Source organism: Dermacentor andersoni, chromosome 7 (assembly GCF_023375885.2).
Source record: "Dermacentor andersoni chromosome 7, qqDerAnde1_hic_scaffold, whole genome shotgun sequence".
Lineage (NCBI taxonomy): Eukaryota > Metazoa > Arthropoda > Arachnida > Ixodida > Ixodidae > Dermacentor > Dermacentor andersoni.
The window spans coordinates 141,954,484-142,242,841 of NC_092820.1; the positions used below are offsets into that span (position 1 = coordinate 141,954,484).

The 288,358-nt window shown below is 47.7% G+C and overlaps 2 protein-coding genes and 1 non-coding gene across 3 annotated transcripts; 1 reads left to right on the forward strand and 2 right to left on the reverse strand.

The window, feature by feature from the left end:
- Window positions 1-13,052: 13,052 nt before the first annotated feature.
- On the reverse strand, window positions 13,053-157,374 carry eag (potassium voltage-gated channel protein ether a go-go). The gene is made up of 12 exons (XM_050180924.3): window positions 156,090-157,374; window positions 42,030-42,392; window positions 40,984-41,405; window positions 40,190-40,309; window positions 37,839-38,084; window positions 37,016-37,202; window positions 34,972-35,192; window positions 30,723-30,920; window positions 27,852-28,082; window positions 17,792-18,037; window positions 16,721-16,939; window positions 13,053-15,268 (listed from the first exon to the last, which is right to left on the reverse strand). Exons 1-12 carry the CDS (start codon window positions 156,166-156,168, stop codon window positions 14,318-14,320), a joined length of 3,483 nt encoding a protein of 1,160 aa, XP_050036881.1. The 5' UTR covers window positions 156,169-157,374; the 3' UTR covers window positions 13,053-14,317.
- Window positions 71,824-72,017, reverse strand: LOC126535015 (U2 spliceosomal RNA). Its single transcript, XR_007600454.1, has one exon. It is a non-coding gene; the product is annotated as a U2 spliceosomal RNA (small nuclear RNA).
- A 47,693-nt stretch (window positions 157,375-205,067) lies between the features above and the next one.
- Window positions 205,068-281,506, forward strand: LOC126533724 (uncharacterized). Its single transcript, XM_050180911.3, has 3 exons — window positions 205,068-206,957; window positions 272,534-272,799; window positions 277,983-281,506. Exons 2-3 carry the CDS (start codon window positions 272,536-272,538, stop codon window positions 278,967-278,969), a joined length of 1,251 nt encoding a protein of 416 aa, XP_050036868.1. The 5' UTR covers window positions 205,068-206,957; window positions 272,534-272,535; the 3' UTR covers window positions 278,970-281,506.
- The last annotated feature ends 6,852 nt before the right edge of the window (window positions 281,507-288,358 follow it).

Consider the following 288,358-nt stretch of genomic DNA (forward strand, 5'->3'; position numbering starts at 1 on the left):
CTTTGCCTAAGAGTGCAAGGCTTGTAGCTGGACCAGTTTCATTTTACTTACCGTTGCTATCATAGGTTGCTATACATTACATATATGCGCGTTGATCTCGCGTACTTTCCTTTGGCGTTAAATCACCAAGTGTTTCTTCGTTTTAGGCACGGTTTTAGGCCTTCGCATCCAGACGGCTCGCTTGCAGGGTTGCTGTGCTTGCGGCCGGAGCGTCTGCGAACAGAGCTAATACGCGCAAAAGCAAAATCTGCTTTCCAAAAATTGGCTATAACAATGTCGCCAATGCTGTCCGAGAATTACACAACAGGGTTATTTTTGTTTTGTTTTTTACCTACACTGGCTACACCAGCGCAGCTAGTGTAGAAAGTCGCCATTCTTTGTTTATTTGGTGCAGAAAAGTGTAGCCCACCTACACGAAGCCATTTTTGATAGCTGTAGTGTAGCCTCCATGTAGCATCAAAACTGCACTTCCTACACTTCGTTTTCGGTGAGTGTAGGCAGCAGACAAGCAGGCTGGCGTTAGAAACGCGTGGCGCCAATTTGCCTGCGACTGTCGGCACTGTCGGCGCTGATGTAGCGACGATAGTGTAATGTTCGCTGCAAGCACGGTAGCGAAGTGCTGGCGTGACCGTGTGTCATAGGATGGTGCGGGCTGTTTCATACTCCACACTGAGACGCGCTGAGAAGCTATCTTCGTGCACTGCGCAACCGCGATGTATTTCGCTGCTGTTTGCCTAGATTTGTTGGTGAAAGGGAACTCGTACATTGGCGTTTAGTTTCAGGCAAGGGCATATACGCGGCCAGTAAGTGTGAAGTCAGGCGAAGTGCCGAGTTGGCGTTTTTCGTCTGCTGATGCAGGATGCAACGGGCTGTCTGCTCTGATTGGCTACGTCCAACGAGCCAAGTGTAGCACACGACGTCATAGCCTCCGCCCAGCACTACACTCGTCTACAGGAGCCTGCACGAAATGTAGGTAAAGAAAAAAAAAAAAAGCCCTAGTGCACCGAACGCGAGCGAGCGAGCGACAGTTGGACAGACAGGTAAATAGTCAGTCAGTCCCTGGACAGTGCGGGAAGTATTCTAAGAATGCTAATCGCATTCAAAAACATTCACGTTGTGGCATGCAAGCAATGCCAGTCATGCCATGACATTCATATCCCTATATGCGACGGCATCACGACATGCACGTCATGTCATTCACGCCACGTACAGTATGTTCACTTAAACGCCGCTTCTGACGAGTCATAGAGGGACCTTAGACGAGTCTGGACAAAGACGGCACGCAGCGTCGTTGGCGTCGTGCCGAGACATCACGTGTTCGAACTGGGCTTCCGGTTCCCACAGCCGTCTGCAACAGCGCTGACTTTTGGCAGCCGAAACCACTTCATCGTCGCAAAATACTCTGGCGTAGCATGTAAATTTCCGGGCCAGAACCCTCAACTCATCTCCCAGTTTACCTGATAACCAGTTTCTTTGCAGTACTTTCCAATTACCGATACAACCTCGTGAATGCCGCCTGAATCTCAACAAAACGCAGCGACATCATCAACACACGGGAGAACCTACACGTGGGCCCATTGTAATTTGTAGCCATAGAGGCACAGCGGCTCAATGTATGCAGCAAAAAACAAAAAAGAAAGGAAGGCCGACATTGCGCATCCCTGACGAGCATTTGAGCACACATGCGCGTTATCGAACACGTTGCCGTTAAAAATTAAACGCGCAGTACTATTTGCACTGGGCACCTTTACACATTCAAAAATGGCACGACCCACGTTCACATGATCATGGATAGCACGTAGGATTTCACGGGATATGCGGTCAAATGCCTTTGCGAGATCAAATGGCAACAAAACAACTCGATCCTCAAAGGCGCCACGTCATTCTATAATATGATCCGAGAAACTAGGACATTTGTATAGCAATAGAGCAACCATTAAATTTGATACCACACATTTGATGGGGCCGAAATATAGCATCTTCATATTACTTTGTAACCGCCTCGCTAAAACTCTCATAAAAAATTTTGTGATCGAGGTTGACAAGGCTTACTGGACAATAGGACCCTCAGCAACCGTCGGCATCCAGGGTAGGAAGGAGGAAAGGCTAGCACTATCTTCTGCAACCCATGCGGGAGCATGGCTCAGCGCCAGCAGGGTGGAGGTAATGGGAGTAAAAGAGAGAGAGGGTAGGAGGGAGGCTTTCTGAAACCTCAAGCTATACGCTGCAGCTAGCCAGCTGCCTGGAACGTGTATTGCACGACAGCGACTTCCACATTGAGTGGGACTGGCATGTCATTTAGTAAAGAAACAATTATTATAGTAATTAGCCAATTAGTAATTGTTCTCCTGAATGCGCAGCTCAACACTTGCTCCAGCATATCAAAATACGCTGCTTTGCTTTTATCTTTCGCGCGTTCAAGTCAGCTCGGAGGTGTCAAGCAGTGCTGTTCAACCGAATTTAGTATACCGAATTCTCTTCGCTTCTTGACGATGGTCATCGGTGGTGTTGACTATAAGCTGGAGTAACCCTGACACCTTAAACGTGGGCCACAAGTTGAGCGTATCGAGAGTGATATCTTTGCCTGCGTGGGGTTAAACCTACAGGCTTAACTGTAATTGGGAGTTCTTACCTTGAGTAGCAGTCGAAGCTACCGTGATCACGCGATGAGATGATGAAGAAGACGCTGTTGCTGAAGCAGTGTTGTTCGTAAAACCTTCTTTATTATTTCCAAGTCGATAAACGGAGTTCAATAGAGCATACAAAACACAACATGACTCGGCGCAGAAAAAGGTTTTTTTTTGTTTCTTCCTGACGGGACGAGCTGATAGGCAGCATGATTGTGTGGTCTGGGTCATGAACTAGATGACAGACTCTTAGCACGGTTCCAAGAAACAGGCGAAATAACCGACAAAAAAAAAGGGGGGGGGAAAGCATCGTTAAAGACATTCGCGAAAGTTCATTTCTCTCAAAGGGCGTGTACTGCACTCCACCGCGCTTAAATTGGTTCGTATAAGTGCACTTTAAGTAATAAGGTCTATGTACAAGCGCCCGCAATCTTCTGTGTTCTGAGAAAACGCCACGCGCTCAAACGTGAGAGCGTATTGGTTTGTACAATCCGCACAATGCGCAGTGAATACCGAAACTATGATGCGTGTACACCGACAGAGTTGGCGGTTTGCCCGAAAACGACGTAGAAGCGAATGGCGAGTGGCAACTCCACTTTGGATTTCGCGAACCAGCCTTCCGTGACGTCATAGATAGCGGCAACATATATCCGGCACTATCGGATTGAAGAAAATTAAAATAAAATAAAACGTTCTTAAGATTCTGTTGTATATTAGGAGAGCGCCAGGTGGCTATAATTAATCCGGTGTGCCCTCCGCATAAGCGGCGCTTCTCACAGCCCAAAGTGTTGCTTTGGTACTTCAAACGCGGCGTGTACAACGAATCAGATCGCCCCAGAATCTGTGACGCCACTGTGACGTCACCGCAGTTTTGGGGCCCAACGTTTTTGTTTTTTTTTAAGCGTGAAGCCCCGGTCCTTCGTCCTGCCCCGTCTGACAGTCCGTCGTTAATATTTCCGCCGAACAAACGCGGAGAAAGTTGCAGAACTGTATAGGCTAAGAGTGAACCTTGATTCAGCGTTACCATCTCCGTACTCTTAGAATATCAATTCTCATTCGTTTAGGGAGCTAAGGTCATTATGTAAAATCACGCGCTCGCCTCACGCGCACGCTTCGAGAATCAAAGTCGTTCGGCTTATGGTGTACATCGCGTCTACGGCGGGTCACGTGTTCAATGCGCGCGCATACATTCTCAGAACACGGAAGAGGCGGTGCGGTCAACAAGCGGAAATGCGTTTCCGCGCGAGATCCCTATGTCTATGGTTCAGGCCGAACCCCCGACTGCCGTTCCAATGCAAGGAGACAGCTAGCACGTGATACTACGGTTCGGAAAGAGATGCGGAGGGTCTATACGTAATACTTCTAACGGTGTAGACTACACGCGGCACAAGCGACGTCCGTATTTGCACTGTCGTTGGTTCCCTACGGTGCTGCATCGAAGAAACAAGAGGGCGCATGCAACTGGCACTGCGCCCGAGGTGAAAACGTCGCGGCCGAGTTTCAATACTGCAGCGGTCTCGTTTCACGTATAGTCCGTTGGCCAACTATAATGGGTTGAAACTGCACTGATTTGGTGCCGGGAACCGACGACAAAGGGAGTATTATCCCGGTACAATACCTGCCGAACGATTAGCAGTTCAGACAGCTGCCTAGTTCTGACTTCTAGATGCGGCTCATGATTATACGGGCAGCGGAAACGACGACGTCCGACTGAGAAAGAATTCTCACCAGCACGTGCACGTTGAAGTTCACCGCTCGTCGCGTTTTAATTCTTTCGTAGTCAGTCCTCGCGGTTCCCGCTGCCTGTAATCATGAAGCTGCGGCAACTAGGCAAATTTTATGTTATCGTGGGTGGTACAATTTCTGCGTAGGCCAACGCACAGTTGAAAACAAGGTAAAAAAAAATTGTTCCTATACTGAGGTCATCAAAATGCAAAAAGGAGCCTCTTGTGTACTGAGATTTAGGCGCACGTCGAAGAACTCCAATCAATCAATCAATCAATCAATCAATCAATCAATCAATCAATCAATCAATCAATCAATCAATCAATCAATCAATCAATCAATCAATCAATCAATCAATCAATCAAAAGTTAAACAATCATGAGTTGAATTCTGGGGTATACTTAAACAAGCAAACGATTACGCCAGTAGAAACCGACTGCAAGGTAGAGAAGATTCAACTACAGTCAAGCCTTATTTCAACGCAACCCGATTTTACGAAATTTTCGGTTTAACGAAGTGGTGCTCTCGATTTTCCGACACGTGTTCAGAACGCCTAACGCGCTGAGAATCTCCAGGCAGCGAAGTGAACTGAACATTTCGCCGAATTTAACGAAGTTTTGCGGGATAAACATAAACATAATACGGGCAAAGTATGGCTATGCCGGGTTTCAATTCAGGCGAAGGATGCCATCGATCTGTTAAGGCTTGCCGTTGCCATGAAGGAACACAAAATGAGCTAAGCGGGCTCACTGTCTACGACAAGTGCGCGCGTGAACTAAAGATGCGTACTTTTATTCTCCTCTTGAATAAATATATTCGCACGAGTATTTTAAATGTTTCGGGAAATACAATTTTTCTCTCGTACTCGAATGTTATAGTAAGAGTAAACTAATTATCTACCCATGTGTTTTATCCTTTCCTTCAATCTGGCTTTATACTGTCCATGATACTAGCCTTTCTTTGTTGTTCAAATTTTATAACATTTATATTCGTGCTTGAACTCCCGTTCCTTCATTGCACGACCCAGGTTGAAGCATTTGTTTACAATAGGTCCATTTGCACGTACCACTTCGAGACCTCCTTATGTATAGATTACATATAGATTCTGTATAAATTACGCTGAATTCGCAAAACTTTGCATATACATGAATTAATCTGGAGCTGAAAGAATTTCTCGATTTAATGAAATAGTTATCGAGTGCAACCGACTTCCTCAAGTCGACCTCTAACTTTACATACAAGCACCTTAAAACCAAGGCGCGCATGCCATTTTGATTCATCCCTGAGAAATATTAGTGACTGACGATACCACGGAACAAAGAACCATGTGCAACATTTTCACCTTGGGCGCGGTTGAAGCTTTACGGCAGCGCAGAGGTGAAGTGAAGGCTTGGCGTGTTTCAAAAGTGCATGGCTGACCCTATGTTGCATGTGCGCGGAAAGGTATCGCAGGCGAAAATTAGGAACGAAGTATTAATGCGACTGCGCAGCGTCCTCCCATGTCACGTACTCTTCTTTTACAGTGCGGTGCGACCACACTGTAAAATAATTTACACCCTTAAACGCAAATAAGGGTGTAACTATCTATACCTCACACCCTTGCACCCGTTTTGAAAGAAGGGCGTAAATCGATTCATAACTCCCACACTTACGCCTTTTCTTAAACAAGGGTATAATCAAGTAATAATTCACACCATTACATCTTTTTGGGTGTGGGGGTATGAATTATACACCGAGTTACACCCTTATTAACTTTTTAAGGGTGTATATTTGTGTACCGTGCAGTACGAAACGCGTAAAGCGATCTGACAGCTCTTCACACGAACTTTCTTTGTTCAAAACAGCTGGAATTGCTCAGATACAGGTACCCGCATCGGTTCTTTAACCCTTAAAACGCCATAGTGTTCCTACTTTGGAAAAAAAACGCGCTTTATCAGCCCGTAAGCACGCTCGAGAAGTAATGATTCAACGAACCGATGTAAAGCGGGAAATAAGGTTACGGTAATATTCCTCCCTGTGGAGATTTGGCGGAGACATACCTCTGGTACAGCCTGGAAAGTTTAGTATGTTAGAAGAGGCCTCGAAATACGCGCTCAGTATGACTTTCTTCCATTATGACAGCACCTTTGCGTAGGCATTCACGACTATTGGTCCTCCGTTGCGCTCGACAAGAGCGGAAGCACACATAAGGAACAAGGGGCTGTGAGGCCCCGGAAAAAAAAAAAACCGCCGCAACCCATAACTGCTTGCAAATATATAAAGAACCATTCTTGAACCTTGCATTAAGGAAAGATAGCACTAGACTTACCCGTACTACGGCAGAAAAGCATCTATTCCCACAAGCGTTAATTAGAGGCATTTGAACGAAATGGGTAACTTTTTCTCTACGCGGGCGCTTAAAGGTTACAAAAACACGTTGAAATTCGATAGGTGTAATCAGTACGCCTGTGTTTTTAGCTAACAGTTGCAAGACTCACACGTAGCACCGCGGAACCTGCACCTGTTCCTTAAAGGAGTACTGATAAAATTTTGAAGTCTTAGAAATTCTGCCACACGTTTATCGCACGTTAAAAATATAATCGTACTTATCATATATATCCCTTGTAAAAATAACACATGACATTAAATGAAATTTAACCAGAAACTCTATTGAACGAAACCGAAAGTTAACAGAAACTCAACAAAATATGAATAATTATTTTTGTAAGAAAGGAAAGTCGGAAAACGCTCACCAGATATTTCAGTTTTAACGCCAGAAGTGCCTCCAAATTCCGGAGCTGGCATCATCAACGTAATAGTGAGTGGAAACGCCGAACGAGATTTTGCTGACGAGTAGCGATGAACCTAGGTTCGATGACGTCGCTCATAAAAAAATAAACAAACAAGCATGCTACGCGCGTTTCGTCTCGTTGTGTTCACGTGTGGCAGCTGCAGCAGTCGCTGGGACGAGCGAGCTAGTGTGTGGTAAATTCATGACGCATGACATGCAACATCGACACAAAACATCATGACACGCAACACGCTCGTCCTTACAAAAATGCACGCCAAACATTTTGTTTGCCGAAAAGAAGACTGATAATGTCAGTAGAGTCAACAAATAATCAGTAAAGTGTTACAAAGATCTTTTTAAATGGCAGTCGCATTGGCACGGCCGAAACCGCATGTTTCGTCATGCACTGTCTGTAATAGTAAGCACAAACTCAACATTAAATCAATAGAACGTTTGAAAGCTTTTGGTATGGGAGTCACTTTGGGGACAACCGACTCTGCATGGGGCTACGGCACAGCGCTACCTTTACGATGCTTATGCTCCAGAGTACCGAAACCAAGACTGGTTCATAGAAACAAGTATTAGAGAAAAGGCCGCTCCACAGCTTTCCAGTATTCTTCTAAGGTATAGGGAATTTGTATCATCATTTAACGTGAAAAAGAACAAGCCGGCCATGTCACGTGAAAACTTTTTTTAAGACATTGGAATTTCATTGACCATCGGTACGCCTGCGCACCCACGCAACGCAAACTCAATTAATCTTCAACGTGATCACAAAACGGGCAAATTGAAACGGAATCCATCGCGATCACACGGAAAGGGGGTAACAACGAAAGCGACGGAACAAGCCGCTGTCCAGTCGACCATTTGGCGGAGACCGACCAAAGAGACCCCGCGGTCGATGCTCACGAAATGAACGACGCTGGGGATCTGGAATGTGTGCGGCCGCGGGGAACAAGACCTATCGCGCGGCGCCGACGTTGGGAAACGACTCGGCGAGCAACGGAACACGCGAAGATCTGCTCATGCATAACCGAGTGCTGTGCGTTGCCGCTCTGTGCGAAAAAACAGAAAATGGACCACCTGAAGTGTTCTCGTAAGATGAGAAAAAAGAAACGCAGGATGTGATCTTGAATCGCGCGAGTGAACACAGTGAGACGAGAGCAAGCGGCCACGTGAAGAACCGGAAATCGCGCCTCTATAGCAGACGTGCCTGGCGAATGCTTTACGCACACGCATCATCGCTCGTCCTTACGAAAGTGCACGCCAAACATATTTTGACTGACGAAAAGAAGACTGATGATGTCAGTGTAAGGTCAGTAAATAATCAGTAAAGTGTTGGAAAGGTTTTTTTAATGGCAGCCGCATTGGTACAGCCGAAATTGTACGTTCCGTCATGCACTGTCTGTAAGAGTAAGCAGAAAGTCAACAGTAAATCAATAGAACGTTTGAAAGCTTTTGGTATGGGAGTCACTTTGGGGACAACCCACACTGCATGGGGCAACAGTAAAGCGCCACCTTTACGAAAATATACAGTGATCGTTTATAGATTGCCAGAAGCAAGTTTGCAGGGCTCAATGGAAATCAATATCAAAATAAAAAAAAGTGTTAGAAATCTACTCTTGCACGCGAGCACTCAAAGCAACCAAAATATCCCGAGGACTGCGCGCCCGTTGCTGCCTCTCGATAAATATATACATTAAAATTAATAGAATGTCAAAATGAACCTTGTTGAAGTCAATAGAAAATCAACAAGAACGCAACATAATGTGAATGAGTTTTTGCAATGTAGCAACCTTTGTGTCGCGATGACTGTGCTCTCCATACAAAGCGCTTTTAAGAAAATATAGTCTGAACATCTACTGACTGCCAAAGGGAAGTTCGTGGAAGCCGGTATAAAATCAATATGATGTTGCAAAGCCTTAACTTGGGGAGTTATCTCGATGCCGTCGAGGCTCGGTGGCAGAATCACCCGTGTGCTTATACAACTACGACTGCTACGGTCTAGCATATGTGACGTAGTTATGTTGCACAAGCTCAAACCAGCTTGTGCAACATAACTAGTTGCCAGTCGCTGCTGAGAGCTGTCAGTGTATGCGTAGCAGGAGTACCGTGTTCAGAAGAGCTGCCATCCCGATTAACCCGCATCGAAGCGCCCGCGCGTGGTCCCTGGCCCCACTGTCCCGAGCGGTCGCCGCACCTCCATCGTCCCGGGAAGTGCTCAGGCTTCGGCAGAACCTCTCGAGAAAAGTTTCAATGAAAATTCAACGGCTGCATCCGCTCATCGCATTCCGACGGCAAGTGCATTCCCCATCGAACTGGAACGTTGGTCCGCACTATTGATGCAGACCTCAAGCGCAGCACGCTCGAGGCCTCCCCCCCCATCTCGAGAAAGACCGACAACTATGACCGAACAACTTAACGACGGTGAACAGAAGACGCTAGAGTATAATACTGAAGTACTAAAGCACCAAACAGACGACACAAGAGACACGGACGTGTCGTCCGTGTCTCTTCTTGTGTCGTCTGTTTGGCGCTTTAGTACGTCTGTTTGGCGCTTTAGTACTTCAGTAACATGCACCAACTAGCCCAACAAAAAGTTCTACTAGCGTATAAGTTTACAGCGTATAGCAAGACAAGTTCTCGCACATTACAACCGCGCATCTGTCCCCAATCATGGAGGCAATACTCATTCTGGCGATTACGAAACGCATGGCTCCTATTTTTTTTTCGTCCAAGATTTGTACGATCGTTACATTTCAGTAACGTTAACGTCTTCAGCTGTCTAATATCAAAGGAGATCGCAAAAAAAGAAGAAGATATGAGTCTCACGACGCGAACCCGCGACAACGAATAGAAGAGTAATAAAAGTAAAAGATCAGCAACAATATATAACTTTCACGCAAGCAAACATAGAGAACTTCAGGAATGATTACTCAGCGCGGAAGACACGGTGGAAAGGAATGCGCAGTGAATACGCAGGCGGTTGTGTGTGTGTCTTACGCAGGGTTTTGCGCAACACACACGCATTCCCAACGCTTTCCCAACGAATTCCCAACGTCGAACCGACTTTAGCCCGAGCTTTCGTCCCAGTCAAAATAAACCACGCGGGAAGAAACGACGACGAGAACTAATTATGCAACAGCTTCGTGGTGCGAAGGCTTCGGCATCTAAAATGGGGCAATACGATACTTCGTCCGGAGCCGTGACTACACTTAAGCGGTACTATTGCGAGATCTGTGGTTGAAGTGCACGCTGTGCGCCGAGAAGTTATATTGCCGAGACCTCAACACTCCCGGGAAATCTAGAAGATCCCGAGAGTGCGAGCGAGAGAGGAAGAGAGAGAGCAATAAAAGGAGAAGAAGGAAGTAAAAGAAGGAAGGAAGGAAAGTGTGGGAACTCATTGCAAATGGTTAACCGGTTAGATTAAAAGTTTCACGCGGACCATAAGCAGCAACCTAACAAAACACAACTGCCGTCGGACGCGCCAAGTGCGCGAATTTTCGAGAAAACAGGTTTGGTAGACGACAGTTAAGGTTTAGTCTTTTTTCTTTTTATAACGATGAATAAGTCTGTCACCATTTCATGACTAAAAACAACGAAAACGGCAAGCGCGCATTGAAATAACTTCAGAATAGCCGCTTAAGATGAAAGAAAGAAAGAAAGGAAGAAAGAAAGAAAGATGCGGTGTTGTTTACCGAAGAACAAAACATACGGTTTCTGAATTCCGAACTCAATGGTCTCGTAGACGCTGTTACTTAGACGATGTTTGAAATGAACGGGACATCACTGAGTTTCTTACGGCGTAGTTGCATGATAAGTACCCGTTTTCGATCACGGAGTTAAGCGAATTAGTAAAGCCGCCTCTTATAAGTGGCGTGACTATAAGTGGCTATGTTTCAACATAAAGAAAAAGAGTAAAAGGAATGCTAACGCGTGGTCAAAAGATAAGGTCACGAGAACCGAAAAAAAAAATAGACCAGTAAAAGAAACAATTCATAGCGGCTCTTTGAACGTTCTGCAGTTGAAAGTAGGATTTGAGAAACTTACTTTTTTTTTTCTGCATATTCGTGTTTGTTTTTTTCTTTCCTATAGAGAGTCTTGCATGAGTCCTATATATCACTCGGGAGAGGCTTCCGAGGCGAAGTCGTTGGATCACAAGGTTCGTGATTGGTTGGTGAGACAGCAGCAGCACCATCACCACCGTAAAGGAGCAGAGAGGCACGTAATAAGGAGCACGAGAGGCTTCACGTTGTGTCTCAACAGTCACGTGAACACGCTGCATGGCTAAGAAGGAACCTCAAGGGACGCCAAAGAGAAACACCAAATCGATCTGGACTGCTGACGCTCTTACAAGGCTTGTGAAGTTTGTTTTAGGCCACGGAGAGGTGACCTCTATTGTACGGAATAACTTATTCACAGGAAAAGGCAGCCGCACTGTTCTTCCTCTATTGAAATCACCCGCGACGAAGCGGGGTGTTTATCTACGTGACATGCTACGCTGTGTAAGCAATCTCGGAGTCCATGCTCTGCCATGCACAATTACCTTGTTTGAGTAAAGGTGTCCCATACAGAGGGCGCCTCACTACCTGAAACAGCTCCGAAAGAGCGTGCATAAAGAACTATCACAGGTTTTTTCCCCTTAAAAACAAACAAGTAAATACTGCCCAAACTGCGTTTTCTTTCCCGTTGGAACTCAAAGGAAATAATTTTTTTTTACTATCAATGGTTGACTGCAAGCTACTAAGTATGAACAGTATACGCCACGGAAGCCATCAACGTAGTTTCGCACTGGCGATGCCTCGTCCTGTCCTACACGTTTTGCATCGTCTTTCTCGATTCCTAAGGCTATGTGCGCTGTAAGAGCGCCATCGAGGACTTTCGTGGAACCATGGTCCATCAATCCAGTTTGATTGAGTGCTCGTGTTTGGTGTCCCTTAAAGAAAACAGAGGACGTTGCTAGGCATCGCGAACGGAACGACAGCACAGAAGGACGGATGTCGTTTTCGCAACAAGACAAATGAGGCGTTAATAGGAAGCTCATCTTAGAGTGAGTTCGCTGTGCCGTGTACAGAATGAAGCGAAGCGTCAGTCATCGCACATGCGGAATGAACGCAGTCACCAGACAAGTGAAAAAAAAAAAAAAGAGTGAAGCTTAGTGAACGCGTTTCGACACCCTTAATTTGGAATGGACGTGCTAGACGACCCGGTGATAAACGATGAATTGGCATTCTGCAACGCCGTGTCTCTAAGCGTTAGACTATCTTCAATTTTAGCTTTAGGTTGCGTTTTTGGTCGATCACTGCAGGGCGATATCCCTTTAACCCAACAAATCCCGAACACCGCCCCAGAAAAACGAGAATTACAACAACTGGCTCATAGTTGTTTCTGGCCATGTAGAGGACATTTGTAGCCCTACTTAGCACAGCAAAAATAGAGAAATAAAGATATCCCCAGTTTAGATAACTGAGCTCTAGCAGTTAGCTGCGAAACGATCACTTCTCAATTCGCTTCAGACTGTAAAGGCGAGCGTATGGCCTTGCTTTCGGGCAACACTTTCGAGGTCAACCTGGTTTTGTAAGCTTTTTTTGCACTCTGACACTCTGGACCTTGCTTTTCGTGCCTTGTGTGAAGACGTACAAAACTAAATGTGCGCTTCAACACAGATGGCATAATTATTTTTCCAGCTTTTCAGCAGGCAAGCTCCCATCTCGGTGACCGCGGATCAAAGCCGATGTCATCCCGCCACGAACATCGACCAACCACACGTACGGCGCTTGAAATTTTTTCTTCTCAAAGCAAAAGCGGACGTTCCTTCTGGTTCAGGACGTTGTATCGGAATGCAATAACCTCAGACATTGAAGCCGGTAAAACATTCTCTGTCGCCACCTGGTGACGCCCCCCCCCCTCACCCCCAATCTGGTAAAAAACGTTTTCTATCCTTCTGTAGCTGTCGTCCGCCTTTTCAGGAGATGGCCTGCAGGTGACGTCACAAGCGCTGCGTTGGCTCACCGTGGATAGCTTTTTGCCGCGCGCCCTTTCGAATAAGCAGAATAGATAGACGCGCCAGCGTGCTTTCTTTCACGCATGCGCGAAAAAGAGTGTCCACATTGAAACAGTACGGACGAAAGGCACAAGCACACAGCGCTGTCAGGATACACGAAAGAAAAACCGCTCGCTGTACTTTCTACAGTGACAAAGAAGGCAGGTTCTTAAGTACTTGCGAACGCGAGAGAAATATTTTATTCAAGGAATGCACAGACGGGCACGATCTCAGCTAGCCTCCTCTAGCTTGCCGCTGTGTACGGGGGAAATAGGAAGACGGGATTAGATATGGTAAGGACATACCAGTGCGAAACTAGATGCGCAATGCTGCGGCACGATTAATCAGACCGGCCAAATTCAATGTTGTGGTGTTTCACAACATCCACCGATGCCGGACGGAGTGTTGTAGCACACTTTCGACTGGTGCCACTGAAGCAAGGGAAAGAAGTCCGCAAGGGTGTGTCAGATGGCGGTGCGCAGTAAAGTGACTAGTGACTAGTACCAGTGCGGCAAGCAACTGTACACTGCAAACACCTGAAAAGCGGACCATAGCAATTGGCGATTGTAAATCGGAAATACAACACTGTGTGGCGTGCGCCCTTCGCTCGCACTGTGCCTTTGTGAGCCACGATGTCGTTACTCGACCACGGATTCTCGACTCGCCCAAACTTCAGTTCTAACAAGTCACGCTTGCGCGCTCGCGGTTCAACAACATGGCGGCCACAGTGACGTCCCCGCGAGCCATCTACGCGATGCGAGAACGATTGAGCTGCGCAAGCCACCGGAGCGGAAGAGCGGTAAGAGGCAGTATGCTGTAGCGTTTCCAGTTTTAAGTGAGCCGCCAGGACTCCACCTGGGCTGGTACAGATTTGTAACTGCGTCCTGCGGGTAAGAGACTTTTTATCTCAGGAGACGCAAGAAGCTGGAGCACCGAGGACAAAGGCCCGACGGCGCTTCTCAGCTCCCTCGTTCTCGGATCGCGCGTAGCAACGTCCTCTGACTGACGAAGTCCGCAACTACCGCCCTCACTAAACGGCGCGCTACTGCGGGTTGCCGAAAACGAAGAAGAAAAAAGAGATGTTGCGCTTGCGCCGCCATAGGCTGCTCACAGTAGTCACACACCCACACACAAATGGCGCGCACAGCGTCGTTATTGCTGCCTGTCGTGCTGCGACGACGTGGTCGACGAGTCCTTTCCCGGAAGCGGGCCGCACTCGGTGTCCTGCTCGGCGATCTCACTCTCTAGCATAGCACGCACGGCCGCCGAAGAGTCCGTGGTGGCCGCCGTGGCGGCCATCTTATTAGAGTCCCTGGCGCCACCTTCGGGCGCCTTCGATTTGTGGCTGGACTTGCGCTTGAGCGAGTGGCTGCGGCTCTTGCCGTCCGAGGCGTCCTGCCTGGAAGTCTTGCCGCCACCGCCGGCGGCGCGCCTGGAGGAGGACGACGTCGCCTCGGCCGCGTCGCCTCCGGGGGCCTCGGGCGGGTCGCACCTGGGCGGCGAGGAAGGCCCGCTGCTTCCGCCGCCGCTTCCGGCGCTCTTGAGCAGTTCCACGAGGTGGTCGTCTATCCTGGACACCTTGGTGTGCAGCCTCTGGATCTCCATCTTGAGGTCGACGCGCATGTCCATCAGGTTGGCCAGGAGCTGCTGGTAGTCGCGTCCCCCTCCCGCGCGCGGAGACAGGAGGCTTTCCGAGGGTTGAGAAGGTGGTGCTTCTAGCGGCGGCAGCGGCGGGGGCCTCTGGGGAGGCTGCTGCTGGTACTGCTGGTGATGTACCTGTTGCTGCTGGTGCTGGTGGTGCGGTTGCTGCTGCTGCTGCTGGCGCGGAGGCGGCGGTGCCTCTTCGCTCTCGCTGCCTTTGCCCGGGCTGGACGTCTCCGGCTCGGCCGTCTCCTCGATGGTCTCGTGCTTGGAGCTCATGCTCTTGGCCCACTTGGACAGGCCTCGGTGCGGTGCTGCGCCGCTACCGTTCTGAGCCGGCCCCGCCGACACGGCGGGCCTCGCTGGAGGAACGAGCACGGTACTGGCCGCCGCGGCGGCGGGCTGTTCTTTGATGGATGGCGCCACGGGAGCTGTAGCCGGCACGGTCGGCTTGACGATTACCTACAAAGGCAACATTGGGCGATGTCAATACACACGGCATTGAATGCGTCGGTACGTCACTGGATAGATGAGGTGCGCAATGCAAATAGTCTACGGTCGACAGCACCTAGGCAAAGAATGGAGGTAACGTGCGTACAATTAAAAAAAATTCTGGGGTTTTACGTGGCAAAAAGATATGCGGGTCACACGCACTGTGGGAATCGACGCAAGAGAAGCTTTGTACGCTCTTTGCTTTGATTGACGATAATTAGCGGTGATGTTGGCGGCGAATGTGTAATTTCTTCAGCGTTTAGTCCAATGCGAGAGTGGTATGTTGATGTTAAACGCTACCTTGCGTGCACCGCTGCTGTTTGCCTGCGTAGTACGCAGAACACACAGGGAGGCGTGTTTGCTTGAGGCATTGTTGTGCGTCATTGTTCATAATGTCCGAGAGGGTTGAGCATTATCATTGCCTCACATGGCACATCGCATTGTGGCAGAACTGTACAGAAGAACATTTCCTCAACAACGGCTAGACAGCAAGGGAACTGCTCTTGCGCGTTCCACTGCTGGAAATGAGCGTTCGGACGTTTGACATACGGACGCGGCAGCGCAGCGTGACGCACCACTACGGCTACCGGCAGAGACGCCAGCTCCGAGGGCCCTCCTTCAGGCTATGGACGATTGTAACGTTTACACTATCACAGCCCAGCACGCGACCTCCACAGCCCAGCACCTACATTTTTTGTCGCATAGGCAAGCAGGCGGAGCACATGCCATACGCACAAAACTGTGAAACGCTGCCCAGGCGGCGCCGGCCGGGATGCGCGGAGGCGAGCGCCATCTGGAGGTGTTGCAAGAAAGCCAGCTGCGTGTGCGTGGCAGACCACAACAGCAGCATCAGCGCCCAGAAATTTGGGAGAAGAGGCAAAGAAGGCTTCGCTTTAAAAGACAATATGATTATGAAGCACGGCGTAGCGAGGGATTCAGGATTACCTTTGGCCACCTGGGGTCCGCTAAGGTGTACCCAAAGCACGGTACACGAGCATTTTCAGTCACCGTACTGCAGGCGCCACGGCCAGGATCAAACCCACGACCTCGAGCTCGGCAGCGCACCGCCATAGCCGCTGAGCTGCCCTGTCGCTTAAACCTTTCCGTTTTGTAGAGATAACCGATATTGTTGTTTTCGATGCAGTTTAGGTTCGGGCTAACTAAGGCACGTTTGGAACCTATTTGTACAGGTACGTGCTTAGTTTCGGCTAAAATTGTGGCTCGGGTACGGTTTTCGGTTAAGCTTCACGTTGTGTTCGCCATCCGGGTTTACATCCCAGATGAGATCAAACACAAGACGCTCCACTTGGCAGCTCACGTAATGATAAACTGTACTTATTTGCTCCCTAATTCGTACTGCCGCTCTCCTGCCTACCAGACTATTCAAAAACCCATAAGTGGCTGAAGCCGTGTCCGTAGTACCTGGTGTGGTTGTGCATTTTCCGCCGGCTGGTTCTCTTTGTTGTCACCGGTGGAGACGGAGTCCGATCGCAGCGTCGCCCAGCGGGACAGCTTGGGCGCGTGCGTGGACGTAGGCGGAGCCTCCGAGATGTGTACCACCTTGGGTGCCGACGGGGGCTGAGGCCCCGAGCCGTCGTGGCTACTCGCCACGATGGCGGGTACCTGGGTCGCCGGACGCACCTGGACATGAGACAGCGAAATTTAAATTTCAATAGATTTCGATTTCAACCACAGTTTCAACCACAGCTTCCTTGTACGTTGGCTTTGTATGGTCGTGATTAACAAAAAATCGAGCCCCTCGGTTTCCCTTCTTTTCGCGTTCGCATAAATGAATAAGTACATATATATATATATATATATATATATATATATATATATATATATATATATATATATATATATATATATATATATATATATATATATATATATATATATATAATGTGTATATAAACTTGAACACGTGACCAACTTCACACAATATTTTCCACTTTGGCACTGCTATTGCTAACGCATTAATAACATGAAAAAGATCGTCTGAAGCCAGAAGCCTTAGATAAATTCATGTACTGCACTGCGCGCCATTCCCATGGTGTTGCTGAACGCTCGCAGCACCAGAATTCACTCTAGTGATTTTTGAAGGAAACTCTATGGTTGACTACACGTTTAGGATACCGAGTAGACCCGGCTTACCGTGATCTGGGTCCTTGGTAGACTAGAAAGAACGCAGAAACAAATGACGGGTGCTGATGCCATCTTCAAATTGAGTAATTACACAAACGCGAGCACTTAAATTGTGCTGCGTCTGCGCCAGGCTTCGTCTACGTTTTCAGTGCGCTGTTGTTATTAGCCACAGACTTCCCCCAAGATGAATGCGCACTGACTATGGCCAGAACAAGTATGCTACTCGACGAGTATGGTTTCCAGTCTCGAGAGAAAAGCGAAAGGGGAAAGACAGATAGTAAGAGCATGGCATTCGAGATAACCGGCCGATCTCGGAGGTCACGGTGGGGAGATGGGGGACAAACGCACCAGGGCGCCCTTCTCGATGTCAGGCGAGGGCAGGATGGCGAGCGGGGAGGCGGGAGAGCGGCCGTGGTCGGGGGCGCTCCCGCCGGCCGGAGTGGTGGCGGCCGAGCTGGCCGAGCCGTTCTTGCGGAACTTCGAGAAGATCTTGCGCACCAGGTGGTCCTGGGAGAGCTCCTGGAGGGGCTCGTGCTTTCGCCTCTCGGCGAGCTCCTTCTCGCGCTTGACGTCAGACACCTTGCGGAAGATGAGCTACGTGGAGGGGGACAGGACAGAGAGCGAGAGAGAGAGAGATTTTGAGAAGGAGCGATGAGAAGGAGGCACGGAGAGCAAATAATACAAGTAGGGCAAGAGAAAGGGGGGGAAGGGGAGGGGGCGGTGATTAATCGGAACTGCTGCTCGACGTCTCACAACTGTTGTGATCCCACTATAAGCAAATGGGCCTTCGGGCCTGCGGAACGCACGACGAACGGCGGCTCTGCCCTTCTGCAGTGGCTTGTACCGAGTGCTAGAGTAACTAGAGATATACAGTAGTGCTACCGAGTGCGGCACGCTAGCGGCACCTAGCGAGCGCGGAGTGAAACGTGGTGCACAGGTGGTGCTCTAGCGAATAGCACATCCTAGAGCAATAACGAAAAAAAAAATTATGCTACAGATTGATAGAACTGCAGTCATCGCAAACGGAGGTAACGGTACAACCGAGAAATATAAAGATAGATGTTTTAAGTACGAAAGTTAAGGTCGAGACCAAATGTGCAAAATGTCAGACGTCGATGTAGGTAGTAAAACCTCATTAAATCAAGCAGGCTGAGTGACGTTTTGTCCCCGCCTCGTTCGAAGGGGATCCCAATAAAAAAATCGCCATCATCGGCCAGGGCCACACATCTGGAGAGATAATTATAGCCAGTGGCTGAGGTAAACAAGAGACGTTCCGAGTACCTTTATAGCTCCTCCTCTCTTCCCCACATCGTCCCTCAAGGACCGGGCATTGCTTTGAGATGTCAAATCAGATAATTTAATTTGATTTGTTAAAAGACATTTCGCAGCTAATCCGCGTGAGCAATTTCCACGAATGCTTCGTGCGAGGGCGTGGTCGATATCGATCACACATAGTCAAATTGTACATTGCGAAGCTGGCGCCGCCTACAGGAGCAAGCGACGCATAGATCGGAGAGTGTACAAGTACTGAACTCGGATATGGGATAGGGAAACGTTCGAAAAAAACTCGGGTATAGTGAAATAATTACACCGCATATAGTGGCGCGTTTACAAAGTTATGGAAAATGCATTCAGTTGGGCGCGTATTCACAATAAGCGTTAGCGCAAACAGAACGACGCAAGAAGGAGACAGGAAAAAAAAAAAGAACGGTATGCTCTTAACTGACATCTTCATTGCGTCACACCCCTACTTCAAAAAGAACAGATTTATGGCTTAGTTTGTATTCGCTGAAATACACATTTCCCGCTAAAGGGTTACGCACAAAAAGAAAAACACATTGACGACGACTGTGCCATCGTCAATGTGTCATTCAATGAGAAACAGACGCAGAGAAGTCGCGGTGACATCTGAAAGGTCAGGAGAGGTCAGGATCAGGTCAGGTCAGGATCAGTCAGAAAGGTCAGGACATCGGGCAAAAAAAAAGTTCTAGAAAAGAAAGTTCTATTTTGTACAGAGGCAATAGAAGCAACACTGACACGTACTCATCCAAGTGATCAGATGCTTTATTTAGATGCTTTCGCGCATGTCACGGCGTGAGATGCCATTCGTGTCGTGTCAATGAGGACGTTAACGTCACATCAAGACGTTCAATGTCGTGGAAAACGATGCTGGACAGCCAGCTATACCTGCAAGGTGCTTCGCATAACGTCGACTCCCACAGTACGTGAGATCTGCGTAATAGCTTTGTTTGTTAGGCAAACCAAGACGCGAGCTGCATTAGACCACAACTGACGGATAGCTTTTGCGTGGTGAGCGGGGTAAACGTACGCTTCGTATGGACAAGGATGTGTCAGCGTTGCTTCTGTTGCTCTCTACAGCATTGACTTTATTTTGTAGACTCTTTTGTCTGATTTTGTTCTCTTGATCTTTCTGATGTCACGGTGGCTTCTCTGCTCAAGCTCTTCGTGTCTCGTTTATTAATAAGTATATCGGGGTGCGACGCAATAAGTATGTCAGTTGAGAGTAGCGCCTTGATCCTGCCTTCTACTTGTGTCACCCTGTTTACGCAAAAAATTATTACAATTACGCTTGCTGAAGTCCTATATGGTTAAATTTTGGGCAGTGGTAAACTAGGGTCCGTATTGGCAAAGCTTTTCGTTTGTACGTGATATTTTGTTATTGGCCGGCCGCCTTCCTTCTCTAACGACGCGTCTATCATCAGCACAGGCTGGAATTGGTTCTTACGAACAAATTGCAACGTATGAGCTTTCTGAGAAAACGGTGCCAGACACCCCTAGGACTTTCGAAGGGCGTTATAACTGCCTTACTATACGTTGTTTGGACGTTCTTACGCGGATGTACTCTTTGTTTTTATTGTTTGCTATAGACAAATCAAGACGCGAGCGAAGTGAGGCGAGAACTGACGGATAACTTTGACGCTTGGTAAGCGTCTATAACTGCTGTTGGCCGCCGTAAAACGCGTTTTCTGTTGCCAAAAGAAAACAACAAAAGACTACAAAGGACACACGTGATCGGCGGCGTGGATGCGGCAGAACCGCAGGCGCGTCAATCGATAAATGCCGGGCTGCGAGGACGGCGGGCCTACCGCTGCAAGGTATGCGTGTACACCGATGGAACGAAAGCCGCAGCAGCAGGCGGCCGCTTCCTCGTCGAGATTTTCTTTGTTTCTTTCTTTCTTTCTTTCTTTCTTTCTTTCTTTCTTTCTCTCTCTCTTTCTTTCTTTCTTTCACCAGCATAATTTTAGAACCGATCGGGAAATGACCAGACCGGTTCTGTCTCGGCTCCTCTGTGTCGAGTTGGATCGCGTTCAATAAACGGAACGAGGGGCCGATATCACACACACGCCCACACAGAAGTCTTTCTGTAGCTTAACTACTGTTAAACTACTGAATTGGTAAAAACGAACCATCGACTTCCGAAGTATGAGACAGACCGAATCATCGTCTTCAGAAGAAGACGATGATTCGGCCAACAACTGGCTGACAGCCTTATACCAGTGCCACGCGTGGGAAAGAAAGTAAACGTTAAAAGCTACATGCTCTAAATTTTATCGCTACTCGCGCGGTTCCACACGGATATAATTAATGACAATAAGCATTTATGCACTTGGGGCTGAATGAGCTCTCGCGACTACTCGAGTGCCAAATGTTTCGCTCCCAATTTAGAAGTTACGACTGCACAGGATAAACACATTTCTGAAGTAATTTGAAAATTTTCTACATAGGCTACGACTGTATGTTCTTGAGCTTCTGTCTGCTAAGTAACATTCTTTTGATGATATTACGATTTGCGAACAAACTTGCTGCATTCACTGCAGCTCGCGCCATCGTAACCTTTAAGGTCATCAAATATACACGTGTAGCAGCTACCTTAGGTGCAGTGAGATTAGGAACTTAACGCCTTGCTTATCCTTGGACATTAACATCACCCGTGTGGTAGGTAACAGGCATTAGGCGATGAATGCAAAGTGGCGATTTAAGTTAATATCTATCTATCTATCTATCTATCTATCTATCTATCTATCTATCTATCTATCTATCTATCTATCTATCTATCTATCTATCTATCTATCTATCTATCTATCTATCTATCTATCTATCTATCTATCTATCTATCCGTCTATCCGTCCATCCGTCCGTCCGTCCGTCCGTCCGTCCGTCCTGAAATCACCCTATAACTCCTAAACGTAACTCTTGAACACGACACGCTGTTGTCTTCATCACGCTGCATCCAAACTTCCATCGTGAATATACCAGCAAAAAAAAAAAAAAAAAAAAAAAAAAAATAGACCGCGACACAAAAACACGGAGAGCGCTAACGAAGAGCGCTAACGGCACGTCACGGACGATTTATATCCTATTTATTAAGGCTATGCTAATTATTTATATTTACATACTGAAGCCCTCTAGCAGGGCTGTGGCAGGCGCCAATGTCACAGTAAACACCCGGCCGTCCGACCTTCAACGCCACCGACGCCTCAGCGGGCGCGGACCACTCCTACCCGTATGGCCATCAACACTCTGAACAACAACAACAGCAACAACAAGAATAATGGAAAAATGAGTAGCCGTAATCTTGAAGATGCGCCTTGTTTTGGGGCCAAGGCGGGCGCATCTCCGGCGTCGTTTCTTTCTGCCCCCTGTTACGTTTCGCCTACAACGCGCGGTAATGCCGGCGCGGATGCAACGGACGCCGGGGCTTTGTTCAAAGCGGCGGACATTTTGGCCCGTCCGACGCCGCCGCGACGCCTACCCGCCAAGCGTGTCCAGGCGTGTTTCAGTGCCACGTGTCTTCGTGTGTGCGTGTGTGTGTGTGTGCCCTCGCTTGTCAAAGCGCGGCAGCCGGGGAGCGGAGTTCCCCGAATGAGGAGCCTGGAGGTCTCTCGGCTCAACAGTTCGCGCCGTCGTGTGGGCGGTTGGCGATGCGTCACTACACTCGGTTCAGCAGGTCTCTCGGCCCGACAGTTCGCGCCGTCGTGGGCTCCTGCTGCGCCGTCCCGTGACCTTCATCCCGTGACCTTCCCTCCTTCCCTTTTGGACCGCGACGCCGGGAGTATAAGAGCAGCTGCCCCCGGACGCCAAGAGAGAGGCTCCGATTTGTACTGTTGAGTTACGTGCTCTCCCGTCTCTCCACTCCGGTCGACCTGACCGGCCGCTCTTTAGCTATGTTAGAATAAACAAGTTGTTCTGTTACCAGTCTTCTCATGCTTTGCCGGGACCTTCGGATGCTTCCAGTGCCCCAGGCCGCCAGGCCAACGCTACCCTTGGGGCTTGCGACCCATTGGCAATAACGGGCGTCAGCACCGAGACCCCAACAACTCGTGCCAGCGGTACGATTCCAACACCCCTCTTCCACCTTCTTTTTTACTGTTGCGATTTAGTGTTTCCAAGCGCGTTGAGAAAGAATGTGCCGGCTTTTCGCGCGAAATAATGAACACTCCACAGCTACAGGAGGCTGCTAAGGAAAAAAAGAGGTATAAATAAATTTCGTGTAAACGCCGACGACGATCGAGAAGGAAAGAGGCGGCGGTATAAAGAGGACCGCGCCCGGTGGACAACGATGCATAATGGAGACTCTTTCTCTCTCTCTCTCTCTCTCTCTCTCTCTCTCTCTCTCTCTCTCGTTTTTGCCGAGGAGGAAAAGAGTACGAGTGGCGGAAGCCAGAAAATGAAACACAAATGCGGCTACAAATTATTAAGGGACAGAGGGACAGGTAGATAGAGGAGGCGATAAGAACAAAGACAACAGGGAGAAAGGGAATCGGGAAGAAATCCGAAGAGATCGAAAGAGCGAGAAAAAGAAAGAGGAACGTACACGGCTACGTAGAGACATTAGAGAGAATGATATAGGGGAGAAGAACGAAAGAAGGAAAGGGGGTTAGGAGAGAACATAGACACAGTGAGAGAGGATGAAAGGAGGAAGAGGAGGAAGGATGGGAGGAGGGAGAAAAGGGGTGAAAAGAAGTAGGCAGACGCGAGGCAGAAAAGAAGGAAAAGATGACGGTGTAATAGTATAACGACGAATGGGAAGAACACATAAGGGTGAAAAAGGAAAAGCAAGCGGATGATAGAAGAAACGTACAGACAGCGATAGACGCAGAGGAAGAGAAAGAAGCAGGTGATAAGAAGGGCAGATGGATCAAGTTAAAGAAATGAGGATATACGGGAGGAGGGAGATGATGAAGAAACAGATAAGAAAATGAGGACATAAAGGGGAGAATGCAGAAGTGCAAAAGTACAACGAAAGAGGGCAACAACGAAGAACCAATGAAAGAGAACAAGGAAAAGAATGCGAGAGAAGTAAGAGGGATATAGAAAGAAAGAGACAAGACTACGAAAGAAAATAAATGAGAAAAATAGCAAAAAATGGGGACGGAAAGGAGAGTAAGATAGAAGAGGAAAGAGAATCCCTTCGCGTGCTGACGCCCGTGCTATAAGCCGCGGACCGTATGCATCGGGAATGCCTGGCTCGCGAGCCGCCACGCGACGACGGTCAATCGGGCGGGCGGGCGGGAGTCCGAAGAGGTCGGCCGAAGGGATTCCCGACAAGGACGCCTCTCGACCCTGGCCCTGTTTCGCTTCCCCTCCCGTCTCCCGAAACGGGACGGAGACGCAAAAAAGAGAGAAATGACGGAGAGATGCGCGCGGTCATCCCCCAGTGATCCGGGCCAGGGGTGTCGCTACGGGTCAAGGGCCTTCTCCCCGTCGCGTCCAGTCGCGTTTGTACGCACGTATAAGCCCTGTCCCGCTTATGCCGTTGTTTAGAGGGATAGCGGTCCCGCAAGCTTCGCCCCTTTTCTTCCCCACCTCTCTCACTTACGCGGACATGACGGAGGTAAACTGAAACGAAACGACAGAAAGTGCACAAGCGACTTGAAAAAAAGAATACAGAAGCCACTATCCGCTAGTTCTCGTGGTGATTCCGAAGCCCCTTCACTCTCTTTCTCTCCCCTCCCCATCTCCCTAGATATCCCCTTTTTGGGGTCAGGTCAGACGGCGTCGGGGCGGTTGCTAAATATGGAAAAAAAGGAGCCGCTGGCACGCGCGCGCGAGGCTATAAATGGAAACTCAATGGAGGCGTGGGCCGCAATTACGAAGCGACCGAGACAACCGTTCGTGCGCCGAGAGGTGTCGAGGACGATCTCGTTGTCATGCGACGTCATCGGCGGCGTTCGTGGTCCTCCCGGCGGGATTTTTCCTTCGCGTGACGTGCTAACGGGCGCGCGTGCGTACCTTTACATGATGGCCAGCGGCGTGTATTATTATTATTATTATTAATCAGGCACACCACACAAAGGTTTGCGTGTGTCTCACTTTAACGTACCCTTTCCTGGCACTGTTTCAGACTGCGAAATCAGGTACCGACTGCAGCCCAACAGCAAGCTCTCCTGATGAAAGATTGTTCGATTTTTTATTAACAGAGTGCCCACTTTCCTGTATTTCGCTTTCACCGTTCGTTTCACGAAAGCAGCCACCTCTTGTGCCCGCAAAGTCCCGCTGAGTTTAGTTGTTTAATTATTAGTATAGTTCCCGCAGGGTCGAACATAGCCGTCAAACTGTATGTTTTCGAAGCTTAGTTCAAATTTAATTTCGCTTTGGTCAGTGCTGGGCATTGGGTGAATGGGTGTCGAGGATGTGGTACTACGTCAGGCACCTTTCTGCATCTACGCTCGTGCCCCGGATAACTATGTGCTGGTTTCCTGAATAAAATAAAATAAATTGAAATACATATTGTCCGTTGGAACTTACGCGATTCCGTTTTGCGCCGTTCCGCTGATCAGAACTGGATCCTTGAGCGACATTACTTCTGAAACTTTGCACACCTAAGATTCATTATTTGATATACCTGCTGGTTGTAGGTCTACAAGCCATTTCCGAATTTTTTTCTTGAAAAAATAAAATGATTTGAGTCCACTTCAATCGAATCTAACACGTTTTCTAAAAGTTCTGCCGACGTCAGCATGAATTCCCTAATGCCTTATTGAATTGGCTAAACCTAGATAATGTGTCAGGCAGATTGGGGCGATAGCACATTGGAACGATTGGGACGATTGAGATGATCGTAACGCCTCCACATCACGCTCTCCGTTCACAGATGCCCACCCATAAGACGACGAATGCCAAAGTAACGACTTCAACAGTGAATGAAATGCGTCTTGTGATGCGTCATTTTCGCGAACCATTCCTGTAGGCATCGCGCATAAGTGCATGTGGACTGCACATACGTAATATCTTGGCAACGGATTTAAAATTAACATCGTGCCTGCGTAACTGCTTGTTGACACATATAGTTACGAAAAAGTTCTGCATCATGTGCTGCCGGCTTTCTCGTTAGGCAGCTTTCGCCACCCAAAGCCTATTAGTGTGGCAGTGCACGCTTTACAGGAGCGCGCACACCGAGGAGCCGCAAGCAAAAAGCGCTTTCCAAGCGAGCAGGTGGTGGTGACGTGAAGCTCCTTACTTGTGATTAAAATTTAGTTTTACATTTCGGGCTTTCCACAATTTCGACCCGTGAAATGGCGAGGGCAAGAAAAAAAACCGATGTCTTTCAGCTTTTGCTCATTCTGAGGGCTCACGAGGTGACGCTTTGTTGTAGTTGAAATGCAGGGAAAACGGGGGTAAGGCGGGAGATGGAAATTCAAGACGATGAGCAAAACGAGAACGAAGTGAAAGCGGGAGCCAACGTTTCGACAAGTGGACATGTCTTATTCAAGGCGACACATCGCCTTGTTGTATGTCGCCTTGAAGAAGACAAGTCCACTTGTCGAAACGTTGGCTCCCGCTTTCCCCTTGTTCTCGTTTTACTCATCGTGTTGTACTAGTTGAGTAATATTTGGTTAAGGGGCGTAGGGCAGGGCAAAAAACTGCAGAAGTGGTTCTTTTTTTTTGTATTCCTTGTTGTTCATCATTATCGCCATCATCTTTATGGCAGATCAGCTCTGCGGAACCGCGTAAGGTTTATTCGCCCGATTGTATCACGAAGCTACAAATGGAACCCATACGGGTTTCTTAGAAAGAAAGCTTCCCAGTTAAGAAAACATCCGGACCCGGACGACTTTTTTCCTCAACTGCGAAGCTTTCGTACTGGGAAACCAGTGCGGGGTTTCCTTATGTAGCTTCATGCTACATTCGGGCGGATGCCAATTCTTCCTTTCATCATCATATGTTTTTCTTTCCTTTTCTTCGCCTGTGTGTGATCTCAACGTTCGTTGGCTGCGCTTCAAGCGAGTCTTTCGTCGGCCCACAAGACTGTGAAGGCGCTTTTGTGTTTCTTGAGGGCGACTGGCCTGTGTGGACGTCCTTGACTTTAGTAGATGTCCTCCGCGCGCATGCGCGAAGCCACCGCGTCTTTCCTTCCACTTTCCCTCTACATCTCTTTCATGTTTCTATTCTCCCCTTCTCCATCCTCCAGCGCAGGGTAGCCAAGCAGACGCATTTTTGGTTGACATCCCTATCTTCCTTTCTTTACTCCTCCCCCTGCGGGCCGAGTATAGGTTATCTTAACTGCCGCCCCACAACGCCTTTGCAGCAGTATATCGTTCACGCCCTTCTCATATGCGCTTAACGAGTAGCTTTGCTTAATAAAAATCAGTGAGAAAAAAGATGGACAAAGACAAGCGCTACTCCGAACTCAAGTTTCTCTGTGGTTTTTATTTCGCTGAATCACTTGTTCAGTTATGGAAAACCAACTATCCCAACAATCAACTCTTCTAGAACCCATATGCGCTTATCACGAGCGAGTGATGTGCGTCAAGCGCACACCTTAGACTCAGCCTGTGCTGAGTCTAAGAAGCCGAGTCGTCGCCTGGCGTTGCATCCCATATATGTGAACACCGGTATGTTCGCACGTACGTTAGCCTGGGACGAAACAATGAGCTAAAATGTTGTTGCGTTGTCGCGACAATAAATAACGAAGCACTGCCGCTGCGGAAACGGGGAGTTAAGCGCGAACCCAACCCTTTGCTGCGCGAACCTGTGCCCAGAAAGACGAGCAACACTGAAATCGCAACCACATAAAGCGGCGAGCAAAGCCACGTTTCGTCGTATCTGAACTGACGTGTTTGCCGGCTCTTCGTACATGTAATCACCGTACATTCCGGAATGTTCTCTCTGGTGCTCGTGGATACATTCTAGAATGCACGACATTATTCGCTTCGTGCATCTAATCTGATTAGACACTGTTTCGCTATAAAGTTCTTGAGGACATTTGAAAAAATTCTGGATACAGTAGGTGCGTCGAGCGATAACACGATACAAGCGATCATTCGGAATCTGATGAATGAATGAATGAATGAATGAATGAATGAATGAATGAATGAATGAATGAATGAATGAATGAATGAATGAATGAATGAATGAATGAAAACGGAGCGGCCGGAGTACTCACCCTGTGCCTGAGGTTGTACGTGAGTAGGAGGTTTCGCGCGAAGGAGTTTGCGAACGCGTGGTAGAAGTTGAGCACCTCGAGCAGCTTGTCTCGCTTGATGGAGTGCAGGTCGCAGTAGGTGAGGGCGCGCACGTTGGCGCACGATTGACCAATGGTGGGCTCCTTCCAGAAGGCGTCGCCGAACACGTCGCCCCGGCCCAAGATGGCCACCACCTCGTCGTCCTGGATCACCTGCGCGACGGAGGACCCGGCCGCCATGTTGTACACTAGGCGCAACTTACGGGCGGAACGGGTTTTTTTATTTAGAGCAGCGCTTCTTCTAAAAATTTTTAACTCTCGTGGTTCCCCATACAACCTCGCGTGTCCCGAAAGGACCCCCCAATCCCCAATACGTGGAACGCGCGCTGAAAGCGTGACACGTGAACTATAACAGTAGCTGAAAGACGTTATATTTAGAGCAGCCAGAATTACATTGTAGGTGCTTTTTTATTTATCTTGCAGTCGACAATCAATGAGAAAGATGGTATCATGTTTGCTTTTCCTGTGCCTTGTGCCTTTGCGCTGAAATGACAATGTTCTCTAAAAAATAAACCGTGCCAGATGGCCTACTTATGTTTGCTAAAGATGATGTTGCTTGTTGGAGACGCCGGCGATGACGTCAATTTTAATCGAAAGACCGCGGGTGAAAAGATCACGAACCAATGATTGTGAGACAAGCTGAGAGTTTTGGTCGACATCAACCCTCATTCTCGCTTATTATTTCTTGTTTTCCGTGATCATAATTTTGATCAGTGAAGAGACCGCAATTAAGCACGGGACGCCCGAGATGTCAACTTATCATCGTTCTACGAATACGCATTCGGGCGCACATTTCTAATGTGGATAGTACCTGACGATTGTCCAGTACTCGCGCGACCCCATAAAGTGATCAAGCATGTGTTTACGTAATTTAATCTGTCCTTTTTCTCTCTCTTATTCTTCTATTTTCGTCTGCCTTCTAGGTTGCAAACTCTGGAATGGATGAAGTCGGGACGGGAGCGGAGACTGACCCCGTCAACTGCAGAAGCCGCCAGACTGATGCATGTGATACAAAGTTGCACTTTTTTTTTATTCCTACCATGTCTAAATTGACACCAAGACAGATGCAGTAGTTGCCCGGGTGAAACAGATAGCAGTACAGGTAGAGCTATTGTCAACGGTTAGGGCCTACAGCAGAAGTAAAAGCCCAATAAAGACGAAACGACCTTTGTGTTTATGACCACGCTAGAGCAGACAGAATAATTATATATATATGTAATCTGGTTTATTGATTGCTACTCAGTAGAAAAAGAAAAGCGAACGTCGAGACATTTCGCCGCTCAGAGTGGGTCAAGTTGGCAGTCAAGAATGTTACTCAAAAGTAGGAATGGTTGGCGACCCTATTCCATTCCTGTGTATGGGGTAATCAATGGGAAGTTCAGCTGATCACCCGTAATCTCGCAGCAAACGGTTCTTAAGTGGCCATCATAGCGGCTTGAAGTGTCAAGCACGTCAACTTATGGACTTGACGAGCACACAGCAACCGTACTGACCAAGTGGCGTAGGTTCAGATTAGGTCGCAGGTTAGATTTACTGCCGCAGCTTCCACGTTTGGACGAGGGCGGAATGCAAAAATTCTTGCTTTGTGCACATTAAAGAATCCCAGTCCCGAGGTGGTCAAAATTAATCCCGAGCCCTCGACTGCAACGTCTCCCATAGTCCCTCTGCTGCTTCTGGACGTTAAACCTCAGCATTCAATCAGTCAACCAGTTAATCAGTCAAATCATTAAGAAATAAGTGAACTAATTAGCAAGTCAATTAGTTGATGGATCCGTATAATTAATTATCCAGTCAGTTTGTCAATTTGTTCATCAATGAACTCAGTCAACCATTATTCTCTCGATCAGCAAAAAAAAATCAGACAGCGAGTTAGTGGATCAATTAGTCAGTTGACCAATCAATCAGTTTGTCAATCAACCAGCCAGTCAATCAATTAGTCGATTAATGATTCAGTCAATCAATTGGTTGACGAATCATTCAGCCGGCCAATGTGTCAGTCAATCAAGCAATCTGTCAATCGTTTAGTCGACAAACCAGTATCTCAATTAAGCTGATCAATCAGTCAATCAGTGGCTTAATCAACCGACAGGACTCGTCCACATAAACAAACAACAACGACCTTCCCAGCTCTATTGTTTCCATCACCTGTCCACCAACTTTCATTGCAAACTTAAGAATCACCTCTGTTGCTAAAACGAATGCGTCCAAATGTATCTTCTTTTTACGTACGAACCACCCCTTATGTAATACCCCCCAGTGGGGTCCTTAAGGAAATAAAAAAACGGCGGTGACTTAGCTCGGCTATGCCAGGATATACGTAGGCAAAGCTAAGGCATAGCATGGTTAGCCTTGGTTAATCTTGATCGCAAGTCTAGCTTAGTCTGGTTGTCTAGCTTAGTTGCGGCGTTTAGCCAGTCGTTCAGCGCGCTGTTGGTCTGTTTCCCGGGTGATTCGTTTCCTCTTCATCTCGTTCCGATGTGGATTCCAGGCCTCCTCCTGCTTATCAGAATTGTCGCCGTCCATACTGCCGCCTCAACTGTGGCTGCGGCGCACGCGAACTCTCCTTTTCAATCCTCCGATATGTTATCGGGCATGCGACTCAGCTGGCGAAGCGAGCGGAGGCGAGCGCAACGACGAGGAACGCGGTGTGACGTCATGTGCCTCCTCGGAGCACCGTCACGGCGAACTCGCAAGTTCACGGCCAGTAAAGCTTTCGCTTTAAAATGAAATGAAATGAAATGTCGAGTGCCAGCGGGGGAAGGATTCACAAGACGCGACGAGCGCCGCACTCACCTCCAGCGAACCGGCGACCACGAAGGAGAGGGTGTCAATGCTCTCCCCGGTGTGGTAGAGCAGGTCGCCGGGGGCCGAGTGGTCCATGCTGAAGTACATGGCGAGGGCGCGCAAACAGCCGTCGCTCGCCAACCGGAAGGCCGGGTGTTCGTTGAAGACCTTGCGGTTCAGGTGCACGCAGATGTCCGCCGTCATGTCCTGCGCGACGAAATGGGGGGAGGGGGGGTTACGTCGGTGACACGCGGCGAGGCAGCCACAGCACCCGGACGCGCAAGGTCGTCAGCGCGAAACCGAAGAAACGCACGCGTCACGAAAATCCCCCCTCCCCCCCCTCCACACACACACACACGCGTATAGCTTTCTATGTACGAATGTATAGCTACGCTTCCTCCTAAAACCACCGTTGGTCCTCCTAAAACCACCGAGGGTCCCGTTGCAGTCGAGGGTCTCGTTGCAGTCTCTGACTTTGGGACCCTCGTCTGTATATTGTATCTTACCAATTCATTGTATTTAATAAAGAATGATAAACTGAAACTGAAACTGAACTCTCCCGCGCGTATAGCCTCCAATATACGGATGTATAGCTGCGCTTCCTCCTAAAAGCCGCCGAAGAAGCGCCAATAACCGATGCCGCGCACATTTCTTCGGTTCGCCAAGCCTGCGGTGAACGGCGCTTTTATTCGAGGAACGTCGAAAGCACAGCGACCTGAATATTTTTCGGGCAACTTCAAAAGAAGACGCGAAGTGTTTTATTTAACGATGCTGACAATGAAATGAAATTCCGCTGCTACATTTGAGCGAATACGAAGTAATAGTACGTGAAAAGGCTTCTTTTTAAGGGTTGTTGGCAGAAAAAACACGCGTAGTGTTAGTGTATGTTGGTGTGCGTGTGTGTACTTCTTCACTTGTGTCTGCGCTTGGGTACCACACGAGCCAAGTGAAACAACGATAAAACGACGACTTTCTCCACGCCGCTCCTGAACGACGACTTGGTTTGCTGGAGCCGGGCGACGCTATGCAAATATATACGAGGTTATGCAGATATGGTCACCGTTATGCAAATACGCACGACGTTATGCAAATATATGAACCGCTATGTAAGTATATGGCACGTTGTGCTTTCACTGCCACGCAAAAGACACGCAACAACAATTCACGATGCGATTTGTTAAAATGGGTTGATGATACCGATCCAAAGGAAGGAAATGACGCTTAATCTTGCAACCCTCGAGGAAGCACGGTGAAGTGGCGTCGGGGGGAGAGGGAATCGGGGTTAAAGGGGATAGAGGAAGATAGAGGATGAGGGTTAGCAGACGCCACCATGCGCAGAAGCGGACAATGAAATTGGGGCCCCTCAAAGCGCCCCGAGTTCATTCTCTTCCGGTGCCTCCCCCACGTGCTCCACACGCGTGATATGGCCGCGCAGCACACTAGAGTCACTGGAAAAAATTTCAGAGTACCGCAAAGGTCGGGATTTGACTGGCAACACTGAGCGGCCACCGCCATATACCTTCCAAGCCGACTGCGTCGCGTGGAGACCGCCGTGTTGGAAGAGCTTGATATTCAGTGACACCTCGGGTTGAGTGTTTAATGAAGTACAAATACTTTGTGCCCGGAGATAACGGTTGCTAAGAACGAAAAGAAAACGTTATTTTGTGCGAAGTAATGCAGCCGGCGGTTGTTTTGCACTCCGATCGTGTTTACTGCTGGAGCTGTGCTACGATTGTGGGCAGCAGCTTAGCGCTGCTATCGGGAGCTTATGCACGCGTTTTTTTCCCCTTCCGCGGAGCGAGCTACGAGGAAACATTTCGTCACTTCGAGCCGGAATGAGGCAAGCTTGTGCTTTTGGGCATGAACATCGTGGACCGCCGTCGGCTTCTATTGAATGTTTCCAAGCAGGACGAAACTAACACCTGACAGTGTCATCGGCACGTACGTTCATTGTATAATTTCACAAGCTAAATCGGATACATTTATTTAGTTTGTAATCGGATACCGCGCGTTCTCGACTCTGCCCGGCGACTTCGTCCGCCGTATACGCACGACACACTGCGACTGCCGTGTGCGCACCGGTGTTTGGCCGTTATCATAAGACGATCTGCGCGCAGCAGGCGTAAAAACCAACTTCGATTACCATTTTGCGCACTAAATCTTGTGGAAGGCCAATATGAGCCATTTGCGTTATTACAGCAACGTATATGTACTTCTGTACACTGATAATGCGCGAGAGTTTGCTACATTGCAATTTATCAACGCGGCTGTCTAGTGCGTCCATGAGCAGTTACTCTTAACTTATTTATGACTGTTTTCTTAGACTGCCAAGATATGCTGCCTGTGTGAAAAAAAAGCAGGAACGCCGGCTGGTGACGCAGTACTTTTTCTAAATTACATAGGCGATGTATAAAATTCTTGTGCTTTCAGAGCGGTTTATGTAACATGCATAGTGACAGAGTGAAACTAAAGCTACTGGGTGTTCTGTTGTTTTGTATTTCTTGTTATGCATCAAGCACAACAGTATTTGGGTATGTACTGTAGCATTTCAACATAAAACATAATATGTATGCTGACTTCAGTTATTGCATGTGCTCGGCTTACAAGCTCAAAATTTGAAGCATGTGCTGTGAATACCACATGGCCATTGGTCTCAAGCTCGAAATGCGTATGTATAAATGAGCAAAGGATAAGTGGAAAAAAGGAAGTATCATGGGCCTCGTATTGACCAGGTTTTTATTGACTGCGATCGGCACGATCTGCGAAAAACAAGTGCGATATGGGTCGAGTGACTCGAGGCGAGAGCGCGCGGAGAAATCATGCGAGTACCTGGTGCACGTGAGGACGTGGAATTCTCGCGCGACAAGTGTGCCTTCGCGTGCCACGAGCACGGAATAACCGCGTGTGTTGAGCAACAAACGCGTACACGTGTACCCGCGTCAAGCGTGCAATACGCGAACGATCCCTACAATGAACTCCTATTTTCATAGCATCGCTAACACCGCGTGCACTTCGCTTAAGTATCTTCTAAAACAGTGCCGAAAAGCACAAGCAAGGTATACTTATACCTCGCACACGCGGGTGTTTGTTGTAGGCTTGAAATTCTCCCGGCCGGTTCTGTGTCACCACGCAGAACGACGCTCTCGGTCATTTTTGCCGGCCGGAATCTAGAAAAAAAAGTCTTTCCAGACTCAGTTCGGTTGCTGCATCCGAAGGCGCAGCAGCCAGGCACGATTTCCTTGCAACCAAATGCGAGCGCGACAATCGGAACACAAAAAAACGTAGGGAACCTGCGCTGCCTGCGCTCTAACTCAGCCGGCCCGCCCGGCGCTTGGAAGGTGTATGGCGCCCCAGAGGTCACGTGGCACGGTTGAGCCAATGAACGCGCCGGCGGCGCGGGGAAAACGAATGCGGTACTCTGAAAGTTTTTCCAGTGACTCTACAGCACACACATACCTAACGCCCTCTGAACGCGACAACGCGAAACCGCCACCCGCAGATGCATGTGCGCGTAAGCACACCGCTTTTAAGTCCGATTGCGGAGTCAGTGGAATACCGGACCATCCCGCGGCGACTTTCGCTGCGTCACACGACGCTCGACAACGTTTTATGGTGTCGTCGACGTCCACAGACCCTTTTGCGATGCTTTAGAATGTGTTTTGACTGTTTACGGTTTCTTTCCGCATGTATTCGGTAGTGAGACAACCTCCGTTGTTTCTTTCTTTTTTTACATAGACTTGCATAATGACCTTCCCATCCCTCCCACAAACGGTGCCTATACAGTAAAACCGCGCTATAACGAAAACGGTTTTAACGAAGTAATGAGTGAAATACTTAGCGCACAAGGACAGAGCGCTGCCTGTAGCCTTCATTCCTTCCGTATAAATTGTGCTCACGGTAGGGCTTTTCCTCGACAAAATAATCTTTAACCAACCAGCACAAGCAATACTCTGTCGAAGTAACGCGTATAACGAAGTTCGACTCACCCCCCCCCCCCCCCCTTGAACTTCGTTATAGCGAAGTTTTACAGCATCGACTTCGCAAAAAAAAAGAAGAAACAGTTGCCATAAGGGCGCAATGTCTGCGTACGTTTTTGTGTTTCCGCGTTGTGTTTTCCGTGCGCGTTATCCGTGCACGTTATCCGTGCGGCACGACCTCGACAATCACGGCATTGCCTCGTGGAACATAGCTCACTCGGGATAACGGAACGTCACCGGCTCTCATGGCCTTCAGTCAAACGCTGCGTCTCGCGTCGTACCTTGGGGCAGTAGCTGAGCACCTTCTTGGTGTCGATGCCCTTGCTCATGGCCCAGGTGGAGACCACGTAGTCCATGACGCGCTCGCTCAGAGCTCGCGGCACCTCGTGCAGCTTCATGAACTCGCGCACGTTGTTCAGCATCTCGTGGTAGCGCGCCGTGGCCGACGTCATCTGCTGGATGATGGTCGTCACGTGACCGAAGATGGTGGCGTACAGCAGCGCTGTAACCCAAGTGACGATCACCCAAAAACAGCTTCGCACGAAGAAAGAGCAGCATTGGATCGACAGTTTGTCCTTCTTTCGATATTATTTGGTTAATAATTTCCATTAGCACTTTTGTGGCCCTGAGGCCAATATATAGAGGAGTGTTCTTTTTTTTAAACAACAGAATGAGATATCTGAACTCGTACAAATAGAAAATGAGGTTAGACTTAAACACGACTGAAAATTGTAAGGACTGCGTTAATAAAAAAAAATTGCAATAATATGCATATAAATTACAGCGGTTTCAACCTGTACGGAACTATACAGTTGAATACGAGTGTTGCACACATTAAAAGAAAGCACATACAGCCATTAAATAAATACATATGTGCACTTGCGAACTTGGAACGTAAACTCCAAAGCACAGCTACCACGAACACAACGAAAAACATAATAATACCGATATTCAATGAGAAGCTAATCAATTTCTTTTCAAAATTTTCTACCCTGTTAGTGGGCAACAGAAATGACGCTAAGTGGTGCAATTGCAACAATTTTTTGCGCAAACTTTACGTGAGCTAGGTGAGTGTAATGATGTTATGGGCTCCTTTCAGTGCTTGGGCGGGCTTCTTTTTTTTTCAGCTATACACGCATGTTACGAGTTAAACAAAGGACAGAACGACAGCTCGAATGTAGGAGAGGAAAACGAACACGCTTATTGCTTTTTTCTCAGCATCCATGTTACCGTATCCCGTGTCTTCTATTCGATGACGACCTGCCTTACTCAATTCAACCTTACGGACATATTATTCGCTGCAAGCTGGGCATGTCCTGAAGCAAAGAGGATGGGGATGGTAACGGTAGCCGTACCATTTGCAACAAATCACCACAGTTCATTCATTCATTCATTCATTCATTCATTCATTCATTCATTCATTCATTCATTCATTCATTCATTTATTCATAAGATACTGCTTTCTGCCTTTTCGCAGCCAAGGCAGAAGCAGGTACATCAGTTTTAACGCAAAGAAAAGTATACAACAGAAAGGTTCTACGTTCACAAAAAAACCATAGAGGAAAGTATCGAAAAACAAATAATAAATCGCGCGCAATCCTTACGCCCAACATAAAGCTCGTACGCTCGCAAAATTACAGCTTTCTGAAACAAGATTCAAGCACAAGCGCACCTAACAAGGACAAGTAAAGTAAAAAAAAAAAGAAAGACAGACTAAGATTCATTCTATTAAAGACATAGGCACAGACGCGAAGTAACACTCCTGTTGGAGTACACCGATAAAGTTCATATAAGCTAATCGACGAAAAAAATAAAAGCCTAGAAAAAAGAAGGTCAGAAACAAAAGTTCTGTGGTAAGCTCGTAACTGAAAGACGGGATAAATCAACAGAAATCTGCAAGCAACCGAGGCACCACAAAAACAAAACGATTCGATTTCAGCGAAGTTCTCTACGATGAATAAAGTCTTACTCGGCTAGGCCAAACATTTAAATAAATGTGGTCAGCGACACCTCGATGACCATTGAGACCCCCAATGCGGCGTGCCTCATAAACATATCGTGGTTTCGTGCGCGTAAAACCCCATAATTTAATTTAATTTTGAGGAAGGGAAGACGGAACAACATGACAGATCCCAACGTGAAGAAGCGACAAAGAATTGAGTACGGCAGTTGGAAGAGGAAAGAAGAATGACTGCGGGTCACGATCAATAAAAGAAAAATAAATCGACGGAGGAAGACCAAACTAGACGCAGGTGAGCAGGGGAGGGCGTGACGTCGTAACCGTGACGAAGCAAGAAAGAAACTGGCAGCCCCCCGCGCGCTCACCTCCAATGATCATCATACATATGGTGAAGACCTTCTCGTTGTCGGTCTCGGCGGCCACATTGCCGAAGCCGACGCTCGTCATACATGTCATGGTGTAGTACAGTGACGTCACGTACATGGTGCCCCGAGGGGGCCCGCCCACCAACTCCGCTTTCAGGCCGTGATGCGAGTCGTTGACGTAGCGGACCTGCGTAACGGCGATTTAGCGTCGAACCACCCACGGCCGCTCTAATAGGCTACGCACTATACGTAGCGGCCTATGGTGCTGCAATGTCTGCCTTTCTGACCCTACGTACAGACGTTCACGTGTGAGAGAGATGCTATATAAGTGATCGCGCATGCGCGCACAGCACGAACTTGCCCTCGGGCGCACAGCACCCATAACGCATAACATACTACCAGATGGCGAAATTGCACTTTTGGAGCATGGGCGACGACTGTGCACGCTGATATGCTGCCAATTCCAAGCTTGTGCTTTAAGTAAAGGCTGCTTCTTGGATAAAAAATCGGTTGATATAGTCAGAAGCTCGCATTATCGCTTTTCGCACGTCTCTGCTTTACTGTGGTTGTCTAGATTGCGCTGTGCTAGCGAAGGAAAAGAAGAGTCGATAGAACTATAACGTATATAACTTATAACTCAATTCGACATAGTTCTAAGCGTAGCCTCCGAGATCGCGCGGGCGCACTTTAGCTCCGGCCGTGGCATTCGGCACGCCTTCGCGAATCTCGGAGGCCACGGTTCCAATGCCTCACTTCGCTCCGCGGGCGAGCAACCGCAACGCGTTTCCTCTCGAACACCGCGCACGGTCGACGGGCGACTCGCCTTGAACTGTGACTGCGTGACGTTGGCGAGCTTCCAGAGCCAGCTGAACTGGACCCCGTTCTCGGCGTCGCTGCGACCGATGCTGTACCAGATGCAGGCGAGCCAGTGGGCCACCAGCATGTAGAAGCAGAGCAGCAGGATCAGCATGGCGGCGCCGTACTCCAGGTAGCGGTCCAGCTTGCGTACCACGCGGCCTAGCCGCAGTAGTCGCACCACTTTGAGCGCGCTGAATAGGCTGCCGATGCCCTGGGTGGCACAAGGGTTGCGTGTTACAATAGTCGAGTTTTCGAACCGAATTAGAGTGACGGGCACACTGCACAAGCTGACGGCGTCGCTGGTTCAACGTATACAGCAACTCCTCGGAAGATGCCCCGGTAACTTTTCTCTTTTTTTTTTTTTTTGCAGAAAAGGTCTTCTTAGGCGACTTTGGATAGACTTGGAGTTCGTGGGATCTGGGTATGTGGCCCTCTTCTGCCTCGTATTATTACACGATTTCAGGCATTCTAGAGCACGTAGGAGAACGAAAAAGGCGTCATAAATGAAGCTTGTAACGAAAAAAACGACGCTAAACGTTAGTGTTGAGCTCTGTACGCTGCTGTAAGTGCATGATTAGCGCAAGAAAAAGAGGCCAAAGTGAAACCTAGATGCGCTCGTTCAAAACGTGCACGCCTAAAACAGGAACCAGAATTGTGGCTTTGCTCAACAAAATAATATTGAGCCGGTCCCGGAAATACTGCAGTCAAAAAGATAGTAAAAAGTAAAGCAAACTAAAGTAAATGTTGGGTAAATAGCTCTGCGTAAGAGTAAACCACAAGGTACACTAATGGCACCCCAGAGGATCCTGTCTTTCTTAGATGTCGATCGCTGTTGAGTAGCCTGCTTTCTACGATATAGATATATACGAGACAGTTCAGTTACAACAACTTCTCTCGCGTGGAACTCACAGCGTTCTTTCTGGAATAACGCCGAGCATCACTACACACCTATTTGAACTTGCGATCCAATGTGTCATTTCTGCACGTTGTGTGGCCTTTCAAGGCCCCATATTCCGTTGTGCGACCTATACCGGTGTGCGACCTTGAAAAGTCCCACAAAGGCACGATGATTGGCCTTGATAGGCTTGATAGTGTGTTCCGCACCGTATTCGTGGGCATGCTGCCCATGTAAAAATACTTTCTTTGTAAAATTTAGCGGATGGGACCGCTACTGTGCACAGCGTACAATTTGCGAGAAAACATAGCCCATCTTATTCCGCTAGTGCAGACTGATCGAATTCCAAAGGACCGTAACAGTGATGGCGCCTTGAGGAACGAAATTTAATTCGACCACGGAATATGAAGTGCTGCCTGCGCCTCCCGTGCTACAAATGTATCTTTAACTTTTCCGCGAGTGATTGGTTTCAAAACGAGATACTTTAATCATGTATGCTCTGTGTTTTGTGGACGTTACGTGCCTCTCGCATCTCCTGGTTCTGTAATAATAACACACCCGTGGAGTGGTACGTTAGGCCTGCCGCCAGGCAGTCTCATTAGTTTCCATCAAAGAGCCTGTCTCTCTCTAGAAAAGAAACCAGCCTTTCAAAGAGCAAGACGAATACCCAATATATTCCTGCATATCTATCTATCTATCTATCTATCTATCTATCTATCTATCTATCTATCTATCTATCTATCTATCTATCTATCTATCTATCTATCTATCTATCTATCTATCTATCTATCTATCTATCTATCTATCTATCTATCTATCTATCTATCTATCTATCTATCTATCTATCTATCTATCTATCTATCTATCTATCTATCTATCTATCTATCTATCTATCTATCTATCTATCTATCTATCTATCTATCTATCTATCTATCTATCTATCTATCTATCTATCTATCTATCTATCTATCTATCTATCTATCTATCTATCTATCTATCTATCTATCTATCTATCTATCTATCTATCTATCTATCTATCTATCTATCTATCTATCTATCTATCTATCTATCTATCTATCTATCTATCTATCTATCTATCTATCTATCTATCTATCTATCTATCTATCTATCTATCTATCTATCTATCTATCTATCTATCTATCTATCTATCTATCTATCTATCTATCTATCTATCTATCTATCTATCTATCTATCTATCTATCTCTATCTATCTATCTATCTATCTATCTATCTATCTATCTAACCTTATGTAATCTCGTTTGCTATGGAATGCAGGCTCCAAAAGTCTCAGTAACGTCGCATATTCGGCCATACTGAACTCCGGTATCAAATACACCGATCGGACACTCAAGTGTACACTTAGTATACGAAATTTCGAAAGTACGCACACCCCTCCTTACCTGTTGGTCCTCGCCGTTGTCGAACGCATTGAAAACGTCATACGGCAGGCACGACAACAGGTCGATGGTGAACCATGACTTGAGGTAGTTCATGCGGATTATCTTCGGGTCGGACACCACCTACGACGGGATGAGAGAGAAAAAAAAAAAATTCATGTACGCAGGATATGCAGAGTGCTTCGACAAAGGTTGTCTCCGATTATTAGTAGGGAATTTCAGACAACTTGATAGTTTTTGGCTTACGGTGACGAAGACATCTGAATTTGCGTGATAATAACTACTACGATTATGAACAAAATTTTGCTAATTAACATATAGTGCGGCAGCAGTTGAAAGCTCGAACCTACCAATTCAAGTATGCCACTGAAGGGTACGTTATCGTGTAACCTACGGCTGCAGTATTTATGTTCACTCCTCATGCAATGTCTCGCATCGTGGCCTTTGAGGTACAATACTAAACGAATGAGTAAGTGAATGCATGCATGAATGAATGAATAAATAAGAACACTCCCGACCCTCTTCGCATAGTCTCGCGAAGCACTGGCACCTGACTAATCAGGTCAACTAAAGAACACTCAACTTTGAACAAAGTTGACTGGTCCTCTGAGATTCACCAGCCCGATCACTCACTCACTCACTCACTCACTCACTCACTCACTCACTCACTCACTCACTCACTCACTCACTCACTCACTCACTCACTCACTCACTCACTCACTCATTCACTAACCCCCCCCCCCACACACACAACGAATCGCGCGTCGGAACAGACAGCCTACAACGGAGGGTCTCACCTCTCCTCCGGGTCCGACGAACGTGGTGTGGAAGTTGAGCACGATGTCGATGAAGAAGATGACATCCACGATGGAGTCGAGAACGAGCAACGACACGTCCTCGCTCGTCTTGTTCTTGAAGGCCACGTTGTACGGCACCATGATGGCCGTGTAGAAGGTCAGGCACAGGATCACCCAGTCCCAGATGGCTTTGAAGGCGCAGTAGTGGAGCAGGATGTGAGGCGGCGTCTTGGGCGCCTCCTGGCGATACTGGGGAAGCACCTCGGCGTTCAGGCTCATCATGTGCGCGATCTGCGACTGGCGAGACGTGCCGGCACCGGCGTCCGCTTTGATGGCGGCCGGAAGGTGCGACGAGAACTGTACCAGCACCGATCGACTCCGAGTCACAGAGCGGGCAAGCCGGGCGAACTTGCTCAGGCCAGCTGCAGTGGGGACGATGGGAACAGACGACAGGAGAGTATGTTAAGAGCAGACGATAGCAGTAGAAGACACCAGCAGACGACAGAAAAATGAGGGAGGGCAAGAAAAAAGGTTTACATAAATATGGAACAACGCGTTATAGGGAATGTTTCCCCAGACACCTCAGACGCTAAGATGAAGAGATCAGCAGCGGTACTTGCAAGGCAAAGAAAGCGCCGCGGTAGCAGGGGCCCAGGCACAGCCCCAGTTTTTCTTTTCCAAGGCATTGTTTAGGCAGATTAGACGCCAGTGCGCGTACTTCGCTTTGTGGAACAATTTTTTTGCTTCGAATGCTCGAATTTCACAGTAAAACATGTACATACGTGTCAAGCAACGTTCATATGGACTCGTGTGCGGATCTTTTAAGGAGGCATGTAAGTCAACAGGTTCGTGTGGCTGGTTGGGCAATCAATCAATCAATCAATCAATCAATCAATCAATCAATCAATCAATCAATCAATCAATCAATCAATCAATCAATCAATCATTCAGTCAGTCAGTCTGTCTGTCTGTCTGTCTGTATGTCTGTCTGTATGTATGTCTGTCTGTCCAACCTAATCTAAATTTCATCTAATCTGAAGCCGTACCTTTGGAGACGTCGTCCTCGAGGGGTTGCTTGAGCGCCGTGATGTCCCGGAATGTGAGCAAGAAGAGGACGACCATGTCCTTCTCGTTCTTGATGGGCGCCACGTGCAGCAGCAGCCACAGTGGCGTCCGGTTCTTCCGGTACAGCAGTATCTCGAGCTGATCCTGTGCGTGCGCGTCCAGGCAGTGCTCCAGCTTGCTGATGGTGGGCCGGTCGGTGAGCTCGCCGTACATGAAGCTGCAGCGGCAGCTCTTCTGCATCACTTCGGCCCGGTTGTAGCCGGAGATCTTGCAGAAGCTCTCCGAGCAGTACACGATCGGGTAGTCCACGATCTGCGCGTTCGCCAGCAGGAAGCTGCAGTCCGCTGCGAAAGCAGAAGACAAGACCTCACGTGAACAGACGGCGATGCCTGGCATGCTACGGCAGGGGGTACGGGGGGTGCTCTGCAAGTTACCACCTAGTGGACTCCTTCGTTTTGTCCGCTGCTGAAGTGCCGATTGGCTCAAGCCGCGTGTCTCCATCTCACGCGTACCCCAGCCCAGCCAATCAGATTTCAGCAGCTGAAGAAGTGGACATGTCCACTAGGTGGGCACTCACAGAATACGTTGCCAAGTAGGGAGTTCTCCACGTTTATTGTTATTCATCATGTTTAATACAGATCCTTATGTTTCGAGACGCTGGATAATTGCTTTCCAAGCATTCTAGGCTTGAAATAGTCGAAGTTCTCGCATCTGACGTTCCATAATAGAGAGTTCTCGCGCTCAAATCACATTTCGTAAGCTCGACAAGAAATTCGCGGGAGAATCGAAGATTGCTAAGCTGTTCTGCACTAGCATATGCTTCTCGTGATTCTGAAGATGCGAGGAAACGCGGGGAAACTAAAAAGAAAATAAAAATTCAACCGACAAATTTAATTGCCGCCTGAAGGGGATATGCACCATGCATCTCACGTGAACACAACAGCAGCTTGCGCCATAAAACACCACACATCATCATCAGCAGCACGCACACCCACAGACGTATGTATACACATACGCGGTAAAGCTTACCCCAAAGTTTCGCTAAGGCCCGCACAGAGTAAAACAATTTACACCCTTAAAAGTGAACGAGGGTGTAAATCGGTCTGCAACTGACTCTTACACGCATAAAGGCGTAACGGTGTGAGTGAAAATGTGTAAAGGACATCGTTACACGCAAAACGGCGTAAGGGTGTGAGCTATAGACCAATTTACACCCTCATTGACGTTTAAGGGTGCAAGTTATTTTAGGGTGTAGACCTCAGAAGACCCAGCAGCGCACTTTCGTAGTGCGCAGGGCGCGGACGGTGCTTGCCCACTTGCCGAAAGTGTCTCGCGGTTCCATAAGCTCGAGTCCAACTGCAAGCGCTGTGCGATCATCAGATATCTAACTCTGTGACGAGTGGCGGTAGCAGCAGTCACGTGGAACGTGCTGTAAGCCCTATGAAACGTAAGACATCGTAAGAAATCGCAGATATGGAACTTCGTTTCTCATATTCTTGCGAGGTTCCTTTTTCATTTTTAGAACCCCACTCCATTCGGATTAGAGGAAAATATTTGCAAGAATGTGTCGCTTATAGCTAGAACCAAAGCGGAATGAGACTACGTCATCAAGTGCGAGAGCGCAATCGTCAAGGCCAAGTTTCAGGAGAGAGAAGCAGGCGGGCGCACGAGCACGCGCGCGCGCGCGCACACACACACACACACACACACACACACACTACACACACTACACACACACTACACACACACACACACACACACACACACACACACACACACACACACACACACACACACATCATCGTTGCACAAATAGCTGCAGCTGCAGTCCAGGGCTGACGCGCACTGCCCGGATTCATGTAAAACACTGGAATTCAATGGCAGCGCGCCTCCGCTTCTGTTCAGTACCTACGCGCTGCAAACGCACGCTCAATGACGCGGAGTCTGAAAAAATGGAAGGGGGTATATACCGCACTTGCCGGGTTATAGTCCGCAACCAGTGTGTATCCTGGGCTCATGCGACATATGTACCGTGCCAATGCTGGCCGAGCTTAATGGAAATCTCTAAACTATATGGCGCGTTTAGAGGTCTTACACAAAACACGTTTTCTTCTAATTGCAAAGTGTTTAGGGAATCCTGATGAGCTTGCTTTTGCCTCCATTTTTTTATTGTTTAATGTTATTGAAGATTTTGTCAATGAAATATTGTACGAACTGCTTTCTGATGTGACTATAATAAGGCATGTTTGTAATTTGATGTGCTGGCAAGGTGTTTTATTACTCATGATGCTTTTCTGTTTAGTTCAGCTGCACCAGCAAGGTGAACTCCTCAGTTAAGAGGATTATGTCCTCTTTCTTGCCTTGAGCCTTAAGGGCAAACCTTGTGATTGCCAGAATGAAATTAAACAGATGATGAATAAGTTAAATAAAGTAATAAATTTAGTCCGCATGGGCAAATGTGCAATTAAAATGAACAGTTCCTCCTTAGTCCGCACTCGCTGTATTGTCCGGAGGCGCTCCTGCGAGCAATAAATACGGCGGTTTCGGCTAAAAATACTTTTGTCATTGTTTGCAATTGTACATACACTGTAATTTTGTAATTGTAACATTCGTGAGAAATGTTAGGTGCTCAGATCGCGAGCCCTCGATATTAGACTGCACTATATCAAACTTTCATTGCTGATTTCACTGTGTGATTTAGCACGGCAGAAAGTTCCAGGCGCCGTCAAGCCCCGTGTTTTAAAATTTATTTTTTTCTTTTTTTACAGCGATACCTTTCACGAACTAATTCTCGCAGTCGTTTTGATGTCACAGCCGGCAGTGCTCGTGGTTAGAATCCCGAAGTGCAACGCCATAATTTTGTTATGAAATAAAGTGGCACTGCAGCACCCCGCGGGGATTCGAACTTCGACCTTTTACTCTAAGCAATGCCGCGTTCAACAGTGCAAGACAGAATGTGACATAACTTTGTCCAGCTCGGGCATTACTACTTCGCAGTGAAGTATTATTATCTTTGAAGCTTGCCTACGATCCTAGAAATTCGAATCGTGTATAGTCGGCCACCTTAGCCCGCTCCACGCGAAATTTCGCCTTTTAAATGGTTAAAGTCCGCGGACTGTAGTCCGGATGATGTGGTACATAGACACCATAGCGGGAGTGACTGAGTGGGCGAGTCGTACACGTGTCCATACCCAGTGCGGTCCCCGGAAAATGGCCCATTCAGCGTTCATCTCGGAGATGCTTTCTTTCTTTCCTTCTTTTTTTATTCCCTCTCGTTTCTTCAAGCGCTCCTTCTAATAGGGGGCCCGTGTGCTCCGCCGGCCGATACACGTTTGAACTTAGAAGAAAAGGAGAAAAAAAGTTATGACGCAAAAAAATATCGTAAAGGAAAGAGTGTAGAGGAAGAAGTGAAAAAGGGGTGTCGGGTCACAAGGTTCTTCCTCGGAAGTACTTTGAGTCCGGAAACGGCGGGGTTCCTGCGCCAGGTGGGACCTGCTCTCAATCGTTTTTTTTGTTGTTGTTGTTTCGCCGCTTCTCGACTCGTACAGGTAAGACAAAGAGAGAGAGAAAAAAAGAAACTAAAGAGAAAGAATTGAAGAAGGTACGGTGGAAAAAAAGTGCACTGCGCTTCTTTTTATTCGTGCAAGGACTACGTGCAGTGTAGAACCCCAAGCAGTGCCTCAGAGATGTGGGGTAAGAGGGTGGGGGGGGGGGCATGGACACGGTGTGATTGCTGTGCGTCAGAAGCGTGGAGGGAAGGAGAGCGCTATGGTGTGCCCTGCGTGCCACCCCCCCCCCCCCCCCCCCCCGGGCGGGCGGCACGCAGTAGAGTCATTAGGGACCTCCCACGGCGCGTTGCGCCGTGTCAAAGAACGACACCGCGGGTGACGGCGTTGCGATAAGCAAGCTTGTTTGCAAGCCGACTGCGGTGCACCGACTGCTAGCCTCCTCCTTCTCCCCAACCACCAATAGCACCGCGGCAGGTTTCCTTTTCCCTTAACTTCGGCCGCCCCCACCTGTCCCATAGTCAGTTTCCGTTTCCTCGCATGCGATGAAGAAAAGATTAAGACGACGCGCAACCGCGAGAAATTGTGCTGGAAGGAACGGCGACTGCGTCGTCGTTCACTGCTGACTATGCGGTACGTGCAGGCACCGGGTTTCGTTTCCGAATTCCAGGAATAAAGAGAAAAAAAAAGAATGAACGAAAAACAAAGGCAACAGACGGGAAGGGGAAGAAAACTCGCGAAACTGAGCGATTGACGTCGCGGAGGTGCGGAGTCCTGCTCTGTGACGTCGGCGGAACGCGCGATGACGTCAAGGCCAGCACGTGAAAGTGTCGCTTCGCACGTTGTGCGTGTCTCAGCAGATTCGGGCGAGATTGCATGGTAACCCGAATTGTGCCACGTTGGCGCTTCGAGCCAATCAGAGAGGGCACGGCAGCCCTGTGGGCCAATCAGATGACGGCTTCGACCGTGTGGCGAAATTCGAAAGCGCTCGGAATGCCCGTAATACCCCGGGAGTGATCGAGGAGGCGGCCGTATTGTTGCCCGGCCAATAGGACGAAAAGCTACGCGTCACCTCGATTCGCTTATATCCGGCAGCACAGTGGAAGCTGTGATTATGGCATAATGTGGCGCGTGTGACGTCACGTGAATGCCCCATATAGCACTCCTGTTCCGTGCGGTGCAGGGAGATGGAAACGGCGGGAAGATACTGGAGAGGACCAGGGGATGCCTCGACGACAGGGACACCAGGAAACATGAGGAGGAACAACGCGCTAGTGCCGTCTAGGTTATCGAAATAATGTAGAATTAAATAGAGAGTTTTAGAAAAAGGGAATGCACGCGGCTTGTGCACGCAAGAAAGAAAGCCCTACTCGGGTTTTGCTGGGAGCCGAGTGGCTTGGAGGAAATGGCACAAGAAGGAAAGGAAACACATGAGATTGGAAGACCGGACTGGTGCCAAGACAGACGACAGGAGGCATCCGCCCTGTCTCGTGGTCTGGTGCGTTGTCTCCTTTTGTGCCATTTCCTCTAAGACGAACCTGTGCCAACTAGGCGAAAAAGTCTTACCCAAGTGACTTGCCTGCGGAATCGGAACCCAAGCCGCTTGCGTTCCATAATCTAAAGCCTGCCGAAGGCACCGCTAACGTTCCTCCATTGATGCAACCTAGTTGAACTACTATGACACTGCCGCATTCTTTTTCATGTGTGTGCGTGTGCATACGCTCGTTTTCTATCTCTATTCTCTGTTTGTGATTTTCATTTTTTTAGCTCTCTGTCTCCCCTTACCATTTCTCCTATGAAAGGTAGTAAACTGGATGTTTATTTTCCGGTTAACCTCCCAACCTTTCGCACCTCATGTCTCTCTCTCTCTCTCTATTTCCTAAACGTCTCTATTAACGTAACAGCATCAAGCAACCTCAGTTCGCTTTGGATGACAACCATATGCAGTAAAACCTCGTTATAACGAAGTTCAAAGGAGAGCTCGAATTACTTTGTTATATTCATTACTTCGTTATATCCACTACTTAGTTATATCCATTACAGCGTATGCTGCAATATGAATATCTACTGGGATTTCAAGGACAATTTCACTTCGTTATATTCGCTATTTCGCGACAACCCGATTCGTTATAACGAAGTTTCCATAAGAAGAAACCATGCTTGCACAGGAAGAGAGCTGTTGCCCCCCCCCCCCCCCCCCCCCCTGATCGCTGGGTTAGTTAGTTATCTCTGGAGGATGCCTCCGTCCCACAATGTGCATAAAATGAGCCGATGACGACTATGACTGTGGGAAATGAATTCCGCGAATATATGCTAGGTGGATGAATCCGTACAAGACTGAAGTTGACAGGAAGATAGAGGCTCGAAGGGATGGACAGGGGTCGAGCGAGGAGTATCTCCGGAGCCAATGTTTGAAAACACAATGAAGGGACACACCTGTCGCGTTTCACGTACGTATCCCTTGTTTGTCCTTTCTTTTTCGCGAGCCGCCCCGCATGTATTTACATAATGAACCAACTTGCTCGAACCAAAGTTTGATCGAGACAAGGGGGGTTGGCTTCGTCCTCCTAGATAAGACGGTTGTCAGCTAGTCGAAACATTGGCTACATTCGACAATCCTTGTTCAAACCACTGTTAATAACGACATGAAGAAAGTTTCATGAAAGGTAAAAAAATTATCAACCATCCACGAAGATACAAGGAAAAGCCACACAGGTTTCACAGTAACGCTTTTTCACTCTTTTCCACACCTTTACTCCTTCTCTAGTACAATGTAGCAGACTAAAACGTACTACTTCTGGCCGACATCCCTACCTTTAATTTCTCTCTACTATGCACACATTCTATTTATTACTCTATCTCTCCCTTTCTATCTACGTATACTGTCATGGGTCAAAATAGGACACAATATACGCTAGAGTGGAAGTTTTTTTTTTTAAATTATGGGGTTTTACGTGCCAAAACCACTTTCTGATTATGAGGCACGCCGTAGTGGAGGACTCCGGAAATTTCGACCACCTGGGGTTCTTTAACGTGCACCTAAATCTAAGTACACGTGTGTTTTCGCATTTCGCCCCCATCGAAATGCGGCCGCCGTGGCCGGGATTCGATTCCGCGACCTCGTGCTCAGCAGCCCAACACCATAGCCACTGAGCAACCACGGCGGGTCGTGAAAGGTTAAAGACGAAGTGCTAATAAAACGCAATTTAAATGCAATCACCCTTTCATCTGGGCTGACTTCTCAATTACGCACTATTCTTTTCTTGTCAGTTTTACCTATCCTGTATCTTTGTCTCATCATAACCATCATCATGATCATCATCATCACCATCGTTTCTAATAGAGTAGTCTCTCGACCCTACTTCAGACGGGTCGAGAGAATATACTATACATAACCCCGCCTGTTACTACACATAACACAACTGTGGCTGAACGGGCGAAACGGATCGTCGTTTTTCAAAAGCGCCATTTTTTTTTCTTTCCGTTGCTGTGCTTACTGCTTCGGCTATCAGGCAGAATCAACCAGCCCAGAATTCGTGTCCGAAAGCCGTTCAGGACAAGAATAACGAGGTGCTATTTATACACCTATATCTGTGCTATCCGTGCAAACTCATTAAGTTCCTTGCTTTGTGCAAGGCAGCGCTTGAAAAAAACAGGCACGTAGCATGGCAAGCTATATATACACATAAAAAAAAAGAAGAGAAAGAGCAAACTTTCTCAACAAGCTCGCTTTTTACCCGCCTGCTGAGCGAAACGACGGTTTATTAGAAAAAAAAAGGCCGGGAAATCGACTCGAACTAGTGCGTTCTAGCCGGCGACTTAGCAGTGGGGGAAGGAGACCAAAAGGAGAGGGAGAAAATGATGATGATGATGGTCATAAGGAGAGGGTAGTAGAAACGTGTAAGAACGAGGATTGAGAGAACTCGGGGTGAAAGCTATAGGCTGCAAAGATAACTGCCAAGATCGCCCCATGGTAAAAATAATTACCTTGTTATACTTCAGACACTGCACCAGCTTTAACCGACTAAAAATAGAGGGAAAGAGAGAGCGCGAAGGAGGAAGGAAACAACTAAACATCGCCACATACCTTCAAACGTATGCGAAAACAATTGGCCGAAAGAAAGGGTTACAGTAACTGCCCACAAAAAGACAGAGCTCGTACCGTAGGATCCCATAACAGATAACGATTGCCTGATGGACCAAAAAGAACAAAGAAAACGGACGTCGTTTTTGGCGCGGGATTCATTAGCCTTGAGCACAACCGAACCGTTAAAAAGCCATTACATCCAATCTTCCCCTCTTCCCCCTTTTGTTCTTCTTGCGTCTGAAGTGTTCAAAAGAACCTTCGGGTCGTAAATTTTTGATGCCCTTCCGGCGTATCGACTGTTTGGGAATCGCCGGCAATTGCGAAAGAAATCAAAGCCGCGGTACATTACGCGGTTACACGTGACGAGCTGAAGATAATGGCAGAAGCCGCAGATGCGTATCCGCATACACGTGAAGTTGTGTAGCGTCGCCTGCGAATACGAACGGTGCGATTACGCTGAAAACCGGAAGCGGAAATGCTGCTTGCTGCAGTGCCACCACCTCGTGGCGCTTTCTACGTTAAAGCTATTTGGTTGTTCGCCATTGCAGGCATCAGTGATTGCAGGTCCGTTCGATTCCGACCGCGCTTCCCGCCGAGCCTGGCCAATACCCCCTAGATAGCACAAGGCCTGTTTACTCTGATCCATGACGTCACCATACCTGGCCCGACATTTCCGTTGCCAAGGCTGGCGTGATGAAAGCGATGACGTCAAAATCACTCTTGCCTACTCGTGAGCATTCCCATTAGATTCTATGGCAGTCGGGCCAGGTAAGTGACGCCATGGATCGGAGCGAAAAGGCCTTGTGCTATCTAGGTAGTATCGGCCTGGCCAGCACCACCTAGATAGCACAAGACCTGTTCAATCCCATCCATGACGTCATGATTAATTAATTAATTAATCGACTTCTCAAACATTGTTATCAGATTAAAAGTGTCAACGTGAAAATTGCAGAGCAACGTGAAAAACTCCCGCTACAGGTTTCTGTGGCTCAATAGGGGCTACGTAAAAGTTCTTTCTTTTTTTTGCGAGCGTGAGAGAAGCCCGCGAATAAATGCAAAGTTCCTCGAGCGGCTAGTCGCGCGGGAATTGTCATGCGTTTACACTAATACCATTGACTTCGCTCAAAACACATCGTCGATAAACTTCGGAAACCTTTTGGGAGAAGCGCAATTTGGTACCCCCTACACGGGCGGCTGGTGTCTGCTGCGTTCCCAAGCACGGGCCCTACTCGAACAGTGAGTACTGCGAACACGAACAAACGCCAGACATCCGACACAGACGACCTTATCACGGGTGGCAGCTATAACTATAGAAAGGAGGTGCACCCCGATTAACAAACGGAATTCTCGTTTGCTTCTATTCCAAGAGACATTGACCAGAAGTTTTACAATAGTTAGCTTCATTCTATCAGTGCGCAATATTCCCGTTTAGCTTCTGAAAAGATTGCAGATGTCATTGCCATATATTGCACGATGCTAAGTGGTATACTGAAACGCCAGTTGCCTATGTAGATCGAAAATCGTCGAGTATCTTAGCTGTATCAGTGGACCAACGCCGCGAAAAAGTGGACAGGCCAGCTACACGAACCTTCTTCAGCCTGCAACTCGCCTGAAATGCTTCTAATCTAAAAAAAAAAGAACTCTCTAATCCACGCTGTGAAGGTGGTTGGGCAGCGAAGGTGTAAAATACAACTAGAACGACTACCCACTTACGACGAAGCTTGAAATTATTCACGTGGCGACATTCACGCGCACTTTACGTAATTACGAGCCTAAGACGTTTCGACGGCTTGCGACTGGACTTGCACCGCTACTTCGTGAACCTGCAAAGAGTGTGGGTCACACATTCCACACTTTCGCCGCGCCTTGTACGCACGCTGCCCTTGAGGAGTCCTCCCTGTCCTTGCCCTTACCACAGCACCTTCACGACACAAATCAGTTGCAAGCCGGGTTCTTCGTTTGCATACAAAATTGCAGTTACGTCACTCCCTGCTTCGTACGCTACGGTCGCCGCTTCCCAGCAACTGCAGCTGATGCAACCGTAATCTTTACCGGGAAGCAGTTGCGGCGAACGCATTGCGCGACGGCGAGCTGTCTGGTTCTTTTGCTTTTCTTTCCCCCGCACGGCCGGCGCCGCCTCTGCCGCGGAGGTGAGCGCCATCTGCCGGTGCTGCGAGGAACCCAGCGGCGCAGGCGGCGTGCGCCTCTCATGCCGTTAAGCTGTTTTATGTGTGTGACTAACTCTACGTCATTCATTACACTACATTTGTCAATTGTGTGCATTGACAGTTTTTTTGTTTTGCACTATAGGCTTGTATACATTCAACTTGTTTTCACTGATCTTATTTTTCTATGCTGTATTTTTGCGATTGTGTGTGCTTCTTTTAGTTAGCTTGCTCTTCTTTAATACAACTCTACATTGTTATTCCTCGTCTGTATATTGTCTCTTGCCAATTCATTCATAAATCAAGCTGTTTTAATGATTACTTTGTTTCTGTGTACTCAACGCTAGTACCTCAACATCTTCCAGTCTTCTTGAGCAACGCGCTTGATGATATGCCGGATATTGATATTCACTACTTCGGAATAGTCAGCCTTCTCCAAAAATTAAAGCCACACTCGGCACCAGGTCCAGATAGGATACCGAATTTTGTTTTGAAATCCTGCGCATATATCATATCAAGGTATCTAGAAGTACTGTACCGCAAATCTCTTGAAACCTCAGAATTACCTGAAGACTGGAAGATGGGCGACATTGTTCCGATTCATAAAAGCGGGCCCCGTGACAGTGTCATGAATTATAGACCTATATCCTTAACTTCTGTGTGTTGCAAAACCCTGGAGCAAATAATTTACACTAACATCTTTTCCCACCTTCAAAACAACAGTTTCTTTGTTCCTTACCAACACGGGTTTAGAGCTGGTCACTCATGCGTAACTCAGTTAGTGGAATTTACCCATGACATATTCACATCATTTGACAAAGGTTTACAAACAGACGGCATACTATTAGATTTCCAGAAAGCGTTTGACAAAGTGTCCCATGTTCTCTTACTTCATAAGCTTTCACTTCTTGGTTTACCAGAAAAAATACTTTATTGGCTCAAAAACTACTTGACAGGTCGTTTACAAAGAGTGGTAATTAATGGCACAGAATCAGAATATGCATGCGTATCTTCTGGCGTTCCGCAGGGTTCCGTCTTAGGTCCTCTTTTATTTCTCATATATATAAATGACATTGGCACAGGAATCACTTCGAAAATCCGGCTGTACGCAGACGATTGCGTCCTTTACAGAGAAATTAATAATGATTCCGACCGAGTAGCATTACAGACAGACCTAAATAAAATTTCTTCGTGGTGTGACAGGTGGCTTATGTCCCTCAACGTCTCAAAATGTAAGCATATTTGTTTCACCCGCAAGCGGCAACCAATCCGTACACAGTATTACTTGAACGGCTCCCCTTTATCAGAAACACGCGAAGCTAAATACTTAGTTAGGTGTCACATTTTCCGCCGATCTGACATGGAATCGTCACATTCAAAGCATCACTTTAAAAGCAGGGCGAGTACTTAATTTTATCAAACGGAACTTTAGGCACGCGCCACTAGATGTCAAGAGAACACTTTACCTAAGCAACGTTCGCCCGATTCTCGAATACGCGTCTGTTGTGTGGGACCCGCATACACAAATTCTTGTGAATAGCTTAGAAGCGATACAGAAACGTGCGGCCCGTTTCATAACCGGCATTTACTCATTTCCAAGCAGCATCACAGAAATAAAACGGCACATATGTTTAGAAGATCTTTCGCTACGCCGTGTTGTTTCCCGCCTCTCTTTCCTTGGAGATGTCGTCTTCAATCGCACACCACTAAACAAAGAGACTTATCTACAACCACCAACATACATATCTGGGCGCCGCGACCACTTACTTAAGATAAAGGAAATATGCGCGCGCACAACAACATACCAAAACTCCTTTATTCCCCGTACAATCCACGAATGGAACCTGCTGCCTCCTGAACTAATTGAAGTTGCTTCTGATGTCGCATTCCCCACTGCTCTCCAAGCATATGTTTGCAGATAAAAATGCACTCGCCATTTGTAATCTTCTTTGATGTTTGTTTTGCAATGTTAGCCAACGTGCTGTGAAAATAAGTGTATCTTGTTACCTGGGCGAAACTTGTTCTTTGTGCTGTCTCATGCGCTCCCTTAAAATGTAACACATGTATGATTAGTATTGTACCCATGGTCTGAAGTGTTTAACCTTTTAAGAATGTGCAATCTTGTATTTTATATTGATTATCTGTCCTCCCAACTGTAATGCCCAATGGGCGAAGTAGGTATGTAAATAAATAAATAAAAAAGAATAATAATAAACTGAACTGCCTCCCAAGTGTTTACCTACGAACACGACATAACCATTGGGAGGTAGAGCTGTGCAGCTTCGCTGTAAAAAATAATTTTAAGAAAGGCGAAGAGCAGAGTGAACTCAGTTTCGCGATATACGGGGACAGAATTTAGACAAAAAGGAACGCTTGGTGCTGCACCGAATGTGCCCAACATTGTTTCGATGAGCGACCCGGAACGAACGCGGTAAGTAGACATCACGATAATGTCGTTACGCAGAGAATAATGGTAACTATAGGCAGTTTTAGAGCAGCGTTTCGGCGCCATAGGTGCGTTAAACGCAAGCACTCTAGGGGACTCTATGGTTTGCGTCCCTAGATATTTAGTTAAAGGTTTCAACGTTTCAACGGGAACGCGAATGTGAAGAGATGGAAGGATGGATGGATGGATGCTACTAGCGTTGCTTTTGGAACGGGCGGTGGGTTGCACCACCAAGGTCTTATTATTATATTGCCTAATGTCGTACCTATCTTAAATACGTTAGTGCATAGGGCGCCATCTGGTGTCTTGTGCCACACCTGTTCATGCCAAGCCAATCCATTAGCACGTACCTTGCCGTCGCTACGTGCCGACGCGCATCATCAGGCTTACAGACGCCAGAGTCGCCGAAGTGTATCACGACTTGGATGGGCATGGCGCTCATAACTATCGTTTCAGAGGAGCTTAGAAGAAACTAAAAAAAAAGCTATATTAACCTATCATCGGCAATCAACTATAATGGGAGCTGAAGAAGATACGGCAGGTTGGGCGAGTTGGTGGTTTTCCATAACGTTTAAAAAACAGCGCTAAAAACGGACAACGGACAGCAGTTGTAGGTCAGCTCAGTGTGTATCCCATCCTCTATTTTGTTTTCCGTTTTACGTTTTTAGGGCTGTTTTTTAAACATTATAGTGAGAGCGCGGCCACCGGCACAATTCGCACTGACGCGGGAGCTAGCTACCTGTGGCCACCATGCTTCACAGCACGCGATTTCTTAGCGCACATAAAGATCGCGTTAAACTCGCCATATATAACGTGCGTTAGCCTAACGGACGTGAGGCGCGGGAGCCGTACAGCGTATACTGCGCATGCGCAGCGAGGACAACGCTAAGCCTATTTCTCTACACGCATACGCAAGTTGTTTACGTTTGCCCGCGAACGCAATTCTAAAGCTGTTCACAAGGTTCGAAAGATCCGTTGCAATGTTTCAATCGAAGCGTATAACCGGCGTTCCACTCTAAACGATCTACCACGGAAGTGGGATCAGTACTTGTCGCGGGAAGAAGGTATAAATGTGTGCTGTGCACGAAGTGGCTAGCATTTAAAATGTCTGTTCACTCGCGCTCGTCGCATTCAGCGGAGGAAGAACAATTGCGTTGTCCGGGAGAGAGAAACAACAACTCGGAGAAACGGATCAATACGCAGAGCGAAGGCAGGCAAACACGAAGCACGATTCGCTCTTCGAAATCGACTCTACGGTACCATCGAAAATGCCACAGCCCCTGGAGGTGCGCTTCTGCGGGCGACAGCCCTCCCTCGGCCACTGCTTGCACAAATAAGCTCGGTAAACACGCGCGAAGTATTGCGGTACGCATGCAATTTCCTTAAAGGAGCACAAACACAAGGTTTACAACTTTATGTTGTTGTTGCTTTAAATTTAAGTGCTTGACGTTGAAACCGCAGAAGGTATACTGGGGCGCCTCAGAATTTCCTGAATGATTTGCTGTTAAAGATTTGCCGAAGATGTGCTTAAAACTGCTTTAGCGTTAAAGCTAAAAATGACACCGACATCATTGGCGCGCACCCTTGGGAAACTGTCCGCTGGAGCGGCCATGCATGTTGTATCATATTCCAAGGTGGGATATATCAAAAGTGGTGGCAGTTTAAAGGGCCCCTCACCAGGTGTGGCCATTTTGAGCTGACAAGCGCAGAGCATACAATGCGTGATGACGATCGTGTCTGCAAAGTATTACATCGCTACGCGCCGCGGAAAGATATGAAATTTCAAACCGAACGCCGTTTTTCCTTCTCGCCGCCGCCGTGCTCCAAGCCGGAGGGTGACGCACTCGCGTCCCTGCGCCTACGTACTCGAGTCCGCAGTGTGACGTCGCTCGTGGTGACACGTGACTTCGAGAATTATTCAAGGTACCATCTGCTATTTGTGTGATCTGTAGCTTGAATTGACGAATTGAAGTTTGGAGAAACTATGAAACACACAAACGGAATGTCTGCGTGTTTTTTGCTTTACTTCGCGCCGAAGCAAGAGAGGTGTACTTCCGCTTCGTCTGCTTGTACCCACGGTCGTGCGATCACGTGCGCAGGTACCGAAACTATGCCATTTTCTACCGTGTTCCAGCACGTGATCATGCTCTGCGATCCGCTTGTTCTGCCTCGGTATTCGTGTAGAACTGAATTATACCGCTAGTCATGTGTGCGTGTGCACACATGACTTGCTATGGGGACTGGTGAGGGGCTCTTTAAGTACTTATGTTAAGTAGCAACAACTTAACGACCACTCTCGACTTCAATTTCCCAATTGGAACAAGTGCCATAAGGTGAACAATTGAAAAAAAAAAGTTATCGGTGGATCGTTTTAATTAGCCCTTTGGATATTTGCGATTCGTCTCGCAAGTGACGTCCGCCTCTTGCATAAGTACAGCCAAAAAGGCGGAACAGCGTCAGCTTTTAGAGGGGCTTCTATTTGTCGTTTCTTAAATGTTCGAACTGAACAAAACAAAGAAGAAGAAAAAAAAAAGAAAGAAAGAAAGAAAGGAAAAGAAAAGAAGAAGAAGTAGAAGAAGAAGAAGAAGAAGAAAGAGGTCGCCATCGAGGAAGGAAATCCAATCCAATCCAATCGTATACCACGAACGGGCTTTGCTCCAACGAGCGTCGTCCACCGTGGTCGAGTGACCATGCCGTAAAACGCAAGCCGGTTTCTCTCATTCCAAAAGCGACCCACACAGCGGACTACTGCGCAGCGGTTCAACATTGGCGCACTCGGTGCCCATCGCATCGTGTGTTCCGGACCCGATCGGCGCGAGCGGTGACGTCCACTCCACGAAGGTTGGGTTTGAGCTTGATTAAGTGGGCGACGCGCCAACGTGTGACCGTTGCGGTATACCCGAAGATGCTACTGAACGCCCTCCGGTGTCCTTGTCTCCCGTTATACGACTTCCAGCCCCCCTCCCTCTCACGACAGCATCAAACCGGCTGGACGGAAGATTGTTTTCAGAAGCGAAGATCCTTAGAACGACAGAAAGCTGAGCTAGTTGGTAAAGATTCATAATGCAAAGAAGGGGGTAAGGCGTCCAGACACGGACACAAGAGAAGTGGACAACAGGAACGCCGTGTTGTTCGTGTTGTTCACTTCTCTCGTGTCCGTGTCTGCACGCCTTACCCCCTTCTTTGCATTACGAAGATCCTTGCATCGTGGACGTGCGCGTAGCTGGCGCAGAAAGCAACGCGGGCGTTACTGCAGCGATTCAAGTCGACGGGTCTCTGCCATCGCAAGTCTATGAAGACTTGCTGCGCACCTTCAAGCGTGCGCGCAACTGGTGCTCTCTTTCTCTTACTCTCTCATCCCTTCTCTCTCTTTTTCACCCCTCTATCTCCTTCCCCCTGCGCTGGGTAGCAAACTATACGTACGACTGTTAAGCATTGTTTGCTGTCGGTCTCTCTTGATCGTATACATATGTATACTTAGTGTTTAATGTTTTCAGAATACCGGTAGGTCAGACTTGTTGGCGGCAGATGATGATGATTATGATTACAATAATAATATAGTCGATGCCATGACTAAGTTGGTGGAGCATCGCACGTCTTTAGTGCGGGGAGGAGAATGCCGGGAAGCTCTCTTTCCGTCCACTTTCATTTCCCTTAGTTAACTTCATATTTCCATTAAAAACACAATTCGTACTTCATACGATTTCTTTCTTTTGTTTCATTGTCATTTGGCTTCATGAGTTTGTTACTAACAAAAGAAGTTCCTTTGAAATGAATTGAATTTCATTTCCGGCAATGTTGAGGGAGATCGGGCAGAAAGCTAAATAAACGGCTTGGCACGCCCTGGCAACCATATACACAGGTGGAGACAACGACAGTTAACGTGGAAAAAATAAATAAAGTGCGCTGTTCTCATAAACTGTTGAGCACAAAGCATCACACATCGGCCCGCATATCGATTTGCAAAGACGTTTGAAGCCGAAAAAGGACCAAGTGTAGGCATGTTCCGCGTACTAACTGGCGCTAGCTATCATTCCCACGCATGACTGCCCCGTCACGCTTGCAGCTCCCGTATGGGCACTGGAGCCACAGTTTCCTCTGATAATTTTTTTTTGTAGGGAACCCTACGACTACGGCCATTTTTCGTAGCTAAAACCACGGCTCTGGGAAGCGAGAAAAGAAAAAAAATTAGACGCTTTCAAAGCACCGGCTTTCATAACCTATCTCCTAAAAATATGTTCGGCGGTGGCGTAATATTCTGCGATGGCGATAGCACGCAGAAACGCCGCGCGAATTCTCCGGAAACTCTATACACGTCCCCGTTAAGTGTTCGAACACGAAGAGCGAAAGACGGGCTCTCAAGACGCAAGAGGCCGAAGACGGGGAAAACCCGTCGTTAAGTTGAAAGGCCGGGGCTATATACTACATAGCGACGGGAAAGCGTACCCGCGCCGGCGATCAGGTTGGAGCGAGCCAATGGTCCTGTTCCCTGAATTATTTTTCTCCGTTCATCTCTCTTTCCCCATTTTTATAGCCCTCCCATACCATCGCTCGTCGTAATCTTTCCTTTTTAGCCCGTTCTTTTCCCGACTTCAACCCGACGTCCTTTTGTTCTTTCTAGTGAAGGAAAAGCCGTGCCGGGAGCGGGGGCTGGGGGGGCTAAATGTGGCGAGACGAAAGAAAAAATAAAGGGAAGAGAAAGAGAGAGAGAGGGAAAGGTAACAGACGACGGTCAACGACGAGCCACGCCCGACAATCGCGCCGTCGCGTCCTGAAATCACCGAGAAAGACCGGGTCAAGGCTCTGTCGTGGTCGCCCTGCTTCCCATACTTCTTCCCTCGCGCTTCCCCCCCCCCTCTCTTCCCTACGTTCCCCACAGTCCCGCCTATCCTTTCTCTTTCTCTCCGCGTAGCAGACGATGACCGTGTGCCATTTTCTCGAGCGCCGTCCCCCCCCCCCTCCCCCCCTCAGCCGAACCATGCCGAGGAAGTGTCCCGTAACCGCCCTGCAGCGTTTGTTCGCCACTGGAGGGCCGTCCGGAGCACAGCTACTCTAGACTACTGCAATAGATGCAAATTCTAGACTAGCGATTAGTGTAGTAAAACCTGATTAGCTCGAGAAGGCTGGGCGGGTAATTTGTTGCCCCTTCCGTTGCCGAGGGGCTGCCACTATAGAAATGTTCTTTGACCTTTACTGTTCGAAGCTAGATCGGCGTGTCCGAGAACGCGCATTTATGGCAGAAACATTTTCGAAAGAAGTAGACTCGTGCTCGGCGTGTAGAACTGGTGCAGAAAATCATTCAAATAGTCTGTTAGCATAGAATAGTATCCATCCAACATTAAAAGCGGCAGCAGTAAGCTTTCCCGAGGCGTTGGGTGCCATTCATACAGGGTGCTCATATATTGAAGGAATGAAGCGATCTTTATTTTGTGTGCCCAGGGAAAACTCGAGATCTGCTGCTGCTGCTACTACTACTACTACTACTACTACTACTACTACTACTACTACTACTACTACTACTACTACTACTACTACTACTACTACTACTACTACTACTACTACTACTACTACTACTACTACTACTAATAATATTAATAATAATAATAATAATAATAATAATAATGTTGCAGCCGGACAGGGACGACTGCGGTGCAAAGGGATGCTCGTATCAAATATCATCATATTCGTAATCTTTTTGCCTAAGTCTATAACTTTACACATGGCCTTCGAGATTTCTAGCGCGATGCCGCGCGCGTCAGCCGATCTCGGATGTCATGATTTATTCATAGGCTTTCTCGTAGTTTTATCCAGTGGGAGACGTGGCACCCACCTTTCAATGCGAGGTTCATATAAAGGGCGCAGCTATGCCGCCATGTGTATTTCGGGTTGTGGGGTGCTGGTCTTGTCTTAGTGCCGTGGCTTAACTGAAGCATTGTCGCCATTGTGCAAAGAAAGGGTTTCTTAGAATGACATCTTCACAACGAGTCTTGATTGGTTCTCCAGCAATACAGCGTATAGAATTGTTTCGAAAGGTAAAGTAAGACAAGCCTTCGTTGTTGTTCCTGTTCTCGTTGTTATTGTTGTGGTTGTCCGCGCAAATTGTGGCACATTTCCGCAAAGCACGATTGGTCATTCCTCCGAAAAAAAAAAGATCACAAACGAGTGCCGTTGAAAAACGTAGCTATTAAATATATCGAGCAGAAAAGAAAAAAGGCGGTGATAAAAAAAGACATGAGCGAAAAAAAAAAAAAAAGGTTGAATTCATTCGTTTGCATCATTATCAATTTCTTGTGGTTATGTCGCCATTCGTGAATCAGCCGTACCGCTTTGTTCTTCGAATAGTCCGAAATTAATAAATTTTTTTCATTTTGTTACATTTCATGCTCTCGAGGCAGGCTACGCTCGCGACCATCTCATCTTGGCGGCGGATGTGGCCAATGCGGTCGGCGTCTTATAAACGAATAATAAACTAATAGAGTTGGAGGACCGAAATAGTAATCGCCACGTTATCAAGATCCGGAGGCACAGAGACAAACCATACATAGGGACTCCGGCTACCAGCACTACAGGCTCCTTCCTGTCGGTCGTATGCCCTTCCACAGCATCAGTACCCACGATGCAGGTTAACAGATCTAACGCATCACAACTCTCCTCCTCACCTAATTTTCACCCCCGCCCCTTTCCAAACCAATTCACCACAGCTCTCCAGGGACAAACAAGAAAAAGAAAAGAACAATGAAAAAGGAAGAATAAAGAAGCTTGAGCGACAAGACAAGGCGAACCGTCACTCATCATTGTGTCGTGTGTGGGTGGATAATAACGCAAGCAGAAGAAGCCCATGTCTCTCGGGTCAAAGACCTTTAGCTCGCTAGAGTTGGTGCGCTTGCGCAACGAGTACAGTAGATCTAGCACGCGACTCCCCCGCGAGATTGCTTCGCCATATAAAGCCACCAAACACGCGACGGGAATTGAGCGACGGTGCAAGTCTATTTGGCTGCAGCCGTGCGCCTCTGCTTCGCCAGAGAACTTCGCTCTCCAGTTTCGAACTGGAATATTTCGCAGTGCGCCGTCTCGCGAAGCAGTCGTACGCGTCCCACTGTATGAGTGGCTCGGGTTGAACTGAATTTATTTAACGTGGTATTGCAAATGCCGGCAAGAAATATGTCGCCGACCTCTCCCTAACGTTAAGGGCTGTAGTAGGGTACGTAGGTCACTCTTAAGAGGAAGCTTTAGCTCGGGCCCAACTCCGACGCGGCCTATTCAAATACATGTAAAACGCAAAAACGTTTTTCTGAGACAACCCCTGGACCGATTTTAACGAAATTTGTAGCATTTGAGAGAGAAAGTTAAATTCTAGTGACTGTTTGAAGTGGAATTCCGATTTAGAGCCTGCATTTTGTTAAACAGATTTTCAAATATCAGACCGTGTGAAAAAGAAATAGAAGCACGAAGTTTACAAATTCATAGGTCTGCATCAAGAACAGGTATCGCGGTTCTGTAAACTGTATCCATTAGATCATTCAAAGCGGGCAAATTCGATATGTCATTTTAAATCTTACGTGAATTCGTTACGTTGGTTACAAGGGTTCTGCAAAAGTTGTATTTCCATATTACTAAAATTTTTATATTCATGTGTTATATATCAATTTTGTCCGCTTTAGATGTACTATTAGATGTAATTCACAGAATTGTATTATCCTTCATCATTGTTGAGTTACAGGGTTGTAAACTTGATAGTTTCGTTTTTTGAAAAATGTTCGATTTTTTGCGAATATTTAATAAAAAATTGACAACTTAAATCGAAAATTCGAAACCATCAGTCACTAGATTTTGAGCTTTTCTTTTAAATGCAACAAACCTCATCAAATTCGATGCAGTGGTTGCCGAGAAAAATCAATTCTCCTTTTACATGTATTTAGATAGGAGCACCCGAGCTAAAGCTTCCTCTTAACATCATCATCGTCGTCATAATGATGACGATGATCAGTTTTAGCGACCCGGTTTAGCGAATTTTTTGTGGGAAGGAAACACTCGTCAGGTGAAGATTTGACCTTAGTTTTGAAGTTGCTCGCTAACATACGCGGACTTCCTCTTTGGTTTGTCGACTACCTACGACTGACCGACAACCACGCCGACTATAGTACACTTGCAGCTACAGAACACACTACAGACTACCACACACTCACTGCTATACGGGACTAACAACTGCAGTACTACTGAATGTGACTGCCATCGAATTGACCGTCGCACTATACTCTGTCCGACAATCAACCACCACTGAACTAACGGTGAACCGGGACTACCAAACTACTCACTACTGCTGAACTGACTGCCATGCCGACTACTTATATACAGCCGCTGACTACGCACCAATACTGAACTGAATTCCACACTGATTACAAATAACTCAGATTTTTTTTTATAACCGATTTCAAGTGGCGCCTGAGCGACAGTCATTGCACCTCTTTTTTTTTTTTTAATTTTACGACTGGGATCTGTGCTGGTTTGCAGTAAGCGAACCCGGCATCGAAACACGCAATGCTCTCTCGGAAAACCGTAAAATATCGCGCGCGGAGTTACTTGTGCGTGCAGACGAGCGCAATACCAAAGACAGAGACACTAGACTGTGAACCCTGTACTGTCGCGCATATCATGAGCCTGACACGGTGCCCTTCGTTGTCACACATTGCTATACACACCGTAACCTTAACAAAAAATGGCAATATTTCGACGTTTTTTTTTTTGTATAATAGGCCACCGGCATACCCGCTCGCGCAAAATAATGATAGTAAAGAAAGAAATAGTGATGGTTTTGCCTCAAACGAGGCTAGTATACCTGCAACCCGAAAAATAAATGTGAGGCGCCAAGAGTCACTAACATGAGCTTACAGAGCTTGCGGAAATTTACGGCAGCCTAGCAACAATGCGTAACCGCGTCGCTGCAGCTGTCGTATGACAACGTGCATGACGCGAAGCCTCCCGCTGAAATTAGGATTTAAAATTTAAGAAGGAATTCAAGAGAAAATAAGGTGCTAAAATCTGCCCCTGCAAATTTCGGCATCGTCGACCAGACATACTGAAGGAGGGAGACATGTACCTTTAATCGCAGAAAGGTGGGGAGGTTGGACTGAGTTAAGAGCCTCTTGCAATGAGCGCGCGGTTATTGCCTTTATTTCTTGTTTATTTTTCTTTATTCAATACTGCAAACCTTGTACAGGTCCAAGCAGGGTGGGTTAAATGGCAACAAAGCAATAAACAATAATAACAAAGTTAAAGAAAAGACATCAAAGTGTGGCGAAAGGCAATAAGGAATCATTCCAAGTCGGTTACAGTGCGAGGGAAAAATGAAAACTTGAATAAATCTGTTCGCGCAAAATACGGCGTCAGGGCTTTACTGGCACACAGAGGGCCTGCGGCATCGCAATCAACGCGCGAAAATGTCGGCCTACACAGAGCATACCGTGTTTATAGTGTACAAGCACCTCGGCTTTTCTTTTTCGCTCTCGTTATTGCAGCGAATAACTTCATCTGGCTCATTAAGCACTTGATGCCCGTCGTCCGCGGGGAAACCCCATAACGGGAGAAGAGTCCTTGTTGGTGATATGTGTAACCTTCCTTTACGTGCGCCTAACCCGTCAGTAACCATTAATCGCGCATGAAAGCCATTGGAGTGTGTGATTAAGGGATTCTGTATTGAGAGTGTGTTTTTGTCATTGCACGTCACTTACGACGTATGTGCCGACTGACCATTGAGTGCTGTTAAATGCGGGAGGGCCGAAGGCGTGTCGCACACAATCCTGCCTTATTAGTTATCGGAAAGTGTTTGGAGTGGGCGCTTTCGAGTGTGTCGACGGTTTGTTGTTTCAACGAACGTCCCCTTTTCGTCTGACTCCGGATAGACGTTTGATGTGTGCGGCTGACTCTGGAGGCACTAAAATGTGCACGCAAGAATTTTTTGTTGTTGTTGTTGTGGTAAAAATGAAAGCATTGTATAGATCTGAACTGGCCGTCAATGTTGCCGCCGTGTTTGTAACACAGCCGGAACTTGAAGGTAGTGGTCAGCACGGCGCGATACTCAAGCCAGTTTAAAACATGCCCCCCCCCCCTTTTTTTTTTACACAGCCTGAGTGAAAGCATCCGTAGGCCGCATTTAAATCTGCACAGTAGTGCTTAAACCAAGCGCCAGGGCCTCAAGCCCGCCTCTGTCATACGCTTACATCTTTCGCTCTCTCTCTCGGTGTGTGTAACACACACACACGCGCGCGCGCGCGCGCGCGAACGCACGCACGCACACACACACACACACACACACACACACACACACACACACACACACACACACACACACACACACACACACGCACACACACACACACACACACACGCACACACACACGCACACACACACACACACACACACACACGCACACACGCACACACACACACACACACACACGGGCTGTACGTGACATAGGCTGTGCCTTTTTACATTACTCATAATTTAGAGTGAAGCTCTTCTCGCCTCTTTCATTCACTATCCGCGCTGCATCTGAGTGCTGTCTGGCAGACAATAAAATCAACTAGCTTCCCTGAGGTAACCTTGATTTTGTCATTATCGACTCTTACGTTTAAAAGCAAAAAAAAAAAAAAAAAATATTACGCAGATTCCATGCTCCCTAGGAATCCATGTCATGCTAAGCATTTTTGATTGTATACCTAGCCATCCAGCACCGTTTGTGGTTCTGCAAAGCGTCACTAGGTGGACCAACGCGTTTCGTAAGGTGAGCAGTCGTAAGGTGAGACATCGGCACGATGACGACTGTCGTACGATGGCGACGGCGTCATTTCCACTACGGCCGTTCAAATCGCGTTCACGACACGTCGATTATTGAAGTCCTGCGCATAGCATCGGGACTCCTCGCATGAGCTATAGGGAAACGCGGATTGTGACGTCAGCCGAGACTCGAGTAGCACACCATTGCATACGTACATATACGTCTATGTGTCACGTGGTCTGTTTAAAAAGAAACGATATTTTTTGTACTCGGGCAACGACACGTTGAAACTAAAAGAACTGTTCGAACGTGGACAGGTCGGGAAGGGGGCAACAGCTTCGTGCAGCCTCTAGCAGGCGTTAGCTGCGGCGTGGAGAGAGAGGACTGGGGGAATGCAGGGCCGATCCCGAAGGCAATGCGTTCTAATACAGAGTGTCGAAGTGTTAAGCTGCCATGAGGAAAGAATGCGAGGAACTGTCACGTGACGCGCGTGTGTGCCATACGTCTGGAAGAGAGACAGTCGGCATTTGGCAAAGAGGGAAGTTGGCGTGCGATCGTGCACATGGCCTAATCGTTAGAACGTTGGGCTGTTAGAATGTTAGAATCTGTGTTGGAAGGCCGAGCTTTGATCCCAGCGTCGTCGCGCGTTTATTTTTTCACTGAGAAAGGCCCGAAACGAGGCGAGAGAGGAACATACACCTTGCCTGCTTACCAAGATTGCCTGGAATGAAGCGAATAATGAAAAATAACCGCTAAAAATTGGGGACTCAGACGCAAGTAGGTGTTCTTTGGTTGACATCTGATGTTGAGCGTGCTTTCACACGCCGTCGTCAAAGGAAAAAGGGCTTGGGCAAGTCCCCTTTAACGGCCATCGCCGTAAAATCAAATGTCCCTATTCTTTCCTTGACTATAGTCATTGTCTGCCAGTTCCATTTGGCTGCCATCAAACGTAAACCGAGCGCCACCTCACTTCTGTTTACTTATTCTACTGTGCCAGGTTAGCGTATATGGCTTATCAATTGCGGCCTTCACACCGCTCGCAAGAGTCAATCCGGAATATTCGTCTTTCCCTTGAGTCCTCGTTGGGCCCCTCAATAGACATTCAATTGAGATGCAACAGAATATCGAGCGTAACTGCTTGCGGGGATCAAAGGGGTTTTGCCACAGAGGCCGTAAATGGAGTTGTTGGCCTCTCTACATTTGTTTTTTCTCGTAACGAATTGATCGACCTGCACGCCGACTCCTGTGTCCTCCAAAACGATGCACGCATTCGCGGCCTCGTGTATATATAAGTATGGGGGTGGCGTGCTTTCGCTTACGCGCATGTGCAACCTTTGTGACCATCAGAGGCATTCACTGAGAGAGAGAGAGAGAGAGAGAGAGAGAGAGAGAGAGAGAGATGAACGAAGAAGACAACAGAGATAATACAAAGACAACAGCATGCTCTTTGGCTAACCGTTTGCCCTTCGTGACTGAGTGGAGGTTGCAAGACAGAGGCGGGGGGGGAGGGGGGAGCGAGGATGCAAGAGGAGGAGGCTAAGAGAAAGGGTAATAAAAAAAGGTCATCGGTGAATGCGTGAGAACACATCGTTTGCAGGGGCGCGCTGGTATAGCGAACGCAGGCAGGACCGGTAGAACAGTCGAAGGGAGAGGGGGGGTGGGTGGAGGGGGGTACGAGGTGGTAGAAAGAACGTACACGCACGATCGTTTTACTGTCTTTACTGCTCTATAGGTCTTTGCCGAATTCCCGGCGCCGTCTGCCACGCCTGCGCTTTACGACGGCGAAAACGACGCCAGGCCCCCGAGCCGGCCAGCGCGAAAATCAGTGTGAGCGCCCAAATGCCCAGCGCTGTCTCTCGGCCCAGTATGGCTCCGCTTTCACATTTCCTTTCTTTCTTTCTTTCTTTCTTTCTTTCTTACTTTCTTTCTTTCTTTCTTTCTTTCTTTCTTTCTTGCTTGCTTTCTTTCTTTTTGGAGGAGTTGTAGATGTGAAGAAGTAGAAGTGGAGAGATAGAGATGAGAGAAAGAATGAGATAGAAATAGAGAATGAGAGAGATAGAGAGAGATGAGAGAGAAATAGAGAATGAGAGAGCTAGAGAGAGTATGAGAGAGATGAGAGAGAAATAGAGAATGAGAGAGATAGAGAGATGAGAGAGAGAGAATGAGACAGACATAGAGAATGAGAGAGATATAGAGAATGAGAGAGAAATATAGAATGAGGGAGATATAGAGAATGAGAGATAGAGAATGAGAGGGGGAGGGAGGGAGAGGGATAAAAAAACGAAGTTCACACGTGAGCTAGAAAGCGCGGGTAGTCGAGGCAAGCACGGACTCAGTCGACGGTTTTCGTTCGAACAAACGGTCTGACGAAGTGATCTCTGAAGGCTCCGTCGGCCATCCTGGTCGAATAGCGCATCGAGTGAAACGACGCGTGGCTTTTCGCACCCGAAAACGGCTGAGCGCTATCATCGCCTTTTCGAGTGATAATATCGCTTACAGCGCCCTCTAAAGGAACCGAAAGGTCAAGCTAACAAGTTTCGGTAACCTTTCCTGCTCGAGGCACGGCCCATACAGGTGGAAGCAGAAATAAAATCTGCGACGTACGTCACGCATCATCGTGATGTCATCGCGTACTGCCACTGCAATTCTAGAGTGTAAAGTTGAGCCGTCATTCGCTTAGATAGTGATGAACTGCTTTTCTGCAGAATAAGCGCAAATATAGCCCCGAAAGAATATCTTGGCAGTCTAAACGCGTTTAGCTTCGCGCGTTACTGTCCCTTTACGTGATATTAAAGAGACCGCTAGTTACCATGACTACGGCGACGCGACAACGAACCCGCCATTAACACTCACAATAACTAGTTCTTTTTTTCGTCGGCCATCTCTTCCTGGTATAACTTTTCAAAGAGTGGTGCTTTGTGAAACCGTTTATCTCTTTGTTGACCTCCCCGAATTCATTCGGTTTTAATAATTACATTTATAATATTGCCCTTATCTCTATCTCTCTCTCTCTCTCTCTCTCACACACACACACTTTTTTTGCGTTATCTTTGTAAAATAAACTGTATTCACGCAACACCACCTAAACAGCACAAAGCCTGTTTACTCCGATCCATGACGTCACGCTACTTGGCCCGAAATTTCCATTGAAAAGGCTGCGTGATGAAAGCGGTGACATCAAAATCCCTGTTGCCTACTCGAGAGCATCCCCATTGGATTCTATGGCGGTCGGGGCTGACAACATGAAGTCATGGATCGGAGTGAAAAGGCCTTGCGCTATCTAGGAGGTGTTGGTTCACGTACCCACTTATACAAGGGCCCTGATGGCCCTAAAAATAAAAAAAAGACAACGACAGCGAAGGTCACGATGCCGAAGATAACGATGACGACGTATGTGTCGAGGATGACTACAATGTCATCCAATCACAGCAAAATGACACGAGGGTGACAAAGACACCGGCGCGATGACGACACGATGACAATAACACCGACGACGGCGGGGAGACGATTTCACGAGGATGGCGGCTGACCAAGGCACAACAACATCGACGTCAGGACAGCGACGACGGCGGCAGGAAGACGAAGGCAATGGCTCGACGACGACAATAGTGTAACAAAAGAACTGGCATGACGACGGCACGATGACAGCATCGGCAAAACGATTGCACGAGGACGAGTGCCGACGACGGCACGACGATGACGTAACGACAGTGACGATGACAGCGAGGCGACGAAGATGACAGTGCGAAGAAGGCATGACGACGACACAAGGGTGATGAAGATTGGCGCAGCGACGGTGCGGTGACGGCACCAAAACAATGACGTCATCACAGCGGCAACAGTGGCGCGACGACGGCACGACGTTGCGAGGGTGATGAAGATTGGCACAATGACGGCACGATGACAAACTCAATGACGTCACGACAGTGACAACGATGGCGAGACGACAACAGCGATATCCGGACGGCGCGGCGCTGTTGGCGCGTAGACGTCTGTTTCGAAGACGGCACGACAACTACCGCAGTCTCACGATCGAATCCCTTCATTGTTTTTTGGAAGGTTCTTGCGAAAGGGAAATGAAGATAATACCTACGGACAGACACCGCGAGGCCTTCGCCTAAGCACCCCGACAGCTGTCGCTGTGAAACGAAACGCCGACAAAGGAGCGTTTCAAACAAGGCGCCATCGCTTATCGACCGACGCTGCCAGCGTCGTCGCAGCAAGCTCGTCGCCACTTTTTTAAACGAAAAAAAAACTTCTTTATAGAATTCGCCTCCCCCAGGAGCACTGTTGATTCGGCACTTTAGTCAAAACCAATATCGGACTGCCATCCCCCCTTCCTTCTCCTCGCCGCGCATAACATCGATCTCAGAAGGTTTGGATCGCGCACGAGTTAAGTGTACTCAGGGGCTCCCATTTCCCCCTTATGGTTCCCATTTGAACGCATCACGGACAATCTCGAGCTATTACGAACACCGCTGCTCAGGATTGGCGTGACTCTTCGCGAGTGCGGATCGATGCGCTTGCCTTTCGCCTTTTTTTTTCTTTTTGTTGTTGGTGAAATGGTTCCCAGGCTGTCTAAAGGAACGTGCACTTTGCCACAGTAGACAGGAGCTTAAACGGAACTCGACGGGTAGGGCAGGAATATTCCACATTCCCGAAGTTTTTTTTTAAAGGTATGCTATAGTATAGACGACGATTATTAGACTGAACTCTAGGGTTGAGGAAAAGTGTTCCGTATACCCGAAGAGTCTTTTAAGAGGTAACTGTGCTGTAGCAAACACCGCCCAATAAGCGTAGGTCTAAAGGTTAAAAGAAGGTGTTCCGCTTGTTAGCAGTTTATTTTAAGAGATAACGTCACTGCAGTAGACTTCGCTCATTAAGCGGAACTTGTAAGAAAAAAATGGAAAAATTTTCGGTTTATTCGAAGTTTCGCTTGCGAGTTAGCTCTACTTTTTTTAGTCTCCCTATTCTCATACACCGCAGGCTTCCTTTCAAGCGGGGTTTCGTTTTAACCGGAGTTTACTGTACACGAATCTCGCTAATCCCAGACCTCGGGCAACGGAGAGAAGACCGGTAAGAGTATCTGCTCCACAAAAGTGGCGGTCGCTGCTGAATAAGAGTGCCGTCACTTAAGTCAGGACCAGAGCCCCATCTTGTTTATCGCGGGAGCATCACCGCAAAAAAAAAAAAAAAAAAGGAAAGAAGCAAGGAAAGGCTTACCGCAGTGCTCGTGCTCTAATGCGTACCCGGAAGCTTGATTCGAGGTTCGCTCGCTTCGTATGGCCCGTGCGAGTACTATGTATAAACTTCGCGTTCGTCGTGTCGACCGACGTGTTTTGCTCTTCGGCGAAAGTGACGGGCTTCCGGCGGCGCTTCCCTGAAAATGTGTCCGTTGCTACTGGCGCCTCTGTCGTTCTTTTTTTGTTGTTGCGTTCGTTGAATATGTGTTTCCATGTTTATTTTTCTTGTAATTACACGCTACATAGTTCAGTTCGTATTTGTGAATCGCTGTGATTCCAGCCGTGCCACATTGGTGCCCGGAAGCTTGTCCGGGTGATAAAGCGAGGACTATGGCTAATGAAATAAAACACTGTTTCTGGAGGATATGGAAAGTTGCCGCTTTAAGGGCAGTGAAGGAAGAGTGGAATGATAACGAGCGAACTAAGAAACGAACGAACGATGGAAGGAAAAGTGAACGATGAAAGAAAACAATCGAGAAAGAAAGAACGGAGTGAGCGAACGAATGAATACATGCAGGAATGACCTTGAGGAATTTAACGTGAGGTTCACCTCTCTGCAGTTCCTTAAATAATTTTTCTATCTCGCTCTCTCGAATGAACAAAGAAAGAAAGAAATGAAGAAAAGAATGTAGGAATAAGGGCGAGTTAGCTGCAGACTTCAACAATCAACAACAGCACTTAAGAAGAAGAAGAAGAAACGCTCACGTGGTGGTTGTTATGTTTTGCCTCCTTTATTACATCGCCACTGGAACTGTGTCAGAAAGTCGCAGTCCATGGCGGTCCACCACTCTTCTTCCCAGTGCGCTCGGTCTTCATCAAGCCGGGGAAGAACTTAAGCAAGACGTTAAACATAAATGAAGAGACGCCCCTAATATCGCAAGACTCCATGCTCAAGCACCGAGAGGAATAACACAAAAAAAGAAGGAAGAACAGAAAGGAAATAAAAAAAAAAGAGATGAGGAGAAAGAAGCAGTTGTTGCCTCCAGGTCGTTCTTATAGTGAGTTTTAATGGGCCGTCGCAGAGTCGAGAGAGACAGCGGTGGCCGAGTCCGGGGCCGTATATTAAACAGCCCGGGCGAAAACACACGGCGAGTCCCGGAGAGTCGCATAGCTGTGTACTCGGCTCATTAGGCGCCCAGGTTTTGGAGGCTCTGGCCCCCTCGCAGAGGAAGGAACGGACCGCGACGGTGCCTGAATGGCGCTGATTAAACCGAGGAAAAGCGCGCTGCGCCGCATAATCCCCAGGCGCTCCGCGCGCTTTCCCACCAATCCGCCCACTAGTCTTGTGCGCGACGCTTCCTTGCGAGCTTTGCGTGCAGTGTGGCGAAAGCTACCAGTTGAACGTCAACCGATCAATGTCATGAAAAATAAATAAATAAATAAATAAATAAATAAATAAATAAATAAATGAATAAATAAATAAATAAATTAATTAATAAATAGATTTATATATAGAGAAATAGTAAATCCGTTCATACTACTGTTGAAGTGTTTTTTTTTTACAGCGAAGCTCTAAATGGCTAGTTTCCAGCGGATCGATGTCCGTAGACAAGGAACAATGGGCCGATCCCACCAGACAGTGCAAAGACAGTGCAATACCGTGCCGACCCGCGGCGGAGGTGGAGCAGGCTTAAAGCACTCCGCCAACTTGCAAAAATAAGTTTAACATCTTGGGCTCAAGTCGAACCGGTATCAGTAACTAAGCTGATAAGAACAGATACCATACTTTGACCCGCGTCGGCCGTGTCTACGTTCGCACCGCCCTCTCTTTGTCGGCGTTCCAAGCGCTTGCGTATCTCCTTTCCTTCGCCTCATTATATTCGCGCTGAAGTCAGAACGGCTGGGGTTTAGCTTAAAAATATACTGCCACGCACTGCAACGTACTGCTGACGCCCACCGGATCCTTGGTCTTCACTGGTAACTTCAACGTGCATCACCTGCTATGAATCATCAATATTGACGGCAGCCTAACGTACCGACGGAGCACTTGCCTTGACTTGATTGATTTCCAAGCACCCTGCTGCGTACACAGACAGTGTTCCCTCTATCCCGCTTTCCTTTCTGTTCCCCCTTTCCCTTCCTCCAGTGTAGGGTAGCAAACCGAACGCTCGTCTGGTTGACCTCCCTGCCTTTCCTCGCCTTGCTATCTCTCTCTCTCTCCTCGGGGCAGCGGTCCCGTCCTCCACGCAAATGTATATGTACGAGTCCGCACCAATGTATATGTATGAGTCCGTAACTGAGTTAAAAATTCTGTGTCACCTCTGCGTCGTATGCTAAACAGCTTCGCTGGTCACCCAACTTCACAGAGTGGAATGGCTCATAAATATCTTGTTTGAAAACTCCATTTATGATCACCCGTTGGATCAAAATCATGGTATGCATCCGCGATGTAGTACCCACACCAAGTATACATGACTGACATTGTCAAGAGTTTGGTACCCGCCCGTGGCGGCGTAGTGGACTGCGCGGCTAAGATCGAGGGCGCGGGATCGAATCCCGTTGGCGGCGGCCGCAATTCGGTGGGGCGCGAAATGCAAAAGCGCCCGTGTACCGTGCCCGGATGAGCCCCGGATGGTAGAAATTATTCCGCTGTGCCTCATAATCATATCGTGGTTTTGGCGCATAAAACACCAGATCTTTCTGTTTTTTAATTTCGGGAGTTCAACGAAAACTCGTCCGGTCAGGTAGAAGATTGAAAAAGAAAGAATACAAACACGAACGCTTCCAGTCACTAATCGAGTCAATAGTTAATCGGCGCTTCGAAACCCCTACGGGTTTCTCGATAACAATGCGCCCTATGAAGTGTTCCGTATACCACTGCAATACCTTCGTATGCTTTACGTATAGTTCTTAAGGAGTGTATGCGAATTCCACATAAATTCCGGCTATGTTCCATAAGAGCCGTAAGGAAAACATGTAGAATTATTGGAGTGCATACGGAACGTTTCAGCAGGACAGTGCAGACAAAAGGACGGTCGTCAGTTTAAGTACGCAGCACGTGGCGAAATGATCGAGTACAAACTTGGGGCAAGGTGTCATTCGTCCGGTTCATGGCATCGGGTGTACGCTGGATCAGTAAAGGTATGAGTAGTAAACCCTTCGTCACATTTATTTCGTTGGCGACAACTGAAGCGCAGTCCCCCAGTCGATGACATGGGTACACTTGTGAGCGCGCTCCGCCCTAGTGCGTTGAACAGGTCATTCTTCTTATCCGCGCAACGTCGCGCCCTTTCAGTTGTCTCGGAGTGTTTGCCAATTTCGTCGATGTAGGTATACAGTTGCAGTTCGCGTGGGAAATTTTTGCAAGCAACCACTGGGGAAACTTTGATCTTCTAAGTGATCGTTGGCAAGTTCAGTGTTGCGGAGTTTGTTTGGAGGCATGTGTGGAAAGGGGTCAGACAAGGAGACCCAATCTCTCTAATGCTATTGACTGAGTGCTTGGAAGAAGTATTCAAGCTATTAAACTGGGAAGGCTTAGAAGTGAGGATCGACGGCGAATATCTCAACAACCTTCTGTTTGCAGATGACATTATCATGTTCAGCAACACCAGGGACGAGTTACAACAAATGAATGAGGACCTTAACAGAGACAGTGTAAGAGTAAGGCTGAAGATTAATACACAGAAGACAAAGATAATGATCAATACCCGGGAAGGGAACAAGAGTTCAGGATCGCCAGTCAGCCTTTAGAGTCTGTGAAGTTCGTTTACCTAGGTCAATTACTCGCGGGAAACCCTTGTCATGGGAAGCAAATTTAGAGGAGAATAAAAATCGGTTGAAGCGCATACGGTAGACATTGCCAGATCTTGACTGGAAGCTTACCATTATCATTGAAGTGAAACGTGTACAATCAGTGCATTTTACCGGTGCTAACATATGGGGCAGAAACTTAGAGACTGACAAAGAAGCATGAGAACAATTAGAGGAACGCGCAAAGAGTGATGGAACAAAAAATGTTAAGCGTAACGTTAAGAGACAGAAAGAGAGAGGTGTGGATGAGAGAGCAAACGGGGATAGCCGATATTCTAACTGACATTAAGAGAAAAAAAATGGAGCTGGGCAGGTAATGTAATGCGTAGGTTAGATAACCGGTGGACCATTATGGTTACAGAATGGGCGCCAAGAGAAGGGAAGCGCAGTCGAGGACGGCAGAAGAGTAGGTGGGGCGATGAAATTAGGAAATTCGCGGGCGCTAGCTGGAATTGGTTGGCGCAGGACAAGGGTAATTGGAGATCGCAGGGAGAGGCCTTCGTCCAGCAGTGGACATAAAATAGGGTGATGATGATGATGGTGGTGGTGGTGGGCATACAGCACGCCTTACATGGCGAGGCCGAGCGACAATTTTCTGGAGTATCGTCCATAAGCTCTTTTTTTTTTTTGAAGTTCACCTTGTTCAGAGCGTATGCGCTTGCCTAACCTAACCTTATTGCTACGCGGCGTCAGCACATTTTCGCTCGGTGTCCCAGCGTGGTGAAAATGTCGTCGATGCCAGGGCCGGCATTTCAAGACCCCGGACTTGAGCATCAAATTAAAACATCTTAAAATTGTTTCCAAGCCTTCATACTTGCAAAGCGTTTTCCTTTTTGTGATAACTTGCGAGAAGTGCGTGGTAGATTCTAAGACTTCGAAAATGAGAGACAATAAATGTAGAATGAGCCCGAGAGAATACGGGGTACCGAAGGGCTTCTATTTTGTAAGTCCCAAGCATAGGTAGCCAACAGACCATGGAGTCAGGTAGAGCATGGAATACATTGACTGTTCTTTTAATTCAGTTGCAGAAACAATAAAAAGGAAGTGAAATTAGACTGGACAATATAAAAAAGAAAAAAAAATGCCACAGGTGAGAGCCGATGACATACTTCCCCCATTATGCGTGCGATGTTCCAGTTGAACCGAACTATTTAAATTGAACTACTTGAAAATTGAACAATTGGACTACTGCGACGGCTGCCGTCCTCTCCACTTACTTTGTACACGTGCATATGCATTACATCTAACCATGGGTATGGTAGCCAGCGAGACAAATATAAAAGCGTTTATGTTCTTAAATAGTTTAACGGGCCATGCAGCGATTAACGAAATCGGACGGGCTCTGTGGTTCCTTAAGCTATGAATTGTTTGCTGCCACATAAATTACTTCCTGGACTCCCCGCAACGTCCCCCAACTTTATACGAAGCTGCTGCGATGCCCTGCAAGCTTTCCCAACGGTACGCAACTGTACAATGTCTATTTCACACAGCCGTCACCGTCACCGTCCCGTCAGCATCCCGTCACCTTCCCGTCACCTTCCCGTCACCTTCCCGTCACCTTCCTGTCACCGTCACGTCACCGTCACGTCACCGTCACGTCACCGGCGTCCGTTACGAGACGGCGGCGTCTCCTCGTCGGTTTCTCTTAAAGAAATAAATAAAAGAAATGGGAAGCCGGCGACTTTAAGGGCATTGATGAACGTTACCGTCATGTGCTTTCCTTTTTTTAGTAGAAAGCGGCTAAGAAACGTCCCTCTTATGACGCGCGCCGGTGCGATGGCGGTGAGGGGACGGGGGGCGTTTGGACGGCTGATCGAAACAATGTCCATAACAACGACAACGCGCGTATGTATGACGACGCCACGACGACGATGACGGTGCGCCGATGCTTGCACGCGGCGTGATGAAACGAATAACAAGGCTGCATAACGGAGACATAACGGAGACAATGTCCTTCTTTCGAGCTCGTAAAAATGCCGTCGCAGTAAAGTGTCGTTGCATATGGTATACCATGCGTATGGTTGTAGTAATTGAGCTGCACTCGCCGCGGTGTGCCCAGGGCTATCTATGGCTTTGATCCTGGGCGCACGAAGACGCGAGTTCAATACCCCTCCCCCCCCCCCCCCCCCCCCCATAATATGGCGTCCCTCACAACCCACACTCTAAGCTAAATAACTCCCTGGAGGGTGGACTGAATGTCGAAACGCCCTTTTCGCCTCTGCTTTCTGCGACAATTTCGAATATAAATCGGTGTGTTAGCAGGAGACCCTTAGTGCACCCTTTCGTTCATCTCAGGTTCTAAAAGGGTGTTGTGTGCGAAGCATACACCTTGCAGATTTTAAGCTCTGACACTTCAACATTTCAAGCAAGTAAAACTCCATAAGTGTCTGTCTACCAGTAGTTCGCGCCAAGTCATTGTTCGATCACGTCATATGATCACAGTAGGCTATGGATGCCAACCTGCACCATCAAGTGCATGGCGTCCCCGGCGGCGAAGTGGAAAGACAGCGTCTCCTACTCCGGCCTTTCGATTTTCACTACCACAGGCTTCGTTTACGTTGCTTCAGCTCGGCGAATCGTTGCGCTTCAGTCAATCGTAGTTCTTCAGGCGCATGCTCTTTCTGGCGTAGATTTGGGGGCGGAGCCATATTATGCGCATGAAGTCTTGCGCTATTTCAGGCAGCATCGGTTGGAACAAACATTCGGAGGTGCATGCGGGTTAGTCCATTCCGATAAGATCACGGCATTCATTGTGGAGGTGGAGTGCCCCCGTCGTGAAGTGGAAAGGCGCAACTATTTTGTCCTTTTCTCTCCTTCCTGCCTTTCACGTCATACTGCTATAGCTTCGCTGCAGATTGGGTCACCTTGGCACTGATTTATAGATGTGCAGAAGCACGGCAAACGTGTCGTCAGCCTGTCAGCGCAGTGCTACTGCGCCCTGAAGGTGCTGTAATAATCACCCTTGGTTGTGTCGGCGGAGTGGTTGAGAGGTGCACCTTCTCTTTGGAAATCTAATTAATAATTAATTAATTATGGCGTTTTACGTGCCAAAACCACTTTCTGATTATGAGGCACGCCGTAGTGGAGGACTCCGGAAATTTCGACCACCTGGAGTTCTTTAACGTGCACCTAAATCTAAGTACACGGGTGTTTTCGCATTTCGCCCCCATCGAAATACGGCCGCCGTGGCCGGGATTCGATCCCGCGACCTCGTGCTCAGCAGCCCAACACCATAGCCACTGAGCATTTGGAAATCTGTACGTGCACAGTTCAAATCTAGGCTGCGTGTCTTTTTTTTTTGCTTTTACTTACTGTCACCACCAGCCTATTTTTATGTCCACTGCAGGGCGAAGGCTTCTCCGAGCGATCTCCACCTAACCCTGCCTTGCGCTAGCAGATTCCAACTTGCGCCTGACGAATTTTTGAATTTCATCACCTCACCTAATTTTCTGCCCTCCTCAACTGGGCTTCCCTTCCCTTGGCACACACATTCTGTAACTCTGACGGTCCAAGGTGTGAGACCGGGCTAATTGGTATTCCGTTATGATCTAACCAGCGCGAGAGTTGACATGGAACACAAGAAGGAGGGACCCACGGTTATTCGCGGTCCATCGGTTATCTACCCTACGCATTTCATGGTTTGCCCAGCTCCATTTTTCTTGTTCTCTTAACGTCAACTAGAACATCGGCTATTCATGATAAAAAATTTTGTACAGCACGAAGGGAAATGACTGCGAGAGACGACATACACAGCGCTGAATGAATGGTGAATTACCAACTAACCCCAGCAACCATCCTAGATCGGCTACCCACGTCTGCACTCTGATCCATACCGCTCTCTTCCTGTCTCTTAACGTGACGCCTAACATATTTTGCTCTATTGCTCTTTGCGCGGTCCTTATAACTTGTCCGCAAGCTTCTTTGTTATCCTCTAAGTTTCTGCCCCAAATGTTAGCGTATATCTATTTATCATAAACATCTGGGAAAACACTTCTGGATTACTTCAGCGTAGGTCCCAACACGACTTGGGTACTGATAGAATAAAATATATCGCTGTAAAGATAACACGTAGTGTACATTTCTGCAAAACACGCATTCGGGAAAGGGGCAGTTCCAGAAGATCACCCTTTCAAACGGGTGTATCGATTCGCCTACGCACCCTTTTCTATGGCTGTAAGTGGGTTATAGACGCGAGAGAACACCCTTAAATGTGCCATTTTCTTTGGTGCGCGCTGTGTAGAATACGTTATATACTGACATTAAATTTACTGATTAAACTTGGCGGGGAGTGCGCCACGACGACACTCACCGCAGAGTGAGTAACCGAACGGCCACAGCAGAACCTGCTTCGAGCTCTAGCTGCTGCTGCAGCAAAATCCGAATAACTACGTAATCACATCGAGCCGTATCAATACAACTCATTTTTCACTTCCGCAGACTCGACCGGTCTCTCTGCCAGTACTTCCTAACCAACTAAAGTTGCCGTCCCAGGTTAGGTTAGGCTAGTTTCGATCATTGCAGAAAAAAACTTCTGTCCGGCGAGTTTTGCGGAAACGTAGCTTACAGAAGAAAGGCGCCAAGAGGCACACGTGCGAAGAGAGACAGCGCGAGCACCATTACCAACTTCCAACCGATAGGTAAGGTTAGGTTGTCCACGCCTTCTTTGTCTGCGGCGAATGTTGCCTTCTTCGGCAGAGTGAGTTAGCTGAAACAGAGCCCCCGAGATCCACGAAGCTAGTTCTCCTACGCATTTTATTTTTATCTCGGCGTACAGGCGAGGAATGGAAAACGGAGGATGGTTTCCCGGCAGCTGCTGTACGTTTGCCCTGCAAGTACGGGCATTCCTTGCGCAAAGGAGAAGCCGAAGAGGGCGAGGATATCGACGCCAGACGGAAGGAAATGTTCCGCAGCGCCGGCGCGCATCAAAATCTCATCTTGGGGCGACGCCTGGTCGCCGCAAACCTCTAAGTTGAAATGCCGTCCGACGGGATGCGGCCTTAATTACGGCCCCCTAATCGAAGCACCCCAAAACCTTCACACGAAAGAGCCAAATAACAACAATGATAAAAAAAGAATCTTCCAAATGGAGTTCGTGTCTTAATGGTGACGTGGTCACTCGCTGAGAGTATAGCTGGCCGCGAAGCCATGCCAAGAACGTGAAAACTTTATTAAAGCAGCAGGCCCCATAGGCACACGACAACCATCAAGCGACTCTAGGGTGACTAAACACGGTGTCTGACGCGGACTGATAGTTTGGCCGAACGGGTCCCCCTTGTCTTTATTTAACGTTTTAGCAGTAATCATTCGGTTTTCCTTCAACTTAACCCACCCCCTCCCTCCATATAGGGTAGAAACCCGGACGCTCGTCTGTCTGCAATTTACCTATCTTATCCTTGCTATGTCCTTTTTTAACTCTTGGGATTGACATGCACACATGTCTTAAATAATGTGCACCGACTAAAGAATGAGGGAGAAAGCGATAAATGATAGGCGTAACGTTGAGAGACAGGAAGAGAGTGGCGTGGATTAGGGAACAAACGGGGGGTGCAGATCGATATTCTAGTAGACATTAGCAGGAAGAAATGGAGATGGGCAGGCCATGTAATGCGAATAGGTTCAGATAACCGATGGTCTATTAGAGTTACCAAATGCGTGCCAAAGGAAAGGAATCACAGTCGAGGACGCCAGTGTACTAGGTATCAAGGAATCACTAGGAATCATACTAGGAATCAAGAAGCTTGGGAGGCGCAGGAAGGAAGGAAGGAAAAAGTGGAGAAGGAAAGGCAGGGAGGTTAATCAGTTTAGCTTAACCGGTTTGCTACCCTACACATGGGAGCGGGATGGGGGGGGGTGAAAGATGGGGAAGGGAGAGAGAGAGAGAGAGAGCACATAGCACAGCACACACACATCGTCCGTTATAGTCCATCACTCTGGAGTGGTACGTGATATCACTGTCACAGACGCTTGTTTTGGAGGCGTAGTATGGAATCAGCCACGCAAGACCGGGGTAATTAGATATCGCTGGGAGAGACATTCGCCTTGCAGTAGACACGGAAAAAGATGATGATGATGATGATGACATCGATAATGACGATGAATAAGCACACGTGTAGTTGTTCGCAATTCTTAAGCATGCACTTAAGTGACTGTATGGCTGATCAATTTCCGTTTCTCTGTTGATTTCTGAGGAGGAAAGAGTACGTAAAAGTTCAGTGCTCACCAGCTGAGTTTGGTTTCAAAGTAGGCGAACTTAAATGTATCGAACGCGTTGCGAAATGCGCCCTATGACGAGGACAAATCCGGACAAGCCCAAGCAAGTCGAGGGCCGACGACATATAAGAGGCCCGTACGAATGCCTATCTGTTGTAAACGCAAACTAAAATTGACTGCACTAGGATCTACTCCTAAAGGGAACACCGATATGGTAATGAAGCGAGTTGAAATGAAAGGCTTCTCCATCGGGGAAAAAGTGTCCCGTACAGCGCGTGACGAAGACTTTTATAGATGTACAAAAGAGAGTTTTCTGGACTTCATGTCACATCTCAGCTGGAGTTGATGGTGCAGAACTATCTCTGCGTTCCTTTAGGAGTGAACCGCATTATCGTACGTATCCCTGTATCTGTTACTATTGCTGAAAGTTGTGCTAGTATGGTTACTGCAATTGTGAAACATGGTGACAGCGCTAAAGAAGACCAAGAAACAAACAAGAAATACGCAGGACAGGTGTCGCACACCAGCTTAGAAAGTTCGCCGTGGTGGGTTGGTCGGTTGGGTTGACTTGGGTTGGCTTGGGTTGTCTTGGTTTAATTGATTAGTTGGTTGGCTGGTTTGCCTTTATGAATGGCTCAAACACGGCATGCGGGAACGACCGGGAATATTACAGTTTGCGAAAGTAATTAGTCAAATCTAAGAACGACTGATAAGATTTGATTACGTTAAAAGAAAAGCAAAATAACAGAAAGATTCAGGAACTTAGCGAGGAAACCGTGCTGATTCAGTTATAAGTTTCTCAACAGCTGCGCAGACGTCCATAGGGCAATGTCCCTAGAGAGGAGGCTCCCAAGAACAGAATATCCATGTCGCACGCATATCTAGTTCGTACCTTGGTCTTCCTTAGCGCCGTAATCATGTGTCATAATTTCATGTTTCATAATTATAATTTGTTATCTCATCGCGAAAGCCACGCGCGAGGCGTAGGGAAATACTGCATGCCTGAACCCCTAAAGAAACACAAACGAGTGAGATAAAAGAAAGAAAGAAAGAAAGAAAGAAAGAAAGAAAGAAAGAAAGAAAGAAAGAAAGAAAGAAAGACCAAATTCAATCCACCCACCGAATACGATACTCCCTGCATATCAAACTGAGAGAAAGAAAAAGAAGAAAGAGGCCTGTGGTTGCGAAAGTGAACGCGAAAATACTGTCCCTAGAACAGGGAGATACTGTTATGAAAACTGACTCGAAACAGGGGCCGCTGTTCGCCGTTTGTCACTTTTGCTTCGCGAGCACTTCTTCGTCGCCGCGGCCACCACGTTGTTTCTCCTTCGCGCGATTAGCCCCCCGCCGCGTTGGTTTCTCCGCCGCGCTCTTAAGTCGTACGTAACGTCTTTCTTCCTCTCCTTCTCCTGCTTACTTCCCGACAGCCCGGCATACCGCGGCCGTTTCGAAATATTACAATGCAGCGTTCGCGATGCAGGAGCTGACGTCGGCTAGTCGGACACAGCGCTGTAGCAAGGCTTTCGCCACACCCCGTGTAAAGGCGTCTCGTTCTGCGTTTCCCTCGTAAGTGCATTTTGCCTGTACTTGTTTGCTTGCACGAACGCGCTGAGTAAAGCTAACTTAATGAAAAAAAAAAGTTTAGTCCGCGAGACTTCATAACCTGCACATCTAAGTTAAGTAAGTGTCATGTCATATGTTGTATGATATTTTTTTTTGTCAGCGACAGCGTACTATTGAAGCACGCTTACGACAGATGGTGGGAATATACGGCATATAAGATGAAAGGATAGAATGTGCCTTTTGAATAGGGCTAATTATATAAAAGGCTTCTGTAGTCGGTTTATAGACTATATGCTGTGACTGGCAGGATATGGTCTGTAATCTACATAATGCCAGATTACACACAAACGCTCTCTCTCTCTGTCTCCCTGTCGGCGTCCTTACAGACTCTACCACTTTAAGTACATTTGCTTAAGTTTGCACGTAACCACGCAGCATACTGCCAACTTAAAAAGCAGCGTTGAATAAGAGCGGCACGACGTGACATACAGACCGTCTATTTCTGAACAAGAAAGGGGGGGGATTCACAGGAAAGCGGAGGCTTGCAGGGGATGTCCGGCTGGAGCGCGACATTTCAACGAGGGGACTTGTCGAAACGTCGGCTCCAGCGGGAGACATCCCTCGGCCAATCAACGTGATCGCCATCGCAACAGGCCTACTGACCACACACACTTTCGGAGCCAACCTCGGACCAGTCAAGAATGGTTAACGACATACGACTTCAAACGCTTCTGCCAAACCCCTTACGACTCGCGTGCGGGGGACAGCTTTGTAAAGAATGTTTCGTCTATCGAATGGCCATAAGCAACATGCTGCACGCAGATCTTACAATGAGACTGTGGACTTCGACGTTCCGGAACTGCTCAGAGAGTCGTGATGGACGCAGTGGCAGGACGATTCGGACTGACTTCGCCTGCCAGCGGCTCTTTAACGCGCTCCTAAGTCGAAGTAAACTAGCGTTTTATGCATTCCGCGAACAGGGAATCGAACCCACGACCTCGTACACACTGCCGCGGAACGTTACAGTCACCGAGTCGTCCTCGGCGGGTCGTGTGCGTACCTCTTAAAACGCTGCACAGAATAAGACAGACGACGTGTAACGCGCCTCCTCGGGTCACCAAGTTTGTTTTCCTTTCTTATTTATTTATTTTTCTTGCTCGAGAGCTTTTCCGAGTGTATCCTCATTTCCTCAAAGTCAACCCGCGCGATCTTCCCCAGAAAACGAACTGACTATGCATACAGAGATGAAACAGTGTTCCTGCTTCCAAGCACTTTGTGTTTTTTTTTCCCCCAGAATGTGCGGCAGCGGGAAAACGCTGATAGGAAAAACAGGAATATAAAACGAGGGGAAGACACACACGAAATACAAAAAAAAGAACATGCGTACGCTTCGTTCTTTTTGGCTGCGGCTATTCTTGGATCGTCTTCGTCCCCGGACTCCTTCTCGCGGTGGTTCTCTGCAGTCATTTTCTCCGGCCTCGCAAGCTTATTTCCCTCAGCTCCCTATCTGGCTTTCCGGTCTTCGCTCGAGCCGAACCATATTCTTTCCGCTTTTCGGTGCCCGAGTGGCCTGCTTTGCTGGCAGCCTCCTGCGCCGGTTTTGATCTCCAATTTTTTGTCCCCATTTAGCTTTGGTTATTCCTTTTTTCTTTGGTGGCTCTAAAACTGTGCAGCCTTTGTGAGCGCTGCCAATATAAGAAAATGAGAACGCACAGCGAAATCCTATTATGCTCGTTCGTGCTTGTCTTCATTAGAGAGGAAAGCGTATGTTTCATTTTTTTTCTGTCCTTACTTTTATCCTCCTTTACAGTTATTTTTCTCCTGTATCCGTCTTCCTGAAGCTACACAGCCGTTGTGAAAGCTACTATTATGGCACTATGAATTAAAGCACTCTATAAATTTCATTAGACTTGACCTTGTCCTTCTTCAGAAAGGATAAGCCTACCTTTATATTCCCTCTTTTAGTCCAGCTTTAGCTACTTTTTCGTAATACTCGGCCTCCCTAAATCTGCGAAGCCGTTGAGAACGCGGCTTCTGTGGAATTATGAGTTAGGACAGTCTATACAATGTCGTTAAGCTTGATCTCGTTCTTATCAGAGGGGATGAGCGTACCTTCCTATTTCCTCTTCCTTTGTCAAGTTTTGCCATCCTACTACCCCAATACCTGGTCTCCCTAAAACTGTGCCGCCGTTGCGGAGGAACCTTCTGCCACAAGACTTGCAATGTGAAGAAAGTGTATCGCTTCACTAATAGAGCGGCGCGAGCGCAGAATTCGCCCCCTTCTTTTGTCCACATTCATAACGTGCGCTTCCCACATTTCCCTACACTAGATCTCCCCAAAACCACGGGCCATGAAATTTTTTTTTTGCCGTTGGTGTGTGTTATCCCTAGAGTTCCCGATAAAGAGAGTTCGTTTCCCTACATGCTCGCCATAGCTTGATTCCCTATTGTCTTCATATTTGGTTCTTTGACCTGTGTGTTAGTTTGCCTATAACCAACTTATAGTCAATTCTTTAGACAACGGTTGTTCAGGAAGTGTAATAGTATAGGTGCACACGTCGGTCGTTATAGTTAAGTTAGGAGAAAGACATGGAGCTGGGTAGGTTAGGCAATGTGCAGAGGCGATAAGCGATGGCCTGTTAGAGGTACTGAGTGGGCGGGCCAATGGAAGGGTAGTTCAGTCGATCAAGCAGGAGAATTAGGTAGGATGAAACGAGGAATTTGTAGCTGTAGCTGCATGGAGGCGGCCAGCTGGCCCGTTACAGGGGTGATTGGCGATCGGTGGGAGAAGCCTTCGTACGGCAGCGGACATGGAATGGGATGTTTGCGTCCCAAATGATGAGAACATGCCTAATTCTACATTCCCCAATATTTTATTTCATTTTTATTACTATTATTATATGTTCTCCGTAACACTATACGTGAATTTCTTGCCTCTAATGTTCGCCGTCAACTGCTGTTTTACCCTCTGTACTTATCTTGGACGCAGATTTTTATTTGTTGAAAACTGTTTTTGTTGTGTTTTGGTTCGTTGTCATAACTTGTATTCGCATATTTTAAAACAAAAGTTCTGTTCTATACCTATCTTATGTTTATACGTCTAAACGACCCCCCCCCCCCCCCCCCCCCACCGTCCCTCTTATGACTTTGGGTCCTAAAGGAAGAAGTAAATGAAATGAAATGAAATAATGGTGATGATGATTTCTGTACTGTGCCTCTAGAAATTGCCACAGACATTGCGGACTTTGATAAACGCCACAAATATTTCTTTTTATGTGCGCGTGTATGTGTGACTGGTGAAACTAATAGTAGTAATAAGTGAGGCGCCGTTATTCGAAACTAAGGTATTATTGATTCTTCTTAAAACGAGTGAAGGGCGGAAGAAATGGCTTCAGCAGCCTGAATGAAGTCCTTGCCTCCTATTTCAGTTCGGTATATGTTATCTGCATAAATTAGCGCTTGACCCCGCTAGACAATCGCATAAAGACAAAATCGTTCTACCACATACCTGCATATCCGCTACACTGCAGTTCACATGAATATCAACGCGAATGCAAAAAAAAAAAAGAAAAAATAACACGCTTACAGTCTACATTCAGCTCGCGCCGACAGCTAGCTTTGGGAACTCGCCGCGTGATTGGCTAAAGCGAACTCCAAGTTCCACACGCGCTTCACGTAACTAGCAGAAAAGCACGCGCAGGACTCTCCTCCCCTTCTTCCTCCACTTCCTTTTTTTCCCCTCGATTTTCAGCCAGAGTCCCGCGAAGCCACGGCGTTCAGTTAAAGCACTCTTGTTTATCGTTTGCTTCCGCCACGAATAGCACACTGGCTTTAAGCGAAGACTTGGGCTGGTTGTTGTCGTTGTCATTGTCCTATGGTTGTTGTTGGGCCCACAAAACATACGTCGAGCCGTCATTTCAATGTATCATTATTCACTTTGTAGTTGTTGCAGCGCATCAAAACACGGCGCACAGCCCAAGACAGAGTTGGAAAAACAGTCCGCACAGGAGAAAAACGCACAAAAACAAAAAAACAACAACAAAAACACACCCGTAAGAAACAACGAAATAATCGAAAGTTACTTTCGCAACTCCCCAATTCACAGCCCATGCCTTCTCTTTGCAGTCTTCTGCGCTGTTTGGTCCACGTCGCGATGTGTGGAATGCGTGCAGCTCTTGCGCTGAGCGCTCAGCATCCGTTTCGTTCTGTGGCGCCCTCTATATTATTGCGCGCGCAAGGCGACTCCGAAAGGACGAGCGGCAAAAGACGCGACAAATGCGGTTTGCGATGAAGATGGCGCATCTTTGCTCTTGCTGTTCCCTCGTCCCCTTGTTGCTGTTGTTGTTGTTGTTGTTGTTGTTTATGCTCTCGCGCTTGGGGTTTCACCGTGTGTTAAAACGAGGAACGCGTAAAATAGAGAAACGCCCCGGTATTTTTCTTCCTGTTTTTTTTTTTCCTACGTGCGAGAAAAAGAAAAATCGAGAAAGTGAAACGACAGCCCCGCATGGTGTTGCGCAGTGAGTGCGTTCGAAGGGCCTGCGTTTGGGAAACATGCATCTAGGCGATCAACTATTGCAAAAAAAAAAAAAAAATATTTGCTGTTATATACACGCATATGTTTTCGAAACAATATACTATGGTATTCGCGCGAGTTCTATTCTGTGTCCGCATTCCGCGGAGTAAGCGCCAAAATCGTTTTCCTTGCGTCTTGTTTGTTTGTTTGTTTGTTTGTTTGTTCTTTCGCAAAGCTGTGCGTATTGCTGACGTGTTTTTTTTTTTTTGTTTCTTTAGTGGCCTATCTCGCAATGCCGCAGTGGCGTCGAAAATTCTAATCGAGCGCGTCACAGGCGGAATAGAACTTCTTTGTCTGCGACCGACATGCTTCTGGAGCGGTACTTGGAATTAATAGGTTAACGAGTGAATAAACGAAGAGATAATAAGGTGAACGAATTGATTACTTACTGCACTATTAAATGAACGAATCAATAAACGACTGAACAAAGGAATGAAAGAGGGAGGAAACAAGCGATCGATTCAATGAACAGATGAGTTACCGAACGAATGAATGATGGAACGAATGAATTACTGAACGGACAAATGAAGGAGTGGATAATGAAAGAAACGAATAATTGGAATAAATAAAGAACGAACAAGCGAATGATCGAGCGAATGACAGGGTGAGTGAGCAAGCGAACGAACAAACGAATAAATGAACGAATGAACGAAGAAAGAAGTGAATAAATTAAAGAGTGAATTATAAAAACGAACGAGCGAATACCTCACGTCGACACAATGCGGTCTCCCTGTCCCGCGTCAACCGAATTCGTCTGGTACTGCTCTAATCCTAATCTCTCGATTTGCTCAACTTCACATCTCGACTTAATCATCGGTGGCCTTCGTTTGCGTTTCTCTTCCCTTGGCACCGACTGAGTTACCCTAATAGACCCCCGGTTGCCTGTTGTATGCGCAATTTGTGACCGGTCCTACTGCACCTTTTCCTCGCTATCTCCAATTCGTGATCCAACTCGTGATCTCTCTATCATCTGCCAGCGCCCGATCTCAAATGCGTATTGACGTACTTTTATATCTTCATGAGAGTGGCTTGTTGGGCTAGTTGGTACACGGTTATTAGGAGAATGCCAGCAAACTTAAGAGTAGAAAAAACCGAGAAGTAGACATGGACGAAGCGACAGGATTTTTTCTACTTTCAAGTTTGCTGGCATTCTCTTAGTTTATCTCTTCATAATGGCCCTATTATTTTTCCCGTTTTATAGATTTTTCGTTTTTCTGTAGCTTTCAGTTACCTTCATTATCCAAGTTCCGCATCTATATGTCATTTTCATGTTTCATCATCATCGTCGTCGTCGTCATCATCATAATCATCCTCATCGCCACCACCAGCACCACGCCCACCCTTACCCTCACCCCCACCATCATTCCATCATCAGCCCTATGTGTTAATCTTATGTGTAGAAGCGGAAAAAATATATAAGGTACTCGATTGCACATTCGAAGTTCACATATGTTTCGAATATTCACGAACCAGTTTGATTCCCAAGTGGTACTACTCGAACAACAATAAATTTCGCTACTCTTTTAGACGTTTGCCGAGGACGCCGAGTGCGTAGCTACATTAAAAGCGATCAAGTGAAAGCATGAAAGAGATAATAGGAAGTAAAAAAGAAAGTTCACGCAGTCAACACCAGCCAAACGTCTAGTTCAATAATTTCCAATGTTCGAACCCAGCGAACAATTAGCAAATCAGTGGTTCTTAAACATTCAAATGATTTTGTTCAATTGCTGTTTGCTGTGCTTGAATTTTCATCTTTGTAGGCTATTTCAGTGTTTAGAATCCGAAAAAAAAATCATACGTATATGTTTCGAAGCTTGCACATGTTCGAATATTCATATTCAATTGAATTCGATTGCAGATATTGACTATTCGACCAACATCGCATTTCGTGACTCGGCTAGAGCGTTATTGAGGATTCCGGATGGGCAGCTTGATTAAGTAAATTGCACAAAGGGAATAAAAAGAAAATACGCAAGTTATGAGTGCGAAAAATATATATGCACTTTAAGAAAACACAGTTCAATGATTTCAAACGTGTCGAAGCCACGGATAATGAACAAATAAGGGTTTATTAAACATTAAAATTGACGTCGTTCCATTCCTATCTGTTGTGCTCCGAGTTTACGCCCTTAGAGTATTTGGTTTCTTAAAATCTGAGCAAAACATATGGTCTTTGCTTTGATACTTGAAGTTGGAATGTTTCGACAATTAAATTAAATTACAGGCTTCCATACTTTTCAAACATCAAATTTCACGAATCGTATAGAGGATTGTTGACGATGAGAACAGGGGAATTGTGCAGCTACAATTAGGCGGCAAATTGATTGCGCGAAAGAGATGATACGTAAAAAAAGCAAGCCGGCGCAAATAACGTAAGCAAACATCCAGTTCAACAATTTTCAACGCGTTAAAACAACCAACTGCCACCAAATCTACGCAAGGGTTCTTATGACAGAGCATGTTGCTAAATAGTTACGTGAATACCCACATTGAATGTTAGCGAATGCTGAACAATGCCACGAAATAAACATTTACGGCGCTCGCGATATCGTACTCTCATCACCTCCCCCCTCCCGCCAGCCCTTTCTTTTTCGCGCTGTCTCCAAGCAGTTACGAAAACAAATCTCTGCGTTTGTTAATCATTCAAATCGGCGTCGTTCCATCCTCATCCGGACGTCTCCAATTTCAACGTTTACGCGACGTTCGGGCAAGGTTTCTAAGCCGGTACTCCGTCTTCTACACTTACTTAAGTCCGTCGCTGGGACCAGCAAATGCTGCGAGAAACGCATTGTCGGGGGGCTTTCGCGGTAATTGGAAAGTCAGACGCATTATGTGCTCTTCCTTCGAGGAGCCGCTGCCCGTTTCGTGTTTTCCGTCGTGGATTACCCCGGTCGATAACTCGAAGATTAATGCTTTTCCGCCGGGCTCACTGCGACGAATTTTAATCAAGCTGAACGCGAATCCCTTCTCTAAATAATGCGACAGACAAGGGAAACGGGATCTACTTATCCTCCGTCCCGCTCTCTCTCTTTTTCGAGCGGAAGCTGGTTTGGCTCCGGTACCCGCGCTGCTCCGGTACCCGGGATTATTCCATTCAAATAAATTTCGCCGAACGCAGAAATATTTCGGTTACAGGGAACCGCCTCTTTTCCTTTTTTTTTTTGATCATCTGTGTTCAGGGACTTGTTGATGCCTTTGAGACGGCGTCGGCTACTTCTCTTGATTTGTAGATGTGCTAAAAAACGTTGCCGAGAACAGAGAGCCAACAACAGTTCTAAAACTGAGACAAACACTCACTCACTCACTCACTCACTCACTCACTCACTCACTCACTCACTCACTCACTCACTCACTCACTCACTCACTCACTCACTCACTCACTCACTCACTCACTCACTCACTCACTCACTCACTCACTCACTCACTCACTCACTCACTCACTCACTCACAAATGAACAATCCACAAATGTTCCTGAGCAGTTTGCAAGGTTCATATGTTCGTGTGAAAAAGCTAATAACGTCTCTCGTCGCTGACAAACACAGCAGTCGCGAACATGCCCGTGAGCCACGGGAACGTGGTAACCAAAGTGATCACGGAAAGACAGATAAGTGAAAATGTTATTCAGTTTAAATTAAGATTACTACCTACAAAAGAAGAACAAAGCGCTTTGTTAAGACATTTAGAAATAATTTTTTATTTGTACATATTTTAAAGCTAAACTTGAAGTCTTTTTATTCCGGGCTGGTGTTTTCATGGCCAGAAAAGACCTCTACGCCGCATTGTGGTTCCGCTGCAGGCTAAGCCAGACCGTAAAATAATGTACAGCATTAACAGTGAGTAAGAGTGTAAACATGTTCATAACTCACACCCTTACATCCTCTTTGGATGTATGGGCGTAAAATTGCAAAGGCATGTCCACTGCCGCAGTAAAGGAAACGATCCAAAATGCACAAAGCAGGAAGAAAGCACAGCGAGCAAGCCTACTAGCACAGCATGATAACGCGATGCGTATTATTCAAATCGGCTCGAAGCAACAGTCTGACGGCGAGGAAGATTGAAAAAAAAAAACAAAAAAACATGTATATAGCACGCGAAACCTCACACGCTAGCCGATAATAAATTCGCGACATGCACAAAGCCATACAGCACGTACACATTATTATTTTTTCCTTACAAAAGAAAATGAAACGTTGCGTGTTCGCAAGTATATCGTAGTCGGAGGCAGAACCAAAAAAAATATAAATATACGTAGCACAAAGCAGGCACCCAATGACGGCGCGTCAAAAATGTCCAGCGTTCATATTTTCCCGTTTTTTTTTGTTCCTCGAGCTCTCAAACATAATTATGCGGCCATGCTATATCCGGCCAGAGACGGCCGGCAGGTCACTAGGTTGGTGGCCTGCGTGGCGGAACAGAGACTTCCTCATTCACTTTCGGCTATCGATTTCCCATTCGTCTATTTTAGCCCCACTCATTGTACCGCCGTACTGACCGATTAGCCCCAGCCTGGTGAAACGATTCGATGCCGTAGAGTCTCTGACGGGGAGAGCCGAGGAAGCAGGAAGTAGCGGTGAAAAAAAAAAGACTGTGAGAGAGAGAGGGAGAGAGAGAGAGGGAGGGAGAGAGAGAGAGAGACCCAGCTTGGTGAAACGATTCGATGCCATAGAGTCTCTGACGGGGAGAGCCGAAGAAGCAGGAGGAAGCGGTGAAAAAAAAAAAAGAAAGACTGAAAGAAACAAAAGAAAGAAAGAAAGAGAGAGAGAGAGAGAGAGAGAGAGAGAGAGAGAGACCCAGCTTGGTGAAACCATTGGATGCCATAGAGTCTCTGACGGGGAGAACCGAAGAAGCAGGAAGTAACGCTGAAAAAAAAAAGACTGAAAGAAAGAAAGACGGAGAGAAAGAAAGAGAAGAAAGTCGGAGTTTCTGAAAAGAAAACATTAATGGCCAACCTAAAACTGGGATAGCTGGCCCCAAGACGACGTCGACGATCACAACGATAACGACGGTGACGGCACGAGGACAGAACTGCGAGTCGCAGGTCGCGGACCCACGGTTTGGAATCCCGGGTTCCCAATTGTGTGGCTCAGATGCTGTGGCGTTTGAACAACGCCTCTGGCCAACATCTCTACGCCTGCTGCTGAAACTCAGAAGCATTATGTGCGGTCCGTTTCGGGCAGAAAAAAACCAAAAATAAAAACGTACACATAGCGCCTCTCCGAGCTATTATGCTTTGGGAGGGCGGTCGGTTGACCTTTCCCAGAATAAATCCCTTCCTTTCTCCTCAGAGAGTTTGTTGCATTCGCACTCCCCCTTTTACTCGTCGTGGTGGCACTACGACGTTCTGCTGCCACGTACCAGGTCGTCGGTACGACACCCTTGCCGCGGCAACTGCATTACCACGGGGATTGGAGTGCTGGAAAAACGGTCGCGTCCAGAGCTCAGTAGTTGCACCTGGGAGAACCCCGGGTAGCCATAACCGACACAGGACTGCACTCTTCAGGTACTAACATAGGGTACACAAGCGTGGATGTCAACAAAGAAGCTTGAGACGAAGAACCACGCTACGAGCCACGAAGAAAAAAAAAGAGAAAGAGAAGAAATGATTGGTGTAACGTGATAAGTGTGAGGATGCGCGACTGTCACGCGTTCCCTGACATGTTGTTCTCCCGCATAGCGCTTGTCTCCTGTAAGCTGGCTTCACCACGTGGTCGCTATGCTTGCAGGGTAGTACGAGAGATGGTGCGAGTGTTGGTGTGCTAACGCCACCTAACGGTGGGGTTACTTGGGCGTAAAAAGGAGAAGGCTCTCCCTTTTTGGCTCGGGATCGGCAAGCGGCGCGGACGTTTTGCGCGTGCGCCGATCCATGCTTCAGCGAGACCGTCTCGCGAGGCCTACCCCGGAATGAACGAACACGGTCGTTCCAACGCGCCATCGTTCGCGTGACCGTACGCGTGAACGACCAGGCGTTGGTGTCCAGCATGTGGCGAGCATATTCGCTCGCTATGCGGTTGCGGTGAGTCGGACTTCCGCCATTTGTCTCGCGCCCATCGGCATGTTTTGTGGCTAGCAACTCGGCTAGCAGGCATTAGTCTTTGAAAAGTGCAATAAATGCCCTTGTGATTGTTTGCAGAACTGCGTTGTTGTCCCTTTGTCCCAAGAGCACGGGTGAGAACCCCACACAAGACAGGAAGACTAACTGAATTAGAGAGCAAACGGGTGTAGCCAATATTATAGATGAGATTAAGAGGCCACGTGATGGGCAGGGCACGTAATGCGTATGGGCTGATATAATAACCGGTGGTCTGTTAAGAGCGACAAAATGAGAGCCAAGAGAAGGGAACCAGAATCGGGGACGTCAGTGAACTAGATGGTATGATGAACTTGAGAAATTTGAAGCCAAAAGTCCGAGATTGATTTGGGTGCTCTTTCTTTTTCGTATATTGATTGTTGTTTAAGCATGTTTACGAAATATGCTTTTTTTATTGCCGGGTCGTTTGTTGGTTTGTTCTTCGCATCACCTCATGCTATCGTCATTAGCTCCGTCGGTAAATCTATTGATTGTGGACAATCCGGGGACTCATCAGTTGCCAACATTTCCAATGTCATCAGAAGAAATAATTCGCTCACACGTAAGCTTGAGTGAGGTGACGCAAGACAGGGATAATTGGAAATCGCTCGGAGGGGCCTTTGTCCTGCCGTGAACCTAAATTAGGCTGATAACGACCTGACGTTCTTTGACGCACCCCCTGAGCCTGGTACAAGGAGTCCCGCCTTTTGCATTCCGCCCACATTACAATACTCTCGTCCCCAGCAGCGACCTAGTCCTCAGCAGTAGACCGTCACAGTCATTCACCTACCGCCATCTGTCGGAAACCGGTTCAGCGAAGGAAGTACTAAGAGCAGTATTTGCATCGCCTGCAGGTTGCAGCCATCTTTTGCCGAGGACAGCGGGGAAATTGGGGAAAGAATGGCCGAGACAGGAGGACAGTCTGTTCTTATAGATTGAAGATTGCCGCCCGGCGTTCCTCGTCATGGCTTTGTCGTCATTTGACCCGTCATCAAACCTGGTGTCCCTCAACGTCACCTACACATCACAAGGCCTCACAAGCAAGGCATCAGAAGGTAATACAAGGCTTGTTCACTACGTCATGCTACTCGCCCAGAATTCTGATCGCCAAGGCTGGCACAACGAAAGCGGTGACGTCAAAATCACTGTTGCCTACTCGGGAGCATCGCCATTAGATTCTATGGCAGTCGGTCCACTAGCATTACGTCAAGGATCCGAGTGAAAAAGCTTTTTGCTATCCAGGTGGCGTTGCCTGTGCCCTCTGCTTTATGACGTCATGCTACTAGACGGAATTTTCCATTGCCAAGCCCGGCGTGACGAAAGTGGTGCCGTCAAAATCATAGCCACGTACACTGCAGCATCCCGCATTAGATTCTACGGCATTCGGCCCTAGTAGCCTGACGTCGTAGAGAAGGGTGTACAGGTCTCGTGCTGGCTAGGTGGCTTTGTGATCCCTGCGCCAGCCGCGCCGCCAGATGGCGAGGGGGTCGAGATAAGTACACTTGCCATGGAGGAAGGAAGTAAACTAGGAGAGCGCATTACGTCACGTTACTGCAGCCTTGGCGAGCGATCTTCCTGTTAAGCCATTCTCTTCGATTTTTCTCCCGCATTTCCGGCCCAACGCGGTACCTCTGAGAGACCCTGTATTGGCCGAAAACGTTTTGTTCCCGGTAGTTTTTATTTGATGGGCACTTTGTTCGAGTGCGCTGCCGTAGCTCTGCCTGTAGAGTGGGACGACTAAAACCTACCGCGAGCAATGACGTGAGGGTCACGTGTTGAGCATATAGGTGTTGGCTTCAATCTTGTTGCGTGATGCTCTCTCTCTCTTATCTTTTCCTCCTTCCATGACGCTATGCTCTAAAGGCGGACACGAAAGTAAAAAAAAAGAACAATGCTGGTTTATACTTTCTGCGCGAATGAAAGGGCGCCTACCATGACACAGTTTCGTAACTGTGGGTCTGTAAACTGTACGAACGTGTTTTGCGAATACAGAGCCACCTACCGAGGAGTGAGGGAGCGATGCTGCGCGTTAACAAACAGCGATAATAATAAAGGAGGAAAAAAAGAGAGAGACCTTTCCCGGACGTTTCGAGGATGTTAAAGCGATGACCCGCATTTTGCGGAGAGCGTGCTACACGGGTTGGTTAGCGGGTCAGGGACGTAGGGAGTGGGCGGCACGTTGCAAGTCGTTCCGTGTCGAATTCGGAGCACGTAATCGGAGCTTCGCATTACACCTCTTCGTGACACACAACTGAATGCATGAAAGAAATGAAGAAACGAATGGAGTATGGAACAAATTGAGCTTTTAGTGAGTATTTACTACTCTAGGCATCTTCGTTCTTGTGCTTTGATTGCGTCTCTTTCTTTCGTGATTAAACAATTGACATTTTTCTGCTTGCGCTTCGGCCTTGATGATGCTTTCGATGCAACTTTTTTTGTGCATGTGTTTGACATCGCGAAAACTAGGCGCCACCTGCTATTTTTTTATCCCGTGCATTTGAAACTTCCTTTTGCATTTTCTTGTTCGCGGTCTATGCATTCTAGAAGGATATTTCCTTCAGTTTCCTATCTCAGACTATGCGCGTAAAGCGCTAAATATTGTTTTTATTTCTGCAGTTTTTGTTTTTTACAGCGAAAGCATGTAAAGGCTCGAAAGTGGCATCGGCTGTGTCTGTTCGTCAGTCCGTTCCGTTACGTCGTGTTACCCAAGACGTCACTATTTTATCGTGTCACCATCGTCAGATCTCCTTAGCTTCACCCACATCCTATGGCGACGAAAAAAAATTACGACAGAGCCAATCGACGATTACTCTCACTGTGCGCGAACAGCCAAACGAATCGCGATTAGTCAAACGCTGTGTCGTAGGCTTGCGTACAAAGGCCCCGGGGCCTAGCTGTGTATAGACCATCGTGTAGACCTGCGTGTAGACCAGTGCATGCGCCACGGTGTGGTACGCACGCAGCCGCAAGCCAGGAACACCGGCACATGTCAGTGCAGGCAGCGCAAGCCGGAACGCTGCCCTGCGTTCCAACTGCAGGGCCAGTTGACCAAAGCGTGACGCGCTGCGTCAACTTGACTTCGTCATCTTTGCAGCCAAGTGCGCTGGCGTGTTTCTAGACGGCAAAGTAGACGGCTAACCGAACAGCGGCCACCTTAAGTCTCGTTCCAATTCTCACGAAGACGTCAAAGCAGGCAGCTTTGCGAAGACAGCATCGAAGTCAAGAACGATGCAGGCCACTTTCCTGTCCAAACAAGATGGCGGCTGAGCAGGACGTTTGGGAACTCGACAGGAAGGTGGCCTGCGCACAAGAAAACGTAGTAAGGCTCTCCTATGCCCTTAAGGTAAGTCACATCTTGTTTTCCGTAGGTTCGCAGGCGCGAAGACTTGAAATACAGAAATAATGTGTACTCTTCTCAACTTCCTCTTCTCTCCGCGAGGTGGCGTCACGGCGCAGAAGCGTCTTCCATACGTCTTCCAGACGGCTCGAAACGCGTTACATTACTCGGCCTCGAAGTTGTCTCGGCTGTCTCATTAGCTGTCTGCCTAGAATGTCTCCAATGCTGGCCAGAATTGGAACACACCTCTAGATTCGCCTTTAGGCCTCTACTCGCGAGCTGGGCATGCGCCGTCGATACCGGGACAGCACGACGACGGCGCGATTGCGCTTCGACTGTTCGCGCCCCGATTGTTGTTGCAGTAAAAACAAAACATCGTCGATTAGCGCGCCACGGGGCATGACCGAACTCATTCGCTCGCGAGAACGTGCACTCTTTGGAAGACGGGTACGCTGACACTCACGTTATCGCACAGCTTTGGAGACTTGTTGCGGCGCCACCTGCAGACTCCGAGAGTGGTGGCCTGTGACGCACGTATCTCGGAGGCGCGCGCCCAGGCAGCGAAGCAATACCTTTATGGCGGACGAAGAGTAAATGCCGCGCGTATCGCAAAGAAGAATACATGTTTTTTAGGAGACGATGGGGATATCCATCAGCATCGCAAGCTTGTATAATTTATGCGCACAGCAACACGAAGTCCTCTCAAACCAAATCGAATCGGCTTATTCTTGCGATAGCAACTGTGCGGACGCTCCAGGCGCATTGGCGCCGCAGCCGTTGGGGGTGGGGGGCCACCGATAGCGTCGGCGTTGTCGTGCTGTCCTGCTATCGACGACGCACGCGACGAAGCCGAGCGGAATGGGGCTGAACTGCGGACAAGCTGCCGCCATGGCAGCTTGACGAGGCACGTCTGCAAGTCCCTGAGATCAGTTACAACGACGATAGCACTACAGCAAGGCGGACAACAAAGATTTCACGAAAGCCAAGACAATGAATAAAAATGCTACTTCAATGGCGTCCCTTCTCGCGCTTCACCGTTATAGCGGGGCCCCGCTAACGTCATCACCGCGGGATCGCCTGTAGCCGTGAACGGTGGATATGATAAGAAGAATAGAACCAAGCGAACGAACCGTTATTATTTAGCCAGCCCCGATTCGTTTTGTTTCTGTTTTCTTTCTCGTTTCTCGTGCCCCGGAAAGGGGGCATTCATTTCGCTCGTACCGCCCGACGAGCGACACTGTATCAAAACACTGTTTATAGAGGCCGGCGGAATGCGCTCGGCCACGGCTGTCGTCGCCATCGTCGTCACGATTGACGTCATTAGCTCTCTCGCCTTTTCTTTTTTTTCGTCTAAACGCACTTGTTCCGAGGTCCGCGCCCCGCGCGGGATAACCTCTCCCCCGAAAGGGTTAAACAGACCATGGCCGCGGGCTCTCCTATATATTCAAGCTGACCTGCATCGTCTGCCCCGAATACGACGAGATTAGGTGGCCCTAGTTTCGTATATCGCGGAACAGACGAAAAGAAAAGTCAGCTCGCGGAATTGCTTCGTGCGGGCCGCTCATAAAAAAACAGAAGAAGTGGCGTTGTAACGCTTTCCTTTACTGCTCAGGTTGTCCGGCCTTCCAAAGTATCAGAGCCGTTCGTCACACGCGAGAAGTGCCGGGGCCTCAATCTCCCACCGACGTCTAACGCAGACGTTGCTAGTAAAAACTAAAAAATAAAGACATAACTGAACGTTTGCAGACAAAAAGCCATTGTACGGCGACCTGTGTTCTTTTTTGCTGTTGTTTTTCGCTCGCACATCGTAAAACACGTTTAAACGCGTTTGCAGATGTGTTCCGTGCGCCATAATAAGTAGGTTGTATATACACCGAGAATAAACAAATATGCGTTATATTTATGAGGTATATTTATGAGTTAGTTATATGTATATATGCGTTATTTATGGGTTATTTATATTTATAAAAGTAAGGGGCTACATAGACAAAGGTAAAATATATGCGCGAAACCGCGTTACAAGTGTGAGTCAAAGACAATGTTAGCTCGCTAGTTACATCACTTCATGAACACGCTGAGCACTCCCAAGGAACGATTGGTATAGCTTAGCATGTACTATACCGGCATAAATTCAAGCTATTCCTGGTCTTCACCAATGCGTTGTTCCCTGTTCAGGTTCACCTGCATTGGTAAAGGTGCTTAAGTTCAGATTCCGAAAGCGTGCACTTGAGGCTGACCACTACACGTGCAAAAGCCAGCTGTGCGGCGATTGAACATCGCACTTGCGTGTATTTGCGCGCAAGAAGTGTTCCTGTCAGTTATTTCCTGCCTCCATTTCAATTTATGCTGATGGTATACTATTTGCGTGCATCACACTTACGAATATAATAACGAAAAAAAAAGAAGGAACGCGATATATAGCAACCTGGTTCTAGGAATTGGTGTGCTCCACTATAAGGTTGGTTTTGAAATAGAATGAGGTCACATACAGTGACTACTGATGCCGACAGAGCAGTCCGATTGCTGCGTGTTTTTTTTTTTTTTAGGTAAAAATGATTGTTAATGCCTGAGCGCTACTCACGGGTATACTTTGCCTATAGGCGATATCGAAGAGAAGAGACGAGTGGGTGCTGGATTAATGCACGTTGTCCGAATACGCTGCGTTAAGGTAGTGTATATATTTTACAGCGGAGAGTTCGCCGCGAGCTGCACCCGTTGACACCACTTATACCGTGGCCGTCGCTGCTGTCTCTGTACTCTGTACCCGTCTTTATATATCATACGTGTGTATACTCACGTGCATCGGTCACCCCTGCAAATTTACCGGCGGGCCGGCTCTGCTTCTCTAAGCGATAGCGCAACGGAACAAAACTCTGCTTAAATGCATCCCCGCTGTAACAAATAACGCCTTCAAGCGCCTCACTTCGTTTCATTAAAGCGGACGTGTTCTTCTTTGGCTCTCTCGTCCGTCTCCTCCTCTGTTCTTCCCTTTTCCACTCCCCCAGTGTAGGGTAGCCAACCGGGCACGTCCTTGGTTCACCTCCCTACCTTTCCCTCTTCGTTTCTCTCTCTCTCTCTCTCTTCGTCCGTCTCTGTGGCCGAGGGAGCGTGTACACGGCCTCCGTCGCGCGCATTCGTACCTCTCCTGCCAACACCGACTATTGTAGCCATTCGTAGTGGACACGTGATCTCGCGCGAGAGCGTCCTGGTGTCCGAAAGGTTAGATGGCTGTGGCCCGATGGTGGTCGCCGTGTGTCGATTTTGTTCGCCGGCTTGGCTGATGGTCGTGGGGCTCCATTTGTTGTTGTTATTATTATTGTTATTATTATTTAGTATTCCATTTTACTCAATAAAGCTAAGCCAGGTTATTTCGTGGCGGTTTGCAAGATGGTGGTGTCGGCTGCCGAAAGAGCCTCCTGTTGTCGCAGTAATTGAGTTCAGAGACGGAGCAATTGATCTGCTGAAACCTGCACATGAAGGATAAACAAGTGTCGCCGGTATTCTCAGCGACTTCAGCGCTGCCGCCGCCTCTCCGTGATGGGCCGCCCAGCAGCCATTCTATGACTGTCAGTAAGATAAATTAATCGTGCCTTCTGCAAATACCTCCCGTACATACATACATACATACATACATACATACATACATACATACATACATACATACATACATACATACATACATACATACATGCATGCATACATGCAGAAATTATATACACATACATACAAACGCACGTATGGGATCTCGCGACGGCTTCGCAGTGTAGCACGACGTGCTGATAACGGCCTGGTCAAACTGAACGCGCGCGTGGAGGGGGAGGAAGTATGTCGGTAACTATAGTAAGCTCGTTTCGAGCAGATAAAACAGTGATACACATGTGTTTGCGCTTAGATAGCGGCTCGCCGCGTTCACGAACAAAAGATGACCTGCCCGTCCTTCGTCATCTCTCCCTTTTCTTTTGTCCCGCACGGCTTCCCCTCTTTTTCCCAGTGCTGGCCCGGACCTCCAACACCTACAGACGGAAATAAACAAAGCAGGAATTATAAATAAGAAAGGCCAGTTGGGTCTTCCTCACATAAAACCGCTCGCGTCCCAAAACGACCCCTATCGAATATTCGAGTGACCGACAGACCGAAAGAGACCCACAACGACGGGCTTCCAAGAGACTCCTCGAACAAAACCCGTCCACCATTTTCTTTTCGTTAACTTCTTCAGCAGGAAGAGATTGGGAGGGAGAGGGGGGCAACGACACGCTGTATTATGTGTATAATATATATATATATATACTCTTGCAGTGCACAACTCGCTTTGCTCGATAACGTCTCCCTCTGTTTAATCAACAGTGCTCTTCGGGTCGGTCGTATTTCGGGTCTTTTTCTACCTGCCTGGCACGGGGTGAATGACCTGTTCCGTGTCTGAGTGTGTATGCCCTGTGCGTGCGTTCGCGTGTTTCTGCGCGCCCACATAGTAGGCATGCGAGTGCAGTCGCGATCGATGCTCGAGCACAGTCGACCAACACCAACGAACCCCTGTGTTGAGGCCGCGGGGGAGGCCGCCCGGTTTCCAAATATAGCGCGGCGCGGAGGCTATTTTTAGCGTGGCCCGGATATTTCGATCCCTTCCTCGTTGGAGGTTTAGGGAACGCGTAAGGGCAAGTGACTGCGCCTGGACGACGTCTGTACGGCAGTTCCGGTTTGTGTTAACCGAGACGAAACCCGAAACTCCTTTCTGATTTTCTCTCTCTCATTTTTTTTTTTTTGTTCTCCACTGTGCACGAATGCTTCCTTAGAAGGGGTCCTTTTTTTGTTTTACGCTGAACCTAGACTGTTCGTCGCTTCGTTTTGTGCACGAATGTTTCCTTAGTGGGGGTTCGCGTGGAAGTCAGGGTTCAGCCCCTTAGCCTAGTTTCCGGGATAGTGAGCCGCCTCAGGCGAGTGCGGCAGGGAGACGTGGTTGCACGGCGGCTAATGAGCGCGCAGCAGACGATTTGGGTCCTTTTCGTCTGCTCTCGTGGCTTTATTTTTTGCTTGGCTTCGTCTGTCTTCCGCTGGCGGTCCTCGTTGCAGATGATTTCCTGTGCCTATCGTCTGCTGGTTTCTTCGTGCTTTCTTTCCCCCGTGCTATCCACTGCCGGCTATCGAACGCACAAACTCGAATCAGATCGGAGATTTCGCAAAAGATACTAAAGAAAGTAAGTGGCCCTCGTCGCAAAATAATAGCTCGGCACGTGCCTTTCTTCCATTGAAAGCTCGACGATGGTCACTTCGTTATATACTATTTTTTTCGCGTGCTATCACGTCAACATTGTTTTCCTACTGCACGGTCGTTATTTTTGCCTTCGTGAGTTAGGATTACGTGCATGGGCTCTACATGGGAGCTTAAGCAAAAAGCGATGACGTCCCCACCATAGCTGAAACAGGTAGATGCCCTACGATGTAGGCCATGCGCCCTATCATATATTTGCACATAGGAGTTTTGATATGGTGTCCACATTTGTTTACAATGAACATGGGGATCTTCAGGCGTAAGATGTTTCCTTTTTTTTTATGTAGCGCTCTTCTTGCATGCTCTTCCGGGTTTGGCGGGGCTGCTGCAAATTGGCACCGGATATATAGGGCAAACCGACACTGGATAAAGGACAGGCAGGGGCAGCCCGAGGCTGGTCGGGATGTACATAAGCTTGGGCATGAGCCCGGCCCCGAGCTCCAGCACAAACGCGCCATCGTCATTATGCAGTCGTCGTCATTTCGTCGCTTTCATCCCGTTGTGATGATTCCGTCAACGTCATGCCATCGCGATCGTTCCGCCGTCTTCACCGTGTCTTGTCGAGACTGCGTTTTCGTTCTGACGTCACCAGCTGCGCTAGCTTAGCGGTTAGGGGGTTATACTGCTAACCTCGAGGTCGCGGGTTCAGTTCCGACCCCGACGGCCGCATTATGATGAGGGCAAGATGCAAAAGAGTTGGTGCAGTTAGATTTAGGTGCACGTCAAAGAAGCCCGTGTAGTCTAAATTAATCCGGAGAAGCCCTCCCCCCCCCCCCCCCCCGCTCGCCATTAGAACGTACCTCGGAATCAGACCGTGATTTCGGTACGCGCAACCCCATAATATTTCTTGAAAACTTTGTCCTCACCACGCCGCCGTCGTCACGGCGTCACTATTCTGTTGTCGCCATTCAGTCACCATCATGACGTCGTAATCACGCAGAGGTCATCGTTCCGCCATCGTTATGCCATTGACATCACGCCACCATTGCCATCGCGCCTTTTTCGTCGCACAGTCGTCGTGCATTCGTGGTCGTACCGTTGTCGCGATACCGTCGCGATCGTTCCATCGTCGTCATTCCAGCTGCGACATCCCCATTGTCGTCGTGCGGCCGTGTTCACGCCGCCGTAATCGTGCCGTCGTCTTCACGACATCGTCTCATTGCGGGGTTCCGATGCCGTCGTGGTAGGTCCATCATCGCCGCGCCGTCTTCGTCATACCGCTGTCAGCATTGCAGAACTGTCAAACCGTCGTCGTCGTGCCATGATCGTTCCGCCACTGTCGTCATTCTAACGTCACCGTCCCACTGTAATCGTGCGGTCGTCCTCATATTCCATCGCCGTCATTCCTTCTTGGTCATATTCCGTCATCGTCATGCCATCATGGTCATTCCATCGTTGTCATTCTGTGGTAGTCATTCCACCCTCTCTGAAAAAAGCCTATAAGCTCCATGTCCAATGATCCCATGTGAACCGTCCGTCTAACATAAAAACCAGTAAGTTGCTATATATGATATTAGGATGCCCCAATGTTATATATGAACCCCAATCGTTCATGTAATCATGCGGAACTTCCACAAGAATCAGCCGATCCCTTGCCCTGTGGAAATCTGTTTAAAGCCCACAACGCGGGGAATCCGCTGTGACACATAGGAGCATGCGGACTTTTGTATGGGCTCCCCGTATGTTCGCAAGCAATTATTAGACGTGGGGGCAAATGGGGTTTTCCGATGGCATCGCAATTCGAGCGTGCGTCCAGCAGTTCTGTCACGACGAGTCATCAAGCGCGCATTCTCGCTTGGCTTCTTCGCGTAGCGTATTAGACACTGTGCACATTTGAAAAATACACCAGTCTCTGCCAGCAAGCTTTGTTTTTCCCTGTTGCAGTTCTCCCACGTAGAACCACTTCGCTCTTGACAAGAGTGTGCTTTCGCGCACAATTCGGGAGCGAGGTTCAAGATGCGTTTTGCGAAGCGTGGCACTGTGGTCGTTTCCCCGAAAGAAAAAAGTGTAGATATAAATGGTTGTTGGAGGGATCGCTCGATCCCTGTCCACGTCGACAACTCCCGATCCTCGCACCTTTTACCCCCTCTGTACTGGTGACTCGTATCCACCCCTATATCTCATATATAATCGATGATTGATTGAGGGAGTTCAACGCGTTAAAGCGACTCATACTACGACGGGAACGAGGGGAAGAGGGGAGGGAGCCCGAATCATCTTTCTTATCGTGCACTGAAAGCTCGACACAACAAGGGTGTTTGCCTTCAACGCGCATAAACTTACCCGAACGATTCGAGGAATACGACGCAATTCATTTTTTTTCTGATTAGTGCGAAGCACTTACGCCCGTATCTAAGAGAAACTGCCGGACGGCGTGCCCACCTCGCGCACCCGTACAAGTGGGTCTGCACCTCTGGGTCACCACTGGTGGGAAAGGGCGAGGTGACGTGAGTCTCACATGTTTAGTAAAAACGCAGTTCGAACGGTATTGGCAGTCAGGCAGTGCTGCTGGCGATGCTGCTTAGATGCCCGCATTCTTTCTCGTGCGTGCCAACCTATATTCGAGAGTGGGGCAACGTGCAGAGGCACATCTTCGAAGTCGTTGTTTACGTGACGGCAATGGATCGCCAAGGAGTCGTTCATTTCAGGTGTACATATTGATTACAAGAGGGATGTATCAATATGGATGCTCTGCTCCGTTGCCCCTTTAGCATATATGCATCCGCTGTTGCTTGATTGATAAACGAGTTCACGTAGTGCAAGACAGTTCTGGACAAAGGAACGCCAAACGTCTATCGGTGGCTGCCATCTCCTAGGTAATTCTGCTATGCCGACTGCGGTGAGCCTAGACAGAAGTCTGGTCGGGGAACACGTATAGTAATGCACTGAGTGTCAGAAAAGTGGCTGGCGCAATGAGAAAATAAAGAAAAAATATGATAATAATGGTGACCGACATTGTAGCTTCACGTGCGATATGTTTTCTTGGGATCTGCAGTTAGTCTGATGACGTCTGTGGTGTGAACTAAAAAAGGACCGGTGTACACTGCAGGAGCTACAGACACCCATATATATACATACAATACATACAACAATAAATATAATGCAATGGGTATGTGCCACTGGGAATATGTATATTAGATGTATTCCCAGTGGCAAATACCCATGGCATTATATTTATTGTACCAAATATAGTTATGCCATTTGCTCCCACTTTAGAAAAGATCATCGTCCCGATGATAGAGGCTTGGGAAACAGCGGCAATATAGCTGTACCAATATATAGTTCGTATAGTAATGGTGCCTGCGTGTATCAAGCCTAGGCGCTCTTTCAAGCCGTGCTGTTCCAACTGCACCAAGTCGAAGGTGATTCGACATTCGCAGTCGGTCACTGAAAACGGTCGAGAAGCCATCGCGGACGTCAAAGTGATGTCATTGTTCAGTTCATATCGTCCACAACAAAAGTTCGTTTTACTCGGCGAATCAGGTAATGTTCAAATTTGACAGATGAAAAAAAAAAAAAAAACGCCCACACTTTCTTAACAGCCCGCAGATCTGGACGACGTCTGCTGACGTCATACGTGCAGGCCGCCTATATTTAGCCATCTGCTTGAATGGTTCGTCACAATGTGCTGTCATCTGCTTCGGATTCGGTGGCAGTCGGATTCTCAGTTCCCTTCAGCCATTACAAAAGTTAATTTTACTAAGAGAAGGGCATACTACTCTCCAAAGTGAAATGAGTTGTAAAATAGGCACCCACCTACCCGAAAGCCTACAGACCTGGCCCACTTTTCTTTTTGGTGGCGCCAGAATAGTAACAAAGTCACTCTCAAAGCACGTATTGTCGACCAGCACGCCCCCTCACGTCACGCTTTGGACGATCGCCACCATAGTATACCCAAAGCCCGATGGCAGTGCGATCACTTTTATTTTGAAACACCCATATAGACACCTGAAAATGTACGACGCACTTGTCACAATCACGTGCTGGTGTTTTCTTCTTTTACTCTTATGTGACAATATTTTTCACGTCTCTGCTCCGAAGGCTCCCACTTACCGCTTTAACATCTACGCTTTCTCTCCCGCTCGCTTTCCTTCATTTTGGTGATTAAATACTTGTCGACACCTACATAGAACGAGAGTATACCGGTATCGGCGCATACGATCAATTAAGCCGTCAGCGATAACAATAGGAAAAGGAAAGTACGCGAAAGCATAGGAAAACTTGAATAAAGAATAACAAATTTGAGAAAAAACAAAAGAACCAGCGGAGACCTTGATTTCAGGGATAGGAACCTGCTTCCCTTCCACCCCTTACAGCCTTTCCTTGTTTATTTAACACTGCCCCATTGCTTCTACTATAACAGCGTTATTTTATAGACGCCATTCGTTGTACTAGGCTAAATCGTCTTTCCTTTTCTCTTAAAACGATTTTGACGCGTAGGAATCGTATGGTAGTGTATACTTCATTGTTCGGCTGGCGAATCGGGTGCCATCAAGGAGAGGGAGGAATAACGAAAAAATAAATAAACAGATATTCAGAAAAGCGAAATGGCCTAGGCACTCGGCGAGCGAAGCCGGAGACGTGCCGCGCGTGCGAAAAGAAAAAAAAAAAACGCTCGCCGCGCCACCTCGCGGCCAGCTCGCGTAACTTTTGGCGTGCGCGAACGAGACCGCTATAGTTGTATAGAGGGAGAGATATAAAAAAAAAAGAACGCCGATCGAAAGTGTAATTACGGCCGAATCCCCGCGTCCCCCACAGTATCGGTCCGCGCGCCGTTCGCCCTCCTATACGTGCGCTATACCCAGGGCTCGGCAACTTAATTCTTTAGACATTCTTTATTTGTTGTCGATTGTTTTTTTTTTTATTGTTTCGCGCTCATATGCCCGACCACCGCTACCAACCTTCCGTGCTTTCCCGTTTCGAGCTCGGTCTCGGCCTTTTCAGCATGCGCGCGGCATAGCATCGTGGGGCTTATTAACGATAAACAGGTCGCAGATATAGCCTCGGCCGAAAGTGTTGTCATTTACGTACGTCGGCGTTGCTGGTCCGGTTTTTTTGTTTCGCTCGCGCTTTTTGTTTCGGTTTCGGGTTTTTTTGTTTCCTTTACGCCGATTGTGGTTCTTATAACCGTTGGTGTTATTGATGTTGTTTTTCTTCTCTCGTTGGCTGGTAATTGTTGTTCAATCGTACCTGTTTGTCCGCGGTGCACATTACCTTACCTATTTATTTGTTTGAATATAACGTTCCTAGACTTTGTTCTTTATCGTTGTTCCTGTTCCTCGACTCTGTTTTTATTCGGACGGAATTCTGCAGACGAGTCTTTGTCACCACTTCCTGGCAATGGCTACGCCTTCTCTATTCTGTTTTGTTTTTTGGACGGTCGTTTTTAAGCATAATAGCATGTGATTGTACATACGCAAATTTGTTTCTCTCGTACAGGCAGTCCTATAGCAAATGGTGGTTTTTCACTGGTATATTAAATATTCTAACAACGAGTGTCTTAATCGTGCGTGAGCTTGAAATATGTTTGCGTTCCTATGACGGAAAGGGGAGGAGGAAGGCGTGGGTTCCACGAACATTATTCTGATGCAACTTTCTTTTGCGTGAGATTATACCACCATAGCCTTGTTACACTTTCTTCTGTTTTACTTGAGTATTACCTACTGCCAAAATTCAGGCTTCTTTTCTTAGTATTTCTTTTTATCGCGCGCTTCGTTTATGAACCAAAATGAAAACGAGTAGCTTTCGCCAGCATACGACGACAATAAGTCATCCGCTTATTTGCAGCTGAAACAAACAAACAAAGATAGATCAAAAAAAGAAAGGAGATATTACGCTCGATAATACTTAGAACAGGGGAATACGTAGTGACGCGAAGGCTGAGCAGCTTTATGCGAAAAGTTGTAGTTAAAGCAAAGTACACGAACCCTGGGGCCGGTCCTGCTTCATTGCCTGACGTTTCGTAGATCGCTCGCATTGCTTTTGACGTTCCTCTACGCTTTTGTAGTTCGTTTTCAACGTTTCACCTCTTCTTCCCGTTGCTACTGACATTAAATTCGGTATCTTACCGTTTCCTTTTCCTGCCTTTACACCAAAGGCCATTGCTGGCAAATAAAAAGAAGAATGAAGAAAAGAAAGACTATAATGGAAGGACTGGAAAGAGCTGTCTATCGCTCGTTTATAGCGGGCCGAGAGAGGCCAGAACGGGCCGTTGTCGAAACTCGCGTATTGCGTTTGGAGTGGGTGGAAGCGCTCGTTTTAACGAATTTCCTATATGCGGCTTAACGCGAGTTCGTATCGACAGGTAATGAGGAGGGTTCTTTTATTAACAGAGCGAGGGTTGGGGTAGGGGGGAGGAGGTGGAGAGGGGTGACAGAGGTCTATGACTGATTGATCTCGATAACAATTAACGAGCCCGACTTTTCGCTCGTCCGTTGCAGATGACCTCACCGACTGAATTATTCGATAACGCGGGAGCCGACCTGATTGTGGAAGCGTCAAGAAAGGGAAGTGATTACACGGATACCGCTTTGAATGGCGTGATTGATTGACTCCGATAGCAATCGATGAGCCTAGTGTCGCTCGCGTTTATAGAGAAGCTCCCTACTTTATATTAATTTACTGCTGCAAGAGGCGGCTGGAACTTTGTAATTATTTAAGGGAGAGGGATAATTACCGATCCCGACTGTGCGTAGTTTAGGAGAGAAAGCGCGTGGAAGAGGCATTCATACGTGAGTGGGGAGACTATGTGGTTTCTTCTAAATGAACCATGTTTGGAAGCGAAGATGTCTCTGCGAACTCTCCCGGAGTTTCGTGACCGTGGCTACTGGATTTCTCGCCGAATAGCTTGCTTACACACACTTACACACACATCCACACACAGACGTACACACAAATACAGCACTACCATCTTTACTACCCTTACAGGTGTACTGGCTGCTGGCCTTGTGTCCTACGGAAGTACCTACCCAGTGACAAAAACAAATCATACCTAAACTTCCTAAACGCAACAAAATATGCGTCATCAAGAGCACAGTAATTTAATGCAGCAAATCTTTCTACGCCTACTTTCCTAAGGTTTGGGGTTTGGCGCATCTGCTTGATTGGACCATCGCAAAGTGCAGTTTACTGTTGCGCTATCTCCAGGATCGGCTGGCTCTAGTTGGCACGCCGGTCCTATAGATAGGGTGTCATATCGCGGAGGGGGAGGATACCGAAGAATGCGTTAATGCGCGGTCACGTGGGTCACGTGGTGGGGATTTCTTCTCCGGGCCTTATGACACGTTCCATCCCAGGCGGCTGGTCGCTATGGTGCAAAACTCTGTGCCGGATGTAATCACTCACGTGACATCTGTTTAACCGCTTCGCGAAATTTCTCGGATTCCAGCACGTGGGTTCGATCTGAACATTCTTTTATGTTCCTATGTAACTACTTTTTCCACTGACTCCACCCCTTTCGCTTAACAATACTTTCGCTATTACGATCGGCCGAGGACCGCTCTTACGAAGCGCACTAGCACGCGCAGTGGTTTTGTGAAGACAAGCACGGGACCGCATTTGCATGCGTCCTGATATTGTAAAGCTTCGCGTTACCCCGTCCAGTGCATCTTATCCAAAAGGCACAACACGGGAAGGTATTTGGATTATTCCAAACTTTATGACGTTCAGCACACACACACACACACACACACACACACATACACACACACACACACACACTTCCTGGAAGGATTTCAGCGACAACAGCGGTATTGCTTCCTCTTCGTTCAATTTCACCGAGAGAGGACAGCCCTTCTTTCTTTCTTTTTATTCTCTCTCGCTTTTCTTTTTCTGAGCGTCGTCAAAGCGTCAGGTATGCTGCCGTTAAAAACTTGTAAACTCTGCCTAGACTACGAGACCCGCAATTCGGCAGTGACACGCGCGTGTTAACGCCAATTTTAATAGCGTAGCCCCTCTATAGCCGGCTATGGTGTTGTGCTGTTACGCACAAGGCCACCGGTTCGAATTCCTGGCCTCAACCGCAGCATTTCGATTCGGGCGAAATGCAAGAAGGAGCATTTACTTGGATTTAGGTGCCCGATAAAGAAACCCTGGTCGTCGAAATCAATCCGGAACCATCGCTAGGGCGTCTCTGATAGCCTAACATAGGAACGTTAAATCCCCCGAGAAATAAATAAATAAATAAATAAATAAATAAATAAATAAATAAATAAATAAATAAATAAATAAATAAATCAATCAATCAATCAATCAATCAATCAATCAATCAATCAAACTACGAAGAAGAAGAAATCCCGATGCCGCTAAAGTTCCCATACAACTACGATAACGAATAGCCTATTTCATGGTACAACAGATAACCAATCTGACTACATAGTGAGCCAAACACAGGAAGATGGCATACCTCTCGAAACGCGACTCAATTTTATTTTCAGTTCAATTCAACTGCGCGTTAAAATGAAACGCGAACTCATTGGTAATCCGCCAACGGTGACCCGAACCGAGACGCCACCGATCTCTCTAGCGCACACGTAACATCCGATATCGGAGCGCACGCCGGCGTAGGCGGGTCGCGGAGGGGAGGGGGAGGCGCACCGATGTCGTAAGGGTCGTCATCTCCTGGCCGGCGATCTATTCGGAGAGACACGAAATGTGGGACAAGAGATCGAAGCCACCGCGTGTCGCGTTCCGGCCGGCGGTCCCGCCGACGTCGCCGTCTCCGTGCGGGGAAGCAATGCAAACAAGCCGCGGCTGTCGCGCCGTCGCCCACTCGATGACGAGACTACGCGGTGAACCGGAAGCAGTGGCCTGGCACCCAGAAAAAAAAAAACGAAAAAAAAAAAACGCGGTCAACGGACTTCGGCAATTCCTCCTGCTTAGAACTCATTTACGCAGCTTAACTCAAACCGGTGATTTGGAGAGGTCGCCTGACCGAGTCAGTCGCAAAGCGAACTGATCGCGAATGGTCGCTTTGGTTCGAAAGAAAAAACGACAAATTTCCTGAAACCGCGCACCGACCGATACATCAGCTACGCGAACGAAACCGTGAAGCTGCCGAGCCACTCAGAGACGAGGGAGTAGGGCTTCAGAATAAGTGACTTAGCAAGATGCCTGAGTGGTGCCAGTTGGTGATTCGTACTGATCACGAACACGCAAATGCAACAGGGGGAGGGAGGAGGTGGCGAAAAACGAAACGGAAAAAGCGCTTGTCCCGTCTTGTTTTCACTTCCGTGTCGCCTTTGCGCTGTTCACGCTGTCACATCACGCTGGAGGTTATATTGAAGAGCGAGTGATGGCGGTGGGAGCAGACGCGATACGCCGGAAATCGCGAGACATTTCAGTTTTGAAGCACAGAGAACGACAATGATACCGCGGCGCTACTGGAACATGGCGTGGTCAAAAGAGACAGACATTGTTATCGAGTACTGGAGCTGTTTCCGCTGGCTATTACGTAGTGAATATATGTTTTTATCCCCGAACATGTGGAGGTTTATTTATATGTCATACATTTTTGTAACTAAATTCTTTTTATCATTTTCATGTTTCTTGTACGCGCTTACGTATGCCTGGTTATGCGTGCTTATGTGCGCCTGGCTTATCTGACATGAATTGCTGATGCGTAACGTACACCTGTGGTTGCAGTACGGCTAATATGTAGCGTACGCCTGCTGGTTACCGTATGGCTAAGCTTTAGCGTACGTCTGCTGGTTACAGTACGGCTAATATCTAGCTCACGTCTGCTGGTTACAGTACGGCTAAGCTGTAGCGTACGTTTGCTGGTTGCAGTACGGCTAAGCTCTAGCGTACGTCTGCTGGTTACAGTACGGCTAACCTGTAGCGCACGTCTGCTGGTTACAGTACGGCTAAGTTATGATGTACGTCTGCCGGTTACCGTATGGCTATGCTATAGAGCACGAATGGGTATTCTGCAGCCCTCACGTGTAGCCTTCCATGAATGTTGTAGCATACCACTGATGTGTAGCGTGTCTCGCAGTGTAATGTACTAGGAGCATCATCTAGACCCGTGTACAACAGTCCATTACGGATGTGTAGCGTACCGCTACTGGATATGGTACGGCTAACGTACGGTAACGAACAAAACAGTGCTTGTAGTCCTGAGACGTAGCTTACCACAACGATGTAGCATGCCATAAGCGCTGTAGTGCTCCAGTGATGTGAAGCGTACGGCGCAGTACACTACTGGTGCACCGCATACAGCCAACATGCTGCGCCATTACTAATACGTAGCCTACCGCTACTGGTCGCCGTACGGCTAAGCTTTACCGTACGGATGAGTTTGTCTAAAGTCTGTAGCGTACCATATAACAGTGTTGCACTGCTTTGGAGTATTCAGCGATTTAGTTACCAACGCATACTTTTCATTACCACTCCTGGAGAAACAGGGAGAGAAAAACTGTTATGACTTCACTTACAGTCATTTGGTAGCACCTCAAGCCTAATGCACAGAACTAAGAAAATTGGTGCAAATTTTATTGCGCATTTGAGAAACATGACGCCAGTGTGCCGTCCAATATTTGAATTGTTCGAGCTTTAAACCGAGCGACAGAAACAGGCTCAAGGCCCGCGAAAATCGATAAACTTCAGAAACTTCGAAACATCAATCAAGAAAAGAAGTCGCCGGAGATGTAGCACCGAAACCGCTCGGAATTGAAAAGCGAACCTGCTGACGACTATGGTGCTACGAAGCAGACGAACGTAATAATAATGTAACTAATAAATAAAATAGAATGTAGTCGCGAAAATCTGGATCTACGTGGTTTCAAATGACACGGACAGGATTCATTTATCAACACGGCACGCGTTTGCAATAGAAGCTCCCACGCATAACTCAAGATCAATATTATGTGCATTTTTGTGATACTATATAGTAGCTGTCGTGATTCTGAGGTGGCGAGTTTCACGTGGGAGTCACCGTAAAAGCAATAAAATAAAGTAGGTAGTATCGAAGACAATAATTAACGACGTATAAAGCTCTGCCTTTGCAACCTCTAATGACGAGTACTCGAACCTGACGTCATTACGGCTGCTGCGAGCGTCCCAGAGTTAAATGAAACGACGAGCTCAGAGAGACGTTATCATAATGCTGCACTTGAATGCACAAAGAATGCAAGTTGTCTGAGTTAGCTCCATCAGTGCACGCGACAATGTGAATGGAAGTCTGTACTGAAAAATATTCGAGCTGCCTTGATTAAAAAAAAATCACGTTCGGCATGATTTCGTAGCCTCTCATTCAAAAGATGTTGCTTTTGCTTTGATTCAAAGTTTTTTGAATAAATCATCACCTCTGGGCCCTGACTCAATTGTCGCTAACTTCATCTCCCTAAACTTCCCTAAAAACTTCAACTGTCTCACCACCTTTCCCACCTCCCTAAACCTCCGTAAATATGGGGAAGAAAGAAAGAAAAACGAGAATAAGCGGACCACGCAACAAGGAAAATTGAGACCGTCACATGGCGACGTCACTATGCAAACGCTGTGCTTAATCTTTATTACGCACATCAATAATTCCCATCTCTCTAAGCCTTCCTAATTATGGGGAAAAAGGAACGAAAAACGAGAACAAGCCGACCACGCAACAGGGAAAATTGAAACCGTCGAACCTTCGTTACGTCACATGGCGACGTCACTACGCAAACGCTATGCGTCATCATCTTTACTATGCACATCCAATACTGGCTACACTGCGCGATACTTCGCTCTGTGCGTCGGAAAATTCACGAGCGCAGGGCGAAGTACACAAAAAGACGCAGAAACGAAAAACGCACTGCGCGTGCCAGAGTGAGACGGATCGGTGCCAATCGATGCGATGAACGGGAGGTGCACTCGGATCACGCTGCGTTACCAAGAGCACGCAAAGGCAGGCAAACGTATATGGAAAGATGACCTGGCGTTTTCGGAACACGCTATATGCGAGCTTGTGTAAATCGATCATACTTCCAACGCGGCGCCCAAACATTTATTCCAGTTTCCCTGATGTAGAAACGATGGTTATAAATAGGAAACCCGAGAAGGGTACTCTTTCTTTCGATACAGTTTTTATTTTATGCGTAGCATTAGGAGCGTCAAAGGGGAAAAAGTGTATGCGTGTGAAGTGCGGGAAGCCGGTCGCATTGCAGAAGCATAGAAGGAATGGGGGAGCTTAGAAGAGCGCGTGTATGTATGTATGTATGTATGTATGTATGTATGTATGTATGTATGTATGTATGTATGTATGTATGTATGTGTATGTGTGTGTGTATGTATGAGTGTATGTATGTATGTATGTATGTATGTATGTGTGTGTGTGTGTGTGTTTATGTATGTATGTATGTATGTATGTATGTATGTATGTATGTATGTATGTATGTATGTATGTATGTATGTATGTATGTATGTATGTATGTATGTATGTATGTATGTATGTATGTATGTATGTATGTATGTATGTAGTGCAACTGACGGTGGTCGGCTCCGGATCACCGTTAGTTGGACTTCGCTCCTCGAAGAGGCAGTATGTGTGTCGAGTGATCTCCTGAACAACAGCTTGCAATGCGGTGAATGCGGTTTAAATCATGGATCCGGAACCTCAAAGAGGTGCGACGTAACGTTAACGCATTTCTCTACTATTCACCCCTAAATCACCACCGATTATTTTTAAAAATTTTTCTGCTAGTTTTGGTGTTACTTTCGACTTCGTATCGACACGCTGTTGGTTTCGCGGTTGTTCCGTCCGTCGGAAACACAAGCCTCAATTGTCACTCGAAAGTGATCGCCACGTTATTGTTTCATATGTGTGTGTTCCTCATCTGGGCACCTGCTTTATTTCAGTCTGCCTGACGCGGTGAAGTGGATGTGTTTGGAGCTCTGAATGCGCGTGTATGTTGGGACTCAGCGTGACGCCAGCTTCTCCTCGCCTTTTGTCTTTCTGTGTTCGCGTGTATGTATATAGGACTGTATGATCTAGATTGTTTTTCGGCACTTTGACGTTGTTTCTTCTTAACCTGAAATATTTTATTTTCATTCGAATAAAAAAGGAAATAGCTCACGCACCCTTCCTTCTTTTTAGAAATACGAGATGCATTCGAGAAATGACGTTGCGCGGGCGATATTAGAATCAAGGTACTAGAAACCCCTTTATGTGGTCTGTAAAATATACACTTCCTGGAGTCATCTGGCTACGTCTGTCTTCTAGTACAAAACATTTACGGTAACAAACGAAACTCAGCGTTCAGGCGAAGCAAGAAGATAAAATTGCACCGGTGTGCTGGTGTATTCCTATCTATCGACACACCGGCCTATCCTCCTATCTGTCCCATCTCGGCACTCATCTCGGCGCAATCCTATCTCTGCACAAAGGCCTACCGACAGACAATCCCACCCTGTCGACACACCGGCACCAAGACGGCTCCGATGTGCAGTCTTCAGACATCTTGGGCCACATTCAACCACGGCTGGCAGCGTGTTGCAGCTCACATTGCACGTGAATGTACGTGAGACGTTGCTCGTGTTGTGCCATCCTTTCTTTGCCTTCCGACTTAGCGCCGACTTTTTGTTTGTGACCGGTAATCCAATCCAACTACCCAAATTGGCAGTCTTAATATGACACTGATTTCGCTCGCCAGCCGGCCATGAATTAAACCGGTACGATTAGGATTTATTGATTGATTGATTGATTGATTGGTTGGTTGATTGATTGATTGGCTGGTTGATCTTAGCGTACCAAAACAGAAGCGGTACCAAAAGGTACGTCACACAGTAAGCACGCCACCGTCGCCGCTACTGCTTCTGCTGATGTGGGCCCAAGACGTCGCCCCCACCTGGGAGCCACACTAGGCCTACCTGCCCTAACTTCCTACCCTGCAATGGCAAATAAAGTTATTTCTCTCTCTCTCTTTCTCTCTCTCTCTCTGCTTCTGCTGATGACGATGGCAATGGTACACCTCAGATTACTCTCCGGCTTTCAGTAGCAGGAGTCGGGGCACACGCTTCAAGGAAGCTTCAGGTCTGGGCTAAGATGATTCTAGGGCCTCGGATTCGACAGCTTCCATTGTCAAGCTGGCTGTCGTGACCCGCCGCGGTGGCTTATTGGCTATGGTGTTGGGCTGCTAAGCCCGAGGTTGCGGGATCGAATCCCGGCCACGGAGGCCGCATTTCGATGGAGGCGAAAGCCGGAAGCACCCGTGTACTTAGATTTAGGTGCACGTTAAAGAACCCCAGGTGGTCCAAATTTCCGGAGTCCCCCACTACGGCATGCCTCATAATCAGATCGTGGTTTTGGCACGTAAAACCCCATAATTTAATTTTCCTTTGCCTGTCGTGGCTGAAATCGATTCTCTTCCTTACTGTACCAAAATATGGCTTGTAGAATTCGCCCGTGTTAAACAGGCAAAATGTAGCAAGGCGCATGATTATGCCCTACGTTTTGAATATGATCTCCCCCGCCGTTCAGCGCCCTCAATGACTCTTTATTTCCCTCCTTTCCGTTCCGGAAAATCTAGGGGTCTGCTGTGCGTTTATGCGGGGTATCTGGATGGGAAACTTTTAGTTCACAGCCCACCGTCGTGACCTGGAACCTAGACGATTACCACACTGTATCGTGTAAATGTTTATGCAGATGTTCCGCTATGTGTGTGTGTGTGTGGGAGGGGGGGGGGATGCGTGTGCTGAGGGAGGCTTAAGGGCGTAACAACCACTAAACGCCGACTAATTCTGCCGAGGTTCACACCTACAAGGATCCGCGAAGGTTCTTATCGAAGTTTCACCCTGAACTGACACGAACGAGGGGTGTCTCCGACAGACAAGCACAAACCGGAACACTGCTCGCAGCAGTCCGTATTGGCCTCCTGGCCGTTCCACGTGCTCTGACAATACAGCAGCGCCACACCATAGCCGCTGTCCACAAAAGTCGCGTTATTTCTTCAATTCTCTACCCCCGCATCCTAGGTATACACGCTTATTAAGCATCGTTTCTTTAAGAACGGGCCGGAAGCCTACGTGCTGAACCGTTTCGCAAACGGTAGGGAACGTGAGCGTGGGTACACCCACAGCACGTGAGCTGTGGGCGTTCGTGACTGCTGCTTTGTGTGCGATTAAATTGTTCGACGGAGAAGGTGACCGCTGGTAGAGTAGAAACCGTGGTGGCTACACACCCGGGCTACGTGAAGCTGGCTGCGTCTGCAGCCGTTGTTTTGCGTGCTATTAAATTGCTAGCCAGTGAAGGTGACCGCTAGCAGAATCCGAACCTCGGTGGAAGCACGCCCGGCCTACGTGAAGCCGTCTTCGTCCGCAGCTATTGTTTTGTGTGCGATCAAACTGACTGCCGGTGAAGGTGACCGCCAGTGGAACCTGAACTACGGCGAGATCCAGCGTACGCGTGTGTGATCCATGTCTGGACGACAAGAGGTGGACGCCGACGCCTCGAGAGGTTTATAGAAACGCGCCGATACGACACGTGGGAAGTCCGCTCCGGGAACGATAAACGAACGTCGGGCAACTCCTGGGCTAATAAGCTGCCGACATCACGCCCCGACACCAAACACCGCCGGCCGCCGTGGAAGCCAGCCGCCGACGTCGAGGCGCCGATGTCGAGGGTCACTTACGGGCCGCATCGGTTGGGAGGGACTGTCGGCGCGCCCGGTTTGCTTCATGTGACTTATGATTCTGTGGACTGTGGACTCTAAATATTCGCTTTCCCGATTGTTGCTTAGAAATGTAGTTTGAACTGATATTAATTGTTCACGTTGCGATCGCACATCGTAATTGTTCAACATTGTTACACCTGTGCTTTGGAATTGTCACGTTTATACTTTTTCTGTCTAACATATTCACATCCACTACTTAATAACGCCAGTTTGTTTTGTTGCTGAGAAATCGCATTACTGCCCTTTTCTTGATTTCATCTGGCCTTTGTCTCGTTCACGACGGCAATTGGCGAAAGTCAGGCACCAGACTCCACCCCCTCATGCCACTACTCAGGAGGAGCTAACGCATCGACTCCGCGTCGTGGCAGCCACTGGGCCACCACGTCGGGTGGTTATATGAAAGACACATTAAGTACATAATTTCTTGTTGTCCTCTTAATGCTGGCACGTACAAAGTGGCACTAGAAAGCAAATGCAGGTTGTATTTCTAGAGCGCCGTGCTACGGGAAGCGCCAAGTCGGGCTTATTCTAGCCGGAGCATAACAGACGGCAAAGGCAAAAGTATCCCTGTGACGTCACCGGGGAGCCGAAATTGGTCGCGCACGAGGCCCATGACTTCCGCAAAAAGTTTGAACGAATTGAAAGCATCTTGTTCTTGGAAAGAACAGCTGAGCCACGTCAGAACGGCAGTTCAACACCTAGTATTCATTTGAGAAGAAAATTCCGGCAGGACTGCTCTTTGTTCCCTGCATTCGTGCTTGCAATCGATCCAATGTTAGAGCGGTTCAATAAAACGCGCTGGTAGGAGCGCCTTCTGTTCCGGGAACAGGATGCATAAAGCTATAAGCGTATGCTGCCGATGACGTCATTTTTTGCTTTGATCCTGTCAAGAGATCGTGACGTCTATTCGTTCGCCGGGTTTTGGGAGAAGCACTCCTTTTCCATTTTTTTTCCACGCTGTGCGATTGAGCTTTACAACCGCGACATGATGTCTTGCACAATCACCTGATTGCAGAGTAATGTAAGCAAACCTATCATTCGGGGCTTCTGGTACCGACTCACGCAAAAGGCCAAGAAAATAATTTAAAAAAAAACTTAAAAGTAATTGCCACGTATGTGAAAACAGATGACTTACAACATTTAAACAGTTGATTTTCTTTTTCACTCATAAGTCGGCGACAATGACGTCGATCAGCTCTCAAAACTAACTGCCAGGAAAGCCAGCAACAAACTCCAAACCCCTCCCCAATCCATCCTAATCCCGTATGCAGCATTCCAGGCGCTTTGCTCCTGCAGAGGATGCTTTGCCGCAGCAAGCCTCTATGGTGGGAGACGCCCAACCTATTATTTGAAGGGGAAATACGTGTGAGAGAAATGATGAAGTAGCTCATTAGCAGCTAATTTAGAACATATCGGGCATGCTTAAGGCAAAACAAGGAAGCGGCCAAGAAACGCAACTTTAACGTTGTTTCTAAAGTGAAACTTTCCGGTCTTCTTACGAGCAGTCGAGCATACATTATATATAGTGTGATGGGTCATATATATATATTAATGACTGTAACCATGACTTAAGTTTAACCCTGATCCATGGTTGTAGTCAAAGAGACAGACCTTGTAAAGAGAAAGGTAGATCTAAACTTGATCATGCGTGCATTGTATGAGACCCTTACAGGAAATCTAGTACTTATAGCTCCTGAAAGGTATGCAGGTGTTTATTTTAATAGTAAATGATTCATCCCGCACTTGAGAAGTACTGAGAAATAACGGTGTAGGCTTGCTTCAACAGAAAAGAACAAACATTCGGGCAGATTTCTTTCTATACATCTAAATAAGAAATAGTGATTAGGCCGTTATTTATACCTATCCCCGTAGACACACACGCCACCACCGCTCACATTCATTGACACCAGCATTTGCTCGAACACTCGCTTACTGGTTTTCTTTCCTTCCACAAAACGTAAAAGAGTAGGGTAAGTTGAATGTCAATTCTTTTGTTGATTTATAACATTGCTGTCTTCTTTTTTATCGTGAAGCGCATTTATTCAATTTGCAATTATGTATTTTTCGTTGCTATCTCATTCCTGCTTGGTGATAAACAGTCCGCAATATTGTACAAACTAAAACTCCGAATAAAACATACAGAAACGTTGACCTGAACTACGAACGTTTGACTCTTCGGTTGTTCTACGGTGTAAAGTTGACAACTCGTCAGGTCATGTCCTTCACGACCAATGCGCGTTCAATTTCACCATTCGGTGACCACGGCGAGCCTAACGCTCCAAATCAACTCACGTGATATGACAGACGCCGTGGGAAAGAACGGCGATGAATCAATCTTGACCACATGATGTCACTGCGCTGTATACGAGCGTTTTACGGCGAGCAGAAGTGACGTGTTGGAAAACGGACCGATTTTGTTGCTTTGTTCAGTTACGGCGCACAAAGAGAGGCACACTGTAAGAAATCAGTTTACGGCTTGACTGCGAGGACCAGACGACAGCGTCGATGACATCGAAACCCGGCGATGACGCCGGCGTGACGAACACAGTTATCTCCATTCGTCCAAGACCGCAATCATTCGATATTCCATGGCCACCGAGGCTCGCACCCGCTGTAGGCAGTCTAAGTTTTGAAAGCGAATGAAAACATTCACACGAGCGCGGAGTTCCCTTCCTTCCTGTATTTTTTTACAGCAAAGCTGTACATGGCTAGCCGATTCGTCCGTCCATCTGCCTGTCACCTGTACGCCGAAAACTCCTGCGGCGCAACCCCATGCGCATGCGCGAAAAAGAAGAATGAGAGGCGTGCGATTGGCTGCACCAGTAGTGACGTCGTTTCTCTCCGTCACAGCTGAGGGCGCGCGCAGAATTTTCTCTACGGCATCCAAATGGGTAGGCCACGCGTCATGCGTACTCCTGAAGAGCAGGCAGCTGTTGATCAGCAACGCTGCGTGCGGAACCGAGAACGAGCTCGTCTAGGCCGTGCCGATGCTGCAGCCCGGGGACAAGAACAGGCTCGTGCAGCCGAGCGCAAGCAGCACCTGCGTACCGAGGATCCGGCAGCCTACCAAGCCTTCGTTTAATGAACCGTCCGGATTAACTCAGGGATAAACGCCGGGGCCACAGTGGTGATTTCTTTTTTGCTGCACTCTGTCCGGCATTTAAGTCTTGACAGCGGCTAGGAATTAAACCCGGAACCTCACAACCAGCACAATAACGCCTTAGTTACTAAACTTTCACAGCGGTGTGTTGGTTTGAACATTTCAAGTCGCGGCTGGTACCAGCATTAAGAGCATCATCCTAAATTCTGAATTAACTGCGCGCTTCTCGAGTCCGTACGCCCTGTCGGCCTTCGAGGTCACGTCCCAGCTCGAACTGAACAACGACGAACCGCACTCTAATTGAAAACTCCGAAACCTGTACCTGCGTCAACGCGAGTTCCTCACTCACTCAGACCCACCAAGCCTAGAAAAGAAAAAAAAAAGAAAATGGAAAAAGAAAACGAAACTATGCCGGTAAACGAGACACAATGCGTGTGCTGAGTCAGCGGTGGAAAAACAACTTCACCGGGAGCACGTCCGAGTGAGCCACTCGCTTCTATAACAACCGCCACAAACGCCGTGTCCTTGTCCCCCTCCCCCTCCCCCGCACTCCATTCACCCTCTCGTCCCAGTGGAGTCGTCTCGCAAAACATAAACCAGGGCCAAAACAAACCGACTGCATAATAAACACACACACAAGGAGCAAAGCGTCCAGGTTATGGATGAAACGATAAGATGGAAAGAAAATGAATGGTATAAAAAGGGTGACGAGGGGTTTTGCAAGGCCCCGAGGTAAGCGGCAGATGTCCCTCTGCTGCCCTTTCACCCCCATTTCTCTTCTCCTCTGTAACCCTCTCCCCATGGCAGCGGGAGGATGCAGAAACAAAAAAGCGACCTCGGAGGTCACGCAGCCGGAATCGCTTCGCACGAGCGAGTCGCCGCCACTCGCCAACTCGCTCCGCCCACCGAGGTCGACTTCAACGGAAAGCGTGGAAAGGAGGTGAACGAGGAGGTGCATGAAGACTAACGTAAAAGAAAAGAAAAAGGGAAACGCCTTCCCAGTCTTGCCCATGAAGCTGAGCGTATAGTATCTGTAAAAATTACCGCAGGGAACTAGTAGTCTACTAGCTCACTCCGCGCGGTGTCGCTTAGCGGCTATGGCATTGCGCTGCTGCGGTCGACGTCGTGGGTTCGACCCCAGCCGTCTTTCGATAAATCCAAAAAATGCGAGAACGTTCGTGTAATTAGACTGAGCTGACCTTAGATTTAAAGAGCCCCAGATGGTCAAAATGAATCCGGACACCCTAACTACAGCGTCCCTCGATCATAATCGTAGCCTGTTTGCCTTTCTTTTTTCTTTCGCTTGATTCCCTCGAATTCAAATTCTTTAGTTGTCTACGGGAGCTGCAAATACGGTGATCCAGCCGGCACGGGCCGGGTGACGTAGGCAGAACGTCACCTCGAGGGGGCGTGGCTTCGCGCTCGCAGCAGCCTCCCAGTTTCGGTTTCGCGCGCGCTCTGATAGCGGAAATTCGTCGTGCCACGGATATGTCAGGAGTGACCGTTAGCATCTGTTGTACCGTGCTCAATACAGGCGGTCTCCCGCGAGTGGGGATACTTGAGAACCACTGCCGCTTGTGAGCAACGTGCCTTATCGTCTTCGTTATTAGATGCTACGTATGTCTTGCGGCTCACGTGCAATACGCGTCACTCAGTCAGCGCAAGTGATCTACAGCGCATGCGCAGAGGTAACCCTTAAGCGTCGATGAAAGACACACACCACCACCCTTGCGCAGTATGTTTAATATTTGCGCTTCACACCTTGTGTAGTAGTTTCAAAACCCTCTTTTAACGAGACAGCGTTAAGGGCTCCGTGTGGCAGAAAATCCGGTGTCGGTGGAGTTGTCCGTGAGCGAAAATTTGAGCATACATTTAGGTATATGTATTTGCCACGCCTTGCTATATGACATGCGGCATATGCCGGTTATATTGCCGCACGATTCTGTCACTAATGTTGCTCATACGTTCTCTTACATTCTTGACAAAGTTATTCCTGGGAATTTTCAGAACGACAGCCCACAAACAAATGACATGAAACGAAACACATACAGCATGTGCCTTTTATGTTAAATCTTCTCAGCCTTTAATACTGATCGTGTCGAATAATAATAGACACCTGAAAATGATGTATGCTTTTTTTTTGTCGCGGCTGTGAACTACCTTCGGGATCGGCCCACTCACGGCGCGTTTGTACCAGAAAGCTCATCTTCGTGCATAGCGTTCACCGCCAACTTCTTCCGGTAAACATTACGGTTACATAAGCTGCAGTTTCCGGGAAGTGTGGAAAGCAGTCAGGGATCTTTGAATGCTATCGGCGTTTCCCTCTTAAAGGCGAAGTTTAAGCGTCCTCCAATTTTTTTCTAAGTAATATCCAGGGGTTGAGGCGGAGGAAGCGGTTATCAGCAGATGTAAATCGAGGTAGCTGTCTCGCGCAAGAATAAAAGCCTCAACCACAGCGTTAGCACTGCACTCGCAATAAAATCAAGAAAAATTAGAGAGGGTCTCAAGTCCTCGTTTGTTTTTCCTATTACCCACTTTCACAGCGTCTCCCATGGGCTGCGAGACAACTTCGCATTCTAGCACACACGCTCTCCTTAGCAGAGTGGGATACCGCACATACAAGGCGCATCACATTGCACGGACTAAGCCCTAACTCAGACTTCTGGCCGGACTGCACCGACGCGACGCGTCTCTTCTGTGTCGGTTGTGGCTGGGAGTTGCCTTCACGAAAGCTTATTCAGCACTAATTAGAATGGCTGATAGTCCTGCATGTGATGTTTGCGGATACAGGGAGAACATTTACCACTTGTTGTGCCACTGTTGTCCTCAAATTCAAGCACAAAGACAATCTTTGTCCAACACATTGAGGAAACTAGATGACCGCCCTCTGAGTGAACAGACAGTACTAGAGCACCGCCGCCACCGATCATCGGCTCAGAAGGCAGTGAAGGCACTTTTGTGCCTTCTGGGAACGCCTGGTTTATACGAGTGGCTTTGACTCAAGTGCTGTCCGTGTACGTCTTTATAACCCTCTCTCTATAACCCTCTCTCTCTTCCGCTTCCCCCAGCGTAGGGTAGCCAACCGGACTCTTGACTGGCTAACATCCCTGCCTTCCTTATCTGTCTCTCTCGGACGTTAAACTCTTTAAATTGGTTCGAGGCAGCAAACCTAATCACCTTAGCTGGTTAGCACTACCTACTTTTCATTTTCTTTTCTCTGTCTCCCTCTCTCCATCAACACAGAAATTTAAACGACAATAAATTTACGAAGTTACGGTAGCTGCCACTGGTGTTGCTCCTGGGAGAACGCTGCGATTTTTTTTTATGTAAGGAAAACGTTCACCGTGTGGCTTTAATATACAACACGAGTTACGGCTGTAGACACAAAGAGTGTTCGGACATTGGTCGCGCTCCTGAAACTGATATTAGCTCTCAAGACACTTCGGGATTTTCTCGTGGACAGAGGATGTTATAAATTAATTGCGAACAGTAGTTGACGTGCGTATTTAATTTTCTCGATGTTCGCGTTACCTGTCCATGCTTCTACTGTTCTTGCATTTTTATGACATTTCCTTTTCCTTGTTTTTTCCCCCGTTATCCACAGACATGCACTGTTTGCGCTTTGGCAGATCGCTATAGACTTTTGACAGTGCTTTGTACTTTCATAACGTTTTCTGGCGTTGTTGTTGTCTTTATTCCTTATTATATTGAGATGGCCGCCGGAATCTCGTGCCAAGCTTCCGTACTTAACATTTAGTAAGGAAGAAGGCGAAATGTAAACACAGAAGTGCGTAAGCGATAGGGACCTAGCGAGCCGTATGCACGAACGTCAGAAAAGGAAGCGACCACGGGGATTTCAGGGAAAGAAGGTTCGAAGCACGGCAACAACAACACACACACACTACGAACCAGCTGTGACACTCGGCTCACCTGAGCAGTGCGGCGGACAGCTGGGAAAGGGAGGGGAGGGGGAAATGGCTGGCGGTTTTCAAGGCCACCAGCTGGCAGTTTCGGCGGCGTCACGGTCTCTGAGGACATCGATCCTCTACCGACTCCCCTCCCCCCTCTTCCTCCTTTCCAACCAGCCGCAGGTGTGGCCGTGCCGCGAACAACCCTAACCCTCTCTCCGCTCTTCCACTTTCTCTCTCTCCCGTTTCCCTTTCTCGCGACTCTTCCTCCGCATCACTCACTCAGCAGCTACTGTAGGCAAAGGCTTCGCTGGCTTCGCGCCAACACGGACACCGCTCCCTCTCCTCTCCTCTTCCCCCTCCTCTCTCGCTCTCCATCCTCTCCCTCTCTTCTCGAAACTCCTCTCCCACCCTTGCCTACGGCACATACGCAGGAGAGCGTACACACACACGCGTGCCAAAACACTCGGTGCGGGGCCCGAGGCTTTCGGCCCTGGACTCTCGCTCTCTGAGAACGAAATTGTGGCGGTGTCGTAAACGAAATTACTACACGGCCGGTGTGGGGGAAAAAAATTAGAAAGCCCTCCTTCGTGTTCTTGAGGTTGTTTCGGATGAAAACTCGCTCGCACGATGCGGTACACGAGTAGCGCCGCGCCGTGGCTTCAAGGTCACCTCGCTACACCGAAACCCTCAGCTGTAATTTGCAGCGCAATGTTTCTCCGCCGAGAGAAAGCAACCAACCACCTCTCCGCTCCTCCATCGAGAAACTGCGGCGAAAAAAAAAAAAACGCCACTACAAGGACGCTAGAGAAGCAGCCCTAAATCAGTTTTCAGCGGTGAAGCATTCTTTCAAGAAGTCTATTTTTCCTGCATATGCGGAAAAAAGAAAGGCTTGATAATAGTCTTTACAGCGTTATGGCAATAAACATTCCATTCAGCCGCTGGAAACTCATCCCGCTAGCTCTCCTTTCTGTGCTTTCTACGCGTGTACGTCTACAACAACATAAGTCACCACTCCGTGACGCTTCACCCACCAGAACACACGCCTTAAGTAGTATTCACAATACGCTCGGTTTCCTGCGCATGCGCGATCAAACGCGAGCATTTAGCTCATCTGCATTGCCTCGCGTCATAGGCATCTTGCACTGGCCAGGTAACGCTACGACGCTTTGATTTATCGCTTTAGTGTCGTTTAAAGCGAAAGCTATAGGGATGCGAGAAAAATGAGATGGCATTCCAAATGACAACTATTTGTATGCTTCACCGAGCTTTGCCAAGCTTAAAAGTACAGCAGTCCTCATGCTTCTCATGTCGACCGAAAAACCGTAGAATTCCCTACGAAAAATTGCTGTACACGGTAAAATAATTTACACCCGTAAAACTAAAAGGTGTGAATGGGTCTATAACTCCCACTCTTAGACACCCTAAGGTGTAAAGGCGTGAGTTATATATCAACTTGAGAAACAGTTTTCCTACGCGTTGTTAAACGTTTCTGTTGTAATTCTGTTAGCAACATCGTGTAGCGTCTGAAATGAGGACGAAACTTTAACATTTTTGTCCGATTTGAGAACTATTGGCAAATTGGGGAGTCTAGAAAAATGAAACTTCGACTGGAGGTATCATCGAAACTAGTCTCCAGTGCTCCTAGCAGTTCTTCAATAGAAAGACAAAATTTGCGCTTTGGTCAAGTCGGCAACATCATTTTTTTTAATGACACCAGCAGTGTGAAGAAACAGAACGTTCTCTCTGGTTACCAATTTTCCGGTCTGACGGATAGTCTGTGTTGACGACGTTTCAAACAACGGTATCGACTCATGAGTATGCGCTATTCTGATAGTTGCGTTTGTCTAATATAAAGTGCAACTCTGTTTTCCCCAACTGTAGGTTGCTTTTATCCATCAGTGTTTCGACAGCTTATGTACAAGTTATTACGAGCAATCCTTCTGGTCACGTGGGCTTTTCCCTCACACAAGAGCATGCAGGCGATATCAGACCGACCTTCAACCGAAGCATGACCAGCTGTCTGATCTCTTACATTATGAACACCGCCTGCGCAAGTGGCCTTATTCATTACTTTACGATATTGTGCAACACTCCATAGTGCTGTATATCACTGTGCAGGAACTTAACAAAGCACGTGAAGCCTTCAACGCTAGTTGAACGCACACGAGATCACCTTGCTTGCACAGAAAAGCTGATCGAAATCAATAATCAAGTATGTGCAGGCTTCTGCATGCTCCCTGACCTGACGACCATTGATTCGCAAGTTTAAACAATGAAGTAAAAAAAAACAAGCGAAGTGCCTGCTGCACTGAGTAAACGCAACAGCTCCCTGCACAATAGGAACTCGGCCGTTTTCACAACTGCAAAGCTACTGCTTCCCCGCGTAGCACGGGCACCACTATGGCTAGCATTGACGCCAACAAAAACTTCACAAGAACATTTTTTTTTGCGTGATCCTGACTTGCAAAACTTGGCAATTAGTAACCATGGTGCATTTTTCGTATATTTCAGATTTTATCTAACACTTCGTACTATACCGAAAATAGCAAATTATTACATTCACTCGTGTTCCTCGAGTGTTCGAAACACCGGTGACCAGGCTATAGCTTTATGTATCGCAGTATACGTTGTGACTACTAAGTGTTCAAATAAAATGATAAAACATGAAAACACCGAAAATGAGCAAATTTCTAGTGGTAACGAAAGAGTTAAATCACTGATCCCGCACATGAGAGAAGTCAACTAATCAATCTTGGTCACATTAATCAGTATGCCTACCAGTCAATCGAACAGTCAACCCTTTGGTGAAATAATGCAATGACTCGCTCATTTCTCTCGCATTTACCGCTAAATTGCCAGAGAATTTTCTTTTTATGCCGGAATTAGAAATTTTTTTAGAGCGCTGAACATCGTCCCGCTGCCTTGTCCCACACCACCAGCGTGAAGGTACCATACGCACCTCAAAACACGCGCGTACACGTACACACACACACACACACACACACACACACACACACACACACACACACACACACACACACACACACACACACACACACACACACACACACACGCACACACACACACACACACGCACGCACGCACGCACGCACGCACGCACGCACGCACGCACGCACGCACGCACGCACGCGCACACACTATTTTAACGCTTTCTCATCCTCGCTGCGCTTGAGAAGGCCACCTGCTGACGACCAGAAGTCATTACATTGTCGCAAAAACTCTGAAACCCTAGCTGTTTTGCGCGGCGAAATGATAAAAAAATATGAAATGTGATAGCCAACGATATTACCTCCGCCAAAGTCGCTGTCCTTTTTTCTTAACCGTCCGGTTATTTCATTAGACTGAATCTCTACGAAACGCCGACGCGTTACCCAACTTCAAGAACACGAGGGATCTTGCGTTCCGCCCCCGTCGTAATGTGGCCGCCGAAGGTGGGAATCGAACCCTCGACCTTCGTGCTCTGCGGCAGAACCCCGTACTCATTGACCCAGCGAGCACCTTCGGTAGTGGCGTGCATTAACCAGAAAAGCTGGTAACGTTAGCTATAACGGGCCTCAGCTACTGACGCCGAAACGTAGAACCCGTTACTAACGCCGATATATCACCGTGATTAGGAGTCTTTAGTGAGGTCTATTTAGTGTATGAAGCGCTGCTTTCCTAGACCATAAAGAGGTCGCGTGTGTTAAAAAAAAGAACAAAAAAAGCAACAACAATAAAAAGCAGAACGAACGCTTCCGCTTTTTTCACCTATTCATATTCATTACAGCGTGATTTAGTACTGCCTCGTAGTTGTACCAAGAACATTAAACAGCCGGCGACTGCACTGCGCTTCCCAACCAGCGAGTCGTTGCAGGGGATAACGCGTGCGCGAAATCAAATTAGGCATCAAAGCCGTGCGCTTGTTTGTGTCCCGTAAGAGCAGCTACTGACAACAGAAATTCATCCTTTTTGCAGGTGTGAACGCGCATGCTTAAATGACCTCGTGTGAAGTGCACACTGGCCTCAAGTTAAAAAAGAAACAAACAAAGAACAAAAGGAAAAAGCGTGAACTGGGGCGCGCCATTCGGTGCACGTGCGGAGGCGCTGTTGAAGAAACAAAGGCCAGATAAGTTCGTCTTGGCTGATACAGGTGGTGTGCTATTCTGCGATGCTGCTGTATACATTCCCGCCATAGCGACAAGAAAGCTAGTTGAAGCGCGAGATGCACTGCCAGGGATAACTTGAGCTCATACCGCGGCCCCAATCGCGTACATCCACTTTTCGGTGTGCTTCTTTCGTTGCCCTCTGTTGCTTTGGAACCTTCAATGAGTGAGTGAGTGAGTGAGTGAGTGAGTGAGTGAGTGAGTGAGTGAACAGAGTGCGAGTGAGGGGAGTGAGTGAATGAATAGATAGATTGACTGAGTGAATGAATGAAGTGAGTGAATGGAGCAATTGAGTGAGTGAATTAATGAAGTGAGCGAGTACGTGAGTGAGTGGGTGAATCGAGTGATTGAGTGAGTGAATGACTAGAGTGAGCGAGTGAGTGAGTGAATGAATAGAGAGAGATAGCAAAGAGAGTGTGAGTGAATGGACTAAGCAAGTGAGCGAGTGCACTAGCAAGCAAGCAAACAAACAAGTCAGTCAGTCTGTTTGTAGGTAGGGTCGGTCGGTCGGTCGGTCGGTGGATAAATCATTCCCTTAAGTAATCGATGCAATCAATCACACAATCAGTGTACCTGCTAATCACTCCCTTAGAGGGACAGTAACAAATTGTGAGGTTTTACATGCCAAAACCACTTTCTGATTATGAGGCATGCTAGTGGAACAGTGCAATTGCTCAATCATCGAAATCACTCACTAACTCAATCAATCAGTCACGATCAGTAAGTGACTTGGTCAATGACTGCCCCAAATAACCAATGCGGTGACTCACTCAAACATGCCGGTGGTCGTCATCTCAAAGTATCGAGTGAGCACCAGGCATTCCCCTTTCTGGATACACCATAACACTTTCACTGACAAGAGCGGACACTTGCAGAGTTCTCGTGGCTGTCCGAAAAGATTTAATTTTGAATGCTCATGTCATACTAGCCGATGCATCTAGCGAGCACGCTGCAATGACAGCGAAGTGGGTCAAAATGACCTGTACGGTGGTTGGGGCGTACACACCACCTCTGTCTGCAATTGAAGTGGATAGGCTGCAGGAGATGTTATATAAAACAAGTGGACTACACACACTAACTAGAAACTTCAACACGCATCACCCTACCTAGGGCGGTAAGAGTTCTTCAGTCCGCGGTCGACGCCTTTTTTAAAATTATGGGGTTTTTACGTGCCAAAACCACTTTCTGATTATGAGGCACGCCGTAGTGGAGGACTCCGGAAATTTCGACCACCTGGGGTTCTTTAACGTGCACCTAAATCTAAGTACACGGGTGTTTTCGCATTTCGCCCCCATCGAAATGCGGCCGCCGTGGCCGGGATTCGATCCCGCGACCTCGTGCTCAGCAGCCCAACACCATAGCCACTGAGCAACCACGGCGGGTGACGCCTTTTGGATCTAGCACATCTAATAACCTGGCAGTTATTGACGAAGGGCGGCCAACTTTCGACAAGAAAGGCCGATACAGCGCATTTGACGTCACCATGATTTCCTCGCACCTTATTCCTACTGCGATCTGGTTCGCTGACATCGGAAGGAAGTTATGGCAGTGACCAGGTGCCAACCTACATGTCTCTTTGTGTTGCCCCTCAGACAACCAAAGGCTGTCCGTTGCACATACTGGGAGATATAAAGTGTAACACTCGAGGATTCAGACCTATTGGATTGACGTACGATGAGTTTATCGCTGCGCTAAGTCAAGCAAAACGAAGCAGCATTCAACATCCCAAACCACCTCGAAACTCATTCAACGGCTGACATTGAGTATGAGACGCTTCGGCAATGCGCCGCACATCTGGTAGACGTGCTTGTGGAAACTTTATCTGCAGATGAAATTCGCGACGCTAGGCGAATGGCAAACACGTATCCAACGTAACCTGGACAAGCTGGACAGGAGGCAATGGTGGACCTTCCGTGCCAAACATGATCCAAGAAAAGTGCTGACAAGAACACGAAGCATTTTGCACAGCCTGAGAACCCCGCCGACTCAACTGCATCCTCTTAGTTCTGTTGCGCTATCCAGTAACAGCAACGAGTTGGACGGGACGCAAAATTTCTGCTCTGTCATCGCTGCGGCAGCCACGCTTGCAACTTTGCCCCGAGCAGCACAGAAGGTTCCAGCGACAGTAAACACTATGGCAACCGACGAACCTTTTTCGATTACGAATCTGCTTGGCGCCTTGACGTTGGTGAACAAGGCGGCATTCTCTGCCACTGACTGCGTCAGTTACGCTGAGTTATCCCACTTAGACGACAAGGCAAAGATGCGCCTTCTTGCCGCCATTGAAGATGGCATCGAAGCCAGCTGGGAGAGCGGCCGCCTTGGACCTGGCTGGAAAGAAGTTCGTGTTATTCCTGTCCTCAATGCTGGAAAGTCTCCAACAGGCATAAGCACGTGTAGTCCAACAGCCCTTCTCAGCTGCGTCGGAAAGCTTTTGCAGAAGATGGTGCTAACACTCCTGGACTGCGTGCTGATGGACATGAATGTCAACCCTCCGCAAATGTCAGGGTTCAAAACTGGGCATCAGCAGCGTAGAAATCGTGATTAGACTTGCTAACTGCGTCAAGCTCAACAAATCTGCACGCTACATTGCTATCGCCATATTCCTCGACATCAAAGGAGCGTTTGATAACGCGACTCGCGAGGCTACTTTACATGTTCTGAGGTCTGCTGGAGTTGGTTGCCGTATGTACCGCAGGTTCTCAGACTACCACACTGATAGGCCAGTTTACATGTTCACAAAGCAAGGTGACACAGCTCCGCGCACAGTGGATCGAGGAGTTGCCCAGGGCGGAGGTATAACACCGACTACGTTCAGCAACTCTCCGAATTGACTGGAGAAGTGCATTGCCACATCGGTTGAAATGTATTTATACGCAGATTACGTATGTATATGGAGCTGCGGTCGCAACTGACGTGTCCTACGTGCAAGACTGCGGAAGTCTATCCGTTCTATTGGAAAATTTCTATTCGCACGAGGTCTAACGCCGTCACCAGATAAGTGTGCCGCAATTACTTTCACTAAGCGTGACGTATCGTGCTACACGTTAATAGTGCAGCACTTTCCCATTCGGTATGTGTCAAGTCACAAGTTTCTGGACGTGACTGTCGACAGACTATTGACGTAGATACCCAATGTTCAAATATTAAAGCAAAAAATTGAATCATACGCGAGCATTTTTCGCAAGCGACCTAGCAACACTGGTGGCCGCTCCGTGAATGCCATGCCACGAGTGCATACGGCTCTCTGTGAAAGTGTCCTGCGATAGAACTTTCCTATGCTGCGGGGAATTTCCCAAACGAACATCAAAGCACTTACTGGTGAATGAATGAATGAAGGGAGCGAATGGAGTGATGGCCGAGGCACACCTTGAGGGTGTGCCTTGGCCTACCGAAAAACCACGTCTATTGTAGGAACCCTTGCAGAAAACAGACGCCTTTCGGTTCCAGTGTTTCTGCAGCAGGAGTTTCTTCGAGTTCATATGCGCTGTCAAAGTGCCGGGTCATCCTCTTGCTTCAGGCTGCGGTCTCGTGGTGCGGAGCTTGCTCCCGGCAAATTATCGAAGCCCTTCTGTGCCGACTGAGCGACCGTGACAATTTCCTTTGTGGTCATTTGTCACCTTAGTTCCCGGGTACAAGAGCAAGAGAAATGCTCCCCGGCCAGCGCTGACATATTTTGCTGTAGAGAATGTTGACATCAGCTACAGGGCTCCCCGTCATATTTAAACTGATGACTCCGTTACGCCTACATCCTCTGCCATTGGAGTGTGTGGATTCCTTGTTGGAGTATGGATTCCGTCCGCCACTCTGAGCAAACACACTTTAGCTACAACCACTGAAATAGCTGCACAGCGGGCAGCTTTCGTTTACGTCATAGACTAGAAACTGAATAATGGGTCATCTCAGCGGCGGCGACACCGGTATCTGCCCATGCTTGGCGTTTACAGCGATCCCTCTGGACAGATGCAAGCCGTCAGTAAGGACCGCCATACAATATCCATCCATCTCGTGACTTTTATATCCCGCGAGGCCTCAACAGGCGACAACGAACGTGCCTTTGCAGCATCGGACTCGACGTGACCTACACGAACTACTTCAAGTGCAAGATTCAACTGATGCACTCGCCAACGAGTTCCGACTGTGAAGCCAAGGCCACTGAGGACTTGCAACATGTCCTGTTATACTGCTGATGCTATTTATCAGAGAGCCAGTCTTTGAAGGCAACACTATACCTGCGACGCGACTGGAGCTTCGAGCTGTGGTACCTTGTAGCGCGCAGCACCACCTGCACGCTACACGCCACGAAAGCTCTGCAGCTGTTCTTGCGGATCACAAGCCTCAAGGAAGCGCTATAGTGCACGTGTAAATATCGCTGTAGTGTGCGTGCTGATTAAGTGTCTACCACTGCGTATATCATAATCATCACCTAGCACATGGAGTAGCACGTCAGTCGATCCGCCTGGCTATCATCTGCAGCATATCATTAAACTTTCTCTCTCTCTCTCTCTCAATGAAGTACTTCGATATAAATAAATAAATAAATAAATCGTTATACAAACGCCACAATATCTCCTGAAGAGCCGGTGACACCTACATAGAAGAAAGAGGAAATTGCCTGGTGCAAGAAGTGGCCCGACCCGCCGTTACAGGGTACGGGATCGAAACATCCATTGGGGCAATTCGCAGACGATGAAAAAAGAAAGAAAGAAAGGAAGAAGGTAACGAAAAAAGCGGCGGCGTGGACGGCGTTTCGCGCACGGTGCGCGGAACCAGTACGTGGTCCCTGCACATCGCAACGACGCCAAGATGGGTGTCGAGACACAAGTCGGGCGATGCCGCTCGACTAGCTGGCAACCGGCCAAGATGGAAATTTCGCCATTTGGCAGTGCCCAGACGTCCCCGTATTGCGTTATGCGCTTTGTCTTGTTTAGTCGTTTCTGGAGACGAACAGTGTAGAGGACCTCGGCGCGTCCTAGAAACGCGACCTGAGTTACAACGAGGATAAAGAACGAAGAAGACGGCGTCCTTACATCTAGGAGACGAAGTGCGCTGTGGTGGTTTTCAGTCACGCTGCTGCATTATGCGCGCGCAGCGCCTTGTCCTACGCGCCTCTTATGCTTCTCGAAAGTTACAAATGCATATCATTGCTGCTTGTATCTTGTTATTTATTACGGGCGGCAGCCTGGAAAAAATAGGCCATCGAAGACGAAGAGCCAGTTATCTCGGCATTAGGAACAACAGACCCGCCGCTGAGAAGAAAAACAAAGAAACTAGGAACTAAAAAATAAAATAAAAACTGATACTGACAGTAACGGAAGGAAATCAAACGTCACTATCGCATACATACCCCCGGCTCGTCGTGAAAAAGAAACAAGAAAGAACCACAGCGAGAACATCGTCCCCAGTCTGACACGAACATAGAAAAAAGTGGACATTGTCAGCCAACGCCTCTGGCGGCCACCAACTGTAGACAGGGCGTAAGACACCGTTTATGGCTGATACCTCATAAAAGAGATAGAGCGAAACTTCACCAAATAAAAAGATAAAGTGTTCGAGAAAGCAGACTGTAGATGGCATATCCGACATATCACGCGTGGATATAGTCATTGTTTCATATCTATCTATCTATCTATCTATCTATCTATCTATCTATCTATCTATCTATCTATCTATCTATCTATCTATCTATCTATCTATCTATCTATCTATCTATCTATCTATCTATCTATCTATCTATCTATCTATCTATCTATCTATCTATCTATCTATCTATCTATCTATCTATCTATCTATCTATCTATCTATCTATCTATCTATCTATCTATCTATCTATCTATCTATCTATCTATCTATCTATCTATCTATCTATCTATCTATCTATCTATCTATCTATCTATCTATCTATCTATCTATCTATCTATCTATCTATCTATCTATCTATCTATCTATCTATCTATCTATCTATCTATCTATCTATCTATCTATCTATCTATCTATCTAATTGCGGATGAAGTTGCCAATCTGTCTGTCTGTCTGTCTGTCTGTCTGTCTGTCTGTCTGTCTGTCTGTCTGTCTGTCTGAGACAAATTGAAGAGAGGGAACACAGGCAAGTTTTGGATCACTTTATTCTATCGAAATTGCGAAACATTGCAATAAATTAGACGATTTCCAATATAGTAATGCATTTTAATGATTAGGATGTGGCAAAAAACTTATGCCCTTGGGTGGCTGAGTGACTTCGCGCAGCCAAATACGCATAAAATTAAGTCCAATTCCTAACCCGTAATCTTGTAAAGAGATCTTCAAAAAGCACTGCAGCCTTGCGGAGGCAAGGCTGGAGTGCTTTAAACGTAAAAAAAAAAAGAAATATTAGGGTCCGCATAGCAAACCCTATCCCGGGAAACCCTACAACTTGGCTTTTTCTTTATTGCGATAGCAATTATATGGACAATCGCGGCACACTCGCGCCGTCGGCGCCGCCGCCGCCGTGCTGTCTAGGCATTGATGGTGCAAGCGCGGCTTGCTCGTGGAGGGTTAGGAGGTCTCCTAGACGCGACAGGCGTTACGAAGTCAAGTGGACGCATGCTGGGGCTCCGATCAATCGATTATGGAGCAAAATATATATATATATAGACGGTGACAACCTAAGAACTACAAAACAAGCTCCACCGACAAAAGCGCACTACGCACGCCCTTCGCCTCTGAGAGAGAGAGAGAGAGAGAGAGAGAGAGAGAGAGAGAGAGAGAGTCGACCCAGCTGCAGAGTCCACTCCCAAATGCACCGCATTGGCACGATTCTACCGCGCCCCGATTGTAACGCGCAGTTATATTACCGCCAAAATATATACATAAAATATGCTGCCGATTCTGCCGCGCACATCAAGTAACGAAACTTGAGCCGACGCTAACCGGATCAAACAAAATTATGGAACACAAAAAAAGGTCACCCGGACTCACGCACAACTGAATATTATTGGCTAGTCGCTGTGGGAGACCGACGACACCTCCTTTTCGCTGTCTACCGACCACAGAAAGCTTTTTTTTTCAGCTCCACGTAATGCATTATAAATGCCACATGCAGAGCGAACTGGAAAATGACGACCCCAAACCAAGGCATAAAAAACAACATCCCTTCGATGGTACTGTGGCTAGCTACCTCGCATTGAGCTTTTTATTTTAGTAAGAATCGGTTCCGTTTTTGATTTTCAGTAAAATCAGCTACGATTGCAGCGCGCATGAAAATACGAAAACACTTTTTATTCAAAACAGGTGCGCGTTAGAATCGAGCAAATGCGTACATAAATAATATACAACTAATTATGCTCACTCATTCCCTAATGTCAAAGGATATTGCGTGTTTAAACAAGTTTTTTTTTTCTCGTACAGATCTATCATAGTGTAACTGGTTTCAGGATGAAACATGTAGGTCTTAGGCGATTATGGGCGATACTGATATCACCGCTCAGCCAAATATAACATTTTAGCTTGAAACAAGAAGCTTTTATTTTTCAATAAGCATAGCATTTACGTTAGAAGAGCAGATTTGCTACGCTGTTAGAGGACTCACAGTTGGCTCGACTCTTAGAGGTGAACAGCAGGGGCACTGCGTTTTAACGCGGCAGCGTTAAGAGGAATCTTTAGCTCGGGCGCGACATATTCAAATACATGTAAAACGAAAACACGCTTTTCTGAGATAACCCCTGGACCGAGTTTAATGAAATTTGTTGCATTTGAGAGAGAAAGTTAAATTCTAGTGACTGTTGGAAGCAGAATCTTCAAATAGAGCCTGAATTTTGTTGAAAGAATTTTCGAAAATTCGAAAGCTCGAAAAAGATATAAGTACGAAGTTTACAAATTGATAGCTCTGCATGAAGAACAGATAGCACGGTTCTGTAAAGGGCACACATTAGATCACTGAAAGCGGACCAATTCGATATGTCAGTTTATATGTTACGTGACTTTGTTACGTTGTGTGCAAGGGTTCTGCAAAAGCTGTATTGCAATATTACAAATTTTTTTTTTAAATTCATGTGTAACATATCAATTTTGTCCGCTTTGGACTTACTATTACTTGCAATTCACTAAATTGTGATATATTTTTTTTATTACTGTGTTACAGAGACGTAAACTTGATAATTCCGGTCTCTGAAAATTTTCGTTTTATTGCCAATTTTTAACAAATATTGCCGAACTAAATAAATTCGAAATCAACAGTCACTAGATGCTACGCTTTTCTTTTAAATTCAACAAACCTCGTCGAATTTGGTGCACTGTTTGTGGAGAAAAGCTAATTATCCTTTTACATGTATTTAGATAGGAGCACCCGAGCTAAAGCTTCCTCTTAATCCGGTGTCGTCCTCGTAGTGGGCGTTGGCATCCGGTGAGCGAAAACTGTTTTAGGTATATGTACATGCCACGCCTTGATATATGACGTGCGGTATACGGGGGTTATATTACCACACAATTCTATCACTACAATTGCTCATACCTTGTCTCACATACTTGACAAAGTTATTCCTCGGAATTTCGAGAATGACAGCCCACAAACAAATGTCGCGAAACAAAACACCGACAGCGCATGCCTTTTATGTTAGATCTTCTCAGAAATAAATATTAGAAGGGCGGAACAATAACAGAAACCTGAAAATTATGCATGTCTTTTTTTTTTTTTTTTGGCAGGGCTGTGCACAACCTCCGGGATGGGCCCATGCAAGAGGCCACGTTTCTACCAGAAAGCTCGCCTCCGAGCATAGCGTTCGCCGCCAGCGTTTCCCGGTAAACATTACGGTAACACAAGCCTGCCGTTGCCGGGTAAACGTGAGAAGCAAGTCCGGTACCTTCGAATGCTATCGCGTTCCACTCTCAAATGCAAAGTTTAAGCGTCCTCCATTTTTTTCTCTGTAGGTGGAACTCGTTTGTAATTCTTAGGTAATCACCGACTACGGTGCAGAGTTCCGACGTCTGCTGCTGTCACTAGAGCTGAGCGCACGAGCTCCCACCGGGGCAGCTGCCTCCACACCGCACCACACCGAGGCGCGGGCTCAGCGGAACCGGACAGCATACACGTCATAAGCCGCAAACGCTGACGCTTTCCTCTCTTGTCTCGTATCCATACACAACATTGAAGTGCGACGCCAGCGACACCGGTGGCGGGGTCGCATATTGCGACAGCATTATGAGACGCCCGGTATCTGCCACAGGGTGCTGTTTCTGCGGCGCCGCAGAAGTTAATCTCTCGTGATGTGTGTCACGCCAACGTTGCCGCCTCTCTCTCATCCATACCCCCCCCCCCCCGCGCTCAGAACGTTCCCTCCCTCCCTCCCTCAAACCTCGACTGCAGAATGTAGAGTGCTTTCATGTCCTCCTCACCCACCACTCACTCCGGCGAGGAGGACATCCGGGCACCCTACAAGAATGTCGATGGCAGCCCCGCACGGCGACGGCGTTTCGTTGACGCTATACACGTCCATTTCTTATGATCCACGAATCGCAGTGCATTCTTCTACCGAGGATCGGCGCTGTGCACAAGTCGGTGGCAACAAAGAACGTCGAGCGGAAAGTCAGAGAGCCTGAAATAATATCACCAGTGGCGACGGTGGAAGAGAAACCTACTACGAAATAACTACACAAGAGGAAAAACAAGAAGGAAATCAGGAAAGAAACAATTTATAATGACTCAAAGGGACGTTGTTTACTTTTCGAAGCAAGATCAGGATGCCTTAGAACACGCACTTACAAAACGAGATGCAGCAAGGAAGAACAAGCGTATGCTCGCTGCGGTAAAACTAGGGAAGCGATGACGCATGTTTTATTAGAATGTGAACATATCTGCGCAGCGGTCGATTTAGGCACCTCTGGCCTCCTTGAAGCCCTTGGGTCCAGCAAGAGCAGGGGGAAAGTAAACATGTCCGCAATAGAGATTAGTAAGAGGCTATTGGAAGACTGATACGATCTCGACCGGGTGAGGTGTGTCTTCACTGCAAGAATCAGGAAACGACAACGAAGCCGGGAACGAGATGATGAAAAAAGTAGAAAAGATTGTATTCACTTCATTGGTATACGGTTGTGACTCTCATCCGAATCTCGAGCGGTTCTGATTAACACGGGGGCCAGGACGGCCTTAAATAACCCCTTGCGGTCTGGTGGTTGGTAGTCGCTCTTCGGCCCTTTGGTTTGTCTTCTCTTCGTCCTTCCCTTTGTGTCAGCTCGGGGAAAAAGAAAGGGTGACGCCCTTGCGGTCTTGTCGTCGGTGATCACGTCCTCTTCAGTTCACCACGTCTTCAGTTCACCTGCTCTTCGCTTTGCCTTCTCTTCGGTTTGCCTTCTCTTTGTCCTTCCCTTAGTGTCATCAGCTCGGGGAAAAAAGGGGTTGACGCTGTTTCGGAGAAGAGGGCAATTATGTCGGCACGGGGACGGACGCCCGCTTGAACGCTTCTCACACTTGACAGGTCACTTCCCAAAGAAGTTAAAAGAAATATTGCTCCCGAGTCCTTCCTAATGTTTGTTCACAACAACATTCAGGCTGTAACTTCTAGTACGCTGAAGTTTTGTTTGTAATTTCCAAAAGGGGCGACGTTCAAAAGGCAGATACAGGGCACTATACACTTGATCGTCATCTTTCGGCGCTGAGTGCTCTTTTCAACGCCAGCGGTCCGTGAGTTCCGCAGCGCGTCCTGCGTGCCGGCAGAGTTCAAGCTGGCAGTGTCCGGCACGCCACGGATAGCCGTATGACCGAGACGATACCTGCAATGAGGCTCTGTCTGTGACTGGAAACTATTGCGTCCACACGGACCAGTGCACAGTATGGCGTGGTGCGGTGCGATGTGGTGGGGTGTGTCGTTGCGAACATGCACTACACTCATTTCAAGATTGTGGTTGTATCGTCTCCAATCAATCTGCTTTGCCGGTAGCCATTTCATGCTTACATCTACTCTCGACTACGGGAGAGCCAGCAGTTTTTAATCGTACAAAGTTAAATCAGACCGTTCTACAGCGGTGGGAAGAGAGGGCAATTTTCTTCATTACGGACGTATTTCAATGTGGAACTCGAGGATTGGTCAGAGAACACGTTTTATTTGGAAACGAACGTGCTTACGTCTCATTCCGGGAACAAATTCGGGGGAACATCCCGGGACGGGATGCGTGTTCGCAATTCGTTAGCGCCTTTAGAATAAATGAGAGAAACTGTGTGTGAGGTCGCGGTAATAGTGACTAAAAATTCTTGTCTTGTGGCTTATGGTAGACTAAGTTAAGAAAATTGGTTAAAGGACATATGGCGACAAAGAGGAATCTAGGTAGCACTGCTGCCTCTCAGATTTGAACTACTGCTAACTGAAAAAGCTACGACAAGATTGTTGTGTTCCCTTGAGCTATTATGATGGTCTAAGGAAATAATGTTGAAGCAAGGCAATCGGTTCACTCGGTTGTCATTGTCCTTGCTTCTGTGGTTAATATTCTTGTTCTTCTCGTTGTGTACACTGTATATATTGAACATCAGTCTGTGTAATGTGACAATATGTGTAACTCTGCATTTCTGTGGGTCTATGTGTGGTTATTTGTTAGTGAGTGTGAACTCGGACGCTTAGTTCAAAACGTGCCGTGTGTACAATGCTTCGTACTTCGTATATGTTATCGTACTGGTGTAATTGTGCCATGATTGTGACTCGGTGTTCGCATCGTCTCTTGTTGAAATAAACTTTTTTCTAAACACACCGTTTATTTATGCACGGTACACTAAGTGTAAAACCTAAGTATGTTCATGATGCCACGCAAATCGGAAAGACCCTTTTTGTGTGTTGAGGGGGGGGGGGGGGGGAGGTCAAATCGGAGTTTTTACGTGTCAAAACCACGGTCTGATTATGAGGCACACCATGGGGGACACAGGGTTAATTCTGCGCACCCAGTGCTCTTTGAATAAGAATAGCGATTTGGTCCGTGTTCATGGCACGATTTCCTTTGTATCGCGAAGCCCCGTAGTGCGGAAAGAAAACACAAGAAAGAAGAGTTATCGTGCATGCGCTTCGTTCGCTAAGCCTTCGTTCTTTTCTTTCCGCACTTCTGGCTGCAAAAAATCACGCTAGCGCTCTTTAAGGTGCACCTGTATGCAGGGATACACACGAGCGTTGTCGCATACCGCCTCCATCGGAACGCGACCCCCGCGGAAGTGATCGAACCGGCGACCTCGCGCTCAGCAGCGCAACGCCAGAGCCACAGCCAGCCATATCCATAGCCAACGATCTTTCACTTAGGATGGAATGAGCGTGAGTGTATAACAAAGTGCAAGTCGGAAACCAGATGGGGCCGGTTCTAATCGGTTTTACCGCCTTCGCGACACGGCCAAAGTCAATAAGGAATCCCCGGCGCGAAGTCGGACAATCCGGGGCAGCTCGCGGGGGCGTGTAATGACACCGGATTAGCGCGCGCTTTCGCTACACTCGCGGTTCTTGAGCTAATCGCCGTGGCGTTGAAGGGCTTTGCCAAGGCTTTGCCGCAGAAGAAGCGGTAACACGAAATGTGAGTGCTCAGTTGCGTTGTGTACGCTTACATCACTTGGTGAACGAAGTACGCGTAAATTGCGGTTCGGTCGTTTCGGGCAGGAACGAAAAAAAAGGAAACTCGTGGTAAAAAAAAAATTGCAGCAGCACGCAGTGAAGGCAAGGACGAAGGCGAGCGGCGCAACACAAGAGGTGGTTATAAAGCAGAGATTAGTTTCATTTAATCATGTGATTTTACGAGACAAAACCACTTTATGGTTAAGAGGCACGCCGTAGTGGAGAACTGCGGAAATGTTGACCGCCTGGGGTTCTTTAATGTGCACCTAAATCAAAGTGAACTGGTGTTTTCCCGTTTCGCCTCCGTCGAAAGGCAGCCGCCGTGGCCGGGATTCGATACCGCGACCTCGTGCTCAGCAGCCCAACACAATAGCCACTGAGCAACCACGGCGGGTTTAGAGAGAGATTAATTTCGGAAAAGGGCTTAATACGCATTAGTTTAAATGTGAATTAACGAAAACGTCTTAATTAAACATTTGCACGAAAAATCAAAACGGATATTTAATTCGTTTTGATGTTTCATGCAAATGTTGTCTGCCTCCGAGAGTAATCGAGTTCGAGAAATAGAATTGAGCGACATGCCATGGGTGATTTTTAAAAAATTGTCTTAACGATAAAATAAAACACCCCCTATACATCACACCGCGCGTGCGTCCGCAAGACAACGAAGAGAACGTGTGGCAAACGAACGCAGTTGGTAGCGGCTATCACAGGCAAAATGGAAAGGGTTTGAAAAATGGGATGAAATCAATATGTCACGCGAGTATATGACCCTCAGTTGAGGCCGCCGTAGCTTATTAGCAATGGTGTTGCGCCGCTGAGTTCAAGGTCGCGAGTTCGATGTCGGCCGCGGCGGCCGCCTTTCGATGACAGCGAAACCAGCACAAAACGCTCGTGTCCTTGCAATTGGGCGCACGGGCAGAGCGTGCGAACAATTCCCGGATGAAGAAGGAATAAGCACAGGCGTTGTGCTGTTATTTTTTGTGTCGTCCCCTTATTTAAAGACGCCGTGCATATTGAACCACGGAGAGCTGTCGTTGTACGAGAACGCACGGAGAAATACAGATGGATTACCGGATAGGTCCTTCACAGAGGTACGATAGCGCACCAACATCGAGCCGACCGAAAGTCGCCAGCCCACAAGAAAGCACTGTTTGTAAAGGAGGAAATAAACGCGAATTCTCACGCCACAGACCTTCAGTGAGCCCTGTGCTGTCTTTTCTGATGGATGGATGCGATCTATCTATCTATCTATCTATCTATCTATCTATCTATCTATCTATCTATCTATCTATCTGTCTGTCTGTCTGTCTGTCTGTCTGTCTGTCTGTCTGTCTGTCTGTCTGTCTGTCTGTCTGTCTGTCTGTCTGTCTGTCTGTCCGTCTGTCCGTCTGTCCGTCTGTCCGTCTGTCCGTCTGTCCGTCTGTCCGTCTGTCCGTCTGTCCGTCCGTCCGTCCGTCCGTCCGTCCGTCCGTCCGTCCGTCTGTCTGTCTGTCTGTCTGTCTGTCTGTCTGTCTGTCTGTCTGTCTGTCTGTCTGTCTGTCTGTCTGTCTGTCTGTCTGTCTGTCTGTCTGTCTGTCTGTCTGTCTGTCTGTCCGTCCGTCCGTCCGTCCGTCCGTCCGTCCGTCCGTCCGTCCGTCCGTCCGTCCGTCCGTCCGTCCGTCCGTCCGTCCGTCCGTCCGTCCGTCCGTCCGTCCGTCCGTCCGTCCGTCCGTCCGTCCGTCCGTCCGTCCGTCCGTCCGTCCGTCCGTCCGTCCGTCCGTCCGTCCGTCCGTCCGTCCGTCCGTCCGTCCGTCCGTCCGTCCGTCCGTCCGTCCGTCCGTCCGTCCGTCTGTCTGTCTGTCTGTCTGTCTGTCTGTCTGTCTGTCTGTCTGTCTGTCTGTCTGTCTGTCTGTCTGTCTGTCTGTCTGTCTGTCTGTCTGTCTGTCTGTCTGTCTGTCTGTCTGTCTGTCTGTCTGTCTGTCTGTCTGTCTGTCTGTCTGTCTGTCTGTCTGTCTGTCTGTCTGTCTGTCTGTCTGTCTGTCTGTCTGTCTGTCTGTCTGTCTGTCTGTCTGTCTGTCTGTCTGTCTGTCTGTCTGTCTGTCTGTCTGTCTGTCTGTCTGTCTGTCTGTCTGTCTGTCTGTCTGTCTGTCTGTCTGTCTGTCTGTCTGTCTGTCTGTCTGTCTGTCTGTCTGTCTGTCTGTCTGTCTGTCTGTCTGTCCGTCCGTCCGTCCGTCCGTCCGTCCGTCCGTCCGTCCGTCCGTCCGTCCGTCCGTCCGTCCGTCCGTCCGTCCGTCCGTCCGTCCGTCCGTCCGTCCGTCCGTCCGTCCGTCCGTCCGTCCGTCCGTCCGTCCGTCCGTCCGTCCGTCCGTCCGTCCGTCCGTCCGTCCGTCCGTCCGTCCGTCCGTCCGTCCGTCCGTCCGTCTGTCTGTCTGTCTGTCTGTCTGTCTGTCTGTCTGTCTGTCTGTCTGTCTGTCTGTCTGTCCGTCTGTCCGTCTGTCCGTCTGTCCGTCTGTCTGTCTGTCTGTCTGTCTGTCTGTCTGTCTGTCTGTCTGTCTGTCTGTCTGTCTGTCCGTCCGTCCGTCTGTCTGTCTGTCTGTCTGTCTGTCTGTCTGTCTGTCTGTCTGTCCGTCTGTCCGTCTGTCCGTCCGTCCGTCCGTCCGTCCGTCCGTCCGTCCGTCCGTCCGTCCGTCCGTCCGTCCGTCCGTCCGTCTGTCTGTCTGTCTGTCTGTCTGTCTGTCTGTCTGTCTGTCTGTCTGTCTGTCTGTCCGTCCGTCCGTCCGTCCGTCCGTCCGTCCGTCCGTCTGTCGGTGTGACTATCTGTCCTTATACGTAGACACTTTTCCATATGTCTATCCATTCATCCGTCTCTCCGCTATTACTCCGGTACCTTACATCCACGCTCTTTGTCTATAGATACACGTCTCGACAAAAAAGGCTGTTCAAGACCGGCGCCATAATTGGAAGTGCTACAACAGTGCCGTGCGACTTCCTTTTTAGCCTGCGAACGACGGAGTTCCATAGCTCGGTCGGCGTCCGAACTGAACCGGTAGCCGGAAATTACACGCACGGCCCGAGCCGACAGACCGCAGAATGCCGATTCCGCGAAGGACTGCTTCCCCCCCCCCCCGCACATTTGAATAATCGACCTCGTAACGGCGGCGGCTCGCGCTGGTCCATCGCTGCTCAACACGCAATCTGGCGTTAACTGCGCGGTCTCCGCTCGGGATGTTGTGGTCGAGCGAGAGTCTCGCTCGATTACGAACCACCGCGAAAATGAAAAAAACAAGAAACAAAGCAATACAGTGATGCATACACGCACACACACGCACAAAATTCAATCGCTGGACTGCGTAACGATATTTTGAACAGTGCATGCAAGCCGCCCGAGGAATGGTGCAACGATGGCGATGGCCGGGCATGCTTCCGTGTTTACCGCTCGTCGCTGGCTCGTTGTGTGCTGCTTGTATTTAATGGACTGGAGTATATACGTTAGGGGTACTCGAATACCTGCATTTGTAAAGCTGAGGGCCTATGGCGTTGTGCTGCTGAACACGAGGTCGCGGGTTCCACCCCGTTCAAAAAATATTATCGTCCCAGTCTTTACACCCTACGGCGTGCCTTATCGGATCTTGGTTCTGGTACGCATATCCCCGTATTGTTATTTTAGTTATTAGAGGCGCCCCGAAACACAAGGCTTCTCGAATGCCAATGAACGTGCCGGGATGAGTGTGACGCCTTTCAAAGAAGATGTTTCCGAGAAAAAACTAAAATAGGGCACCTTTACCTCAACGAAGTTATAAACAGCTGCAGGCCATACTTCCCGTATTTACTCCTCATCGTAACGTTTACCGTCAGCTGGGGTGGCACCACGAGCATTGCCCTGCCTGCCGCTGTAAAATAATTTACACCCTTAAAAGAGAATAAGGGTGCAAATCTGTCTATAACTCGCACCGTTACACCCCAGAGAAAGGTGTAAGGGTGCAAGTTATATCTCGCATAATTACACCGTTCTTTAGGGTGTCTCGCGCCCTTACACCTTCTTTCTTGGTGTAAAGGTGCGAATTATAGACAGATTTGCACCCTTATTCTCTTTTAAGGGCGTGAATTATTTTACAGTGTCTTTTTCCCCTTTTCTGCGGCGCACGTGGCCCCCAGGTGCACGTGACTCACGAAGGGGAGTGACCAATAGCGATGCAGGAGTTGAGGGGTGGGGGGAGGACGCGTTACAGTGACACTTTAAGGGAACAGCTATTTGAACTGTACATATAAAAATCCTGCTGTAACTCATAAAGGAAAACCCTGCTCTTGCCGTGATTCGAGGCTTGAGTAAACTGGGAGAGACGCAAAGCGTAACAGCAGGTGGCGCCGCCTTCTTGAAGTTCCCGCACCAGCCCGCGGTGACGTCACAGGTTCGAGAGCTGTCAGCTCGGGCGGAGTTAATCTCTCATCGCGAAAGACGGACTACGTTGTATTTAAAAAAAAAACGAAAGAAAGAAAGACTGAACTTGGCATGTATCGAAAACCTTGATTGAGCCAGCCATACCGACTAAATACGAAAAAAAAAAGTGCTTTGAAATCCCTTACGTCACGCTGACTTACCGGTCCTGAGACTTGGGCGCGAAATTTAAAGATGAAATTTCCAGATTCATTTTCTCTTCTAATAATCAACCTGCAGTCGCGAATTCGACGAAAATAGAGATTTTGCAGAACATTTTGCCCGTCTAACCTGATTTAGCTTTTCTCTTTCGAACCCCTTTAATAAGTGGACCTTCAAGTCCGCTGTGACGTCATTGTTGACGTCGCATATGGTGTGGAAGAAGGCGGGGCACCACCGAAGTCGCATGAGAGAGCGAGCGATGAATAAAAATTAGCTCCAAAGTTCGTGGCAGCGTTCCCTACAGATTGAGTGCGCTTTTTTTAGCATGTTAAAAAGAAACAGTTCCATGATGATGATGATGAAGCAACATTTGCTGGGCCCGAAATAAATCGGTGGTGCACGCAGGTACCAGACGGGGTGGTTCCCTAGTTACGGGACCCATATGGTCAGAGCAGCTCCTGGCCCCTGTCCGTCAGTGCGAGCTGAATCGGTAGGGCGGGGCTGGATAACAAGGTCTCCCATCGCTCAAGGGGTTGGGGATTGGGGGTGTTGGTGGGAAGGGGATGAGGGCTCCAGCGCCACATTAAGGAGATGTTAGCGCTAAGTGGTGCCTACTTCGTTTTACATGAGAAGCAAGTGTATGGCTAGTACCAGGTCAACACGAATATGAAAAGAAAGGCATCATAAGATGACACAAACGCGACAAGTGCTCACAGCACGCAATATCTTGTCGCTGGTGTGTTATTGGCAGGCTGGGTGCTCATAAACAAACAGGCATATCACAAGCAAAACATAGGTGACGTTGGTGACGATGATAATGAGTTTCTTCACAAGGCACAATCACATTAAGCGGGGCAAGCCAAGAGTCAGGTGGTAATACGGGAGCAAAGAAGAGTGAACATACAAAATAAACTTATCATAAATCAAATAAGGTAACGCGTAATACGGTAATCACCCTGGCGAAAAAGAAAGAGCTAGAAAGAAACTAAAAAAAGGGAAGTCAGAAGCAAGGGAGCGCTTCAGAGAGAATCTCACAGATCTCGCACTCAATTTCTTAAATTTGTATCCTTGGTATTTAAATTTTATAATTTTATGAAGAAGTGATACATCGTAAGGATCAGTAGAGAGTTAATAAAAATGTGAAAACATTACCAACGTACTCTGTTTTTGTTGTCGCCGAATTCACTTCTTTTTTTATCGCAGAAAATGAATACAGACGGCTCCGCAAACGTTTCTATGACTGCAACCTACAGGCGGTACTGCCAATGAAAGTGCAATAGCGAATCCAGAAACTCGACCAAAGATTACGAAGCGAAATCTCAGAGAAAAAATTTTAATTTTAATTAAGTGGGGAGAGCTGCCGGTTACATTTACACTCCTCGTATTCATCGCTATTCGCGTGCTTTGAAAAGCGATGTAGCCAGCTTGAATTAACGGTTAAGAACCAGACAGTGTCAAAACTATCAGCTACGAATGTGCTTCATTGGGCGAACTTGTGCCCTGGCAAAAAAAAAAAGAATAAAATCGACTAAACCCATCTCGCGATGACTGTCGATAGTTATGCGTTTAGAACTGAATCAATACACCGGCACAACGTATTGCCACCGCCGAAAGGTGTCATGTATGAGGCGCGTACTGCAGCTGGACTCCTCTCTCGCGCTTCCCTAACACGACACCATCTAACGCCGCCGCCGCGAACCTCGGCCTCCGAAATCCGTGGCGCGCCGGTGCGTGGCGAACGCCGAGAAACGCGTCATGCGGCAACCGGGCTCCTCTCTCACGCTTCTTTCTGGACACGCTGTGCCACCTAGTGGCACTGCCGACAAGTGCGCGCGTGGCCTCCAAGACCAGACGCACGGCGCGCTGCGAATGCCGAGAATCGTCCTCTCGCTTGCCGCGCGTCCGGTGGCACGTAATCGGTGACGCAGTTCCGCGAGAGGTTAATCGAACAGCGGCCCATATACCCAGTGCATTCGTGGCGCAGCCTGCTAAAAGCGTCGGGTTGCCGCCCTTGAGCAACTCATGTGATGTGGTCTCGATTCCGCCCAGCATCGGATAAAATTAAGCTACCTGTTTTCGTCATAGTTGAGCGGCACATTCGCAGTGGCACATACCTAGTCACCCAATTGGAGTCAGAGACGTTCGGTGAAGAGCAGGGCATACTTATATACTCGCCCGTACCCAGCGACCGAAGTTGGCACCAAGGAGGTTCACTGAACCGCGGTATCCACCCAGTTCCGCATCCACTGCGATTCATGTCGGCGTGAAACAGGTTCGTTGATGAGCGTACCACGTACTTAGTCACGCAAGTTGATCCGATGGTTGATTTCGAACCACGTTACCTTCAGCACCCCGACCACCGTGTTGCAAGCGGCTCGTTCCCTCCCCGTGTTCGTGGTCGTGGATCGCTTCGTAGTGCTATAGAGTACTGTTAGTGAAATTAAGAGTTGGCTCTGTGTTGATGCGCGAGATATCGTATCTCCCTGTCTGACGCCTTTCTTTATAGGGATTTTGTTGCTTTCTTTGTGGAGGACTACGGTGGCTGTGGAGCCGCTATAGATATCTTCCAGTATTTTTACATATGGCTCATCTACACCCTGATTCCGTAATGCCTCCATGACTTCTGAGGTTTCGACTGAATCAAACGCTTTCTCGTAATCAATGAAAGCTATATATAAGGGTTGGTTATATTCTGCACATTTCTCTATCACTTGATTGATAGTGTGAATATGGTCTATTGTTGAGTAGCCTTTACGGAATCCTGCCTGGTCCTTTGGTTGACAGAAGTCTAAGGTGTTCCTGATTCTATTTGCGATTACCTTAGTAAATACTTTGTAGGCAACGGACAGTAAGCTGATCGGTCTATAATTTTTCAAGTCTTTGGCGTCCCCTTTCTTATGGATTAGGATTATGTTAGCGTTCTTCCAAGATTCCGGTACGCTCGAGGTTATGAGGCATTGCGTATACAGGGTGGCCAGTTTCTCTAGAACAATCTGACCACCATCGTTCAACAAATCTGCTGTTACCTGATCCTCCCCAGCTGCCTTCCCCCTTTGCATAGCTCCTAAGGCTTTCTTTACTTCTTCTGGCGTTACCTGTGGGATTTCGAATTCCTCTAGGCTATTCTCTCTTCCACTATCGTCGTGGGTGCCACTGGTACTGTATAAATCTCTATAGAACTCCTCAGCCACTTGGACTATCTCGTCCATATTAGTAACGATATTGCCGGCTTTGTCTCTTAACGCACACATCTGATTCTTGCCTATTCCTAGTTTCTTCTTCACTGTTTTTAGGCTTCCTCCGTTCCTGAGAGCCTGTTCAATTCTATCCATATTATAGTTCCTGATGTCCGCTGTCTTACGCTTGTTGATTAACTTAGAAAGTTCTGCCAGTTCTATTCTAGCTGTAGGATTAGAGGCTTTCATACATTGGCGTTTCTTGATCAGATCTTTCGTCTCCTGCGATAGCTTACTGGTTTCCTGTCTAACGGCGTTACCACCGACTTCTATTGCGCACTCCTTAATGATGCCCATGAGATTGTCGTTCATTGCTTCAACACTAAGGTCCTCTTCCTGAGTTAAAGCCGAATACCTGTTCTGTAGTTTGATCCGGAATTCCTCTAGTTTCCCTCTTACCCCTAACTCATTGATTGGCTTCTTGTGTACCAGTTTCTTTCGTTCCCTCCTCAAGTCTAGGCTAATTCGAGTTCTTACCATCCTGTGGTCACTGCAGCGTACCTTGCCGAGCACGTCTACATCTTGAATGATGCCAGGGTTCGCGCAGAGTATGAAGTCGATTTCATTTCTAGTCTCACCATTCGGGCTCCTCCACGTCCACTTTCGGCTAACCCGCTTGCGGAAAAAGGTATTCATTATCCGCATATTATTCTGTTCTGCAAACTCTACTAATAATTCTCCTCTGCTATTCCTAGAGCCTATGCCATATTCCCCCACTGACTTGTCTCCAGCCTGCTTCTTGCCTACCCTGGCATTGAAGTCGCCCATCAGTATAGTGTATTTTGTTTTGACTTTACCCATCGCCGATTCTACGTCTTCATAAAAGCTTTCGACTTCCTGGTCATCATGACTAGATGTAGGAGCGTATACCTGTACAACCTTCATTTTGTAGCTCTTATTAAGTTTCACAACAAGACATGCCACCCTCTCGTTAATGCTATAGAATTCCTGTATGTTACCAGCTATTTCCTTATTAATCAGGAATCCGAGTCCTAGTTCTCGTCTCTCCGCTAAGCCCCGGTAACACAGTACATGCCTGCTTTTTAGCACTGTATATGCTTCTTTTGTCCTCCTAACCTCACTGAGCCCTATTATATCCCATTTACTACCCTCTAATTCCTCCAATAACACTGCTAGACTCGCCTCACTAGATAGCGTTCTAACGTTAAACGTTGCCAGGTTCAGATTCCAATGGCGGCCTGTCCGGAGCCAGGTATTCTTAGCACCCTCTGCAGCGTCACAGATCTGACCGCCGCCGTGGTCAGTTGCTTCGCGGCTGCTGGGTGAGGGCCGGGGTTCGATTGTTGTATTCATATAGGAGGTTGTGGCCAAGTACTGCACCAGGGTGGCCAATCCTGCTCTGGTGAGAGAGTGCGTTACCGGTTCTGGTCACCGGGATCAGGCCGCACTCCAGGCCTGTTTGTGCAATTTTCTCAACACACGGTTTTTTTTTGTATTTTCCGGTGGAGAATAGCGCGGCACCGGGATTTGAATCACGGTCCTCTTGCACTGGAGACGGATACTCTACCGTCCCCGTAGGAGTTAAATTAAAGATTAATTTATGGGGTTTTACGTGACAAAACCACTTTCTGATTATGCACGCCGTAGTGGAGGACTCCGAAAATTTCGACCACCTGGGGTTCTTTAACGTGCACCTAATTCTAAGTACACGGGTGTTTTCGCATTTCGCCCCCATCGAAATGCGGCCGCCGTGGTCGGGGTCCGATCCCGCGACCTCGTGCTCAGCAGTCTAACACCATAACCACTGAGCAACCACGGCGGGTCCCGCAGGAGTTGTACGCCTCATTTAACCTACAGTGGTGCCCTACTTGGTCAGTCAAGGTGGACCAATCTGAGCTCGGTTATACAGCATGGATGGCACTCGGCTAGAGAACCTGGTATTTATGACCTGCACATGTGAGTGTGAGGCCATACATATTTGAAGATATATATCTTTCTTTTTTTTTTTTTTAGGAGGGTTCCCGTACAGTATTCAGAGGCCTGGAGTGGGAAGAATTGGGGATCAAAGTTGATGGAGAATACCTTAGCAACTTGCGATTCGCTGATGATATTGCCTTGCTTAGTAACTCAGGAGACCAATTGCAATGCATGCTCACTGACCTGGAGAGGCAAAGCAGAAGGGTGAGTCTGAAAATTAATCTGCAGAAAACTAAAGTACTGTTTAACAGTCTCGGAAGAGAACAGCAGTTTACGATAGGTAGCGAAACACTGGAAGTGGTAAGGGAATACATCTACTTAGGGCAGGTAGTGACCACGGATCCGGATCATGAGACTGAAATAACCAGAAGAATAAGAATGGGTTGGGGTGCGTCTGGCAGGCATTCTCAAATCATGAACAGTAGGTTGCCACTATCCCTCAAAAGGAAAGTGTACAACAGCTGTGTGTTACCAGTACTCACATATGGGGCAGAGACCTGGAGGCTTACGAAAAGGGTTCTGCTGAAATTGAGAACGACGCAACGAGCTATGGAAAGAAGAATGATGGGTGTAACGTTAAGGGATAAGAAAAGAGCAGATTGGGTGAGGCAACAAACACGGGTAAACGACATCTTAGTTGAAATCAAGAAAAAGAAATGGGCATGGGCCGGACATGTAATGAGGAGGGAAGATAACCGATGGTCACTAAGAGCTACGGACTGGATTCCAAGAGAAGGGAAGCGTAGCAGGGGACGGCAGAAAGTTAGGTGGGCAGATGACATTAAGACGTTTGCAGGGACAACATGGCCACAATTAGTACATGACCGGGGTAGTTGGAGAAGTATGGGAGAGGCCTTTGCCCTGCAGTGGGCGTAACTAGGCTGATGATGATGATGATGCGCGAACGCTTGTATCGTCAAGAGCATGTGGACAGCCCGTCCTTTGCGTCCTGTGGCTCCTGCGAGACACTTCAACGCCTTATATTGGAGTGTGCCGCATTCGCCACGCAACGTGTTCTGCTGATTAAGGAATATTGACTGCTTGGACTCAAGTGTACGACCCTCGATGACTGCCTGTTTCCGAGAGGGAGTGCTGCTCAACGCTACCAGGCCCATAGAGGCTTGCTAAGTTTCATTCAGAAAACTGACTTGGCCTTCAGTTTATAGAGATTTTTTTCCGTGTTCCTACATTCTTTTGTCCGTGTCTCTGTCATTTGTTTATTTCCTATTTTCTTTGCTAGTTTTGTTTCCTATCTTCTTCTTTCCTTCCCCTTTTCATTCCTTCCTTCCGAAAGAGTAGGCAAGCGTTGTGCCCCTCTCGGTGGCAGTTGTCAGCTTGCTCCCTCCCTGTTTCTTTTGTGTGATCGTATGATGTTTCCATATAATAATAATAATAATAATAATAATAATAATAATAATAATAATAATAATAATAATAATAATAATAGTCCTTTCAGCCAAAAGCCCGACGCGCTAACCATTCGACCACGGAACACCCAGCAACACAGGTTGGCTGGAACACCGTTAGAGAAAAAGATACATATATGACAGATAGCCCCCGGAAAGCGCGCTAAGTATCCTAAGTATGATAACGCATTACAAGAGCTGAAAGCGTCAAGCACATTCGTCTGTCGTCGAAATGTGAGAGGCCGGATTCACGAAGCGTTTTTGTTCGCAAGTGCTCTTTGCCACTGAACCAACCGTTCCTTTGCTAATAAGATGTCCAGCATCGTGGAGTGGTCGGATATCTCTCTTACGAACAGTTCTAGCGTATGAGATTTTCTGTGAATAAGGGCCCATGACCTCACGGACCGAGTACGTCCGCGACGTATCGCAGTGCATTCCATAATGAACGCTCGATACTTCGAGAGTGTAACAGCATTCTTGTCGGGCGCGGGCAATCTGATTAGATTAGATACCTTGCTACAGAATGCGTGACAACGTTCTATAATATATAGGACGTAAAAGGCGCGTATTGTGCCGACTGCCAAATCGATAACCGTGACAATCTGGTTGAAAACAAATGAGATTGCTTTCTGCCGTGTTTCATCTGTCTGAATTTGCAAATCAAGAGCCGGCCCGGAAATTAATCTGCTTAGCTATGCTGAAAGTGGCGACATCGCACGAAAACACCGCGTAAACATAATTCACTTCGTCCGTACTTACAGTGCCTGCTCTCCGTTTGCTGTTTTGTGTACTGTGTTCTACGAAAACAAGGCGTATTCGCACAGGGGGAAAAATAGAAGCAACAACAAGCATTTCGCTATGTGATATCTCACCGACAGCATGAAAGAAACAGCGGAGATTCGTAAGGAGTGCGTGAGAGAGAGAGAGAGAGAGAGAGAGAGAGAGAGAGAGAGAGATAAAGTTTAACGACAAGTGGGGACAGCATCCAATAGGGAGACCTCATTTGGGATGCGGTGTGCAAAATCGTACAGGCCAAACATAGCGCCTCAAAAGCGAATTGCTCCTTAAAATATCATTACTTAAAGCATGTCGCATGCATCATCAAACACTTCTGATTGGAACTTCGCTTCAAGTTTGGATATTATGCGCAAAGTATTTTAGTAAAAGGAGTTTGCAAAGTAGACGGCTGAGTGTTTGCCCTCAGCGTTCGTATATCGTCACGTAGCCGGTTCACTTCTTTCATTGTTTTATTTTTTCGCACACTGTCTGATATCAGGCATATTTTCGAAGTGTATGTATACGCATACATCCCGAGTATGGCTAGACGTGAAATAGTTGACTTTCTCGTATACGTCGTTGAGAGTTTTCTCACGTAGTCAACATTCTGTAAACGTGGGAAAGCTCACTGAAGAATTGAACTTTCCTAATCCTTTCCGCTGCTCTGCGCTTTCAATTGTTCTGGAGATGCAAGAAATCTGGCGAAAATAAATTTAAAGGGGACGGTGTTGATTGACGTCTGCGTGGGATAGACTTGGCACGCTATTCGACACGTAATCGATGATGAGGCAAGTGAACGATAGAAAGTGAAATAAGACACAAATCGGTTGCGGAATTTCACTGAGTCTTGCATGTCACGGTAATGCTACTAGCTCTTTGGTAGCGCTCGATACCGAGTCGTAAATCATGCACGTTCCTACAGGATGTTATTAAACTTACCGTGAGACATATTTTGGTTGTAGTCGGCCGTCACCTTGACTTCACATCAATATCTCTTTTCAGCGTGTGGATATAACGCTCTGCCTAAGGTGATTACGTAATTAAATGAAATCAGTTCTGAGTACCAATTAAAAAAACGGTTCGGCAGTCAGGTGAGTTTCATGTCAGATTCAAAAGCCACGCCTACTCGAACTTTGCCCCAGCTTGAGCATCATGTGCCCGTGAACAAGCCGCGTACGTATCTATCATTACATAGTTTTACAGCACTTCAGATTCATTTCCTTCTTATTCGGGGTTTGTTGCCCTTGCCGTGTTGCATAAAAATGCACGTTCCTGATTTCTCTGTGATGAGGGCAAGGTAATTTGAAGAACCTAATGTTTACTTAGTTTCGGTTTGTCACGATGGGGCTTCGGTGTGCGCAATACAGAATTCATGAATATATAGAATCCATTTGTATTGTAGTCATTGAGTTTAATTACTATGTCGAGGGCTTTGTTCATTCTACAATTTTTTTTTCATTGTTCTTGTCTGTCAGATTTTATGATGTACTGTGGCTTGGGTCAAACATGGCCTGCAGGATAGATAGATATTTGATAGAGATAGATAGATAGATAGATAGATAGATAGATAGATAGATAGATAGATAGATAGATAGATAGATAGATAGATAGATAGATAGATAGATAGATAGATAGATAGATAGATAGATAGATAGATAGATAGATAGATAGATAGATAGATAGATAGATAGATAGATAGATAGATAGATAGATAGATAGATAGATAGATAGATAGATAGATAGATAGATAGATAGATAGATAGATAGATAGATAGATAGATAGATAGATAGATAGATAGATAGATAGATAGATAGATAGATAGATAGATAGATAGATAGATAGATAGATAGATAGATAGATAGATAGATAGATAGATAGATAGATAGATAGATAGATAGATAGATAGATAGATAGATAGATAGATAGATAGATAGATAGATAGATAGATAGATAGATAGATAGATAGATAGATAGATAGATAGATAGATAGATAGATAGATAGATAGATAGATAGATAGATAGATAGATAGATAGATAGATAGATCTTTATACAACTATATATATACAAATAGACAACCATACGAAGTGGGAAGCATTGATTTTGAAGCAGTGCTTCATTTCTGAAACCGAACGTTGCCCAGTGCCCCGCTTCAATTTTCTTCTCAGTATGACCTCTTACTGTAAAGGATGTGCGCCTCCTTCGGATGCAGTACTGACGCGTATATCGCTCAACGAGGTTTTTCTAATAGCGCTTTTATACCACTACAGTAGCGCTAGTGTAGCTGTGTTCGCGGCGCCAGCGGCTCTACACGCGTCGATCGACGCGTGCCGTGAATTGAGACGAAGCGTGTCACCGCCGGCGTTCGGTGCAGCGGCGTGTCGCTTAGCGCATCGAAAACGAAAGCAACAAATCTCCGGCGGTTTGCGTTAATCAATGAAGAACGTTACAAGGGCGTGGGCGTCCAAAACAAAAAAATAACAGAAGAAAACCGATGCGTTCGACGAATTGAGACCGCGGGTCACCTTGTCCACTTAAGGAACACCGGAGATTGGATTTTGCACACGCCAGACACCTCCCAATTATTTTTCTGCGCGTCTATAGAAAATATATAAACGCTTTGGTACGACGTCTACAAAATGTCTATGGAGAGACGGCTTGTGAACTTATTGCCTAACATTTCTGTTTTTTTTCCTTTTTCTTGCTATCACACCTGCGCACTCTTTAAAAGCTGACAATTTAGATGCGTGTCGAGCAAAGACCAATACAGCTAAGCTTGTTAACGCCCTATCTACAGAGACAGTCTGCCGCACATTCTATATGGCCAAATTGACAAGCTTAAAATGGAGCAAAGTAGCCTTAAGTCTAAATCTAATCTACAGACTGTCTAAATTCCTATTTATGAGGGTCACCACGAAAAGTAGCAACTAAATTGCGTTACACCTACTCGTTATTGAACTAGCTTATCGGAGATAAATTGAAAAATGAGTAGCGACAAGCCATCTTCATCAACGCGACCACATTCTGGAACGCATCAATGAATTGCATTCTAACACGTAAATTTGCAATAATCGTCGTTAGAATATCGATCCCGTGGTCAATTTCGTATCGACTCCCTCTGCATATACAACTGGTACAAATATCCCTGCACGTGAGCAGCGCAAAAGAGTTACGTGAAGACTACAGTTTGGTCACTAACGGCCATGCGAATGTAGAGACTTGGCCTTCAAGTTCACTCCCCTTAAGCTCCGCAGTTGACCTTTAAGGGCGCGCGCAACAGAGGGGAATATTTGATGAAGGAGGAGCGCTGCAAAAGGCCAAGGTTGAAATAAAAACGACGAATACTAAATGGTTATGACCCATAGTGATTAAGCATTTAGTTTCACCGGTTGTGAGTTGTTTGCAACTGAAACTAAAGCAAAAATTAAGGACCAGTCTGGTTGGCCATTCGTAAATACATTCGTGAACAATACGAAAGGAGACACAAGCCCAAGTTTGCAATCTCTTCCGAACTGAAATGTTCAACGAGGTTAAATATTTAGTAGGAATGGCACTCGATTCACATTTATTCGCCAGGATCGAATCAAAAGTGTCACAAGTAGGTAATCGTTGCTCGAAAACGGAAGTTGCTCTGTCCTTTCATAAAGCTCACGGGTGCATCGTGTTCTTCAGCGCTCGTTTGTCGACGACCGCGTTGTGCATAAATCAAGTTGAAGCAGCGTTGGCATGCGACGAGTTGGTATATACTCACGTAGTGAGTTGTAACGCCGGACGATGTTCTCGAGGAAGGTGTTTTGCGGGGCCACAAGGCCCCTTCGGCCCCCCGGCATGCCGCCGGGCCGACGAGACGCAGCCCCTCCTAGGGCCGCCGTTCAGCCAAAGGACAATCACAACCCGAAAGAGCAGACGCCGCGGCAGCAGCGAGCAGACGACGACGACGACGCAGGCGTGACGATCCTCGAGCAGACGGTTCCGACGAGGAATCCCAGACGACGACGGTTCATCACCGCAGACGGCACCAAAACCACACGTCCCGGTAGCGCACCGCCGCCGCGGTGGTGCTTTTCGTCGCATTCATCGACGACGACGTAGAGTACGAAACCATGTCTACTCCTGTGGGCTGTCAACGCCGCCGATGCCGCCGATGATACACACACCGGGCGAAAGAGAACAGCCTGTGGGTGTCGTCGCGCCGAACTCGTCGTCTGCCTTGCCGGCTAGCAGCAGACGGAGAATGTGCACCAACGGCGCGGCCATGTCGCCTTCTGCAACCCATGTCGCCGCCGTCGCCGCAGTCGTAGACTGCGCCGGCCTGCGTAGCACTCCTCCGGCATCGACGTGCGGCTGCTCCGCGGTACTGCTACGGCGACGAGCTCGGCTCGCGCCGGCAGACATGGAACTGAGAGAACCGCGCGCGCGCACCCCGCCGATGCCAGCACGGACGACGCGCTCGAACCCCCGGTGCCTCCCGCACGCACACCCGCACTCTCCCTCGCACTTTCCCTCGTTGCGCGGTTATTCCTTTTTCGTATTGTTTCTTTACACTATGCCACTGCGATACTTCTGCTTCTTTTTTTGTTTTTTTTTTTCGGCCGGAGCGCAGCACCAGCGCCCGACGCGGGTTGGTTCCCGCTGCCGCCAGGTCCGTCGCCATGGAAACGGCACGCTGGTCCAGACCTCGTGCGCGTCGATGCGTCGATGATGTCACAGCCCACCAGCGCTACCTGACGGAATTTCGCGGTACTAAGAACCCGGTGAGACGAGCGGGGCGGTCAGTTTAAAAGCGGGTTTTCGCGTGAATGAAGGAAAGCTGAAAAAGAAACGGATTGAAAGAGGGAATGAAGGAGGGAATGAGAGTTGGAAAAGGAAAATTACCTAAAGAAAGCTATATGAACAAAGGACAGAGACAGAAAAAGGGTTGACAATGTAAAAGGAAATTATTTAAGAACGAGCCTATACATAGTATGCACGTGACGTCACATCCGCTGCTGTCGTCTGCTTCCGCTACCTTCCGCCATCTTGGGGTACCTTATCAACAGGCGCGCGCATAGGCCTATAGGTTCCACAAGATGGCGCTACCGTAAACCGGAAGTCGCGAAGTATCACTGAATGACGTACGTGCATACTATGTATAGGGAAATTCATCCTTCGTCAACACCTTCAAGTTAATTCGCTGTCTCACAATGTTAGCGTCGCATGCAGACAGCCTGCGCAAAGCTTTAAATGAGGGTGCGTTCTCGTTACAAAACATTGGCATGGGGTGGACAGGAAAGAAGAATAATCAAATCAAGTCTAGTAGCGAGACGGTAGGCGTTGAAAAATTAAGCTCATTACTTTTTTACATACCGTGCTCAGGAATGTTCAAGAACGAGAAATTTAACGACCCTTGACGGCTAGAATTCATTCTTACACTTTGGGTAGTAAACCGGGTAATCGTTCCTGCTGACGTTATGGATATTCCTGTCACATTAAAGAAATTGTTATAGTTTAAAGTAGCAAATCTTACTTTCTAATTACTGAAATATCTTACGAATCCGAATGGTAGCCTTTCGTACGCACTTTGCTCTCCCTGATGGAGAAGTATCGATGAGTGTCAACGTCATAGAGAAATTCACGTTTAGAAAAAAAAAAATGCATGTTTTGATAAATGACGAGACGAAATTCGCGAGGTACGAAGATGAGACAATCCACAATATGCGACAATCGAAACAATACCGCGTCTAGAAAATCTTTTTTTTTTACTCAGCAGTCGTGTAACATCACTAAGCTCCACAGAGGCGTAACTCTACAGGTACGGTTCAGTGCACCCAACATGGTGATCTTTGCCAGGAAGTTGCTCATCCGATGCGCTACATAGCTCCACAACACCACCAAACAGGAGTCCATGCGCTTTACTTAAAAGAACCCAGCATTTTTTTTTTTAATCTGAGGTGCTATCACGTGATGGTGACGGTGAAGAATAGAAAATCTGCCCATATTGCTACTCGAGATCGTTCGCCGTCTAATCGGAACTAACGGACGAAGTCCGCCGCCTATTTATACGAGAATGAAAGTACAATCAAAGTGAACACATACGTTCGGCAATGTACAACAGTATACGCGTTGCTCACGCAGTGTGGTTAGACAAGGCTCTTTCGTTATGGTAACGACTACATTAAAGAAATTCGAATACATTACAGGTACACATACCACCATGTCCGGAGTGTAACTGGACAGCAACCGCATAAAATGGAAGTATTATTCATACTAATCGCAAACATTTCCTCGGCAGGAGGAGGAGGAGGAGGAGGAGGAGGAGGACAAAATAAAGAGAGAAGGCAGAGATTTTAACCAGAAATGCGCCTGGCTGGCTACCCTACTCTGGGGGACGGGAAAAAGAGGAATAGAAAGATAAGAGAGAGAGAGAAAGAGAGAGAGAGAGAGGGGGGGGGAGAAAGCGCCGGTGAACTCGCGCATGCACATTCCCCCGGGATACGGCGTTGTCAAAGGATCAACACAGTACTCTTATACACAAGTGTCGACAAACCGTTAAATACTAATAAAAACCGTATCGTTACACGTACGGCAGTGGCGAAACTGGTACACCAGGAGAGTCAGACTGCAAGCGCAGAGAGCAGGATGTGAGTTATCAGGATGTGAGTTATCCCGATTACTTAGGGGTAGAATGCAAATATATGGATCAGGAATTCACCGAAAGTGAGGTACGCACGGCACTGTATGATCTGAATAGTAGGTCAGCAGCTGGCCCGGATGGCATCTCTAACAGATTGCTTAAGAATTTGGACGACGATTCAATAAAATATCTGACCACATACATTAATGACCTATGGAAAAATGGGGTATATCCAGAAGAATGGAGGACGGCCAGTACTATCTTAATACCAAAGCCGGGCAAGCAACTCAACTTGGATAATCTGAGGCCAATTTCGTTAACATCATGTCTAGGGAAGACAATGGAGCATGTCATATTGAACAGGTTAACGAAATATGTGGAGGACAATGACATCCTACCGTACAATCTGATTGGTTTCAGATCAGGCTTGTCCACACAAGATGCCATGTTGTTAATCAAACATCAACTGCTATTAGCTAAACCAAAAAACACTCGAGCTCTCTTGGGGTTGGATGTCGAAAAAGCTTTTGACAGAATTAAGCATAGAGCAATACTTGAAGTGATTTCCGAACTGGGATTGGGGAGAAAACTCTACGAAGTGGTCAAAACCTTTCTTGGCAATCGTTCAGCTCACCTTAGATTCGGGGATATTAAATCAAAGAAGATGGATCTCGGTGACAGAGGGACGCCACAAGGGTCGGTCTTGTCACCTATGCTTTTCAACCTGGCCATGTCAAAAGTGGCAAAGGGACTAAAAGGGATAGAGGGCATTCACTTTACCATTTATGCAGACGATGTGACTATATGGACCGCTGAAGGAAGTATGGGACATGCGGAAAGCAGACTTCAGAAGAGCATTTATGAGGTAGAGTCTATTTTAGAAGGCATGGGACTCAAATGCTCTGCTAATAAGTCTGAACTCCTTGTACTCAAGAACAGAAGAAGGGGTAGAAAACCGAGGGGATACGTTCCCGAGGAAGAACCCAGGTTAGTACTGACCACGAAGGCAGGCGAATCTATTAAGCAAGTAGAATCCATTAGAGTCTTAGGGTTATTCCTGGAGGCAAACGGGGCAAATGGAAGAACAATACGACACATCACAAGCAAGACTGTGGAGGTAATAAGACTGCTAAGGAGAATCACTAACAGACACAGAGGGCTGGGAGAGGAGAGCGCCATGAGACTGGTCCACGCTTTCGCCTTGTGTCACTTCTCATATGTAGCTGGGATGCTCACTTGGACACAGACAGAGATAAACAAGTTGAACAGATTAATTAAAAGGCTAGTCAAAACAACAGTGGGGTTACCGATTAACACTCCGGATAACAAATTAATGAAACTCGGGCTCCACAACACAATAGCCGAGATAATTGAAGCTCAGCAAATTGCCCACAGAGAGAGGCTCTCTGGAACAAGGCCAGGTAGAGCAATACTAGAAGAGGTAGGATGGTGCCCAACCGAATCCAAAATTTCCGGTGAAGGCACAGTAGAACTAAAAGATAGCATAAGAAAGGTAATCAAGACGACTCCTTTCCCCAGAAATATGCACCCGGTGCACAACCTGGAAAGACGAAAGGCAAGGGCCAAAGCTCTCCTGCAAGAGATAGAACACGACAGAGAACATGCGGCATTTGTAGATGCTGCGTGGGTCAGAGGAAAGAAAGCCTTTACGGCAGTAGTAGTAGATGCAGATGGTCTCACTCGGGATGCTATTACAATCATGACTAAAGACACGACAGTCGCGGAACAAGTAGCGATAGCATTGGCTTTAAGGAATAATAAGTGGACGAAGATTTACAGTGACTCTAAGATGGCTATTAGACACTTTACCAATGGCTTTGTAACCAAAAGGGCTGCCCAGCTGATCGGTGAGTTGGACAGCCAAGAGATCGAAATCCGCTGGTTTCCTGCGCACATGGGGTCTGTCGATCCATCTCGGAAGAATTTAAACGAGATGGCTAACGCAGCTGCACGAGGACTTACTATCCGTGCACTACGCGACCAGGACCTTAATATTATACAGGAGGAGAACAGGGACCAATTACTAACATATAATGAAATCACGAGGCATTATTACATCAACAGAAGGGAATTCCCAGTGCCACACACTAAGCTCAATAGAGCTCAAGCGGTGACTCTGAGATTGTTGCAAACAGGAACTTATCCAAGTCCAAACTTTATTAACAAGATATATCCTGAAAGAGAGATACCAATCAATTGCGAGAAGTGTAATGGCATCATTACTCTGGATCACATGCTTTGGCAGTGTCCTGTGACTTTCACAGACTGTGACAAGGAGAGAGACTGGTGGCAGCGAGTCCTACACAGTGGAGGTCTTTTCGATCAAGTACAGGCCGTCCAGAAGGCCCATGATACGGCGGTAAGGTTAAACCTTACTGTCCCGACGTGGGAGCCGCCTGCGTCAACCTAAGGGTTGATCTTCAGGACATTAAATAAAGTTCATCATACCATACCATACCATACTAAAAACATAACCTGTTTATAAAATCATTGCCTCGGTGTTACTTAGCAATAGGCATGGCTGGGAACTCTAGGTTACCGTCGCGAATTTTAAGGAATCGTGTCAGAGCCAGCATCTTGGAAACGCGTCGATACCACCGAATTCTGTTTCGTGTACAAAGTAGGACCATACAATTCTACTTGTGCCATGCAGGGCCGGGAAAGCCGCTCTTTGCGGTTGTCGACTGACTTCTGCGTAGCAACGGCGTTGCCAATTACATAGAGAGTAGCCAACGTAAGTAATTTGCGCAGATTTCCCGTAGAAAACAACAAATTTTTGGAACCCCGAACCGGCACATTTGTTAAATAATGTCGCGATTAGTACACGTCAAAGAAAAAAAACAATTATTTCTCTCAGAAATGTAATTGATGACGATCACTAATTACTCACCCAGAAATATAATTGAGCAATTATTAAAAAAAATTATAGGTTATATCTTAACGTCGCTTTCCTGCCCTACTTTTGTAAACATTGCACAGATGCAGTCAATACAACGAGCTGGTCTGGCTCTTTCTGCGCGTCTTCTGCAGCCCTTCGCACGTCGCATATCTTCACTAAGCGTTCATTTTGAAAATTTTATCTCGGTAACCTTCCCTCGTTTTCTCGTGAACACATCTGCAGAGACACTGAAGAGTCGCTCGATTTGCGCGCTGGAGAGAACGGCCGTGTAGTAACTGACGAACACACTTTTCGGACGATTGTGGCTATACGTATACTCAGTGCTACGATGTCCGCGTCTGCCTTCTCTATACGAAGCGCAGTGCTTCATTGCTGCTAGGCCTAGGAGAAGGCGTTCGCGACGGGGCCAGTTATAAGAGAGAGAGATAGCAAAGAGAGGAAAGGCGGAGAGGTCGGCCAGACGAGCGTCCGGTTTGCTACCCTACATTAGGGAAAGGGAAATGGAGAACAGAAAGGGGAAAGCGGGATAAAGGGAACACTGTGTGAGCACGCAGCAAATCGTCTGAAAATCAGTCCAGTCCAAGCAAGTGCCCTGCCGATACATTAGGCCGCTGCCGTCAATCTGCTGTCCGAAACATCGCCAGCTGTGAGAAGCCAGTGATAAACTGAAAAAAAAAAAGATGTCGTATCAGATGATTCCCTATCATTAACCCTCGCGTCAACATCCGAAGTGGCCATAGCTACCGAGGCATTTCAGTTTGTCGGCCAACATCTAGTGGGCCTACTCCAGGCGCCCTTCACTCGTTAGCCATTAGGCTTAAGCGACTAATTCTAACGGACGCCAACAAACGTTCACGCTTCTTGAACAGGTGTCACGTTTGTAATGTAATTTAATATACGGCTGCACAATATTCAGCCCTAAAAGTACTGTTCGTGTGTTACAATCACAAAAGTGGGTTTATATGAGTCCCGTAATAAGACATACAGAAACGTACGAGTTAACCTGCCGAAAAAACGTCTGCCCATATCAGTCGTAGACTGCACTAAGCGAAGAAGAATTCGGCAGCAGCTCCAATCACAGGCGGAGGCCGCTTTATACGCGTTTCCAGGAGAGAGCGAGAGACACTTGTTTTACGAGAAAAGTTCAGAGGTCGGACCCCCACGAAAAGTGCACAAACCTACAAGTATGCCACGTACAGGTAATCCAGGCGTAGCTGAAGCACCCCGATTGTGGGAAGGAGATATTTCATCCTTTTGGAGAATTGTTCAGGGCAATTTAAGTTCTCGAAATTGAGTCACCTGTGAGAGCTTGTTTCGTCAAAGATGTAACTGGGTACATGTAATTTGTTACTGGGCGGAAAAAGTAATTGAATTTCAGGGATTTTTAGCGAGTGGACGCAGTAATCCTTAAATAACAAAATTACCAAAAAATGATTGCATGTAACAAGACCGAGAGCAAGACATATATAATGTTACGAGGTGCACCCCTTTTCCGAAGGGAGAAACTAATGTAGTAGTTCAGAACCTTAGAAGTAGATCTCGTAGTATCGTTGCGATATTCAAGGAAATATAGCCTCACTCACAGCGCTGGATATCCTAACGTCAACTATAAAATGCTGCCTACTATAGGCGTTCATTTGCTTATTCATCGTGCATACCTTTCTTATTCGTCACGCATAACTACAGTTGGCTAGGACTATCAAGAAATATATTTTCCTTTGCAAATGCATACACTACAACGCTGCGATATAAAGATAGACGGTGTCCAGTTCACATTAGGACGCCTCAATACCAAGCTCGGCTTTCAGGGCGGGGGACACGGTCTCCGCCGGCGCCATATTGGTTCTCATCTCCGCCGCGTCGCCTTGGGGCGTGTGCGAAAAGCGTCGTGATTTTGGCAATGTCGTCCGCGTAATTGCCCAGGAAAAGCGAGTCGAAAGTGGGAATGTAGTGTAACGGTGCCGCGTCGAAGCCTGCGCGTGTCCTCCCAAATCCGTGGCGCGCCGGCGCGTGCCCGAACGCCGAGAAACGCGTCACGTGGAAGCAGAGCTCCTCTCGCGCGCTTCTTTCTGGACGCACTGCGCCATCTAGTGGCGCTACCGCGAAGTCCGGGCTTGGCTTCCGAGACCGGAAGCGCGGCGCGCTGGTTCGTGCGAACGCAGAGAGAGGATTGTTCCCTCGCTTATCGCACACCCAGTGGCACATACTAATTAATTAATCGTATGGGGTTTGACATACCAAAATCCCTATATGATTATGGGGCATGCCGCAGTGAGGGGCTCCCGGAAATTCGGAACACCTGGGGTTTTTTAACGTGCACCTAAATCTAAGCACACGGGTGTCTTCGCATTTCGCCCCCATCGAAATGTTGCCCGCCGTGGCCGGGATTCGATCCCACGACCTCGTCCTTAGCAGCTCAACCCCATATCCCCTAAGCAACTACGCCGGTAGCGGCACATACTCAGTGACCGCAAGTCGGCGAGAGGTTCGTTGAAGAGCGGCACACATACCCATTGCATTCATGGCGCAGCTCGCTGAAGCGTTGGCGTGGAAGACGTTCATTGAGAAGCATCGCGTCCCCGTTGCATTTGTGGTGCAGCCTCCTGTGGCGCAGCCTGATGTGTCGGGTTGCTGTCCTTGAGGAATCCCTGTAACGCGGGCTCGATTCCGCCCAGCATCGGATAAATATAGAGGTTTTAATGTTGAAGGAGGCGTTTCTCGACGTCACATTTTTTTTTTCCCAGTACGCGAACCATGTCACTTTCCTGAGGTTCCTGAGCAGCTTGATGTGCTCTGTCGTTACCCGGGATGCCCGAACCTCTGATAAACCCAGTTGATCACGGAACTTTTCTTGTAGGCGTCAGGATTCTCGGGAACGTTTTTGTAACTGTCGGATCTGAGGTTTTTTTTAGGGAGCTGCTAAGGGGTCTTCCACAGCTTGGTGATGGTGAGGGTGATGGTGGTGATGATGCTATTGCTGCAGGTGGGGTTGGCCTTGCAGAACTCGGCCGGCAATCTCTAAGCCTGGGCGTCTGTTTCGCTTCAATTATGTCGCCATGAGTCCAATCAGCCCACTCTCTCGCAGAAATGGGATATGATGACGCGACACTTCCGTGAACGGTATCTTACGGCCCTTCCGGAGGAAGACCATCTGTTCTACACATTCGTGAGGAAAACCCTCATTTTGTCATGGTGTTCAGAATTCTCCCCCTTTCATATCAAAAACGCTTACAAAACCAGGGGGAGGGAAAAGGGCAAGGCTTATTCTGTAAGTGTCCACTCAGTGGGACTGTCCATTCCAGCGCGCACTGATGGACAGAGCTAGAAGCCGGTACGGCAGGCGCCAATCGCCGCCACCAGCTCTCTCTCTCTCTCTCTGAGAGAGAGAGAGAGAAGAAAGGCAGAGAGGTCAGCCACACGAGCGCCCGGCTTGCTACCCTACAGTGGGGGTACGGGAAAGGGGGAATAGAAACCAGATCTATCCAATCAGCACGGGCTGAAATGGAAAGTCCACTTCGTGGAGTCTTACAGAATATCCCCCTCCCCCCAACCCCCTTAACGAAGCACTCTACACCACTTCATTGTATTCACAGAGCGATGGTTATCATAAGGCTGCGACGGCGTGATCGATGTCGAATGTTGGCCATAATACAGTCAGCACGCTCACGGCGTAGGAGCCCCGAAGCGGCCGTGATGCCCAGAACGTCGGTGAGAACGCCCAGCCGAACGCCGGCGTCGGCGATGAACCATCGCCAAGCACCATCGCCAACAAGCACCATCGCCAAGCACAGCACTACCAAGCCATAGAGTTTGATACAATAATGTAATTATTGCATGTAATTATTGTATGAAACTCTATGGTACACGCAACCGGGGCCGGGCGTCGGCAGAGCCGGCGCAGCGTACAGGAACATGCGTCGGGTATAGCGAAGAGTACATAAATGCTAGACGCGGATATAGCGAAGCGTTCGCAAAATATTGGCGTGTACATTTAGGGGAGTGGCAAACCTCCAGAACTACCGAACGGTGGGAAGAATCCCTTCAAACAGCTTCGCTGCCTTTGATGTACGAGTTGCTCGGAGCGGCGTATAAGAACGAAGATTTTCGTTTAAAGATATGGCCGTGGCCTAAAAACATTACACTGGCCGTTGCGATCACGGAGGCCATACTTCGACACTTAATAGGGTGACATCTTGCGAGTCCGTGTGCACTTTAATCAGTATGCCGACGTATATGGAAGCAGCCGGTCAGAATTGCGAGAGTGTGGCTATGATGAAAGCGAATACCACGTGAGGATAATGATGATGTTGAATATAGTGGTGGTGGCCACAGATCAGAGTAGTAGCAATGACGATGGCGAGGTGCTAACTAAGAAGGCGCGCAGCCGAGGCAACAAGAAATCATAGACGCTGAAAGCAGGCTTTTTTGCACGACAGGAACACTGAAGTGGTGACATCAATATCAGAATGATCACTGAATTGCATATTATTACTATCGTGATATCCGCATCATTTTAAACACACTGCTCGACGACATCATCTACCAAAGTTCTCTAAATACCCTGCCTGCGTCAGCCATGTCCTCGCGATACAAGCTAAATCTGTTCCAATATGGCCAGTCACAGTCCTAGTGATCCTCGCCATCATAGTCATAATGACTGATTGTGCTCGTGGTGATCACCATGGTAGTTATAATAATATTACGCCAAATAAATATAGAGCGGACTAAAAGTGGGCTTTTTCACACAACACGCATGCATTGCAACGGCGACGATGTGGAGAAGCTTCGGCAATGCATGAAGGGAAAAGCAATGACTTAACTCATTCTACTCCGTGCCGCTACGCACCAGCGGGGCTCTGTCCTTCCGGGAAATTATTATCGCGGAGCTTATGAAAGGATAGCTCAAAGATCGAAAAAGCAAGAAGTGGGGGCTCATTCAAGACAAGATTTTGCCATCACAGTGTTCTGCCAAAGCGCGTAATCGTTTCTTTTCAGCACAAATTTATCGCTACGACCAGTCTCTGTGCCATCGAATAAATGAAGAAAGCAAATGCGTCTGTTAGAAATGCGGATCCCATTACCCAGTTTTCCATTCACCATCTGAAAACTTAATGTTTTCACTGCATTGCTTTACTGTTATGCAGAAAAGCGTGCTTTTAATTTTGGTTAACTTGGCGTGTTTTGTCCGTCACTAAACAGGGCTGCCAGGCCGGAAGTATTCTTTACTTCTTCTCGTCGATGGCATAAATTCTTGGATGTTTCTACGCACCAGCAGAAACAGTAAGCAGTCAGGAAGTGTTTCCATACAGTTAAGCAGCAGATGCTCGCGCGCCAGTTAAGGCGGCTTGTTTTTAAAGCGTGGCAGAGTAATTAACCGGAGAAAAGCCGCGCGGAGCTTAATTAGTGCCCATCCCGGGAAGCGTCAGATTTCGGAAGAGCAGAGTGACGAAAAAAAAGAAACCTTCATTCCTTTGAGCGTTTTCCAGGAGGCATTTACCTCGGCATTTCGCCCACGTCTCAGTAAATTACTAACCTTAGGTACGCAGCTTGAACTGCGAGCATGTAAGTCCGCGACGAAGGCGCGTTTGTGTCTGTGGGCTGAGATTTCGATCGATATAGACAAAAGGTGCATCGTAATTGCGAGCCCAAAACTGACACGACAAGATCGGCATGATAATTTCCCCTCCCTTGGATTCTGTAGTAGCACGCAACAAATCTCGACGCATGCGTGTGTGTGAGAAAGAATGTACATTACGTGTCGCATGTCCCGCGTGAGCGTCAGTTACCTAATAATGAAAGGCGAAGTTCGTCTCCTAGAGCATTCACACAGTTCGCAGGTCCCCTTACTTGAGCCCTAACCCTCAGCCGCGTCCCTCTTTACCCTTCCCCCTTTCAATAAAGTTTATCACCACCACCACCACCACCACCACCACCACCACCACCACCACCACCACCACCACCACCACCACCACCACCACCACCACCACCACCACAACGCAACAGGCTATGAACGTAACTTCTTGAAGCCACCAGTAAGATATGTGTGCGGAAAAAGAAGGCTTTCTTGCGTGGGTTGTTCTTTATGAAACAATCTTTCTGTTCATCTAAAGCAACATAAAGCTTTTTTTGTGTGTGCGTGATTCTTAAACGTTATTCCAAAAGAACTGTATTACTTTTTGAAGCCCTTGCGTTTTGTATGCTAATCTGACATGATGATAATCTGGCGTATAAAGGTGTCTCCTGCTTGTATGTTTACGTATATATTGTTATTATTTCTGCATAGATTCGTACTAGCATTATGCTAGGGATCCAGATGCTGCTTCTCAGCACGTTTCTTGTATGACTATGCTTTGCCTTCGAAAATTCAAAAATTCCATTTAATCGCCAGGTGAACAGGATGATCATGAATTCATCCCAGTTCTCGTTATGCGGGTTAACCTGTACGGTCGTCGGTATCATCGTATTCTTCTTCCCACCGTAATAATCATCATAAGCATTACCATAATCACCCCTTGCGTCAGCCGAGATCGCCTTATACTCGGTCACAATCTAAGAATACAGTACAAGCTCCGTCTACAAATCTGTACTGTTTTTATACTCTGTGCCCCCACGACTACATAAAAAAACGACAAAAAACACTTCTTAAGAGATGCCGATATTGAAACAATTTGCCACCGCCATGACGTCACGCAAATGAAAGACGGTAAATGGCTGGTATCTCTATACAAATCCTGTTTGAGTTGGGCAAACCAGTATTTGTCCCCATCCGCTTAGCATTTCGTAATCCTGCCGCTCGGTCGCCATTCTGTCCCCTTATTGAAAAAGTTATTCTTGTAGGGAAACCGGAGGCATATTGTTCTTGTTTCCAATCTGTTCCGTTCATATTAAATAAATATATAAATTGGTCATTATTACACCATACTTTAAAGGCACTACATGTGCAACATGACCTACTAAAGCTCCATATAATCCTCCTAACTCAACCGGAACATAAGATTCCGAGCTAAGTTTGCCCTGCTGAAGGTTTCAATATGTGTGTCTATATCTGGACATTTGTTTTTACATAATCGAAATTGTTAAATTGCGACGTGCAATGCTTGTAATGCGAAATGTTAGAAACGTACTAGGTGTAATAAAAGAAAAGCGAGAACGTGAAAATTCTTTTTCGCCTTTAATAGCGTTAAGGACCGGCTTCATGAGGGACGAACGAATCATCCTCGATTTGTGAGTGGCGGGACCACGTCGACACTCGCAATACTTAAAGAAAAATCAACTTGATTTAATAAAGCAATCAGCTTAACAAAAACTAGTTTGCTTAGGTAGTCGTATTCCAAAGTGTTGCTACGGTGCATTTGGGCAGGACCGCGCGCGCAAGAAGAGGATGTGGTAGACCGTCTCCTGGAGCTGCGACGTGGAGCTCCACGTGTGACAGGCTGCAACAACAACAACAACAACAACAACAACAACAACAACAACAACAACAACAACAACAACAACAACAACAACAACAACAACAACAACAACAACAACAACAACAACAACAACAACAACAACAACAACAACAACAACAACAGCTGGAGCTGCAATCGGTTGTCCACTTAGGAGGCAAAAGCGAAACACTGCCGGATGTAAGACAGCAACACCGTCGATTTTTTATACAACGGTTCGGAAAGCGAACCGTTTGCTTGCCCCCCCCCCGGGATTGGTCGGAAGGGCCGTTTCGCGGACGAAAGCGCGATTCCGTTCTATCACGCGAGGACAAGCAAAACGGCTCGTTTTCCGAGCCATTATCACATCGCGACCCTCCCAGAACGCGCGAAACCAATTATGGCTCTCACTTTTTCTCGATTGAACGACGACAATGGACTTTTCAATGCATAAGCTTACGAGCGGTATAGACAAGCCAAAGCGGACTGAGTCACGGACCACGTCGTCTTCATGTCGTCTTGCTTGTCGCGCGTGTGGCGTTGGAAGCACGTGGAATGACGATGGAACGCAAGTGCACATTTACCGACGAGCTTGAAAAACCGTAGCCGAAATTCTCAATGGTTTTTCGAGCGCGAGTGCCCTTTGTCATTGCCTGGACACCTTCGCAAATGCTGTCCTGCGTCATGATTGACTGCAATTTTCTCTCACAAACGATTCTAGCGGAACAGGTTTGTGTTAATACGGGCCCAGTTTCCCTTGGCATAAACAAATCTCGGAATAAATGTTAACGCTCTTTCCCATCTCCGGTTCACGTAAAAGAGCAACTAAGAGAGAGATAGAGATAGAGAGAGAGACAGATAAAAGCAACGACAAGGAAGTTATCCAGAAGATACCTCCGATTGGCTACCTTGTACTGGGGAAAGGGAAGTGAATGAGAACGGCGAAGGAATAGGCAGAAAATTATTAACATTACGAAAACGTATTTGAGGGCGCTGTCGAACAGTCTGTGAAGGCACCATCTAGTGATACACAGTGTCAACGTCCCATTGAGACATAACGACATCACACAGTGCGCCGTACTTAGCGTCACTACTAACATAAGCGGGCTTCACTGATAAGCGTCACTTCTCTAAGCTGGATCAAGTGACGGCAAGGAGGCAGGACCCTTACGAGTTCATACCTGGATGTTTTCGTAGTAGAACCTAAAAGCTGTTTTTTAAACCATTTTCGTAAAGCAGGGACAAGGCGCTCTGAAACGTCTCCTCCGTATGTGCCACACGTCTAATCACATTACGTGCGAGACGGCTCTGTTAGGCTTTGTATGTCGAAATTGCGTGTCGGCAATCTTTCAACGTTAGACGCCCGTAGTTACCGATTCCGTTCCACGTTGCGGCATTAGCGGTGAAAAATAAAAGTGAATCTGGAAATACACGGCTCGAATCGATTAATCGGTTTTCGTTTCGTTAATGGGTAATTTTAGAACGTCCATTGTGCTCCAACCAACGCCCCGGTGTAGGTGCATGGGGAGCCAACCCCATCGACCTTTTTTTCTTCTTTTTCTCGCGCAAAGTCCGACACACCCTGCCGAGTAGATATAGCTGCCGTTCTCGCATTAGTCTCCGCACCTGAGGGCCGAACCTCGGGGGCTATACGTCACGTCGGTGGCGTCAACAACCACGTACGTCACGCCCGAACTACAAGTTATTTAGAGGAAACCGTACACCTCAGCTGGCCCCCACCTCTTAATGCGCACGTGAGAACGCAGAAATCATTTTTTGCGCACGGCCGTTATCCGCGCCACGGATATTGATGATGTTTTGTGGAATGAAAGCTGCGGAAGGCTCCCGACTGCTGGGAGCAGAGCTTTTCATTTAGGCCTTCGATTATTTAGTGCTATAGGTGTCGAAAATCGGGAATGAAAGGAGAAAATGTTATCCGGCAAGAACACAGGTATCAGACGTCATATTGGAGTAAAGTGCGTTCAATGTATAGACCTCCGAAACGGCCGAAACCGTTAAATTATGCAGCCCGTTTTAAAGGTTGCGGTTCATCAGTGAGTGAGAATTTTGTAACCGAACTGTATGTGTACGCCTGAGGCATCCTTATTCGCGGTCGTTTATATAGGAACGCAGCATAATGTACATTTATTGATGAAAGGAATAATTATTAACCCTGTGGGAGCGGCACTAGGTACTGAAAAAAATTAATGCTGTCTTCTGAGAAAGGACATCTCGCAGTTAAGCAAATGTTCGTCCTGGTAAGGGGTTTGAAACCCGGGCCAGTGCTTTTTCCGGGGGCGCTCGCTCTACCCTTTAGACTAAGGGGGATAGCAGACTGCGGGGTGAGGCCAAATTAAGCGACAGCTCGAAGCACACGGACACTGAATAACGCAAGCCCGTTCTGGACGGAAACCCACGAGGTGGAGGAAGTGTCAACTTCTAAAATCAGCCCACTAATATCTTAGCATTATGGTCGAAAAAAGAAAGAAAAGAAAAGCAAGCAGCGCTACAAGGAGAGAAAAAAATAAGTGAAAGGGAGATCAAGAGTGAAAAGGAAGAATTAAGGAATAAAAGAAAGTATGAAAGATAAGAATAGAAAAAGGTGTCTAGCTTCTCCGACACTTATGATGACTCAGATTATATTGCGTCATTTTAAAGTGACCTTTTCTTTCTTTTTTTGCTTTTTGATATTATCGCATATGTGATGAATTTCCATATCACCGATGTGAAAAGAAGTAACAGACACCAAGAGTTGGTGCCGACATCTCCTCATTCATGTCAATAAGAAATATAATGAAAGAATGAATGAATAAACGAACAAAAGAAAGAATGAAAAAAAGAATAAAATAACGAAATGGAAAGAAAGAAGAGAAGCAGGAAAGAACAAACAAAAATGAACCAAGGTAGAGCGTTATAAAGCTGCAATAGCGGCGAACATGCTTAACAACGAAGACCGTCCTCATTTCATAGGGACCGAGCAAATAAATTCTCGCGACGTCTTAGCACCGACCTCCTTTGTCTCTGTCTTTGACTGCTGTGCGCCATAGGAGACACAGCTGTCCTAAACGACTTGTGCGCATATGCAGCATTCAATTATTTTTTTTTTCTAAGGGAGCCCGGGTTCTCAAAGGCATTCCTGAGAACTCAAGAAATAGGACTTTACGGCCTATGCCTTTTTTTTTCGTGCGATCCTCCGTGTGCCACGTGAAAGTGCTTTGAGGACGGACAACTGCGTCTAGATGGCTCGATAAACTGCATATATGCAGGAAACGATGTAGGGACTACACATTAACCTCTATACATATACCTACATATGCTCCACGTGAGAGGTAGGCTCTCTACGGGATCGCGTAAAGTGACATACGTCTGTGTTTGAGATTCTTCTGGAAGACTTTTGATGCGGTAATCCATTACTGATGCTTTCAAGTCCCAAATATCACTGTCGACGCCAAGCGTCGACCTCTTCGTTACAGCGGCAATTAACAACAAGTCGGCGAGTGAAAAAAAGTCGGCTTATCCCACGCACTGTGGGAATCGATGCAAGGGAAGCTTTGTACGCTGTTTGCTTTGATTGACGACAATCAGCGGTGATGTTGGCGGCGAATGAGTAATTTCTTCATCGTTTAGTCCGATACGAGGGCAGTGAGTTGACGTCACACGTTGCATCGCGTGTATCCCCGCTGTTTGTCTGCGTAGCCCGCAGAACACACGGGCAGACGTTCTCGCTCGATTAAGGCGTTCCACGTCGTTGTTCATAATCTCTGTGAGGGTTGAGCATTATCACTGCCTCACATGGCACATCGCATCGTATCGGGGGGTGTTAAGCTTTAATTGAATTACATGGCTGTACGTAACTCAATTACATTACCATAAAACTGCATGAATACATTGTATACATAGATTAGGGGTATGCACCACGTTTCGCTGAGTATAGCGATAACGCTCCCATTCCACGTGACGTTTTTTCGGGGGCCTGTGTGCCCTCGCCGCCAAGTGCACGCTTTGGAGCCATTTTGCTGGCGCATGTTCTACCTGCTCCTTCTGCATACGTGGCCAGCACGCTGTTGAGACGCCAGCTTCCAAGCGCTCTGTTCAGGCTACGGACGATTGTAATGTTTGCCGTTTAGCAGAGACCCAAATTAAAGGACATGCGGCCCATGAAGAAACCGTTGGGATCCCTGAATGATACCCGTCACCTCCAGTTCAGTGGTAGAACGTCATTACCTTCAGACCACCACGGCGGCTTTTTTTCCCCCTTTTTGCTTTTTGTTAGAAAGAAATCTATTCACGGCAGTGAACTTTATACAGAAAGCTGTCACGCATCGCTCCTCGAGCTTTCTTTTTTTTTTGTATTTGAGCGTTTTCTTTTTTTAACTAAACAGCTCATTTCAATCATGTGCTTTATCTAGCGATCAAAATTTGTTTGCCGTACGGCTTGCATCATCGCGGAGTTCTTTCTAATTTCTGCCGCCGCCTCGTTTCAAATCACTTCGGTCGCACTTATCGTGCGCATAGTTGCGTAATCCCGTCTGAGCGCATGGAAATTGCGTAGTCGAGGACCACGCCCTAAGTGCACGTGCGGCACAGGAGACGCCGCATCAAACCTTCTTATTACGTCCGCAAGAGGGCATTGGCTACGCGAGGTTGTCGTACTGCACCTGAAGCCATCGCTGCATTTTAATCACGCCCGGTTTACTCACAGTCTTCCAAGTATCGACTGCAGGAAGACAGGAAAGAATTGGTAAGGATAACAAAAAGGAAGAAGTAAGAAATGAAGTAAAAAGAGAACAGTAAGAAAGAAAGAAAGAAAGGAAGAAAGGAAGAAGCGAAACAACAGATAAACAAACAAGTGGCTACATCTGACCCATACCACATGCAGTTTTGCGTCACCTCTTTTGCTTGGACGCAGCAAAGGGGCCGCCGCCAATCAAACCTGTCCGCACAGCCTTTCGATGCCAGTTAGAATGCGCGCTCGCACTCTTACGAGAGCATAGGTTCGTTTGTATATACGGGAACATAAAACGCTTAACCCTGGCTGTCGGGAAAGCATTGCGGTCACCGTACTGAGAGTAGCATTCCCCTGGAGGGAGAAAAAAAAAAAAACTAACACGCCAGGCCTTCCAGAGGTCAGAGTGCCGACTGCCGTCTCACCAAGGGGGGCAACGGAACGGATTGAGCACTGCACTCAGCCGCCAGGTCGCATCAGGCACGGAGGCAGCGCGATTTGGATGATGAAGGATCGATGGACCCGCCTCGACAGAAACCAGAAGCGCGGGAACACGAAAAAAAGGGAAAAGAAAGAAAAAAAGATCGACGTAGTAGGGTGTGAGTGTATGTGCGCGTGTGTTCGCTCCCGAATGGGGAAATAGGGACACGGAGCCTATGTTTCGCAAGTTCGATTCTCAGCTTGCTCGCTGAAGGAGACGGTTACTTGCGTAACGTTTGCCAAACGCCTGCGGGATGATGCGGCGAGTAGCGGGCGGGTGGGGAACGAAGAGAGGCCGCGGGAGAGGACAGGTTATAGGATGAGGGAAGGAAGAAAAAGAAAATAAAGTAAAATGGAATTTTGGATGAGTGCGAGCAATGTTTCTTTTACAGGCTCGAGAGAGAAGGGGACTAAGCAAGGTAGATGGGGCGCCGAGAGGGGAACCCTTGCGAAAGGCGATGAAAGGGAAATGGGAAAAGAGGAGTAAACGTGACCGCTGCTGTTTGGGGAGAGCCAGACGCAGGCGAAGCGGAGGAATTATGGGAGGGACTGGGCTGCGGTTAAGTGAATGAGAGCAGATACGGTATGTAGGGAAACAGCAGGGATTTAAGGGAAAATGCAAAAAAGAAAGGCTACGGGAGCAAGGAATTTCAAGTAGGGAGCTAGAGGTGAAGATATGAGTGGAAGGGAAATGTATGTGCTAAAATTGGGAGTACGAAAGGGCAAATGATGAAGGAGACAGGTAACGAGAGAGTTATACAGAATGTGAACTGCGAGGAATACATTTGAGAAACTGAGATTGAAATGAAGTGAAGAGCGATCGTGTTTCGTTTTCATCGCTGCTCGAGTTTCCCAATCAGGGGTGCTGACTCCTGTTACTGCGGGACTCGGCGCACGATCTTGCCGCTCCCCCTCTCCCTCCGTCGTCGTCCCGCGTCTTTAGCGATTCCCGTTGACGGATGGTGGGCGTTCCTCGTGACCGTAGCGAACGACTGCTCCACGCATTCGGAGCGGTCGACGGCGCCATCTGCCGTCGACGACCCGCACACTATACGATGAATAAATCAGAACTATAATTAAATAAAAAGTCGCGCACTTAAGCCCTTATAGACAGGTCGAGTTGTGCAACTTGGCTGAGTAGAATGAGCCCGATCGACGACATCATGGCAGGGCTCTGCGTTGCTTGCTCCGTGTATTTCTCGGGCATAAAAAACACACGCACGTACGTGTCAATGCTGATAAAATCAACTCTTAGCATACATGACCACCGAGTACCGACTATATCAATGCAACCAGCCTGATTACATCAGGCAGAAAAAAAAGTAAGGGCCTAGCCTACCGCTGTGCCCTGTACTTGCACCCGGCGCCCACTTTACCGACTCACCTTTGAATCGTACTCGCTGACCACAGCGCTAACCAGCAACGGCAACTACTCTGGTGTGCTGGTAGTCCGAGCACACCAGAGTACTAGCGCACGTTTTGTTATTAGCCTGAACCGACACGGCGCTCCTTATAATCTATTATACAGTTTCAAGAAGTTGGGAGTAGTAAAAACAAAGAACGCTCTAATTGAAGGGCTGGCCGCAAGGCCTGCGGGGGGGGGGGGTGGGTGAGGGGGATCAGGTAAAATACGGCCACGCTCATATATTCAAAGCAAGGGGGTGCGAACTGGCCTCCGTAATATCCCCACAATTTCGATCTGAAAACTATCCACTATGGACCCTTTCCAGAATTGTAAAGTCAGCTTTCCTGCGAGTCAGTCTGCCCAACTAATGGCGGCGTAGTGATTTTTTTTTACAAACTGCAAGTACAAGCACAGTTTGCCTGCATTATGACACGGAAAATCTAGACGTGGTTCTCGTGATGAAACCATGCGCAAGAGACGAGCGCCAGGATGTGCAGTGAGCACTAAGTCTTTGCTTGACAATGACACGGTGCCGCCATTAGTTGGGCAAACGTGCAGTGCAGCGAAGCGCACTTGCAAATTAGGAAGAGGGTCTATTAGGATTCCGAGTGGCGAGCATGCAATTTCGCCGTTCTGTCGCTTGGTGTTGTTCGGCTGCCGTCGCGTTTGTCCTTCAGTTTAAAAAAATAGACCAGCGCTGTTTCTCAAGATTTAGTGTAAGCTTCGAAATTTTTTTGACGGTAGCCTGCAGTTTCCCGACATGCACCGCAATCACCATTAGACGGGCGTCTTCGCGTTCCCTCAAATGTCACGGGATGTGCCGCGGAAATGGAACAAAAGAAGTCTCCAAGCTCTTCATTCTCCTTTACTTCTCTCCGGCTTTTATTCTCACACAGCGTACGAAGTACGGAAACGAAACGAAACTTAAGAAAAACGAGCGAAAAAGACGGTGACATAAAAAGAAAAAAAAATGTGTAACGATGAATGCGAGAGGGAAGAAAAAAAAAGAAAGGAAAGCATATTTTGAGAAGCGAAGACGCGAAAAGTTAAGCAGAGCGCGTACAGTTGACGAACAAGCGCGGAAAGGCAGGCAGCGACGAGTCGGAAGGCTGCCTTATCGCGCGGCGCTCAGCGAGAAAAACGCCTCGCTTAACCGCAGAGACGGAGCGCGACGGCGCAATTCCTCGCGATAGTGGAAACGCTGGCGTGTGTAAACACTGGAGATATAATACGAATGCGAACGCTTACGGAGCGTGGAGCAAGGAAAGAAAGGCTGGACTGCGTTGCGCAAATACGACTGAAGCCAAGCGAGCGTCGGTCCAACACGCGATCGTCGCGTCGTAGCGAGCGGTAGGTTTTAGTGCTCACGCACTGCAGGCAGAGCAGCAGAGCAAGTAGAAAACACAAGCGTCGATTAAAAAAAGAAAAGCTACTCGGAACCAAACGCTCTCGGCCAATATACGCCGTGTCTAAGAGGTCGCGTGTTGGGCAGACAATTTTCGGGGGAAAAAGCGAATGTCTTCACGGAGAGTTGGCTTTCTAAGATTGGCCCATCTGTGACGTTTATATCCTTACTCCATGCCGACGGAGCATCAAGGAAGGAAAATGAACAGCAAGGAGCGTCACGGGACAATCTCGAAGGTTAGTCATAAGAAACATAAAGCAAAGGCTCATATGGGGAAATAGGCCCTCACAACGAGTTAGTTATAGGCAAGAGGTTATTTCTAGCCGAAAAGCGCGTGTAGCAAAACTGGGACAGTACAGCGGCGAGCAGTTGGCGAGGACCAATCACGACGAAGGGATCCCTAAAAGCAAACCACGAAAACAAACCACGCATTGGAAGACCCGTCAACCATGGAGGGCCTACATTTTCCAGGAGTGAACCCACGCATACGCCCAGAAGGAGCGACGTCAGAGGAGGTTGCCTTGCAGAAGGCTAGCTGCCTGACGTCATAATCACTCTTATTACGGAGTCGGCCAGCTCCACAAGTGACGTCAGAAAGAAATCGCATCCCTGCAAGGAAAAGGGGGGAAATGCGGCTGGCTCCAGTACAGTGCGTCGTGGAGTACTTGTATACGTAGAAGACACGTGATTGAGGGGAGAGTCAGCTGAACCGTTTCAATTCTCCAGTTGCTTCTTCCACGCCATTATGCGCAACCTGTTTGTTAGCAAACAAAGGTGGGCGCTGCGACCATGCAGATAATTGCCCGCTTAAGCGCACAGCGGAGCTGCAGGCACAAGAAGAATGTGAGCTCAGCTCACCCTTTCTCTTTCAAAGTTCTAGAACGCCCAACTGGATCGTAACCTTCACTCCAAACTTCTCATGTCACCCTTTCTCTTTCAAAGTTCTACAACGCCCAGCTGGACCGTAACCTCCACTCCAAACTTCTCAGCTCACCCTTTCTCTTTCAAATTTCTAGAACGCCCAGCTGGACCGTAACCTTCACTCCAAACTTCTCAAAAGCTTATCGCCAAGCTCTTCTTTCGAGCAAACTCAAAGGCATGCGGTCCCTCACAACCATAGCCGTGTGTCGCATTCTTTAGCCCATCGCGGTAGTTACTACGTGCGACAACGTTTACCTGTGGTGCATTAGCCTTCTTGCGAGACAAGCTAGAACCTGTTTCCGGCGTATTGAGCTCTGCCGGTGTGAAGATCAGAGAGAGAGAGAGTGATTGTGAGGGCATGAGCACACTTACGGCGGCAGCTGTCTCTCCTCTCCCCGAACGCGACACGCCAGCGCTGTCATACGCCGCTTTAGTCGATTTGTACTCCGTCTCTCCAGTCGAATCAACGAGATTCGCCTTTTCTAGCCCATTACCGCCGTTTACGTGAATGCAATACGCTATAGAAATCCGATGCGGCGCGCGCACGTATCGCATTGACGCCCAACGTCCGGCTCCTCCCAGCTTCTTGCGACGACCAGACGCTTTTATATCCATCTTTTTCACGATGATGTGAATAACAGAGGTCGAACAATCAACGTCGCTGGAGCGAACGTTTCGATAAGCGGCACGTACCGCGTTCGACCACTCTCGTTCATTTCAAGCCTCCGTCTAACAGGGAAGGGCCATGTAAAATGCACTACGCCAGTATTATTTTATAAAAATAAATAAAAAAGGAAATAAATAAATAAATAACATATTTCAATGTGATGAATTCAAAAGGCGCTCTAAATTTCTTAGCGTATGGTTTATTTAAAAGGGCTCCTCTGCACGTCGCAAAAATTAAGGCGGTCACGTGGTATCACGCCATGGGTCGGTGCAGTAGTCGAAGCCGCACTGTGATAGTCTTGTCGAAAGCTTTAGATGACAGGATAACAGGAGAGAGAAGGTGAAAACGACGAAAGGCCTTGTGACAGAAGCGAGGAGAAGGAGGAGGAGTAATAGACGGAAAGACAGGGAGGTTAACCAGTTCTCAGACCGGCTGGTTACCCTGTGCTGGGGAAAGGGGGTAGGGGGGAATAAAAGGTAACAGAAAAGAGATGTTACTATAAAAAAGAAATAAGGAAAGAAAAAAGGAAGAGCAAAAACAAAAGAGAAAGAAGAAAGGGGAACACGGCACTGCTTAAAACCTGTCTCGAACCTCCTGCTGTCGCTTATTACCTCGTATAGTATACGGAGAAGCGCACAGTGAAAGAGAGAGAGAGAGAAACAGCTTTATCCCTGTCATATGCTAAGAGAGTATAGCCCCCTAGCCCACGGCTCCAATGGCGATGGCGAAGTCGTGGTTACACAGGACCAGTGCCTGCTGAACTTGCGGGTTTCTGCCTCGTCAGAACGGCCTCCCAGTTATAGCTAGAGGAAAATATTGAAGAATGCTTTATGCGGAGTGCGTCCTGATTTTCGCGAGATGCGGCCACTGGTTCGTTTGCGACCACTAGGCCAGACTGACCTTCATTTCACGCTTTATTTGACGCTTCATTTGACGCTTCATTTGACGCGCATTATTTGAAATGCTAACCTTAAACCAGAATATAACTGGTGATTTTTGGGCGTTCGAGGAATTATAGCACCACACTGTATAGTTAGTGGGTCGACAGCTTTCTGACAATGCAAATAAGCGGCATAAATTTTTGTTTGTTTGTGCCAGTGCCCTTGTAGGTGCCGATAATAAGAGCAGAAGAAGGGTGACTGTTGGCATCCGCCCCAACCCTGTTTCAAAGGGGATGCTGATCGCATCCCTCCCGATCCACTCATGTAGGAAACGAATGGAGAGCACCCTCCTTCACAGCTGCAGCCACACAAGGAGGCAAAAACACTTCCCAATTCGTCTTGGAGTAATATTGTAGCGACATACTGACGAAGACGCAAGACCACGAAAGACACATACACACTGTAAATCATATCTATGCGAAGGTTGTGGAATCGTTCCCCACCTGCGACAAGTTATTTTTTCATCCACTTTCATTTCCATTAACTTATCGTTTCTTTTTCATTTATTAAACACAAGTAATTTCCCCTATGTTGTCCTTGGTGTCAGTGTTTGTTGGCTTCTTACGATGTGACTAAAAAAAATCCGACCCCTCGGTTAACCGCCTTTCTTCTCGTTTAATACACACTGTAAAATAATTCACACCCCTAAAAGTAAAAGAAGGTGTAAATGCGTTTATAACTCACATAATTACACCCGACAAGGGTCCAAAAACAAGAAAGAGGCTGACAGATGGAATAGCACACTGTGGTATAAAGTTTGTAAACAGGGATAAAGTGCCTCAGAAAGGCTGGCCAACGTTTCGATAGGAGGCACTTTATCCCTGTTTACAAACTTTATACCCGACAAGGGTGTAAGTTATAGCGAGTAAGTTATAGGCGAGTTATAGCGAGTAAGGGTGTAAATGTGTCTATAACTCGCACCTTTACACTAAAAGAAGGACGTAAGGGTCTAGTTATATAAATATTTGCATCCTTCCTCACTGTTCAGGGTATAAATTATTTTACAGTGTGTCGGTGTCCTTCGTGTGCCTTCTTGCGTCCTGGTCTACATGCGCTACGATAGTACTTCAAGATGCCAATACCGACTAGTCCTTACTGCAGCACCTAGTTCACGGTCAACATGCTTTTGTTCTGACGTGTACCATCTAATATTGCGGCCACGTAAGTCCCGTTCTTTTAATATTTAAAGTCCCTTCGTGGCCATTTTTCGAGTGCATGGGGTTAGCAAGCCGTGCTTTCTCCAATCGTTAAAGGGGCTGTTAGAGGCCGCATTTGAGAACCAATTGATGAATCACTTTGCTGGCCTGCATGGGAGCAGCACCACTTTTCAGCACGCGCTAGCGGGGGAATAAGAAAGAACGTTAATCTATGACTACAAAATAAAAATAGCAGAAACAACTGAAATACACTTTCAAGCACTGTCATCTATGTGTCCAAGCAATATAAAACTCTCCCTGACCGGAATTATTAGGTCACGCGATGGTCCACCATTTTTGGTTTACAGCGTATTATCATATATATATATATATATATATATATATATATATATATATATATATATATATATATATATATATATATATATATATATATATATATATATATATATATTCCTTGCTTATACTATAAAAACCATGCTTCGTTTCCGGCAAATGGGGCGCACGATCTTCTCATTGCCACAGTGATACCAAGACACGTTCCCAGCGTTAAACAGTCTCTTTAAGCAACCGAAAGCTTTCCTCGTGGTCTCTTCTGCACTCACGACCTATCGGAGTGCGTATACGGATGCCTGGCGGTGGAGTTGAACTCACGACCTCGTGATAAGCAGCTGAATATACCATCGCCGCTCAGTCACCGACCGCAATGAGTAGCACGCATGCTCACACGGCAGCGAGTAAAAGTTCTGCGGAAAAAAGAAAGAGGTATTCGCAGCCCAGGCGCGGCAGGATGAAATCAAAGTGCTACGGACGGCTTAGTTGCACAAGCCCGTTCGACCAATGCGATGCATCGAGAACATTCACTTTTTGTATGGACAAGATTACTCTTACGTGTATTGCGTCTTCAGTGCGCATCCGCATCTTGGACAACGTGTACATAGTATCTCATTGTACCGCAACATAATCACCCGCCACCTACCTTTCCCTGTATTTCCCACTTCCCCTTTCCCCAGTGAGGAGTAGCAGGCTAGAGACACGCTCTCCAGGCGGACCTCTCCTCCTTTCTCCTCATTAAAATCTACTCCTCGAGAGCATTCCAGGTTGCTCGACTGCGACAGAAGAAAATTTTAATTTTATTCGCTCGGTGCCGTGGTCTCCAGACTTGCTCGCGACTGTAGTGCATGCGTCTGATGCACGGCGTTACAAAATTTAACGTGGGAACAAGTCACCTCCTCACACCGCTATGGGTACCGTTCACCCACCCGCTCACACAACCGTCAATCCCAATTCGTTTACGTTGCCACACGCCCCTCTTAGCAAAAAAAAAAAAAAAAAGGAAATCAAACCATGTCAGGTTCTAGAATACCATCATTGCATCGAGGATATGATTTCCTAAACCTCTCGCCCCTCAGAAGCCGATCGGCGTTGTGATTTGGGCTTGTAGATAGGTCGTCCCGAAGACGTTTAGTGTAGATCAACTAAAGTACACTGGTCCAGATGAAATAGCGGACAATTGACGCCGTGGCCATATTGTCCTTACATATGCATACAGGAAAAGTCTTTTGTGGACTCTTATCACTCGTGTATTACGGGCAACCATCCTATAATTACTACACAGCGCTTGTGATTCAGCATGCCATCTTTGTGCATCGGCTTGTGACGTGCTCGTGTGTGTATCGCGTTTGCTGATATTTTTATCTTGCTTTTTCTTTTCTTTTTTTTTATTGTTGCTTGAGTAACGAATTTGGGATTCCGTGATAACGGCCTCTAACGTACCCTACCTTCACCATTTTTCTACATCTAAAAAAGAGAACAAAATGAAAAAAAAAGTACGACAAGACAAGCACACAACGCTGCGCGTGTGTGTCCTGTTCTTAATAAACGGAAAACGAGACATCCACCCAAGCGTATCTAATGGCTACAAAGGAAACTCTACCAACTGTACCGCTCTACCAGTTGGCTAGCTCAGACGGTAGAGAGGCTGCCCCGGAAAGGCGGTGGTCCCGGGTTCGATCGTCCCGTACCAGGACGAATTTTTCAACTGCGACGCTTTTTCTTTCGAGAAACCCGCATGGCTTTCCTTTGTGGCAATTACATACGTTTGGGTGGATGTCTCATTTTCGCTTTATTAATTACTTCTCTCCACCTTACGGCTTTAATTCTGCAGAACTATCACGTGTCCTGTTCCGTTTGCGCGTCCATACACCATGGTTCCGCTACACGAGACGCCCTCGGAAGCGACTACACCACGTGACAAGATTTATTAACCAATCACGGTGGTACGCATCTTACTCGTGCGCGTGCTAGCACATGCGAGCAGCAGTGGAGTTTTCAAACTAGACTCCGAACAAAAACAACAAGGACAACAACAAACACAACAACTACAACAACAAACACAACGACAACAACAACAAAAACAGGGAGAACAACAACAACCACAAGGTCGACGACGACAACAACAACAACACGCCATAAATAGAGCACGCGAATCAAGCGCGCATCCCCGAATGAACACGGCAATCGAAATAGGGACGACACACACAATACCATTACGCATAGATGCACTCGACGCGAAACAAGAAAAAAAAAATGGAGTCGAATAACACGCCCCCAATGAGAAGACGCTCCCTGTTACGCGTCATGTCGGGGGCCGTAAAGACGCGGGAGCGCATGGCCGCGCAGTTTCTTCACGACGCGACGCGTCGAGGCAGCGCACACCCCGCGCTGCTCATACTTGAGACGCGGCCCATGATATCTGGGCCGTCTCATAACTCATCTCCGCTAGGCGCCACAAAAGATCGGCGAGCGGACATGTTCGAGGAACCACATGGCGAGCGTATTTCGCGCGTACATTTTACATGCTCGCGCCAACGAGCGCCGCCCACACAAACGCGAGAACGCGCCAGAGCGATGCATGTCCGCGTCGCCAGGCGTCGCTGTGCCGCGTCGACGGAGGATTTGGAGCATCAAACGTCGTCTCGAGACAAGACCCGTTTTCTCGGGCGCGCTAGAGCCCGTCTTTTCTCTTTGTGAGTCCCCCTCCCCCCTTCCCCCCCTCAAACTCTCCAACGCGCAACAAACGCAGACACACATTCCCAGCATCCGATCTATTCAGCGGCAAACACTCAGTTGAACGGCGGGGCGGGTGCTGGAATTTCGCCGCAAAGCCGCGCCCTCCTACATAAGCTCTCGTCCGTTGTCTTGTCGTTGTTGTCATTTCTTTTAAAGTGAAGCGTGCAAAGCCTCGTGACGTCTCGTTTGTCGCGGTCTTTTTGTTGGGTGTCCGGCGGTTTCTTTCTCGAGCTGCGGATCATCTTCGCAGCGTGGAAAGTTTGCGGCAGCGCGAGGTTTAGAAAAGGACACTCAGAAATAGAGAGGAACTTTTTCTTCCTCATGAAAATGGAGTAAAAACCAGAAACTGGCTTATATATATATATATATATATATATATATATATATATATATATATATATATATATATATATATGTGTGTGTGTGTGTGTGTGTGTGTGTGTGTGTGTGTGTGTGTGTGTGTGTGTGTGTTTTATCAAGTCGTTCGCTGCGGCCAAATTGTTTATTTACTTAGTCATACCACTACTCACTCCAAGCACGATAGGCGCATCATGGTACAAAACGCAAAATAAAAATTAAAGCACAATATAACAGGTAACATACACAAAAACACGGCGTTATTGGGAATACACGCTTCAAGCAAGGGTTACTCGACAGTAATGTTGGGAGTTGTCAGCCCGTTAATGCCGATCAACCTAGCGTATTTTCGGTGGCTTCTACTATCGCGCTCAGTACGAGCTACAACTGGCGAGCATTTTATCATGCGCTTTCGCTTTGTTGCCTCATGCTTAACGAGCCAGTGCTTATTCATAATGAAGGAGAATCGCTTAAGGCTCTTGCCGTAAAGCTCTAAAACCGCGAGTGAAAGGACTTGCGGTAGCAAGTCGAGGTCTCCCTAGCACACAGTACCGATGTTACGTACGTGCTCTTGCATATCAAGTGCCCCTTCGGGCAGTTCGTGCAACTTCCGTTGTAGGAAGGCGCAAATACTACGCCCCTTGGTGAAGCCTCTGGTGAAGCTTGGTGGGGTTTGGTATTGTGGCGCCATACAGCCTTCCAGCATTATGCGCTCGGTGAACCACGACAGCTGTCTTGGATGTTTGGGCGTAGCAGATTATCTTTTGCGTTTTTGTTTTTGTAATTAGTCATATGACGTACAAACAGTATCAGCCTAAAACACATGCGCCGATGCAAGCAATAAGCGTAACTTGCCATCACAGGTAAGGATTTGCGTGATTACACATCTCAGAGGCACATATGACACAAAGGAGACTTCAGACAAGAGGCTACACGAAGTGCAAGTGCTACGCATGGCTTGTCATTGCAGGCGAAATGGACCATTTGCTCTCATTTGAACGCTTACCATAGAGTGAGACGAACTCTGCTTGTTATCGTGTCCTTACAAATCATGCGATATTATAAATATAAAGAAATTCGTCGCCAACGCCTGTTAAAGGGCGCTGTGACGCCATGGGAATGTCGGAATGTGGAAGGTTCGGCTGTCTTTGAAGGTGGGCTGGCCTAAAACCGAAAAGAGCGTTCTGTACAGCTCCACGTAGAAGTCACTCGCGAACCTCATCGTTTCCCTAGAATGAACATGAAAAGGTTCACAGTGCAAATTAGTTTTCTCCCTATGGGAACGACGTGATGGTCCCAGGAAAGGTCGCGATCGGCCATGATGCCTTCGCGTTTTTGCGACCGTAATTGCGTGCGCCATTAATCCTCCTAGGTGACAGTCCGTGTAAGGAAAAAAATATATTGAGACCATGGACCCGATCAACATCTGCGCAGAAGCAGGAAATGTACAGGGAAAGATGGGGAGGTTAGCCAGTGTAAATACCGTCTGGCTCTCCGGTGCTGGGCAACGAGGTAAATGGAATAAAAGGTAACAGAAAGCGAGAAGATATAGCAAAATAAAACGCTAGTGGAACCCTATCGCATCAAAAAATATATATACTTAGCTCTGGGCTCACCTTCGATTGCGTGGTGAACAATATTATCCCATCACTTCGCATCGTTTCTCGTTCCTTTCATACTTGCCACTTCCCCCTTTCCCGGTGCAGGGCAGCAAATCGAATGTAACCTGTTTAACCTAGGTACTTTTCTTTCTCTCTCTTGCAATAGGGACTGTCTCTTGATTTATTGACAGAGTGGTATTATGTTTTTGACATATTTGTTTACCCTGTTGCCTTCGTAGATAGGGTACGGGTGGAGGGCTGGTCAAGCTCGCTGTAGCTTTTGCCCTCAACCTCCTGAGCCAATCGGTGAAAAGTAAACCTTTGTCTTTGTTTTCGGCTTAAAACATGACCATGGCTGAAGAAATGAAGCTCCACTTGCATGAGGCCTTCACGAAAAGTCTTGGTTATCCCAGAATAACTGAGCCAATAAGATAAATTGTAGCGGGTGTTCGAGAGAAGACAAGCACAGCGCAGGAAAACTGAAGCTCGTCAACGAACTCGTCTACGCCGGGCCGATGCTTCAGCCCGGGCACAGGAACAGGCTCGTGCAGCCGAGCACAAGCAGCAACTGCGTACCGAAGGTCCGGCAGCCTACCAAGCCGTCGTTTAATGAACCGTCAGGATTAACCCAGTGATAAACACCGGGGCCGCACGCGTCAGCTTCTCTGGTTAACCATCCGTACGTAGTGCTTGGGCGGTGATTTATTTCCTCTTCACAGTGTCCCTTCAAGCACATGTGTCCTCGCTCGCGCCAAGCGCACCGGCCAACTTCATCGTCGTTCTCGCGGCGGCTCGTCCCTTGAGCATCGCTCGATGATATTGTAATACTACCCCCCGGCGGCAGAAGCACCGTCACGGTGCTGTTAAATATCCAAGGCGCGTGGAGAGTTGTAGGGATTGAGTCGGGCGACGTGGACAATGTCACTGGTTGTCACAGAGGAGGACGTAGTGGGCGTGGCTAGAACGATTTCATAGGTGACATCGGTCACTTTGCGGAGCACACGACATGGGCCTGTGTAACAAGAAAGGAGTTTTTCACATAGGCCAACTTCACGCGAAGGTGACCAAAGCAACACGAGGCTGCCGGGCACAGTATTAAAGGAGAAAAGGAAGTATATTACTAGCTGAAACAGTTCGTAACAGCGGATGCCAGACGATCGTGACGTTGGTTATATCATGAGGCCAACGGGAAATCGCACTTATGCGAACGAAAAGCTTCGCGAATTCGATTGCCGGTATTTAGCCTGTGCACTCGATTCACACGCCACGGCACCGGGTCATCGACACTCCGCCGGGGACGCCGTCTCCTGTTTCTTTGTGCAATCGATAGACGCGCATGCTTCGGTCCACCGAAAGGAAGAAAATGCCACGGCTCTTTTCTACTCACCTCGCTTCTCTCGACCGAGCATTTTACGTTTCTCTTTTACTTTTTTACGTGGCATCAGCTCCAGCAGTTCATTGAAGCGGCCCATCGGCCCGTGCCTTCCAGATCGCCCATCGAGATATCGCGTCACTTATGCTGTACTCCTTTGGCTTAATTCGGTGCACTATGTGCTAAAGGTGCCCCCGCAAGCTGTGGTTCAACTGCTGTGCCCATTCTATTGCTTTAGTTGCGAGTTCGATCCAGTACCACGCATGTGGCTCATTCAGATGAGAACAATGTAAAAGAAAGACGATTAAAAAAAAACACAATAGCAAGCATGCTTTGAGGCCATAACAACAAGAACAACAGCAGAATGTCTGTAGAGCACCACTCATAACAAAGCCCCTCAAGCGCCTCTCAAAAGAGCAATATGGCTCTTTCAATGACGTCACGAGAACAGTAGCAACGAAGGCAACATCAGTGGCACGATGCAAACGACAACGATGGCGTCAGCGGAACGACGAAAAATGACGACAGCGACACAAAGGCAGCGCCTACGACGGCGGAATAAGGCGACAGCGATGGTGTCAGCAACGACAGTCACGACAGGATTCCTCCAAACTTTCAAACTGATCTCTCAACTAAATCTCTACCACGACACTGACAACGACGGCTCATGAAAGCTTGACATGAAGGTTACCATGGCAACGCCATGTGACGGCAGGGCAATGGCAGAACTGCTCGCACGTTGTGAACCAGATACTGAATCCTAGGTGGACAGAAGACGACAATTACTATGCTGAAGGCTTGTCATTCCTGTACATATACACACATGTGTGTGAAATGCGCTGTGTTTTTTTTTTTAATGTGATAGCAAATACATGGACACTCCAAGCAATTCTTAACGCGACAGAATTAAGGGCGCCGTGCCGCAGAAAATCCGGTGTGGGCGGAGTTGTCCGCATATATCTTGGTATAAGTATATGCCACGCCTGGCTATATGACATGGCGTATTTGGGTATGTATTGCCAAGCCATTCTATCACTAAGTTGCTCATACCTTCTCTTACATTCTTGACGAAGGTATTCCTCGGAATTTTGCGAATGACAGCTCACAAACATGTCACGAAACTAAACGCCAACAGCGCACGCATTTTAGGTTAAACCTTCTCCGATTTAAATATTAAAACTGCGAAACAATAAAGGAAACATGAAAATGACGTAATTATTTTGGCGTGGCGGCGCACTACCTCCGAGATCGGCCCAGGAAGAAATCGGCAAGAGCGGTGGTAAAGCCGCTAAGAAAGACGTTGGCTTTAATGAATAAAAGTAAATGAACTTGTCCAGTTGCAAGATTCAAACATAGTACCCCTAGCACAACAGCGTGTTTTTACCTAGTCGGCTTAGGTTTACTTCAATTCATACTGCCACTACAGCGACGCGATTTACATTTAGTGTAATATGTTCTAACATGTTGCTATTGCATTTATTGCTGCACACTTGTGGTGAAACTGTGATATATTTCTTTCAGTGAGCGGTTCGTTTCTACGTTAACGGACCGCATTTGGCTGCAGGTTTGGAGTGCTCATTTTTAGCAATTGGTGCAGGGCCACGGGGTTTCTAGCAAAATATTATGTTCCGATTACTGGCAGCACTTCAATCCTTTCATTAGAGTAGGTCACTTAACGTTTACGACTACCAGCTGCACTTTAATTCTTTCATTACAGTAGATTACTTAATACCATTAGTTAGGTGTTATTTGCGGATGTATTCTACTGATGGCGTTTCTACTCCTACTATTCTACTGATGGACTGGAGTTTACTGCGTGGAATTATAATGTACCCTCCGGCTATGTAGCTTGGTCAGCAGCGATCACTATTTCGTCGGCAATCCTCTACGTTTGACGATCAGAGACAGACGCGTTCGTGTTCTGAACTCAGTATTCGGTGTGCAACTCGTCCTCGCCTTCTGTCTTTGCGTATTTCGGTATGTACACTGCAGGGCTATACGTGAACTTCTTTTACTCCCTCCATAGCTGTGTCCACTGTATAGATTTCACAGCCTGCGACGTTCGTGCTTGGTTTAAACTGTTCTCATTATTATTACTATGAATTGCGAAGGAGTAGCCGTTTCAGGATTAAAAGGTGACTAAATCATTGCTCTTATTTCGATGTCAACAATAATAAAAAATTAACAGACGTTGCAGAAACACGCGGAAAAAGGATGCAGGTCAGTACACTTCTGGTATCAAGCGTTCCGACCTAACGAAGAGGGCTGTAAGAAAGACGTAAGTGAACCGCTGTGGTTTAATTTTGACCCCTTGGGCTTCCTTAAGGTCCCAAGTCACAGTGTAAGCGGAGCCAATGTCTGGCCAGTGTTGCTTCGATACAAGGTCGTCATGGTTACCCAACGTCGGCGATACATCGGTCCTGCTTCTTCCGCCGCTAGGACGATCCCTACTGGTCGGTACACTGAAGTTATTGCATGTTCTTCGAACCTGCCAGAGATATCCTCTGGAAACACAAGGAGATAACCTCCCTGCCCTTCCTTTGATTGTACCTCTCTTTTCATCTCAAATCATACTTGAGTATCGGGGTCCCAACTGCATGCATTCACGTACATATCTTTCATAACAGAATGAACACACTTCCTTTACTTCTTTCAACGTGCATCAAGATCGTCCTGTGCACGAACGTTCTCGCCATGCGTCCGTACGTTAATGCGGGCTTGCGACCGCGGGAATCAAGGCCAACGTATCAAGCGTAAGCCCAATGTGGCCCAATGTGTCATTATATAAGAGTGCACCCTGCGTTCGATACAGGAAAGTTCTTGCATGTTCTTTCAACGTATTATCGAAAAAAAAATGTGCGGTATTCAAGCGTTATTTCACGCCCCCCCCCCCTCCCTTCCCCCTACCTCTCGTTATTGCCGGCGCCTCGACCTCGCGCCCAACAGCAGGGGGCCCCCGCCACTCAGCCATTTCTGAAGGTAATAGGATGCCGGCTACGGAAGACGCAAACTGAGAAAAAGAAAAGGTACAAGAACGCCGTAAGAACATCAGCTGGCGACGACAGGTGCAGCACCCGGCCTCTACGCCACTGCACAAATTTACCGGCGCGCAATGTCGAGCCAGAGAGCGTGGAAGCGGGGGGGGGGGGGGGGGGGGTAGCCATGGTCAAGGAGCCGTATAATCGCGTGTGTGTGGGGTGGGGGGGGGGGGAGGCAAGAAAAAGGAAGCAGCAAGGACGTGTAATCAAAAAAAGGAAGAAAGGATGAAAGAAGAGAAAGACGGCGAGAAATGAAGGCGGGCTGGGGGGGAGGGGGGGCTCTCACGCGGCGGTCTGCTAAAAGGCCCTGGCCGGCCGGCCCGTTGCCGCCGCGAGATCACGTTGGCAGCCCCACCTTGACACTGGCGGTGAGTGGCCGCCAGAGTGCGGCACGTTCCTTCTTTCTTTCTTTCTTTCTTTCTTTCTTTCTTTCTTCCGGCCGAGGCCATCTCTCGATCGTGCCGCACATCACCGCGCGCGCGCGCGCGCTTTGACGTCGGCATTCGAGCGTTGCGGTGGTGCCTTCCTGTGCGCGGCGCTGGGGGAGGCGCACGTTCCGCGTGGTGGTGCGCCCCCCCCCCCCCCCACCCCCCCCCCCCTCGGCATTGACGACAGCCGAGGAAGCGATGGGACGGCGTGGAACGCACGTTGCGCGTCTTCTCTCGAAGGCTGCAGTAAGATTTCTTAAGACGGGCTAGCCGACAAGCGTGGACTCCAAATACGGGGCTCACAAAAAAATGTGCCGCGAAATGCATAGCGCTTTTCTGATTGGAAGAAGAAGAAGAAGAAGAAACTTTATTAAAAAGAATGGCCCGGCAGTTTTTGTTGTGGAGGCCTTAGGTGGCGGCTCGAAGTCCTTGGGACTCAGGCGGCATCTACTGATCGCACCCATTCCTACATAGGCTAGTTAGTTCCGGTCCAGGAATAGACATTATAGACAGGCAAGCATTACGTAAATGGTTTCAAACAACGAAAAGAGATCCCGAGCGCATTTCTGATTAACATTTTTTTTTCAGCACAGCGGAAACTGGTGACTATAGCGGGGAAAGCAGCGCTTTTCGCCTGGTGACGTTGACGGATTAGTCGTTTCTCGAAACTCGTATACATCTGTGAAAAAAATTGGGAGCTCTCGATCTTTCCACCTCGCTGGGTCGTCCACAGTACTGCTACTGCCTCGCCCCGGCACCATGCGGCAGCACGGCGCCAGATCGACTTGAGCTGAAGCGATGCGTCAATGCGTCAAGATAAGTCACGACGTCCCGCTGCTCCCACGTGACCACATTCTGTGTTCGTGACGTGACGGCACGTATATCCCTCCTGGTAAACGACACCGAAAAGCTCTTCGTGGGATAAAGCTTTTGCATGGGATTATTCGAGCCGTCGTGATGCTTGCCAGCATTTTTTCTATAGTTTCGAAGTCCAGGACATTCATTTAACGCATACGCAGATGAGTCGAAAATGTCACGTCAGTATAGGCACACAAAATATGAAATGTGATTTCTTTTTCGCGCTCGGGATCTCTTCTCGTTGTTTTAAACCATTTATATAATGCTTGCCTGTCTATAACGCCTACTCCTGAACCGCAACTAGCCTATATAGATACGGGTGCAATCAGTAGTTTGAAAGTCCTGTGCGCAAACAAAGACAACAATACACGGCAATGAATGAGTCAATCAGTATCCATTCGCACGCCGTCAACGCGCCATTGTTATCGGTGAGATCTGCATCGTTGATTGCGTAGATTGCGTGGAACTTTACATCATCGTTCGTGACTGATGCAAGCGAATGTTATGTAGAGGGCACAAACTGTGCAGTAATTCACCATATCTCGACCTTTGGTTACGAAGCCTCGTTCACATTGGGCGGAAGCAAAATAGAAAAGATGTAAGCTCAAGATGGGGTAGGTTAGAATAACCGGACGCTGCGGCTCGTAACCTGGAGCCTTTGTTCCGGGTTAACGAGGGTATACTATACGAAAGAGCGTACCGTGCGCACCACACCCACCTGGGCGCCGAAACGTCTCACTTTACTGATCGATTGATATCATTCGGCCAACAGCCTCATCATCTCTGTTGCGAAACGACGTTCCGGCCGCGTAAGGGTATATGGGTGCGTGCCGTGCGATCAGTGCTAGAATAGGGGTCTGTTCTCACGATATGCATGGTGTACGTTTAAACCAGGCCAGCGGCTTTATAAACAAGCAGCGGGGCGTGACGCCCCAAAGATGCATTGGCGATTCCGTGACATTCTGCACCGGCAAAAAAAAAAAAAAGATATTTTTTTATTTTTCTTTCGTTTTGGAGGACAAGATTGTTAGACGTAGCCAGGCGTTCCGCTCCCACGTGACCAACGTATTGCAAAATCGTTCTTTGAACATTCTTGGGAGTCTGCGTTCTCCTAAAAGCTACCATCCTATCTTGGTGGATAATTACCTCCGACTTCAGTTTCGGCCTCTACAATTGTTTAGTCACGTCCGCGTGTACCCATCGATCCGATGATGGCTGAACTACGATGCTGCTTGCAGCTACCACAGACACCATGGCGCCGGAATGCCCGCCCTCTGTTAATTTTTGCGGGAAGCTCTATACGCGAGGAAGCGTCGGCTCTGCGCGCCGTCGCAAATCTCTCTCCTCTCTCCCTCATGCTCCTCTCCCACGCGCCGCGCATCTTAAAAGGCGGAAATGAACGAGCGTGCGCGTCGCGCAAGGCGATCTTCTTTTAGGTGCACGCCCGTCAAGTACGCGCCGCTGTCCACTCGTCGAAGGCATCGACGCCGTCGGCGAGCCGGGCGAAGAGACGGAAGCTGACGGCGGCAAGATACGCCGCGGCGTACGACGGGCGCTCTTTGCGATTTGCGCGCCCCCTACGTCGCTCCTCTTGCCGCTCAACTCTTCCGGCATTCGGCGTCGAGCTGAGCCAGCGAGCGACGAGCCGCAGCAGAAGGCTTCGTAGCAGAAGGCTTCGTCCATTCCGAACGAACGCGCCTCCCCTCCTCCCGCCTCCCTCCCCACTCTCGGACGACGACGCGTCTAACTTGCTTGAGACGGCGGATGTTGTCGTCTTTGTTGTTGTCTTGTAGGACCGCGTGCGCGCGTGAGTGGCAGGAAGGCTTAAAGGGCGTTCGCCCGTTGATTAGACCGAGCGGTCGTGTACGAGGCGACCGACGCTGGCTTGCTTGTATGCTTGGCGCAATCGCGGCGCCAGGCAGGAAGGTTGGCTCGTCTCTCCCGGAGCGCGAGCGCTTCATTCGTTTTAGTGGCAGTACGTATGGTTGTTACATGTGTTCTCGACGTCGCGCTTTCGTCCAGAGTCAGACGTCGTTGGCGTGTGTTCTAACGTGAACACTCGGGAACCAACGTGAACCATCAACGTTTGGGACACTTCCGCGCATAAAAAAAAGGAAACGGGACAAAACGAAACCAACTAATAACACCTGTTTCTACTCATGCTTAGGCAATGAAACGTGAGACAAAACCTCAGTTTTGCCTGATGTCCTTGTGGGGGAGCAATGAAATAAGATCCATTTCGTAAACTTTCAATAATCGCCTGAGAGAGCAAATTCTATTTGAAAAATTGTAGGATGTGTTCAAACGCACTTAATGCGTTTGCTTCACGAAGTTATGCATGTTTCGATACACGTTATCAAAGGACTCGGAAGGTAACAGAAGGCAGCGGAGCTACCATAGACAAAAAAAAATAAAAAAAAAATAAAGTGCTGTTAAATAGTAACGGGCACGAAGTGTCGTTAAGAGCGTACTTAAGTCGCAAGGTTATTTACTTGGTTATTTATTTTTTAATTGAGTTATTTAGCTACTTATATTGGTTGGAACTGTCAGCAATAAACACAAGACAACGCTTTCCGTGACTGTAAATTGACGAATAAATGAAGGGCGATGGCCGGTGAAGTGAAACATTTCACCTACGCATCAGTTCCCAGCCAAACTCGGGCACTCAATCTCAATGTATAAAATAAATAAATAAATAAATAAATTCTTAGAGGATCGAGCACGGAAAATGACATCGCATTCCTCATAATCTGACTCGGGAACTGTAGCGAACCGTCTTCCAGTGTTCACAGACACTTCACAAGACGTAAATTTATTGCTTTGACGCGAACCGCTTATACTACCGATCCATCACGAGCGAGTAATTACTCGGCGGTGCTTCACCTCCGACGAGGTCAAGAAAGAAGTCAAACCGGAGGTCGGGCTATATGACTCCGCGCTTGAAGGTCGCGTCAACATAGACCGCAACCGGTTCTCATAATATGTAAACTTCGAACTGCAAGTTTGTTTGTTCATTTCATTTATTTACTTCGCGGATACTTCGCGGTGCAGGGCGTGACCACGATTGATGGCACGGAACGGTGGGTGCCCGTTCCGTCCGCGGTGTTCCGCTCAGGACGCGCAGGTGACACACGCCGCCGTCGCATGCACTTACCCGATGGGAGTTGAAAAAACCGGAAATGAATAAAGAGGGCCTTCGGGGACTCCTTCCTTCCTTCCATCTTTCCTCGTCGCTCCTTTTCCCATTCATGTTTATCGCTAGAATGCGTCTTTTCTTCTTCTTCTTCTTTTCTTTTTTAACTTCCTTTATTCACTGCATACCACTTGTTTCCTTCTTTTAGTTCGAACATAATTTTTTTTTATTAAGAATTGCCCGTGACAGCACCGTTCCGGCCTTCCAGGTGAGTTTCTCGAGGAGTCGGAAATTGCTTGCGCAAGGAATGACCTCGACCCGGTGACTAATTTAATAATTACATTTATTCTAGTTATTCCGCTGTAGGACACACATTGCAACATTGAGGACACGCTGTAGTGAAGTCATGAATGCTCAAAATAAATCTTAAGACCAGCACAGACTTCGTGATAACCGGCGTTATAAAGTGCTAATATACGGGTTAATTTATATCGAAGTCTCCTGAAAGCGAGAATCACCTAGTTCGAGACGATCTTCACTGGAACACTATCAAATTATTTAGCAGAACTTGACTTCGTATTTGACTTAGCACACGTATACATATACAATGTACAATGTGAAATAATTGCACACTTAAAAGCAAAAAAGGGGTGTAAATCGGTCTATAACTCACACCTCTGCACCCGGAAAGGATGTAAGGGTGTGAGTTACAGATGATTTACACCCTAATTTATTTTTTAAGGGTGTAGATTATTGAACAATGTGTCGTGTCAACGGGATGAGGAAACAGGCAGAGCGTGTTTCCTGCCGAAGCCTACACCCCGGGTCATAAAATATATCGGCTTCATTGTAAAATAATTCGCACCATTAAAGTTCATAAGTGTTTAAATCTGTCTCTGACTCGCCCTTACACCCTTTTTAGGTAAAGGGTGTGAGTTATAGACCGACTTACACCTTTATTCGCTTTTAAGGGTGTAAATTATTTTACCTTGTATGGCGCTAACCTAGGATTTCCGGTGAGCAGGAATGACTTGAGTACTGCTTGGCTTCGACTTCGCACTGGGGACGTCTGTCCTAAAGGGGCTCGTGAACTAGCTAATTAGTGCATACCACGTGCACATTGCTATATGTGGTGGAAGTAATGTGCTCCGTTTCAGGTAATGCAGCTGAGCACACCTCGTTGCGTTATGTGCAACAGGCAATTTAAAAAAAAAAAGTGTGATCCAAGAGAAAATCAATAAGGCACTTGGCATAGAACATTAGGTATGCAGTATATACATTAGCAGGTCTCAAAGTCACCGACCATAAAGGCGAATAACACACGTTATTAAAATAGATCCGGAACACAAAAACTTACTGCAGCAGTGCGTAAAAGAGTGTTCATTATACATGTAGAAAGGTGAGATTAAATAGATAAAAGGCAATACATAAGTATGAACGCCTGAAAATTGCCCAAGTATGCTAAATGAAGCTTATACGTTTGGTGCAAAAAAAAGCGCGCATATGGAAGTTAAATGAGCTAAAGCTGCACGTTTCTTAATATCAGTGGATAATACATTCTATAATAATAGCGCAGCTAGATTGGCTGCGAATTTTCAATAGTTATTGGTTTAGGCAACAGGAAGTTATTAGGTGAAGCAGCGAATCTCCCAAAAAGCGATCACGTGGTAAATGATTTCGGTTAATCAAGACTAAAGTACTGCGGACGCCGTCAGCCTGCCTGCACGTCTGAAATGCATGCATGAGTACTCTACGAGCTGACACCTATCACGACATATTTCACGGCACATCCCAGTGTGACATAATCTGCACACTTGTATTGTGAACTACCATGCACTTGTGCCTCCTGCATCGTCCTCAAATTTGCATACCTTGTTTCTCCATCTAACATTACCTCTGCGGACCTCGACTGGATATTTTTTCCCTTCCCGTGACTCATTCTGTCTCATTCTAACTCATTATGTCAATCATGACTCGCTCTGTTAATTCGCACAAGGCTAGTGTCCGAGTGTGTGTCACATAATCAGTACGACTTATAAAAAAAAATTGCAGTGGTTGAACGCGGTTAAACACAAGTTTGTGGAGCAATAGCATGGTTTTTCTACCGCATCTACCGCAACTACCACATCTACAATTGCACCACAAGACAGCACACAGACGCTGCTCGGCGCGGCAGCAGCAGCGAGCGAATTGACCTTCGTGCTGCGTGTCGCTTTGACGCGAACCAAGCGTCGAGAGCACAACGCATACGAAGCTAACAGCATTCGGCGCACTTCGTACACATCGCAGATTGCTTTGAAGATGTGAGCGCCCACGCGGCGTACGCAGCAGCGGCCGGTAGTGGCAGGCTAAGTCCGGCTAAGGCTAAGTTCTTCAGGGTTTCCGCGGAACTATTGCGTCAGACTAAGTCCCACTTTGACCTTGGCTGAGCTTGAAGGTCAGATTTACAGAACCAGGCGTCTTCTCGATTGGTAGCTGCATGGAGTAGTACAGCTGTCTCGCTAAAAATGTAGAGATCCCACACACCATGGAAATCAATGTTATGCAAAGCATTTTGCAGGTGTTTGGCTATCTAGCATTGTTTGGGGTTCTGCAAAGCTACACCAGGTGGACCAACACGTTTGTGTAAATTGCGTACGTGTGTGTGTGTGTGCGTGTCAGTCGTCAGCGTACGTGGCTGTGACGTCAGCAGTACGACGACGACCATGCCGAAAACGATCGTATAGCGGTAATGGTGCGATTTCTACGCCGGCATGGCAATCGTTGGTTTCTACATAGGTAGTAATATAAGGAGCGTAAGCGAACGAAACGCGGATTGTGCCGTCATCAGCGACTACGTGGCAATCAATCGTACGTACCACTATGGCTTTGTCATGCAGTGCATGTTAAAATATCACAGTTTCGCCATAAGAGCGAAGCAACGAATGTGATATCAACATGTCAGAATAATACACGAAGTGCAAGAGTCGTAGCTGTAGTGGCAGTATGAATTGAAGGAATCGCAAGCGGACCAAGTAAAAACGAGCTGTTGTGGTAGAGGCCCTCTGCCTGAATCATGCATCAGACAATTCCATTTATGTTTCTCCTTAAAAGCGAACATATTTCCTCGCGAATTCGCCACCACTATTCCGGCGGTACATTGCCCCACAGCCGCGTCAGTAAAATTACGTCATTTTCAGGTTTGAGCTCAGTTACTGTTGCGCACTTTTGATATTAAAGTTTCAGAAGACTTATGATGAAAGGCATACGCTTTCAAAAATTAAATTATATTATTAGGTTTTACGTGCCAAAACCACTTTCTGATTATGAGGCACGCCGTAAGGGAGGACTCCGGAAATTTCGACCACATGGGGTTCTTTAACGCACACCTAAATCTAAGTGAAAGACATACGCTGTCAGCCCACAAACAAATGACATTTGTTTGTAGGCTGCCCCTCTCAAAAGTCTGAGCAGTAATGTTGTCAAGAATGTCAAGAAAAGACAATAAGATGAAAACATAGAGGTAATGAATGAAACCGTAATTAGGCTGATTTCCGAAGCAGCAATTGAAGTTGAAGTTAAGGCACCGAGACAACCAGTATAGATAAGCTGTCCCAAGAAACAAAGGACCTAATGAAGAGACTGTAAAGAATGAAAATGTGTAGCTCAATAGATCAGATAGAATGCGCATTAAATGCGCATTTGGAATCAGCTAGTGCAAGAAAGGGGTAATTGGAGTTCGCCGGGAGAGGCCTTCATGCTGCAGTGGAGATAAAATAGGTTGATGACGATGTGCACAAACAGACAACTTCCGCGCTGCGCCCGTGGTATTAACATGTGACCTTTCTTGGTCGATACTCCAGAATGCATTTGCCAAGGTGAGACGGAAGAGTGTGTAACCTTAAGTTAATTATAGCGATAGCGCCCCATCCACAACAGACTCCGTGTTTAGCGCGGTCTATTGATGGACAGGCGTTACAACAAAGTTGAACAAAAAAGACGGATACTACACGGAGTCCCAACAGGGGTGAAGTGATTACAAGGAAATATACTGTGTCGTGGTAACATTTGACATTTTGGTGTCAGCGAGACTGACCCTTCGTGTGTTTGCGGTGGCAAAAGAGTGCGTCGCTACATTGCTTTATGCTAATCCCATTAAAGTCAACATTCATCGTGAGAAGGATTGCACAGGACATTTTTGTTGACGATGTTGGTAATGAATGGTGGCTTGTTTACGATGGTGTTGATGAATATCACCATGATGGTTTTGTTGAAGATGCTTGACGGCAATGGCGTTGACGTTGATGGTGGTACTGACGTGTGTGCTGCTGCCAATTGTCATCTGGTTAACGACTGCGGTGTTGCCGATTTTGCTGATTACGGTGGCGCAGAATTGATGGTGGTGAACGTTGACTGTAGTGGTGATGCGAACGCGATGGTAGTGGCGGCGTTGACGACCGCGTCCTCGTTTACGTTGATGTTTGTAATGACGACGGTCTCGTCGACGATAGCTGTCGATGAGTATTACTCTCGCCAAGACATAGATAGAGCCGTTGTAGCACGAATTCCAAAGAGAAAAAGAGAGAGAGAAAATAATGCAGAGAAAGGCAGGGAGGTTAACCAGAGGTAGTTCCGGTTGGCTACCCTGCGCAGGGGGAAGGGTTAAGAGGGATAAAAAGAGAGATAGAGTGGAAGGGGGAGATAGAAAGAAAGGGAGACAAGCACGAACAAAGCGCGTACACTACAGAACGGTAGGGGGCGGCATTCTTAGAGTCTGTCGTGAAGCCCCGTAGACCGCAAGAACGTTAATAGCGCGAGTAAGGCCTTCAACGCGGATGTTCTTTCGGAGCATTGGCCTAAAGCTTTTAGTTCTGAAAGTGGACGATTGTCCAGCTGGTCCAGTACCCTGCACATCACTTGTCTCTCAGCACTGTATCGCGGGCAGACACAGATAATGTGTGCGAGCGTCTCGTCGATGTTACATGTGTCGCACGTGGGGCTGTTGGCCATTCCTATGAGGAAAGCATAGGCGTTTGTAAAGCCAACGCCTAGCCACAGACGGTAAAGCATGGTCTGTTCACGTCGTGGTAATCCAGGCGGGAGGTGCTACCCTCTACGGGCCGCCAGAGGGACTCCGCTGAGAACCAGCACAGCGGGGAACTTATGAAACACGTGGCCTGCGTAGCGTTTTATTTCTGCCCGCCTTAACCCTGCGGGCAACAACAACAACCAACGCGCACGCGCGCGCGCGCGCACTTATCGCACAAAGGGAAGCACGTTTCGAGGACGCTCTGAGGGAAGCTGCAGAAGAAGAAAAACGAGAAGAAGAAGGCAGCAACGATTCCTGTTATTATTCGTTCTTCGCGCTTGTAAAACTGCTGCAGAAGCGACGACCACCTCGGTGGGCCCCTCGGCTATTGCTGCACTTGGAGATTGTGCGTCTGAGACGGGCTGTGCACGTTTCGAGAAGAAGCGAGACCTTGTGGGCGCGTACGCCGGCAGACTCGCTCGCCCGGCATCGCTGCAGTGGCTACGAGAGGTATAATAACCTCACACGGAGCTGTATGGTCCCGAGATGGAAACAACGTGGTCGCCTTGCAGTAAAACTCGCAGGCGTGCTCGGAGACACAAAGGAGACGAACAGGAATGCGACGTAGACGGACGAGGCGTGCGGGGCCTGCGAAGTGTCGTCGTTTATCTGTGCTGTCTTGGCGTTGAATCGCGCGTGTCCGTGGCCGGTAGTTGAAAGCGGAACGCGGTATAATGGGTGAGTGGAAGGAAGGATGCACGGGCTGCTTGAAATTTCGGAGTTTTTTTTTTTTTTATTAATTCTTGGTGGACGTGAGAATTATGTCTTGGGGTTGCGTTCGCTTCAGCTTTACTGCAGACCGAGGAATTGACAAGAGTGGAGGAGTATGGAACCTTGCTGTTTGTCTCGTAGAATACGTTTTTGTTACCTCCGTTGAGGACAATTTACGGATAATACTCGTCGACATCTTTCTGGAACTGATTAGCCGCTAGAACCAAGCAATCGTACACTACTGAATCGTTTAAATGCTAGAAGTTACGGCCTTCTGTCCTAGTCGATTTTTCTTGCGCTTTCCGTCTTTTGCATATTGTTTTCTTTTTGTCTGTTTTTTTTTCAGTGTTGTTTGAAACAGTGTACTCGAAGTGTCACTAGCGACGCGAGGTTGCTCTCCGGCACTGGCCGTAAGGCCTCACTTTGTGTTTGTGGAAATCGTATGAATTTTGTCTGTGTCGTTGTTAGGGGGGGGGGTTGCTAAAACGAAAAATATATACCATACCGTGCGTTTCTTATTTCTTTATTTTTTTTTATTTTCTTTTAGGAAGTTTAATTAGAAAATTAGAAAGGCCTATAGCACTGCCTGTTGCGGCCTCCGAGATGCATGCGCAGACGCCACCACTCTCAGAATCTGCGCAACGCGCAAGACTCCGCACAAGTGGCCAAGTGACGCAGCTCCAAGATAGCGCTGTCGTCGGACGACCCGGCTCCGAGCTGCACGTGACCGCAAGTCCACGAGCTTCACGGTGAACCCAAATAAACCACCAGGAAACATCCCCTCTCGCAGCTAGCCTTGGCAAGCCACTCTCTTTGCATCCCCCTTTGCCCTTTGCCCCTCCCCCAGTACAGGGTAGCCAACCGAAGATAACCTCTGGTTAACCTCCCTGTCTTTCCATTGCCTTTCTCTCTCTCTCCGTGAAGCCATTCCGTTCGCTCTTTCCCTCAAACAGTCGGCGCAACACGTGACGTCTGAGGTTCAGCGTTCAAATTTTGGTTCCCGGTAGTTTTTAATCGATGCGCATTCGTTCGGCTGCTGTGCCGTGGCTCCGCGTGAAGAGTAGGCGCACTAAAAACGACCACGCGCCAGGACGTGATGATCACGTGTTGGATCGACACGTTTATTTGGCTTCAATGGTGTTTGCTTGTTTTCTTCTCCTCCCTCCATGATGAATAACTATGAGACTAAGTGGGCAAGGTTCTGATTCTTTTCGCCGTGCAGTATTGAAGATCGCTGGGAGAGGCCTTCGTCATGCAGGGGACATAAACATAGGCTGCTGCTGCTGATGGTGATGAAGGTGAAGCGGAGGCTCACCAGGTAGTCTGATGACGGGCGTAACGAAAAGTACCGACGGACCTAAAGGACGGAGGGAAAGAGAAAAGCAGAAGGCAGGGAGGTTAACCAGAATTAACGTCCGGTTGGCTACCCTACACCGGGGCAATGGGAAAGGGGAAAACAAAGATGACAGGGAGAGAGAGGAGCGAAGGAATGAAGGAAGTTAGCGGTGGAGTTCGCTGACGCGTGTGGTCTGATAGAAATTGCATTAATAGTCGCAGACGTTCGCACAAGCCCGTCGTCCTCAAGAAGCACAAAAGCGCCTTCACCGCTTTATGGGCCGACGAGCGACGGGGGCGTCACGACGAACCTAAAATTAAAAAGAAAAATGCAGACCCAACGCACGCCTTAGAATCTCTGTGGAGCGAAGCTTTCGCGAAGCGGTTTATTCAGTGCTACAAAGCTAATCATCTTATGTAACGCGTTTTGCAGCTTAGCGACTGCGCATCCTTCCCCGGCAGCACGCGGAGACCCTCACCACATGGCTGTCGGAACTTCGTGCTTGAGGTTTCAAGCGTACTTGAGACATTGTTTGCAAGAATTCCTCTTTCTAAATTTCCAGAAGTGTCGCTGTAGCTCCAGGGGCTACGACGTCGCACGGCGGATCTCGCGGTCACGTGTTCGACCCCGGCCGCGGCGGTCGCATTTTGATGAGGGCGAAATGCAAAAGAAAAAAAAGCTCGAGCACTTAGATGCAGGAGCACGTTAAGGAACCCCAGGTGATAAAAAAAATAATCCGGAGTGTATTACCCAGACCAATTTAACTAAATTTGCAAGCACTTGTAGTTTTCTAAACACAGCGAGGCAATTAGTATCCACGCGCACTAGTAATAATTAGGAGTGATTTGCACATAAAACGCAGATGTGTGTCGCTTTTAGTGATCAGCTCGCAAAGCCACAAGGCCCTTGGAAGCCAGAAGGACGAAGCTCAGCCAAATATATTGACACTTTGTTCACTGTCACTACCACGTGTCATTATGTGCTGCCAACCATTCCCGTGTTGCCCTAAGCGCCATGCTTTTTAACTCCCGTAACCACTAGCACCACAGTTCCCTGTATAGTGGTTTATCGTAGAAAATCATGCGTCGAGCTTCATTTTTCTTAAACTGCAGTAGCGGTAAAATTGCAGAGAGTCGCTCAAAAGAAAGCCTGCAGTGACTCGACCCCCCCTCCCCCTCCCCCGGAGCAACGGCTGCTGGCCCTAGAACGATAACGCCATGACGATGACGGGAGAAAGACTCACACGTAGCAGGCCCTGTTATGAATCCTCGGTGAGGGAGGAATGTAGGTTGCTGGGGAAACATTCACCGCACAAAGACAATGAAAAGTATGATGATGATGATGACGACATTATTCGCAGCAGACACCCCGAAGGCTAGGTGCAGCGTGCTTAAACAGAGCTGTCGCCGATGTACTCAGGCGCTCAGCGGAACAACGTCCAGTCAGATAAAGTTATAATTAGTCAGGCAGGTCAACGGACAATGTAAACAAAAAAGCATTAATTGAGACCCCCCCTCCCCCCACATCGCACGGGACCTGCGTACAGATTCCTTGCTTATGTTCCAATCAAAGCTCATTTTCATGTTTCCACAGTTTGTGTCAGCCATGTCAGTGCAATCAAAGGCATAAATTGTCATTTTCAGATCGATAGGATCTCTTCGTATTGCAACTCAAATACAATTTATGTTGGTCCCACAATTTCAAAGTTTACGTAAAACAAGTCGTCGATATCGGCAAGTGATTTTTGTTCTTTTACTATGGACAGCTGCCGGGACAAAAATGAAGTTCAGGCACACTGCACAGCAACAACTTTGGAATTCTCTGAAATCTCGGAGACTTCCTGAAAAGTATACAGCGCTACTAACCACACTCACCAGCCGCATACAGTTTCTTCCTTTTCTTTTACACAGGCCGTTTACCTCCAGCCTTCTTAGTAGTAGGCTAACGCTTACGTTACCTAAATCAGTTCCAACTTCTTAAGGAAACAAAACAGCCTGACTTCTTCGCTTCACTAGAGTGGAAATTCGGGGCTAGCTGGTTATTCGCGGCCAGGCCAATACATCGCGTGTAACAGCGGACGTGACGGCGGAACCGTACAGAGGAGAGACAAATCGCATTCGACGTCATTCATTTCCTCCCTCATTGACCTTCGTGCCGGAAACCAAAGTGGCAAAATTACAGCGGCCTACATCGCCCACGACGAAGGCGCTTTCAACTGCGACTAATAAAGAGTTCCGAATGCCAGACCACTCGCAGTGACGCGATGCTCCGATGATTTCGAGAACACAACAAAAGTTTCCTCCTAACTTCTTAAACGCTCCTCTAGAAGCCAGTGCCTGTTGGGGGTAAGGGAAGGGAAGGAGGTGGGGGGTCAGCGTTGGATAAGGGAAGCTTTCGGCCCCAGAGAAGCTTAAGAACCTGCTTACGTTTCTTCGTTCCCATTTGATCATTTCTTTCTGCCGCGCGCTCATTTGCATGTACCGCTCGCTGGGCGCACGGGCGATATTTCTGCGCTGTTACGCCGGTCCACAGATTCAGCGCGGACGGCAGCACCGTAAACAAAGCGTGTCCTCAGAAGCAGCACTTCCTCCCCCTCCCCCCCTCCTCCCTCTCCCTTCCGCGCGCCTGTTTCGTTCCAACCAAAGCGAGCCTCCCCTCTCAGCAAGGCCAAGAACAACGCCGCGCAGGTACGCGCAGCCCAACACGACACGCCGGGAAACAGCCACGTGCTCTCCCAAGCGCTTGCTACAAAGGCAGCCGCCAGAGACGCAACTGGGCTAAAAGACGGCGACAAGACGTCGACGCGGGCGCGCGCGCCCGCCTTTTTTTTTTCTATCTCTCTCCTCCTCTATTCTTTCGGCGGGCAAGCAAGCCCCCAGCGCAAGATCCCCCGTCCCTTTCCCCCTTCCCTCCCCCTCGCTGCGCGGACGGCACGCCGCCCAAGCCTACCCTCGCCTTTCCGACTCATCCTCACGCGAAGAGCAACAAACGACGCACCGGCGTGCACGCTCGCACAACGCAAAGCGGAGGAGGGCCGGCCGCCGTCCGGGCGCCCCCTCCAGTCAGTAAGCCAGTCAGTCAGTCGAGCGCTCAGCCTGCGGTCGTGGTGGTAGCGGCGCAGTGTAGACCGTGTACACGCTGGTGTGTGACGAACACGAACGCGGTGGCGACGACGACGACTACGAGGACGTCGACGAACGCTTCGGTTCACAGGGCCGCACTCACAGACAGCCGCGCACGCCGGAACGTCACAAGCCGGGAGGACGTAGGGGAGGACCCCCCCACCACCCCCCCGCCAACCGCTCTCTCTCACTCCCTCTCTCACTACACGCTACGCTAACCGCGTCGGCGACTTCGTTGTGCTTGCGACGTCGTCTGGGAGCCAAGACGCGCGCCGCTCTTGGAAGAACTGTCGTGCTGCGGCGGCGGCGGAAGGCTGCCGGCGTCCTCGACAAGGTTTCTCCCGGTGCCTCGTTGCCGACAAGCTGTGTCTACGACAACGCGCGGGATTGTAGAAGAGCCGAAGACCGGAGCCTTGAAATTCGAGCCCCCCACTCGGAAGTCTTTCGTCACCAACTGGACTTCCGCGGTAAAGACCACCGAGATCTCTTCGCGACCTTCGAGAACGTCCCAAACCAGTGCCGCTGGGTGACTCCGAATACAGTGCTCTTTCGGGAAAAGCACCGGCGTACCCGATACCTGTGGAGCATTGCGCCGCTAGGCTATAACAGGACCTTTACGGTGCCAAGCGCACCGGTGTCAAGGAGATTCTCCAACGTCCGGCTGTGCTAAGGTGATGAGACAGTTGAGCTAGGCCAAGGAGAACTGTGTTTCAAAGGCTCCGGTTCTGTCATTCCCGGGTCGTCGAGTATTTCGGGCCGTTGCCGTGAGCCGCACGGTGATCCACCGACACCACCGAGTTTTACGCGCAGCGTGCCGCCCTATACGCACCGGCGCAGACAGGACCGTCAGAGAAGGACGAAAGCTGACCTTGACCTTCGCACCAACCCGGCTGCCCGAGCGTAGTATGAGCGCCCGCAGTGAAGAAGCCGAGATCTAGGACTGCGTGTTCGAGGTTGCGTAAAATGAGCGCGAAAGCAATTAGTCGCGCTTCGCCCGCATAGAAGCCAAGTCCGGCAGGAAACAAATAAAGAAGAAGCAGACGGTCGGCCCTTTCAGTAAACTACACCGGTGGAAGTGAGCTCGCTCAGCTCTCTACATATCTTGCCTTCTGTGCGAGGTTGGAGCCCAGCAGGTAGGAGTGAATAGGGGCTTGTCAGTTCCGCCAGGCGACGAAAGAATCAACTGGAGCAGAGAATCGCGTCCAGAGCTCTAGATTTCCCCTATTCGAAGGCAGACCGAAATTGTACCTCGTTCGCACACAGTGAATCTTGTTGCACCGAAAAAAAATCAGAGCGAGAAAATCGCAGACGTTCTGTAAACTTCTAAACCGAAACGTCTAGAGGCGTTCTGGGGCGATACAGCTATACAACGTTTCGTATTGCTTTGTGAATCCGTCCATGCTCCGTCGACGGAGCCTTGCGCGCAGACTTGAAGACAAACAACCACACTTCTCCTTTGTGACAATTCGTGCGTCAAGAAGCGAGGAGGCAAGCAGTTCACGAAGGCACACTGGTATGCTGGTTAGGTTTGCGAAATAACTGAAGTTGGGCATAGCTGAGCCTGGAGGGTCTTCAGAAAATTGAACTGTGAAGGAAAGCCCGACACCAACCCCAAACGACACTCAAGGACAGCATCTGTTTGTTTAGAGGTGAAGTGTGTCCGTCCCCAAAGTGACAACCGTTGATAACTGGATCGCGATCGACTGACGGCCTACGCGACGTTCTTGTGACGCATACGTGCATTGTCATGGCATCCGGCAGTGTGTCTGAGGAAAGTGCCAGGGTCGTTCCTTGAACAACACGGACCACCACGACCATCCTGTGCCAACGAAAGTCGCACCCAGCTATAAAACACTGTGAGGTAAGCGACGTTCTTTATATACAATCTCAACCCTCCTTTCCAGTGAAAGCACTCGGTTCACATTTCGTGCTCCGCCTTTCGCTGCGTCGCCACAGTGTTGCCACAGGTCATCAAAAGATAGTAGATTTTCTCTTGAGAAATCTGCAGAAATCAGTAGATTATTTATGCTAGGGAAACAGGGGATTTAAACGGTTTTTGCCGGCACGGATTCATGGTGCAATGTTTGTTGTTACCTCTACAATGTGCCAGCTGCGAAACAGTAATACAATACGATGACCTCCGCGATTCTTGGCGCTCTGCGTGGTTTGAAAAACCACATGGTGAACAGAAGGAGGAGGAGGATGAACGGACTCGATTTTCGTCGGATCTCAGAACCATGTGAGTCACTGGGTGCTTTCTTCTGCCAGGCGGCCTGAGGTGGCCGTAAGCCCTTGACCTTCGCTGATCTCCAAAGCCCAGTTGACGGTCTGAAGCTGAACTGCAGGAATCGAGCTGGACACCGCCACCTCCCAGTCCGAAGGGTCATTAAGTAGGAGTTCCGCCCTTGGCTTTAGCCCGGGGCAGTCGCTCAATATGTGTGTCAAGTCCGCGTTATGGAGCGTCGCAGTCTTTGTATTTAGGTGAGGGGCAGCCCGGATACGGTGCAGAGGGAAATCTGGAATACCATGATCATTAAAAAGAGGCCTTGTTCCAACCTTCAAGCTAGTTTTGGAAGAGCCTGGCATGACACCTGGTACCTGAAGTCTGAAGTGCTCAGTGTGTTTCGTACTATATTTAAGCTCACAAATAAAAAATGGGCATAAATAGCGCTTACTCGTGAGCAGTTAAACATGATTGCGCTTTAGCCGTTATCGACTGACAAATCTGTAGCACAGTGTAACAGGATGAGCATAAATTAAAAAAAAAAAGTAGTAGATTTCGCTTTTGTCTTTCTGAAAGACGCCACAAATCAGTCAATTCCAAAGCTTTATCATCGAATCATCAAAAATCTGACAAAAATCGGTAGCCCTCACATTGCGTCACCATTCTTCCTAACCGTCACTAGAAGTAGGCCGCTCAGCAGGCTGTCATCAAAAGCCCTGCCGGTTTTGAAAGGAACTTTCCCATCTGTTTCGACTGATTTCGTCACCTTTCGAAAGGCTAACGCGAGCAGTGATACGACTTGTTTCTCGAGTCTGCTGACCACACTGCGACGAAAATGTACACAGTGTGCAATTAGCTGGAATATGCGCGTCCAATGTACTGTAGTCCCAAACCGTTGTTTAAGATAATAATTTGCCTAAGAGCCGATTAGGCACATAAGAAGGCGTGGTATCTGATGTAAAGCAACACATGTGTTTAGAAAAAGTTTATTTCGACAAGAGACGATACGAACACTGAGTCACAATCACGGCACAATTCCACCGGTACGATAACATGTAAGAAACGAAACACAGCACGTTTTCAATGTAAGTAATGTCCGAGTCCTCACGCACCAACATATAAACACGTATACCTACAGAAAAGCACAGTTACACATAAACTAAATGTCATATGTACAAAATGATTTTCAATATATACAGTGTACACAATGGTTATGTACAATGATGATGTCATAGAACACTTTACACAATTTTGAAGTGATGTGCACGAGATGTGTATATACAATATGATCATGTATACTAGAGGACACACAAACAGAAATCACGGGCACCTGCATTCTATGTGCATTAAATTAATACTTCTGATGGTCTGGCTACAAGAACCAGGCTGGACGAAAATTGAGCCATACGCGTCCATCAACCACCGACAGGAAACGACATGACCACTGTCGAAGGAACTCTTCTTCTCCAAGGAAGAACAACTCCTCCGACAGAAACGATAGTAGCTCAGAGTAGAGCCTTCCCATAAGTGGAAACAGAGCGCGGTGACGACGTCCCATGGCAACTGCCTCGCACCGGTTACGCCATAGACAGAAGGCCCCCGCAGCAATTAAAAGTCGCGCGAAGCGGCCACGTGAGCAGCGACCAGATGTAATAAAGCGGTTAACTCCAAGCCCACGAAATCCAGTATGCACGGCCCTCCAGAATATCCTGGCAACGACGCATTGCAGCAGTACATGTTTATTAGATTCTTGAAGGGGGCAATTGGGACACTGCGAAGATGGGACAACGCCCCATCGCTCAAGCCTGTCCCGAGTTGGAAGCACTTGCCACCCTAGACGCCACATGAAGTCGCGTAGGTGGCCAGGCAAAAATGACGCCGTTATCGCATCCCACGACACATTATTGGAACGTGCGAGGCGCGCTGGGGGAACTAGAGGAAGCAGCAAGGCTGACATAGTATCTACTACACGGTTTTGGAGAACGTCTACATCAGGACATACCTGTTGTATGTGGCGATAAAATGCCACGGCCGTACAGTAAAATGTAGGTGCGTTTAACACTTGTGGTCCGTGATTTAAGTGTACGCCCGGTAACATGTAGCGAATTTTCGTGCCAAGGAAATAGCAAGCGAGTTCACGCGCTGGACACTGATCATGCTGTAATAGACGGAGCAGAAATCGCAGAGCAAGCAGCCGGCAGCGGACAGACACGGATGGGAAGGCGAACCCACCGCGAGAGCGTGGTTGGCTAAGCGCCGCGCGACAGACCAGTTCTGTACGGCCCGACCAGAAGAAGGCACCAAGAAGGGACTGCAAGGACCTAGTAACCCGCAATGGTGGCTGTACGACGTGACAAACGTACCACACTCGGCCGCAAAATACAGACTGCGCTAAGTACCTTCTTTCTGATAGGGGTAAATCATACCCTTGAACATCTTCAATATTTCGCCTTACATCTTCAAGAATTGAGAGCCACACAGAGTCTGATATGCCATTAGAGGTGTAGTCAAGGCCTAAAATGCGAAGAGAATTGCTCTTTTGAAGACGGAAAAGGGGACTTAGGCGTGTCTGTGGCGAACCAATGAACAAATAACGACATTTTGAAAAATTTAGCGCAGCACCTGAAATATTTCCGTACTCAGTGAAAATTCGAAGGCTATGGGTTAAGCTATCTTCATTCCTGAGATACAATGTGATGTCATCGGCGAAGGCTGTCACCTTCACAACACCGCTACCAGGCAGTGGGAGACCGCATACGTAAGGGTCTCTCACTATTGAGCGCAGAAATGGTTCAAGGCTGAGCACAAAGAGTACTGGGGATAGAGGGCACCCTTGGCGAACGCCACGAGTAACGGGAAACGGTGCACTTTCTCGACCATCAAGGAACAATGTACTTCGGATATTAGAATAGGTATTCCTAATAAGTTCAACAAAATTTGAAGAGAAGCCGAACGAGGTCAGTACATAAAAAATGTAGTTATGTTCAAGGCGATCGAATGCCTTTTCTTGATCTAGTGAAACTAAGAGACCACGTGCCGACCTGGTCAGCGTGTATGTCATTATGTCACGCGTAACGAACGAAAGACTGTGTATCTCTCTGCCAGGGACTGAGCATGCCTGATGGTGTCCTATTAGGGAAGGCATCAGGCTTCTCAAGCGCCGGGTGAGAACAGCTGTGAAGGTTTTGTAGTCAACGTTGAGAAGCGTGATTGGCCTCCATTCCTCTGGGTGAACTGATGACGGATCGTGTTTAGGTATTAGCACAATGCGACCGTCCCGAAAACTAAGCGGGAAATCAAGGTTCTCAAAGCATTGGCTGATGACAGATACGAAAGTGGCACCAATATCTTCCCAGAACGTGAGATAAAACTCAACGGGTAACCCGTCCGGCCCTGGGGCCGAGCCACGCTTCATGGAAGATAATGCTGCCTTCACTTCCTCGGCTGATGGTCGTGCACAAAGACGGTCAGCTACCTCAGGTGGAACCTGAGGCAGACCACTAAGCAATGTATGAAATCCTCGAGAGCCCGAATCTATTTGCATGGTCGTACGCGCCATGTTTTCAAAGTGCGTTACGAAGAGCGAATAATCACGCGTGGGAGGTGGTGTAACAGGAAGTGCTCTTGGGGCCGCAGAACCAAATGCATTCGGCTGTCTAAAAAGCGAGTTTCTTGAAAAACGCAGAACTTCGGGGTGTGCACTCGGATTACGTCTGCATCGCCAAGCAGCAGCTGACAAAGACGACGCCGCGATGAGGCGTTGGAAACGCCTCCGTAGCTCACGCTGCCAGGACAGCATCAACGGAGTCAGTTGATTGACCCGAAGGGCGATGCGGAGCTTCGTGGCAGTATCCGCCAGTTCTTCTGACATACGTCGTCTGAGTGCACGTCCTTCAACTGAACAGTGCAGACGCCACTGCACCTTGAGCGTATCCCATGACTCTCGGTCAGATCTAGAAACAGAGGCGCCCAAGACTCTTGACAAACAAGAGCGCGAGCGCGCGTCATGTAGAACGCGGATGTCCAGACGCCAGGGTTTTACTGATGAGGAAGCAGGGAAACGAATTTCAAGTATTACTGGTTTGTGGTCGGAAATATAAACAGGGGATAAAGGAAACGTTATCACATCAGACCGGGTGACATACTGAGCTAAACTGCTTGGCACATAGGCACGGTCTAACCTGCTTGACGACACACCACGTCGCCAGGTCCAGGCAAATAAAGAACCATGAAAAAGTTGATACGTATCCAGCAACGAAAAATGCTGGACGAGGCGACGCAACTCCCGTGCGTTCCAATCAGGGCGACCCCAGCCCGGGCCTTGCACATCTGCTCGCGTGTCTAAGACGCAGTTAAAATCCCCAACGAGCACCACGTGACGACCGTCAAGGAAATACACGTCCAGGTCACGGAAAAAATCATTGGACTTAATGACCTGCGCGGGTCCATATATGCACAAAATCCGTAACCTAAATGAAGATAGTACACAATCAAATGCCAATATTCGCCCAGTCCCATCATAAAAGACATGATGATCTCGCAAGAGAGCTCTGTTGAAAATAATAATACCAACTCCGCTAGATCGTGATGTCGCGAAAGAGAAGAAACAGTCTAGGTTAAAAGTGCGTTTGAAACACATGGCAACACATGGCATTCCCCTTAACATCTACATATGTGTACCGCCTCTTACGATACTGCTACCGCTGCACCACACCACGTGTTGCCGCCGTAGTTGCCCAAGCCAGCAGCGGGGCATTCTTCCTTAAACTTCCTTTAAATCTTCCGGCAATTGTAACGCACAAAATCCTCAATAAAACGTGCCGCTAACCGCGTGTGTCTCTTAAACGCCATCTATTAAAATACCATCTTCAATGCAATCGGTCGTATAAGTGCAAAAAAGAAAATGTTTCATTCGGAATCCTCAGGCAGGGATGCATTTTTGGGAGAAATTAATTAATCACGTCATGTTGTTCAGTGTGCAAGTAACGATGAATAAAGGAAAGGAACACTAGGCCAGAAATGCGATAGCGTATTTGTCCGCAAAGAAATGCGTGGCCAATGGTGGGAACGAACCTTTGTCTTCCAGCACAGCAGGGCAATCTTCTAACCATCAGCGCACGATCGCGCGCATGCTGCTATCGTGACAGAGTCGCTCTTTGAAACGTCTGGCGCGTACGTCGCGGGCTTGTTTCCCGCATTATTCGCTCGTGAGAGAGAGAGAGAGAGAGAAAGAGAGAGAGACCAACTTTATTGGTGGCACCACGGCCGGTGTGGTATGCGTGCGCGTACTTTAGTCGACGCTGAACAGCAACCCTTCCTCCCACTGTTGTACGTTTGCGGGCTTTTCGAATTCTTCGCTCGTGGAAGCTAGCGCTTTCAGACGCTGTGTTAGGCTGTACTTGCCTTCGGGAGGTCGCGGGATCGAATCCCGGCCACGGTGGCCGCATTTCGATGGGGGCGAAATGCGAAAACACCCATGTACTTAGATTTAGGCGCACGTTAAAGAACCTCAGGTGGTCCAAGTTTCCAGAGTCCTCCACTACGGCGTTCCTCATAATCAGAAAGTGGTTTTGGCACGTAAAACCTCATAGTTCTTTTTTTTTTTTTTGCCTTCGGGATCGGCCCGCGTTTTTCGCCCGAATGATACGTACAAATTTTTCGCGGTCGATTAAAAAATATCGCATTAAAAAAATCTAGGGCTATTGTATTTTTGAGCCAAACTAGGTGACCACTGAGGTGACCTTCAGGGTGTGGCCTCCATTCTTACGTTTTGTGGTGTAGTGAGGTGTATAGTCGCCACAGTGAGTAAATTTAAACGAGTACAGGGCGGAGGTTTTTTAAGAGTCGGGAAGTATGCATGGTAATGTTTTGATGCATTCGAGCGTTCGTGAACGCCAATGGTCGTATCAACCTTCTCAAAAAGCGAGCTTTCTCGAGCAAACGAATGCCGAAGGATTCGGAATTGCTCGTACGCTTTTATGATGCCTTTATAACGAAGTGCTCGGAACCGCGAAAATACTTCCTTATACAGGTTCCTTCCTTCTAAAGTCGCGCGCTGTACCACTCACAATGGAGCATGCTAATCACATTCTGCAAAAGAAAAACCTTTGTTTACCGTTAATTAGTTTACCGTTACCGTTAGTGAAATGGGACGTAGCTTTTTTTTTTTCTTTACGCGCACTTCGTGTGACGGAATGAGCGACTGCAGTGTAGCCAACCTTATCGTACCGACGTTCACACCACGCTTCGCGGCGAAACAAGGTAGCTATGCGCAAAGTAGAGCCGCAGATGGTCGAACGAAGCTATGTCGTCTCCGCTGCCGTCAAAGTTATTCGTTCGATAGCAGGACGTCCATCACTGCCGCACCCGTTGGCATTCGCGTCCTTTCCTCCTAACATGATTTTGAAGACGCCGTCGGTCTTCAGTTGCGATTTACGTCATCACGTTGCCATCAACTCTGACGTATTTGTCAGCCGTTGCACCCGCTGAGCCATCGCACCCGCGTCGCAACAGGCAGATGACGACTTGAGCGATTCCTGGGGCAGTGCAGCAGGACTATACTTCTGACATCGGCACACTTGTCAAGTGCGTCGCTAGCGCCGTCACCGAGGTGCGTGACGTCATCAAGGTGCGTGACCTTAGTGACGGGGCAGTGCGCAGCAGGTCCCCCGGTTCCGTCACATATATTCATTTAATTATGGGGTTTTACGTGCCAAAACCACTTTCTGATTATGAGGCACGCCGTAGTGGAGGACTCCGGAAATTTCGACCACCTGGGGTTCATTAACGTGCACCTAAATCTAAGTACACGGGTGTTTTCGCATTTCGCCCCCATCGAAATGCGGCCGCCGTGGCCGGGATTCGATCCCGCGACCTCGTGCTCAGCAGCCTAACACCATAGCCACTGAGCAACCACGGCGGGTCGCCACATATATGGTTTCATGTTGTATCCGCGTCCGGAGATCTTGAGCTGTGTGATTTGTCCAAGCGACGCCGCTGTGTGCTCGCGCGTTGTGCTTGCGATGATGATATTCGAGCCGTTACGAAGTTGCACGATGAAATCTTCGTCCCCGCAGTGCTGTGGCAGCTTACCATTCAAGCGCCGCAAGTCTACAACGTAACAATACATCACATATCGCTAGGGTCCTTCGCTTTCGGGAGAAACCCGATTATTCTCCCTTTCTAACCGCCCCGAAAAAAAAAAAATCGAATTAAACCCGACTTTTCCCTGAAGTTTGTCCGTCCTTAAGTAATAACAATAAATGAAGGCGTTACAACACTAATGAACGCTGACTACCTTTTGTGATCAATGGGTTAAAATGTACAACAGCAACGACGACGACGACGACAACAATACGTAAAGATGGTATATACGTCGTTCTCGCCTAACACTCAGGCAATAAGCGGCACATGTTAAAATATATGACATGCAGCGCCTACCCTGCGTTGTGTGATCGAAAGCTTGTTTCCTTATTAGCAGCCGTGTTTAAGCAAATACGACAATGGCGCAGAGCATCTCATTTCCCTCACATCACATGCATGTAAACGGTGGTACAATGCGCTAGAAAAGAACTAACGTAGCCCTGAACTTGTTTCTATTGCGAACGGCATAGCTGTGTCAATAAGAAGGGGTTTACCCAACTACATTACGTTAGAAGAAGGGCAGTTCCAAACGTTTTGTTTACAAGAGCGCATGTATTTGGAACCGGTATACGGCAAGACGACAACAGGCAAGTATACGGAAAGCCCCACAGGTCTTGGATGGATATAGAAGTACTCACGACGCGTATGATAATTCATTCCAACACGGCCTTGCAAGATAAGGAAAACTCCACTCCTTCTGCAGAGCAAGCCCGTGCGCACTAGTTTTTAACTTACTTATTTTGTAAAAAAAAAAAAAAGGTGCAGGGAACAATATAAAGAATGGATCGCCAAACACCGTCTCTACTTGATACTTTGTTAATGTGTTCTTTTAAATTCAATAAATAATATCTGACATTAAGAGGTTGTATAGACGTCAGTTCATCACATAATTTGCGAGCAGCTGTATCTGCGAGTACATGTTTCTGTGAGTGACTTCGCTTGTTTAAAGAGAACGTTTGTGTCCAAAGGGAGACCATTTCTTGTTTTGAAGGTCTAAGAAGTACAAACCACAAATAAATTGAGATCGGTTACGTATTTTCACAAAAAGAAACCTATTTTGGGGAATGATGGTAGTTAGAAAGAAAAACTGTTTTGTAGATTGTCGAATCTCTCTGCTTTCTTTAGCACGCAATTTAGCGTTTCTTTATCGACAAATATTTGATGACTCGATCAGAGTGGAAGCCGTCAAAAATGGGTGACGTCAGGCGTCAGATAGCGTGCGAACTTCAGGGGGGGGGGCGCAATTGCCGCCACTCTTTGTCGTTTGCATCTTTTCTCTGGCTGACGTACTTATAGTTTTTTGCTTGTCTTTTGCGCGCAAAACCGCCGCAATGCAAGTCGAACGACGCCGTACTAACTATAGTCCCAGCTGAAGGCTTCTTGGACCTGGTTGCGTTTCTGCATATCGTGGAACACTTATAACGAATAGTCCAGCCGTCCATGGCTCAACTTGCGATTGTTTCCTTTTTATTCGCGCGAGATGCGACGCGATATAATGCGGAACTCAGGTTACAAGTACATGAGCGCGGGACCCATTTTATGTCGATTCTGCAACAACCATTTATTGTAGGAAACTGTCGCAACTACTACTTGTGGGGAGGCGTTTTTCGTGAGCCATCGTTCGTAATCGTCACGTTGCCCAGCACCTTTCCGAGCACATTTCAGCGCGTTCGTCTACGCTCGGTCACAGTTCGTGACCGAAGGAAGTAACACCACGGCTCCGACTGCGTATACAGGGAGCCCACGTGACCACGTGCAAGCGCGCGGAAACCGGTGACGCAATATGTGGTGTCCAAGCCGCACCGATCGGCTTACGTTTACCTGACGTAGTGCAGGTCCATGGCACGAAGGGGCGAAAATGATGGAAAACAAATATTGACTTTGATTGCTTTATAGATGCATAGCTAGATTGATTGATTGATTGATTGATTGATTGATTGATTGATTGATTGATTGATTGATTGATTGATTGATTGTGATAACGTCTCTCCGTAACTAGGCCTATGTCCGACTTAGTGCGTGGCTGCGGATTAAGTTTGACCTTCCTGGGTTGTTGGACATGCAGGTAAATCTAAGTACGCACGTACTTTTGGAATTCTAGCCCCTTCTAAATATGGCCGCCGTGACCAGGAACCAAACCCCCGTGGCCTCATGCCAATCGGCAGCGGAAATCAAATAATTCGTGCCACATAACGAGTGAACCAACACTGCTGATATGGAGGCTTCGATCAACCCTTTGGCGCACCCATGATTACACGTATACAGGTGCGGACAAAAGTAATTGGAAAACGGGAACTAAGGGCGAACTGCTATCCCAGTGCCATTCAGCGGCTTTGGGGGGAAGGAAAGAAAGTGTTGCGCATGCGCGCAGACCAGTTCTTAAATCCAGTTGACACGTACCTCACAACTTTTTTTTCGTTGCCTGTGGATCGGCGCGTCGGTCGCACCTACACCAAGCGCGAAGGCAGTGATAGCATAGATACACTCGTATGGGTCAAGTGGCCCCTCGTCACTAAGTGACGTGTCTATCAGCGAGTGTCTAGCGCAGAGTGTTTAGGCGAGTATTTAGCAGAACGCTAGCGAGTGTTTAACGGCAGAAGGTGCGAACGACGTCCCCATGCACCGGCAGAGAAAGAGATTCAGAGGTGTGAAATGGCTCTCAGCCGATTGACTTTGAGAGCTGCAGCATGTTGCATCGCGCTATTGTACATGTACATTTTTTTTTACAGCGAAGCTGACTATGGCTGCTCTCTGGAGAAATCGTGGCGGCGAACAGAAAACACCTTGCGCCAAAGGCAACTTTCTCGCCAATGCTCTGTAGTTCTCAATTTAATGTAGGTATCTTCGAAAAAAAAGAATCATACTGAAATTGGCCGCTAAGGCGCTATTACGCCGAGTTTCATTTACTTATCATAATTACGTACATCACAGTGACACAGTGAAGGAGTATATTTACAGGATATTTACAACAGCTTTAGCAGCCGACGAGGTTCTAGACAAGCCCGCGATGTTAAGAGCGTCGTCTTCTTCTGACTTATCTTAAAACGTCTTCTTCGTCAGCCTGTCACAATATTGGGGGATTGCCGTACGCTCTCGATACATTGACTTCTACAGAAGGGAAACAGACAGCCCCATGTTTGTCCGCTAGAATAGAAAGAGAGAGAGAGAGAGAGAGAGAGAACCCTTTAATGAAAGGCAGATATTTTAGCCGGCGTACGGGCATCGCTGACATGCTACTCATGCTGACATGCTAGAATAAAAGTCTAGTCCTTCCAAGTTTCATTCAGCGAATTAACTAGGAAGTCTGCTCAATCGCAAATTACAAACAAACGTGTTTTGCTTCGTGCACTCCTTTGGACTGCGCCCAGCGGGCAACGCATACCGTCGCTTGCGTTGAGGCTCGGTTTAACGGCCACCTGCGTCTAAACGGCGCTCCGTCGCATCTGCGTCGACAACACCCGCATCTTTAGAGCGTTGTCGTAAAAGCCCTTCGGCGACATTGGGAACATTATGAGGGACGCATTCTGGTGGCTCTCTACCACCGACGACACGCCCGTCGTCGTGGTGGGCGATTTCAACATCGACCTGTCGCGGCCCGATGGCAAGTGGCTGCCGCCCTTTTTGCTCGAACAGTTCGGTCCACAGCGTTACAGTGACCACAAAGTGTCCACGACGACGCGTCAATGGATGTGCATAGATTTGACGCCAGCCAAGAATCTAACCGGCGTCGTCACAAAGCTGTTGGCGGTGTATCACAGCCACCACAACGTTGTCATCACTCGCATGACAAGATAAAGATAAAATTAAGAGAAAGGAAACAAGACAGCAAGTGATTGTGTATTTCTTTGTATATCGCATACGTTTTTTTCTATATTTGTTTTTGATCCTTCTATCAACACTAATCGCCTTTAGCCTTTCCCCCTGCACGGGGTAACCAGCCGGCACTTACACGGGCTAAGCTCCCTGTCTTTCCCTCTCTTCTCAGCACCGGTCTGAGCGCATGCGTGACAATTTTTTTGCTTCTTCCCGTGGCCTCTAGAGGGCGCTGGGATGCAGTTCGGCCGTGGTTCCCACGTTCCAATTATTTTTGTCTGCACCTGTATATGTCAAGAGGCGACACAGATGCCTTCTGCTCTCTTATAGCTTTGTTCACCACCTTAACTTTCCGTCGAAACTCTGCAAGGCCTTGCGTGACGTCCAAAACCGTGACGCGCTGTTTTCCGCAGAATTCCTGATGAAACCGGATGCTGTACATTTAGCGCGGTAGTTTACGTAGTTACGAACACATTACGAAAGAGTAGAAGGGAATAAGAGGGGCTAGATTTTTTTGTTATTCACGACGATATAAAGCCAGCAGGCAATGAAGCCAAGGAAAGCATAGGGGTAATTAGCTGCGGTTGAAATTGAAATGTAGAAAATAATGAAGAGAAGGAGAAATGAAGGTGGACGAAAAGTTAACTTGTTGCCGGTGCGAGACGAAACCAGCACATTAAGCTGACAAGTCATTTGCACCGGTGCTGCATCAATTTACTTGTCTGCCAAAAAATTAGAATTTATAGGACGTAACGCACGTTGGAGATCAGATTGATAATGCTATAATCTTTCTATGCGCTGACGCACTTGTCGAAGCCTCTTTTGTTGTTGTTGTTGCTGTTGTTGTTGCTGTTGTTGTTGCTGTTGTTATTGCCTTACACGCGCACTGAATCCCTTTGTCTGGTACAAGGATGGTCACCGGCTTCGAAGTAACCTGTCGTGAGTTAGCCCAATGTCCGTGCTGCTACCTCATCGTTTGTTCGTTGTCCATGCATGATAGCATAGCATAGTGGAGTCGTCACCACTTGTCGTCAGGAAGTTGAAGGTCATGTCCACGAGCAAGAATGCGCACAAAAAAAGCGTTAGCTCTGCTGTATATACTTTTTCACGTCAAAGTACACAGCGTAAAAATGGTCGCAAGAACCCCGAGAACACCTTAGGAATTCTATCGCATTCGAAGTCGATAGACTCGAGTGCCGGCCACGGAGTAGTGTCGGTTGTAGCTGCGCTGCGCTTAGGGCGCTACCCTAAGATTGCGTAGGGTAGCAAATCCGGCAAAGTCTAGTTAGCATCCCTGCCTTTCCGTCCTTCGATCTTTCTCTTTCTGCTCATCGCGGCTGTGAAATCTGCAAGTGCTCACCGGAAACTCCACAGAAGCCGCCGGTGACGTATGTGATGACACCATGCGAGCACATCGTCAATCTCAAAACTACGCCGTCTGCCCGAAAGAGCCGTGCCGTCTGCTGGAAAGAAGAGCTATGCCTTCTGCCCGAGAGAGTCACGCCGAACGTCTGCCTGAAACAGACATACAGCTTGCCGTCCTCCTCATGGAGCAATATATTCGTTTTCCTCGGTCATGCTGAAGCACACTTTCCTGAAATCATCCAATCAACATCTTTTTTTTTTTGCATTAGATTAAGGCTGTGTCCCAATACTCGCCGTAGACGGCAAAGTAGACGGCCGAGTGGACAGCCGCCATCTTGAGTCTCATTCTAATTCTCACGAAGACGTCAAAGTAGACAGCTTCGCGAAGGCAGCATCGAAGTCAAAAACGATGCAGGCTACTTTCCTGTCCAAACAAGATGGTGGCTGAGCAGGACGCTTAGAAAGCCGACACGAAGGTCGTCTGTACACAAGAGAGCGCAGACACGCTATCCTACGCCCTTAATGCAAGCTGCATTGTCTTTTTTCTTTTTCATAGGTTTAAAGGCGCAAGGACTTAAAATACAGAAATAACGTGTGCTTTTCTCTACTTTTTCTTGTCGTCACGTCGCAGAATCGTCTTCCGTACGTCTTCCAGACGGCTAGAAACGCGTTCCATTACATCACCTCGAAGCTGTCTCGGCTGTCTCCTTAGCTGTCTACGTAGACTGTTTCCGATGATGGCCAGAATTGGAACACACCCCAAATAGAACGTAGGCGGTGACCTTCCGGATATTCCTCGTGTACTCCTCAACACGCAAGGGTCACTCATTATGCTGTTATACCGCGATAGCCAGTAAACGCGGACAGGAATCCCGCTGCGGCCTTCTTGCTGAAGGCAAGCGACATGACAGACGGCATCCACAGTTCAACGGTCCAGCGGTGGCGTAATGCAATTAGCATTTCATTGCCCGGCTCCCCGGAACAGTATAGTAGACAGATGGAAGGAGAACAGATAGAGAGGAAGGAAGTAGCCGAGATGAAGCACCCTCCCCAGAAGGCGCCACAATACACTCCTCGACGGCACAGCGGGACACACTGCCCCAGTGAGCGCCTGTCGCCGCCATTGTTGCTTCTTGCTTTTCTTTGTTCTTTTTTTCGCCCGCCGGCAATCTTGAGTGCCGCTTCTTGCGTTATTCTTGTTCTCTCTTTCGCTTTTATTTTTCTGTCGTCTGCGCAAAGAGAAATATTCTCCTGCCGCCATATTTCCGAGGGAACGCGCCGCGTGCAATGCAAATGCAGCGAGGCGACGCATAGCGACTCCATTGTGGGCTGCAGCGCACGGACAAGGCGTTTGAAGGTGCGTGAGCAGCCCCCGTCTCACGGGAACGGCAATGAAGAAGAAAAGAACAACAAAAAAGAACAAGCGCTTTGTGGGGGAATGCAACACGCGCTGCCTGCATGCTTAAGCACACGGTGGCACGACGACGACTCGCGCGACGCGTGCCACCGGTACACGTACAGAATGCCACCGCACAGTTTCCTGCGAAAAAAAAAAAAAAACCGAAAAAAAAAACCCCGGAACGGTACGCTGGCGCTAGTGTCTACGGAAACTGCAGGTATGGCAGTGGAGCCAGCACGTTGTTGTTGCCTAATCATCATCATCATCATCATCATCATCATCATCATCATCATCAGCCTGGTTACGCCCACTGCAGGGCAAAGGCCTCTCCGATATTTCTCCAACTACCCCGGTCATGTGCTAATTGTGGCCATGTCGTCCCTGCAAACTTCTTAATCTCATCCGCCCACCTAACTTTCTGCCGCCCTCTGCTGCGCTTCGCTTCCCTCGGAATCCAGTCCGTAACCCTTAATAACCATCGCTTAACTTCCCTCCTTGCTGTTGCTTCCCTGTTGCTTAATAACTGCAGACAAATGGCAAAGTGGGTCACATTAGAGCCGGATACCCCAATACAGAGCGTAGAAATCCTAACTGTCCATTGGCTCCGTAAGTAACGGAGTGCATTCGTCGTCGTCTTCCACAGCTGGCTCCGATGCGGCACATCATGCCAGCGTTACCATCCTGGCCTTCCCTATATGCGAAGGCGCTGAAGGCGCTGGCCCACTGCCAGTCGGTGCGGTGATTTGTCTCGAATTCCTTTGCTTCAGTATATCGCGAAATGAAAACACGTATCGAGCTGCATGCGCTCAAATTTCGCACTAGGGAGTATCGTAATCGTCGGACACTTGGTGGTCTTCTAATCCTCCCCGCCCTGGCCACGTATGCGGGGTCGATAGCAGGACAGCACAGTAATGCCGATGCCATAGGCGCAAATGTGCCTCGAGCGGCCGTAGCATGATTGCTGTCGTAACAAAAAAAAACACCAGGCGACCACGTTGAGAAAAAAATTGGCAGTGGCTTAGCTCGGCTATGCCAGGATATACGTAGCGAAAAGCTAAGGCATAGCATGGTTAGCCTTGGTTAATCTTGATTGCAAGTCCAGGTTAGTCTGGTTGTCTACCTATGTTGCGGCGTTTAGCCAGTCGTTCAGCGCGCTGTTCGTCTGTTTCCTGGGCGATTCGTTTCCTCTTCATCTCGCTCCGATGTCGATTCCAGGCCTCCTCCTGCTTATCAGAATTGTCGCCGTCCATACTGCCGCCTCAACTGTGGTCGCGGCGCACGCGAGCTCTCCTTTTCGATCCTCCGACATGTTATCAGGCATGCGACACAGCTGGCGAAGCGAGTGGAGGCGAATGCAACGACGAGGAACGCGGTGTGACGTCATGTGCCTCCTCGGAGCACAGCCACGGCGAAATCGCAAGTTCGCGACCAGTAAAGCTTTCGCTTTAAAAGTAGTTCACGTGCACTGAGCAATAGGAGACTTAAAAGTAAAGGTCGATCACTTTCAGCTTTGAGTTCTGATATTGTTTCTCACTCTCATTTCTTAATAGTATGAAAAGATTTGAGATAAAAGGCATATGCTGTAAGTGTTATGTACGACGACTTCTCCTTGCGGGCTCCCATTCTGAAAATTCTGAGGAATAACTTTGTCACAATGCAAGACCTGATACGAGCAACTTTAGTGGCAGAGCAGCGCGGCAATGCAACTCGCATATTCAGCATGGGATGTTTATGTATATAACTAGTCTTTTCTTCCCGTAGGTATCGTCTCTTGTCGAAATAAACTTTTTCTAAACCGGCAAATGAATTTGAAGGTGCTTTTATTTTTGCCTTGCTTATCTTTGACGTCTGAGGGTGCGCAGGTATATAAGTAAGAAGTATGTGTTCTGAAATAAAATAGTTTCGAGTGTAGCGAGTGTCGTGCATTCTTGTGTGCCTTCGCCTTGTCCTTGTCAGTTCGCTGCTTCACCACCAAGGTATGATGACACTTACAGTGCCGTGGACTCCTTCGAAGGCCGAGATCTTTGATGTTGTTGTCCCTGCGGAGAATGGTCGCGAAACCGTCGTCGACGCGACGGCATCAGAAGTTCGCCTCTCTGAGGTCTACTGCGTTGAGCACATGGGGAAGGCTTCAACTTCCAAGTCACCGTCAAGAGCATGGCTTCCATCGCTCTAATCTTCGATGCTGGCTGCCTTGTCAAGAGAGTTTTTTTCATGGTTCTTTATTTGTCTGGATAAGGCGACGCGACGCGTCGTCAAGCACGTTAGCCCGTGCTTATGTGCCAAGTAATTCAGCTCAATATGTCAGCCGATCTGACGTGATACCTTTACCTATACCCTGTTTCTATTTCCGATCACAGACCGGTTATATTTGAAATTCGCTTCCCTGCTTCCTCATCAGCAAAACCTTGGCGCCTCAACATCCGCGTTCTACATGACGCGCGCTCGCGTTCTTGTTTGTCAAGAGCCTTGGGCGCCTCTGTTTCTAGATCTGACCGAGAGTCATGGGACGCACTCAAGGTGCAGTGGCGTCTGCATCGTTCAGTTGAAGGACGTGCACTCAGACGACGCACGTCAGAAGAACTGGCGGATACTGCCACGAAGCTCCGTATCGCCCTTCGGGTCAATCAACTGACTCCGCTGATGCGGTCATGGCAGCGTGAGCTACGGAGGCGTTTCCAACGCGTCATCGCAGTGTCATCGTCTTTGTCAGCTGCTGCTTGGCGATGCAGGCGTAATCTGTGTGCACACCCTGAAGTTCTGCGCTTTGCAAGAAACTCGCTTTTTAGACGGGCGACTTCATTCGGTTCTGCGGCCCCAAGAGCACTAGCTTCTTGTTACGTCGCCTCCCGTGCGTAATTATTCGCTTTTTGCAACGCATTTTGAAAACATGGCGCGTACGACTATTCAAATAGATCCTGGTTCTCGAGGATCTCGTACAAAGCTTAGTGGGCTGCCTCAGGTTCCACCTGAGGTAGCTGACCGTTTTTGTGCACGACCATCAGCTGATGAGGTGAAGCCAGCATTCTCTTCCATGAAGCGTGGCTCTGCCCCAGGGCCGGATGGGTTACCCGGTGAGTTTTATCTAACGTTCTGGGAAAATGTTTGTGCCACTTTCGTATCTGTTAGCAGCCGCTGCTTTGAGAACTTTGAATTCCCGTCTAGTTTTCGCGACGGCCGTATTGTGCTGATACCTAAGCACGATCCATCATCAGTTCGTCCAGAGGAATGGAGGCCACTCACGCTTCTCAATGTTGACTACAAGATCTTCACAGTTGTTGTCACTCGACGCTTGGCGAGCCTGATGCCTTCCTTAATAGGACACCATCAGGCATGCTCGGTCCCTGGCAGAGAGATACATAGTCTCTGGTTCGTTACGCGTGACATAATGACATACACGTTGACCAGCTCAGCATGAGGTCTTTTGGTTTCACTAGATCAAGAATAGGGATTCGATCGCCTTGAACATAGCTACATATTCAATGTATTGACCTCGTTCGGCTTTTCATCAAATTTTGTTGAACTTGTTAGGAATGCGTATTCAAATATTCGAAGTACATTGTTTCTTGATGGTTCATCACTCCCATCACTCCCAGGGTTCTACTAAGAAACACAAATACCCAAGAAAGTGGATAGGGAAAGGGTGCCGCGGTAGCTCAATTGGTAGAGCATCGCACGCGAGATGAGAAGGTTGTGGAATCTTTCCCCACCTGTGACAAGTTGTTTTTTGATCCAGTTTCATTTCCATTAATTTATCGTTTCTTTATTCCATTTATTAAGCACAAGTAACTTCCCCTATGTTGTCCTTGGTGTCAGTGTTTGTTCGCTTCTGATGATATAGCGTACACATACCTATATACGTACATGCGGATCCTCACGGCGACCACGACGGCGAAATTTCTCATGAAGAGTCCGTACATATAATTAACTGTCGCAATAAAACGCCCTTACCAGTGAAACTGAAGCGCGATGAATTTCGGTTGTCATATATAGCGCTTGAAACAGAAACTGGGAGGCTGCAGCAAAGTCAAAGCCACGCCCCTCATGGCGACGTTCTGCTTACGTCACCTAGGAGCGAGCAGCCAGCGCGCTGCGCCTCCGTGCTCCTCACTTTTTTGTGATTTTTTGGCAAGAAGTTCCTAGTTGTCTTTTTTTTTTTTCATTTTTCTACATCCAAAAGTTCATATCGCTTGTACAATCTCTCTCTCTCTCTCTCTCTCTACGGGGAGCTCGCTTCAATTTTCCAATTATGATTTGCCTGTTGAAAACTAAGACCAAAGATTTATTATTGAATGTTTTTAATTACCGACTAATTGCCACGTATCAGCCATCACCTCGTGTTCGGCACCGCTGACGACATGTCTCCGAAAAAACGTCCTTTTATTTCAAAATGGCCGTGTGTAAATACTACTTAGAGCGTCCGTAGAAACTCCGTCAGAGTTTTAAAATATGCTAATGCCACGTAGCTGCACAGAACTAAGGTTTCTATTCCGCCTAATTGGATAATTAGTCTTAATTAATGAACTTCTCAAATATTATAACTAGATTAAAAGTGTCAATGAGAAAACTGCAGAGCGACATGAAAAACGCCCGATACAGCTTTCTCTTGCTCAATGCGTGCTACATAAAAGTGTTTTCCCGATAGTGAAAGACGCCCGCGAATGCACGCAAAATTGCTGCGCGACTGGCCGCTCGAGGTACTTATTAAACTAACATATTAAGCTTATTAACAAATTTATTAAATTAGCAATAGGTATATTGAAAAACAGTAGCGCCAAGAGCAGAAACAAGCATTAAGTAAGCAATGAACTGTCGTAAAACAGCAGGAACAAACACACACAGAGTTGAACACCAGTTACGGACCAGTGAAGCATAGGAAACGACAAAATGAGCACAATCGTGAGACGTGACGAGTAGTTAAATGGATTAGAGAACATCTTCAACGACATCTAGCAAATCCCGCGAACGAATAACATCGCTTTGCCGCTCATTCCAGTCTTCGATTGCTCTGGGGCAAAAAAAAAAAAGAAAAAAAAAGGAGCAGGAGGAAGAAGAGGAGGAAGAAGAGGAGGAAAAAGAGAGAGAATGCAGGGATGTTAACCAGAAGTGCGTCTGGTTGGCTACCCTACTCTGGGGGATGGGAGAGAGGGAATAGAAAGATTGAATAGAGGGAGGGGAGGGGGAGCAAAGCTGCGATGAGCTCGCGCATGCGCGCGGAGGGCCTGAGCGAGTCTAAGGCGTTCAGGTAGGCCAGTCGCCCTCAAGAAAGACAAAAGTGCCATCACAGCTTTGTGGGAAAAAGAAAGATCCAAGCAGCAATAGAGTGAAAAATGATTTGATCTGGGTTAGTCAAAGTTACCCCTCCGCACTAACAAGGAAAAAAGAACCATTCTTAAATGCGAGAAGACGCTTGGTGAGTCAGAAAATACGCAAACAAAGAAGTCAGGTGGCGACGCCACAGTGAAGTTCCCGCACTACTCCGCCATGACGTCACGTATTTCGAAAGGCTCTGCTCGGGTACTAGCTCGAGGCTAGTTTACTTTCTTTCAGCAAATATAGATTGTATTGTGCTTTTAGACAGCCGTATACTGAACTTTGGTTTGGACAAATTTTGCATTACGCCACATCCGGATGATAAAATACGCCAAGTTACCTTGAAATCCACGACGTCGCAATGACATAGCGGTGATGTGGTTTCTACGAGAAAAAAATAAAAGAGAAAAAAAGGAAGGAACGAAAGGAAGATGAAAGCTTGGCATTTGTTTTTCTCACCTGTTAATCAACTTCTTGCCGAGAAATCAGCATAACTGTTGTTCGGGAGCGATGTTTCATTTGATAAAACTTGACTTAGTATTTCGCTTTAAATGCCCATTTGATGTTACAATGCGACGCTAGTATAAAAACGTTTTTGCTTATTTATTTTTACTTTAGCAATACTATATGGGTCAAAGACATTCGGAAGGGGAGTGCTTACGTCACTTTAATAACATATATGGAACGTTAGCTAATACAATACTAAAAATGAAGGGTATATATGCGGGTATATTTCTAAAGGGGATCTTTACGAACGCTACTAGTAATCGGCGTTTGCCTGCTGCAGATCCGGTAAGGCAGTTCCAGTCAAGCGATGTTCCTGGGATGAAAAGATTCACCGGATGTTCTGCGTAGACACGACATACCGCCAACTTTACTCGAATGATCGATCTATATACGCACGAAGGAGAAGGAAGAGGCGCATCACGAATAGTGGGATTGGCAAGATCGATCCTATACATTAAGAACAGGGCGGATAAAAAAATAGCAAAAAAAACTTACGACGAGAAGCAAGACGCTGCATTACGAACGAGTCTTTCATGGAGCTTGTGCTAGTTTGCCGGCTGTATGTAGTTACCAAGAACGAAGCCAACGGAACAATTTTTTTTTTTTTGGGGGGGGGGTTAGTTCGGGAGGGCAGGAATTAAATTATCAGAGAAACGCCGCTGGCGGCGTATTCTAGTTTTCGGCGAAATCGGGGATGAGCAGTAGAGACTTCGAAAAGGCCGAGCCGTACATTACAACGCTACGTTATAACACGGGAAACGTGCGGCGGGAAGGTGCGCGCACTTTGTAACTCTTGACACCCCCCCCTCCCCCCCCCCACCCCCCCCGGTACGACCACCCTGCGCGTAGAGCTCGGAAGAACCGTTACCTCCTAACCCGCCAACAAAGTGCGTACGTTGACAAAAAAGAAAAAAGGAACGAAGCAAAGGTCATCACGACGTGGCCGGTTGCCAACACAGCCACGAAATCAAAACAACAAAACAAAAAAGCCGAAAATAAGCATTCTCTTTGACTCCTCACCGAAACCACTTTGCGCGCTAGGAGAAAAAAAAAGAAAAGAGAGAGGTACTGATGAGCAGCCTGCGATAATTCTCCGTGGGGAGAGGGTGAAAGGAAGACGCACAGAAAGACTAAGAGAGAGAACTGGGAAGGCTGCAGACACAGAACAAGGGGTCAACGATGTCAACGATGTCCGGCATATATTCTTACGGAGCCTCTCTCTAACATCACGCTACCTCTCAACAACCTCCATTTCTTTTTTTTTTCCTTCCTCGTTGTACTCCAGTGCGCACTGGAATAAACGTAAGAAGAAAAAAAAAAGTAATAAATGCAAAACGAAATGAACAGAAAAGGGTTTCCGGCTAGTGACACGTGTTGCTCCTGCCGACAGGGGGTGCCCCCAATGGTGTGTGAGAAATGGCGCGGCGCGGCGCAATGAATGAAGCAAAATAGAGAGAGAGAGAGAGAGAGAGAGAGAGAGAGAGAGAGAGAGAGAGAGAGAGAGAGAGAGAGAGAAACGGGGAACGCGCGCGCACGGCTATTGCGTCATCCAAATCACGTAGCATCCCCGGGCCGCGCACAATTTCCTAAGAGGTGGCAGCATCCATCCGCACCGCTGTGGGTCCATTTCAAGTTCACATGTTCCGTCTGATGCATCAAAAGGAAAGAATAAGAAAACAAAGAGGGTAAAAAAAGCTAAATGAAGAGAAACCTCGTGGAGGCACGCTGTTTGACGCTGTGAATGTACAGCCGGGCGCATTGCGTAGTCGATGTGCTTCTACGCTGGCGTTTTTCGGCATTAAAGGAGTGTAGGAACCAGTCGGTCTTGTAGCGTCGTCGCTATCGTCTTGTTGGTAGCGGCTATTTCTATAGCGGCTGCGTTCGCTCCTCTACTCTACAACCTCGGCTCTTGACAACAATAACTCCCCCCCCCAAAAAAAAGAAAAAAAATGTTCCAATTGTAAATTGGACAGGCCGCGGTATATCCCAGTGGCTAGGGCTTTGTGCCACCGATCGCAAGGTCGTTGGTTTGACCTCTGCGGCTGCGGCGACATTAGGATCGGGACGAAACGCCCAAAAAATGTGTTTACTAATCAAAACAAACAAACCAAAACACGCTCGTGTACTTTGATTTAGGTGCACGTTAAAGAACCCTAGGTGGTCGAAATTAATCGAGGGTCTCCCACTATGGCATAGCTCATAATCCCATCGCAGTTTTTCGCACGTAAGAATCCAGAATTAGATTTTTTTTTACGCTTGTGAAACGTCAGTTGTTTATTGCAACGCATATATTTATCGTCCGCGTTACAACTTGCGCGAGCGCCCGAATTCATTGCTGCAGTACCTATGTCACAGAGGGCTGCATTCAAAGCCTCTGGCTAATTATTTTTCGGAAAGTATGCCTTGCGGAAAGTTCGCCGAATAATAATAATAATAACAATAATAATAATAATAATAATAATAATAATAATAATAATAATAATAACAACGCCGACGACGACGATTATGTGTATTGCCACCCAAAATGCGGAACAACACGAACAGGCCGGCCTAAGCCTCAGTTTGCTTGGAGGACCGTGCCTATGAACATGATACATATGGTGAACGAAATACAGACTTTGATGAGACAGATGGAGGACAGATTAAAAAAAAAAAGATAAGTGACAAGAAATGGGCAAGAAGAACATGATAATATTTGGTTATTCTAGTTAAAAGAAATTGAAGCGGTAAATACTACGATACCAAAATGTCTGGAAGGTAACTAATTTCACCACTTCTCTTTCAATAATTCTTTCAGCGTGTTTTTCGAAGTCGCGTTAAAGATTGCATCCAGTACCTTGTAAAAATGTCCGGCACACAAGGTAGCATCTGGCCGCACCATACGTTGAGGATGAACGGGGAACCACATAACGGACGTGTTTTCGAAGTTCTCTTGTGGCGGTATTTTATTTATTTATTTATTTTGAATGCGGAATACCAATATTGTTTGACAACTGTTTGGGCAAACAAGGATTGAAAATTCAGTAGATCATGTTCGCGAAAGATATTCGCAGCTGTTACTATTGGGGAATTGTAGAGAACATTTTAAAGAATATTTTTTTTATAATCCTCCCTACTTTGCATCTCGAACGATCGGAACAGAAGCCGAAGACTAATGCCGTATCTCGGCACACCGCAACGCAATGCTCGTACAATCATTCCTTTTTTACGGATAGGGGCGCAAAATTTTCGATATTAAACAACAGCCAAACAAGCGATTGACTTCAGCTGTGTGCAACGTAATTCACAAATTTTCCGTTGCGTACAGAACCTTTCATACACTTTGCCCAACGAATCTTCTTTGGTTAACGATCCCCAGTCAAACGAAACGCTAAGATGCTCAAGCTTGGATTGATTAACTATATAGGGACAAGGCATTTGCGCTGTCCAGATGCAGTTCCGACCGACGGTGTTCCACACGCGTCCGGTAATACAAGACGACAGGCTACAAAGTATATAGCGGTCCGCCAACCTTTGTAGAGTAGTACAGACTTGAATGAACAGTTGGTGTTCTGACCGATATGTAATCTAAGCAAGACTGCACTAGGCTAGTATTAACTAATTTCGCTCTGGTAGGAGCTGCAATTGTACATTCCAGACCATAAGCGGACAACGTAGATGGATAATAACATACTTTTTCAGCGCATAAAATGTTCACATTAAAGTCTCCGATCAAACAGAACTGGTCCATTGAGCTCCACTGCCTCAATGTAACCAAGCTCTACAAGAAACCGTGAAAGGCTGTATGACGGTCAATAAATCGATAAGATACGCACAGAAAATGACCTCTTACAGATTTTGACCATCATAGATTCAGCATGTACAAAAGAAGCATCAGCAGAGAAAACGCACAGTTGTCGTTTACGAAGAGAGAGATACCTCTGCCACGACACCCGCTTCGTGTAACAATATGTGCGGCAAAGCCCTGTAAGGTAATCTTATCAAGGCAAGCCTGGGAACCATTGATTTCCGTCATTACATAAACTTCTACAAAGCCAGCTGCACACTCAGCCAGCAATTTAATATCGTCGCAACATCCACGCAGACTCCGAATATTAATGCTAAGAACGGTGATACTTTGATCAGAGTTGCATCGAAATTCTGTTCTAAATGAACTGAAGTCCGGTAGTTCGCTGAAAGAAGAAACGCATGCTGGCTAAGCAATGTTTTCCAGGTTCGCTTGTTTACCCATTCCAGCAAGAGGCGCTGTTTCACTCTTCTTCACGAAGATCTTGCCTCCTTTCGTCCAACGAAACAGATAATTAACCCTCCTCCTTTGCCTTCCTTCTGGCTTTTCAGAATAGATTACGGTTTGCTTAGGACAAGTTATCTTCGAAGTAGATCTTTGGAAATGATACACCTTCGCGTAGTTGTTTCGGCTTTCCCCGCGCTTCAACCATTTTTTCCTTCCAAATTACAAATGTAAGGCGCACCAGGACCACGGGTGTACCACCGATTTTGACTTTCAAGCTATGTACGGCCACAATGTCGTCAGATGAAAACCCATGACAGTTCCGGTTTTGCTGCTATTTGCACGATTGTTTGTGTTAAGCTTTCATTACTTTTCTCTGGCAGACCGTGAATCTCAAGATTCTTTCGTCCGCTGTACTGCTCAATTTCATTTTGGTTTTCTTCCAGTTCTTTTGTATTACTGCTGTCTGAGTTAACACAGTTGTTTTCAGAGCTTCCAATACAGCACCATCAGACGTTTGACGTTCATGAATATCCTGCTGCTGTCTCAGAACAGAATTGTACATCTCGGACAAAAACTACAACGATCCTTCGAGTTCCCTAACTGATTTCGACACCGCCGTGGACCCTTCCTGCACAATAGGAGAGAATCAACCTCCTTATGTGGAATCGGCAAAGACTGCAAACTTTTAAGTGGCACGAGCATCGAGTGACACTCTTGTTTCTCGTGCAGTACTTCCGTTTCGCCTCCTGAGACGACCGAGGAGAAAATCCAAAATAAACGAGACAAAATAGAAAGAAAAATAGTACAGTACACAATTCCTGGGTTTCATTATAGATATGATGTCAGAGCATAAGTTTAGTTACAAGTTGAGTTACTGAAGTGTCTGAAATAATTATAATTAACTAGTAATCACTGATTACCCCACACCAAAGCACAGTATCGAAGACTTTAGAGACCCGCCACGTAAGCGCGACATTGGTGAATTTGACACTTTTGAGTTGGACGGCAGCCAGCAGCAAGTAGCAACGCACGCCCACTAGCGTTGATCGGGGGTATAGCGGCGGGCTGGGGAAGTCTTGTCGAAAATAAAAAAAAATGTGAAGGTGAAGATCAAATTTAACAATGACTTCAACAGTATTCTTGCTTCACTAAAACTGGCGTTTTTCCTTTTACTTATCTTTTTTTTTTTTTTTCGTAGTAATGGTTTGCCTGCTAGCTCTTTAAGTCAGCGGTTGCGTGCAAGTAGAAACATTGTGAGAAGCAGCTTTGTGATCAGATTTGTACCCATGTTATCTGCTGTTGACAATAAAGTATCCGAACCTTTTAAAAAAAAGAAAGCACCTTGTGTATACGTTTTGATATCCATTTCTCGCCAAATAGAACTCTTCATGAACCGAACGTATTTCCTTGGTCCCTTGAAGTTCTGTTTAAAGGGAGTCCACTGTATTTTAATGCGACGCATTCTTTTTTTGCCTAATTCCGAGCACGCTACTGTAGGTAGGTTCCTGTCTCGCATAGTTTCTGGCCTCCTCTATAATCTTCGGCTCAATCTCGCACGCTTTCACTCGCACATACAGCAGACGGCGCGACGACGACGTTTTCGCCCTTAGGATTTTGTACGGGATATCACGGCGACGGCGACGGCAGAAATGCGCCTGGAGTGTCCACATAATTGCAATCGCAATGAAAAAAACATGCCTGACAGATGATGTGATTGTACCTCTGTCTTCGAGCATGACATTCTGACGATCTGCCCATTAGAGGTAACGATCTGCAAACGTGCTTCTCTCCTACCAAAATCCGATGGCTGGCACTTGGAGACGTTTGACACGTGCATCATCACGTGCCAGTTGGTACCCGACTGCAGTCACCTTCGCGGTCAGTCCACATTTCTCAGTCCGTTTCTTCGTAGCAGCTGTAGGGTTACGTAACAAGACGTGCGACATTGTTACCGCACTTTCGCGGTCGGCCCTGGTCGACGATGATCTTTAACGTCACTTCGCGGGAGTAAATAAATGCCATTGTCGTTGTAACGTACACCACGTGACAGAGGTGCGTGCGATTGTGCGACACTAGACGTAGCTGACGTCACAATCAGTGTTTCTCTCGTCTGGTGCCAAATTGGAGCGCCAACAATCGGCATGCGGTAACTTCGGTGCCGAAAGCCCGGATTATAAATCCACGCCGTCGCCGTTGTTCTTTTGGCTGTCGTCCACACACACACAATTGCTCGCCTTACACAAACATGCTGATCCACCTGGTAACGCTTTGCCATGATGTGTGTGCGTGCGTGCGTGCGTGCGTGCGTGCGCGTGTGTGCACCCGATGCCCAGCTTGCTTCAGCAAAATTGTGTTGCCTCTCTCGAATCTATCGCCGTCAGCTTTGCATCATCCTTTCTGCGCCCAAGAAAACGCCGCAAAAAAAAAAAAAGAACACTTTCTGCAGGAAAGAAAACGCATTGCGTAACGCCCGTGTTAAAGCTCGTACGAGTTCAATACGGCAACTAAAAGGTTAGTCATAACGCGGGCAAAATAAGCCTCGACACCGCAAACAAACATATCCAAACATGCATGGTAACTACGGGCTCATTCTCTTCTCCCCGATGCCACCTGCATCCTAGTCCGAGAAAAAAAAGAAAAAGAAATAAAAGAAAAAGAGAAACACGGCCGCGTTCGAATTGTTCGCTCGCAGTAAGAGCGGCTTATCAGTTCTACGAACGATAGAAGAAAGGCTAACAAACAGACGAGCGCAAACACTGCTAAGCCGCTAGCAAACGCCCCGAATACGGCGGCACGCCTTGTCTTCACACTGAAGAACCTACATCGACGACAGAGAACAAACACATCATAACGTGCCTTTTTTTTGTTTCCCACTCCCGGGGTTGGTGGGGGTGGCGGCCCTGCCTAACCTAGACGCCCTCTTTCTGGCAGTCTCCTCTGTGCCGCTTCCCAACGACGTGTTTGACTTCACTGCTGGAAGCAAAGAAGCCGTCGCGGCTTTCCGTTTTACTTTTTTTTTTTTTCGTGTACCGTATTACCTCGTGTATAACCCTCAGTACTTATATATGTTTTTTTTTTTCAGAACCGCGGCAGGGCACTGCTGTCACCCGAATCAGGCGCATGACGTCTACCCGACAAAGCAACAGACGACATCACGACTGATGAACATAATCTTTTTTAGGGGGTTGGGGGGGGAGGAGGGGTGCGAGGAAACAGCGTTTCGAATGGGAAAATTAAGAAGAGACGATAGGAATGAGCGCCAGTGTCTCGGCGGTTCGTCTTAATTGTCTCGTTCAAAACCACGGTTTCTTCGCCCAACAATGTTGTACCAAACGGCGCCGAAGTAGGCGCACTGTTGATGTACGGAAAAGTGCGAGCGCTGGCTATACACACTAAGCACACACTTAGTTCAATATTCAGAGACTCTGTTCACAAAGCTTTTCATTCGTGTGCTTTCTCCACTTGGCCGGCCGCCTGCGCTAATTGCAGGTACAGCGCCATAAATGGCTGGAATTTTAGCTTACGAAGAGTTTTAGCGTAAGTTTCTTTATTTTTTTATTTTTTTTTTGTGTGTGTGAAGGCGGGGTCACAACCACTGGACCATGTCACGGCCTCCGAGGCCATGATCACGTTCAACTTTATGTCACATGTTCTCTTTCGTCAATGCCTCTGCCGTCGCCACCGTAGCTTACTGCGCCACACTCCTAAAGATCATCGCTGCTGTCCATGCTGTTAAATATCCAGCAACTTTAAAAACTTTTATCTTTCAAAAGCTTCAAAACATTTAGCGACAATATAACTGATAACGAACGCCATGAATTCAAAATGTAGCCGTACATGTAGATTCTTGGGATATACCGGCACGTACCCACTCTGGGGGACTGGCCAGGAATCGTGTAGGTCGAAGTAAAATGCCAAATAATATTGCGAAATAGCCCTTGGAGTAACTTCTTTTGTCCTTCTTCATGTTTTCGACCTCGAAAGTGGGGCGCGCTGATAAGACACGAGGGGGAGTCTTACAAAAGCAAATGCGGTAGATGCGTGCCGCCTAAACGAGGCTTCGCACGCGTAGTGTGTTTGTACGTGTGCGCGTGTACACAGGGAGAGGTCATCAGAGGTAGGGCCCCTAGGAGAGAGGGAAAGGAACACAAGCGCCTTCTGGTGGCGCTTCTGCGGCCGCTTTCCCACCGAGCGCAGCAGACGTGCGGCCACTGTACGTGCTTCTTGCCACTTACTCGTGTCCCGCTTGCATATGCGGGCTTGTGCTTACTGCTGCGTTAGACCGTGTACACGCCCTGCTGTGCGCGTGTGTGAAACGCGATAAAAGAAGCAAAAGCACTGCGCGACAAGAAAGAGCGCAATCGGCGGGACGATGTGGACAACCGCGAGTGGTGTTTGCGACGTTTGTCTACTATCGACTTCGGCCCGCCGTTGGCTGCGTTTCGTCTGCTCGTTACCTCGTGCCGTTGTTAGCGCTATTATCGTCTGGCGTTCCAGTTATGTACTTCCCTCGCGACCGGTACAGTCAGTAGGCGTCGTCGACGTATACACATGCGTGCGCGTGGTTGCAGTGTGTTTGTGCGTGCATGCGCATGGATGTATGCTCGCATGCACGCTTAGATAAATAAGCGTGCCGTGTGCAGAGAGACGGACGAAGACTGGGACGCTTTTCTGAGAGTGACGGAAAAATGAAACTTCGCGCGGCGTATTGATCTGGGAGAGTCGCAATACTAGCGAATCGTGACAGGTAATTCGGGGCAGAAAAGGCCGTAATCAAAATGGCACTGTTTGGAAAGGAAAGACAAACTCGGCGCTGGCTTCTTCCGACTGCAATCTTCATTCGAATCACGCTCGCATTTACATGCGCTGAACGGACGAAACGATAAAGAACAATCAGGTTCCAAAGGAACAAATAAACGAAAAAGAAAGAGAAAGAAGGCAACACAAGATGTAGGACACCAGTACGTGTGTTAGCGACGTTAGTGTACAAGTTAGGCAAAGTTCGTGGTTGCTGATCTTGCGCTGATTCCCTGCCACGTAGTACAGCTTCGCATAAACACCGTATTCGCTTGCAGCACGCAACTGACGCATGTGGCGTCCTCCATCTCGGGAAAACAGAAGCTTCCGACTTCAGACAAATACATACCCACACCCAAAATACATTAACAAAATCACAGGGGGCAGGGAAAGCGACAAATGTAGGCTATGTTCAGAAACAGGAACACTAACACACATAATGTGGGAATGCACCTCGCTCCCGTTCTCTCATCCCCCCGTCAGCAGCGAGACTGACTGGACAGCCTGGCTCAGTTCCGGGGACGTCGACCGACAACTTGAACTGGTGGACTGGGCGGAAAAGGCCAAGCAGGCCCAGGGCCTTACTTGAGCCCTAACCCTCAGCCACGTCCCTCTTTACCCTTCCCCCTTTCAATAAAGTTTATCACCACCACCACCCAGTCCAAGTGCGCGTCTTTTCGCCAACACGAAAGCAGCTTGGCTGCCTGTTTTCCCGAGAAGCACAGGGTGAATCACCTACGGAAAGAGTGTCATTGTGAGAGCCCCTTTCTTGGCTGCTGTTGCATGCCTTCTCTCACAGGAGTGTACACATGACCTGTGCCATTTCATTCAAAAATTTTTGGTATTTTATTTTTCCTACATGCTACCAGTTACCATTCGGCGGCAAATACAGGATTGGTTGAAGTGCATTCGCAAAAAAAGGGCACAAGAGTGACGCAAGAAAATATTTGCTTCACGACACAAATAAAGATATATAGTCACCACCATACTATACCAAAGTACTGTGATACAGTAGCGTAAGAAAAAATAAATCAATCAAACAGAAAGAGAAACGCAGATTCAACGCGCATCTTGGAATCTGTGTGAAGCAATGTTTTCTAGAAGTGGGCAATTAAATTCTATACAACACAGTTGTTATTTTGATGATATGCAGAACGCTGTAAACGTATGCAATGTATATGTTTATGGGCACCGCACACGTCACAACATCGATGTCGGCAATCGTAAATATTTATGCGCTACATCGTACACAAGCTTTGGCGAAGTGTAAACACCTCGTAAGATGGATGCCCACTGTGGAGAAGTCAACGGAGCGATGTCATGACAACGAAGGCGATGTTTTGATTCATGTCGAGGAAAAAATGGCGATGCCAGGCGTATGCACGGAGAAGAACGACACACATCTCAATGCATTTTTTGGGGCCATGTATTCAGGGTCTACATGCTAAAACAACAACATATTGCGGCAGAACCCATTTCACTATGACTATCGACGGTAACGCGATTAGCATTCAAGCAATGCAACGACGCACTTTATTGCTGAAGTAACGTTTACGTAAAATTAGTGGTCATTCTGAGACTTCCATTGCCTTGGCTATATGCGACGTAATCCGGTATTGTCACACATTGATACGGCACTCGCTTGCCAAGTTCGTCCATGAGCGTGACGGCTTGGCGACGGCTCTAGGACGACGACGCAGTCGCGGCGATATATAGCTACGAAGAAGGAATGACGTCGATGCAACGACAAAGGCGGTGCGACGACACGACCACTCGCACATGACGGTCCCGAAATAATGACGATAGTACAGCTACGGCAGCGTCACCACGACAACCGGATGCCTTACGACGCGACCAACGCGTTGCTTTTTCCTGTAGCCCAGTCGTCTATCGTCAAGAGTGCGCTTGGGGCACTACTTGACTTTTGCAGTGCGACGCAACTAAGAACGCGGCTCTGAGCCCTGCATTCCTTCTTTTTTTTTTTTTGCCGCCTTCTGCTTTCCTCTCTCTTCATCTTTTTCTCCCCACACCCGTTTTCCCGTACAGTGCTGTTGAGGTGTCCTCCTGTGAGAGACAGTTACGGCACTGCACTTATCTCTTCCGTTCTCTTTAATATCACTTCACATACACACGACGATGGTATGCAGCGGATGCGTAAAGGCGAGTGTCTGACGAGGACGGCATGACAACGGCGGTCTAAACAGCATTTCATGTCTCGAGTACGATTACGGTAGAATGAGGAAGCAGGAATGACGTTGACGATATGACTACGACGGCACGATGACAACGGTATGATGTTTCTGAAACGATGACGATGGCAAAAAAACAGCTTGATTACGATGGCATGACAATGTAACGCAGATGATACCACTCTGTTCTTCCGAGCAGCACATGTACGAGATCTTGAACAGCAAGCTACAGAGTGTCTGCGCCTACTTCATGAATGGTCTGAATCGAACTCGCTAATCATAAACACGAAAAAAAGTAAAGCTGTATTATTTAGGCCTCGTAACAAGATTGCTTCTACTCCACAGATCTGCTTAAAGATGGGTTCGTCGTCCATTCAAATAGTTCCCGTGGTCAAAAGTCTGGGTGTTTTCTTTAACGAAAATTTATCGTGGGACGATCACGTTGAAATGGTCAAGGGCAAGATGTCAAAGGTTGGTGGTATCGTGTCCCGACTGCGATATTTCCTACCGAAGCGTGTTAAGCAAATGCTGTACAATGCACTGTTTTCTTCAGTCGTTAATTACTGTATCTTGGTCTGGGGCACGACGTCATTTACCAATATCAGACGGCTGCACATGCTTCAGAAGAGAATTGTTCGAAATATTGTTAATGCTTCGAGATGTGAACATACCGCACCGATCTTTGCGTCACTTGGCATCACCCCCCTTCCCCAACTGCATGAAAATTTACTGTTAAGGCGGTATAAAACAAGTATAAGACAGAATAATACATTTATGTTAGACCTGGCAATTTTGAAATCCAAGGAACTTAAGTATGCTACCCGCACTGGCTTCACGTGGTTTGTGCCTAAAAGGCGAACGAATTACGGTCGTCAAATGCTTAGCTACATTCTTCCACAGACGTTAAATAACGCGCAGTGAATTGATGTAAATTTATGTACTGCTGAAACTCTTGTCATAGTGCTTTGTGCTTGCTTTTGTTTTTGCCTGTAATGTTCAAATACCGTTTGATTTGTGTCAATGTTACTATTGCGAATGCTTTACACATGCTGTATGATACACTGCGATACTGTTGCCAAGTCATTGTAGGGTGCGTCGACCTCTGTCAAGCCTTTCTGCTGGCTTTTTGTCGACGCACCCAACATCCTCATGTTGATGTTGAATAAAGAATTGATTGATTGATTGATTGATTGATTGATTGGTATGACGACGACTGTGTGACGACGATTGCGTGATGAAGATGGCGTGACGAGAACCGGATAATGAAGTTGTATTGAACAACCACGACGGTATCACTGCAGACGGTATGACAACAAATGCATGAGAACGGGATCACGATGAGTGTGTGACGACCATAGCGTGACGACGACTGCATCATCAAGACTGTGCATGTGACGACGGTGGCATGACGATGGGTACCAGAGCACATCCCAGAGTGATACCAGAGCACTCTTCCAGGATGAAGTTGAAAATGCGGAAGTAGTCCGGAGGGTGGTGGCCATTCGAATTACCCAAGCGCGAATGGGCACATACTCAGTGGCACATACCCAAGCACATACCCCACTCTCGAGCCACATAATGCGCCAGGCAAAGTCAGTTGGCTCTAGCGATTCATCCAGCTCTGAACACGCTAGCTGCCCATAGCAGCAGTTTCTCCCGGCAAACTCAGTCGCTTGCTGTCGTTGTTGTTGTTGCCTCTTGCTCTTGCACTTCGCGATACGCACATCGCTGTCTTCGTCCGCTCTGTGTACTGTCTGATGTGGCCTCCAAAATACATAACGCCACTCTCAGAAGCTGTGCGGCGCACACAACAGCGCGTCCTCCTCCGAACTGGGGGAGGCGCTGGTTGACTGACATTGCAGTGCGTGCGGTTAGCCGGCTTCAATGTCTTTGTGCAGATGAGGTCATCGGCCATTTTCAGTCATGCCTCATCATTACGCCAGTCGCTATTAGGATATATGGCTACATCTTACTGCGACCAAACTCTTCGGGTGCATTTAAACGCCTCTATAACGCGAAATTATTATGCGAACGTTAAGATACAGGAAGATAGCGATGTGGATCAGAGAGCAAACGGGGATAGCCAATATTCTAGGTGACATTAAGAGAGAAAGCAAACGGAGCTGGGTAGGTCGTGTAATGCGTAGGGTAGATAACCGGCGGACCATTCGAGTGACAGAGTGGGTGCCAAGGGAAGGGAAGCACAGTGGAGGACGGCAGAAAACTAGGTGGTGAGGAGGAGGGGAAATGATGTCAGGAAGTTTGCAGGCACAAGTTAGAATCAGCTAGCGCAAGGCAGGGGTAATTGGAGATGGCAGGGAGCGGCATTCGTCCTGCATCGGTTATAAAACATAGGCCGCTGATGATGAAGGTTATTGTGATGATGCGAAAGTCCACCCAGCCAGATTGAAGTAAGTAACGTGCACAAACACCCACATAAACCAGTCTTTTGGTGATATTCAAGAGCGTCGGTATAAACTGTACTTCGACTATATATACCAACCAGACATAGCGCAACCTATGTATTGCTAGCGCAGAATCGAAGAAAAACGACAGCTATGTCTACGGGACGCGCGAATGACTTCCCGGTGACTCGGTCGTTGCGTTGTCACGCTTCTAGGAATCGAACACCTGTCCCGCACTGCACTTCGTACTCTGCGCCACCAATGACTGCCTTAAGATTAGGCCACACGAGGACGTATATTAGGACGTACATCAGGACGTCATTAGGACCACATTAGGACGTACATTAGACCACATTAGGACGTACATTAGGACCACATTAGGATGTACACTAGGACCACATTAGGACTTACATTAGGACCACATTAGGACGTTCATTAGGACCCACATTAGGACGTCCACTAAGACCAAATTTGTGCGTACATTAGAACCATACGAGGACGTTAGGGCGTACGCTTGGCGACGCGCGCAACGCGAGCGCGCCTTGCGTTTGCCGCGCTTCGCAAACAATGGCGGTTTGCATCTACAAGAGACACGCGTCAGCGCACGCCCACCTGGAAACACACTTGGCTCACTCATAGACGTGTTGACAGACATCGTTTCGCACCTTGAAGTTGATAGTGCTCGAAATTATAAACCCAATTCTTTTGGAAGGCTTATTTAGCGCCAGCGAACAAGGACAGAAGGGAGACGACACCACAATGCGCTAACTTCAACAAGTTGTGGCGTCGTGTCCCTTCTGTCCTCGTTAGCTGGCGCTAGATATGCTTTCCAAGTCAGTTTGCCAACACGCCCAACAAATGGCAATGCTGCAATTGTTTTATTATTAGAGTCCTTAGATCCAGGGGAAAAATATGAGTAAAGAAAAAAAGCACATTCTGGCATAATAAATCTGCATCCACGCCTTAATCGAGTAGCCAGGAGCGTGGAAACGCGCGAGGAAGCGCGAGAGGTTATCTGTCTGGAGCAGATATCCGCACTCTCGCCACGCTTGGACGCGTACGACCGGTACCGCGCACCATCTGCGCACGCGCAGAAGCGCCGGCAAACGTACGCGTTTGTTTGGCCTTTAGGACCGACATCGCGAAACTGTAGTACAGCGTAGACAGGTGACCTTCCATTCGCGCTCTTCCGGTCTTCGAGACGCTCGCTCGTATACGCGGAGGAAGGCGCACAAGGCGAAAGTAAGGCCACATAGCGAGCGTGCGACCAAGCGTTGCGGACGGCCGACCACGGAGCTGGCAGCGTGACCGAATGGTCAGCAACGCCCGAATAGTTAGGCGCAGCCACTGGGCTCCGGTCCCGCCCTGATTGCAATGCGCCGGTCACTGCAGCCTGTATATAGTCGGTCTGCGGGATCCGAGAACTCGCGCGCACGCAGCGAGGCGCATCGCGCGGCAGTAAGTGCTAACTCGCGTATTCTCGTATTATTTCCCTCCGTTTCCGAACGTACAACCGATCATGGAAGGCTAACAGTAATCTGCACAGATCTTTCCTCGTCACCGGCTCTCGGCACCTCGCCCCCGTTCGTTGGTTTGTTGGTTCTTTCTTTGCGCGATGACGTAGCTCCTTTCGGCAAACAAAAAATCGTCGCTCCGTCCGTCTTCTCGAATTTCTTTTTTTGTTTCTTTGCTTCAATCTCGATGAGCCACCGTCGTTAGATCGTTAATCATAATGAGCGGCTTTTTTGTTTCCTTCTTTCCTTCTTTCGTTCGTTCGTTTGTTCGTATGACTGTATGTTCCTTCGGTGGTTTGTTCGCGGTGTCCATGTGAAGTTAGGCTTAAAATAATGCCATCTTCGGCTGGTTGTTTCTGAGCGCTCTTGTGCGCTCTAGCGAGCGGCGTTGTCTTCGGCTGGTTGAAAGAGGGTGCGCGCCCTGCGTTCGGCTGGTTCCTCTCGATTGCTTTCCTCCATCTTCGAGCGCTCTGAGGTGCTCCGAGCCCTGTCATCGGAGCAGTCGTCGAGACTGAAACGACATTGCAGCGCTGCGTCGCTGCTGCTGGCGACGGCCCACCGTAACCTAGGCAACTTAGGCCGCTGCATGCTGGCGTCTCGACGAACGCTCGTCCCGCCGGCGCGTCCGCCGGTCTTCCCGGCAGCCCCGGGAGCTTTGGATTGGACGAATCATTGGACGTTGGCAGTAGTCACGTGGTTCCACATCTACCATTTCCTCCTCCGAGAACGAGTCGCGCGTTCGGCTTGCGCGCTTGTCCTCTACCTCTGAGCTCGGGGAACGCCGGATCTGCCCGACTCTGCTTCGGGGGATGGAGGCGACCAGTCGGAGATACCATAAGAGTTACCATCACATTCATCATCAGCCTATGTTATGTCCACTGCAGGACGAAGGCCTCACCCTGCGAACTCCAGTTACCCCTGTACTGCGCCAACCGATTCCAACTAGCTCCTGCGAATTTCTTAATTTCATCACCCCACCTATAGTCTTCTGCCGTGCTCGACTGTAACGCTAATAGTCCACCGTTGATCTAACCTGCGCATTACATGACCTGGCCAGCTCCATTTCTTTCTCTTAATGTCAATTAGAATATTTGCAGACATTGTCAGATCCTGATGGGAAGCTTACCATTATCATTAAAAAAATAAGGGTGTACAATCAGTGCATTCTACCGGTGCTAACATATTGGGCAGAAACTTGGAGACTGACAAAGAAGCTCGAGAACAAGTTAAAGGGACTAAAGCGAAACAATAGATCAGTTTAGACTAACAAAGCATTGCTTGAGAACTCTGCAGGCAGTCATTTCAAAATAATAGTTTATTGGATGAGGAAATGAAGGTCGAAGTATCAGTATTTGAATTTCGCACCGAAACCCCAACGCCGGTAGGTGTCTGACGTCAGGGATTCCAAAGTATGCTTTCGCATTTGGGCCACGTTGGCTGAGTAAAGGTTCCCGAAAGTTGCCATAGAACACAATGTAGTCAATATGCACAAATATATACTTAAGTAGGCCCTAGAAGGTGCCATCGAAATCCACGAGGGCACAGCGACGAGGTGCGGGAACTTCAAGGAGGCGTTACCACCAGTCTTTTGTTCTTGCGCTTTTTCTGGTTTACCAAGCGACTTACTGTGGTAAGAGTGGTGTGTTTGGCGTCGTAGAAAGGTAAATTTACTGATGCAGAAGAAAAGTTTTTCTCTTTATTGTCCCTTTAAGGACCGCGCAAGGAGCGATGGAACGAAGAATGTTAGGCATAACGTTAAGAGACAGGAAGAGAGCGGTGTGGATCAGAGAGCAAACCATCACATTGGCACGCCACAAAAACGAGCGAACGGCAAGCAAGCAAACAAATAAAGAATGTTTGCTACTTATTTATTAGACTATTATTGACACCACCTGATTGCATAGCTGGCACCTCCACCCCCAAAACCAAACCCGGAAGGGTAAGCAAGGAAAGCTTCCCTTAAAAAAAGAAATGGACTGCGGAGGGAGGTAGGCACTCCCATATAAATATATGCAAGTAACCGATATCTTTGAAAAAAAGAAAAGAAAGCAGCAGATAACCCCTGCATTCTGTAAGCGCCAATGTATGTAATGCCGGAAATTCAATTCATGAAGACAAATTTTTAAAGGATGCCAGGAACCGAGCAAGGACCGGTTATTGACATCTGTAATGATAGGCGCTTTGGGAATGACGGGCTTATAGAGTTCGGAGATAGAAACGCGGCTGTGTAGATTAAAGGGTGAACGCAGATACGAAGTCGACTTCAGATTAGGAGGAAGATGGGAATTCAGGCAGCTTAATGTAATGCTCATAGAACAGGTACGCATTGGCGATTTATTATCACCGAAAGGTTTTTAATTATCGCCGAAGGCCTTCGTAACAAATGCAGCAGCAGCAGCAGCAACAACAACAACAAGGTAACACAAAACCTGTTTCTTTTCTGCCTCGCTCCTTTGCTCGCTCCGGCGTTAATGTTCGTGGAAGGGGGGAGAGGGGAAAGGGGCTTGCCACTCAGCATCAGCCCGTCTGGGAACTCGGTAATATGCAATTTCATAACAGTGATCACGCTAACCAAGTTACGCACTTATCACCTGGGAACACAAAGAACGTTTTTCAAGCGGCTTATTATGACTAACGATCTAACGACGGTGGCTCATCGTGGATGAAGCAAAGAAAAAAAAAGAAATTGAAGAAGACGGACGGAGCGACGATTTTTGTTTGCCGAAAGGAGCTACGTCATCGCGCAAATTTTGCGTAAATACTTAATTGGATAAATGAAACGAATGCGTGCAGGTCGGCGCGAGTAACGCAAGACCACGGACAGGTGAATAGCAAAACACAAGAATGAAATAACGACTCGTAGTTTGACGTTGTAGAGGATAAATCATAAGTGCCCGAGTATATACATGCACGGGTATACCCGAAACGGACGGACAATTGCAGGCGCAAGAACAAAGGAACCGGCACGAATTACATCTCGTTAAAAAAAAAAGAAGAAGGGACCATTAGAGACACGTAAATACGTGTCAAAGCTAGCGTCCATTGCAGACGCGGGCAGCGCGAACGCTTCTCGAATGACCAAGCTAGCGCAGGAGCGGAATAAATCCAGTGGTAATCGCAGCTGGGTCGCAAACAGAAATCAAAGTGGCACTGTATAAGCACCCGCGGGTTAGGGCCGACGTTGCTCCAATGTAAAAGCCAACGTTGTTCTAGACGTTGGGCATACGTTGGCCCTGCTTCCTATGCTAGCTGCTAAGGTTTAGTCACACATCTCTCGACTTCGCGGCGGCGTCAGAGGTCCGTTCGCACGGATCCCAGTTAGTCGCTCATGCGTACGAAACGACGAGAAAGACAATGAAGACAGTAAGGAAAGAAAACAGCCAAACAAAGGGCAAGAAGGAGACGGCGACAAACAAAACAAGAAGATAAAACAAAGCATGTGTAATAAAGAAAGGGGAGGGGGAGGGAGGGTGCAAGGAACGTTGACAGCCGTCCCCTGCGGTAATTCTCGAGTCCAGCGGCGCTTGTCATTTGAGCCGGCGACGATCGTAGGACTATTAGGAGGGATCCCAACCTCGACGAAGCCGACACCCGCGGGCGGACGCGCTTGGACACGGCCGAGGATGTTATGCAATGAACTTCTGTAGTGGCAGTCTCCGCAGGCACCTACAAAGACACTGGAAGACATTGACAGATGTCTTGAAAGAAAAAGAAAATAATGTCGAAAATTTAGCGCTAGAACCTGACAAAGAAGAAGGGAGAGAACACACTCCCTTCGTCTTGTCCGGTTCTAGCAATTATTTTCGACATGAATCAATACCAACTTGCTGAGTTCACTCTTCTTATTATGAAAAAAGAAAGGAAAGACAGAAAAAAAAAGAAAGGAAGAAAGGAAGGAAGGAGGAAAGAAACAAACAGACAAACAAACAAGCAAACAATCAAATGCTGCGCCAGCAGCACAAGCATGTGTAGACTTCAAATGGGTTATTTGTTTGTTTTTCTCTTCGCTCTTCAGAACGATGTCCGAGAATGAATTTTCGAGAAAATGAAACAAAATCTGCAACATCACTCAAAAGAAAGACGCAAGTTCTACCCAAAATAGCCGTTGCTGGCTCGGCTACAAGAAAAAAAGAAGAAAGGAAAAGGAAAAAAAACTGACGACAGTGGCACAACGACTGAGGTAACGTCGAAAACTACGACACGATGGTGATGGCGATGGCACCACGACAGTTTCGTAACCAGTACAGCGGTTCGTTCATCTTGGGCGTCATCTCTGATCGGGAGAGGCACGTACCCAAGGGGGGTGGGCTCGAAATTAAGCGGCATAACCCCCACCCCCCCACCCCGTCCACACTACCACTCCTCACACACATTCCTAAAGCGCCGCCAAATCAAGCTTGAGACTTGACAGCTATTCGGCAGCCAACATTTTGCTGCCTCTTTTTCTCCTTTTGGATGGCGGTAGTCATCGGCATCTCCTGGTGTGTGTAGGCTAGTTTTCTCATCAATCAGTGCCCGCGCGATTAACTCGAGATGCATTCAGTTGTCACCATCTATTGCAACGGTCACGCGCCTCGCTGTTCCTTCGTTAGTTCCACCTTCTTTGCTTAGACTCATCCAGGGACCAGGAAAGGGATTCGATTCGTAGTAAGCTGATCTGTATTGCTCTTGGAACGGGTTGCGGCGGGAGACAACGCCATCTGCGTTTAACTTTTCCTTTTGCCTCATTACTTCTTCGAGTGACGGCTCGCCGGGACGCTGGCAGATCCTCGGAATCGTATACCTATTATATGGGTTAGAAAGGTGGAAAATAAGATCATGCCAAACAGCGTCCGTCGTCAAACCCTGCAATAGCCGTTAAAAGCATAACCAACATGAATGTCACCCGTTACCTCGTTTGGTTTTCCTTATTTGTGCAGCACTTTTCGCGCAAATTGACAACTGGAACGACGAGTCTCAAGGAGTTCAGAAACTACGCGATTTACTAGGGGAGAGAGCCGACGCAACAGCCAAACAGGGAGGAAAAGCAAAAAATTAACAAATTCAACCGTTGTTTGTGAAAATATTTATGGATCAACGTCTTTTTATTTAAAACGGAAGTAGACAAAACGACGCCGGAAGTGGAGAATGATTCCGTGAGTTTTGAATGACGCTTCTGCAGTTATTAGTGGAGCCGCCTGACGTAGCCACATCTCTGCTGCGCTTACGTGGTTTTTTTTTTTTTTTTCTAACCTCCTGCGGTGGGCGCAGTACGTCTCGAACCGTAGCGTCCGGCGCTCTACGCGGTTGTACGGGACCGGCGGCCACGCATCATTAGGCCCCTTCCCAAATAACAATACGAGTCGGTTTTGACACTTGGTAGAGCAGTAAACCAGGGATTAAAAAAAGTGCGATTGTGCCGCAAATATATATTTCTCTATAATGGTTCCAGACCTAATTCCAAAAACGCTACTAGAAATCGTTTTTTTTTTAGATTCACTTGTTTAGTTGTTCTTGGCAGTGTTCTTCCCGCGCTTCCTTCCAGCGCGAATCCATTTGATGTGGTTCCTTGTTAGTCATGCAGAGGAGAGGTGTATGTCACAGACGTATACCCGTGAGATACATCTTATTTAATTTCTTTTCTTTTTTCTTTTTGCGGATTTACGCGTCATTATGGCAAACGTTAGGCATAATTCACGTTTGTACTAGTAAAGGTGCTTCCGCCCCTCTCATTTTCATAGAATCTTTGAGGGAATTTCACTTACATCGTTATATCCCGTTTCATTATAATCCGGTATGGCTGTATACAATTTTTGTGCAACAACAACGGCGACGACGACGACAGCAACGACAAACTGCTTCGCTGTCTTCGATTACATAGCGTTCTGTGGCTCCACTCTTTAGGCGTTACCTCCACTCCATAGGTTCTGGTATACGACCTGCCCGGACAGGACCGCCCGGCCTTTTGTTTGTGCGTTCCCGAAAGATCGTCTGCACACAATGGTCGCGGGAAGCAGACGGCCCCCCGTCTTTGCTTTTCCGTGAAGGGTGGCGATTATAGAACGGCGATCCTTTTTGTCTCCCGTGCATTGTGTATCTAAGAACAAGTTCGCTTGAGGTACCGGTTTTGCTGTTTCCTCTGCGCACTATTATTGACCGTGACCTGAAAAGCTGTCGTCCGTCATCTTGTTTGCAAACGCTAACGAATAGCGTGGCCGTCACTCAAGTCGACCCTCTATAAGCTGCTTTGCGAAGCGGCCGAAAAGCCTGGCTGCCATGGGAGTGTGCCTCTCTCAGATGGCACTGGGCGTTGATTAGGACTGTTTATTTACTGCAATAAAATAGAGTCGTGTACACAGTCATAAAGAAAGAAAGATATACAAGGAGTAAAAACGAACCTGCGTAAAGAAAAAAACAAAATGCTGGGGCAATAAAGCCGAGCGCCGGCAGTTAGAGGTCAGCTGTATCGGAGTCCTCGACATGTCGCACTGTCCACGACCACATTTGCACAAGGCCTAGTCGGTCATTCGTACGCAGTGCCAGGCAGATAAAAAAAGGAGATAACGAAAAAAAAAAAAAGAGTTTTCGCGAGATGTTTGGCCCGTGATAAAGCGGTGCGCGGTGTTCAGTGCGAGCGGATTAAGCTCGATTGCCGTTTGACAGATTCAGCGGCGGACAAGCTTCGCCAAACACACGCGTGGTTCTTTTACACGTGACCTGTACCTCGCAGCTACGCCTGTCCTGGTCTACACTGTAGTACAACGCCTCGCAACTGCACGTAGTTACGAGGCAGTGGGGCGTAGAGCCTTTTTTTATGATGACAGTTTGACTGCACATACGGCCAAACTCGCACCGTATATCGGGTGCTCTTTGTTTAGCTGCACCAATTTTTTTTAAACACTGCCTGTGGCAAATAGCACAATTCTAACACTTGATCTAAATTACTCGATGAGGCGTGGCCATTAATGCTACGAGAAATTGAAATACCTGAAAAAATAACTAACATAATTGCGCTAATTGTATAGTTAATGAATTACTTTAATTGCAGCACATATTTCAATCTGTGAATTGTTGCTATAGTGAGTAGGCAAGGCGTGTCGATTTAGAACGAATTCTGAGGATGGCACCGGTTTCGAGATATGTGCCTCAGTGTTGCGGTAAAAATGCGCTGTTGTTCAACTTACTTTCTTTTATTCTTCAGAAAATGCCGTTTTATGCATTGAAGCGCAAAAGTAACTGAAAAAATAATGCACTTCGTCGGACACTTTTAAAGTTGGTATCTCGAAACTGGTGTATAGTCCTGAGAATTCGTTCCAAAGGGATACGCCTCGCATACTCGGTAGCCACACTTCGTAGATTGAAATGTGTGCCGTAATGTAAATAATAATAAAAATAATTAGCGTAATCATGTTAATTATGCAATTAACCATTTTGATTTCTCCTTGAAGTGATGGCCGCTCCATCGAGTAATTTAGATCGAGGGTTAGAATTGTGCTACCTGCTACAGACAATTTTTAACAATTTGGTGCAGCTAAAAAAAAAAAAGAAAAGAGGGCTCCGCTACGCACCGCCTCGCGTTGTGCTGATGGTCTCCATTTACAGACGAAATACGGATCCTTTGGAAGACGAGGAGGCCACATATATCACCTACTTCTCAAATATCCCGAGTACATTACACATAGAAAGCGGTTCGAACATGAACTTCGTTTATTTGAATCACATGGGACATTTTCATTTGCCAGAGTGTTAGACCAGCGGCTATCAGAAGTATTACAGCCAGAAAGCAATAATAAAAATCACTACAACCCTTCTTCTGTTTCAGTTTTTAAGGGCAACGGAATTGGACAAGCGGCTGTAGCCTGAAGAGATGTTTATAGTGCTGCAAGTGCTACTGTGATGTGCGGTGACGGTATGCGGTGACAGTGACCGACTGTGATTGTATGTCTCTGCTCCTTTCTTTCTTTATCTCTACTTTGCTATGACTTTACTTCCCCCTCCCCTCTTTTCGCAGCGTTAGGTAGCAAACCGAATCTTCCCATCCGATTAACCTCCCTAACTTTCCCCTTTCTTCTGTCTCTCTTTCTCTCAACGCGTCATCGAAGGTGCTGGCACGCGTGATGGAATACTGACCTCACAAAACCCCGTGCGTAATTGTGAATATGTCTCGTTCGGCTGCCTGAAGCCAACGTGCGCACCGCAGACATCCATGGGCTTTGTCTCAACGAAAACGTTGTCTTAGTGAGACTTTTACCCTTGCAGCGTCGATACACGTTCTTCTGTTTTATTTAAGCCTTATCTAATGTAATCATTAATGCGTCTTTTATATTTTTTATAATCTATTATTAGCCAAGCGAAAAGTGATAGCCGTCAACATTAAACAACGTCAATTCCTCGGTTTTGCTCTCAATAAAAAAAAAAAAAAGCTTTGTGGGACCCAGCTCTCCCTTCATGCGGACCTCTAACGTCACATCCCTTCTTTCTATTCGCCTTCTCCCTTTCCCCAGCGTAGGGTAGCCAACCGGACTCTTGAGTGGTTAACATCACTGCCTTCCTTTTATCTCTCTCTCTCTCTGACGTCACGCGCAATTAGTGCTACCATAAGAACCCTGTGTAGCAAACGGCATATTTACTGTACCAGGGCTTGTGGGTCCGTCCTATTCAGAGCACGTTTCCCACCGCGGTATTATCGCCACGTGTCTTCAGGCAAATGTTTTAGCGTAAGCTGATACGGCAGCGCAATTGCTCAGGCACGTGATAGGAGCACGTTATAGGAGCAAACGTGATAGGAGCAAACACGTTTTATAGATGACACCTCTCGACTCGTCTGCTACGCCAGAAATTTACAACCCAGGCCCTTGGAGATTAAGTTTTATCTACTCAGTGGTGCTTCCTGTATAGTTTGTTCGTACCTTGTTTTCTACAGCTAATGTCGCGAGTCCGCGCTGATTTCGCATGCGTTACGAACATCCGTTTCTTTTCTTTTTTTCTTTTTCCCAGTGACAATCTCGTAATGGCCGTATACTGACCCTTACACTTACGCATGCGCAAATGAAACCTCGCTTGGGCACGGTCACAGAGATCGGACGGTCGACAGTCCCCTGTACTGACCCGTCCCCGACACGCGACGACGCTGGTTGAGCTGACCCGCTATTTCACGAGCGCCGATGGCATCGCGATGCTCGCGCGCTGAACTCGCGTTTAACGGGCGCGTCTGCAGTCACGTGTCCTGACTGCAACTCATGGCTGCACTCGTGGCTACGAAACGAGGGCGAGTTGACTGGAGCGCCACCTTCGCAACCTGCCGATTGGCCGAGGCCAGCATCGTGCTTCCGCAGTGCTTACAGACCAAACAACGCAGAGGTTCGCGGTAAGAATGAATGGAATGAATGAATGAATGAATGAATGAATGAATGAATCAATCAATCAATCAATCAATCAATCAATCAATCAATCAATCAATCAATCAATCAATCAATCAATCAATTGTGGGGCTTTATATGCGTCAAAAGAAAGAAAAACTCGCAGGAAGACGGAGATTTGGAAGGAATCAACGTCGGCATTGAACGACGGATGTTTCAGACGCAAACGGTTCAACAAGTTCGGAGGAAACGCTCAGTGGTCCGCTCCTTTTGCTGGGTCCTCGTCTATAGCCGCGTTCTTACAGGCGTAACCGTATACATTAGGAACTCGTCCCCAATTCCCAGTCGTTCTAAAGTTCTCCCCTTATCGAAACGTTGGTTCCCGTTTGAAGCATTACTCGTTAAGCCGCTATTGACTGCAATGATTAAAAGTGACGAAGGATGTGTAGTTGGCTTCGCGTGTACTAGTTTCCTAGAATGTGAAGTCATGCATAAGATTATATATATATATATATATATATATATATATATATATATATATATATATATATATATATGCGCGCCCGTGCGCCCGTATGTGCGCGCGTTGGCACAGTGCGATGTTTTACACCGTGTCTTGAAGGGCCGTGGCCTACCTTTACCTGTTCATATTTTAACTGCGCTTTTGCCTACATTCAACGACACTGTTGCGGTCGTTATCCTCGTTTCGTTTGCGCTAAGCTTTTGAGAATGCTTTTCTTTTTTTCGGTGAACGTAATACACGTTTGCCGAGTGTTCTTCTTCGAGCTTTGTTATTTTTTGGCAATTCTACCTCAGCCTATTGTCCGCGGTCATCAGGGGGTTGACGAGGCAGCAGCGCTCGCTGGCACCTTGGTGCTTGGCCCCCAATGACGTGCGTCTTTCCAAAAACGAGCCGGGGGAGTGTCGGTGGTCCCGCGGGTTTCCGCTGACGGTAGTCTTCGGGACGTACACAGTTCTAAACTGCCTTCGTAAAAGAGATTGAACAGTAGTTACTGCGCAACGATTAAAGCCTGGGATACATGGAGCGGAAAACCGGCGTCCAGGCGGCGAAAACCGCCCGGCGTCGAACGCTCGCCCCTCGGCGTCCAAAAAATTTGACTCCCGCCGGCTATCCGGTCCGATCGAAAAAACGGACGCCCTGCGATCGACGCCGGCGGAAGTGGCGGCACTGGCTCTCGTGTAACAGCGATCGAACAAGGAATGCGGCTGCAGCGACATTCCCCGTTTGTCAATTACTGTTACTCGCTTCAAGCTTCGATCTTCATGTGAATCCTGTCTCGTTAAATGCCACAGTGCCGTTGATCGGTTCGGTTCGACACCCGTGAGGAGGTGCCCCGTGTAGCCGGAAAACTCGGTTAGCTTTACCGAGATGTGCGTTCTTCAACACTGCACTCAAGTGGTTAGACAACGACGGAGAATGCCTGTAGCAAACTCTGCGCGGGAGACTGGTGTAATCAAAATGAGCGAAGCATCAGAGGGAACACCAACGGAGAGCTGAGAACAGGAAAACGTGGCAGTGAAACAAGAACGTAAACTGGATGTGGTCGCAAGACAAGCCTCCCCCCCTCCGCCTCCCCGGGGATGGTTGTTGGGGTTGTCGGCGGGGGGACCGAAGCGAGAGCCTCTCCTCTCAAGCGTATCGGCCCGGCGACGGACTCCCCTCCCCCCCTACCTTCCAGTGCCAATGTGTGGGGGGCCGACAAAACGGCCGCCAACGCTAGGGAACCCTCCTCCTCCATTTGTAGGTGCAGCCAAGCGCGCTAGATCGCAAGCAGCGGCGGTGGCGGTGGTGGTTATGGTCTGCTCAACCAGCGCTTAAGCTCACACGCGTAACGGCTACGGCCGCTTTACGCGAAGGATTGGCGTTGTCTGATGGTTTATACATAACCGGGAATGTTAATGGGATGTACTAACATACCGGGTGTTCCAGCGAACGCTTTCAAAAAAATTCTTTATTACTTAATTGCCTGTGGCAGATATAGCACACTTCTTGTCCATGAGCTGGTCTACGTACTCGAAGAGGCGGACATTACTTGCACTAAAAGAAAAAAAATTCAAACGCACAATTGACTAATTAACAAAAATAAACGAATAAGCTTTAACTAATTAACTTGCGACACACATGCAGATGAAACTCGATTTAACGAAGTGAGGACCATGCTCAAGTTATTTCGTTAAATTGGGAAGTTCCTAAAACCGAGAAAGGAATTTTTTTCGGTCCTTCGAAATCTAAGATTGTAACGCAGCGACACGCAAAGGCTAACGCGGCATTGTACCTGCCGCTAATGCAACCATCCGTCGCACAAACCATGAAATAACGAAAGCAACAACCGCCGCCCCTTCGGAGGCGGTGTTGATTCGGCTGTTCCGTGCATGGGCGCGGCGTGCAGCCTCGTCAAGGGATGTTACCATAACTAGGGATATAGGGAAACACCTAGGGATGTGACCATGGCGCCTATGTTTTAATGCGATAGCTTTAGAGCGCACGCTCGAAGAAGAACCCATCTGTGTCAAAATTAGAAAGAAATCACGACTTTTTTACTAATTTATTTCAGGAAAAGCGTCGTTAAATCGAGTTCGGCTAAGTTTGTATCGTTAATTCGGGTTGATGATAACATTGAACCCTATGGGTACCTGGCGGGGAATGAGATTTCTTCGTTAGGTCGGGAACTTCGTAAAATCAGGTTTCGTGAGATCGAGTTTTAACTGTATTGCAATTTACAAATTCTAGCCGGTAACTTCACAAGGCGGCTAGATCCACTTGGAACGAATTCTTAGGATGACGCCATTTTCGAGACATTGATTCGCGAACTTCGCGGAGAAATGCATTGGCGTTCCAATTACCTTTTGTGCTTGAATGCATAAACCGACGTTTTGTTAAGCAAGTAAGTGGAATGCAGTGCATATTTACCGCAAGTTTGACGGCGCATATCTCGTAAAAAATGCCCTCCACACAGTTCTTTGCAAGCGGATATGCCTTGCAGTCTCACCCGCAAAAATTTGTAAATTACAGTGTGCGCCATAAGGTAACTTAATCAGTGATGTTTTTGTTAATTAATCACTTATGCATTTCAATTTATTTGTGCAAGTATTGTCGTCCTCGTCGAGTGGACCAGCTGACGGACTAAAATTGTGCCATCTTCCACAGACAATTTTAAATATGTTTGAAAGTGTTCGCTGGGACACCCTGTACCACATCTCCCACGTATAACTTGTGTCACAGTGCAAAAAAAAAAAAAAAAAAAAAAAATATATATATATATATATATATATATATATATATATATATATATATATATATATATATATATATGCAAATACCACGTAGCTGGGCAGAGCCAAAGTAATGTAGTTTGCCGTCGCTTGGAGCAAGTTAAACTATATATTTTCTTGTATTTCGCGCGACTACTTAAATAGCTATTAATTAATCAGCTTCTCAAGTATTATATTCGGAGCAAAAACGTCAATCTTACAATTGAAGATCATCCTGAAAAATTCCCGATCCAGCTTTCTGTTGCTCTATACGTGCTACATAAAAGTTTTTTTTTTTTCCAAGCCTGAAAGCAAAGCCCGCGAAATGCAATCAAGTGCAGCTGGCCTAGTCGCAGGGCACTTTATTTTAGGACCGTGTATCCCGTTTATTCTAGCACCTTCCAGAAAGAGGAAGGCGACGTACCTAATGATAATGGTATGCGCAGACGTAGATGAGGACATCTATGAATAGGGCTCACAATGTATGTATTTTGTTTTTCTTTTCGTTTTCTCGGCGGACTCTTCTGAAGAAAATGGTGAACTTCTTTCGTTTTGCAATACTTGCTAGTAATGGTTAGAAATTAGTCAGCAAACGTGTTCTCAGTTTACGATTCGCCGTCTGAAGTCAAAACCAATTTATGCTTGAAATGTTGAAAAGCGTGTCTCTTTTTGAACATACTGCGCGACTATTGCAGTTTCTGTGCTGCTGCCGTCATATAGCGCTACAGGGGCCTGGTCACGTGACTTAATGTTTCCATTTACCCGAGGCGCCACGAAGATGTGTTGTCAGACAAACAGACAAGCAAACATAAAAACGAGCAAACAAACACTAAGACAGTTTAGACTGATAAAGCACCCTTCCAAGAGACTACCTTCGTTATCCTCTCAGTAAGAATTTGATCGATTACGAGAAGACGAAATGAAGGTGAATATTCATCCTTTTGTTTTTATTTCGACCCGAAACCTCGTACAGCGACATGTCGTATGTTAATGTTGCAACACGGATTTGAAAATGTTTCTTTTTTAATCGTTCTGCGATCCTTCTGGTGCAGTAACTGTTCTCAAACCTTGTTAAAACGATTCTCTAGCTGGTTCTTTCCGAATGTAATGTGATCCTTTCGTGCCGATAAACAACTAATGACCGCTCGAAAACTCGAGATATTGTAACTGTGACGCGGCCACCGCTACTGTGAGATCAGGCTTATTAAATCAAAAAAAAAAGGAAGACCGAGGGACAGGTGGCGACGCCGCCATGAAATTCCCGTACTATAGTTGGCCGTGACGTCATGCATTTTGACAGCGTCAGCTCGGGCGTAGTGAAACGTTAAGTACTCAACGGTTAAAAGGAAAAGGAGGACAATGCATTCATTTAATTTTTTTTTAAAAGACGGAAAAGAAACAGACCCTCAGCTTAACAAGTTTCCAGTGCCCGGATTTACAAAAATCTCGTATAAGATAAAATTGTTCGCATAGGGTAAATCGCAGCCAATCCCGATGCTCGACATGCGATTAGCGAAGCCGGCGAGGCAAAGGGGGAGAGCACTTACGAACGAGAAAGCTTTGCCAAATCTGACTTCGAACTTTCCTTCTGCGCCAGAACGGACCAAGTATACATAGTCCGCTTTGGGGCATCACTTCGACGTGGAACACACTTTTGGAATTCGTTACCTCACACACGAACATCGGCGCTGAGCTGACACGTCTGATCCATTCAGCGATATATACGGCTGATCAAAAAATCAAATCACGCGCCGGAACGTACCGTAGCAACGCACGGTCTACGAGCAACGCCGTATATAAAAAAAGGGGTCGGGGGGGTCGAAATAAATTTTCAACACGTGCACCTAAATAAGTACGCGAGTGCTTTGGATTACCCTTGCATCGGCATACGGCATCTGCAGTCGCTACAATCAAACCAGAGACCTCGCGGGTCAAGAGCAGAACGCGATATACGTATAGCCACAGCGGCGCATGTTTCGTGTGATGTGTGGGCATAATATCGAAGGATATACGCGCGTGAAGCACGTGACTTATATCGGTCAGGAGGAAAGAGAAGCTCCATTTATTGTTGCTGTGGCCAGGCACAAATTAAGACGTTGTTTGTTTCCGAAGCGGGATCGAAGGAGACGAGTTTTGAGGAGGTGTTGCAACGCCATTCAGAGAAAAAAAAAGAAAGAAAGCGCTCTATATGGACGGCGCTGGATGTTATCGCGCCACCCTATACCTAAGCGCGTTTTGTAAGCGTTGTAAAGAGAGCGCGCCCACAAGGGCTGCCGCTGCGATAAGCTCCAGCTGAAGTATGTAGCGCGATCTACAGGGGGCCGCATCTGAAATTGGGGCTGCGGAACAAGCCGCGCGCCTCGTTCGAGATTGGATGTAGCCAAGTTTGTTGTTATTCCTGGGGAGTGCCTTCGATTCGTCAACGCGATAGTGTGGCCTTACGCCTCTGCCTTTTTGTGCATGGGGTATAAGAAAAATTAAATTCGATGGTTTTTACGTGCGAAAATCACTATATGATTATGAGGCCCGGCGTAGTGTGTGCGGGCGGGAGGGGGGGAGGGGGGAGGGTAGGGGTGATTTAATGCCGCGACCTCGTGCTTAGAAGCGCAACACCATAGCCATGCACTACGCCACTACGGTGGGTATACAGACAGCAGACTTGTGCGACCTTGGAGAATCACGACCCATTTTCTTCGGCGAAGCTGTTTTGTTTTGCGAGTTGCACAATTGAGAATTTTCGTTGCCTACATCTAGTTGGGCTCGGGCCCAACTCAGATGCTGCCTAGTCAAATACATGTAGAACGCAGAAATGCTTTTCTGGGATAGCCACTGGGTCTATTTTATTTAAGCTTATAGAATTTACAGAGAAAGTTCTTGTGACTGTTGAAGCGGAATTTTGATTTAAGGCTATAATGTTTTAAAAGCAATTTTCAAAAAAATTAATGCTTGAAAAAAAAAATTGAAGCGCAGAGTTTACAAATTCGTAGCTTTGCGCCAAGAACAGGTATCGCGGCTCCGTTAACTGCATCCGTTAGAGCACTGAAACCGCACAAAGTTGAAATGTCGGTTTATACGTTACGTGAATTTGTCACATTCTTTAAGGTGTTTGCAAACGTTCTACTCACATACTAGTACTCAGTTTGAGAGCCACGTATAATACCATCAGTTTTGTTCTCCGTTGATGTACTATTAGATGCAATTTACTGAATTGCGATATCGTTTCTTATTGCGCAGTTAGAGAGCTATAAACTAGATTATTTCGTTATATGAAAAAAAAAAAAAAAAACAATTCGCGATTTCCACCATTTTTATTACGAAGCTTACGGCCTAAATCAAGAATTTGCTACCAACAGTCACTAGATTCTAAGATTTTGTTTTTAATTTTAAGTGCAACATTCCTCATCTAATACGGTGCAGTGGTTTACACTCTCCCATGCATTTAGATAGGAGCAGCCGAGCTGAACCTTCCTCTCAAGCTGCACAGATTTAACACCTGCCGTTCATCGCTCGCAGCATGCGTCCCATTTCACCGAAATTAAGGGAAAAAAAAAAAAAAACCGTGCCCAGCACGGTTCACCGTGGGGACTGGGGACCAGGAAAACCAAATTATGCAATAAAAGAAAGAATAGGAGAAAATGAGTATTCCGTCCGTAATTATTTTAATATCTCATATTTTTAAATGGCACACTTAGAACTTTCGGTACACGTCGTTCACAGAATGGCTGGCTCTAATTCCTTTAATTACGAAATTGCTGTCGTTTCTGATGCTTCCCCGGGAAGCGGGTGAGCTTTGTAAGCGTTTCGTATAACGCCACCTAAACAGGCCGAAAACGCATGTTCTAGCGAATTTTAGTGTAACCCTTGATTAATCAAAAGCATTTCGAAAATGTTGCCCGCACGTCACCCTTAACATTTTCCTCATTTCGTCAAAATATAAAATTTGTAACTGTTCTAATCTTTTTATTATTTATTTTCAGTAAACCGTCGACCACCGTGACCTAACGTTTTTGACCGCGCTTCTATAGTCGCACTAACAGCTTCGTTGTCAAATAACTTACGCAGTCAAAACACGCGCAGCACTGAATATCAGCCAGAAGCGTATGAAACAGTCTTTGTACAAACCCCTACGAAAGATGTCGCGGTCTGTGATACATACCGTGACACCAATTAAGCACTTCATTCATTCTGTTTTCGCTCCATTTATTCATTTCATTTTCGCAATGTAGAGATAAACGGAGCAGTCGACGTCTTTTCTATACCCCCATCTCGCCACAGCGACGCATTTTAACAGAATACAACCGAAATCTATATTCTGGGATTCTCATGTCCCACGGTAGAAAACAAACGATTTCAGATAAACGCAACGGTCCTTCTCTTTTTTTTTTTCTTCTTAATTTCGTAATAGCGGTTCCGCTTGAACAAGGAACGTTTGTACCTCCTACGACAACGATGCCAGAGTAAAAAAACAAACAAAAAAAAAAAAAAACGGCGAAGACTAGAGAAAGCACTCAACGAACAAGGAACACCGCGCCGACGCAGGACAAGACAGCGGGCACGGCAGGGCCATAACCCGCGCTAGCGTCCGGTGCGCGTTTTGCGGTTGCGCTGGTGTGGGACTTTTTTCTTTTTCTTTTTTTTTTACGCTTGCGCTAAAACAACACGCACTGCGCAACGCCGCCGACAACGGACGATTTCACGGCCACTACACTATAATGGCTGAGGCTGAGACCTCTCCTTGCCCCCCCCCCCCCCCCCCCCCCCCCCGCTTCGTCGGCGTACTACGTGAGCCGATCGCGGTGCCGCGTTTTCCCGAATATAAGACCCCCCCTCCATCGCGCACAATTTCCATAAAGTTGCGCTAAAGAATATTGCCGTTAGAACAGAAAAATTAGTTACCGAATTAGTTACTTAGCATGTGTAACTTGCTGATGAGAAATTCGTTAGTGCTCGACAGACAGATTTATATCTCGATTTAGCGAAGTTTCTGACACCGGATAATTGCTTCGTTAAATAGAGAATTCGGTAAAGCGAGAACACATGACATATTCGTAAATATATAGCACCATATTTATCAAAGAGCAAATATATATTTAACTTTTTTCCTATATGCACGCACTCATTGCAGACAGAGGGCTCGTTGGGCGTGACTTGTGTTCCCGTTCACGGATGCGACAAACCTTCTTAGGAGGTAAACGGCATGCAACACTCGTGCTTAGTCCCGACGTACACCCATATTTCACTCACCATTTTCTTCTCAACGCTTCCCTAAATCGGGCGAGACTAATTCGCTGCTTAGAGGGTTCCAAGAGGGGTATGAATATGTGTCGAGGGAAATGAAAATCACTTCGTTCAATCGAGAGTTACGTAACAACGCGTTTCGTTAAATTCAGCTCCGTCCGTATTATAAGTTAAACTGCATCAGCGAATCGCATTTACGAAGCGCGAAAAAAATGGCCACTGTCGCCGTGAGAGGGGTCTTGATAAGCCGGGAAAGACGCTAGGACGAAAGGCTGCAAGTCGAACGATAGAGCTACAGCCTATAACTGCAGCTTTCTTTAACGCGAAGCTTTCCTTGCTTACCGCCTCGCGATTTCGGGTGGGCCGGTACGTGTGTCGGTCGGTCGCTGGTCGGATTCTCGACGAGTGCATTCCTCCTCACTCTCGAAAAGAAAGAAAAGAAGCACGCTAGTGTGGCGCGATCTCTACCTCGGTAGAGTGCCGTGCGCACGGGCTCCATGGCACTTTCAATCCCAACTCGCTCAGGGACACTTCAACTGCATGGAGGCTGAGTCACCTTCCTTTCTTTTTAATGTTCGTGCACGGTAGCTATCACAATGAATGAAGTGTAGGAACTGTAATCAAGATTTCAACGGAAGCCCGTCTGGTCGGAATGAAGTGGTCTAAACAAGGCCTCCCTATGGAAGCCGAAACGTCCTTTCCTTAAAAAAAAATATGCTTTATTTGGTCGGTGTACATCTTTCTTCGTTAAGAGCAGGAACTATATGCTGTATTGTGAGCATACGTTAGTTGTAGATGACAGGAAAACGAGCAGTGTACATACCGAGAAAGTGTCATACAAATCAACACCTTTCGTCGCACTAAAAACTAGAACGGAAAAGTTAAAACACCTTATAAAAACAGTATGCCAATCAGGCTTACATTGATTTTTGATCGCAAATGTCCTTCAGGTGCATAATTACCCGAATCAAAGGTACTCTTGAAGACACTGTTTTGCTGACTGTAATGTTGCCATTTATTCTGGGGCTTTCTCCACAGAAAGTTTGCAGAAAGAGTTTGATCTAAAGTGTTACTGTATTGGATACCTTTTTGCACCGTTGATGCCGTGTGCCATTCGATATGCTTTTACTCACAGACCTGCGCAGCCTATGGAAAAACTCGTATGCAAGACTAAAAATGCAGAAAGAATAATTTCATTGGGCCACGGTCACACGTATACATCTGTCGTGCCATCGCTGACTACTGCTCCTTCAGATTATCATCGCGTGTTGATCATGACGATAATTTCCAAGCTACGGCACGCACCTACAATGCAGGATAGGTAAAAAAATCGAGCGGTATAAATATCGCGCCAAACGCCAGTTAGCTCTTTAAGATTATCACCGCGAGTCGACGACGATTATGATTTCCCATACAGGGGCACGTACCCACAAGGGTAGGGAATCGCGTAGGAAGGGGCCTGACATGTTTAAAAAATCCATAAGCAGAAATGAAGAATTACGAGCCGGTTGTGAGACTGCGAAGCGTGGGTATAGGCGAGAGCAAAGCGCTTTCGCGCCAGTCTCATTTACGCCAGAAGACGGGGGAATGAAAATGGACAAATTTACTGTATTTCTCTAATCGCTTGACGAAAGCTTCGATCGCTTCACATAATATTCCAAAATGTGCGCTGGATTCGCACAATGTTTCTTTCTTTCTTTCTTTCTTTCTTTCTTTCTTTCTTTCTTTCTTTCTTTCTTTCTTTCTTTTTCGCGTCACTTCTTCCTCGCAATCTGGTTGCGGAATGAATGCAGCCTGTAACCGCGCTTATTACAAGCGAATTACAAGAATTATTACAAGAATTTAATTTTCCAGCCCGCGGCGTGTTGGTGTAGCGAAAGGAAAAAGTACGATGGTCGGTCTCGTAGGTGCGTAGTTGTCGGTTTGACAGTTGGAAGCGCGAGGCTGCGAAGTAATGAAAGCGATATATAGCTGAGAGGTGATCGAACCGAAAATGCTGCCGGCACAGAGACGTCGTCCGCATCTGTCGTTACACGCTATAGCTCTGTATACGTATCGGTTCGCACGGGTATGTACTATTTTTTGACGAGTACGCGGGAAAGCCTCTGCTGCTTGGAAAGCAATGCGTACGTTTACGTAGGCCTTACCAAAAAGAGAAAGAAGTTAGAGGTGTGTGTTAATAATGCGTATGTGGAGGTGGGAGTGAGGAACCTAAGAGGGTTAAAAAAATATGTGACGCGGATCCATCGATAGGGCGCTCGTACATCCTGTCGCATGCTACCCATTCGCGCCCTCGGCGTCTCGATCGAGTACGGAAACATGCCTTGTTCGAGCGCTCTTCATCACTACGGAACAGGGTGTCCTTTTTTATCACTTATTTGTTAGTACCATCCAGACAGATCATTACACATGGCGCTGGGTTAAAGATCCAACGAAATTTGAAATTCACAGCAGGCGAATACAGAAAAAAGAAAGTATAAATCGTACAAGTATATATCATGTTTCGAAGAAGAAACGGCGCCGCTAAACGGACAAGGACACACTTAAAGAACAACACGACACTGGCGCTGCGTCCTCCTTGTCCGTTTGGCGCTGTTACATTTTCGAAACATGAATTACCGCCAACTCGCCCAAGTTTCCCCTCTCACACGAGTATACGTGAAAAAAAAAAAAAAGACGTTAGCATTTAGAAAAAAACATTCAGACGAACTAGACGACCGGAAAATAAAGCTAGTTCGTTAGAGTCTATTGAATTACGAATGAGAGAACGAAGCGATGAAGCACGTTCAATTTAGATCCGGTGCGGTTAAATCCGATAAATTTCGGTATTGGGCTCGGCACGGCCGCTTGGCGAGTGAGCGAGCGAGTCGACTGAGATAAGAGAGGGTGTACATGAGGGAGAGAGAGAGAGACGGTGGACGTTCGCATACCGGACGTGACCGCTGCCTGGCGCGACCACCGAGGCGCTCGATCGGGGCACCCAGGCGTGACCGAACGAGGCGCCGCCACGGCTGCCTTGGGCGCTTGACCGACGCATATGCATCGGTCAGCACCGCCGGACCGACCACAACAAACATTGCTGACAGAGGCACCCCGAACAAAGACGACGACAACACAACAACAATAAAGTGCGTGCTCGTTTCTCCGAGATGTCCTCCAGCCACTTTCTTACTCCGCTGTCGTTCTTGTTCTGGAACCCATACGGGTATTCCACTGCAAACTTGTCTTACAGCAGTGGAATGGACGTGCAATAGAATACCAACTAGCCCGTACCCAAACCCATACGCGTCCTGCTGAAACTGAACAACGACGTATTATTTGTTTTTTATGCCCTGCCCCCCCCCCTCCCCCCGCCCCGCGGGGTCGTGCTTTCTCACACGAACTGCGAACGAAATCGGGAAAGAAACAATTTACGATATTCAACGGGCAGCTCTTTATGTTTCGAAGCGAGATCAGGATGCCTTAGAACGCGTTATAAAACAAGGTGTACATCAAGGAAGACGAAGCATGTGCTTGCTGCGGTAAAGCAATAGGGAAAAGATGGAACATGTTTTATTAGGATGTGAAGATATCAACCCGGACAGGCTCCCCAATCCTCAGTGAAGCCCTTGGTTTCGGGGGTCGCAGGGGGAAGGTAAACATGTCCGCAACAAAGATTAGTAAAAGGGGGTTGGAGGTTTGGTGGCAGAAAAGTAGGGAAGTTTCTGAGCCCAATAATGGCTCAGAAAGCTTGATACTAGGAATTGTTTTGTCTGCAAGAAAATAAGGCAAAATAAGAAAGAAGAAAGAGCTTGCTGTCTCAACCCACCACCCTGTTTCAAAGGGGACACTCATAGCATCCATCCGTCCGCAGCTTCATCAGCAGCTTCATGCCGATTCAACTGCATGCTTCAATCGCTGGCATCCTATATCTGTCTGCCCGCAGCGCATTATCTCGGAGGCCATGCTTCAAGGCAGCCGAAGGAGGCTGTGTGAGCTATTTGTGGAGTGAGGATGATGTAGTGAAATTGAAAACGGACAGTACCCACCTTACCAAAAGAAATTAAAAAAAAAAAAATGTTGGCGCATAGTGGATACTAGGAAGCGCTTTCTTGTAACTTCCCGCGGATTCTCGCGGGTTTCTAAGTTAATTTTATATCCACGTGCATCTTTCTGTAACAGGCTTTGCGGTGAAACTTGAACGTCGCGGAAAATTATACGGGGAGATCGTATCACTACTCAACCAAAAGCTATATTTTAGACAGAAACAACGAGCTTTTATATTACCCATTAGCCTAACATTTAAGTTAACAGAACGAAAACAGTTTAACTTTGAGCGGACTGTCCAGCTGGCGTGGCTCCATCCTTCAGCGGTGAAGTAGGCGGAGCGCTGGCTTCACACTCTGCATGCTCGTAAGAACCTGCGGTGGCTGCCAAACCACGCGGCGCATGTCATGAACACGCATCAACGTTGTGCGTTTCGACAGTGCCTGCTGTGACGTGATTGTCAAATAAAAAAAATAATAAAAAAAAGACATTGCGTTTGAAATTAACCCAAGCCCAAACCTGACATTTGCGAAACGTGCTCTGGATAAAATCGGCCCCGCTATAAGCAAAACTGAACCGAAATCTGTGACGTCACACTGAAGTATAATCGACAACGCGCTTCGGTAGCACAATGCAGTATAAAGTACGCGGGGTGGAGTTTGCGGGCTTTAATTTTGCTGCTCATAGGGCGCCTTATGATTGATTCATTGATTGATTTCTGGCGTTTGTAATGACCCAGAGAAACGTCGCGGTATGAGAGACTCCATAGTGAAGAACTACAGATTAATTTTGACCACCTGGGCATTTTCAACGTGCGCACAAATCAAAGTCCACGAGCATTTTTTTTTTTTTTTTGCATCCAAATGCGGCCGGTGGGGCCGCAAGTTGAACCCGCGACCTCGCGGGCAGCAGAACGCCCACCGCGGCGGGTAATTGCAATTGCACGGCGCGGCAAGAGTGAACACATTTTCGAAGAACTGAATAGAGCAGTTTCATCTTGTTGGCAGGTAACTACCGAGTAACAATATAAATTTGGGAATTGAATACTGCACCCACCTGTCTCAATTGATTCAGTGTTTCTCCGTACGACGTTACATTATGCTCAACCTTGCGTCTCGCGGGGGCCGCATTATGAATTGGAAACGAGAGGCGGCGCGGAGCCGGGAAACGTGACCCTGTGGCCCGAACCACCCATGCGTGCAGCGTGTATGCATACTCTTTACATACGGGGCCCACCACGTGTTTCACCCACGCGACTTTGCGGAACAAAGACTCTCTCAATGGTCCGCGGGGATGCATGGGATTCCCACACCCAGAGGGCCCCGCGTGCGTAATCGGTAGCATTTCGACCACAGTCGCGAATTCAAGCAGAACATTCTCTTGGGCTAGTTGGTGCATGTTACTGAAGTACTAGAGCGCCAAACAGACGACACAAGAAGAGACACAAGAAGCCCTCGTCCGTGTCTCTTCTTGTGTCGTCTGTTTGGCGCTTTAGTACTTCAGTAACATGCACCAACTAGCCAAACAAAAAGTTCTGCTTGAATACTTTGCTTTCGCTACTTCTCACTATCGTCACTACTTTGCTTTCTTACTGAAGTACTAAAGCGCCAAACAGACGACACAAGAAGAAGCGCAAGGAGCGCTCGTCTGTGTCTCTTCTTGTGTCGTCTGTTTGGCGCTTTAGTACTTCAGTAACAGCCACGAATACGTGTGCGGAAGGCCACAGGGCGTGACATACTGTGTAGTAACCACTCGGGCCCATTCGGTTTCTTGCGAGCTGGTTCTCGATAGTCCCGGCAGGTGTTTCTAATAAACGAGGCACGCGACCATCAGTCTCACGCATTTGGGAATCGGTGCAAAGAATTCGATATCTGTGCCTTGCGAGCCGCATTGAGAAACATTGGTCACACATTGTTTGTGTGACCATGTGCAAACCACGAGGACTGCTGGTGACGCAGCATTCAGCTGGGCTCCTCGAACCTATATATAGCATCTGCTGTGTCATTACTCTTTGCTTTTGCAACGCAGCGGCCGAGAAGTGCGGAAGCATGCACAAAATTTAGTATTTCTTGCGCTACCTTCGATTTCGTGGCTTAGAACATTAGAAATCTTATATAGGCCCAAATGGCAAAGCCGAACAAAATATGTCCGACTAAGCAAACGCTATTTCCTATTTCCTGTTTTCACAAGAGAATCGAACACGTACACCCGTCAGAACTGTTAATAAAACAGTTGATGTAACATACTACGATGCTATTAACAAGTGATAAAACATAAATATAACAGCTACGTAATGTTGTTGCTAACATTTTCGAGTGCTGTGCGTGGCTTTATTTTACTCGGCGTCATCGAGTCAGATTCCAGAGATAAACGCACTGTTCGCTCACAGAGGCAGATTATTTCTGAGTGCAGCTTACCGAGCATTTTATACGAACGCATTCGTGTGTTCTTATTTACTGTTCGCATAAATACGGCATAATGCCGAATGGAACATGACGTAATGGTAGGCCACACAAAACATTTTTTTTTTATTACATGCCGTTAGGAGATGTTGTCTTTAATTGGCGCAGTATACTTCTTTTCACAAAGATATATCAAAATGAAACCACTTAAGAGCAATGAAAAACTGAAGGTCAAATTCGAACCACACTAACACAAGGCCCAATCACATGAGTGCGCTAAATTCAGACTAAAACTGAAAGTCAACTCAGAAACACAGCAACACAAAGTCCAGTCACGTAAGTACACAAAGGTCAACCTAAATTCCGGTAGCTTAACGACACTATAATCGGGACACATAAAAAAAAACACGGAATTGATTCACACGAAAGTGCATGAATCCAGGCAGTGAATAAACCAAATCCGGGTCAAATTTTATATGAACACACAGAGAGAGCTTACCACAGACAAATAGTCTACTCAATAGTTTGCGGGAATGTCGCTCGCTTCTAGAAAACTTCGGAAAGCCAGAAACGTTCGCCTTTGCAACAAATATGTTGGCCATGGACCTAAGATCTTTCTGAGGCTGAAGGGCCCGCGGTCCAATGCCATGAAATAACGTGTTAGACGTTGTCTCGATGTGTCGTGTCAGGGACATTCTAGCAGATGTATGTATACCCTCGTCAGAGTGGCCACAACTGCATTGCGAACTATCAGCTCTTGATTTCTTTTTTTTCTTGCAGGAAGTGTTTTGTGTACGCGGTACCAAGCGACAGACGGTAAACCAGCGTTTCAAAGGCGCTGGTTGTATCCAATGTGGACGGGATCTTAAATTGAAGTCAAGGGCCAATGTGAAATAAATCTGAAGACTTCCAGTTCCGATCAAACTATGTCGCTCTGCAACCACGGGCTGAGATCTGTCTTAGTATGTGTCGCAATTCGTCTTGTGTTAGAGGTACCTAGTTTAGAAGAACTTGTTGTTGGGCGAGTTGGTAGATATTAGCGAACATTGTTTAACTGCGCGAACAAACGAACCACAAAGACAGCGAGGGACAAGGACGGGCGCAGACTTGCAACTAAAGTTTATTCCGCAACGTACACATATAAGTACACACCTGACATACACCACTGCGCGTGCGCGAAAAAAGGCAAGGTAAAAGAAAAGTAAAACCTTGTATAAGCGAAACGCGACCTACCTACGCTCGTCAATAAACTTCATCTCACTGTTATGTAAATAAACTGAGGTGTCACTGACACATTCTAGTCCCTTCTTTCTTTGATCGTACCCTAGATGTGACGTTGTCAAGATGCGCCTGTCCAGCTGCCTCGTCCCGCTGCAACACTCCCAGGGATATTGCAGTGGCTACGTATCTATTGGAACATTATCGTGCGATTCTCCTCACTTGCTTGTGTGAGTTATTTTGCAGTCTCGTAAACCAACGCCCCGTTTTGCGAATCGATGATTTCACCATGAAGTGACGAAAAAGCTTCCTACCAGTCACAGAGGGCGAGACATTGTTTCTCTTTTTGCATTGAATTTGTGTATCGTAAACAAAGACAATATTGGGGGAAAGAACTCTGCTGCAGTTGATGATGTAGTGCGAGATAGTTTAAACGTCTGTATTCGGTTCCATACTGGAATGACAAATGGAGTTGTAGAAGAATTTGTTTGACATGAGAACCATCTGTGCACGCTTAAATATAACCAGGGCATCGAAAGCATATCTGGTATAACATTTGTTGCTGAGCTGTTAGCGTAAACCTGTCTAGTTGGCAGATATTTCCTTCACAAGAAAGCTGCATTTTCGGGGCGACGAGTCGCCATGGAGGGTAGCAGACATCCGAGATTCGAAATTCGTGATGTGGTAGTCGGTTTTCGTGCACCTGAGTCACCGCATTGATGCAAGCCCTGTCTCTCTCAATAAGTGCAATTGCTAGTGGGTGCCTTTTCTGCTGCACTGAAACGCGAAAGAAGAGCCGACAGGTTTCAACCGTCCTCATAATAGGAAACGGAGGGTGACGTGTCTCTGCAATTACTGAATTGTATCTACGTTCAATATGCCTCGAGAAGCCTGTGCCGATCGGTTACGTGTTTTCTTTGTAAACGACTTGTACACCTGGGCGCTTGCGGTTCTGAAGACGACTGGGACAGAGTGCCAGAAAGAGAGAGCTCTAAGGATAACTAGCGAAGCTAACGTAGCCAAATGTCTGGTAAACTGCGCCAGATGATTCAGGTTAAATATTAAGTAAACCACAGCCAATCACAGAAAGTGTGCTGCCGTAAAGCGTCACCAAACACGTTACATGGTGACAATATTAGCGTACTGACGTATAAAATTTTTTACCGCGATTTCTTCCATAGTAATGTAGCGGTTAAGACACGAGTTATGGCTCGCAGAATGCTTGTCAGGCCGGCAACAAACACGCATACGCACGAATGCACGCAAACACGCACTCACACCGTAGCAGTAGTCTCCGCGCTCCCTTCAAATTTGTTTCAGTAGTAGTAGCAGCTGTCCTTTTGTCTTCGTAGTCTTCGTCCTTTCATCCCACGGCTCATATGCAATATGACGGATTCGCCAAGAATCGGGTAAACAAATCGAAATATAATAGTAAGATATCAAATTTTCCTTTGCCAAAGGTCCTTGCCCTGCTGAAAACGTAAACGCCGTGAGGAAGGCCGCATTGCATTATACAGGCGTATAAAAAAAAAGTAAGAAAACGAAAGCCAACAGCGACCCCCAAGAAACTGAATACTCCACCTCTTTTCTCCCCCCCCCCCCCTCCTCACCCTCATGCAAATACTTTCTAGGGCCGCTCTTCAACCTCGACCGCGCGCTAAGCGGAAGCGAATTCCCCGCTTTGATACTCCGAGCTGTTACTGCCGGCTCCCATTCGAATATCGCGCGGTTCAGTGGCCGTGCGGATAAGCGCGCTTTGGCGCGCTCCGCTGAACATGTCGGAGCGCACGCTTCGTAAACTCACGACCGAATGGCCTCCGGCGAGGCAGTTTAGTTGCATGGCCTGACCTTTGCGGCACGATGGGTCCGCGCAGCAAATGCAGGAGAGCCGACGGCGGCAATCGACCACTCCCGATGACTCGATGCACGGCTCCGCCGTTTCTTTTGCTGAACACGAGGGCGCAGGTTCGATGCCCGGCAGCGATCCCGCACTGTCATCCGCCTCTGGACCTGCAGACCACAGTACCATCGACATAGTCATCGTTATCATGTCTGGCTGGTAACTGTAGTGGCGGTATGAATTCAAGTGAGACACGCAAAGCCAAGTCAAAAACGAGCTGTTGTGCTAGGGGTCCTCTGTTTGAATCCTGCCATCGGAGAATTTCATTTGTGTTTGTTAATAAAAACCAACGTCTTTCTTAGCGAATTTACCACCGCTTTTCCGCATCGGGTATGTTTCAAACCTCTTTCCTGGGCCAATACCGGAGGATATAGTGCCCAGCCGCGCCGATAAGATTACATCCTTTTAAGGTTTCAGCTCAGTTGTTGTTTCGCACTTTTAATATTAAACTCTGAGAAGATATACGATGAAAGGTATTCGGTGTCGGTGTTTTGTTTCATGACATTTGTTTGTGGGCTGCCATTCTCAAGATTCTGGAGAGTAATGTTGTAAAGAATGTAATTCCTGACATGAGCAACTTCAGTGATAGAATGGTGTGGCAATATAACCCGCATATACCGCATGTAATATAGCAGGGCGTGGCACACAACATACATATACTTCAATATATGCGGAACCTCACGGCGACGGCGGAAATTTGCTTGCAGTGTTTATATAAGTGATATCGCAATAAAGTGCACGCGATGTCATACCTGTAGGGTGCCGCGCATTACGTTAGCAAAGCTGTTCAACGAAAAAGAAATGATTACAGCACACGATGCGAGATATGATTTTTAAAACAGTGTTGGTTTGTCAGAACGCTGACGACTGAGCACCGTAGGTCTTACACTTGTATCTTGCGCGGTGTTTTATAAATCTTTATTTTTTTTTTCATGAGAAGCTTGGATAACGTTAGCTGGGACACGCGGCATGCACCTTTATGTACACAGTGTCACCTCCACCGGGCACAAAATGCGCTTGCACATCATTTAACTGTAGTATTTATCGACAACATGAGCGAACTACAAAAACACTTGAAGGTATGCAAACGCATGCTTATGAATAATAGATATTTTTCACTGTACAGACTACTTGATGCGCGACGAAGCGTCATCAGTTTCGACACCAGTGGGCTTGTCGATTCGAAGTTTGAAAGAATGCACTTGTCTGTTTAATATTGTAAGTTTTACGTAGATCGTGCATGGTGTGCACATTTGACCGTTGTTTCTACGGTTATACATAAAGCATCGAAAAATTGTCACTGTACTGTCAGCCATTGTATCGCTCTGCTTTGAGCTGGGGGCTACAGTAGCCTTCAAGCCTCGTACTGTCTTTCAGGCTGTATCTCTGGCCGCCATGATGTGAAATGAAATGAAATGAAATGAATGAATGAATGAATGAATGAATGAATGAATGAATGAATGAATGAATGAATGAATGAATCTACGGTCTTTCTATTTTAATGTTGAGTGTCAGTATGTTCGCACCCACGTCGCCCGAGGTATTTTGACGACTGGCTCGATGGAACTCGGGACAAATTGTTACGGATCGTCGACGTTCACAGAAGCGGCGGCCCAAAAGATTCCACGCGACACGGCACCATGAACGAGCTACTGAAAAGGAATGTGGTGATGGCGAACAACAAATTACGCAGCCGGCTATCATTTTTCAAACGCTTCGAAAGGAAATTGGACTGTTCGAGTGTCTCTCTCGAAAAGTAATGACTACTGCTCCGAGTTTCAGATCTCGCTTTATTTGTTTCAAGTTTATGCGCCTTCTCACACTTTAGCCGCGATGAATGCAGTATGGCAAATGCAAAAAGCAAAAGAAAAGAAAAACACACATACAGAGAGAGAGGAGATGCTCAGTGAAGCCGAGCTGCGTCCCCGTGTCAAAACATATTTATGCATTCTATAGACTATATAGAGAACTTAGAAACAGCTTTACGTTTAAGGAATATATATTGTAGGTAATACAGTGGTCGTGAAGATGATATTCTATTCTCTCGACGAGGCTTTGGTGGGCATCAATTATTGGTGGACATTGAACGTTAGACCCAGTGGACACAGAAAGAATGTACGATAATAATAGATAAATTCTTCAAAGGACTATTCAATACTTATTAAAATTATTTCGCAGGTTAATATTTCTAGAATAATGTTTCGCAGTTTCGAAGCGTTTTAGGGACTACGTTGTTTAGCCACCCCACTTGTAATATAATTTGACCTTGACGGTCTTATAAGTAAATAAATAAATAAATAAATAAATAAATAAATAAATAAATAAATAGCTTAATCAGAGCATGTGTTGCAAGTGCGTAACAAAAGCTGCGATCATCAACTGCGAGGCTTTTCTTTCGAGAAATCCGTACGGGTTTCCTTTGTGGCACTTAGCTACGTTTGGGTGGATATCTCATTTTCCGTTTATTAATTACTTCTCTCCACCTTGCGGGTTTCCGCAGAACTATTACGTCAAAAAACTCCATCATTGATCAATTAGGGAGTTTAAGCGAACCCGATAAAATAGGTCGAGTCGACTTGTCGGACAGAGATTTTGCCTGTCGCCGTCATGTAAACGCTAGGCGGTCGCGTCGAGTGAGCGTCCATTCGGGCTGCGCCAGCTCGATTGGACGGTGTTGGCTGACTCAACCCGACCCACATGCAACGCGCTTCGAAACGCGGACGGCTCGGGTCGACCTTTCTCGGCCAGCAGCGACGGGACGCCATGTGTTCTTTCGCCCCGACTCAGGCTGCTGTAGCTATCTGTGCCCTGTAGGTATGCGACTCACGTAAACGCCGTCGCGTCGGACTGAGTCCGACTCGACACGCTCTTGTCGAGTTCAGGTAAACGTAGCCACGGTTCTTTTTTTTTCTGTGAAGCCCACGCTGACAGCTGTCTGACCATCCGTTTGTTTACACCTCCCTTTCTACCCATTGCCATACCTGAATTCTCCTAGCGGGGACCCCCTCCTCCCTCCCCCCCGCAACATAGGCCATAGCGCCAGCCTTTCCAATATAGATATCATTCATTCATTCATTCATTCATTCATTCATTCATTCATTCATTCATTCATTCATTCAACTCTTTTTCTCGTTCCTAGGCATGGCTGCCCACGGATACCGGCACTCGGAGGTCTATAGACTACTACTCCTATTGGCCCTGCTCCCGGGACCAGCGCTGACGCTGCCTGCGTCTACACCGACGCGGCAGAGAGCGCCAGCCCGGGCCCCCGAGATCCGGAGTGGCGGACCTGCCGAGTTCCGCGAAGCTCGGGGTCCTTGGAGCACGCTCTACTTTTACGCGCGGAAGCGGAAGGAGATTGCACGGGCACCGGCCCTGCAGGAGGTGGCCAAGGTGCCCAAGGAGGTGAGATGCAGATACCCTTGTACACTGTACCGGGTGTTTTTAGTGTCCGTTTGTTTTGCCTTATGCGCAATTTTTTTTTTTTGTTTGTTAAATTGCCTTTGGTAGATACCACAGTTCTAGTACCTGAAGTGGATTACTCGAAGAAGCAGACATTACTCTCACGAGGAATTGAAATGCGTAGTCCTATAATTAACGAAAGATTACTAATTTGATTTCTAACTGCTATACGGAACTTGCGAAATGTACTCGGCGAGTTCGCGAGGTGAATTCACTTGGAACGAAGTCTCAGAGCATTGACAAGACGTTCAAGCTATGCGCCGTCAAGCTATCGATAAGAATGCACTGTTGTCCTGCTTACTTTTTTAACAAAACGATGTTTTGCGCATTGAAGGGCAACAATATCGCAAACGCCAACGTACTTCGTCGCACATTCTTGGGAATGTATACCTCGCAACTGCTGCCATCCGCGGAATTTGTTCTAAGTAGGTATGCGCCTATCGAACTCGCGTGCTACAATTCGTAAACTATACCGTACGTTTCGTAAAGTAATTATTGAAAAACTGATATAGTGAAATTTTGTCACTTATTCGCTTGTGGATTTCGGTTTCTTGTACAAGCAATGTCGACTTTTTCCATTAATCCAACTCAAGTACTTCAATCATGCTATCTAAAGCAGGCGATTTTTTAGAAATTTTCTGTATGGTCAATAAAAAAGCACCCTATATAAAGAGAGTTGCGCGATACATTACCTTGATGCGTGGTGCGTTAGGTTATCATCATCATCGTAATAATAATCATCATCATCAGCCTGGTTACGCCCACTGCAGGGCAAAGATCTCTTCCATACTTCTCCAACTACTCCGGTCATGTACTAATTGTGGCCATGTGTCCCTGCAAACTTCTTAACCTCATCCGCCCACCTAACTTTCTGCCGCCCCCTGCTACGCTTCCCTTCTCTTGGAATCCAGTCCGTAACTCTTAAGGACCATCGGTTATCTTCCTTCCTCATTACATGTCCTGCCCATTTATTTTTCTTGATTTCAACTAAGATGTCATTATTTCGCGTTTGTTCCCTCACCCAGTCTGCTCTTTTCTTATCCCTTAGAAAAGAGCAGATGCGGAACGCTCTAAATGCCCAGTTCTTCGCAGCATCGCTTGATCCTACATTCTAGCAGAAAGCGATGACGGTGCGCCTTGATCTCTTTGCATGTCTACTGCGTTTCCGGTCACGTACCACGCAAAAGTGACGGACTGTAACTGACGACGTGTGGGTTGTGCTATGTGCTCTCTCTCTCTCCTCCCCATTTTTCATCCCCCCATCCCGCTCCCATGTGTAGGGTAGCAAACTGGTTGAGCTAACCTTCCTTCCTTCCTTACTGCGTTTCCGCAGTGAGGTGGAGCATGCGCAGAGTCCCTAAGGTGTTAAGCCGAGACCACACGTACGCTTGCGGACGCGCGCAAGCTCGCGTCCGCGCGCCTAGCGCCTGCCGCGCCTCGCGACTAATGGCGGTTTGCATCCACAAAGACGCGCGACAGCGCTCGCTCACTGGACTCACTCACAGACGCCTTGGCAGGCGCCGCTTCGTAATTTGTTATCGACAGTGTTTCAAAATGCTTCAATTTCTATAAACGTAATTGTAAAATTTTTATAGCGGTTAGATCAATGAAAAAAAAAAAAAAGGAAAGAAGCATTTTCTTGCATAATGTAAATCTGCTTCACTGAGAGTTGAACGTTTCGCGCCGTAGCTGCGTAGCCAGGCGCGCCGACGCGAGTCAACCGAAGCGCTGTTCCCCGAGATCACGCCGCGTTTCGACGCGTACGAGCCATGCCGCACCGCCTGCGCATGCGTGGGCGCGTGAACGCGAGCTTCCGCGCGTTCGCAAGCGTACGTGTGGTCTGGGCTTTACGCTTCGATTGAGACACACTACTAGGAAGGTTAAATTTGCGAGGTAACGACGATAGAAGCCGGTTATATACTAGCCTGAAAAGATGTAGGACCCTAAAGCTGGTACCAGTTTTGCCGATTAGTCGAAACAGATTAATAGTGCGAATTTTAATATTGAGACGCGCGAGAAACTTGCGCACGTGTTCTCGAAGTTTGAAGCGTGCTTCTTATATTTGAGCACGTCGAAAAAGGACGTACCTATATTTATATGTGGGACAAAAATCTTTTGTTTCCTTGAAAAACTCGGGTGCCTAAAAGACATGCCGCCGGAAGTTCTCCACGGAAGTTCTCTATGGGCAACACGCACACTGTTGCAACAACGTGAAACAGCCTAAAATATTCAGCATCCAGTGTTTCCCACTACTTGCAGCATGTTTTACGCAACTGCGGTTGATACTCATCTGACAGATGGCCTCTGAAGGCTGCGCTAAATTTGTACTGCTACTCAAGCTTGAAAGTGCGACGCATTCTCGGTCACAGGTTAAAAAAAAAAAAAAAAAACACTTCTCGCACATTTCGTGCGATGAAAACGTCTCTTATAGAGAGTTTTACAATGAAAACCCCAAGACTTTATGCACCCAAGCCTCCTTTGGTTGGTCGCTCTTGGTTGCGAAAATGGTGTAGAATTGGGGCTAACGCAGTAACTTTGAATTGTGATTTTGGTGCGCCGTCACATTAAAGAGACAGAAAAAGAAAAATCAAGAAAAGGCAATGTTCTGCGAGAACAAGAACATGGAACGCTGCTTGTAAGCACTGAAAACCGGAGTACATATTTTTTTAAGTTCGAAGCGCAACTTCAAAAAGAAATAGGACAAGAATACCTTACCAAAATTCGGTAACTTTCTTACGCCAGCCTCGTTGTGGAATGCGCAGCTGTGTCACTTCGCACTTATGCATAACGCATTTATCTGGGTGCGCCACGTGAGAGACGCTGTCAGACTTCCGGCAAAGTTGTGAGCACGGCAGGACGAAAGTGGCAGACGAAAGCAACTTGCATAGGGACGTGCATATTTCGCTCAAAGTGTTCGAAAAAAAAAAAAAAAAGACATTGCACTTATCGCTGCACCGTACTTGCTCTAATTTCACGGAAAGCTAGCATTTCGCAGCCTACATCGTTCAGTGTAACACGTGGCACTCTTAATTGCCTGGTCTTTAAGAACAAAAAAAAAAGATACTGGCTCACCCGCAATCGAGAGTAGATGTAAGCATGAAATGGCTACCGGAAAAGCAGATTGGTTGGAGATGATACTAAGTCACAATCTTAAAATAGGTGTAGTGCACGTTCGCAACGGCACATCCCACCACACCACACCGTACCACGGCGTGCTGTACACTGGTCCACGTGGACGCAATAGTTTCCGGTCACAGACAACCTCATTGCAAGTCTCGTCTCGGTCTAACGGCCATTCGCGGCGCGCCAAACGCGCCGCCGAACTCACGGACCGCTGGCGTCGAAAAGAACACTCAGCGTCAAAAGATGACGATCAACGGTATCTACCTTTTGAACGCCCCCCCCCCCCCCCCCCCCCCACTCCTACTGGAAATGAGAAAACTTCAGCGTACTGGAAGTTATAGCTTGAGTGATATTGTGAACAATTATTAGGAAGAACTCGGAGGCAATATTTTCTTGTAACTTGTTTGGGAAGTAACTAGCGTACGTAATGCTGTCTCGATGGTTGCCCGGATGTTCTCGTTTTGTTCTCACAACTTGCCCAGATGTTCTCGTTAGAGTGCCCGGATAACGGCTCTGGCTTCTGGCTTAAGGTCACTTGAATAACGCCGACAACGGGAGCTTAAAGCATTTCCCGCTTAAAAATTGACTCGTTATGTCGGCCCTGCGAAAGTTAATGTTCAGCGAAGCTGTTGAAAACCACAACTGCTCAGGGGGGTAAGCGATGCTTTATCGCTTGGGAGTAAGGCTAGTAATGGCAACTCAGAGTAATGATCCCCTTTCCCTTTCCCCAGTGTAGGGTAGCCAACCGGGCTCAGTCCTGGTTAACCTCCCTACCTATCATTTATCATTTTCTCTCTCTCCCTCTCTAGAGTAATGATAGTAACGGGAGTAAGGACAATTTTGACAGCACGCCACCGCTGGCCGCATCGCCATTTCTTTTCCCTTTACCGCTCCTCGTATGCGTTGCGTATACCCATAGCGGTGCTGAAACAACATTGAAATCAGTTGCTGGGCTAGGTTCTTTTATATACGAAATGCTAGTGACGTCATTCCCCACGTCGCAAGCTGCCTTCACCGAGGCAGTTTTCGCAACAATAACTTTTACCTGGAAACGTATGCGGCGAGCCCTACGTGCTTCGCACTGTTATCAGGAGCGCCTTAACATCAATTATTTATTTAGTTCGGAAGCTTGTTTTGTGCTTGTTCTTTATTCAAACGAATGCTATTATGTATGCGGTATGCGTGATTCCAAAGAATGTATGCACTTTTCGCTTCACTTTCCGGAGTGCTTGAAGCCTGGTCCACCTCCACCGCGGGTCGGCCCGGTATTGCACTAACTCCGGCATTGACCCACATTTTTGCCCACAGACATGGACACGAAAAGTGCCGACAAACAAGAGGCGAACAGCTTCGCTGTAAAAATGCAAATTTGCCTTCGTTTACTGGGACGCAGGCTGCGGCCGCGACGGTGCAAGCATAAACTTGTGTCGCCGCCTGCCGGCAGCTGCAGAAAGCAGCTGGTCAGGCGGCGTTGCGGCGTGTTGCTCGCATCACTTGTTGCTTGACATTTGAATCCATTAGGCGACTCTTGTCTAGATAATTCTCCCTGTAAGTTTTGTTATCTCCTTGCCGCCAGGAGCTCCAGAGTAATAACTTTATGAATTGATAAGAAAACCGACTTTTTACTGCATTAAGAAATGTTTAGGCAAACACTGTTGCTTGCTTTTCCCATAGCTCTCTAAAAATTTATTCTCCGTTGGGATTTGATAACATATTTCAATTTTGTCAGCTTAATGTGCTGCAAATGTTTGACGGTTCCCAGAGGTTTAGTTAGTTCAACATTTACATATTTAACGACGCTGTTTTGGAAGACAACATCTATAACGAATACTGTTCAGTGGGTGATGCATGTTCCATCACTCAAAAAGTACTGTGTGTGCCTTGGTACTAAGTTTTATGTTACAAAAACAGTGTGGTTAAACATCTACGATGATCTCGCTGTGTCGTTTTGCGGCAATACCAGTGGCACGACAGTCGCGCTCTTTTGTCTCGCTATAACGCAGGCCAAGAAGAAGGCCGACGCCAGCAGCACGGACCGCACCTCGACAGCGCAGCAGCCGAGGCACTGGACCATGGAAGAGCCGACGCCGTCACCGGTTACAACTACGACGACAACGACGCCGCCGACGACGAGGGACTACTCGGGTCTCTACATCTCGCCTCCCATCATGGTCCTGGACGGCAACGGAGAACGGGACAACACTCGCGTCGTCCACGACGTCCTCGTGGTTAAGAACCGCCCGTCCCGACGTCCTTCAACGCTGAGACCTCCCGGAGGCTCCAACCTGGCCCAGTCCATCATCAGGAGACCGCCGCCCTTCTGGGCAGGCACCGCCGTGCCGTCGGGCTACGGCGTCTCTCACGCCGTGCTCATGAACAACCACCGTCCCCCATCCGCGTCGTCGGCCTTCAAGAGACCCTACCCGGGCGTAACCTCCATCCACATCTACCCGCTGACCACCGCGCCCTCGACGACCACGTCGGCGTACCCGCCGCAGGGAACCATCGCGTCGGTGCCGCTCTCCGTGTACGACACGGTGGCCAACACGACTATCGTGCACCAGAACATCATCACCCTGTCCAAGCCGACCTACTCTTCTTCGTCCTCTTCGTCTTCGCAGTCTCAGACGACCACGTCTTCTACGCCTTACATGGAAGAAGAAGACTACGGCACCACGACGGAAGCGATGACGGAATCCACCGAGGTTTCCTCGCCGTCTTCGCCGTCGAGACCCTCGACGACCGAGCCGATGCCGGACTGGGCCCTCCAGCACCAGCACCATCACCGACCCGTGGTCACGACGTCGCCCCCATCGTCCAGTCTCGTGGCGCCCATCGGTTCCATGCCCGGAATCCTGGGTCCCATCGGCAACCTGATGCAGAAGTTTCCTACCGGATCGCTATCCATGTTTCAGAACATCGGACGTGTCATGGCCGTGCTCCCGACGATGCTGGCCGCGTTCCTTCTCACGGCGCTCCTCTTCGTGTGAGTGCTATGGGGGTCGATGGGCCTGGTCGCCGCAAGGTAAAGCTGTAGTCGCTGACCACCCTCAATAGCATCGGTAAGCATGCAGGCAGCTCAATGGCGGACAATTAAGTGGCTACTCTGCTCGTCCTATTGGCGTGTTCCACTCGTCAAGCACCTCCGACGATCCTGCCCTGAAGAAACACCCGACGTTTTGTGTGACCCAATCAAGTGCACCTTCGTGCTGTTGGAGTGTCTATCCTTGTTAACTTATGACGTGTGTGTGCAGCTGAGTTCCGCGTGCCTGGAAAGGATTACCTCACACTGCGACGCGGTCAGCCAAACCAGTGCCCTACGGGAGACTAGGAGGAGACGTGATAGACCCCAGCGACCATACATGACACCCGGCTGGACTTGGATGACCGAGAGTGTCGCGGTTTCTGTGCGTTCAAGCGCAGCCTATAGCGTGTGTAAACGATTGCGTTTAATTGGCTACGCGATATCGCTACAAAGGTATATTGGCGGGCAGATCGAAACCGGCACTTAGACGTGGATTAGGGTTATCCTTGGCGCAGCTTGACTGAGAATACTATGTTGAAGCGAATTAATGAATGATGCTTATCTTTGCGCCTACCACGCCATCAGATGAGTAGGATAATAATGCAGACTTATATGACGCTGGGCCACGACCTTTTAACTCACACCAAATTGTCAGCATAGAGTTCTACTCGCGAATGATTTTGGTTATTAAGAACCACCTTGCCTCGAAGTTAGGTTTTCAGTCGTAATTCCGGCTGTTATCTATAGCTATACGTAAATTTACACGCGCTGGAACAGCACAAGGAGTTGGGCCAATACAAGCTTAGAGTAATGGCACATTGTCAGTACACAGTATCACATTGGCCCAGCATGGCACCACTACGGCCCACATTCAGCGACATAAATCTGACATGGAAATACATTGGACAAAGATTAGACCGCTTTGGCCCTGCATCGAGCCACATAGGCCTGACATGGAATTACGCTGACCCAATGTGAGACCACTTTGGCTCTACAATGAGTCACACCGGTCTGACATAAAATTACATCGGCCCAACGTGAGACCGCTTTGGCTCCGGCCACGAAGACCTTATATGAAATAGCATCGGCCAAACATGGAATCACATTCGTCCAGGATAGAGATACGTTGGCGCCGCATAAATTTATATTGGCTCGACACGTGGACACATTGGCTCTACCTTTAAACCACGTTATCAATGCAAGAGAGCATATTAGCCCTAAGTGGATTTACATTGGCCCAACGCGATACATAATTGTCCCCATTTCCAGTAACTCTTGAGATCTTTCTCGCGTTCACCGCACTCGCTGCCACACATTTCGCGAAGCTGTCTGCTGACAGCGCATTTAGGCCATGAGAGTACATTGGCAGAGGTAAGGCGTGTGATCACTCGCTATTAATTCCTCAGAAGTTGAGCTTGTGCCGCTACGATGCGATATTTGTTACTCAAGGCACGGCTTCGAGCTTTCTTCGGACACAGTAGTGACAATAAAACAAAGGTAACAGGCGCCATGTAGTGTACAGTGAAGAATAGTTCCTACGAAATCCTCTGGCCGTATAGCTTTGCTGAGTTCCCGAAATGTACATTTTTACAGCTCAAGGAAGGCAGCACACAAAGAATCGGCTTCGCGTCGCGTACCTGTGAGAGATAGGGTGGGCAGCTGCTAAGAAGAATGACGTTCTCTTTCGAGACATGTAGCTAGTTCATTACCGTACATAGCGCTCATGTTAAGGACGTGGGCTCGCGAGTGGTCTATGTCTACGACACATATGTGACGTCCTCAGTTATTAATTTATTACCTCATTCACGCTAATACTCCGAGGCCTGTAGCGCTACGTCTATTTCAGATCGCCACATTTACTGAAAGCGAGTGTTTCTTTATGCCATGTTCTTTAGGACACTCAATTTATTAAACACCGATACTCGCGGTATTGCATCTATCTCTTTCTTGAAGGGCAAGAGCACATTGTCCATATCACATAAGCTAAGGTACTCATTAAGACAACTATTTACCTTCAGTTACCAACAATGAAATGTGACTGAAACAAACTGTACGAGAGCTGGACTCTCAACAAAAGTAGACAATCCAGCCAAACCGCATGTCCGCACGGCGTACTTAACTAAACTATTCGCTGAGGTGGTATCCAATGAAACGGTACCTCGCTACGTTTACCGCGACCCGTTTCGCGAAGCACTAAGTTTATACAGGCGTGACTATCAGGGGAGTAAATGCGACCAATTGGTCCCAGGCCTCAATCGGAAAACCTAATCAGTGAGACGTGTCACGTATAGACGCAGCACCAACTCTGAACGCTGTCCAGGCTCAGCCATCCGCCGCGTACGTTCGTGCCCGAACACTCAGCAAACCCCTAAACCGACCTGCGATGCGATATTTGTAGTGTGTATGTGTAGTGCTGCTACGCTGGGCGTCGTTTCCAGCACGAACACCTGCAAAGTCTTCGCTCTATTTAAAAAGCCAATAAAAGACATTCTCTTACGTGAACTGTGCCTTCTGTATACTGGTAAAGGAGCGAGGAAAAGCAGCTGAACGACACATCGCCAGCTACGGGGATTCCGTGAGTACGCAGTGTTACGCGACAAGTGTCTCACTGTGCAAAGGCTGTTTGCTCACGCTACTCACGAACGATCTACATTGTTCTGTCGTCGAGTAAAAAGCCTTACTTAGCGCGCAATTCTTACCGAAGCAAGGAAGGCGACAGGACAGCGCGCTTCCTTCTTTCTGCCCTTCCCTGAGGACTGTGCACTATATGTAAGGGGTTTTACTCGACGACGCTCTCCTCGACTAGGTTACTCGACGAGGTTATTCGACGAGGTTATTCGACAAGGTTATTCAACGAGGTTATTCGATGACGTTACACGACAATGATTGCGCCAACCAGCCCGGGCAGTTCAAATCTGTATCGGTGGAGCAAATGGACGCCGCGTTACGAATACGTTACGCAAATACGTAAAAAGCTTTACAACTGTATACAACACTACGAAACTATATTAATTTTTTTAATGTATTTCTTCCTCTGTGACGCCGTAACGACACCTACGTTGATCGACTGGGGCAATGCCCCTTGAAAGGCCATGCCGCTGCCTTTCAGTCTCTCAATACATTGCACCTCAGACTCCTCGTCGCCATCTTAACTACTTCAAAATTACTCGACGTATTGCTGCTATGCTACTCAAGTCATTCTTTCAACTCATGTTTTTTTTTTTGTCTTTTGTGTTACTCGCGCACTGACCGCCTGACCGGCTCTTCTAATGCCACAAAAACATGCCGCCAACGACACCCTTGATAGTGTTGGGTATCGCACCGCTGGCACGAGCTGTTAGAATCTGAGTGCTGACGCCCGTTGTTGCAAATGGGTCGCAAGCCCCAAGGGTAGCGTTGGCCTGGCGGCCTGGGGCACTGGAAGCATCCGAAGGTCCCGGCAAAGCATGAGTCGACTGGTAACAGAACAACTTGTTTATTCTAACATCGCAAAAGAGCGGCCGGTCAGGTCGACCGAAGTGGAGAGACGGGAGTGCACGTTACTCAACAGAAGAATTCGGAGCCTCTCTCTTGGCGTCCGGGGGCAGCTGCTCTTATACTTTCGCAGTTGAGGGCAAGAAGGAAGGCCTCGTGACGAGACCACGTGACGGCGGGTACGGACAGACTGAGAGACACGTTGAGACGAGTGTAGTGACGCATCGCCAAGCTGGCGCCTGTCAGACCTCCTCGCTTCACACTTGGGGAGCTCCTCTCCCCGGCTGCCGCGCTTTGACAAGCGTGGGCACACACACACACACGAAGACACGTGGCACTGAAACACGCCTGGACGCGCTTGGCGGGGAGACTGCGGGAGCTCCTAACGGGCCAAAATGTCCGCCGCTTTGAACGAAGCTCCGGCGTCCGTTGCATCCGCGCCGGCTATACCGCGCGTTGTAGGCGAAACGTAACAGACCGCCCCGCCGGGGGAAGGAGATCCCGATGGTCAGGGGACTGCATCCGCTGTCCGGAGGGATGTCGCTCGATGATGCTCATAACCGAAGTCGGGCGTCCTTCGGAGTTTCTTGAGCGCAGCGCACAGAGAAGGCCTGGTTCTCTCGTTCAGGTTCACCCAGGACACTGCAAAGTGACTTCGGGAGAGTTGACATTTTTGTTCTCGTTCCCGGCAAGCGTTAGAACTACGCCGAAACTCAACCGCTCAGTCAGCAAGCACGGCACAACCCTCACTAAGCCCTGCCAGGCTCTTTCCCCTTTTATACTACTGCCTAGTTCCTTACAGTAGTTTAGCAGCACTCAGAACACGTCCACAAATCGGAAAATTGCACTAGAAAGCACATCACTTTGAAACACTACACAAAAGCAATATGTTAAAAATCCTGCCTCAGGAAGAAAAACATCAGTAACAAACAATTTTGAGGCTCATTCCTACGTTAGGGGCTTCGACTTAGGCCATCGGCGTTACCGTTGAGACTCCCCTTTTTGTAACGCACCTCAAAGGAATGTTGTTGCAAAGCTAGGCTCCAGCGCAGGAGGCGGCCATATGTGGAAGAGATGGGCTGCAGCCATTGGAGAGGGCAGTGATCCGTCTCGAAGCATGCGAAGCGGAGATCGCAGCGAGCGACCGTACACTAGCTCAGCTGGCGAAAACCCCGTAGCCGCATGCGGCGCGGTCCTTAATGCAAACTTCACCCCAGGCAGACACAGCTCCCAGTCAGTTTGTTGTTCAAACCACAATGCTCTCCACACGCGCTTCATGATGGAGTGGAGCTTCTCAACGGAATTCAACTGTGGGTGGTACACTGAGCTGTCTAACAGCTTTACCCCACACCTTTCGAGAAAGGCTGTCGTCAAAGGGCTAGTAAACACTGTGCCCTGATCTGATTGGATTTCCGCAGGAAAACCAACTCGCGCAAATATGGACAGTAGTGCATTGACTATCTCAACTGAGCTTAGTTCTTTAAGCGGCACTGCTTCAGGGAACTTTGTCGCTGGGCAGATCACAGTCAAAATGTGTCTGTACCCCGTGGCTGTTACCGGCAGAGGTCCCACTGTATCAATAACGAGCCGTCTGAAAGGCTCCGTAATGATAGGTACCAACTTCAACGGCGCCCTCGATTTGTCCCCTGGTTTGCCCACCCGCTGACAGGTGTCGCATGTCTTCACAAAGTGGTCTGCGTCCCGAAAACACCCTGGCCAATAGTACTCTTGCAAGAGACGGTCCTTAGTTTTCTTAACTCCTAGGTGTCCGGACCACGAACCCCCATGCGACAAGCGCAACAGATCCTGACGGTAGCACTGAGGTACGATCAGCTGATCGAACTCCACTCCTCTGCGGTCTAGATACTTTCGGTACAGGACCCCACCTCTTTCCACAAAGCGAGCATTTTTCTTGGCGATACCTTCCTTGACAATGCAGCGTATGTTTTCTAGGCTGCCATCCTTCTTTTGCTCGGCTATCAAAGCCGACCGGCTGACTTTTAGCAACCTATTAAGTCCGTCTGACGTAGGCGCGATGAGCAAATCTGCAGATAGCTCTTCTAACTTTCCCGCATCGGGAATTTCCTCTCCAGTATCTGGTGCCTTTAACGCTACAGGCTCAATTTTATTCAGTTCGGGCGTGCTCTGAATATCAGCTTGCTGCGCCTCTGACCCTTTCTCATCGTTCGACAACGTCGGCCCCGCAACTACCGCCTTTGCAGCGAGCTCCCGAACCTTCGATCTGGTTAAGGCCTGAACGCTAGCCTCACCAAACAAAAGCCCCTTCTCGCGCAGGAGGTGATCGGACCTGTTCGAAAATAGGTACGGGTACTGGGGGGGCAGCATAGATGACACTGCGGCCTCCGTCTCAAGCGCTCCGAAAGGTCCTTCAATAAGCACTTTTGCTACGGGCAGACACACGCTATGAGCTTCCACGGCTTGCTTGATCCATGCGCACTCGCCCGTGAACATATCGGGTTCTACGTAAGAGGGGTGAACTACATCCATCGTAGCTGCGGAATCGCGAAGCACTCGGCACTCTTTCCCGTTCACGAGGAGGTCTCGCATGTAAGGCTCGAGAAGCTTCATGTTCTCGTCAGTGCTGCATAATGACAAAAACACCACTTTTGTTTTTGTTTCTGGACACTGCGCCGAAAAGTGACCCGGCTTCTGGCACGTATAACACACGCGCGCTTGCCTCGTCTCGAACCGCTTTCTCCGTTCGGCTTCGGTTGCCGCCGTCTCCTTACGTTCGGTCGGACTGCTTTCACTCGCATCCGCACTACGTGTGTCCCCCTTTGCTCTCATGGGCGTGAACTTCAGCCTCTCAAACTTGGAGCCAAATTCACCCTTTTGACCGTCCTTAGCTCCGCGAGCCCGACGCGTCACAAACTCCTCGGCTAGCTCAGCGGCTCTAGCCACCGTACTAACGTCTGGCCTATCCAAGACCCAGTACCGCACGTTCTCAGGTAACAGACTATAAAACTGTTCTAGCCCGAAACACTGCAGAACTTTCTCGTGGTCACCAAACGCTTTCTCTTCTTTGAGCCACTCCTGCATGTTTGACATAAGCCTGTAGGCAAACTCTGTATATGACTCACTTCTGCCTTTCTCATTTTCCCGAAACTTCCGACGGAACGCCTCCGCGGACAGCCTGTACTTTTTTAGCAGACTCGATTTCACTTGGTCGAAATCCTCTGCCTCCTCTCTCTTCAAGCGAGCGACTACGTCGGCCGCCTCGCCGGGTAACAAAGTGAGCAAGCGCTGTGGCCACGTTTCCCGAGAGAACCCCTGCTTCTCGCACGTTCGCTCAAAGTTAACCAGGAACAAACCAATGTCCTCTCCAAGCTTAAACGGCCGCATCAGGTCAGTCATTTTGAACGATACTCGTTCTCCTGCACCGTGTGCCTGACTTCCATTACGAGCGCGTTCCATCTCTACCTCGAGACGCTTCATTTCCAAAGCGTGTTCGCGCTCTTCTTTTTCTTTCTGTTCTTTTCGTTCACGCTCATCTTTCTCTTTCTGTTCTTTAAGTTCGCGCTCCTGTCTTTTTGCCGTCTCCCTCTCCTCAATGGTCTCAAGGCATTCCGACAGCTCGTCATCCTCAGCTTCTAACTCAAGAATAGCCCTTAGCAGTTCTGGTTTTCTGAGTTTGTCTGAGACATCCAGACCCAACTCTCTTGCAAGCTCCAGCAATTTCGGTTTGCGCAACGACTTCAAATCCATGGCTGCTCTGAACGCTGCTTTCTCTACTGCCTACTATTGTCTTGCCGCAAACTAACCCGGCAGCAACGACAACCACAATTACCAGCTCTGTTTCTGACACTAACAAAAGCCTGGCAAAACTCAGTAGAAGAAAGTCCCGCACTCACCAAACCTCGCAGCCAAGAATTCAGCGCAGTCGTTCCGCTGCAGGCAACCAGTCATCACACAGGGCTCGTTGCACTGCTCCCGGATGGTCGTTGTGCTGCTCAGCATACAGTCAACCGCATATCTTCGCTGCCGGCCTCCGTTGTCGCGATCTCACCGCTGGCAACCAGCTGTTGGGTATCGCACCGCTGGCACGAGCTGTTAGAATCTGAGTGCTGACGCCCGTTGTTGCAAATGGGTCGCAAGCCCCAAGGGTAGCGTTGGCCTGGCGGCCTGGGGCACTGGAAGCATCCGAAGGTCCCGGCAAAGCATGAGTCGACTGGTAACAGAACAACTTGTTTATTCTAACATCGCAAAAGAGCGGCCGGTCAGGTCGACCGAAGTGGAGAGACGGGAGTGCACGTTACTCAACAGAAGAATTCGGAGCCTCTCTCTTGGCGTCTGGGGGCAGCTGCTCTTATACTTTCGCAGTTGAGGGCAAGAAGGAAGGCCTCGTGACGAGACCACGTGACGGCGGGTACGGACAGACTGAGAGACACGTTGAGACGAGTGTAGTGACGCATCGCCAAGCTGGCGCCTGTCAGACCTCCTCGCTTCACACTTGGGGAGCTCCTCTCCCCGGCTGCCGCGCTTTGACAAGCGTGGGCACACACACACACACGCACACACGAAGACACGTGGCATTGAAACACGCCTGGACGCGCTTGGCGGGGAGACTGCGGGAGCTCCTAACGGGCCAAAATGTCCGCCGCTTTGAACGAAGCTCCGGCGTCCGTTGCATCCGCGCCGGCTATACCGCGCGTTGTAGGCGAAACGTAACAATAGCTTCCTAATCTCTCGCCTCCCCAACGCCCTCCCATGCCCCCGTCTTTCTTTATTTTTTTATTTCTTGTTCTTTCTCTCTTTCATTTTTTTCGTCTTGGTGTCGCCCCGGGTTTTTTTTTCAGCTTTTCTTTTTATTTTCTTCCCGCCTTCCCACTCTCCCGCTCTTCTCCCCTCGTCTTGGGAACGAAGCTCCCAGACGTCGGACGACAGCGCTCATTACCTCTGAAGTCTCTCCCTTTATAACCAGCCGCCAGCGACAACACCCGCACGTGACGTCACTGCACTAATCCTTTAAAATTAACATGCCGAGGATGACGAGGCCGCCTTTGACGAAGATAGGTCCTCCTATCGAAACGTTGGCCAGCCTTTCCGAGGCACCTTATCCCTGTTCACAAACTTTATACCACAGTGTGCTATTCCATCTGTCAGCCCCTTTCTTGGTTTTCTACTTCCTCTGTGAGAGGAATTTGTCATGGCGCGAGAGTGAAACGTGTATTCTCAGAAGTCATGGCATGCAGCTTCGTTGCGCATTCCCAAAATACAAGTCCGTAAACGTGCACAGTCTTCTACGAATTAGTTTCGCTCGAAGGGCGAAGCAACGAAGTCGATAGCGGGCACAGGAGGCCAGTGCCACTGCGCTTAAGCAGCACTCCGGAGGCTACCAGGCGTCATAAGTCATACCTGTGATGCGACAGTGAGCTCGTGTGGCGAAACTCCGTCCTTACTGTATAGCGCGTCTTTCTGTAGCGTGCGAAAACGCGACGCACGCCAAACACCTGCGCCCAGCGGCCGCGAGAGCACGCGCACGGAGGAAATGAAAAAAAAAAAAAAGAGAGGACGCTTAAGCTTCGCCTTTAAAAGGCGGGATGCAATAGTATTCAAAAATCCCTGACTGCTTCTCACGCTTCCGAGCAACTGCAGCTTATACGTAACCGTAATGTTTACCGGAAAACGCTGGCGGCGAAATCTATGCACGAAGGCGAGCTTTCTGGTAGAAACGCGGCCTCTTGCGTGGGCCGATCTTCTGTTATCGTTTCGCACTTTTGTTACTTGTGTCTGAGAATTTTTATCATAAAAGGCGTGCGCTGTCGATGTTTTGTTCCATGGCATCTGTTTGTGGGCTGCTATTCTCAAAATTCCGAGGAATAACTTTGTAAAGAATGTAAGACAAGTTATAAGCAACTT

What these genes read in the sequence shown, in the direction of transcription:
- LOC126533724 (XM_050180911.3), top strand. Translation starts at nt 272,536, where the DNA reads ATGGCTGCCCACGGATACCGGCACTCGGAGGTCTATAGACTACTACTC. An exon ending in TGGCCAAGGTGCCCAAGGAG is followed by an intron (nt 272,800 to 277,982) that starts GTGAGATGCAGA and finishes GCTATAACGCAG; the next exon opens with GCCAAGAAGAAGGCCGACGC.
- eag (XM_050180924.3), bottom strand. Translation starts at nt 156,168, where the DNA reads ATGCCGGGGGGCCGAAGGGGCCTTGTGGCCCCGCAAAACACCTTCCTC. An exon ending in TCACGCAGTCACAGTTCAAG is followed by an intron (nt 37,203 to 37,838) that starts GCGAGTCGCCCG and finishes GCCGTTACGCAG; the next exon opens with GTCCGCTACGTCAACGACTC. An exon ending in CGTACAACCTCAGGCACAGG is followed by an intron (nt 18,038 to 27,851) that starts GTGAGTACTCCG and finishes CCCTCCACGTAG; the next exon opens with CTCATCTTCCGCAAGGTGTC.